The following is a 288,358-nucleotide window of genomic DNA, read 5'->3' on the forward strand; positions in this document are numbered from 1 at the left end:
TATACATCCAAACATTCATGGAAATGGAGAAGAATGGTTGCTTCCCATTCCTGGACATTCTAATACGACAGAAGCTGGATGGTAGCCTCGGAAATGGCGTCTATAGAAAACCCACTCACACGGACTTATACTTCAACAATAACAGCCACCACCATTGTGTGAAACTATGATAGAGGGAACAAGAATACCAGTGAGGGAAAGGGATCGCAGAAACAATAACAATGGACAGAAACAACAAAGTCAATCCGGGTATTGATGAGGGAAGTGTATCTCTGGGAAAGATAAAAGAGGAAGGAAGATATGCTTACTGGAGGATCAGGGGAAGCATACACAACTGAAAAGTTGGAATGTGAACATATACTCTAAGTATCCTACAGCAGGAGGAGGAACAGCAGAACCTAGATGCAGAGGGAAATGTGAAACAATAAACCGTCATATCTCATCAGTAGTTAAAGTCATCCGTTTCAATAATTTGCCGTCACAACTTGGTACAATGAAGATGAAATCTTTGCTGGAAGCATAATCCAGATTGTGGTAGATTGTGAATGATCTGTTGTCATGTAACAGCATTCTAAGCAAAGTACTTGTCTGGTTGTCAAGAAAGTGATGAGAAGTGTTAGATTAGAGCCAGTTAAAGATGAGGGATGCCTGAAAATATGCATTGAATGAAAAAGATATCAGCTAAATTGTATCAGTGGAAGATATCAATGGTAGGATCAGCATGTTGTGTTAGAATTCACGTGGATTATTATATAGTAACATGCTTTTCAACAATATATTTTAAACAGTGAATACATCAGGAAAAGACTTTCTCTAAGTTCATTGCGCTATTAGTTCAATACATTTTCTTACATCAGTTCCACTTTTGTTCTTCTTTAAACAATGCAGCCATAAAATACTTATGCCTTCAAGCTCCTTTCCTCCCTCCCACACACTCACATACGCAGACAGGTTTCCAACCCCAGGACGTGCCACCACAGGGCCTCCGGCCTCCAGTGGACTCTCTGACAGAAGAGCACAAAAAACACTGCCTCAGTCTTGGCATGATTGTCTCTGGCTGCCTATTGCCAGTCCAATCTGCGGGCCACCCGTGGCTTGAAGATGAAGACCATATCTTCCTCCATGTATACAGGGGCTTTGACCTCTGAGTGACTACAGCCTACAGTTATCATCCCTCTTGTTTGCAACATTCCTGATGTACTTGGCAAAAGAGAAACAGGAAAACACAAGGGTACATTAGTTTTTTATCTTATGTATAACCTTTCTGTAACTGTCCCAGAGACAGGTTTCAGTGAGATGTTTACCTGTTTTTGTCACAAATTCATGACTATTTTATCATCTTAAAATATTTTATGTAAGGTTTTATCTAAGGACCAGAGTTTAATGGGTCACATGACCAGAGTTTAACAGGTCACATGACCACAGTTTAATAAAGGCATAACTGTGGTATTATGGGTCAGAACCAACATGGAAGCAGAGTAGACACATGGCCTAAAATAACCTTATTCTGCAGGTGGTCCAAGAGGCGCACACAGTAATTGTTTTACTTATTTATATATTTTGTACAATGTTGTTGATGTCCCTGTATATGGACAGTGTGATATGTTTTTAGTGAATTATTTGATTTCAGCACACTTCTGTTGTGCTAACGCGTTTGGGCCTGTTTATCGGCGGACACTAGCTTGCGAGACTTTAAAAGACTGAGAGATGTATGTTTTAAACCTTTTATGACCTTTATTTTCTTGTAGTTTTCACAGTGTCTACTGAAGAAAGAGAGATAGAAATAAAATAAATCTTCAAGGACATCTGTATGTTCCATGGCCATTATTTCATAGGACCGGTGCAGTTACACTTTCTTCATAAGAATATATACAGACGTACTATATAATCACTACATGTCTTTCTTTACATTCGTGGTATCATCAAATCAACACTTATATCCTGCCATCTAATGATTAATTTCTACTCACACGAGAAGATCAGTGATAGTCCGGAACAAAGGAATAGAAGTAAAACATATCAAGCCAAGTCACTTTTTATTGTCATTTTGACCATAACTGCTGGTACAGTACACAGTAAAAATGAGACAACGTTTTTCAGGACCATGGTGTTACATGAAACAATACAAAAACTACATTGAACTACATAAAAACAACACAGAAAAAACTACACTAGACTACAGACCTACCCAGGACTGCATAAAGTGCACAAAACAGTGCAGGCATTACAATAAATAATAAACAAAACAATAGGCAGAGTAGAGGGCGGTAAGTTGGTGTCAGTCCAGGCTCTGGGTATCGAGGAGTCTGATGACTTGGGGGGAAGGAACTGTTACATAGTCTGGTCGTGACAGCCCGAATGCTTCGGTGCCTTTTCCCAGATGGCAGGAGGGAGAAGAGTTTGTATGAGGGGTGTGTGGGGTCCTTCATAATGCTGTTTGCTTTGTGGATGCAGCGTGTAGTGTAAGTGTCCGTAACGGTGGGAAGAGAGACCCCGATGATCTTCTCAGCTGACCTCACTATCTGCTGCAGGGTCTTGCGATCTGGGATGGTGCAATTTCCGAACCAGGCAGTGATGCAGCTGCTTAGGATGTTTTCAATCTATAGAATGTGGTGACAATGGGGTGGTGGGGGTGGGGGGGGGTGGTGGGAGATGGACTTTCCTCAGCTTTTGCAGAAAGTAGAGACGCTGCTGGGCTTTCTTTGCTATGGAGCTGGTGTTGAGGGACCAGGTGAGATTCTCCGCCAGGTGAACACCAAGAAATTTGGTGCTCTTAACGATCTCTACTGAAGAGCTGTCGAAGTTCAGCGGAGAGTGGTCGCTCCGTGCCCTCCTGAAGTCAACAACCATCTCTTTTGTTTTGTTCACATTCAGAGACAGGTTGTTGGCTCTGCACCAGTCCGATAGCCGCTGCACCTCCTCTCTGTAAGCTGAATCGTCGTCCTTGCTGATGAGCCCCACCACAGTCGTGTCATCAGCGAACTTGATGATGTGGTTCAAGCCGTGGGTTGCAGCACAGTCGTGGGTCAGCAGAATGAAAAGCGTGGACTGAGCACGCAGCCCTGGGGGGCCCCCAGGGCTGTGTGCAGATTGGGAAGTTGTTCAGAATTCCCTCTGGCTGTTACACACTAGTGACATTAAGAATGTGTTTACATTTCCAGAGGCAGCTATTTATAGCAAAAACTATTTTAAATGAACATGCATTGGAAAGAGACTGGCAAACCTCTCTCCCAAAATTAAATTTTCAGTCCTGGTATGAATCCCAGCCTCACTGGTCCTGAGCTGCTTTGATTGACGTAGGGGTAGAAAAGAAAATTAAATCTTAGGTATGCTGTTCCAACCTGTAATCCTTGTGAGATGTCTCCATGCTGATTCAATAAGGAATTCCTCTGCTGCAAAATGCAATATGTGGCCACCAGAGTGCATACTCACAAAGAATGAGCTGCTTTTCCTGTCATATTAAGGAGCCTGCTTTTCTTCAGGGAGCTGAGATCTCTGATTATGCACGATTGCTGGTCTGGCACGAAATTTCCATTCACATGTGAAATAGTCAGTTGTGCAGAAGGTTCACTTAAATGCATGAATTCTTCATTGCCTGAGCCAAAAATCCACTAAAGATCTGTGCCACACGCACAAAATGCTGGTGGAACGCAGTAGGCCAGGCAGCATCTATAGGAAGAAGTACAGTCGACGTTTCGGGACGAGATCCTTCGTCAGGACACAGATCTGTGCTGTTTGATTTAATGAGGAGTAGCTGTATAAGAAGGTAAACATTAATTGTCTCAAAGATTGTATAGCTTGGTCCCACGAAAAGATGAATGGGCATTGATAATTAAATCTTTTACTGTGCACGTAAGTGCAATTGCAAAGAAAGCATGGCAGCACTTCTACTTCCTTAGGAGTCAGCAGAGATTCGGTGTGACACCTAACACTTTGACAAACTTCTATAGATGTGTGTATTGTATCATGGCCTGGTAGGGAAATACCAATGCTTTGAATGGAAACTCCTATGAGTGATAGTGGATTTGACCCAGTACCTCACAGGTAAAGCCCTCCCAAACATTGACCACATCTACATGAAATGTTGTCATATGAAACCAGCATCCTTCACCACCCAGGCCAAGCTGTCATCAGGTTGAAGGTACAAGGGTATCAGGACTCGCACCACCAGGTTCAAGAACAGTTACTACCCCACAACCATCAGACTTTTGAACAAAGGGGATATCTGCACTCACTTGCCCATCCATTGAGATGTTCCCACAACCAATCATCTCATTTAAAGGATTCTTTCTCTTGTTATTTTTGTGTTCTCGTTATTTATTGCTATTTATTTATATTTGCTTTTGGACAGTTTCTTGTCTTCTGCACTCTGGTTGATCTGTTATTGATCCTGTTATAGTTACTATTCTAGAGACTTGCTGAGTATGTCTGCAGGAAAATTAATCTCAGGGCTGTATACGGTGACACATATATACTTTGATAATATAATTTACTTTTTTGCTTTGAACTTTGAACATTTAAGAAGAACTAAGGCATAGAAGGCTACAGGCCAAGTACTGGTAAATGGAATTACAAAAGATGGATACTTGATGGCCAGCATAGACATGGGGGCTGAAGGGCCTTATTCTACTCTGTAAGATTCTATAGCTTTATTAGTTAAAATCATCATCTACTGTATGTGCTAAGGACTCAATGGTTGTGAATGAGCATTGAATTTCCTTTCATTGACTTTAATGAAATTACATTTCAGGAAATGGAGTTCAAAATGTTAACACACTGTACATTCATTACATCCAAAAGAGGACAGATTCCTGTTCCATCAAAGTTATCTTTAATGGCCGATCTTCTTCAGTATTTCTCTGAATTAAAGAAATGTATTAAGTTTATTAATTGTGAACAAGTTTGAAGTAGTAATAGGTTATTAACTATTTATATGAGGTGTAATTAGTTGTCTTCATATCAGTTGTTTGAATGTTGCACTGGATGGTTACATAATTTATCTCTCTTGCTTACCTCATCCAAGAAGGGGTTACCTTTACAAGCTCTGGATTATACAGTATATATCTTCTTAACCTCCTGCTCTGGTTTGTTCTTTTTCACCTTATCTGAGTGTTTCCCATTTGCCATCTTCATAGTGGTGTGAACATGAAGTAAAAGAGTTGAATCGTTGAGGAGATTGTGCCTGCCTTTGACCAAGTGTAGCATTAAGGGATCCCTGTGAAATGGAGATCAATGGTTCTCAAGAGGAAAACATTCCAATGGTGAGAGACAGACCCTAATCAAAAGAAAATTGTCATTCTGCTGGAAGTCAATCATTGTAACTGAAGGTAATCTCTGCAGCAATTGCCCAAGAGAGCTAACCATCTTCGTTCCTGGGTGTCATGATTTCTGAGGATCTAACCTGGTCCCAACATATCGATCCAGCTATAAAGAAGGCAAATCAGTAGTTATATTTCATTAGGAGTTTGAAGAGATTTGGTTTGTCAACTAAAACACTCAAAAATTTCTCTATATGTATCTTAGAGTGTATTACTGCCTGGTATGGGCGGGGGTGCTACTGTATGGAACTGAAAGAAGCTACAGGAAGTTATAAAATTAATCAGCTCCATCATGGGTACTAGCCTCCATAGTATTCAAGACATCTTCAAGGAGTGGTGCCTCAGAAAGACAGCGTCTATTATTAAAGACCCCCATCACCCAGGATATGCCCTTTTCTCATTGTTACCATCGGGAAAGAGATATAGAAGCCTGAAGGCACACGCTCAATAATTCAGGAACAGCTTCTTCCCCTCTGCCATACAATTCTTAAATGGACATTGAACCCACAAACACTACCTCACTTTTTTAAATATATTATTTCTGTTTTGCACTGTTTTAAATCTAACTTTTTAACATATGTATATATATATACTTACCATAATTGATTTATTTAATTATTCTTTTTCTTTCTATATTTTCATTGCATTGTACTGCTGCTGCTGAGTTAACAAATTTCATGACACATGCTGGTGATAATAAATCAGATTCTGATTCTGATTAATTTCATCAATGACCTTCCTTTATTATTGGGATAACACCATGTATGGCCGTTATTGCTGCTGCCTTACAGTTCTTGAGACGTATGGTCTAAGTGAAGGTTATGTAACACCCTGGTTAAGATTTCACTGCTAATGTTGTACGGTATTCCATTTAATGGGTTTCTGTAGAAGCAGAGTGTTCTGCAGGTAGTGTTTGGGTTACTGTTAAAGATAAGGGGTTGTGATGTTTAGTTTATGAATGTTGTGTCATCTCAGGATGGTGGAATTGGGAAAAGGTTCAAGAGAACGCTAGACACAGCGGTTTTGTGATGGATGTGGGGTGGTTCGAGGTTTCTTCGGCAGGAGATGGAGAGAGAAGAAGCTCGAGAGAACTGGCTGTTGGAACCGATCCAACTGGAATGCATGACTCGATGGGAAATTCGATCGGTGATCGGTGAATAGGATTTGACACCATGAGTGGAACGGACACATCCAGCTTTTGGAAGATTTGAGCTCCAACCTTGTGCACATTTGATTGTTTTAATTATAATGGGCCCTTTTGTTTTTTTTTCTCTTTCTTCTGTAATAACAGCTTAGTTAAGCTGACATTCATAAATATACTTTCTTTATAACTATATGCAGTGTATGATTTGTTATTTCTTGCTGACAGCTAATTGCATGGGGGCAGTATTTACACAGTATTCACCCAGATCGGGGTTCAGGTGGTCGAGACGTCCTAACTTCCTGGTTTTGGTGGGACCCAAGTCATAACAACCGTAGACGTATGGAGTCTGGGATAGGTGGTTAGCTCACTGCAGAATTAGCGAGGGGCAAACAAGCTGTGTCTCTATAGATGCCCAGTAAAAAGGGGTTTCAATCAATGTTTCAGTTACATATTACATAGAAACATAGAAAACCTACAGCACAATACAGACTCTTCGGCCTACAATGCTATGCCAAACATGTACTTACTTTAGAAATTACCTAGGGTTACCCATAGCCCTCTATTTTTCTAAGCTCCATGTACCTATCGAGGAGTCTCTTAAAAGACCCTATCGTATCCACTTCCACCACCGTTGCCGGCAGCCCATTCCACTCGCTCACCACTCTCTGTGTAAAAAACATACCCCTGGCATCTCCTCTGAACCTTTTCTCTCTGGGACTCAGTGGATTTCCCTCAGGTACTCCAGTAAAGGGCGGCACAACAGTGCAGCAGATAGTAAGGCTGCCTCACAGTCCCAGTCTGAATTCAGTCATGTCGGATGGTTCAGTATGTTGAGGAGTTTGCATGCTCTCTCTATGACTGCACAGATGTGCTAGTTGATAGGTCAGTTCATTAAAAATGGGAAGGACAGGCAGAACTCTGGGTGGCATAGTAGCATAGCAATGAGGTCAACGTTATTACAGCGCCAGCGACCCAGGTTCAATTCCACCACTGTCTGTAAGGAGCTTGCACGTTGTCCGCATGAGTGTGAGTTTCCTACCGTGTTCCAAAAACATACAGGACAATAGACAATTGATCACATTCGTGTACTGAGATGGTGTGGGCTTGTTGGATCCGAAGGGCCTGTGACCGTGTTGTCACTCTCACTAAAAATAATTAAGTCATCAGTCGGGGGATGCTCAATCAATAAATGCACGTTGAACAGTTTGTATGCAACAAGACCCAGATAGCATTCAGGTAAAGGAAGATGAGTGGCATGTGACATTCATATCAGACTAGGAAATGACCATCTCCGACAAGAAAGAATCCTAACAACCTGTCAGTGTGTTCATGAATGCCAAGTTTCAACTGGACTTTGGTTACAAGAGCAGGCACGGGGCTGGGTTTCTTGCAACTGGGACTCATCCAGTAACTTCTGGTAAGATGGTAGCACGTGCAAATGCAGCAGTCTCTCGAAGGCCAACCAAAGGTGCTGCTTCCTTTGTAAAATCTGTTTGCTACGACCCAAGGACAATTCTACATCAGATACTGCAGGGCCACTCCGTTAGTGAGCTGCTGGTTAATCGGAGTAGCAGGATTAGTGGAGGTGGCAGAGCCAGCTGAGGTGTCGAAGGGGGTTGGCTAGGGCTGGGATGGTGGAGGAGCCAGTCGAGGTTTCAAAGGAGCTGATCGGGATATTGGAGAGCCCATCGGGGTATCAGAGGAGTTCACTGGTGTGTCAGAGGAGCTGGTTTAAGTACAGAGAAGCTGACCTGGCTGCAGACTGTTTGCTGCCTCCTTATCATAAGAATTGAAGTTGGTGCAGTATAACCACGGGAGACTGTCTTGGTCATTTTACTTGCGATCACAAGACTGCTGGACAGTGATTATGTAAGTTGCCTCAGGCCTGTTATCCTTCTCTGGAGGAGGGACAGACAACATGGTAGCTGTGTAGCCTTGGTTGTAGTGAGAACTATGCCTCAAGCCTCGGGCTTGACTGCTGCTGCAGACCAAGGGAAAGATGCGAAAGCTTTTGTAGTGTGGCACCCGAGCTCATCTGGGGCCTGGCCTCTCCCATCGGTGCTGCCCTCCCATGTTTAAGCTGTGGAATGAAAGGCAGTATTGCATGTGTCTGTTTACTGCCAGGAGTCTGTACCATCGATTGCTGAACATTGTCCCTCATACTCTTGGACTATATATAGTTTTTTTAAGTGAATATGCTTCTTTGCTCACTATTTTGACTCATGTTACTTGCTGTTTTTAATGTTTTGCACCTTGCCTCAGAGAAAAGTAGTCTCTTCCAGCTGTTTCTATGTATGGTTGAATGACAATTAAACTTGATTTGATTTGATTTTAGATTTTATCTCTTGCCGTCGAAAGCCTTTTCACCATCTACTGCATAAAGCATGTCAGGAATGTGATGGAATGCTCTCTAGTTATCTGGATGAGCGGAGCTCAAGAAGCTGCTTATCACACAGGAGAAAGTAGCTCACTTGATTGGCACCTCATCCACTACCTAAACATTTATTTCCTCAGCAACTAGTACGCCGTGGCTGCAGTGTGTACCATCTTCAAAATGCACTTCTGTTTCTCACCTAAAGTCCTAGAAGGGCTACACGGAGGCACAACAGTTAGCGTAACACTTTACAGTGCCAGTGATTGGGGTTGTATGTTCTCTGTTGTATGTCCTCCCAGAAACCATGTGGGTTTCCTCCAGGTGCTCCAATTTCCATCTGCATTCCAAAGATGCAATGATTAGCAAGGGTTAGTAAGTTGTGGCCATGCTACATTGGCACCAGAAGCATGGCAACACCTGTGGGCTGCTCCCAGCACATATTTGTATTATGTTCATTCTTGATACAAATAATGCATTTCACTATATGTTTTGATGTTTCAATGTTCATGTGACTAACAAAACTAATCTTTATCTCTAGCAGAAGCTCACATACCTGTGATCTTTGAAAGCAAGAAAGCTAAGGGCAAAAGACACAAGGGGGTACCTCCATGTGTAGGATGCACAGCATTCTTATTTGGAAATACATTGCTCATCACTGAGTCTAAATACTGAATCTTGGTAACCAATATCACTGTGGAAGTATCTTCTCCAGCATGGTTGCAATGATTCAAGGTGTCTTACCACCACCTTCTCAAGAACGATGTTTGCAGACTAATTGTTGAAGTTTTACCTACTTCTCCACCAGAAATTTATCAGTGTAGTTGTTGTGTGTTTTTTTTTCTCTGTGTTGTTCTTTACATAGTTCAGTCTAGTTTTTGTACTGTGTCATGTAACACCATGGTCCTGAAAAACGTTGTCTCATTTTTACTATGTATTGTATCAGCAGTTATGGTCGAAATGATAATAAAAGTGACTTGACTTGACTTGAAAGTGCTGTAAGTTCAATTTTTTTTTGAATTTTCAAGAATGAGGCATTTATGTCTGTCAGACCTGTCCTCTAACTTTAATAAAGACAGTAACCTGAAATAATTGGAAGGTCTTTAAACAGTCCTGTACTTTTTTCCATAGATGCAGCTTGGCCTGCTTTCTTTTTCAAAGAAAGGGACTTCCCTTCCTGCACCATGGGCTCTGTACTCAACCACATCTCTTCCATTTCACACACATCTAACCTTACCCCATCCTCCCGCCACCCTACCAGAGATAGGGTTCCTCTTGTCCTCACCTACCACCCCACCATTCTCTGCGTCCAGCGCATAATTTCCCCGAAACTTCCGCCACCAAGCACGTTTTTCCCTCCCCTCCACTTTCTGCTTTCCGCTACCTACTTTCACTCCCTATGCGACCCCCTTGTCCATTTGTCCTTCCCCACTGATCTCCCTCCTGGGACTTATCCTTGTAAGTAGAACATCTGCCCCTACATCTCCTCCTTCCATCCAGTGCCCTAAACAGTACTTACAGGTGAGGTGACGCTTCACCTTTGAGTCTGTTGGGGTCATTAGCTGTGTTTGGTGCTTCCAGTGTGGCCTCCTGTACATTGATGAGACCCAACATAGATTGAGAGACCGCTTCACAAAGCACCTATGCTCTGTCTGCCAGAACAAGCGGGATCTCCCAGTGGCCACCCATTTTAATTCCACTTCCCATTCCCATTTCAATATGTCCATCCATGGGCGCCTCCACTGTCGTGATAGGGCCATTCTTGGGTTGGAGGAACAACACCTTATATTCCACTTAGGACGCCTCTAACCTGATGGCATGAACATTGATTTCTCAAACTTCTGGTAATGCCTCACAACCACCCCGCCTTCACATTTCACACCCTTTTCCCTCTTTCACCTTCATCTCCTTGACTACCCAATGCCTCTCTCTGGTGCTCTTTCCCCCTTTTTCTTTCTTCCATGGCCTTCCGTCTCTTTCACCTATCAACTTTCCAGCTCTTTACTTCATCCCTCCTCCACCTGCTTTCACCTGTCACCTTGTGTTTCTCTCTCCCCTCCCCCCACCTTTTAAATCTACTCCTCAGCTTTTTTTCTCCAGTTTTGCCGAAAGGCTTTGGCTCGAAGCGTCAACTGTACTCTTTTCCATAGATGCTGCCTGGCCTATTGAGTTCCTCCAGCATTTCGTGTGTGTTGCTTGGATTTCCAGCATCTCCAGATTTTCTCTTGTTTGTGGCTTTAAACAGTAATCACTTTGTTTAATAGGATTCACTAAATCATCTCATTTTATTGATGGTCCATATAATCAACATCAACCAATGAGACATTTTGCATAAATGTGTTATATTCTGGGTCATTTAATGTTAATTTATAATGCAAGATCTATCTTCATTGTCTTGTAATTGAGTAAGCTTTCAAATTATTCATTATATTTCCCCTTTAACTAATATTAATTCTAAACTTCAGCAAATTTACTTTGATGCAATGTTGGAAGTGCTCAGTATGCTCTAGCAAACAGTGTACTTCTGGAAAATAATTCTCCTTTGAAATTCAGTAAGTAGCTTAAAGTTCACAATAAGGTAAACAGACTTGGCAGCTTTTTCATATTCAGAGTTTTCTTTGGCTCCTAGCCATTTCCTTCTTTTAAGAATCATTGAAGCATAAGAAATAAAGCTGCTTGTTTACGTGTTTACGTTTGCAAAGGTCATAAGTTGTACTCGAATAACATCTAGTGCCAGTGTGCCTCAAGGTAAAACAATCTTGCACTCAATTGCATTTTTGGTTGTTTCAAATACAAAGAGAGCAAAGCTATCCCAAAACAGGTGAACTATGCATGAATTTGTCGACTTTTTCCAATGGCTGATTCCAGCATTCTCACAAGTGTTGATTTCCTGCTTATCACATACAAATTTAAGAGGCTGTGTTAACACCTTAAAACTGATAGCGTTCTGTTGAATTTTTAGATTTTTGTCTGCAGCAAAGCACAAAGCTGTAATGTTTACTGGCTGTTTATGTATAGAACAGATTTATTTCATGCATGTGTGCATGGGTACATCATTGTGCTTCAGTTCCATTTTATTAGTGAAAACATCCAGCATTATCTTTATTCCTTTCCATGGATATTGCCTGACATATTGAATTCCTCCAGCACTGTGTGTGTTACTCTTGATTTCCAGCATCTGCAGAATCTCCAGTGTTAAAGATTAAACTTATGACAATATAGTATTTTTTTCTGCTTTGTGTTTTGTGCTAAATGGACAATGAACTCATGAATACTACCTCACTACATTTTCTCTCTCATTGCACTACTAATTTAATGTTTATGTATATTTCTTCTTTTAATTTAGTTCATTTTATTATTATATATTGCAATGTACTGCCTCAACCAAACAACAAATTTCATGACATATGCCAGTGATATTAAATGTCCCTCACACTTTGTTTCTGTGAGAGTTCCCAGTTTTCTAATATTGTAAGTATTATAGAAATATCATTGTGGTTTGTCAAATTGTTGCCAATTTGACCACCACTTTAAATCTGGCACTTAAAACTGTTCAGCTTACACTGTCCTTGCAACTTCCAACAGTAACTCACAATAACAGAGCAGCTTCAGCAAAGCAAACAAATCAAGAATAAAAAAAGTAACTGCCAGATGAACTCAGCAGGCCAGGCAGCATCTGTAGTGGGAAATGGATAGTCAACATTTCAGTTCAAGACCCTTTATCTGAACTGAAAAAGTAGAGGGGAGGTAGCCAGATTAAAAAGGCAAGAGGTACGGGGCAAGAGCTGACAGTTGATAGGTGGGTCTAGGTGAGGATGGGTGATTGGCAAATGGAGTCAGGTGGAGGGAGAGTAGAAATAGTAACAGAGACTGAGGAGGTGATAGGTGGAGGTAATAAGCATACTGGCCTTTATCAGCCAGGATACAGAGTATAGGAGATGGGACATTATGTTGCAGTTGTATAAATTGTTGCTGTGGCTGCACTTGGAGTACTGTATACCGCTTGGGTCACCCTGTTATAGGAAAGGTGTGGTTAAACTGGAAAGAGTTCGAGCATGTTGGTAGGACTAGGGGGCCTGAGTTATAGGGAGAGGTTGGTCAACCTAAATCTTTATTCCTCGTAACATCGGAGAATAAGGAGATACCTTATAGAAATGTGTAAAATGATGTGAGGCATAGGATCAGAATCAGAATCGCCTGCATATGTCATGAAATTTATTGTCTTTACGGCAGCAGTACAATGCCATACATAATAATAAAATCTGTGAATTATAGTCAGTATATTTATATTAAATAGTTAAATTAAATAAATAGTGTAACAATACAAGAAAAAATACTGAGGTAGAGTGGATGGCAACAATTTTTCTCCAGGGTAGGGGAGACCAAACCTGGGGTGGGGGGGTATAGACTTTAGGTGACAGAGGAAAGATTTAAAAGGGACCTGCAAGGTAAATGTTTTACACATAAGATAGTAAATATATACAACCAGCTGCCAGAGGAAGTGTTTGAGACAGGTACAATCGTATCATTTAAGAAGTACATGGAGAGCAAGGCTTAGAGGGATAGGGGCTGAACACAGGAAACTGGGACTAGCTAGGTGGGTAATCTGGCTGGTATGGACTTGTTGGGCTGAAGTGCCTGAATCTGTCCTGTATTATCCATAACTATGATCCCTAGTTCTAGCCACTGCAACAGAATATCCTTTTTAGTTTTACCATTATGCCAAGAAATCTCTGTGTTTCAAAGAGATCACTACTTATTCTTTCAAAAACTACAGTGTCCTAACTTATTCAATCGCTCCTCTAATGAATGACTTATCTCGCCAGGAAGCACGCTGGGAAAACTTTGCTGTACTGCTTCTACTTAAATCAAATTTATATTGATTTAGGTAAGTAGGCAAAATTTACATAAAATATTCTAGTTATAACCTCACCAAGGTTCTAGATAAATGTAGTATAATGTATTTATGGGCAGTGAGGTGAAGATACTGTATGTTTTTACCAAAGGAGATGTAAGGTGCTCCTTCCCGCCACTAGCCTGCAGGTCACCCTTGGGCAAGATGTAGAACTGCTTAGCATACCCCCCCACCCCACCCCACAGATCAGGGTCATGTGAAGCCATGGGAGCAGGTGGTAGATGGTCTTCTGAGCAGCTGATATCACAAGTCCTGGTTCTCTGATCACTGACGCCAGGCAGACAATCTCTGAAGAGTATTGATAATGGCTGGGGAAGAGGGTCACTTGTCTTGTAAAGACACCGCCCAGAAGAAAGAAATGGCAAACCACTTCCGTCGAAAGATTTGTCAAGAACATTCATGGTCATTGGAAGACCATGATCACCTGTGTCATACGACATGTTACATAACAAATGATATCATTGATTTGGTACTCAAATTCTCCAGCAATAATGGTCAACATTCTACTTGTCTTTTTTTTCATTTTCCACTACAACTGTATATTCCTACCTGTGGCCATCAAACTTCACAACTCTTCCCTTGGAGTGTCAGACACCTTGAGCCAATAGGCTGGTCCTGGACTTTATTTCCATTTGGCATGATTAACTTATTATTATTTAATTATTTATGGTTTTATATTGCTATATTTCTTCACTATTCTTGGTTGGTGCAGCTGTAACGAAACCCAGTTTCCCTCGGGATCAATAAAGTATGTCTGTCTGTCTGTATCAGCTTTCAGTGGCTATGTACAAGGATACTAAGGTCCTTTGGAACCTCATTATTTTAACAAATGCTGTTTTAATACCATACTTAATTATTACAACACAGAAGGAGATTCAGATCATTTCAAAACACAAGTACCTCACGATAGTACAAGGTAAAAGTGATAAAATAATACTGAATATAATGCTGCAGTTTCAGAGGAAGTGAAGTGCAAGAAGATAATAAGAAGCAAGGTGATGACGAAGTAGATTGTAAGAGTCTATTTTATCATACATCAGTTCAATGGTCTTTTTAAAAATGTATTTGGAATAGACCCTTATTGCCTTTTGATCACACCACCCAGTAATCCCCGATTTAATCCTAGCCTTATCACGGAACAATTTATAATGCCCAATTAACCTACAAAAGATTATTCTTTGGAAACTGGAGCACCTGAAGGAAATCTATGCGGTCACCAGGAGAACATACAAACTTCTCACAGGCCCCAACGGGAGCTGAGCCTGGGTCACTGGCACTGTAAAGTGTTGTGCTAACTACTACACTGCTGTCTTATAAAAGCAGTCTAGAAGCTGTCTTTAAGTTTGTGGTACATGCTTATTGAAAATTGAAGGCATGAGTTGTAGAGGCCTTGAAAGTGAATCCATAGGGTGTGGAATTAAACTATTGTTACGTACCCTGTAACGGGTAAAAAGAACCAGCAGAAATGGAACACACCTGGAGTCTGGTTTTGTTATTAGCAAAACACTATTTATTAGTAATATAAAACCAGTTAAATCAGATAGGTTAGCAGAGTTTATGAATATATAAGTGTGTAAATATAAAACCCCAAACTTCTTCAAGCTTAGGTGGTAAATGATACAGTCTTACGATGGTATAAGAATGAAGTCAATTCAGTTTGTGATATTGAGGTGAGTAGAATTGAGGAGAAAGGGAGAGAGATAGATGATTTGTTTTCCAAGTAAGCTGATGCCGTTGAACTTTCCGTTGTCCTCCAAAGTCCTGTTAAAGTAACCGACTGTGACCACACAAAAGGGTATTGTCTTCACACGGTAAAGCTATCAACCCAGGCAAGGGTTAAATACACTGATAGCCTTCCATCGGTCACCCCTTTTCCACACTGTGAGCAAAACCCACCCTTTCGTGGACACTCAAAGCTCATCCAGTGTCCATTTCTTCTGTGTGTCTTCCATGTGTCGTCTGTGTGTCTGTCTGAAAAGCCAGCTGACCTTGTATATGTCCCAAACATGCTGAATGCCAGCTGTCCATTATATAACTATGCCCTTCCATCACCGTAGTGACTCACGAGCTGCTTGGTGCCCTCTCTCTCTGAATTAGTGGCACATACTCTCTTTTTAAAGGCACAGTCCATAGGATCTCGTCACACTATGTTGAGCTGAGTGAAGATATTTGTGCTCCTGGAGGAGTCTGATGGTTGAAGGATAATAACAGTTCCTGAACCTAGTGGTATGGGTCTTAAGGCTCCTTTCCTGCCTCCCTGATGGCAGCAGTAAGAAGAGACCATGGCCTGGAAGGTGGTGGCTGATGGATGCTGCTTTCTTCTGGCAGCACTCCTTGTAGATGAACTCAATGGTGGGGAGGGATTTGTCTGTGATGGACTGGACTGTGCTCAGCACTTTTTGAATTTTGGTAGCTTTTCACTCAATAAGCTCAAGATCTTGGGCCTCAATGCTTCCTTGTGCAATTGGATCCTGGATTTCATCTCTTGTAGATCTGTCAGTTCAGATTGGCAACGACATCTCCTCCACAATCTCCATTAGCCCAGGTGCACCACAAGGCTGTGTGCTTAGCTCACTGCTCTACTTGCTTTACACCTATGGCTGTGTGGCTAAGCATAGCTCCAATGCCATATTCAAGTTTGCTGACAACACCATTGTCATTGGCTGAATCAAAGGTGGTGATGAAACAGCATATAGGAGGGAGATTGAAAATCTGTCCAAGTGTTGATTAACAACAACCTCTCACTCAAGGTCAGCAAGACCGAGGAACTGATTATAGACTTCAGAAGAGGGAAAACAGAGGTCCATGAGCCAGTCCTCATTGGAGGATCAGAGGTGGAGAGGGCTAGCGACTTTAAATTCCCAGGTGTTACTAGTTCTGGACCCGACACACAAATCCCATTGCAAAGGAAGCACAACAGTGCCTCTACTTCTTTAGGAGTTTGTGGAGATTCAACATGATATCTAAAACTTTGACAAACTTCTATAGATGTATGTTGGAGAGTGTATTGACAGGCTGCATCAAAGCCTGGTATGGAAACACAAAATCCTACAAAAGATAGTGGATTCGGCCCAATACATCACGGGTAAAGCCCTCCTAACCATTGAGCACATCAACATGAAACTCTTTCGTAGGAAAGCAGCATCCATCATCAGAGTCCCCACCACCCAGCTCTCTTCTCACTGCCGCCATTCGGTAGAAGGTACAAGAGCCTCAGGACTCACACTACCAGCTTCAAGAAGTTATTACCCCTCAACCAGCAGGCTGTTGAATAAGAGGATACACATAACTACACTCAACTTCACTTGCTGCATCATTAAAATGTTTCCAAACCAATGATCTCACTTTCAAGGATTCTTTTTCTCATTATTTATTGCTATTTATTTATATTTTCATTTGCACACTCTGGTTGATCTCTGCAACCGCAGCACTATATTCTATTATCACTTTTACCTTGTACTAGCTTGAGGTACTTGTGCTTTGAAATGATCTGAATGTCCTTTTGAGTTGCAATAATTAAGTATGGTATAAAACCAGCATTTGTTAAAACTCTGGTTGATCATTCTATAGATTTGCTGAGTATGCCTAAAAGAAAACGAATCTCAGAGATGTACTTTGAACTTTGATAATGTTGGTACAGGGGAGACTGTTAACAAAGATGTGAACCCTACGTTAATGAAAGAAAAAGTGCTCTCGCTGTAAGAGAAATCAGCTTCTCCTGCAGTATTTTCTATCAGAGCACAAGGGAAGGCATACATACGCGATCATTCTGCCGGTGAGAACGCCGCACGGCCTCTGTCTAGACGCCCCTTTCCATCTATCTGTTGCAACATCTGGAATCCGGGCAGATTGGTGTTCAGCCAATCGACGCTCTCGTTTTTGGTCGGCGGGGGCAACCAATGAGAATGTGGAATGCTGCTGAGTGTGCGAGTGGAGGGGGATGATGGCGAGAGTTGTGTCGGCGAGGTTCCTGTTGAAGCGGCTGCGGAGCGGCGGGTGAGCGAGCGAGTTGGGCAGGTTGTGGCTTTGTAGCTCCGCTCTGCTCCGACACTGCGTTGTCTGCCGCGGCGCTGGGGCTCTGGCTTCACTCCCGTGTCTGGTTCTCACTGGGTTGTGGTGCGGGGCACCGTGGGACAGGTTCAGGAGCTCTCAAGGCAACCTGCCCCCAGCAGTGGAGCTCAAGGACTTCCCTGGCATATGGGCACGTAGACTGACAGCTTTCATGTGTGCCTTGCATTCATGCCTCGGTTAAAGTTTCAACTCAGCAAATGTACCCTGGTTCCAGAGGTAGACTTTGGTCAGACACTTGGTCTTCTCCAACTTGGTGCCATGAATACAACTCTAGGCTGGCATTAATGTGTCCTGAACTCAAGAGGCGTGGAGATGGACCATGGATACTACACTCGCTACAATCTGGAGCAGCAATCCGCTGGAGGAACTCAGCGGATCGAGCAGCATATATGGGAAGAAAGGAATCATCAGGGTAAAGTTTCGACCCGAAACGTCGACAGTTCTTTTCCTCTCATAGATGTTGTTCGACCCGTTGAGTTCCCCCAGCAGATTGTGGAGTGGACGATCGGTAATAGATGATTCTGGGAATACAAGTTCGCCATCTGAGTTGCATTGTGACCTCAGGGTGGATTCGCTCAACCTGGAGGCGGTGGTTTTGTTGTAAAATATGCTGAGTAATATGCTTTTGCATGCTACACTCCCAGGCAGCCTTCACAGTAAAGTGTGAATGTCAGTCAAATAAATTGCAACAGTCCTTCCCACAGTTGTCTACCTCACATTTTGTAAATGTTCACTGTCCTTCCAACAGATCTGTGAGGTATCATTCATGGCGACTGAACAGCAGCTCTGCAAGAGAAAAAGCCACCCTATATACTGTTGGGGACAAAATTCATGGGTTCACTATAAATCAGGTATTTTGTTAACTTATTTGCTCTTGAAAAAATGTTGGTATAAATTTAATAGTTAATTGGTCTAGAAGCTAGAATATTGATAAAATACATACAGGTGTCCCCCGCTTTACGCCACTTCGCTTTTACAAAAAATCTACATTAGTAACCTGTCTTCGCATTACAAAGAGGATTTCCACTTTTACGAAAATTTTTCCCATATAAATTAATGGTTCTTCGCTTTACGCCATTTCGGCTTAAGAAAGTTTCATAGGAACGCTCTACGTTTGTAAAGGGGTGGGGGGGGGGGGGAACACCTGTACTTAATTGAAACAGACTGGCATTTATATTTCAAACAAGAGAAAATCTGCAGATGCAGAAAATCCAAGCAATGCACACAAAATGCTGGAGGAACTCAGCAGGCCAGGCAGCATCTATAGAAAAAAGTACAGTTGATGTTCGTCGACTACTTTTTTCTACAGATGCTGCCTGGCCTGCCAACTTCCAGCATTTTGTGTGTGTTGCTGGAATTTATTTTTTTCTGAATCTAGGATTAAAAGTATTTTGGTCGATGAAATTCTTTTAGATTTTCCTTCTATAAAAACAAATCTGGCAGCAAATTTGTAGAGAACAAAGTCCATCAACCAGAATAGGGGCACATTGGTAGTTGCATAGATATTTGTTATATATTCTGTATTTTGTCCATTAATTTGTATGTTAGCGCTTTTGGAATGGGATCAGTCGGGCCTATTTACAAGGGCAAGATTTGTAATTTTGCAAGCACTAGATACTGCAGATGCTGTAATCTGGAGCAAAAACAACAAACTGCTAGAAGAAATGACCTTATAATTTTTCAACTGCTAGCATCCTTGTCAATGCAGCATACTTTTAGTGATGAAAAGTCAGCCTGAAAAATCAAGTCTTATCCTTAAGTGAGAATTATACACCCTATCCTCATTATATGCGGGGGATACATTCCCTGCAGTCGTCACATAATGTGAAATCGCATAATATTAATCCTTTGGTAACCTGCCAGGATTATCAAAATCATCTGTTGCTTACAGCATCTGATAGTTCACCAAAAAAAAATGCCTTGAATGTGGATCGCACCTTGGTTGAGTGGTTGAATCAGCGATGTTGTGTTAGGTGGCAGGGAATGCACTGTTATCACAAGGAAATCTGCAGATGCTGGAAATTCAAACAACAACACACACAAAATGCTGGTGGAACACAGCAGGCCAGGCAGCATCTATAGGAGAAGCACTGTTGACGTTTCGGGCCAAGACCCTTCGACCTGTCAGGACGAAGGGTCTTGGCCGGAAACATCGACGGTGCTTCTCCTATAGATGCTGCCTGGCCTGCTGTGTTCCACCAGCATTTTGTGTGTGTTGTTGTTTGAACGCACTGTTATGTTAGGATGAGTGCTGTCCAAATGTTTAGGATGGGCTGGCGCATTGTCAAGCAACAAAAGAACTTTAAAGGCAAGATTCTGTTCCCAGCAGTAGCGTCCCAGAGCTGTGTTACCTTCACCTGATGCCACGCTGTTTATACTTTCCAACTGTTTTTCAAGTGTTAAAGCGGTTCTCTACCATTTGGCTGATGGCCCAGGACATGACATCGGATGCTTAGGAGGCATAGTTAAATATTTCAAGCACAAAATCACTGCACCGTAGGTAAAACCAACAAAAGTTTAAGAGCGCAAGATCGCCCAACCACACCTTGCTAAAACCAATGCGAGACTGGTGGGAGTGAGGTTGTGAGGTGTGCACACGTGACTTGTATTGGCGGGAAAGCAGTGCTCCTCGCATAACTGTGAGTTTTGGTTGCATATAAGGAGACATTGGTAGAAATAGGTTCCTCACATAACTCCGAATCTGTATAGTCTAAAGACGCATATAACAAGGATAGGGTGTACTTTCTTTTTTTTGCCTGAGAGGGTTGTCTGATTGCCTTCTCTTCAGAATATGAATGTTTAAAAATCAAAATGACACATGACTATGATTAATATTTAACTAAGGAAACACAAATCGTAAATTTTCTGTGATAGGTTGATTCAGAAGATAAAGTTGCATCAGATGCAGGGTATATTATAAGTTTGGATTTGAAACTGGCTTGCCCAGAGAAAAATGAGAGTTGCAATGGAAAGCTATTAATCTGGTTGGAGGTCTGTGACCAGTGGTGTTCCACAAGGGTTGCTGCTAGGACCTCTTGGTACATATCAATGATTTGGAAAAAAATGTAGATAGTTGGATTAGCATAGTTGGTGTAGTCCTGCTGGCCCCATTATAGGAAAGATTGGAGATTTTGGAACAAATGGAGTTGACCAGGATACAACCTGGATTAGAAGGTATGAACTATGAAAACATGTTGGACAAACTTGGGCTGCCTTCCTTGGAGCATCAGAAGCTGAAGGAAAACCTGATAGAAGTTTTTAAATTTATGGGAGGCATAAATAATTTTCACAGTCATAATCTGTTCCCCAGGGTAGAAATGTCAAGAGTGGGAGGACCTGCTTTGAATGTTAGGGCTGATGTTTAAAGACAACGCATGAGGGCCTTTTTTATGCAAAGTGTGGTACGTGCCTGAAATAGGTTACCAGAGGTGATTGTGGAAGCAGGTAGTTAAAGAATGAAGGGAATTGAGGGATAGGGATGATAAACACAAGTAGGACATTAAGTATAAATTAGCATCAGGGATCAGTACAACATCGTTTGCTGAATGTCATAACCACTGCTGTACTTTAAATGATTTCTAAGAGTATTAATAATGTGATCTGAATTTTTCCCCCCATGACACAAATTAGCACCCAGTAGGAAAGACATAGGTTTAAATTGCTTTCCAGAATTATAGCTCATAATTTCAGCATAAAGGAAATGTATAATTTTCCTGAAATTATTCTTCATCTAACATCTTGGACCTGAATGAGTTCAAGTATCTAAAACTTGAACACACTCATTTTCAAAGAAGATCCACCCTGTTAAGAATTTCTAGATATATGGAATTCAGAGTGAAGAAACAGGTTGTAAGCCTATCCTAATCCCATGAATAACTATCCATTTAATTTGATTCCACTGCCTTTTCCATACAGTTCTGACACTGGAAGGTTTTAAAACAAATTGTATGGAATTAATGACAATATAATTTTAATCAATTTGCCCTAGAAACGAACTGGAATTTCAAAAGATTCAGCAGTGCATTGAGACTTGTTTTATTTATTGAATTGTTCTACCTGAAGATATTGCATACTAGGTTGGTGAAGGCAAATTTGATCACTGCTACATGTATTTGAAAGGACAAAATTTCAGGGATATTGGGGGGGAAAGCCAATAAACTGAATCTCATTTGATCAAACTTCCGAAGCACCAGCATTGTCACATGACATGCTGTTTAAATTCCACATTTCCAGAAATTCTTAGTAGGGAGGAATTGCTCTAGGAGTTTGTTGTAGTTTATCTGACATTTGCTCATTATTAAATTTGAAACATTCTATCCTAATGTGAGATCAGTGAAAGGAAATCATGCAACTAAGCATTTTAAAAAAGTTTGCAAATTGGTACTTTAAATAGAGATGAACTAAATTTGGAAAGCTGTGTTTAACTAAGGTGCAATTGTCCATCACCAAAACAGAAACAGAATAACCAGTGTGTGGGAGAAATTGTTTCAGAGGTATCCATTCAGTAGTAGAATATTGGGTTTATCAAGACTCAGGAGACTGATAATGTGGGAAACTGGAGCAACAAATAACAGACTGGAGGAATTCAGAAGGTCTGTAGTGAACAGGGAGGCAGGAAGGAATTGTCGATGTGTCAGGTCAAAACCCTGCATCTTTACTTCATCAAGACTATTGACCATGTAAAGATTTTCTTTAATTTGCTGTATGAGGGACAGATTTAATGCAGTTTGGCAGAAATTAAATTTGCTTTGCAGATTGTTTATTTTCTCACCCTGAATGAAAATAGAGTTTTAAAAAAAAACAGTGCTGTTTTTATATTGTACCGATCTTTCTTTTCCACAGGTGACAGCTGTTCCTGATCTTTTCCTGACAGCAGTTAAACTTAGCCATGATAACACAGGAGCTCAGTATTTGCATGTAGCAAGGGATGATCCAAACAATTTGTTCAGGTAATTTCTTGTAGCGGCATAGTTACTGTGAATAATCTGGTGCATTATCTTATTTATAACTTCTGTGGTTTATATATTTAGCATTTATTGCCCTTTGGACACAGTGGAGGGCTGACTTCTCTAATAACTGCCTTTCTTCCACCCTGTTGTGAAGGGAGTTTTAGAATTTAAACCCAGCAACAATGAAGGAATTTACTGTTCAGGAAATACATTGTCAGAGGTTTAATATAGTGGACTCTTGTTAATTGGGACACATTGAAACCAGTATATTTAGGCCCAGTTAAGTGTCTGTCTCAACTAGCAGAATTTTAATGGAGGTAGTTAAAAAGGTGTAAAAAAGGTAAACTACCATATAACTGAGTAATTATGTATTTAGAGCAAGTAGAGAACAAATTACAAGACTATCAATACTACTGGTTGGTTGACATCTGTCTTGAAGGACAACGGGTGATGACACGGTGGTCAGCAGCACAGGGGCGCCGCAGGGAACCGTACTCTCTCCGGTCCTGTTCACCCTGTACACATCAGACTTCCAATATAACTCAGAGTCCTGCCATGTGCAGAAGTTCGCTGATGACACGGCCATAGTGGGGTGTGTCAGGAATGGACAGGAGGAGGAGTATAGGAAACTGATACAGGACTTTGTGATATGGTGCAACTCAAACTACCTGCGTCTCAATATCACCAAGACCAAGGAGATGGTGGTGGACTTTAGGAGATCTAGGCCTCATATGGAGCCAGTGATCATTAATGGAGAATGTGTGGAGCAGGTTAAGACCTACAAGTATCTGGGAGTACAGTTAGACGAGAAGCTAGACTGGACTGCCAACACAGATGCCTTGTGCAGGAAGGCACAGAGTCGAATGTACTTCCTAAGAAGGTTGGCGTCATTCAATGTCTGTAGTGAGATGCTGAAGATGTTCTATAGGTCAGTTGTGGAGAGCGCCCTCTTCTTTGTGGTGGCGTGTTGGGGAGGAGGCATTAAGAAGAGGGACGCCTCACGTCTTAATAAGCTGGTAAGGAAGGCGGGCTCTGTCGTGGGCAAAGTACTGGAGAGTTTAACATCGGTAGCTGAGCGAAGGGCGCTGAGTAGGCTACGGTCAATTATGGATAAATCTGAACATCCTCTACATAGCACCATCCAGAGACAGAGAAGCAGTTTCAGCGACAGGTTACTATCGATGCAATGCTCCTCAGACAGGATGAAGAGGTCAATACTCCCCAATGCCATTAGGCTTTACAATTCTACCGCCAGGACTTAAGAACTTTTTAAAGCTATTATTAATGCTTTTTGAGATGGTGATTTAGATGCATATCATATTTTTTTTTTTACTGAGTTAAGTATTGTATGTAATTAGTTTTGCTACAACAAGTGTATGGGACATTGGAAAAAAGTTGAATTTCCCCATGGGGATGAATAAAGTATCTATCTATCTATCTATCTATCTATCTATCTATCTATCTATCTATCTATCTATCTATCTATCTATCTATCTATCTATCTATCTATTGTCACAAGCCTGGGCAGAAGGTATGGAGATCTTGAGATGCCCAGTTGTCAAGATCTCCTCCCAGCCTCATCAGTGTAGTTCAAATGAAAGCTCATGAAGCAGTAGGATTGGCACCAGCTTGGCTGCAGGAGCTGCCGGAAGGATGTTCAATGATGTCCAACTGCCTTAGGGGCTCCACTCCGGATTTGCTTTCTGGGTTTACTCCCGTAGTGAGTTAACAGTTCCGAATTGTCTTACTGCTTATTTCTTGCCAGCTATCAGTGACGAAAGCCACTGTTTTTTGAACACAAACACATGTAACTGATGCTATTCAAAAACTGATTGCATTGAGCACGGTATAGTGTTTAATGGCCACAGAAATGTGCGCTTCTTATGCTCATTAGAAACTTTGGCAACAGTTTCCTGCCACAATTAAGCAGCGTTGTGTCCCAAATAAACAAAGAGAATCCCAGCTATTTTTTCAGTTAGTTTTTGTTCTGTAAGAGTAGTCCAAAATAAGCTGCTGTCCCAATTAACAGATGGCCTGATGAACCGGAATCCACTGTATTTGAAATCATCAGTGTGGAAAGAGCTTGGTATTCTTGAGAGCCCCAGATAATTTATCTGTGAAACATTGATATCAGTTGTAGAAAAATAATTGACTGGGTAATTTGTTAGATCTGTGACGATTTAGGTTGATGCAGTTCTCATTGAAACCTGAAAACAAAAGGGCAAAATATTATTGAAGACTTACTGGGAGCTTACAATTGTAATTTTTTTTTAAGGTTACTTTCACAATTTACTGATGCTGAGGTACTGTGTATATTGTATTTCAGTGTGCAGTTTCGTACCACACCACTCAACAGCACAGGTGTTCCTCACATTCTAGAACATGTCGTACTTTGTGGTTCTGAAAAATACCAAGTTAGAGATCCCTTCTTCAAAATGTTGACCCGGTCCCTTTCCACTTTCATGAATGCCTTCACAGGTCAGTATTGATTAATAGTGTGCAAAGTGTGGCTATATCTTAAAAGACAGTTTGATTTGGGATACTTATGAGAATGGGGCTGATAGAATTAATGACTTGACAGCTTCAATGAAAAGTATATTTGATGTTATTTTTCCTTTTGGTCATTGTAGCAAGTGACTACACAATGTATCCATTTTCCACCCAAAATTCAACGGATTTTCAGAATCTACTTTCTGTGTACCTTGATGCTGTCTTCTTTCCTTGCCTAAGAGAATTGGACTTCTGGTAAGATATAGAATAAAGGAAGCAATTGATATTCATTGAGCATACTTTGTATATTCTTGTACATATTTTAAATGTGTGGTATTTGGTTTTATTTGTCTTCAGGCAAGAAGGGTGGAGGTTGGAGCACGAAACCCCCAGTGATCCATCATCGCCCCTTGTTTTTAAAGGAGTTGTGTTCAATGAAATGAAAGGCGTATTTGTAAGTCTTCATAATTTGTATTTTAACATGAACACCAGGCCCATTTCTAGTATTGTAATGCAAAATAACATTTTATAGAAAAATCCTCTACATTTGTTAACCCAATGCTGCAAAATATGTGCATAGTGTTTTAATGGGCTTCAATTTAACTGATTTGATTGTGTGAATTTACAGATGTTTGGTCTATTGTTAAATTATGAAATTATGAAAGCTAAATTTACTGGGTTGGTGTAAATAAATGGTAGTTTTGTGGGCTAGCTAAGCATGGTTAAAATATACAGTGCTTATAAAAAATAGTCCCCCCCCCCCCCCCCATGTTTGTTGTTTTACAACATTGAATCACAGTGGGGTTACTTGGGATTTTTTGAAACTGATCAACAGAAAAGACTCTTTTGTGTCAAGATGAAAACAAATTTCTACAAATCAGTTTAAATTTACTATAATTACTAAACACAAAATTTGATTGCATAATTACTCACCCCCATCAAGTCTGTATTTAGTAGATGCACTTTTGGCAGCAATCAGCCTTGATTCTGTATGGATAGATCTCTATCAGCTTTGCACATCTGAACACTGCAAATTTTCTCCATTCTTCTTAACAAAACTCCTCAAATTCCATTAGATCGTGGGGGATCGTGAGGAAACAGCCCTTTTCAAGCCCAGCCACACATTCTCAATTGAACTGAGGTCTGGACTCTGATCTGGCCACTCCAAGACATTAACTTTGTTGTTTTTAAGGCATTCCTGTGTAGCTTTGGCTTTATACTTGGGATCATTGTCTTGCTGGAAAACAAGTCTTCTCCCAGGTCGCAGTTCACTTGCGTACTGCTTCAGCTTTTCTGCCAGGATTTCCCCTGTATTTTGCTGCATTCATTTTACCCTCTACCTTCAAAAGCCTTCCAGGGCCCACTGCATTGAAGCATTCCCATGGCATTATGCAGCCAACACCATGCTTCATGGTAGAAATGGTGTGTTTTTGATGTGCAGTGTTTGGCTTATGCCAAACGTAGCATTTAGTCTGATGGCCAAAAAGCTCAATTTAGGTTTTATCAGAGCAAAAGAACCTTCTCCCAGCTGACTTCAGTGTCTCCCACATGTCTTCTGGCAAACTAGTGGAGATTTCATGTGTTTTTTTTTTCAACAGTTGCTTTCCATTTGCCACTTCAATAAAGCTGCGACTAGTATAGCACCCGGGCAACAGTAGTTGTATACGTAATTTCTGCCATCTTAGCCACTAAAGCTTGTAACTCCTCCAGAGTTGTCGAAGGTCCCTTGGTGGCCTCTCTCATTACTCCCCTTCTTGCATGGTTACTCAGTCTTTGAGAATGGCTTGCTCTAGCTAGATTTACAGCTGTGCCATATTTTTTCCATTTCTTGACTCTTGAATTAGCTGTACTCTAAGGGATATTCAGTGACTTAGAAATTTTCTTGTATCCATCTCCTGACATGTGCTTTTCAATAAACTTTCCGTGGAGTTATTTGGAGTGTTCTTTTGGCTTTGTGGTGTGGCTTTTGCCAGGATACTGGCTCACCAACAGGTGGACCTTCCAAATACAGGTGTATTTTTACTACAATCAATTGAAACACTTTGACTGCACATCGTGATCTCCATTAACTAATTATGTGACTTCTAAAATCAGTTGGCTTCACCAGTGATTGATTAGTGTATCATATTAAAGGGAGTAAATACTTATGCAATCAATTATTTTGTTTTATATTTGTAATTAATTTAGATCACTTTGTAGAGATCTGTTTTTACTTTGACATGAGTCTTTTTCTGTTGATCAGTGTCAAAAGAAGACAAAGTAAATCCACTGTGATTTGATGTTGTTAAACAATAAAACATGAAAACTTTCGGGGGGGAGAAATACTTTTATAGGCACTGTATATTTGGCTTAAACTTTTGTTTGTATGAGTACGAGTAGTCTTTAAGATTGATTTTATTTGAAGTATATATTGCAGTGTACTTCAAGTAACTTTCGGATTCTAAACATCGAACATCATTGGGCACATGTTGAAGGTTTGAGCAGCTTTCTAATTTAAATGTAGGTATATCTAAAATCACGGAACCGTAAACAACTGACCTCTCAGGTTTCGAACATTTGAATTTTTCCATATATAAGTAACTGACTTTTCTTTTGGCAACACACACAAAATGCTGGTGGAACGCAGCAGGTCAGGCAGCTTGAATTTCCAGCATTTGCAGATTTCCTCATGTTTGACTTTTCTTTTAGTTTGCTTGTTAGCAAACTGTGGGTTAACATTTTATTCTGCTATTTGCATCATCTGTATTTTTGTTTCAGGCAAACAACGAGAATCTGTATGGTCAGCATCTACAGAACAAGCTTCTGCCTGATCATACCTACTCGGTGATATCTGGAGGTGATCCTTTGCAAATACCCAAGCTTACATGGGAAGAATTAAAGCACTTTCATGCCATACATTACCATCCTAGTAATGCAAGGTATACCTGAGAGCCATATTAAAATACTGTGAGCACTTGTGAGCCACCTCAATGTATAACACTACATCCATTTATCAGTTGGAGGATGAATCCAGTTGAAATAGTTTTAAATCATTACCATCCCTTCAGGACCCCAACTTATCCCAGTCACTACTGTCCTCTGGAGGATTTTAGGATGTCGTGAACTTTTTCTTTTTTTGACAACTTAATATTTTCATTTAAGTAAGCAATTTATTTTACACCATTCCATATATTTGTTTGTTCTTGGGTGTCTCTAGCCTATCATTTGTTTTCTTTCGGGATGCTCTACTGAACACAAAAGTCAAGTTGCCAAGCTCACATTTTGTCATTGAGAACAATGGTTAGCAATGCTATGTATCTATGAGCACAGCTTATTGATTGAGCATAGTTATTAGTACGAATTTTATAATTAGTACACCCTATCCTCGTTATATGTGGGGGATACATTCCTCGCAGTCGATGCATAATGTGAATAATTATTTAAATGGAGATAAGCAACCACCTTCACTACCACTCCACTAATCTTTGTGTCATCAGCAAATATAATTAGCAGACACCAGGCATTATTATTCAAATATAAGGCAGACAGCAATGGTCCCACCACTGATTCCTGGGTCAGAACAACAAATCACACAATTCCCCTTTGCCTCCTAACATCAAACCTTCTTTGGATCCAGTTTGCCAAAACATCTTAGACCCCATGTCCAAATTTCATTGTCAAATTTATGAGGCAGGACCTTGTCAAATGCTGTCTTACCTTCACAATTTTCTTAGTAACTCCCACAGGAGTTACTTTGCACTAAGCCATCCTAACTCCCCGAATCAGCCCCATCCTTTCCAAGTAATTATAAATCCCATCCCTAAGGTTTTTTTCCTGATAGTTTCTGAAGAAAGGCTCAGTAGTGTGAAGTTTCTCACTGATCCCTTCCAAGCTTCCTGAATGGGGGAACAATATTAGTCACCTACCAGTTTTCTGCTATTTCATCTCTAATAGCTTTTTCAACGTCCTCCCTGGTGTCTCTTCACACCTTAGGGTGGATCTCATCAGTCCATGGGGATTTGTTCAATGTGCATCAAATCTCTGACATTTCCTCTATTCTGATACATGCATGTTCCTTTCAGCGTACATCTTTCCTGACTCTCCATCCTCCTCATCCTTGGTGGATACTGATTCAAAGTGTTAATTTAGGACTCCACAAGTGTCACCTGGCTCCCTTTTAGTCCCTGTGGGAGCTGCTCCTTCCCTCTCTACTCTGTTGTTTGCTAATATATTTACAAAAGGCTTTGGGTGTTTGAGAGAGAACTGGTTAATGAGAAATAATTGGGGGAAATAACACTGAGGGATTTGTTTGGTTCTAAACTATAGACTGGGTGGTCTCATACATTGAGTGAAATATGAAAAAATGAATCTGCTGACCATAGTATATATAAAAAATTATGCTTACTGATGTAATTGGAGCATCTTGCAAATAAACTATAAAACCGTAAATTACTTAAGACTACCGGTAATTATTGAACGCCATACTTTGCTACCCAGTTACTGATTACAACTGTCATTGTAAATGTTGATATTGTCTAATGCAAATTATATTTCAATGTTGCATGTATCAAGTCTTCAGGAAGGTTAAATTTATAGTGGATTTGTTGGAAATTTATGATCCAGAAGTGAGTGTTCTTTAATATGCAAGGAATATATATGCTGACAAGGTTGTAACAATGTAGCATCCATAATTAGCACCACCTTAAGTTTTTGCTTTGTTTTCTGAACAGGCTTTCCTTCTTCTCATTCCTTTTCTGGCTGTGGTATGCTTCTAATTTTGCATCTTGCCCTTCTGGACTTTAGTTTGAACTATGAGACCAAGTTTTCAGGCATGATAATAAAACAGAATTCTGTCCTCAGTGCAATGCATTTCATTCCATCATATTTTCCCGTACTTTATACTACTCCCCAGCTCCAAATGGCCACTTCAGATTATCTCAGATAATCTCTTCAGATTAGACATGTCTCTGAGTTTGACTCCGCAGGCAGACTTCCTCCACACCCTCTCCTGTTATGGGGGGTTGCATTCCCAGTAAACCATCCATATTGTGATTTTCTATAATGTGAAATAACATCTGTGCATTCTTCAAAAATACGTGCTAGAAGTAAGAATTGATACACAAATTCAGTGAAAGTGAATTTTGTTTGGTATCACTGATCTTTGGCTAGTGATTTATGACTTCCACAAGGGTGAATTTCCATTGCCTGAGCTGCTAGAATGCAGTGTTCACCTGTACTCATGGAGGTATCTTGGGTACCCTTGTCGAAAAAGTTCAGTCAATTAAAATCTTAGCAGTACTTTGTTGAAATTCTAACAGCTCTGTTTTTGCAACTTGCCCATTTTAGGTTTTTTACCTATGGTGATCTCCCCCTGGAACAACATCTTAAGCAAATCCAAGAAGAGGCACTTTGCAAATTCCAAAGAATTGAACCTGGCACCTCAGTTCCCAAACAGGTGCGCTGGAGTGAACCAGTAAGAAAAGGAACCATCATTCTGACTGCACTAATCAAGTTAAACACCAGTACACATTTAATAGCTATAATAGTAATCCACATTCGGAGCAAGAAGGCTGCGAGTGAACTGCTGATTTTTTGGAGCGAAGGGCGGGTTAAAGAGAGTTGAGGTTGCTCAGGCACGTAATGTCAGCCAGTAGAGCGCGAAAGGTTTAAAAAGAAGATTGCCATATCCAGTGGGCAGCAGTGTGAGAGGCAGCAGAGTTGTAGAGCTTTGGCTCAACGGGACAAGGCGAGGTAGGAAGTATGTGTGTGAGGCCAGTTTTCTGTGCTTGGTGTCAGATGTGGGGGGTCCTGGAGTCTCCCAGCCTCCCAAACGGCCATATCTGCACCAGGTGTGTTGAACTGCAGCTCCTGAGGGACCAAGTTAAGGGAACTGGAGATGCAGCTCAATGACCTTTGCCTAGTCAGGAAGAGCAAGGAGGTGATAGAGAGGAGTTATAGACAAGTGGTCACACCAGGGCCACGGAACACGGACGAGTGGGTCACAGTCAGGAGGGGGAAGGGGAAGAGTCAGGTACTAGAGAGTACCCCTGTGGCTGTACCCCTTGACAATAAGTACTCCTGTTTGAGTGCTGTTGCGGGGGGGTGGGGGGGGGGACAACCTACCTGGGGGAAGCGGCAGTGACTGAGCTTCTGGCACAGAGTCTGACTCTGTGGCTCAGAAGGGTCGGGAAGGGAAGAGGAAGGGAGTAGTGATAGGAGACTCTCTAGTTAGGGGGTCAGACAGGCGATTCTGTGGATGCAGGAAAGAAACTTGGATGGTAGTCTGCCTCCCAGGTACCAGGGTCCGGGATGTTTCAGATCGCGTCCATGATATCCTGAAGTGGGAGGGAGAACAGCCAGAGGTCGTGGTACATATTGGTACCAATGACATAGGTAGGAAAAGGGAACAGGTCTTGATAAAAGAGTTTGGAAGGAAGTTGAGAAGCAGGACCGCAAAGGCAGTAATCTCGGGATTACTAACTGTGCCACGCGACAGAATAGGAATAAGATGAGGTGTAGGATAAATGTGTGGCTGAGGGATTGGAGCAGGGGGCAGGGATTCAGATTTCTGGATCATTGGGACCTCTTTTGGGGAGGTGTAACCTGTACAAAAAGGATGGGTTGCACTTGAATCCCAGGGGACCAAGATCCTGGCAGGGAGGTTTGCTAAGGCCACTGGGGAGAGTTTAAACTAGAAACGGTGGAGGGTGAGAACCAAACTGAAGAGACTGAGGAAGAGGAGGTTAGCTCACAAATAGAGAAAGCTTGTAGACAGAGTGAGAGGGAGGATAGGAAGGTGATAGAGAAGGGACGCGCTCAAGCCGAAGGCTTGAGATGTGTCTATTTTAACACAAGGAGTATTGTGAACAAAGCAGATGAGCTTAGATCGTGGATCAGTACTTGGAGATATGATGTGGTGGCTATTACAGAGACTTGGATGGCTCAGGGACAGAAATGGTTACTTCAGGTGTCGGGTTTTAGATGTTTCAGAACGGACAGGGAGGGAGGCAAAAGAGGTGGGGTGTGGCACTGTTGATCAGAGATAGTGTCATGGCTGCAGAAAAGGTGGATGCCATGGAGGGATTGTCTACGGAGTCTCTGTGGGTGGAGATTAGGAACAGGAAAGGGTCAATAACTTCACTGGGTGTTTTTTAAAGGCTGCCCAATAGTAACAGGGATATCGAGGAGCAGATAGGGAAACAGATCCTGGAAAGGTGTAATAATAACAGAGTTGTTGTGGGAGATGTTAATTTCCCAAATATCGATTGGCATCTCCCTAGAGCAAGGGGTTTAGATGGGGTGGAGTTTGTTAGGTGTGTTCAGGAAGGTTTCTTGACACAATATGTAGATAAGCCTACAAGAGGAGAGGCTGTACTTGATCTGGTATTGGGAAATGAACCTGGTCAGGTGTCAGATCTCTCAGTGGGAGAGCATTTTGGAGACAGTGATCATAATTCTATCTCCTTTACAGTAGCATTGGAGAGAAATAAGAACAGACAAATTAGAAAAGTGTTCAATTGGATTAAGGGGAATTATGAGGCTATCAGGCAGGAAATTGGAGGCTTGAATTGGAAACAGATGTTCTCAGGGAAAAGTATGGAAGAAATGTGGCAAATATTCAGGGGATATTTGTGTAGAGTTCTGTATAGGTATGTTCCAGTGAGGCAGGGAATTTATGGTAGGGTACAGGAACCATGGTGTACAAAGGCTGTAATAAATCTAGTCAAGAAGAAAAAAGAAGCTTACAAAAGGTTCAGAGAACTAGGTAATGTTAGAGATCTAGATTATAAGGCTACCAGGAAGGAAATTAGGAGAGCCAGCTGTGGCCTTCAGAAGGCCTTGGCAGGCAGAGTTAAGGAAAATCCCAAGGCCTTATGCAAGTATGTGAAGAGCAAGAGGATAAGACGTGAAAGAATAAGACCTATCAAGTGTGACAGTGGGAAAGTGTGTATGGAATCGGAGGAAATAGCAGAGGTACTTAATGAATACCTTACTTAGTATTCACTGTGAAAAAGGATCTTAGTGATTGTAGTGATGACTTGCAGCAGACTGATAAATTTGAGCATGTAGATATTAAGGAAGAGGATGTGCTGGAGCTTTTGGAAAGCATCAAGTTGGATAAGATACCGGGACTGGAAGAAATGATACCAGGCTACTATGGGAGGCGAGAGAAGAGGTTGCTGAGGCTCTGGCGATGATCTTTGCATCATCAGTGAGGATGGGAGAGGTTCCAGAGGATTGGAGGGTTGCAGATGTTGTTTCTTTATTCAAGAAAGGGAGTAGAAATAGCCCAGGAAATTATAGGCCAGTGAGTCTTACCTCAGTGGTTGGTAAGTTGATGGAGAAGATCCTGAGAGGCAGGATTTATGAACATTTGGAGAGGCATAATATGGAGTAGTCAGCATGGCTTTGTCAAGGGCAGGTTGTGCCTTACGAGGCTGATTGAATTTTTTGAGGATGTGACTAAACACATTGATGAAGGAAGAGCAGTAGATGTAGTGTATATGGATTTCAGCAAGGCATTTGATAAGGTACCCCATGCAAGGCTTATTGGGAAAGTAAGGAGGCATGGTATCCAAGGGGGCATTGCTTTGTGGATCCAGAACTGGCTTGCCCACAGAAGGCAAAACGTGGTTGTAGACGGGTCATATTCTGCATAGAGGTCGGTCACCAGTGGAGTGCCTGAGGGATCTGTTCTGGGACCGTTACTCTTCGTGATTTTTATAAATGACCTGCATGAGGAAGTGGAGGGATGGGATAGTAAGTATGCTGATGATACAAAGGTAGAAGGTGTTGTGGGTAGTGTGGAGGGCTGTCAGAGGTTACAGCTGGACATTGATAGGATGCAAAACTGGGCTGAAAAGTGGCAAAAGGACTTCAACCCAGATAAGTGTGAGGTACTTCATTTTGGTAGGTCAAATATGATGGCAGAATAGAGTATTAATGGTAAGACTCTTGGCAGTGTGGAGGATCAGAGAGATCTTGGGGTCCAAGTCCATAGGATGCTCAAAGCAGCTGAGCAGGTTGACTCTGTGGTTAAGAAGGCGTATGATGTATTGGCCTTCACCAATCATGGAATTGAATTTAGGAGCCGAGAGGTAATGTTGAGCTACATAGGATCCTGGTCAGACCCCACTTGGAGTACTGTGCTCAGTTCTGGTCGCCTCACTACAGGAAGGATGTGGAAGCCATAGAAAGGGTGCAGAGGAGATGTACAAGGATGTTGCCTGGATTGGGGAGCATGCCTTATGAGAATAGGTTGAGTGAACTCGGCCTTTTCTCCTTGGAGCGAAGGAGGATGAGAGGTGACCTGATAGAGTTGTACAAGATGATGAGAGGCATTGATCGTGTGGATAGTCAGAGGCTTTTTCCCAGGGCTGAAATGGTTGCCACAAGAGGACAAAGGTTTAAGGTGCTGGGGAGTAGGTACAGAGGAGATGGCAGGGGTAAGTTTTTTACTCAGAGAGGGATGAGTGCATGGAATGGGCTGCCATCAACGGTGGAGGAGGCAGATCCGATAGGATCTTTTCAGAGGCTTTTAGATAGGTACATGGAGCTTAGTAAAATAGAGCGCTATGGGTAAGCCTAGTAATTTCTAAGGTGGGGACGTGTTCAGCACAACTTTGTGGGCCGAAGGGCCTGTATTGCGCTGTAGGTTTCCTATGTTTCTGTGTTTCTATTGCCGTTAGCTTTGGCTTGTACATGGCAAGTTTGATTGTCCTGAGATAACTTGACCTTTGCTGATACCAGATTATTCTCAATGGATGGACCCTCATTTTGAGACTGATCGTATTCTGTATACTCAATTGAACAAAAATATTATTGTAATATGTAGCCTGTTAAATTGCTCAAGGATTCTTCAGTTAAATACCTCTCATTCTTCAAAACTCTAGGGTGCATACACTCAGTTGACTTTTTTTTCCCTGTTCACAATCCCAGTTATTGTGTACGGCATTGATCTTTATAACACACCACTATGAAGACTTTAAAGATTAAAGAATAGCTTTATTTGGCACATGTACTGTACATCAGAATATGAACACATACCATGAAATGTGTTAGTCGCATCAGCGACAAACACAGTCTGAATAAGTACTGGGGGAATCCTGTTAGTGTGGGCATCCTGTTAGTGTGGGCGTCCTGTTAGTGTTGCCATGCTTCTGGTGCCAACATGGCATGCCCACAACTTACTGATTCTAACCTGTACCTGTGCATTCTTTGGATGTGGGAAGCAACACGAGCACCCAAACTCTCACATTCGCGGGGAGAACATACAAGCTCCTTACAGAAAGTGATGGGAATTGAACCCTGATCACTAGAGTTGTAATAACATTACATTAACCGCTATGGTACCATGCCACCTACCAGGGAGATCTTCCACTAAGAAAAGGACCTGTTTATTCCCAAAGATTTCTGTTGATTGACATCCTGAATCCACACTTCTATCCAATTGCAAATGCTGTAATTTTGTTAATGATGGGTTGTATTGTAATTTATTAACGATCGTCTGAAAAATTCAAATATGCGTTAATTTATTCCCCTTACCAGTGTGAGTTATTTTTGTAAATCATGGTTTCCCTTTTCGTAAATTCATAGCGACTGTCTCTATAACTTTCAAAGATTTCAAAGGTACATTTAACGTCAGAGAAATGTATACAATATACATCCTGAAATGCTTGCAACACACACAAAATGCTGGTGGAATGCAGCAGGACAGGCAGCATCTATAGGGAGAAGCACTGTCGACGTTTTGGGCCTGAAATGCTGCTTCTTTGCAACCATCCACGAAAACAGAGGAGTGCCCCAAAGTATAGAGGACAGTTAAATGTTGGAACCCCAAAGTACCCCCCCCCCCCCAGCACCCTCCCTCCCACGCATAAGCAGCAGCAAACAACAATTCCCCTCCCCCCAGAGGCAAAAAAAGCATCAGCACCTGCCACTGAGCACTCAAGCGTGAGCAAGGCAACAGCAAAGACACAGACTTGCAGTTACCCCAACAACTACATTGTTCACTCGGCATTCAACATACCACAGGCTCGCTCTCTCCCTAATAAGGGAGAAAGAGGTGTCTCCGTTTCACTTTCTAAATATTATGTTATTACTTCCTTAAAGAAATATATTCCAGAATATTCCCTGGCATTGGCATTTACAGACTATAGTTCTGTAGTTATCTGTTCTTTCTCTTTCTCCCTCCCTCCCTCCCTCCCTCTCTCTCCCTCCCTCCCTCTCTCTCCCTCCCTCTCCCCCCTCCCTCTCCCCCCCTCTCCCCCCTCCCTCTCCCCCTCACTCTCCCCCCCTCTCCCCCCTCCCTCTCCCCCTCCCTCTCCCCCTCCCTCTCTCCCCCTCCCTCTCTCCCCCTCTCTCTCTCCCCCCTCTCTCTCTCCCCCTCTCTCTCCCCCTCCCCCTCTCTCTCCCCCTCCCCCTCTCTCTCCCCCTCCCCCTCTCCCTCCCCCTCCCTCCCCCTCCCTCCCCCTCTCTCTCTCCTCTCTCCCTCCCTTCTCTCTCCCTCCCTCTCTCCCCCCCCCCTTTCTTAAATGGTGGGGTTAGATTTCAGTGCAGAACCACTGGAGGTGGAATATTTCGTGGATTGTGGATAATGGATTGTGCAGCCAAGTAAAATATCCTGTCACTTAACAACAAAAGAGTAGACAGCCTTATCAAGATACAGTATATTATTTACATGAGAAAGTCTGCAGATGCAGAAAATCCAAAGGAACACACACATAAAATGCTAGAGGAACTTAGCAGGTTAGACAGCATCTATGGAAATGAGTAAAAGTCAAAATTTCAGGCTTGGACGTTTTTTTTCAGGATTGTAGTATTCAAGAATATTGCTTATATGCTCCCGTTCTTGATAAGGAAGTCAACTTTTTTGTTGTCCATTACTGTTCAAGTTTGCTGATCCCTGTTTTCTCATTGTGCTGGGCTGGGTTGGCAATACTTGATAAGTATTGAACTGCTCTGTTGTCCTGAAATGCACCTGTATAAATGAAAACTCTTAAACCACAAATACAGAGAATATTGGAAGAACCTTATAGAAATGCTGTTTAAAAGTTGGTTTTTATTATGGTATGACGACAGAATTATGGTTGCATCTACTTATGCCTGATTAAACTGGGTTTGCTGTACTTTAGTAAAGAAATTAATCCTAAAGAGGCAATATAAGAACGAAAGATCAGTGGTAGAGCTTGCCTGGCATTTTCATCTTGTTGTTAAATGTAAAGTACTCTATAATTGTAGTGAAATTATTTATTCAAATAATTGTACATTTTTTATTGTTTCTGTTGTGACACTTGTTTTCCTGCAGAGGGAGTATCATGTTCCTTGTGGGTCAGACTCAATGGCTCCTGATCCTGCTAAGCAAACCATGTACAGTGTGAGCTACTTGTTGGGCGAGTGAGTATGTTGCACTCTTATATCTGTCTTACTACACACGTTAAACTGTCTTGGTAACATCCTCATGAAACCTTTCCTGCATCATTTCCAGCTTGATTCCTGTAAGCTGGAAAGCCAGAAGCACATACAATAATCAAGCCAGATTTTGTCAACAACTTGTAAAACTGTAACATTACATCCCAACTCCTATATATCAACTGCAACAGTTTCAGATGATCAAACATCCAGACAGACAGATGGACATACTTTATTGATCCCGAGGGAAATTGGGTTTCGTTACGGTTGCACCAACCAAGAATAGAGTAGAAATATAGCAAAATAAAACCAGAAATAATTAAATAATAATAAGTAAATTATGCCAAATGGAAATAAGTCCAGGACCAGCCTATTGGCTCAGAGTGTCTGACACTCCAAGAGAGGAGTTGTAAAGTTTGATGGCCCCAGGCAGGAATGACTTCCTATGACGCTCAGTGTTGCATCTCGGTGGAATGAGTCTCTGGCTGAACGTACTCCTGTGCCTAACCAGTACATTATGGAGTGGATGGAAGACATTGTCCAAGATGGCATGCAACTTGGATAGTATCCTCTTTTCAGACACCACCGTCAGAGAGTCCAGTTCCACCCCCACAACATCACTAGCCTTGCGAATGAGTTTGTTGATTCTGTTGGCGTCTGCTACCCTCAGCCTGCTGCCCCAGCACACAACAGCAAGCATGATAGCACTGGCCACCACAGCCTCGTAGAACATCCTTAGCATCGTCCGGCAGATGTTAAAGGACCTCAGTCTCCTCAGGAAATAGAGACAGCTCTGACCCTTCTTGTAGACAGCCTCAGTGTTCTTTGACCAGTCCAGTTTATTGTCAGTTCGTATCCCCAGGTACTTGTAATCCTCCACCATGTCCACACTGACACTTTGGATAGAAGCAGGGGTCACCAGTACCTTAGCCCTCCTCAGGTCCACCACCAGCTCCTTAGTCTTTTTCACATTAAGCTGCAGATGATTCTGTTCACACCATGTGACAAAGATTCCCACCGTAGCCCTGTACTCAGCCTCATCTCCCTTACTGATGCATCCAACTATGGCAGAGTCATCAGAAAACTTCTGAAGATGGCAAGACTCTGTGTTGTAGTTGAAGTCCGAGGTGTAGATGGTGAAGAGAAAGGGAGACAGGACAGTCCCCTGTGGAGCCCCAGTGCTGCTGACCACTCTGTCTGACACACAGTGTTGCAAGCGCACGTACTGTGGTCTGCCAGTCAGGTAATCAATAATCCATTACACCAGGGAAGAATCCACCTGCATCACTGTCAACTTCTCACCCATCAGAGCAGGGCGGATGGTGTTGAACACACTGGAGAAGTAAAAAAAAATTACCCTCACGGTGCTGGCCGGCTTGTCCGGGTGGGTGTAGACACGGTTCAGCAGGTAGAGGATGGCATCCTCAACTCCTAGTCAGGGCTGGTAGGTGAACTGGAGGGGGGGGGTCTAAGTGTGGCCTAACCATAGGCCACACTTAATCCCCAATCTTTTCCATTCTTTTTTCTGCCTTCCTCCTCAATTTTTCATTTTAGATTTCATTCACCATCTCCTGTCCCCCTCAATCACCAACGTGACAGGTTTCATTTAGTGTCTCCTGATTGCCCCGATGGGTCATAGACCTTTTAATTTCTGCTACTCGGAACTTTCTTTACAAAACGAATTATTTTTACCTGCATCTTTTCCCAATTGCCATAAAAGAACCTGGAACTATTTAACTTTTTTTTTTCAGTGGAAACTGGCAGATGGTGAATATTTCTAGTATTTTATATAGAAGATTACAACACAATATGGGCTCGTTGGCCCTCGATGTTGTACTAACCTTTTAAACTACTTTTAAGATCAATCTAGTCCATACCTCCTACAAAGCCATTTTTCTATCATTCATGTCCCTAATGTATTTGGTGTTACCACCAACTTAGCAGGAAAAAAAAAATACGACCTCCAACATCTGAATTTTGTTTCTATTTCATGTTTCCACCACATGCAGTATTTTGCTTTGTATAAAGATTAGTGAATTGACAATATGTTGAAATATTAATCTCATCCTTTAGTCTGAAAAATCTACTAAATTTTTCACACTAAAGTGTGCTGGATTAATGGAGTTTTACCACAACTAGTTTTACAGCAACATAAAGCATTTCATATTAAAAGCTTTAATGTATTATATTAATTGCATATTGCCTAAAATGTTTTTAAATGTATTTCCATAGCATCACCGATACTTTTGAAACGTTCGTCCTAAGTCTTATATCATCTTTACTGGTTTCTGGACCCAATTCCCCCTTTTATAAAGCATTGATTGATGCCAGGATTGGCACAGACTTTGCTCCTGTTGTTGGGTAAGATTAGTTTTCCTATTTATTTAGTACTTTTAAACTGTTAGCCACTAGCTTGTTTATAATGTACTTCACAGTTGCTTAAGAAAATTATGTTTGGTTTTCCAGATATGATGGGAGCACAAGAGAGGCTTGCTTTAGTATTGGGCTGCAAGGCATCGCAGAAGAAGACATTAAAACTGTGAAGCAGATTATTGAGAAAGTAATTGACGAAGTAATTGAGTGCGTAACCTACTCCATAAACATAATGTATAGTTTAATTACAGTAATGCAATGTGTTAAGAGTTTAAAAAATATGCTTTGCACAGATGATGCTGCCCCAGTATGTTCCTGTATCGTCTTCAGTACTAAAAACACAATACTGCAGTGATGACAGTCCCTTCCTTACTAGATGGAAGGCTTGTGCTCTTCTGAATACTTCGGTATTCAAAGTTCAAAGTACATTTATTAATTAAGTATGTATACCATATACAACCTTGAGATTCATCTTACAGACAGCCACAAAATAAAGAAACACAATAGATCCATGAACAAACCCATATCACAAAAAACATCCAATTTGCAAAAAAAGAACAAATTTTGCGAACAATAAAAAAAAGTTAAAAAAAAACGCAGACCGCAGAGTCACCAGAAGTGAGACTACAGCCATGAAACCAGTTCAGCATTGAGGCAAGTGCCTATAGCTGCAGTCCACAGCTGCAGACTCACTTCAGCAGTAAGGCGATTAAAACCTCACGGTATAGTGAACTGAACATCGTTCATCCTTCTTTCTTGGCCTCGACCCTCAAATCAGTTAAATATCGGTTTATTTCTTGCTCTTGGGCCCAGGTTCTGCCGCTCCAATCTGGCCCCAAGTTTCAATCCAGTCTGAAGTCCACTCCAGCAATAGCCACCATGGCAGTACCTACGTTCTCAACAGCTCAATTCACTAAATCCTTCAGGATACTGCAAAAACGCCAGGTTGTACGGACAGTTCAAAAGCACAATTCCAGAAGAGAAATTACAGGTTGCAGATTACAGTGATCATAGTCCAGTAAAAAGTATATTTAGTAGGATAGTTAGTAGTATTGTTAGCCACCCACAAAATGTTGCTGTGTCTCACCAGCACCATCTTGCTCCTTTTATATATGTTGAAGACGTTGGTCACTTGTTCTGTTGACAAGATGTCATGAAAATCATATATGCTTACAATAGACTCTGTGTGATTTCATAAATTCTCTATTTATTACATTGTTTGTATAATCATGTCCATCACTCAACTTTTATGTAGGGATTGCTGCTTACACCAAGTTAACAGCAGGTTGGTGCAACTAAATTTCTAGACCTAACAATAATAAGTAAATGAGGAAAAACTGACTTCCCTGTAATCTCCCAATAATCTATTACTTTGATTGGCATCATCACTGCACTACTGTAGTGGTTAGCACAACGCTTTATAGTACAGGCAGCCCAGGGCTCAATTTACATTACATACTGCCTTTAAGGAGTTTAAGTGTGGGTTCCCTCCGGGTGCTCTGGTTTCCTCCCACAGTCCAAAGACATACTGGTTGGTAGGTTAATTGGTCATTGTAAATTGTCCTGTGATTAGGTTAAGATTAAATCGGGGATTGCTGTGCGAACATGTCTCAGAGAGCTGGAAGGGCCTGTGCCATGCTGTATCTCTCAATAAATAAAGAGACTTGATGGAGTATAGAAGGATGGGAGTTGGGAATCTGATTTAAACATACTGGATATTGAAATGCCTGTATAGTGTAGACATAGAGGGGATGTTTCCATTAAGAGCAGAGTCTAGGATCTAAGGGCACATTTTCCAAATAAACAAGATGACTTTTTAAAACTGAGCTGAGGTAGAATTTCTTCATGAGAGGGTGGTGAACTTGTGGAATTTATTGCCATAGAGGGCCATGGAGCCCAAGTCATTTTGTGTACTTAAGGTAGAAAAAGATAGGTAGGTGGTTGGTAAAGGGATTACAAGAAAAAGGTAGTAGAATGGAGTTGGAAAAAAAATGTCTATCATGATTGAACGGCAGAGCACTCATTGGATCAAATGGCCTAATTTTGCTCAATATCTTGTGGTCGTCTTTCTTTGGCAATCAAATGCTTGTTTAGATACTTGAATCTAAACCCTCTTCCCCAGATTCTCTTCCCTACCATCATACACTATGCCCTCTAGACTTGGACAAGTCTATCTACTGTCTACCCTGTGCATGCCCATGTCATAAATATTTCCTTGAGTGTTAACTTTCATGTGTAACATTTCATAGAACCATAGAACATTACAGCACAGAAACAGGCCTTTTGGCCCTTTTTGGATGTGCCTTTTTTTTCTAAATTAATTTTTTCATCTTTTTTTTCTAAATTAAAAGGAAAGGATTTGAGGAAGAGAGAATAGAAGCACTCCTACACAAGATTGAAATTCAGTTGAAACACCAGACCACCAATTTTGGCCTTGCATTAGCATCAGTAAGTTGATGTTTACTTTATCCACATGATGGCGTCTGAGCCACATTACTGTGTACTGTCTGTAATATTGTGAATGTGCCACTAGGGGGTGGTATAATTAAAGTTAATGCAGTCTCTAATAGCAATTGCTATGATGCAAACATGTCTTGTGAACTGATTGAAATCATCATTTTTAAAGTGAGTTATTTCTTGTATTGTTAAAGTAATAAAATTGACTAACAGTGCTGAACATTTTCATGCTGAACAAATAATATGGTGTCATCGCTTTTAGGTGCATACAATTAGTCTGGCTTCAGAGTTGCTGAGTAATTGCAGAAATTTATGTATGACTGCTGTTAAATATAGTAAACACATTTTTATTGGGATAATTGAATTCAGGAATCACACGTGAATGCAACTTGCCCATGGAAGGCTGGCCGGTGTGAGCAAAATTGGATGGACAGGCAGTTTGCATGCTCTTGGGATGTGGTAACTCATTAAAATGATTTTAAGGTTGCTTCTTTCCATCAATGTACCCCTTCATTTTGATGCCTCCAAGCTCTTTTTGGACCTTGGTTAACATGCTGCTGAAAAGCAGTATCTATTGGACTGAACAGGAGGAGCACTCAAGTGTGTTCACTAATGGCCCAGATAGTATCAGTTCAAAATGTACATCTGGCAAAAATTTAAATTGATGGATTGGGCAACACCATCCCATTATTCTGCTCCATACTCCTTTCTTCCTTACTCGATTGGCAGTTTAACTGAGAAATGAACTCAAAATATCTGGATTGCATTTCCATTTAAATCTGCTGGAAACTGCAGCCACAAATCTCTTTTTGCCACCCCCTTTTCCCTATCTGTCAAACAGTTGTAATTGGATACAAGTTCAAGAAAATGACCTGTCAATTGTTTGGAACTCAGAAATGGATACAGTACTGAGCATCACATTAAGGCCATGGATAGGATAGTTGCCAGGATGAGGGAATTCAATCTTATTGCACAATATTTACTAAGGAACAAAATCATTGTGGTTAAATTATGAAGCATGTAGTAAAAACTTTCTGTCTGGGACATTGCTGAAGAAAAATATGGAAATAATTTTTTTCCCAGTTTAATGGACAATATAATTTATGAACACAGCTACACACAAGTGAAATTCCTTAATATTACTGAAATCAGAAGTGCAGAAATAGTCTATTACAGTCCGCAGAACTAGTTTTCCTTTATTTCCACTTATTATGTCTTTCTTACAAGTGTTATGTGCTTTTGATGTCATTCATTACAGTACTATGTAGATACAGGTGCAATATTGAGTATTTTTTGTCCTTTTCTTGACTTAATGGACAAACTTGATTTGTGGGCATTTGTAAGGCTAACCCATTCTTTTACTTTGGGATGATATGTACAAACAGTCTTAAATTTAGAGACCTGTTGACTCACCGAAGCAATCTCCAGGCAGTCCCCGAGTTATGAATGTCTGACTTACGGACAACTCATACTTGCGGAGGAAGGGCAACGTCGTCTCCCATTTTAAGTCTGATGACGACGCCGTCCACCTTTTTAAGTTGTTGCTGTTAACACTGTGTTGAGTGTGTAACTTTGTATTTTGCTTAAATTTTTCTTAGCAAGGTTCACCCTGACCCCCCCCCCCCCCCCTTTTCCAGTCAGCACCATCCTCACATGTCCCATTTAACCTGGCTCAATGTGGGTGGACTTTAGGACCAGGAGCAGCTCAGGTCAGGACCCTCTGCGACGGAAAACGATCATGATTGAAAATAAAGTGGAAATAATAAAGCGATCAGAAAGAGATGAAACACCATCAGTCATTGGAGAAGCGGTAGACTACAGTCAGTCAACGATTGGAACAATTTTAAAGGATGAAGGATAAAGTGAGAATAACTGAGCATGTGAAAGGCCCTGCCCCGCTGAAAGCTACAATTATTACTAAGCAATGCAGTGGTTTAATTATTGAAGTACATACGTTTCTTAAGTGTTTTATATGCATATAAAAGTAAAATGTATACTATATATTAAGACAAACGTTTGACTAACTGACGCTAAATAATACCGGATGTACCTGTTCCAGCTTATGTACAAATCCGATTTGAATACGGACTCAGGAACAGAACTCGTTCGTAACCCGTATAATTTAAAAGATTTTTTTGCTTCAAATGTTTCTCTATATTCTGCTGGATTAGTGTGATTTTTAATTCAATTTGTCTGAAATTAAAATAACAATCACTTATTTTTCTTTGTCTAGTACGTTGCAACAAACTGGAATCATGATGGGGATCCTATAGAGATGCTGCAGATTAGCGAAAAGGTGACAAGGTTTAGAGAATGCCTGAAAGAAAATCCTTGTTTCTTGCAAGATAAAATCAAGCACTATTTCAAGGTAAGGACAATGAACTTGTTTTATTCGTTGTAAATGCTTCTCTTCAAAAATTATCTCAGATTAATTGTCAGTCAATATTAATAGTTTTCATTTCATGAGCTTACATTATTTAAAATAATTTCATCTTTATTTTAAAATTTATATAAATAGTGTGTATAAAAAGTATTCACCCCCCAGAAGTTTTCATGTTTTATTGTTTTACAACATTGAATCACAGTGGATTTAATTTTTTTTTACTCTGATTAACAGAAAAAGACTCGTGTCAAAGTGAAAAGAGAACTCTAAAATAATCTCAAATATGAAACACAAAATAATTGATTGCATAAGTATTCACCAACTTCAATTCAGTATTTAGTAGATGCATCTTTGGCAGCAATTACAGCTTTGATTCTGTGTGTATAGGTCTCTATCAGCTTTGCACATCTGAACACCAAATTTTCCCCATTCTTCTTTACAAAATTGTTCAAGCTCTGTTAGATTGCATGGGGATTGTGAGTGAACAGCCCTTTTCAAGTCTAGCCACAAATTCTCAATTGGATTAAGGTCTGGATTCTGACCTAACCACTCCAAGCCAATAACTTCGTTGTTTTTAAGTGATTTCTTTGTAGCTTTGGCTTTGTGCTTGAGGTCGTTGTCTTGCTGGAAAACAAATCTTCTCCCAAGCCACAGTTCTCTTGCAGACTGCATCAGGGTTTCCTCCAGGATTTCCCTGTATTTTGCTGCATTAATTTTACCCTTTAACTTCACAAGCCTTCCAGGGCCTGCTGCAGTGAAGCATCCCCACAACATGATGCAGCCACCACCATGCTTCACAGTAGGGATGGTGTGTTTTTAATGATGTGCGGTGTTTGGCTTATGACAAACATAGTGTTTAGTCTGATGGCCAAAAAGCTCAATTTTGGTTTCATCAGACCATAGAACCTCCTTCAAGCTGACTTCAGAGTCTCCCACATGCCTTTCGGCAAACTCAAGCTGAGATTTCCTGTGAGCTTTTTTCCAACAGTGGCCTTCTCAAAGGATTCAAAGGTACAATTTAATGTCAGAAAATGTATACAGCATACATCCTGAAATGCTTTTTCTTCACAACCATCCACACAAACAGAGGAGTGCCCCAAGAATGAACAACAGTTAAATGTTAGAACCCCAAAGTCCCCCCCCAGCTCCCCTCCCTCCCACACGTAAGCGGCAGCGAGCAACAATCCCCCTCCCCACCCATTACTAGCACTCAAGCGTGAACAAAGCAATAACAAAGACACAGACTTGCAGTTACCCCAAAGACTACATTATTTACCCGATAATTCGACATGCTACGGGCACTCTCTCTCTCCTAATAAGGGAGAAAGAGGTGACTCCATTTTCCAATGAGCAGAGAGACATAACAAACAATTCGCTGGTTTATGATGTTAACCTTTTGCCTTTCTCCCATAAAGCTGCAACTGGTGAAGCACCCTGGCAGTAGTTGTTGTATGTGTAACTTCTTCCGTCTCAGCCACTGAAGCTTGTAACTCCTCCAGAGCGGTCATAGGTCTCTTGGTGCCTCCCTCACTCGTCCCCTTCTTGCACGTCACTCAGTTTTTGAGGACGGCCTACTCTAGGCAGATTTACAGCTGAGCCATATTTTTTTCCATTTCTTGATGATTGACTTTCCTGTACACCAAAGGATATTCAGTGACCTGGAAATTTCCATGTGTCCATCTGCTGACTTGTGCTTTTCAATAACCTTTTCATGTAATTGCTTGGAGTGTTCTTTTATCTTCATGGTGTCATTTTTGCTAGGATATTGACTCACCAGCAGTTGGACCTTCCAGATACAGGTGTATTTTTACCACAATCAATTGAAGCACCTTGACTGCACACAGGTGATCTCCATTTAACTAATTATGTGACTTCAAAAACCTATTGGCTGCAACAGTGATGATTTGGTGTGCCATATTAAAAGGGCTGAATACTTAATACAATCAATTACTTTGTGTTTTTATATTTGCAATTAATTTAGATCACTTTGTAGAGATCTGTCTTACTTTGATGTGAAAGAGTCTTTTTCTGTTGATCAGTGTCAAAAAAAGCAAAATTAAATCCAGTGATTCAATGTTGTAAAGCAATAAAACATGAAAACTTCTAAGAGGGCTGAATACTCTTCGTAGGCACTGTATATCTTTTTTGCTTTTGGAAGTATTTGGTTGTCATCTTCAGCCATGATCATACTGAATGGCGTTGCAGGCTCGAAGGGCCGAATGGCCTACTCCTGCACCTATTTTCTATATTTCTAACCATGTACCATGGCATTGGAGGACAGAGAGTTTCAATTTCTATTCCCTATTGTTGGTATTTTAAGACAACTAGCAACTTAAGCATTCCCTTTTTTCATCTCCCATGTCTGTTTATTTCCATGAAAAACGGATTGACAAAGGATATAATAGTATTTGTTACCTTGAGACTTTAAAATTCAGTGCCATAGGTTCTGTAGTGTATGTATTTTTTTTAGTTAATCCTTGCAAATGTTTTAAGTACTATTATGTTCAACTGTAGCTTCTTTAGAGACTCTTGTCAAGTTGCTCAAGTACATGAACCAGTTCATTAGTGTAATTACTACATATTGAGTACCCCTTTCTGAAAACCCAAAATCTGAAAACCTCTGAAATCCATGGTGTCACAAATGTAAAATTCGACAAGGCATTGGGCAGGTTCGCAAGTGATATGCATGTCTCTGCGTGCCACAGCCAGTTTTGAGAAGAGACTTCACATATGTAATTAACAGAAGTTGTTGAGAAATAGAAAACACTGCATAAAATGAGAAATGAATATCTCAATGATGTATTGAAAGAGTGGATTTTTCAGCATTGGAATGAACTGATGCCATTTAACAGTATGCTGATCATGAAACAAGCAAATATCTATCATGATGAACAGAAAATTGAATGTAATTGAAAATTTAGCAGTCTGGTTGCAGAAATTTCAGAAAAGTCATGGCACTAAATGGTTTAAAGAGTGCTGATCATAGATGAATTTGCCATGATTGTTGCTGATGAACATGTAACACCAGAGCTAGTCTACAATCCTGATGGTTTTTATGCTTTACATATAACCTAAAATAAGTAAAATACAAGTATAGTATACTGTAGCCTTTTAATCAAAACATAACATCATATGTGGAACCTTAAAGCTTGCTGCTATGTGTTGATGTTCAACAGTTAGATTCACATATGCTTCCAATGCTGCTTTTGGTACCCTGCACACATTATATTTTCACGATATTAATGGTATATAATATTTTTTGCTGTTTGGTGCCTACGTGTGATGAACAAGTGGAAAACAAAGACTGCTTACTGGTAGCACATAAATATAGAGTCGAAAATGATGGCAATCCCAAGCTATTTCATTATGTATTCCAAATCTAAAACACTAGCCCCAAGTATTTTGGATAAAGAATAGTCACCCTGTAATTTATTCTCTCATAATGCCATCCTTCTTCCGAATTTTTAGTTTAACTCTGTCTCATCTAGAGTTGAAGATTGAATCATTTTTTCCATGTCTTCCAATAGATTCCTTCAATATAAATCACGAACAGCTGTTATTTTGAAAATAAGTCATATTTTCTTCTACACTGACCATAAGATATACGAGAATTAGGCCATTCGGCCCATAGAGTCTACTCTGCCATTCCATCTGGACTCATTTATTATTCCTCTCAACCCAATTCTCCTACCTTCTCCCAGTGATCCATGAAGCCCCTACTATTCAAGAACTATCAACCTCTGACTTAAATGACTTGATCTCAACTGTTGTCTGTGGCAATGAATTCCACACAGTCACCACCACTGTCTGGCTAAAGAAATACTTCCTCATCTCTGTCCTAAAGGGATGTCTTTGATTTTGAGGCTGTGCCCTCTTGTCTTTGACTCCCCTATTATATGATACATCATCTCCACATCCACTCTTCCTAGACCTTTCAATATTTGATAGATTTCTTTGAGATCCCCCTCATTCTTTTAAGCTCCAGCAAATACAGGCCCAGAGCCATCGTATGCTCCTCGGATGTTAACCATTTCATTCCCAGGATTATATTCGTGATCCTCCTCTGAACACTCCATTGCCAGCACATCCATTTTTTGATAAGGACCCAAGACTGCTTACCAACGTTGAAGGCTGCTTAGCTGACTACCTCCTTCATAAATCATTGGTGATATTTCTTTCTGAAGGAGTGTTTTGGTGTCATCATAATTGTGGATGTTTACTGTAATACAGGAAAATCCTCACCAACTAGCCTTGTCAATGAGTCCAGATGAAGGTTATTTGGAAAATCAAGCCCAAGCTGAAAAAAGAACACTAGAAGAGAAGGTCATCTCTCTATCAATGGAAGAAAAGAAAGAGATATATGAAAAAGGTGACTTTCTCTAGTGGTTGGGGCTGATATTAATATTTTTAATTTTAATTACTAATTTCCCATTAATTTGAAGGATGCTGAAACTGCAATGTTGATGTTACATTCACAAGCACCTGTAACCCCCACCCCACCCCAAGTGGCCATTTTGAATACAAAGCAGCAAGTTATAGTCTGCTGTTTACTCCTGGAGGACACTGTACCTATACTATCGATGGATAAGCAGTAGGGGAAATGTTGGTGACTTACAATTCTGGAATGTTTGTTGACTCCACTCTCAGACTCCTAGTTCCAGGGGCTTGCAGGACTTTGTGTTAAAATCTTAAACCTGAAACTTCATCTTGTACATTGCTTAGACTGAATAAAACATCTACAGCATATCATAGATTAAAATGCATTCAGTGTTCACTTCAGAAGTTGTGTTGTCCATGAAGTGTAGGCAAACGCTATTGCAGAAACATTTGGATGTTCAAGTTAAGAATTAATTTTATGGACTTTGAATTAAAATGTGTTTAAATCTAACTTTGCATTCCTGTCTACTTATGGTAACCTATTATCCATTTGTTTATCAAGCATATATTTTCTTCTCCCTTAATATCCTTTGATATAAAGAGTTTCAAAACTCAGGAAAAAAAAACTTTAATGGTGGGGTCCTGGGCACATCTTTCCCTCTCTATCCCTCTCTGCTTTTCGCAGGGATCGTTCCCTCCACGACTGCCTGGTCCACATGTCCCTCCCCACAGATCTCCCACTTGGTACTTAACCCTGCAAGCGTAAGTGCTACACCTGTCCCTACACCTCCTCTCTTACCACCATTCAGAGCCCCAAACAGTCCTTCCAGGTGAGGCAACACTTCACTTGTGAGTCTGTTGGGGTCATCTGTTGCATCTGGTGCTCCCGGTGCGGCCTCCTCTACATTAGCGAGACCCGACACAGATTGGGGGACCGCTTGGTCGAGCATCTCCGCTCTGTCCGCCACAACAGACGGTCTCCCGGTTGCCACCCACTTCAATTCTGCTTCACATTCCCATTCAGATATGTCCATACATGGCCTCCTCTACTGCCATGATGAGGCCAAACTCAGGCTGGAGGAGCAACACCTCATAAACCGTCTGGGTAGTCTCCAGCCCCTTGGTGTGAACATTGAATTCTCCAACTTCCGGTAATTTCCTCCCGCTCCCTTCCCCCATCCCAGTTTCACTCTGCCTCCTCTTCCAGCTGCCTATCACCTCTCTCATGATTCAGCCTTTTTCTTCTACCCATAGTGCTTTCCCCTTCCATTCCTTCTTCACCTTTCCTGCTTATCCCCTCCCTGCTTCCCTTCCCCCACCCCTTGATCTTTCCTCTTACTGGTTTTTCACCTGGCACCTACCAGCCTTCTCCTTCCCACCCTCCCCCCACCTTCTTTATAGGGCCCCTGCCCCCTCCCTCTTCAGTCCTGACGAAGGGCCTTGGCCTGAAACATTGACTGTTTGTTTCCACAGATGCTGTCCGACCTGCTGAGTTCCTCCAGCATGTTGTGCGTGTTGCTTTGACCACAGCATCTGCAGTGCACTTTGTGTTTACCTTGTGTGTTACAGTCGCCTGCTCTAGCTCCTTTAAACTACAGCAGGTGCATGTTTGATCTGCACAAACTTTCCTAGTAAGATATCCCACCTGTTCCTGAAACTTGTTTAGTAAACCATCTCTTATCCACTTCCAACACATAAATATCTTCTTTAAATAAGGAGACCGATACTGTACACAGTACCTCACATATTGCCTCACTATCGCCTTATCTAACTTAAGCATAACCACCTTTCTTTTGTATTTATCTCCCTTCACAATAGATGATAATATCGTTATCTTTCCTAATTACCTGCTCACCCTGTATACTAGTCTTTTGTAAAGGTTTGAGAAGAGATATAGTAGTGATACTTAAAGATGATATTAGTACAAAGATTTATTCAGTATTTTGGCTTTAGATATTGTAGCAATTTTGTTTATTACAATAGTAATACTTATTGTGTTTTGTCATTTATAAGATGCTTTAAAGTATCAATGGGCAATGTGATTAATTACTTAACATCTTCATACTTTCTCAGGGCTCAAACTGATAGCTACACAGAGTACGTCTCAAGATGCATCTTGTCTTCCAGCACTTAAAATTTCTGATATTCAGCAAACATTTCCTTTAACAGCTGTCCAAATGGATTGTGTAGGTGAGATTGTTAACCTGCATGGGGTTATCATAGTTAAGTGCAGTTTAAATGTATTGATACTTAGAATGGCTGTGAGAAGTTTCTTGTGTACCTTCAGTTCCCCTTACAAAGAATTAGTTTAAGAATAATTAGGAAGAGACATGAAATGATGACTTTAACAGTGCTGTCCATGTCCTGTGAATGAACAAAACAATGAGCGATCGCTTTGTTTACTACTTGTCAGATCTGCCGGGATAGGTGAATTTTTTGTTCACATCTTGTTCAGTTAACAATGGTGCTAAAAGTGTCTTCCTGGCATAAAATTTTCATCTTTGGATTATTATTAACAGTTTAACTACTTACTGGAAGACATAAATATACCAGCTACACAAGAGCACCATCAGTGAGCATGTAGATCTTTCTTTATAATTTGTCTGGAGAAGTACTTTGTAAATTAAATCAGACTTATATTTTGCAAATAAATGGTTATAATCGAATCTCAAATGCCTTACGATGAGGAAATAAATTACTGTTATGAACCATCAAATGTCAGAGTTTATAAAGTACCAGTTGCACTTCACAGACTGATCTGATAATTTGTATCAGTTCTGCTTAGAAAGAAACCATCATCTTTATTTCAGCAAAGATAACCAAGAGTCATTCTACCATAAGACTGTCAGACATAGGAGCAGAATTGGGCCATTCAGCCCATTGAATCTACTCCACAATTCCATCACAGCTGATCCCAGATCCCCCTCAACGTACACCTGCCTTCTCACCATATCCTTTGATGCCCCGACCGATCAAGAAACAATCAACTTCCACCTTAACTATGCCCACGGACGTGGCCTCTACCACAGACTAGCAGAGTATTCCACAGATTTACTATACCTTTGTTCTAAAGGATCGCCCCTCAATTCTGAAGCTGTGTCCTCTAGTTCTGGATACCCCCACATAGGAAACATCCTCTCCACATCCACCCTATCTATTCCTTTCAACTTCCTGTAGGTTTCAATGAGATCCACCCCCACATTCTTCTAAATTCCAGTGAGTACAGGCCAAAGCTGCTAAACGTTCCTCATGTTAACCCCTTCAATCTCAGAGTCATCCTCCTGAACCCTCTCCAATGAGAACACATCCTTTCTAGATATGGGGCCCAAAGCTGTAGATAGTACTCCAAGTGCAGCCTGACTAGTGTCTTATAAAAACTCAACATTATCTCCTTGCTTTTACAGTGGCATGCAAAAGTTTGGACACCCCTGGTCAAAATTTCTGTTACTGTGAATAGCTAAGCGAGTAAAAGATGACCTGATTTCCAAAAGACATAAGGTTAAAGATGACACATTTCTTTAATATTTTAAGCAAGATTACTTTTCCATTTCCATCTTTTACAACTTCAAAATAACAAAAAAGGAAAAGGGCCCGAAGCAAAAGTTTGGGTACCCTGCATGATCAGTACTTAGTAACACCCCCTTTGGCAAGTATCACAGCTTGTAAACGCTTTCTGTAGCTAGCAAAGAGTCTTTCAATTCTTGTTTGGGGGATTTTCGCCCATTCTTCCTTGCAAAAGGCTTCTAGTTCTGTGAGATTTTTGGGCAGTCTTGCATGCACTGCTCTTTTGAGGTCTATCCACAAATTTTTGATGATGTTTAGGTCAGGGGACTGTGAGGGCCATGGCAAAACTTACAGCTTGCGCCTCTTGAGGTAGTCCATTGTGGATTTTGAGGTGTGTTTAGGATCATTATCCTGTTGTACAACCGTTTGTAGAAGCCATCCTTTTTTCATTTTCAGCTGTTTTACAGACAGTGTGATGTTTGCTTCCAGAATTTGCTGGTATTTAATTGAATTCATTCTTCCCTCTACCAGTGAAATGTTCCCTGTGTCATTGGCTGCAACACAAGCCCAAAGCATGATCGATCCACCACCGTGCTTAACAGTTGGAGAGGTGTTCTTTTCATGCAATTCTGCACCCTTTTTTCTCCAAACATACCTTTGCTCATTGCGGCCAAAAAGTTCTATTTTAGCTTCATCAGTCCACAGGACTTGTTTCCAAAATGCATCAGGCTTGTTTAGATGTTCCTTTGCAAACTTCTGACACTGTATTTTGTGGTGAGGCTGCAGGAAAGGTTTTCTTCTAATGACTCTTCCATGAAGGTCATATTTGTGCAGGTGTCACTGTACAGTAGAACTGCACCACCACTCTAGAGTCTGCTAAATCTTCCTGAAGGTCTTTTGCAGTCAAATGGGGGTTTTGTTTTGCCTTTCTAGCAATCCTACGAGCAGTTCACTTGGAAAGTTTTCTTGATCTTCCAGACCTCAACTTGACCTCCACCATTCCTTTTAACTGCCATTTCCTAATTACGTTACAAACTGAGGAAATGGCTACCTAAAACACTTTGCTATCTTCTAGCCTTCTCTTACTTTGTGGGCATCATTTATTTTAATTTTCCAGTGCTAAGCAGCTGCTTAGAGGAGCCCATGGCTGCTGATTGTTGGGACAAGGTTTGAGGAGTCAGGTATTTATAAAGAATACATACACGACGCTGAAAGAACTCAGCAGGCCAGGCAGCATCCGTGAGAAAAGAGTAGCCAACATTTCGGGCCGAGACCCTTCATCAGGAATGGGGGGGGGGGGGGGGGGAAGAGAGGGCTGAAGCCCAGTAATAGAGATAGGGGAGGGGGTAAGGCCTAGAGGTGCCAGGTGGAAAACCAATCAGAGGAAAGATAAAGGGGGGAGGGGGAGGGGATAAGCATGAACGACCTGTAGAGATAAAGAAGCAGAAAGTTGAAAGGGGAGAGAGGCAGAGAGGGACCTGGGATAGGGGAAGGGGGAGGGGGAGGGAATTACCAGAAATTGGAGAATTCAATGTTCATACCACCAGGCTGGCAGCTACTCAGACGGTAGATGAGGTGTTGCTCCTCCAACCTGAGTTTGGCCTCATCATGGCAGTAAAGGAGGCCATGTATGGACATATCTAGATGGGAATGAGAGGCAGAGTTGAAGTGGGTGGCAACCGGGAGGTCCTGTCTATTGTGACAGACGGAGCGTAGGGGCTCGACGAAGCGGTTCCCCAATCTGCGTCGGGTCTCGCCGATGTAGAGGAGGCCACACCGGGAGCACTGGATGCAATAGACTACTCCAGCAGACTCGCAGGTGAAGTGTTGCCTCACCTGGAAGGACTGTCTGGGGCCCGGAATGATGGTAAGGGGGGAGGTGTAGGGACAGGTGTAGCATTTGCGCTTGCAGGGATAAGTGCCAGGTGGGAGTTCTGTGGGGAGGGACGTGTGGACCAGGCAGTCATGGAGGGAACGATCCCTGTGAAAAGCTGAGAGGGGTAGGGAGGGAAAGATGTGCTTGGTGGTGGGTTGCAGAGGATAATGTGTTGGATCCGGAGGCTGGTGGGATGGTAGGTGAGGACAAGGGGAACCCGGTCCCTGTTGTGACGGGAGGATGGGTTAATGGCTGAAGTGCGGGAAGTGGAGGAGATGCGGGTGAGGGCATCTTTGATGATGCCAGAAGGGAAACCACGATCCTGAAAGAAAGAGGACATTTGAGAAGTCCTGGAACGGAAAGCCTCATCCTGGGAGCAGATGCAGCACAGACAGAGGAACTGGGAATAGGGAATGGCATTTTTGCATTGGGCAGGGTGGGAAGAGGTATAGTCAAGATAGTTATGGGAGTCAGTGGGTTTGTAGAAGATGTCAGTGGATAGTCTGTCTCCAGAGATGGAGACCGAGAGATCGAGAAAGGGGGGAGAAGTGTCCGAGATGGACCAAGTGAATTTAAGGGCTGGGTGAAAGTTAGAAGCAAAATAGATGAAATTGATGAGCTCAGCATGGGTGCAGGAAACAGCACCAATGTAGTCGTCAATGTAGCGGAGGAAAAGTTGGGGAGTGGTGCCAGTATAGATTTGGAGCATAGACTGTTCCACATAACCCACAAAGAGGCAGGCATAGCTGGGGCCCATGCGAGTGCCCATGGCTACGCCCTTGATCTGGAGAAAGTGGGAAGAACCAAAGGAGAAGTTATTGAGAGTTAGAACAAGCTCCGCCAACCGGAGGAGTGTGGTGGTGCTGGGGAACTGGTGGGGTCTGTTATCCAAAAAGTAGTGGAGGGCTTTGAGGCCTTCTTGATGGGGGATGGAGGTGTATAAGGATTGAACATCCATGGTATGAATGAAGATATTTATAAAGCTTTGAAATTTGCATCACCTTGCCTTTCCTAACAATGGCTGTGAACAAGCCATAGCCTTAACTAGCTAATTAAGATTTGAGACCTCGGTGAAAGTTATCTGAGAGCTCAAATCTCTCGGGATGCCCAAACTTTTGCATGGTGCTCCCTTCCTTTATTTCACTCTAAAATTGTACAGAACAAAAATAATACACTAATCTTGCTTAAAATGTTGAAAAGTATGTCTCGGCTTTAACTTTATGATTTTTGGAGATTACTCACTTAACTATTCACAGTAACAGAAATATTGACCGGGGGTACCCAAGCTTTTTCATGCCACTGTATATCCTATTCCCCTTGAAATAAATGCCAGCATTGCATTTCCCTTCTTTACCACAGACTCAACCTGTAAATGAACCTCTTGGGATTCTTGCACAAGGACTCCTAAATTCCTCTGTACCTCTGATGTTTGAACCTTCTCCTGATGAAGGGTCTTGGCCCGAAACGTTGACAGTGCTTCTTCCTATTGATGTTGCCTGGCCTGCTGCATTCCACCAGCATTTTGTGTGTGTTGCTCCCCATTTAGATAATAGTCTGCACTATTGTTCCTTTTACCAAAATGCAGTATCATTCATTTCCCAACACTATTCCATCTGCCACATTTTTGCCTATTCTTCCAATTTGTCTTAAGTCCTGCTGCAATCGCACTGATTCCTCAGCACCACCAACCCCTCTACCTTTCTTCACATCATCAGCCAGCTTTGCCACAAAATTTGTAAACATACTCCAACAGATTGAGTAAATAGCTGAATTTGGAAATAGAGGAACAAGAGAAGGGTTTAACTATTATGAGATTAGTCTGAGTCTGTTTAGATTTGTAGTAAAATGAGATATGGGCATTCATAGTAAACTACTGACCACATTAAATTTACCTTTTGAAACTTTGTGATGTTGATTTTATTCTGCTCTCTTTCCATTTAGGTGGAGAGGTACCCATTCAGTATTGTCATCAGCCAACCAATGGCATTGTTTACTTTAGGGCTTTCACTAGCCTTAATACTTTGCCTGAAGAGCTGAAGCCATTTGTACCACTGTTCTGCAATGTGATTACAAGGTAAGTTAGTGAAGTTGTAGATGCTCAGGTTAGCTCTTAAAATTGTAATGAAAAGAAAATCTTGCATTTACTCAGTGTCTGTCAAACAAAATCGGAAGTATTTTGCCTGATTACATCAATGAATTAATGAGAAATTAAATTATTAAAAAATACTTGAATACTTACGACTTGAAACCTTGAAAAATGAAAGATAACAAAGTATACTAAGTCATTACTGAAGAACAACCTGTGTCTCAGAAAACTATATTTGTGTACTGTCAAATGGTTAAATATTTCAAAAATTTTACAAAAGCTACTTCTGTCTACTTTAAGCCTGTTTATTTGTGCCAGTTTTGATTTCTCAGCTCTTCGATGTGATTGTCTTAAGTGTTTATTCGATCTGCTTAATTGTTTGACCCGAGTGATTTCCTCTTGATGTCAGGGAAGGTGAAATCCATATAGTGGAGATTGGGGCATCTTCTTGGGCAATGTTCCTTGAGGCCTGTGGTGTGATTTAACTGTTGATAAAATCTGGGTTGTGATTGCAAGAACTTAACATTGATTTAGAAAAAAATTACACAAATCTTTTTAATTTAGAGACTGACATTTTACTTAATTTTTATTTATTTAGGATGGGCTGTGGGAACTTAAATTATAGAGAGCAGGCACAGCAGATTGAGTTGAAGACTGGAGGGATGTCTGCCTCGCCTAAGATTCTCCAAGATAATGAAAACTTGGATATGTATGAACAGGTACAACGCATTGTATCTAAACTAGAAATATAAAGTGGAATTAGCTATATTTGGTATGACATTTATTCACACTAGGAAGGCAAACATTCTGAAATTTAAAGTAAACAAACAAAACTTTACATCAGTGTCAAACCTGCAAAATTAGTGGTTGAGGGCTTTCCATTTGAAAAAGGTAAGGCTATTTTTTTAATATTAACTATCTAAGTGCCGATGGAAGGTGCTAATCTGAAAAAGAACATTGTGTTAAGGTGGCAATTGTAATGTTCATGCTCGTAAATATTTTGCAAGGGCATAGTTGTAACATTAAGATTCAGAGAGACATATTGCAAGGGCAGGCCTATTAGCTCTCCTTTCCAGGGTATCAGAGATGTTGTTCTTCTTCCAAGAACGGTGTTTCTCTTCTTCCACCATCGAAGCTGCCCTCACCCACATCTCCTCCATTTCTCGAACATTGGCGCTCATCCAATCTTCTTGCTGCCTAACAGTGAATAGAGTTCCTCCTGTCCTTACATACCATCCCATGAGCAACTTCCACCATCTCCAAAGGGATCCTACCACCAAATGTATCTTTATCTCCCCCCCCACCCCGCTTTCTGCAGGGATTGCTCCCTCAATGATGCATTTTCAATTCTCCCTTCCCACTAATCTCCCTCCCTGCACTTATTTCTGAAAGCAGCCAACATTCTACACCTTCCTATTCACTACCTCCCTCACGTCCATTGAGGGCCCCAGACAGTCCTTCCAGGTGAGGCAAGTCTGCTGTGGTCATCTATTTTGTCTGTTGCTCCTGATGTGGCTTCCTACTTTGGTGAGACCTGTTATAAATTGGGGGACTGCTTCTTTGAGCCCCTCCACTCCATCTATCAAAAGTGGAACTTCCTGCTGGCAAAATGTTTTAATTCCAATTCCCATTCCCACTTCAACGTATCAATCGGGTTGGAGGAGCAACATCTTATAATCCGTTTGGATTGCCTCCAACCTGATGGCATGAATATCGATTTCTCCTTCCAGTTAAAAAAAATTCCCTCCCCCTGCCCTTCTCTTCTAGTCCCCACTTAGGTCTCTTATCTCTTCTCACTTGCCTATCATCTCCCCCTGGGTTGCCTCCCCTTTCCTTTTTTCCTTTGGTCCACTATTGGCTCTTCTCAGATTACTTCCTCTCTAGCCCTTTTCCCATTCCCGCCTGCCTGGCTTCACCTATCACCTAGCTATCGTCCTTCCCCTTGCCCCTCTTTTTTATTCTGGCAACTTTGCCCTTCTTTTCCAGTCCTGAAGAAGTGTCTGAGCCCAAAGCGCCGACTGTTTATACATTTCCATAGACATCTGACTTGCTGAGTTCCTCCACCATGTTGTGTGCATTGCTTTGGATTTCCAGCATCAGCAGGCTTTCCCGTGTTTATGTCATGCTAATCAAGGTGCCTTCCTGAGCTCATCCAATTTTCCTGTCTTTGCACATATTCCTCTAAGCCTTTCTTCTTCATGTACCTGTCTAAATGTTTTTAAACATAATTGTAAATGCCTGTCCAGTTGCTTCTGATAGCTCATACCATAGTATGATCTTTATTATGAGGACTTGTTTGAGCATCAATAAATATCTATTGGGAAGAGTTTTAATATTACCTGCTAAATAAAATCAAATAGAAAGTAAATAGCTTGTGGCCAGTTGAAGAGCAATAGCAAAGAAATGATTAGAGGGGAGATTTTGGACAAAGAAGCATTCTGTATTAGGGTTATGGGGAAAAGACAGGTAGGTAGAGATGAATCCATGGCCAGATCAGTAATGATCTTATTGAATGGCAGAGCAGGCTCGATAGGCCAGATGGCCTACCTCTGCTCCTATTTCTTAACGTAATGCCCTGGATCATATTTTTACTGTTATCCTGTATGTATTTAATTTTGGCAGTTCTGTAAGAGTAGCTTGTTTACAGCTTGTTCCATTTTCAGCTTGTTTGGGTTATTGTTCAAGATAAGAAATGAGGAAAAATGTGTGCCATCCAATTATGATGGTCAAGTTTAGGGGAAGTTTCTCTGGTGAGGGACACTTAAGGTTGGACTTGGGGTTTTGTTCGTGAGGAGATGAAGAGGGAAGACATGGGAAGGAAAAGGTCGTAGGATTTGGCCTGGAGTGAGACCGTGATTCGACGCAAACCGGGGTGAGATCGATTCAGGATTAGTGACTTGGAGAAACTGTGAGCTCCAGCTTGTGCACATTGAAGAGATTTGGCACGCCAACAAATACACAAACTCATAATAGAGTATAGCCGCTGTCTTGCCTTTATAACTACGTCGATATGTTGAGACCAGGTTAGATCCTCAGAGACCTTGACACCCAGGAACTTGAAACTGCTCACTCTCTCCATTTTTGATCCTTCTATGAGGATTGGTATGTGTTCCTTTGTCTCACCCTTCCTGAAGTCCACAATCAGCTCTTTGATCTTACTGACGTTCAGTGCCAAGTTGTTGCTGTGGCACCACTCTACTAGTTCGTATGTCACACTCCTGTATGCCCTCTCATCACCACCTGAGATTCTACCAACAATGGTTGTATCGTCAGCAAATTTATAGCTGGTATTTGAGCTGTGCCTTGCCACGTAGTCATGTGTAGATAGAGAGTAGAACAGTAGCCTTAGCACACACCTTGAGGTGCGCCTTCTGATGTATCCTCATACTTTATGCATCCGACCATTTAAAAAAAGCTTTCCCATTGCTTTTTATTGTCAAATGTTTTTGGTACTATTCTCATTTCCATATTCTTTTCTTTTGCTTTAACGGTTATTACTCTTGTGTATCTTGTGTAAATAATGTTCAGCATATGTTTAAACATTCCTGTTCTCTGTACATTAGGGTGTGTTGTTTACATCTCTGTGTCTGGACAGAAACCTGCCTGACATGATGCAGCTTTGGACAGACATTTTTAATAGGTGAGGACTAGTTCATAATTGTTCTAAAACGTGTGGGAACTTTGTTTTTCTGCTATGATTAATTCATCTTGTCATCTTCAAATATGTCAATGGAAGCTCGTTGATCAGTATGGAGTAAGTTTAGTAGAAACATGGCCTTTTGCCAAATTATGTTCAGCATGATCTTTAAAATTAGGGGATAAAACTGGAAAAATAGTATTGAGATTTCAAGGCTAATACTGTTGGAGCGTTTTTGTGTTCTTACATGATTAAATCAGTACACTCAGAAGGTTTGCATGATGAGCAAAATGCATGTAAGGAATACTATTCTGCAGTAGACAATGCCTCTGTTCAATTAAACATTTTGATTCGTTTTGATTGTGCCTTTGCAATTGAATAAATCAGAAAGATTTTGAAACAGTTGTTCTGTAAATAATTAAGCATCAAGTAGTTCTGATGAAAACAAATGGCCTGAAACATTCATTTTGCTTTGTTGCCATATTGCTACCTGACCGTTTGATTATTTCCAGTCATTTTTGTGTTTATCTCGTATTTCTGCTATTCTGCTGTTTTTGTTTTTTGATCTTTGAACAGTACAATCAATAGCCTATCTCTTTTCCACTCCTGCAGTCCACATTTTGATGATGAGGAACATTTCAGAGTTTTAGTTATGATGACTGCACAGGAGCTGTCCAATGGGATTCCAGACACAGGACATCATTATGCAGCAGTTCGAGCTGGCAAGACACTAACCCCAGCAGGAAATCTGCAAGAAATATTTAATGGATTAAGTCAGGTAGAATTTGATCATTGTTCTCCTTTTTTCCCTCCTTCATTCCCTACTTCATAGTATTTTTATATGGAAAGAAAAAGAGTTTGTCATTATCCCTAAAGAATGGGGAAATAACTTAAATCTGGCATTTGTTATTTGATTAAAAAAAAACACATAGATGCTTTCAGAATAAGGTTTTTTGATTTTGTGGCAGCAGTACAATGCAATACATAAAAATGGTGAGAAAAAAACTGAATTACAGAAAGTATATGTTCAATAGTTAAATAAGTGGTGCAAAAATAGAAATAAAAGAGTAGCGAGTTAGTGTTCATGGGTTCATTGTCCATTCAGAAATCGGATGGCAGAGGGGAAGCAACTGTTCCTGAATCTTTGAGTGTGTGCTTCCAAGCTTCTGTACCCCCTTCCTGATGGCAACAATGAGAAGAGGGCATGTCCTGGGTGATGGTGGGGGGATCTTTAATGATGGATGCCACCTTCTTGAGGCATCGCTCCTTGAAGATGTCCTGGACACTACAGAGGCTTGTGCTCATGAAGGAGATGAAGTTTCACGTCTCTGCAGTTTATTTCAGTCTTGTGCATTGCCCTCCCCCCCAATACCAAACAGTGATGTAGCCAGTTAGAATGCTCTCCACAGTACATCTGTAGAAAGTTTCAAGTGTTTTTGGAGTCGTACCAAATCTTCTCAAACTCCTTATGAAATATAGCTGCATTTGTGCCGCCTTTGTAGCTGCATCGATATATTGGCTCCAGATTAAATATTTAGGGACATTGACACCCAGAAATTTCATTTGCTCACTCTTTCCATTTCTGATCCCTCTATGATCTCTCGTCTTACCCTTTCAGAAGTTCACAGTCAGTTCTTTGGTCTTACTGACATTGAGTACAAGGTTGTTGCTGTGACACCACTCAATTATCTGATATATCTCAGTCCAGTACGCCCTCTCGTCACTGTCTGAAATTCTGCCAGTGATGGTTAGTGTCATCATATTGTGATATGATAGTGTCAGCAAATTTAAAGTTGGCATTTGAGCTGTGCCTAGTCTCACAGTTATGGGTGTAGAGAGAAAGGAGCATTGGCCAAGCACACAACCCTGAGGGGCACCAGTGTTGATTGTCAGCGAGGTGGAAATGTTGTTTCTGATTCACCTGAATTGTGGTCTACCAGTTCGGAAGTCAAGGATCCAGTTGCCGAGAGAGGTACAGAGGCACTGGTTTTGGAGCTTTTCCAAAAGAACTGTAGGAATGATTGTGTTAAATACCAAGCTATAGACAATAAACAGCATCCTGGCATAGATATTTGTATTGTATCCTTAGTTAGCCAAGCATAGAGTATAGGAATAAGGAGGTTATGCTAAAACATGCCTGTAGCTTGGCTACTGCATACAGTTCTGATCATTACATTCCAAAAAGATGTGATAGTAATCAAGAAGGTGCAAAACATAAAATGTTAAGAAGTAAAAACTTAAAGGTCTTTTTTAATGCACAGAGCACTTGCAGTAAGTTAGATAAGTTGAGAGCACAGGTATCTTGATATGATTATATTCTAAGTTCTGTTATGGAGATGTGGTTATAGGACTGGTCCATTATTCCAAAGATTAGGCCAAAAGGAAAAGTGGGTAGTATAGTGCTGGAAATAAAGGAATATATTGGAGGGCTTTGAGTTATGATGTGATACTGCATAGTAATGGTGGGTTGAAATCATGAATGGCAGAATAAAGAAGACACAGATGGGAACAGACTGCAGAGCGTAAATGAAAAAATATCTGGAGCATGTTTGAATGGAAGTGCAATTGTCTTGGGAGATTTGAATCTACATATTTCTTTAACCAAACTACAAGGGTATCGTAGAAGAACAACTTGTTGAGTTCATTAGGGATTGCTTCTTAGAGCAGTGTGTCAGAGAACCTATCATGAGAATAAATTTATTTATATGTGGTTATGAGTAATGAGGAAGGGTAAAAGGTTTTGTTGTTAAAGATCTCCTAGGATGATTGGTGATCACCACAGGATCAAAATTAGTGTCTTTACCTTAAATATGTGCAATTATAACGGTATGAATGTGAAGCTGTTTAATGTGAACTGGGAAAATAAGGAGGCAGGTCAGTAGGATGTAAACAGGTACTCAGATAGTTGGCTCATAATGCTGAGCAGAAATGTATCCCAACTGGGAAGATGGATTCCCTGAGAGAACAGTTAACCAAAGTCAAGAATAATATTAAATTGAAAAGAAGAGCGTACAGATTGTAAGGGTTAATGGTAGGTAGGCCAGAGGACTGGGAAGTTTTTGGGATCCAGTAGTGAAAGTAAAAAGCTCTCTTTTTTTTAAAAAAGCAAAACATTGATTTTGAGAGGAAACTTGCAAGCAATCTCATAAGAGTTTGATATGTAAATGAAAAGAATGTATCTAGAGGACTAGGGATTCAGCATGCTAAATAAATAACAGGAAATGAAGAAATGCCTGATATATTAAATCAGTTTTTTCCATTGGTCTTGACCTTGGAGGTCACTGCATAATGCAGGAGCGAATTTCAGATAAAAGGGAGAAACATAAACATCATGTTTGCAAGAAATAATGTGTTAAAGAAACTTCCTGTGTTGTTAAAGGCAGACAGATTACCAAGGCTCCATCCAAGGGCCTTAAGGAAGTGGCTGCAGAGCAACTAGACACATTGACATTTTGAAAACTTGCTTCATTCTAAGAGGGTTCTAGAGGATTAGAAAACAGCCAATATGATTCCCTTGCTCAAAAAGAGGAAGACGGGGAACTATAGTCCAGTTAGTTTGGCATGTATTATTGGTGAGATGCTGGAGTCATCAAAGGAATTAATAATTTTGGAAAGCTGAACACAATCAAACCTAGTCACCATGATTTTATGAAAGGTAAATCATGTTTGGTAAATTTGCTCAAAGTTTTGTGTATGTGACAGGAAGAATTGAGAAAGAGGAACCTGTAAAGTTAGTGTAATTTGATTCCAAAATACATTTGAGAAGGTGCTGTTTTAGAGGCTGGTGTGTAATTCAAGAGCCCAATATATTAGAAAAAAGCAGCTAGCGTAGATAGAAAACAAAATTAGAATGAATGTCTTTTTCAGGCTGAAACGATCTTGGTCCTCAGTTGTTTACTATTTACATTAGTAACCTGGAGGAGGGAATAAATTATAAAGCTTTCAAGCTTTTATATGAAATTGTGTTTAAATATTTTCCTCCAAAGGTGCACCAAATGAAGAGAATTGCAGAGATGCCTGAACTTACAACAATTATTCGCAAACTGCAACGTATTAAGATGCACTTAATGAGCAGTGAGAACATGAGGTGAGTTGCTAATATTCAGAAGCACACAATAATAATCAACTGAGTTAAAGTACACATAACTTCAAAGCCTGCATCCTCTGACTTTTTTGTAAAGAAGTTTCAAGTGGAATTTGATGGATATATATTAAAAATTAACTTTGCAGAACTGTAATTTTTAATATCAAGCAGGTAATATATTTACTACATCATCTATAATATGCATTAAAGCATTTAAACTTGGTTCTATTATTTTACTCTACAAAATCACATCCATAATGAGTATAGATTTTTTTCATTTCCCGATACCTGCCACTTTATCTCATGGTTCTGGCATTGTGGTTCATTTATAATTTATTAGCAATAATAATTGTAACAATAATAGTACAAAGTTGCTTTCCAGTGACTCTTAGAGTTAAGAACCTGACTTTTACAAGACTCATGGCATTTAAAGTAAAAAATAATTGGTAGGTTGTGCTTCAATTTAAGATAAAATTATCTAGATGGTCCATTATTCTCATGTAAACATTGTTTCCATCTTGTTAAAGAATCAGTTATTTCTGTACTGACATAATGATAATAAATGTATATTAGAAATACTATTTTCTCATGATATTTAGTGTATAACATCATTATGTTAAATACAATGACCACAGTTTTGTATTATCAATTTGATTATTGCTTTGATTTACATTGTCTTGACATAGATGTGCAGTGAATGCAACTCCACCACAAATGCCAGAAGCATCAAAAGAAGTTGAAAAGTTCTTGCAAAATATTCCTGGATTTGGAAAGAAAAAGAAAGAAAAGAAACTCATCCGTTCAAATATTGTTGAGGTATTAATTTAAAAGTTTTAAAAGTTCTGTTATTGGGAAATCCCATCTGTCCAGCCATGTACAATATGTTTTACTTTGTTCTTGACTTTCGAGTTTTTCAGCTTTCATCCTCTGGCTCGATGTTTGATATTGACATTTATGTTCTTATTCTATTTGGAGTGAGTTCCTGTATATTTATCTCATCCTAATTTGGTTTATAGTTGAAGCATCTGTATTTGTATATTTGGGTCTATAATTAGAAAAGAATTAATTAAGTGAGCAAAATTTAGCAAATGGAATTTAATGTGGGGGAAGTGTGAGGTAATGCACTTTAGTAAGTGAAATCTAAAAGCAGATTCTTATCTAAATGGAGAATGATTGCAGCTGAACAAAGTGTAGAATATTGTCGTCCATAAATCGTAAGAAAAGTTAGCTGGCAAGTATAAAAGGTCGTGCAAAAAGCTAGCTGGAATTTAGAAATAGAGAATTAATTTTACAGTTGTAACATAAGAGATCAGCTGAGGGCACAGCTGGAATGCTGAACAATTTTGGTCCCCTTATTTAAGAAAGGATTGGCAGCTGTCATGGAGCATTATAGCACAGAAATCGGTCCTTTGGTCCATCTAGTCCATGCCAAAATGTTGTTCTGCCTAGTCACATTGGCCTGCACCTGAACCATAGTGCTCCATACCCCTCCCATCTTATCCAAACTTCTCTTAAATGTTGCAATAGAATCCACATCATCGCTTCCGCTGGCAGCTCATTCAAAGCTCACACCACCTTCTGAGTGAAGAAGCTCCCCCTCAGGTTCTACTTAAGTATATCTCCTTTCACTAAAAACCTCTCGTTTGCGTCTCACCCAACCTCAGTGGAAAAAGATACGCTTGCATTTACCTTATCTATACCCTTTGTAATTTTGTATACTTCTATTAAACATCCTCTGATTCTCCTATGCTCCAGGAAATAAAGTCCAAAGGGATTCACTAGGATGATGGGGTTGCCTTATCACAAGGCTAAAGATAAAAGAGTCACATTCTTTGAATTTAGAAGGAGAGGTAACATTATTGAAACATAAGATTCTTGGATGTTGTGAGAATCTTGAACAAATGCATATTGATACAATTAGAGAGAATACTCATTTAAAATCTGTGGATCCTTCATCACTGAAAATTGTAAGATTATTAGTGGTACTTAAAAGAAAGTAGATAAATTTCCGAAAAGGTGGGGAATTAGGATGAGTTGAAATTAGCCATAAGTGGAGCTGAAGTCTTAGGCAAATTAGCCATTATCTGTTTGAATTGCAGGATAGGATTCAGCTGAGTGAGTTGTTGTTGCCACAATTATCTGCCATCTTGTTTACCCTTCACTTTTCCCCATTTAAAAAAAGTGAAGGGTAAACAAGATGTCAATGTGCCCATGAAGAAGAACAGTTAAATTGATCCCTCAAACATGATATTCTGCAGATGCTGGAAATCCAGGACAACACACACAATGTTGAAGAACTCAGCAGATGGAAATGAATAAACAGTCGACATTTCAGGCTGAGCACTTCATTGGGATCAATTGATCTCTCTGTGCTGTGTATGATGCTTTAAGAACGATACTGGGATTTTTCCCAATTATCAAATAGTCATTTTTCATTTTAACAGACAGTTGTGATTTAGTTCTATTAGTAATCTAATTTTTGAGACCACTTCAGTTATCTAATTGGAAAAAGTCATTAAAAGAAGTAGACTAATCAGGATATATAATTAAACCTTCTCCCTAGCCTCATAGTCACCATTCAAATACTGTGTCCTGACACAGATTCCAAGAACAGATTCCTTAGCTTAGATGCTGGGGAATACATAACCTTGGCCCTTTTGACAGGCCCAAGGGAGTCCAGTGGTGGTCAGTTGCCAGGACATAGTTTGTGTAGCTCAGCCTTTAAGTCTGGAACTTATTGCTTATATATATGCTAAGTACTGAAACGTGCTTTTGTTTGGAACTGTTGACATTTTGTAGAAAAATCCCAAATATTGCCATTAGTCTATATTTACTTTCTTTATTATTCTCAAATGTTAGTGTTTTCCACGGGAATATTTGCCTATTGTACTAGTTCAAGGTTTTTTGAAAGATGTGAGAATACTTCATCTTTGGAAGTCAATTAGTAATTGGTGCCTTTTCTCAAGGTGATATCAGGATAATTAGACAATTAAAGCAACCCCAGATCAATTCTAGCTGCCGTTGCCTGACACCTATCTCTATTATTATTTTTGTTTCTTAGTATGGTCAACATTTAAGTTCCTTGGTGTCGAATTTCCTATGTCCACGATATTTTGTTTCTGTGATAAATATTGTAGACTTCTTCACCCCCATCGATATGGCCGAATACTACCCTCAAGAGGCATCTGAGGCCTGATGCAGCTGATATTGTTCTTGTGAAAATGAGTTGTCTTAAGCATCCTTTTGAAAATGTGAACAAAAACCTAGCTATAATTTTTGAGTTGAGTAATAGTACAACTTCTTTGCCAAATTGTTTTGTTTTGGAAAAGATCGGAGTGACCATAAATTATTGACCAGCAATGTGCACTGGTTATATTTAATTCCAGTCAATGGCCTAACTCAAAAAAAAAATTCTTTCTGGCATAACTTCAGTAATGGAAGTGAACTTTGAATGTTTTAATGAATGTATTCTGCTGAGTTCAAGTCGCATTTAAATCAACTTATGAAACAGTTGAAATTTAGGAATTTTTTTCATTGTAGCATTCCATTCTTCCCTTAGTGGCAACATCACTGTCTACTATATTCCCACATTTCAACAAATGTTTGTTGATCTTTAAATATAAAGTTTAAAAGATTAAAAATATAGCTAACATTGATTCTTTTTCTTCTAGAAACCACTTAATCCTGAAGTTGAGAGTGGAGTGTCTGGAGGTTCGAGAGCTACCAGAAAGCTGGTGTTTGTAAGACTAATACATTTGAACTGATCATAACTGTCCTTACTAGCTACCTTATTTGTTCCATTAATGTTTTCCAAATGGTGGTCTGTGTATGTGAACTGCTAACTTTTTATCTGCCTGAACACATGCTACGAAATATTTTAAAATAGCATGTGTTAGCATGTGTTTAAAGATAATTTAATTCTACATATTTTCATGCTAATATGAAAATGTTAAAGCTCTGTGTGACTCCCCCTTGTAGGAACCTATCTTCAAGGCTTGTCAAATGAGAACACACTTCCAGCTTCCTTTTCCTGTGAATTATGTTAGTGAATGTATTCGAACCGTTTCCTACATGAATCCAGACTTTGCCAGGTAATTGCATTGGCATACATTTGTGAAGATTTATTTTGAATGCAAGTCAAAGTAAGGAAGAAAAACAGTTTATACGTTGTGTTTTTGATCTGAAATTCGAGAAACTGCTTAAACCTTTGTGCTAGATATGACATCAGTCTTGACTTTATTCAGAGAAGTGAATGAAACTAACATCCCCTAGTGGTCTTCAAGTAAATTAATATATTTAGGAGAAGAATGAAATTGACTAAATTTTTCTCCAGATTTTTTTTAATATAAAGAAATGCTGCCTTCAGGGAAGGGAATTAAATTGAAATTGGCATTCAGTAATCTTGTACAAGACAGTACATTGGAGAAGAAAATGGTTTTATAGGTAATTTCACACTATGTTGAAATTTATTCCACCCCCAGTTTCTAGTCCTTGCTGAATTGGCTGATATCAGCCATGTCAGAGGGGTGGTAAAATTAGCTTGTACTAGGAGGGAGAACAAAATCTGCCAGGTAGCTCTCCAATGAGCCACATTTGGAGAGGAGTCATTGTATGTGAGATACTGCACATGTATAGTCATATAAATAAAAGGTTAATAGAAATTATAGGGATATTTTTGAGCAGTACTGTACTGGCACGTCAAATGAAGATGCTAAGATGGCATATGGTGTGATTTCATGGGTTTCCTGCAGGCGTTCCAGTTTTTTCCTACATTCCAAAGATTTGTGAGGCTTGTAGGTTAATTGCTCACTTGGGTGTAATTGGGCAATGTGGACTGGAAAGGCCTGACATCGTGCTTGATATCTAAATAAAATATAAATAAATCACCTTTCTTTTCCCAACTTATCACAGATTTAATTCCTTTTCTTAATTCATAAATGTGCCGAACATAAATGTTTCTATCCATACCGTACAGGATATCTAACCTTCTGTATTTCAATGGGATGAAAGGAAATAAATGAAAATAAGTGACTTGTCATTTCTTTGTAGAGAATGTTACAACAGAATGCATACCAGTGGGCTTCAGTAACTTCATTATTCAGTAACCAGTAGCTTAATTATTTTTTATGTTCTCTGGAGAATATTTGTCATTACCCATACAGTTACCTTGTCTCTAAATTAACTTTTATTTATAGACTTGCTGTTCTTGCACGGCTATTGTCTGCTAAATTCCTCCACCGTGAAATCAGAGAGAAAGGTGGCGCATATGGAGGTGGTGCCAACTTGAGCAACAGCGGTCTGTTTTCATTCTATTCCTACAGGTACCAGTGACTTTAAAATAGTGTTAATTGTGAAGAGAGAAAGATAACAGATTGAAATGTCAGTTTCCCCATGATCTTTAACAGGCATTAGAAACAACAAATGCATATAACTTTTCAACTAAGACTATGGACTTGATGCTGAAGTTTCAGATTAGACTGGGTAATTTTTTTTTAAACTAGTACAAACCTGATACCCCTCTAGTTTGGTCTTTAGTCATCTGCCCCAGTGTCTTGTGGCTAGATTTTGTTTTACCTTGTTTGAAGCCATACCTGTGCTTATTATACAGTAAGTGCTATAAATACAAGTTCTTGTTATTCAGTGTATGTGTTTACATGTGTAACATTATCATTGTTTATGTTGATGGCCACAATGTGAATGAAAATCGCCTCTAGCAAAAAGGCAGGTCAAGGGAGAAGAAAATTTGCATTGTACAACAATTGAGATTGAAAGAGTTTTGAATCTGCAAAGGAAATTTACTTTAGTATGTTTATATAAAACTAAATGATCTAATAGGATACAAATTTGCACAGAGTTAGTTTGTTCCCTCATTTTAGGCTTCAAAGGTAATTTTTCAGTCTTCAAATGCTGATGGATGTGTAGCCATAAGACTGCTCTAGAATTTAAAATAGTCTGATCGTAGATTTGTGATGTTCATCAATGACTAGGTACTTTGAAGATGATAAAACATGAGCAAATGGTGGACTGTTAAGAATACAAAATATGAGAAAATAATAGTCTTGTTTTAAATCAAAATCTTCCAGAGATCCAAATTCTCTCGATACAATATCTACATTTAGACGAAGCATTGCTTGGGCCAAAGCAGGAAAATTTACACATGAAGATATTGATGAAGCTAAATTGTCTGTCTTTTCATATGTGGATGCTCCCATTGCACCATCAGACAAGGGTAAGAATATTTGATTTGTATGACAATCTCAGGATGTGAGAGTGTGGGGAATATAAAATAATGGTTGATTCACTGGTGATTGTGGAAGTCACAGGTAGTGGCTGATAGACTTATCAATTTGTAAAAGCATTTAAACTGCTGAAAAACCCCGCAGTGTGTAGTTTAAAAACAGAATGGCTACTAAGGTGAAGGCAGGCAACCCAATCCTTAGTGTAAAACTTCTCAGATTGAAAAAACGTGACTTTTGGGGACTTGTACATACATATAAATGAGCTGCAATAATTGGTGCCTGGGTCAGGCGGAGCAGAGTTGGGAGCATCAAACAGTCTCCCTTGCTGAGTCAGTGAGGCTGGTTGGTACCCATTCTTATAGCACCTGCTCATGCTTCATGTTGCAGCTCTTTCTGTGATACTCTCCCATTTGTTCATTTCTGAATTAAGAAAAAGAAAGGTTATGAGCAGTTCTCAGGAATTGACCCATTTTCTAAGCTTTGGGACTGCCTGTAATTAAATGACAAGCTATCCAACTTGCACCTCAGAAGCAGCTAAATTATGTTCCCATTTTTGATTTTGTTCTGTCCATTTTAACCTTTGACCAAATTCTAACCTGTTCTGTTTTTGAGGTTGAGACTGAGCATGTGCTGTCAGTTAGCAAATCTGTTAACTTCTACAAAAGCTCTTATTGGTATATCATTCTTAATGGAGTTTCTTGTGGTCAGAGATGACTTCCAAGTTCAAAGTAAATTATTATCTAAGTACAAATACGTCACCATATACAACCCTGAGTTTCATTTTCTTGTGGGCATTCAAAGCTGTATACAACTACACTGTCCATAGGGTCGCCATGAGTCAATGACGACTTAATGGCAGTCAACAACAACAATCATCTCCAACATCTTCTCAACCACTAACGTCAAACTAACTGCCCTCTAATTTACGTTCTTCTGCCTCTCTCCCTTCTTGGAGTGACATTTGCTTTTTCCTGTCCTCCTGGCCAGAATCTATTGATTCTTGAAAGAACACTACTAATAAAAAGTTCAAAGTACTGTATACAACTTTAAAATTCTTCTTATCCAGATAGCCACAAAACCAAGAAAAGAATGGCAACACGATCAACAACTTCTTTGATATGTATCTATCCTGTACCTTTCGAATTGCTCCCAGAGATTTCATCCATTGCTGCTCTGCTGACTTCTCTGCTAGTTTTTCCTTCCAGTCAACTTTAGCCAGCTCATTTCTCATGCCTCTGTAATTCCCTTTAGTCTACCGTAATACTGATAAATCTTTCTAGCTTCTCCCTCTCAAATTGCAGGGTGAATGTTATCATACTATGATAACATTGTTATTTTACCTTAAGCTCTCTGATCACTTCTGGTTCATTGTTCAACACCCAATGCAGAATAGTTGATCTCCTAGTGGGCTCAGCCACGAGCTGTAGGACTAACTGTTTCTGTAAAATTTTCTGCAGTTCTGGTCCCCATATTTTAGGTGGATGTGATGAAACTAAAATAAGATTATTGCCACCACTGGAGACCTTGAGATAAGGAGATTGGATAGCTGGAACTACTTCCCGTGAGTTGTATAAAAATCAAGGAAGACATTGATAAGAAAGATGATCAGTCTTTTTTGTTGATTAGGAGACTCTAAAATCAGGGACCATAGGTTTAATCTGAGCAGAAAGAGCTAAAATAGATGGGGCAAGATTTTCACATAGATGATGTAAAGAACTATCAGAAGAAGTGGTAGCAGCAGGTACTGTTAGTGTTAAAAAGACATCCGTATGGTTTCATGTTTGGGAAAGGTTCGGAGTGAGATGGGACTGACTCAGGAGGCACTTTGATTGGTTTCAGTGACATGTAACTCAACATGGTACTGGTACTCGTCCCTGCTGCACAAAGCCTCCTACGCACAAATGAAATTAGTCACTCCCTGTACCTCTGGAAACACTTGACAGTGAACACAGACACACAAGATGAAATTCTCTGTGGCTTTCACTGTGCCTTTAGTCATTTTAGCAAGTTTTGTTTTATAGTTGGGACAAATGATTACGACAGCAAACATAAGTGCATTTTTAGAGTTGCTCGAATGTATGAAGGGAATTTTAGCAAATGTATCATTTTTTTCTCTGCTTTGGTCACCAGGATTAGACCGTTTTCTCTATGGTATCTCAGATGATATGAAGCTGAAACACAGGCAGCAGCTTTTTGCAGTTGACCGCGATGGTTTGATAGAAGTAGCCGACAAGTGAGTTACTATTTTTTTAAAATTCCTGGATGCTAAATGGCAAAATTGCTTCATTTGCTTTTGCTTTCCTAGAAATTTACAAATTTCATAAAGGTTGACTTTGAATTTCTTTCTGCCCCATTACTGTTGAATGCTGTCCATTTCTAATTTTAGGGTGGTTTTGCCTAGGTTTTTCTGTTGCTTTTCATCAAATATTTGAATCTACAGTCTTAAGTGCAGAGAGGAGTGTCACAACAGTTTGAACTGACCAAAGTGATTTTTCTTAAGATATAGCTGAAGGTTAATCAATCTTTGAGGTCCTACAACTTCAACATAAGACATATGCGCATAACATTATGCTCTAATATTTGAACTCCAAAATGTAACGTTCTCTCATTAATGTAGGTAATCACATTAGTAAGCTTTTTCCCTCTTTTTTTTGTTTGTCAGGTATTTGACAGCTGGACATGGCACAAGTGGGGCTGCAATTTTAGGACCTGAAAATGAATCTATTAAACGAGATCCATCTTGGGTACAGCGATAATACTGAGTAAAAGGAGCATTAATACTGAAGGATCTCATCATTTCCCCAAGGTGTTACAGAATTATGATTCAACTGAAATGTTGATATTTCCTTCTGGTAAAGCTCTGAAGGAGGCAGATATGGAACCAATGTTGTTCTCTGATTTAAAGATGGCTCTAGGGTTTTTTGAATAGTACAATTAAGTGGAATTCCTTGTTACCTCAGTTTTTATGTTTGCAGCTGCTAAAACGGATTAAGTGTGGATTCCTACTGCTTGATGGAATTCAAGGCAAGTAGTGTATCCAGCACGCTGAATGTTTTCTCTCAAATTATGTAAAATGTTAATTCTATTCAAGAAATGCACAAGAATGTTTCCAAACATATTTAAGTCATGAATTCATTGGGACATTATATATAAAGTATCTGTATTGGAAAAGATTAAGACAAGTGGTTTATGTTATCCATTTAGATGGACCATAGCTCCTTGTATTTTAGAAGCTTTAACATTTGTATATTTTACTGATCTGAAATAAAACTTATGGATGTACTGATAAAACCTACTGAACACCATTTCAATTCCGTATTTTGTCTTGGTGTCCTTTTGTTTATTATATAAACTCAACTCTGTAGCATTCCTATTGAATCAGAAATAAGACTTTCCCTGCAGACATTTAAAGTATAGCAGCACTTTGCAGAACAGATAACATAAGAAATAGTAGATAATACTTCTTCCAGGACTTTGTTGGAGGAGAAAAGTTTCCTTCCCAGTCGGTTGTTCTAGAAATTTTATTTTGTATTTAGGGAGGCCATTCTGTCCATTGGGTTAATTCTGGCAATCTTATTTGTCCAATTTCACTTTCCTCATTCTCCCCGTACCTTTGCAACGTATCACTCATGTCATTTGCAACTTTTTGCCTCCTCTACAGAAAGTGATTTACTTAGTTAAGGTTGACCTGCTGGTATATCTTTGAACCTCAAAAAAACACCCAGCAAAAATCTACGGAGTGTGAATTTTCAGGTTCTCCACTAGATCATGTTCTCACGCAGGTTCTTTGACCTGAAATACTTAACTTTCTCTGTACACAGATGCCACAAACTACCGAGTTTAATTTCCATGATTTTCTGATGTTATTTCTGAAAAGGGGAAAAACTTAAGTTACACAAATGTATAGATATCGTAATTGTTACCATTACATTGCTATGCTCAACTGCATTCAGATTTTTTTGTTACATTTATTCTTGTAAGGAAAATGGAAGGTATACAAAGCATTGTGTAAGTGTTATAACTAAGCAAATGATTTTAAATTAAGTTAAAAGGGAAAATGGCTGTATAACTTGGCTCTATGGTGGGGAACGAACAATCTATAGTTTAGTTAAGATCCTTCATTTGGACCAGATACACCATCAGAGGGAGTGTGTGGTTTTGGTCAGAAATTATTTCTACCTCCATATATCGTAAAGGCCATAAGATCCTTAATAAATTCCTCTTGCTTCTAGAAGTTGGTTGCATTATATACAAAAACTTAAAGCAGACTTGGATAAGACAGTAGATTACAAATAATTAGATATATAAACAGGACAGATGATGACTGAGGGTGTCTGAACAGTATTCCCTGGGACCCCAAAAAATAAATCAATGATTTGCCAAACATTTCTGGGATTGATCACCTGGTGGCAGAAGAGAGTACTTGATGCACTGAGTAAAGTCAACCTGGGTCAGCAGTTGCATCAACAAATGGCAACTAGACATGGGTGAAGCTGTGTTGGTTGGTGGTGCTACTAATCCTTCAGAGGAAGATGGACATTTTACTCCCAAAAAATGGTAGATGGTTTCAAGGTGGCTCAAATAAAAAACACTAATGGCTCCCAATCAGGAAGATAAGAGCTACAGCAGGGAAAAAAATCTTGATTCAAATCCCCACCAATATAGGATGACTAATCAGTCAGGAGATTGATTGTAGGTTTCACTCAGATTTGCCATAAAATGGAACTTGGGTCAATAAATCCTGGAGTTGATATTGAAATTGGTTGGTCTTGCATTTGTTCTATCCAAGTAGTTGTCAGGAAAGAAAAGGATTAACTTGGAATCTACCATGTCTTGCAGAATGTGGCAAAAAAAAAGGGATAGGCTCAGTTCTGATCATCAAGATGTTGGAGCTCCTTGCCAAAGGTAACACGTGGCATGGAAGAAATATCTACAATGGCATTAGTAACTATTGACCAGACCAACAATTGTAGTAATATTGTGAAAGGATCCCATAGAATAGAAGGCATGGTGTTTGTTAGTGACTTGGGTGTGTTGCAAAAATACAGTAGTTGCTGGAAGTATGAATTGAGAACAAAAAGGGCTCAATAGCCAGCTGAGCCAACAAGGAAGTGGTCAGCTTTTTCAGTCAAGGACCATTGATCAGAATTGGAGAAAAGAGGAATGGAGATGACAGGGAATGTGCATGAAGTGAAGGCCAACAACGAGTAATTAAAAACTGGACTGGTCAGGAGATTTAAAGGGTAGTTGTGATATTATTTTGAATGACGGAGAAGGTTCAAAAAGCTGAATATGCTTTGTTTTTTCCCCCCCAAAATGAATAGGAACAATCAATCTGAATAAAAATCTGTACAGGACCAGCCATAGGATTTTATTTGAAGCTGGGGGAGGGAAAAAAAAAAACATTCACTTCACTACAGCACAATTACATTGTCACATAAATATATCTTTTAGATAGTTCACATTAAAACTATTCTCTTTAAGGTGATCCACACAATAAATACTTAGAAACAGTGCATCAAGAAGCAATATATTGTACTACAGTATTTTGTTTTTGGTGTATTAGCAATGTTGCTGAGCGAATGTGTCAAAAAGGGTACAGGATGCCTACTTTTATTTCTATAAAAAGTAACAGTACAACATACCAAACCGTTACAGCGCAAATTAGAAGCTGCTTTTTATCCTTTGCTAGGCAATATACTGTAAATGCTGTTCATCACACAACCTGAGGCATTGCGTGGCTGCTTTTAAATTGCAAGGGCATTGCGATTTTCATGTGTACGTCGGTCAACGTGCTCCATTTCGACAGCATTGGACAGATCGTAGCTAATCTTGTATTTGGCTAAAATCTTCATCAGTGGGCGGAGGGCCAGCCACCATTGCTCCTTTGGAATCCGATGCCTGAAATAATGTGGATAAATGAATTATAAATTCTTATCATGCCCTTAATGAAGGATAGCTGTTAAGACTAACTAGCCATCACTAAATCAATACTGTGCTATACAATGCATTTACAGCAAAAGGTTGCCTGCCCAAGCCTCACAGTTCTCTTGCCATCTATTATTTTGTAGATTTACCTTCTGCATCACCAGCAGTCTGTGGCAACTTGTGTAAACTTTCAAACACTGCAGCAATTGGCACATCCCACGAATCCCACAAGTACCCTAAAAGCCAGATAAGACCACTAAACCCGACTTGAAAATGTGTCACCGGTTTGATAGTCGCTGGGTCCAAATGCTCCTTGTGCAACAACACTGTAGTTGTAACTTCACCAGAGGGCCTGTAGCAATCCCTCATACCTTCTCTGGGGTAAATACAATAAGGTAATAAAAATATGGATTTCCAGTGACATCCTAATTCAATGAAGAGATTAGGAAACATAGAAATGGGTCAAATGAGCTGAACAGGTCCATGCATCCATCAGATGATCATCTTATCATTCAAACACCAACACCATACAATTCATTTTATTCTATTTGATGCATCCTGATTTATTTAAAACCTGTAGGGAATGTGGCCTTTGTAATTGTGTATCAGTATTACTTGAATAGGGATCTAATCTGCAATTAAGTCATCAAATACCTAACAGCTTTTCAGTTTCAAAACGCAACCTCTTGGCGTATTCTATTTATATGAGTTACTGTCACCTTCCTGTCAGTTTGAACCACTCTGGCATTTTCCTGCCCTCTCTCACGAACAGCCCACATAACTGCATCTCACTTGATTTTTTTTTGTTGCATCATTTTCTGTAAACTCTGGACTGATGTGTGTGAAAAATCACAGGAGATAATCAGTTTCTGAGATACTTAAAACCACCTCATCGAGCACCAACAATCATTCTAAAGTGGAAGTCACTTAAATGACATTTCTTCCCCCATTCTGTTTGATCTGAATAACTGAACTTCTCGATCATGTCTGCATGCTTTTATGACTGGTTGATTAGATATTTGCATGAACAAGATGTAACAGAAACAAGCGAAAGGAATACCTAATAAAATGGCTACCGACAGTACACTGAATTAGTGGAACCATTAACAGTCCCTTCCTGCGGTTCGTGTAGTGATCGATATTAGATTCACTTTGATTTTAGACTGTAATTTGTAACTCAATAAATCACCAGTTAGTGAAATCTACAAATAAAAACAATTTGCATCTGCATAGTGCCTTCAATCTTCAATAAAATAAACTACCCCAACATATTTCATGGTACTTAAACAGAGTTGAGAAGCATAAGGATCTCAGAGAGTTGCAGGATTTGAAGAGGTGGCAGTGACATGGCCACATAACACTACCGAAGTACTTGAAAATAAGAATGAGAATTTTGAAGCTGAGCATTGCCAAATGTGAAATGATGGGAAAACTGCATTTATTTATTCATTGAGATACACCGCAGAATTGGCCCTTCGAGCCGTGCTGTCCAGCAATGCCCCATTTGGACCCCAGCCAAATCATGGGACAATTTACAATGACCAATTAAACTATCAACTGGTATGTCTTTGGACTGTGGGAGGAAACCGGAGCACCTGGAGGAAATCCACATAGTCATGGGGAGAACATACAAATTCCTTACAGGCAACAGCGGGAATTGAACCCAACTCGCTGGTACAGTAAAGCGTTGTGCTAACCACTACACTACCATGACACCCATTGATTTGAATGTGAACACAGATCAGGGAATTTGGATATGCTGAGGTCTATGTATGGTGGAAGATAGGAGGCCAGATGGAGTATGGTGGAGTAGTCAAGAATGATATCTGGACATCAGTAGATCTGAGACAAGAATGGAATGAATGGATGTGTGGAGCTGCAAAATGGCTTCATATATAAGCAACAATGTCAAAGTTGATAGAACTGATTGATGTCTGGCTATCAGAATGGAATGAATAGATGTTGTGGAGATGGAAAATAGCTTCATATATAAGCAAAAATGTCAAAGATTTATAGAACTGATAATCATACTCACTGGAAATCAGACATTTCTTTCAGTTGTGATACAGGCTGGAACACCAGGGTGCGTCTACGCATGCCCAGTAAACAAGCAGATTCGTGACAATTTGCAAATATTCTTCCTGCGGATTTTTAAAGGAATATAAAGTTTAAAAAAAATTAATAATCAGTTTTGCCTTCAAGTTTACATTTCTAAACAGGAAAATTTGGTGAGATTTCTGCTATACAAGAGAATACAAAACTATTGAAAAGCAGCCATGAACAAAACCTGTTCATTTCAAAAGCTCCTCTTTATAAATCAGAATTTCTAGAACCACATTTTAAGAACATTCATTCAAAGTCAAACTGAGGAACTTCAGATTTTGATGCCCCTTAGGTAGTCAGAATATTTGAAAATCATCTAATAAAGGGAAGACCTAAATTTATATTGCACTCTTAATGACTTAAAAATCTTACAAAAACAGGTTACACTTACATACTCTTATCTCTGTTGTCATAAAAGAAACATCTCTTAAGAGTTACACACAGCAAGCTTCCACACACATGGTGTGATAAAAGATCAAATTATCTGTAAGTAATGTTAATTGAAGGGTAAATATTAGATACAATACCACAGATCAATCCCTTGTTCTTCAAAATAAAAGTTTGGTTATTTTATTTTTACTTTAATAACCAGCCAAGGGTTTGATTTAATATCTTAATTAAGATGTTAAAACCATGGAGTTTAATACTGAAATTTCTGTGAGAATTTTTGACTAAGGTAAAAATGCAGCCAACAGAGCCATAATTGTCATATGTAAAAATAGTGGTGCAGGAGTGGGCTATACAGTTCACTATTAAATGAGGTTATGATTCATTTATTGCTTCAACACCACTTTCCCACACTTTATCCTTTGTGTCCAGAAATTATTAATTTTGTTCTTGAATACATTAATCAACTGATCAACCATAATCCTTTGGGGTGGAAAATTCCTAAAATTCTAAACGCCAATCCTTATTTTTAGATCTTTACCCTTCAGTTTTAGGTAGTTGAAGCCCATCAGATTCTACCCATTCTCACCTTTTCTAGTTTATGGGCCAAACACTGGCAAATGGGATAAATTTAGATGGGAATCTTGATCAGTGTTAATCAATTGGGCTGAAGGGACAGTTTCAGTGCTCTATGGTTCTAGATACACAGTTGGGTAACAAAATACAGAAATACAGGGGATATTATATGGATACTGAAAGCAACATTATAAAGGAGTAATAGGCGAAATGAATATTCTGTTTGCATGTAATGTACAATATCACTGTTGTTACAGATCTTGTTGCTTCAAGTGAACCGCTATGGAAGACAAAATAATTGGGAGGACTTGCTCTTATTTAGATCAACACACACAAAATGCTGGAGGAAATCAACAGGTCAGGCAACATCTGTGGAGGTGAATGAACAATCAATATTTTTGACAGATACTCTTCATCATGAATGGAAAGGAAGGGGAAAGAAACCATAATTTTAATTTCAACAAAATATTCTAGCTGCTTCACCCTTCCTTTCTAGTGCTCATGAAAGGGGTCTCGTCCTGTTTATTCCATTCTACGGATGCTGCCTGATACGCTGATTTGCTCCAGCATTTTTCATGCATCTTCCTCTTATATACTAGCTTTGGGTGCTGTTCTGCCTAGAATTATAACAGGATCATTTTAAAGGTAAAGCAGAGTGAAACAAAGTTACAATAAGTAGCTGGACAATGACCCAGGGTAACAGTCTGTGAGCTGCTTGTCTAGTTTTGACAAGGCAGTTCCACTTCATTACTTGTCAACAGCATGCACGCTGATAGACTGCAACAGTTCAGTATATGGAAAAGGACAGACTGCAAGACACAACTGTGGTCTAAAGTCATAACTAGGTCAAATTAATTTTTTGTAGCCACTAACTACCATTACTTGATGACAAATAGTAATCCCCCTGAAGAACACAAGGGTATTTAGTACCTAAAACCCATTCTACTATTCAATACCCTGTATCAACAACTTCTATTAACAAAAAAAGAGACTGATTTTGAGCAAGTTAACCTTTTCTTTGAGGAAGTTAATTACAAATATATGCCACGAGTATTTCCTAATTTCACTTCTGCAAATCTTGCTCCAAATTTTAGACTCGTAATTGCCTCTGCTTCCACACCATCACCCATCTAAACAGGTGAAATCATTCGGTGTAAACCATTGGTTCTACAAAATGCCTTGAAAACTTCAGTTAAATCATTCTTCCTTCTATTTTTTTTCTCTAAATGCAGCCACAAGTTTATAATCTTAACTTAGAATTTAACTGCTAAATTTACATTGCTTTAAACCAACAAAGAATAGTGAGTAAAGTTTGTTGTAGCAGTTTTTTTCGTGCTGTCACTGAAAACTTAAACCAGTTTCTGGTTCTCAGTAAAGGAAACAGCTGGTCCAGGCTGGAAGTGGTGTAAAAATAGAATACTCACAGTGAAGTCCTTTAATGGGAAAATAAAGTTTAAAATGGAATTCTAATCAGGTATTTTCTACTCCAGAATGTTCTTCTAAGTACTGCTCTTCAAAGCCATCCTTAAAATATGTTGGATTTGGGAGCAAATGGTTGGACTGACTTATTAAGATAGTTTTGTCTAAGCATACAATCAATACAAGGAATCTATCATTTTTTTCAAGACAATAAACAAAATACATTACCTTCTTCTATGCATTCCACAATGCCAGCGAGAGAAGCCAGGACAAAAACAAGGGACAGGTTAAAATGACAGTTTTGTGTTAACATAAGCTTTGCAGACAGTAAGATAGGTTTTACAAAGAAATTATTTGATAACAGGCAAAAGGAAGCTAAACTAAAACTCAATAATATGATGAAGCATTGGACAATTTAACTGCTGGGGAACTTCTGACCATATGCTGAACTGAATGAGTTGTACAAATGTTTCCTTTGCAAGGATAAGGGAGGAACATCCACTGCTATGTCTGCTTTAAATCATCCCCTCTGCTGAACTAAGTAGCATCAATTGAGAATTCAAAGTGTTATGAGTTGATATTTAACTACCACTCACGAAACTCTACAAGATACCTTAATAATCAAATATTCAGAAAGATAGGCAATCACTCTAATCCTTTCTCCCCATTATTTCTCAGCAAAAACATTTGAAATATTCTTCAAATGAACTTGGAATCATAATTTACTTGCAAGCTTATAAATCCCAAAGATAAATTATTTGTATCCAAGAGTTCTGAACAAGGTGACTTGTTCAGTCAGGTGAGTTAGTGGATGTTCTAGCTATCACATTCCAATGAAATTGGAACTATAGGTGTTGTATGTGACTATATTTACTGTGTTTTGCACCTTGGCCCCAGAAGAATGATGTTACAATTAGCTAGTTTTTATTGATGCACCATAGAACACATTCTGTCTGGATGCATATTGGTTTGATCTGGCATCTGCTCTACACATGACCCAAGAAACTGAAGAGAGTAATGGATATTGATCACAGAAACCAGTCTTCCTCCATGGACACTGCCTAACTTTCTCTTTGCTACAGTAAAACAACCAGAATAATCAAGGACCCCAACCACCCAGGATACCCTCTCTTCTCCCTTCCCCCATCAGGCAGAAGCTACAAACAGCCTGAAACCATGTACCACCAGATTCAAGGACACGCTTCATCAGACTTGAATGGACCTCTTGATGAATTCTTGGCCTCTCATTTTACTTCATTATCTTGCTTTTTATCGTTTACTTGCACTGTACCCTTCCAGCAGAATGTTTTTTTTACACTTTATTCTGCTTTGTTTTACTATTTTCTACCTCAGCGCACCGTGTGATAGTTGGGTCTGTATAAACAGTACACAAGACAAACTTTACTGCATCTTGGTACACATGACAATAATAAACCAATACTAAACATTGTTGACTTTAGTTCATGCACTATGTGCATCCCATTCTAGAAAAGGGAAAACCTTTCTGGTCCAGCTTACAAGTGGTTTTGTTTGTAAACGAAAGGTGTTGGAAAATGCCACTAGGTTGAAATAAAGATATGTAGAAATACAAGACGCAGATCCACAAGTAAATCATATTTCTGCCAGAGCCTCTGCTATCTAGTAAGAACTGAAATCTTAACTAGTTCTGTATCAAAAACTCAAACTTTGATACTCAGTATCTAAAATCCTACTGAATACCATCTGATTACACACAATAATTGAGCAGCCTTTACACCAGAGAATTCCAAAGCCTTGTAGGTCCCCAGCCAACTCAAACAGAGTCTCTTACTTCTGGTATCTCCAAGTTTTCTCAGTCCCACGAATCAATGTTGTGATTTGCATTCAAGGCAAGAATATAAATGTTCTGATGTACTGCAGTTATTGATCTGAAATGTTAACTCCATTTCTCTCTACACAGATACTACCTGCCTACTGAGTGCTTCCAGCATTTTCCACTTTATTTCATGAATATCTTACCTCAGTAACCAAAAAGGTACACAGTATCTCAGCTGTTCTCTTAAGAAATCATTGTAAGCTACAGTAAGACTTTCTTACTTTTGTATTCTATGCCCCTCCCAAGAACAGTCAATGTACTGTACCACCCCATCCATCCTCTCCAATATGGTTCTTTCCTGTCTGGTTCCATCTCCCAGTCACCTCTCCCCCTATGGTTTCCATTCTCACCTCCTTTACATATCAGAGTCCAGCACTTTGTTTGCCTGCTTATCTCTCACTGACGGCTGTTTCTAAAAAGGATCTAGTGCTTTCCTAGTGTATTTAAAAAACACACTCTTCTTGGGCTTCCAGCCTGGTACAGGTATTAATTACAACTGACGTTTTGGTGACAAACTCTGCCATCTTCTAGAAGAATTCCAGAGACAATTCCTTTCATCTCTCAAATGCTGTTGACCTAAGTTCTTCCAGCAGATTGATTGTTGCTCCAGATTCCAGCATCTGCAGTCTCTTATGCCTTCAACACACTAACTTTCTGAACCTGCCTGTTGGGTTCCTTGGCTCCTAACATGACACAACATAGTCAATCTCCGCACCAACATTTAAAGCTTTTTTTCCCCCATAATTTTTACTATGCCTTCATTTTTCCTGCTTTTTTTAAAAAAAATGATTTTGCAATTACCTCTATTGAATTTCACCTGCCAGTTTCTTTCCCCATCACTTCAAAGTTCAAAGTACATTTATTCTCAAAGTATGTGTACGTTATACAACCTTGAGATTCGTCTCCTGACAGGCAGCCACAAAACAAGAAACCCAAAAGAACCCATAAAAAAAGACCAACAAACACCCAGTATGCAGAGAGGGGGAAAAAAACACAAATCATGCAAACAATAAAAGAAAGCAACAGCATTCAGAACAAAAGTGAGTCTTTAGACGTGAAGCCCAGAGCAGGCCCACAGCCTCAGCTCATCGCACAGCAGAGCAACCTGTCTATACAGAGCATTTTCTCTTGTACAGTGAGCATTGTTTAGCTGACATCATGCTTTATCAGATGGTGAAAACTGGTGACAGCAAAGGTCTGGGAGTTACACATGTATTAACTGGACTAGAGGAAACTGAGCCTGCAATAGTGGCTCAGTGAGAGAGAAAAAAACTCAAGAAATGGCAAAGTTGAGAGGACTGCAGTAAAGAAATGGGAAGGAACTACCAGAAATTGGAGCTAACAGAACGAGAGCAAAGAAAGATAACTTTCTTCACTTGTCCACAATAGTGATTTTGGAATCTTAACAATTATTACACAATTTGAAATATGAAAAATGATACTTATATATCAAAATCAAAGAGCATGTAGTTTTCCACATTTCAGATGCATTTAAAATTAAAAATGTTAAGCTACAAATTAGTATTCTGTATTTACAATGTCTTGCAGTAGATGAGAAGTTGTGCATTCGTTAAAATAGTCACCAATTGCCAACCAATAATTTTAAAGCTGTGTTGCTAATTTTACCTTGTCTGTAATATTCTTTTAGCTTGCATGAGATCCACTGAATGGCTTTGGCAGCAATCTTTGTTCCAAAGTTTCTATCAAACGGAGATGGCGACCCACCCTGTCAATTTTAACAATACAATGTGGTTAAAAGATAATGTAAAAGAATGAGGGTGACCTATAGAAATGTCTAAAGTTATGAGGGAGACAGATAATGCAGACTGTAACTGTCTTTTCCCCAAGATAAGGGAGTCAAATATTAGGGGACATACTGTAGATTCTTGGTTAGAGGGGAAATGATTTAACAGAGACCAGATGAGCAACGTTTTCCATCGTGAGTGCATGGAACAAGCTCCCAGAGGAAGTGGTTGAAGCAGGTACAATAGTGTCCTTTAAGAGGCAGCCAGCTCCCAGCCTTCCAGACAGCCACATCTGCATCAGGTGCGTTGAGCTGCAGCTCCTTAGGGACCGCTTTAGGAAACTGGAGATGCAGCTCGATGACCGGGTGTCAGGGAGAGCAAGGAGGTGATAGAGAGGAGCTATAGGCAGGTATTCACTCTAGGGAGACAGATAAGTAGGTAACAGTCAGGAGAGGGAAGGGCAAGAAGCAGATGCTAGAGAGTACCCCTGTAGCTGCCCCCCTGAACAATAAGTACTCCCGTTTGAGTACTATTGGGGGAGACGGCCTACCTGGGGGAAGCAACAGTGGAGGATGTATTAGGAGAGCACAACTCACTTCAGAGGTACTGGGTGAACACTGCGTCAATGCTCTGCTCATCAGACATCACCATGAGAAAGCATGTCATCAAGGTTATAGAAAGAAGACAGGTAAATGGGTTTGTAAGGGATAATAAACCATGATGGAATGACGGAGCAGACTCATTACGCAGAATTATCTAATTCTGCTCTTATGGTCAAAGTGGCAGATGCAGTTTAATCTTTGCAAATGTGAGGTGTGGCACTTTGGGAGGTGAAACAAACAGAGAAAATATTTACTAGGTAAAGATCCCTTATTAGCAGAGGGATCTTGGGGTCCCGGTCTACAGTACAGAGGAAGTGGTTATGCAAGTGAATAAGGTGGTAAAGGCGGTGTATGGCTGCTTCCCTTCTTTGGTAGGGGTGTTCAGTATCAGAGTAAAGAGGTCATGCTGCAGCTCTATAAAACCTTAGTCCCACTAAAGTACCGAGTGCATTCTGCTCACCCCATTATAGTGAAGACTGCGAAGGATGCAGATAAGGTTTACCAGGAGGCTGTCTGGAGGAGAGGATAGGAGCTAATAGGAAAGGCTGGACAAACTTGGGTTGTTGTTCACCCTACAGCATCAGATACTGAGAGGACATCTGATAGTGTTTTGTTTTATAATTATGAGAGGCATAGGTAGGGCAGATAGTCGGAATTATTTTCCACAGGCAAGAAATGTCAATCACCAGATGATAAGCTATCAAGAGTAGCAACACATACAACAAGCTGGAGGAACTCAGCAGGTCGGACAGCATCCGTGGAAATGCTGACTGCTCGTTTCCACGGACGCTGCCCGACCTGCTGAGTTCCTCCAGCTTGTTGTACGTGTTGCTTTGACCACAGCATCTGCAGTGTACTTTGTGTTAACAAGAGTAGCAAACTGCCTGGAATGGATTACCAGGGGCTGCAATGGAAACTGGCAGTTTGGTGGAGTTTAAGAGGCTTATGAAGGAAATGGAGGGATGTAGTGTTGTGCAGAAAGAGGACATTATCATAAACTAGCATCAAAATCGGCACAACATATCAGGTGCTATGCTGTTCTAAATTCTATCACATGTGAAAAGAAATATCTCAACATGTCAGACGACTGAGATGGTGTTTCCCCTCAATGTCATTGGACTGGCATCTTTCTACGTTAATCATATTTTCTTGAATGGAATTTCTTGACAAGGTCAAGCAATCACTGGAGCTTTAAATTGATTTTCATTTCTTCACAACCTCAAGATTTTAGAATGTTTTATTTTGGCTAGGTACCTGATAATCCTAAAGTCCATCATGTCAACTTGAGATTTGCATAAATTTGATTTAAATCAAAGAAAAATCTTTTGTACTAAATGTTATCCTTCTTGTTAAAACCCCACACAAATTACATTCTTGTGTAATGATACCCAAGACAAAAAAGCTTCTTAATTTGTTCATGTACATTTACATCTTCAGGGAAAACGGGAACAAAAGATACCCCCACTTACCCTACAGCTTGTTTTACCAATGTTTGCACTGTTTCCAAATTTCCCTGAATCGATACATCACTGAAATAATGCTTTAGCTCTCAGACTCAAAGGAAAAATCATTTGGTACTTAACTAGACCTTAAATGAAAACAGAAAATATTGGCAAGACTCAAGGTCATAGAACAGCAGTGGAGGTGGTACATTTCAGGTTGAAGATTCTTTTTCATTCGAGTTCTGCTGAAGGATTTTTTTTTACCTGAAACATTATCAGTTTCTCTTTCCAACTGACTGATGTGCCAAGTACTTCTCTCAGTTTCCATCTTTATTTCAGATTTCTATCATCAGCATTATTTAATTTCAATATCTCTTTTTAATCTAACCTAAAAACTCTGTTGCTATGGTACAAGTCCTCTGATTGAGGACATTCAGTGCTAATGTGATAAAGGTCCAGATTAGTACAACAGCATAGTCTCTTGTTCTGTGCCAACTTTGCATTTCATCCAAGCCTTTATTTTCTCTTTAATTTTGGGAGTTTAATTTTTCTTTAACACAATTTTCATTCAATTCTGATGAAGGGTCTCAGCCCGAAACATCCTCTCCATAGATGCTGCCTGATCTGCTGAGTTCCTCCAGCATTTTTGTGTGTTGCTCTCGCTTTCCAGCCTCTGCAGAATCTCATGCCAGTGAGATTCATAGTATTCAGCTCATTTACTTAGTGATTTGTTCACAGAATGTAGTGACCCTTAATCCTCTGTTCCGAGCTTCTGTGCAGATATCCCACTTTCTTAAAAGTGGGGGAAAATGCCATGGAAATTATGCCATGAAGATCAAAAATAGTGGAGACACCTAACTGAAGAGAAACTACAATGTTACCGTCATTCTTTAGAACCACCTTTCACTGTTAAGTGAAGGAAAGCAATCTCTGAACGTAACTGCCTCTATTCTGAACACAGCTTCCCACTTTATATTTTTACCTGCTGCATGTGGCCCAGGACATTTTTCCGGCAGTCAAACACACCCTTGCCTTCTTCGCTGTACAGCTGATAGATGAAGTCTGTTGTGTAATTCTGACTGCAGCACTCGTTTCTGAAACACGAGAACAGTTTGAGTTTAATTCCTAGTCAATCCAATTTACAAAGCCAAGGTCCAAATAGTGCTGATTATGGAAATAAAAGCAGAAATACTCCTTAGAAGCTGGCTGATCAGCTCAATGAAATTAAATAAAAACTTTCAGTCCATAAATTTTTCTACGATTCTATAAAAGATCATTTGTGTAGAGCATCATAAGGGACATAGACAGGATCAATGCTGCACGGTAGCATAGCAATTAGCGTAACGCTATTACCGCACCAACAACCCAGGTTCCTTTCCCGCCACTGCCCGTAAGGAGTTTGTACATTCTCCTCGTGACCACGTGGGTCTCGTCTGGTGTTCCAGTTTCCTCCCACACTCTCAAGACATTTGGGTTAATTGAACATATGGGTGTAGTTGGGCTGTGCGGGTTTGTTGGGCTGCAAGACCGTGTCACCTTGCTGTGTCACTAAAAAAATAAATAAACAAACAGTGGGCACAGTCCTTTTCCCCAGGGCTGGCGAATCAAGACTTACAAGGTTTAAGGTGGAGAGCAGAGATTTAATAGAAACCTGAGCAGCAACATTTTCACTCAGTGGGTGGAATGAAACAGCATCCTTCTGGGACCAAGGTGCAAACATAGTACATACAGTCAAGGCACAGCCCGTACTGTTATGATCTAGCGTATAGACACAAGATAACATTAGCACAAGATTCTGAGTGATGTGGCCTGATGTCTGATGGTGCATGGGATGTTGTCCTGGAGCCACGTTTCTGCAGGAACAAGTATGCAGCGCTCACACTGGTTCAGCCATACATGAAGACAAACCAGCTTGCCTCACGCTCAGTCAGCCACAAGCAATCGAGCTCGTCTTCCAGGGAGTAAACAGTGGAGAGCAGCACCAATGGGAGGGGTCGGCCCCCAATCCAGCACGGATTGCAGCAGGCCTGCTGCCCCTCTGTTCTCACCCGCACCGCCCCGTGTCTCCTCTCCCTGGGTGGCTGAAACAGGCAATGCCACGGAATGAGGTCCTGCTCCATGCAACAGCCAAAGCCACACATTTCCCCCGTCATTGGTCTCACCAATGAACCTCTACTGCCCTCGCAGTGTGTTTGCACAAAGCAAGGCAGGGAGTTAAATCACCAGAGCTGGAACCTCCCTTCAGGGTTTTTAATGAGATCTTACTTGTGAAAACACATTGCTGTTTCAAGGGATGGAGACAGATTTCTTTCCAATGTGTGCTTTAAGTTGAAATCCTAATTAACCTGTACAGGAAATGATGCAAAAAAAAACAGCTTATGAACATGTTGTGATGTTCATATAAAATGAACTGTACCTCTGAGGTCAGAACTCTTCCTGCCTCGCATCCATTGGATGTCAACTGAACTACAGAGACTAAAAGCCAAATCATCATTTCATATCACCTTTGGCAAAAGAAGGACAGTTTCAGAGACTGGTCATGAAAACAGACTTACTGTACAGTTTTTTTTTAAAAAAACAGTTCTCATATTGAAAATGTTGACCTTGATGACATGCTTTCTCATGGTAATGTCTGATGAGCAGAGCACTGACGCAGTGTTCACCCAGAATAACGATCGGCTGAAGTACCTCTGAAGTGAGCTGTCCTCTCTTAATACATCCTCCAGCTCGCTGTAGCCCTCAGAGTCAAGAAAAGAACAGAGGTTCCTAAAGTAACTTTTTTTTGGGAGAGGTTCCTGCTTTATGATGTACTGCACATCCTCAGCATTCACCTGTCTTTAAACGAGGAGGATACTAACTTTGCCCGGTTCAGTTGATGTGCGCTAACAAATTCTTTACAGATGTGCCAACCACTGCAAAGTTTGTCCTTGGCTGCTCCTACAAACTTCTCTTTCACAGGATCTCACGGGGCCTGAAATGACTTGGGCACCGATTCTCCAGGACACGGCTGATGAGCACCATCGAGACAGGCTTCACCAGGTCCAGTTGTGTGCTGCCCATTGCACTGTTCACCTACCTCACGTGCACAGATGGTGACTCTGCCGAGCAACAGCAGAAGAGTCAAGTGGGGGGAATCTCGTCAACTATGTCCTTAAGGTGTGAAGGACCGCACGTACCTTCAGCAGTTGGGATTTCATCCCTGTTGCTGGGAATAGTCGCACTAGACGAGGATTGGCAAGGGTAAGTGGAGCCCTCCTCCTACTGGCTCCACAACAAATCCACCGGCAATGACTGATGTTCCAGAACATCATCGGTAGAGTGTGTGAGGAAGTATCTACACCTGACAGATGCTCAGCTGGCTCCCTGACGTGCTCTGCTGCAAGTGTGCTGGAACCAGCAGCCCAAGGAGCTGCCCCTGAATTTATAGCGGTATCTAACAGGTTCTTGGCTCAGTTCCCCAGTGTCCACTGGAGCTTGCTGCACTGTGTGCAGCATATCGTTGCTGCTTCTCCAGATCTACTTGCTACTCTCCTCAGTTTCTCCACCACTCTCTTTTTTTTAAAAGAATCTTTTTATTGATACATAATCATCAACAGCTATAAAATGATACAAAGCTTTAACAGATTAATATGCATTAATAAAGCTGAAGAAAAAAACAGATCTTGAAATATAAATGTAACGGGGGGTTTTTTCTTTATCTTTGTTACTGTGTATGTAATCAAAATGGCGTCTTTGTTTTGTTAAAAGTAGGAATGCTGGCGCCTGTGTTAATAGTAGGAATGCTAGCGTCTTTGTTATGATAAGTGCTGGAAGCTTGTTTGGGACTGTAAACTGATTGTTGGTGGGGCTTTTGGGGAGTCGGCGCGATGGAGTGAGAGAGAGAGGACGGGATGCTGGAAGCTGGGCGACGGTCCCCGGCCCAAGGTTTTCGGTGATGAGAGGAGACGGAGACAGAGGAGTGTGGAGCGTCTGGTCGACCACCGTGGGGGTCCCAGGAGGCGGGTCGAGGAAGTCGGAGGGGATCGAATGGCCAGAAGACTTCAGTAATTGAGCTCCAACGATTGTGCACGAAGTGGTTTGGACTTTGATAAGTTTGGCGCCTTTTCTTTTTTTCTCTTATTCATATATACTGTATCATTAGTAATCGCTTAGTTATAGTGATCTTTATAAATTGTACTCATTTAATCGCATAAGGTGTACTGTCTGTTTGTTGGGCGAGGCGGGGACATCACACAGCATCCACACCAGCTGATTACCCAGTTTGGCGGGGCCGAAGGCTGCTCCCCCTAGACTAGAACGAGTTTGAGCGATGCCTGAGGCGACCCAGGGGTTACATAAAAATGGAAAAAAAAAATTTTTTTTTTTTTTAAACACTCTGGTTGACTGTCTTGTCCACATTTGGACTGACACTGCCTCAGACTCAGCATCTCAAATTATTGTCCAGCGATACTTTATCAATTACCACAGCCTGGTACAGTGAGTGAGGGGTGTGCATTTATTTCTGCTGTAACTTCTTTTGAAAGGTGAGCCACTGATGCATGATGCACTGCTCAGCCCTTGTGTGCTCTATTTAGTGGTGAACACCCTCGCGTTTCCAAGTAGGGGGACCTTGGGCACTTCTCACTTTCTACTTTAAATGAGGGTTCATCTTTCTTTGGGGTTGAATCTGAAGCAGAGGATGAAAGCTCAAGAGGAGGAATGGGGAAAGATCTGGGGTGAAGCATGACCGGAATCTGGTCCCTATCTTTGTCTGCTTTGATTTCATCCTCTGTTGAGTAACCATGTTGAATTAGAGGGCTTGCACCAATGGTCGGTTCTCCAGTCACCTTCCCAAAGAGATGACCACCACTGTCCAGGTCAGTGGCTGCTTCATACAAGGAAGTCTCCACTTCTCGCTCCTCCACACTTACTGAAGCCTCTACACGAGCTTTCTCCAGTCACATTTCAATTTCGTGCCTAGCGTACATACACTGCTGCTATTCTCTGGTGTGGGCCCGTGCTGCGGCTATGCCAATCATGGATGTGTTGAAGCATCACTAAGCTGCAATCGATGTGCCACATTCTGACCTGACTTCCAGGGCTGGGTGTTCGACTTTGTTGAGGTTGGAATCCGACATTTCAGCATATGGTGTTCAGACGCATTACCAGTCCACAGACGGTGCCTTTGAAGACAAGTTATCTTTTCACTCTGCTGCCCTCACAGTGCACGTGGATAAAGCTAGGTAGAGAGTTAAACACCTTCTCAAAAATCACCCGAGCCAGAAGCTTCCTTCAGGGTGTTTAGTCAGATCTTACTCATGAAAAGATATTGCTGTTACTAGGGTAAATAAAGAGTGGATGGAAATAGGTATCTTTCCACCGTGTGCTTGAAGATGAAATCTGAATTAACCTGTGCAGGAAATGATGTAAGAAAAAAAAGCCTACATACATACAAAACAAACTGCTTGCAAAACAGCACCTCGAGGCCAGAACAGAACAAATGAACCGCACTTGCAGTATTTTATATTACTAATGTCCAGCAGGGTCTTGCAATCACAAGAAAAATGTTTAGTTCACACATTTGTGCTATTCGTTGGACCCAGAGAGGCTTCTGTGACCAATTGCACCGCCATCTTACCAAGATGGTTGAGGGTGGTACATCAACATTTAAGTGACAAAAGATGGATAGGAACGGTTTAACAGGGAGATGGGCCAAATACAGGCAAATGGGACCAGCATAGATCACACAGGCCAGCTGGGTCTCTGTGCTGTATGACTCTATTTGGCTCATTCTGCCCAAAGTGCAGAAGGAAGGAGAAAATGATGCACAAATAGGGTGGACAGTCAGAGTATTTTTCCAAGGGTGGAATTGTGAAGTACTAGATTTATGATGAGATGGCAAAAGACTAAAGGATATTTTTGGTAAGTTTTATTTTCCTTTTTAAATAAACACAATAGTACTGACAAACTGGAGACAAATTGTCTAAACATTTTTTTATAAACCTACCAATTCCCATAGTTATCTTGACTATATTTCCCATCCTATCTCCTGTAAAGATGCTATTCCCTTTTCTCAGTTCTTTCATCTCTGCCACATCTGTTCTCAGGGTGAGGCTTTCCTTTCCAAGACATCAGATAGTCCCCTCCTTCAAAGAATGTGGCTTCCCTTCCTCCACCATTGAAGCTGCCTTCAACTGCATCTTCTCTATTTCCCGAACATCTGCGCTCACCCAAATTTCCATCACCTTAACAGGGGCAGAGTTCCTCTTGTCCACATCTACCATTCAATGAGCCTCCACATCCAACACATCATTCTCTACAACTTCTGCCATCTTCAATGGGATCCTACCACCAAACACATCTTAACTTCCACCCTGCCGCTCCAAACTTCCCACAGGGATCGCTCCCTCTGAAATTCTCTTGTCCATTTGTCCCTTCCCAATAATCTCCCTCCTAGCACATATTTCTGCAGACGAATGAAATGCTACACTTGCCCATTCACCTCCAATCAGGGCCCCAAGCAGCCCTTCCAGATGAGGCAACACCTCATCTGTAAATCTGTTGAGGTCGTCAGTGATCCTGATGAAGCCTCCTCTACATTGGTGAGACCCAACATAAATGGGTGGACTGTTTTGTTGCGCACCTCTGCTCCACCTGCCAAAGAATTAAATTTCCCGGTGCCCAAACATCATAATTCCTATCCCCATTCTGACATGTCAGTCTATAGCCTGCTCTTCAGCCACGATGTCACTACCAGGGTGGAGGAGCAGCATCTCATATTCTGTCTAGGTAGCCTCCAGCCTGATAGAATGAACATCATTCAGGTGGAAGGTCAACTGAGGAAGATCTGTACCAGCAAGGCGGCTGGACTGGATGGAGTTTCCCCACGATTACTGAGGGCCTGTGCGACTGAGCTGGGAGAACCACTACAGCGCATCTTCAACATGAGCCTGGAGCAGAGAAGAGTACCCAGACAGTGGAAAACATCCTGTATTGTCCCGGTACTGAAGAAACCACAACCAAAGGAGTTGAATGACTTCAGACCTGTTGCCTTGACGTCGCACGTGATGAAGACCATGGAGCGGCTGATAATACAGAATCTGAGGCCACAAACCAGGCACGCCCAGGATCCTCTTCAGTTTGCGTATAAGGAGAAGGTGGGAGTGGAGGATGCTATCACGTATTTGCTGCACAAATCACTCTCTCACCTAGAGGGGGTCAGTTGTGCTGTGAGGATTACATTCCTTGACTTCTCTAGTGCCTTTAACACCATCCAGCCCAAGATCTTAAGGCACAAACTAACGGAGATGGGAGTAGACTCTCACATGGTGGATTGGATAGTGGACTACTTGACAGATAGACCTCAGTATGTGCGGTTGGGAGACTGTAGGTCTGACACGGTGGTCAGCAGCACAGGGGCGCCGCAGGGAACCGTACTCTCTCCGGTCCTGTTCACCCTGTACACATCAGACTTCCAATATAACTCGGAGTCCTGCCATGTGCAGAAGTTCGCTGATGACACGGCCATAGTGGGGTGTGTCAGGAATGGACAGGAGGAGGAGTATAGGAAACTGATACAGGACTTTGTGATATGGTGCAACTCAAACTACCTGCGTCTCAATATCACCAAGACCAAGGAGATGGTGGTGGACTTTAGGAGATCTAGGCCTCATATGGAGCCAGTGATCATTAATGGAGAATGTGTGGAGCAGGTTAAGACCTACAAGTATCTGGGAGTACAGTTAGACGAGAAGCTAGACTGGACTGCCAACACAGATGCCTTGTGCAGGAAGGCACAGAGTCGACTGTACTTCCTAAGAAGGTTGGCGTCATTCAATGTCTGTAGTGAGATGCTGAAGATGTTCTATAGGTCAGTTGTGGAGAGCGCCCTCTTCTTTGTGGTGGCGTGTTGGGGAGGGACGCCTCATGTCTTAATAAGCTGGTAAGGAAGGCGGGCTCTGTCGTGGGCAAAGTACTGGAGAGTTTAACATCGGTAGCTGAGCGAAGGGCGCTGAGTAGGCTACGGTCAATTATGGATAACTCTGAACATCCTCTACATAGCACCATCCAGAGACAGAGAAGCAGTTTCAGTGACAGGTTACTATCGATGCAATGCTCCTCAGACAGGATGAAGAGGTCAATACTCCCCAATGCCATTAGGCTTTACAATTCTACCGCCAGGACTTAAGAACTTTTTAAAAGCTATTATTAATGCTTTTTGAGATTGTGATTTAGATGCATATCATATTTTTTACTGAGTTAAGTATTGTATGTAATTAGTTTTGCTACAACAAGTGTATGGGACATTGGAAAAAAGTTGAATTTCCCCATGGGGATGAATAAAGTATCTATCTATCTATCTATCTATCAATTCCTTCTTTTGGTAATTATTTTGCATTTTTTTCTTTTTTTCCCCTCTCCCCTTCCCTCTCCTTCAATTCCCCACTCCAGCCTCTTACATCATCTCCTCAGCTCCTCCTATTCTTTCTCCCATGATACACTGTCCTCTCTCATCACATTCCTTCTTCTCCAGCCCTTTACCTTCCCAACTTCACCTATCACCTAGCAATCCTCCTTCCCCCACCCCCCAACTTTTTATTCTGGCATCCATCCAAGCAAGGCTGCAGGCCCGGATGGTGTCGGCCCCAGGGTGCTCAAAGCCTGTGCCCCCCAGCTACGTGGAGTACTTCACCATGTCTTCAACCTGAGCCTGAGTCTCCAGAGGGTTCCTGTGCTGTGGAAGACGTCCTGCCTCGTTCCTGTACCGAAGACTCCACGCCCCAGCGGCTCCAATGACTACAGACCGGTGGCATTGACCTCCCACATCATGAAGACCCTGGAGAGACTTGTTTTAGAGCAGTTCCGGCCTATGGTTAGGCCACACTTAGACCCCCTCCAGTTCGCCTATCAGCCCTGACTAGGAGTTGTGGAAGCCATCGTCTACCTGCTGAACCGTGTCTACACCCACCCGGACAAGCCGACGAGCACTGTGAGGGTCATGTTTTTTGACTTCTCCAGTGCGTTCAACACCATCCGCCCTGCTCTGCTGGGTGAGAAGCTGACAGTGATGCAGGTGGATGCTTCCCTGGTGTCATGGATTATTGATTACCTGACTGGCAGACCACAGTACGTGCGCTTGCAACACTGTGTGTCAGACAGAGTGGTCAGCAGCACTGGGGCTCCACAGGGGACTGTCCTGTCTCCCTTTCTCTTCACCATCTACACCTCGGACTTCAACTACTGCACAGAGTCTTGCCATCTTCAGAAGTTTTCTGATGACTCTGCCATAGTTGGATGCATCAGTAAGGGAGATGAGGCTGAGTACAGGGCTACGGTGGGAAACTTTGTCACATGGTGTGAACAGAATCATCTGCAGCTTAATGTGAAAAAGACTAATGAGCTGGTGGTGGACCTGAGGAGGGCTAAGGTACTGGTGACCCCTGCTTCTATCCAAAGTGTCAGTGTGGACATGGTGGAGGATTACAAATACCTGGAGATACGAATGGACAATAAACTGGACTGGTCAAAGAACACTGAGGCTGTCTACGAGAAGGGTCAGAGCCGTCTCTATTTCCTGAGGAGACTGAGGTCCTTTAATATCTGCCGGACAATGCTGAGAATGTTCTATGAGGCTGTGGTGGCCAGTGCTATCATGTTTGCTGTTGTGTGCTGGGGCAGCAGGCTGAGGGTAGCAGACACCAACGGAATCAACAAACTCATTCGTAAGGCCAGTGATGTTGTGGGGGTGGAACTGGACTCACTGACGGTGGTGTCTGAAAAGAGGATGCTGTCCAAGTTGCATGCCGTCTTGGACAATGACTCCCATCCACTCCATAATTACTGGTTAGGCACAGGAGTACATTCAGCCAGAGACTCATTCCACCGAGATGTAACACTGAGCATCATAGGAAGTCATTCCTACCTGTGGCCATCAAACTTTACAACTCCTCCCTCGGAGTGTCAGACACCCTGAGCCAATAAGCTGGTCCTGGACTTATTTCCACTTGGCATGATTAACTTATAATTACTTAATTATTTATGGTTTTATATTGCTATATTTCTACACTATTCTTGGTTGGTGTGGCTGTAACGAAACCCAATTTCCCTCGGGATCAATAAAGTATGTCTGTCTGTCTGTTCCCCCTACATTCCCAGACTGAAGGAGAATGCTGGCCTGAAGCAGTGACTGCTTATTCGTTTTTACTGATGCTGCCTGACCTGCATGTGCGTGCGCTCTGGATTTCCAGCATCTGCAGATTTGAGACACCTTCACTTGCATTTTCCCTTCAAGCTGAACAACATACCAACAAGGAAAATTGTGGCGTTTAAACCCTGAGGCTTCCTTTCAACAGCACTGTGAGAATACTTCACCAGAAGACTGCTGTGGTTCAAGGGAGCAGCCCACTGTTGTCTTCTCGAAGGTAGTTAGAGATAGGCAAGAGAGCTGAAATCCCTAAAAATCAAATTTAAAAATTTCTCACCTGAGAACCAGACCACGCTGAACACTTGTTTTCATCTTTTCTGTCAAATGTTCTACATTGCACTGAAAAACAAAATTAGAAATGCATAAAGCAACCGTCATATTTCAAGATTATACTAACTGAAAGGCTGAAAATAAAATATTATCCCATGAGTGGAGCATCACCATTTGCCAGTAAGCTTTGCCAAATCCTGCTGAGAACGACAGCAATATCAGAATCATAGCACAGCTCACAGGGCCCAAGGGTCGAAGTTCAATATATAACATTCATTCACACAGGGTAGAAGAGAAATAAAAGAATGAGAACAAATCAGATGAAACATTAACTGGACACATTTTCTCCACTGGTTATAAACACCAATTAGCTATCTTAATACTCGGCGGTGGGGGGGGGAGAATCTGAATTTGGGCCAAAAATTCAGTTGTGTAGTGATAGCTGTTATGCACTACCTGATAGATCTGAAGTGTTAGCTTGTTGAAATGTAGCCATGATATGTGTGCAGGCGCTGCTGAGCGTACAGCTGTAATGCCAATCAGTGTGTAGACTCACTTACGATCACTCTTGCAACACTGAAATGCAATGTGGGGACACTGCAGGAACTGAGTGGACTTGACCAGGAGAGCAAGTCAAAACAGGAAATTGGAAGCCCACCTCAAAGTGGTCTAAAACTGATCGGCTTGGTGGAGACCCTCCCCCACTGAAACCACTTGAAGAACCTTTCTTGAAGGATTAGCCATCTCTGAGGTCTCCTTTCCTTGGGTGTCCATCTCCACACAGAGGGGAACCCAGAATGAACCCTGCTTCAGACATCTAATTCAAGAGCATTATCTGGAGCTCTGGCTCCCATTTGTTATCCTAATAAAATGCTCCCATTTATATCCCATGAATTCTTTTAATTAAATCAACGTAGTAACTTGGCATTTTTTGTCCCACCAAATGATTAATAAACCTCAGAGACTGAACGTGCAGAAGTGCAAGAGACACAGATGGGCCATTCAGCCCCTCAAGTCTGTGACATCATTCTGTCAGATGCATGGTTCCCGATCTATTTGCCACAGGCAGGGGAGAGTGCAAATAGTAACAGAAGCTGGGAGGTGATGTGTGATGGTGACAAAGGGCTGAAGATACACAGAAACATAGAAAACCTACAACACAATACAGGCTCCTCGGCCCACAAAGCTGTGCCAAACATGTCCCTACCTCAGAAATCACTAGGGTTACCCATAGCCCTCTATTTCATTAAGCTCCATGTACCTATCCAAAAATTTCTTAAAAGGCCCTATCGTATCTGTCTCCCCCACCGTCAATGGCAACCCATTCCATGCACTCACCTCTCTCTGGGTAAAAAACTTACCCCTGACATCTCCTTTGTACCTACTCCCCAGCACATTAAACCTGTGTCCTCTTGTGGCAACCATTTCAGCCCTGGGAAAAAGCCTCTGACTATCCACACGATCAATGCCTCTCATCATCTTATACACCTCTATCAGGTCACCTCTCACCCTCTGTCTCACCAAGGAGAAAAGGCCGAGTTCACTCAACCTATCCTCATAAGGCAGGCTCCCCAATCCAGGCAACATCCTTGTAAATCTTCTCTGCACCTTTTCTATGGTTTCCACATCCTCCTTGTAGTGAGGCGACGAGAACTGAGCACAGCTGATGGAATGTGATAGGTGGAGCTTGGTTTCAAGGAAGGAAGGTGGGGAGGGAGATGGGAATAGTCAGAGAAGGGAACGAGTGTGGGTACATGGAATTGGTGTATGAGGGGAAAGAAACTGGGTTGGTGAATTTAGGAAAAAGTGAGTAGATGAGGAGGAGAGAGAAAGGGGATTGAGGGGGACCAGTTTACCATAAGCTGGAGAATACAATGTTCACGCAGTCAGGTTGTATATTGTATACATTTCTCTGACATTAAATGTATCTTTGAAACTTGGTCAAATTGGAAGAATAGGCAAAAAAGTGGCAGAGAGAATACAGTGTTGGGAAATGTATGATAATGCATTTTGATAAAAGGAACAATAGTACAGACTGTTATCTGAAGGGGAAGAAGGTTCAAACGTCAGAGGTGCAGAGGGAATTAGCAATCACCATGTAAGACTCCCAGAAGGTTAATTTGCAGAATGAGTCAGTGGTAAAGAAGACAAATGCAATACTGGAATTTATTTCGAGGGGAATAGAATATAAAAGCAAAGAGATAATGCTGAGCCTTTATAAGACACTAGACAGCCAAACTTGGAGTACTGTCAACAGTTTTGGGCCCATATCTCAGAAAGGATGTTTTGTCTTTGGAGTCCTGAGGAGGTTCACAAGGATGATTCCAGGAATGAAGGGGTTAACATATCAGGAGCGTTTGTCAGCTTTGTACCCGTACTCACTGGAAGTGTGGAGTGACATTTGCAATCTTGCAGTCCTCTGGACCATGCCAGACTCAAGAGATTCTTGGAAGATCATGACCAATGCATCTCCGGTTGGAATTGAGGCTGTATGCTTTGACTCTTGATGAGGTCACCCAAGTCAAACATGTCAAAGGGTAGAGGTCGGACCAACAGTGGTCCACTGGTTCTGCAGGTTCGGAGGTTCAGCAGTGACTGGTCGAATAAAACAGTGACAGAAACAGCGGGGAAGAATCCTTCTACATCTGTGTGCAACAGTTCTTCCGAGTTTCCACCACAAATAAAAGTAGTGAAAACCCAGAGGAAGCTACTGCAACGATGGAGTTGGCTCCAAACACCGACAGACACAGATAGAGGACCTTCACTGCTGCCCTAAACACCAGTCGGTGTAACAGGCAGTCATATATAACATATTAAAAATTGTGCTATCTCTTTTCTTAGCATCAAGTTGAAGTATCAAGCTCTAGGTAAATTACCAGACCTCCTAACATGTCATAACTTTCAAACTGTAACTGAGAACTAGCAACATGACATAATTTCATCTTTCAGCATTATTCAAAGATTCACGGGTCAAAGTAACAAAATACAAGCTGTTTATTTTACACAATATTCCTTTTGTTACATCTGCCCAGTATGATCTAGTCTTTACTTTGTGAAAATTTGTGTGTTAAACACATACTAGAAACACAAAATTATTATTGGGTTTGTAGCAGAAACTGCAGATGTTGAAATGGGATGCTACAGAATCCTGCGAGCACTTAGTAGGTCAGGCAGCATCTGTGAGGAGAGAAACACAGTCGGTGCTTCAGGTCCGGAACCACTCAGTGCGAGTGGAAGAGTAACCTTGACTAACCTTGCATATTGTTCTGAGGAAAAGTCTGGATTGAAGCATCTGTGGTTTCTCTCCTCCAGGGATCCTGCCTGACCTGCTGAGCATCTCAGCCTTCTCTGCTTTTATTCTTTAGTTTCATGTACTTCTCTTTAATTTTGCTCTAATCTCAACAGCAAGTCTGTTCTTTCAATCTTCCTAGGAAACACACCAGAACAGTAGAGAATATAGATGTTCTACAGTTCTAATTCCTAGTCCTGTCCCCATTTAAATCATCATTGCATCTGTGGTGAAAGATGCAGTTTGCCTTTCAGTGCACACTCAGTGATAAATGCGGCCAGCTGGCCAAATGTCTCACGTGCCACTTTAAATTATTCAAGAGATCTGACCCCACTAAATAGCCTCTTAATTCAGTGAACGAGTACAGCAATAGTGCAGGTGTTACACCTGGGAGAGATTGTTCCAACACATAAAACTAGACTGGCAAAGTGACAAGAGATAAACAGAGTGCACTTCTACTTCAATCAACGCAATTTTTATTTAAACCGCTTACTCACAACCACCAGCTTCTTATGGAGAGGTGGTGAGCTGGTTCTGCAGGGAGTAGCTATTATTCTGTTAATTTTAAATGCTACAGAATAACTGGCATTATTTTGCTAAATGTAAGAACAAAGGAATATGTAAAAAATAGAAAATGTTACTGAGCTGTGTAGGTCCAGCTGCATCTATTGAGAAGAGTCAATGTTTCCAATTTTCAGAGAGGTGAACTGATGGAAATTGTTGTGTATTTAATATTTAAGCAAATATATACATGTGTGTATGTGTTTGAGTAAGCTTTGTTTGTTTAAATACTTCATTACGAGTTATATGTATAAATATGTGAATTCCACACGTCATCATGTTACCACATGATATATACATGCCTCGCTTAAACAACAAAGTTAGACAGACAGACAGACATACTGTATTGATCCCGAGGGAAACTGGGTTTCATTACAGCCGCACCAACCAAGAATAGTGAAGAAATATAGCAATATAAAACCATAAATAATTAAATAATAATGTTAATCATGCCAAGTGGAAATAAGTCCAGGACCAGCCTATTGGCTCAGTATCTGACAGTCCGAGGGAGGAGTTGTAAAGTTTGATGGCCACAGGTAGGAATGACTTCCTATGACGCTCAGTGTTACATCTTGGTGGAATGAGTCTCTGGCTGAATGTACTCCTGTGCCTAACCAGTACATTATGGAGTGGATGGGAGACATTGTCCAAGATGGCATGCAACTTGGACAGCATCCTCTTTTCAGACACCACCGTCAGAGAGTCCAGTTCCACCCCCACAAAATCACTGGCCTTACGAATGAGTTTGTTGATTCTGTTGGTAGACTCACATTCTGGACACCCATGTCTTTCTTTGAATTAGTTTAATGTTTTTAAGTTACAAAACATAACAGAAATATATTAAATTCTGAGGAGTAATGGTCAGTAAGATAGTCAAGGTTTTCAAAGGAGTATCAAAAACAAGAGACCATTCAATTAAGGAGAGAGGAAAGAGGTTTAAAGAGGATTCTAGCGCAATTTTTTTTTAATTGCACAGAAAGTGGCTGATATTTGGAACATGGTGCCAGAGGGGGGCATTGGAATCTAATGCAGTCACCAAGGTTAGGAGGCATTTGGACAGATACTTAAATAGGCAAGGCATAGAACAAAAGATCTAATGTGGGCAGATGTGATTAGTATCATAACAGAAGTGGCGGGATAGTATCAAAAAGACTCATGTGGAAGTAGAGGGCTGAAAGGCCTGTTTCTGTGCTATATAACTCCATGCCTCTACAAGGGGTGGGGATGAAAGGAAGTCACAGTGACATAATCCCTTCAAAGTGCTGAAAGGGGAAGGTAGGAGAAAATGTATCTGGTTGTGGAATCCCATTGATGATGGAACTTAATGGAGAATGATCTACTGAACGCAGAGGTTAGTGGAATAGAAGAGGAGGAAGAAATTGTTCCGGTTGGGAAAGAGAGAAAGTGAATGCAGAGGACATTGCTTCTGGCAAAATTTGGCAAAGTTAAAGCCATATCCCAGTGGGAAAAAATATAGAACCAATGCATAGAAAGAAAAATCAATTTTTTTTCCGAGGCATAGTCCTGGAATAAAATGGAGCTATAGAAATTTCGTTGGAATTTTCTGCCACAGGGAACTGCAGAAGTGATTCACTGAATGTACTCAGTGCTGAGATATAGACTTCCAGGCCATCAGCAGAATCAGAATCAAAATCAGGTTTATCACTGGCATGTGTCGTGGAATTTGTTAACTCAGCAGCAGCAGCTCAGTGCAGCACATTATAATATAGAGAAAAAGTATGTATATATGTATATTAAATAGATTAAAAATAATGCAAAACCAGAAATAATATATACTAAAAGAAGTGAGGTAGAGTTCATGGTTCAATGTCCATTTAGGAATCATATGGCAGAGAGAAAGAAACTATTCCTGAATCGCTGACTGTGTGCCTTCAGGCTTCTACATCTCCTTCCTGATGCTAACAGTGAGTAAAGGGCATGTTCTAGGTAATGGGAGTCCTTATTAATGGACGTCACCTTTCTGAGGCATCACTCCTTGAAGATTTTACAAGTTTTTGTAGATTGGTCCTGTACAGTAGGGCAGCCCCCCCTACCACCCCCCCCCCCCCATACCAGACAGTGACACAGTCTGTCAGAATGCTCTCCCACGTACATCTACAGAAGTCTGAGTGTTTCAGTCAACAGGCCAAATCTCTTCAAACTCCTTATTAAGTATAGCCACTGTCTTGCCTTCTTTACAGCTGCATCGATATGTTAGGACCAGGATAGATCCTCAGAGATCTTGACACCCAGTAACTTGAAATTGCTCACTCCCTTCAATTCTGATCCCTCTATGAGGATTGGTCTGTGTTCCCTTGTCCTACCCCCTTCTTGAAGTCCACAAGCAGCTCTTTCGTCTTACTGCTACTGAGCACAAGGCTGTTGCTGCAACACCACTTAACTAGTTGGTACTCCATCTCATCTCCATCTGAGATCTACCAACAATGTTTGGATCATCAGAAAACTTCTAGATGGTATTTGATCTATATCTGGCTACACAATCAAAAGTATAAAGAGAGTAGAGCAGTGGGCTAAGCACACACCCCTGAGGTGCGCCAGTGTTGATCGTCAGTGAGGAGGAGATATTATTACAGGTCTACAAAGTTGAGGATCCAATTGCAAAGGAAGGTACAGAGGTCGAAGTTCTGTAATATTGATTAGGATTGTGGGAATGATGGTGTTAAACTCTAAGCTATAATCAATGAACAGCATCCTAACATAGGTGTTTGTGTTGTTCAGGTGATTTAAGGCCTTGTGAAAAGCCAGTGAGATTACGTCTGCTGTAGACCTATTGTGGCAAAAGGCAAATTACAGTGGGTCCAGGTCCTTGCCAAGGCAGGAGTTGATTCTGGCCATGACCAACCTCTCAAAGCGTTTGATCACTGTAGATATGAGTGCTACTGGGCGATAGTCATTAATGCAGCTCACACTACTCTTCTTGGGTACTGTTTTAATTGTTGCCTTTTTGATGCAGGTGGGAACTTCTGACCATAACAGTGAGAGGTTGAAATTGTCCTTGATACTCCTGTAAGATGGTTGGCACAAGTTTTCCGAGTCTTCCTTCATCTGGGCCTTCCGCCTTGCAAGGGTTCACCCTCTTTAAAGACAGCCTAACATCAGCCCCCAAGAAATAGATCACAGGATCACCGGGTGCAGCAAGGATCTTCACAGCTGTAGTTATATTCTCTCTTTCAAAGCAGCATAGAAGGCATTGAGCTCATCTGGCAATGAAGCTCACTGCCACTTGTGCTGTTGGGTCTCACTTTGTAGGAAGTAATGTCTTGCAAATGCTGCCAAAGTTGCATGCATTCGATGTCACCTCTAGCTTCACCTGTCTCTTCACCTTGAAATAGCCCTCCGCAAGTCATACCTAGTTTTCTTATACACACTTGGATCACCAGACTTAAATGCAACAGATCAAGCCCTCAGCAGACACCGTACATCCTGGCTCATCCACGGTTTTGTGTTTCGGAAAGTACAGTAAGATTTCCTAGGCAAAAGCTGATCCACTCAGGCTTTGATGAAGTCAGTAACAACTGCAGCATCCAGGTTCGAAGATGAATCGTTGAATACAGTCCAGTCCACCAATTCAAAGCAGTCCTGTAAGCGCTCCTGTGCTCCCCTTGTCCAAACCTTCTTGGTCCTCACTACTGGTGCTACAGTCTTCAGTCTCTGCCTATACTCAGGGAGTAGAGGTACAGCCAGGTGATCAGACTTCCTGAAGTGAGGGCAGTCAAGCCTTCTAGAAAAGTGTCAGGGCAGTGGAGCTGAGGCCAAGATGAGAACAGCTATAATCTTCTTAAATGGCAGTACAGACCAAACAGACAGATAGCTGACTGAGTCTATTCCTCGTGTTCTCACGTGGAGCAAAAATGAGGAAGCAGATAAGGAGAACATTGCAGAATTTCATGACCAAGTGTCTTTCTGAAGTCATATTTTGTATTCAGTGGTACATGCAGGAATAAAGCCTCTCATAGTACAGCACCTTTTAGTAATGGGTGCTCGCTCTCGAGCCTATGAGAAAGTGCAGCATCTGCAATGAGCTGAAAGTCTACAGTCAACTGTTAAAATTCAACTTGAAAAACATTTTTCAAATTCTTCAAACTGGAAATTGGTGTGCATGTTTAAAACATTTCATTTGAATAGTTAAAAGCCAACACTTGCAAAACGTTACCACTTTACTGCTCATTTCCAGTGCCATCACTGGGTGGCAGTAATTACCACAGAGTGACGAGAGGAGGAAATGCAATCTTCCACCCTGAACAATGACGATCCAACAAAATTTAGACAAAGTTCCTCCCCCCCCTTGCACTTAGCATGAAAGGATTCCCAAAATATCAAATTGTAAATGTTATCTTAAATGAAATGTATCTGGGCTTGGGCTGATAGATCTGTGGGGAACAACACAAAGATGATGAGACACAAAAAATGAAAAGGAGAAGGCAAATTGTTTTGTTTTGAAGGCTACAAAGTGTAGTTTTAATTAAGATTCAAAGAATACGAAGTCTCGGAATGAGCAATCTTCTAAGAAAAATACACAGGTTAAAACTGGCCTGCGCAAGAGAAAGACTCTGCCAGGGACCATCTTAAACCCAGTTGCAAAAGGAGGAGGGTTGGGCATGGGGAACAGCAACCCCCATAGCTACAGAAACACCAACAGAAGCTCCAAATACCTCATTACTAGGAGAGGGATGATCTTCTCTGAGAGGACGTACAAAGTTGTGCGGTGAAAGCAGAAGCCACAGGGCTGATTAACCATCAGCCTGGAGAGCTGGCGTCTGCAGCCCGTGCCCCAGTGAGGGTGACGGGCTTTGAGAAGCAGCAGCAGCAGCAGCAGCCCAACAGAAAGGAGACCAACAGAATTGGTGAATGGAATACTGATCACTGCTCAAAAGGAACTAGAACAGGATGTTAAACACTGGCACAGCAGAAAGATTCCTGATTTGTTTTCCCAAGGGAAATCAAAAGTTTGCTTGCTGGAGAAGGACAAGTGAAATACACACAATGAAAGTAAAGTTTAACAGATTGCTGTGGCTGGTTCTGAAGAAATCTTTAAAGGAAGAAAGAAGTTACCGGCATCTTAGTTCTGACTGTAGTTGAGGACCGATACAAGGTTAAAGCAATACCTACACTCCTTATTTGGAAACAATCCGGTCTCCATTTGAGTCTTCAATGGAATGATTCTTTCCATGTTGCTGTCCATCCATTTAAAAAAAACACTCAGATAACTGCAGCTGCTGAGGCAACCATTAAAAATAGATCAAATACGCCCAAGCACAATGTGGTAGGGGGCATAGTTCACAGAACGTCTGACAGGGCTCCACATCTTGTGCATACGAAAATGACTGGAAAACTTGATGTGGGAGTAATGGGTCAACACACTGCCTGTCAATTAGGCTGTGAGCAGGAACTCCACTTAAGAGAGTCCTACAGTTGAATTCAGCAGAAGGTCCTTTCATCACGGTTTACCAACTTCATAATAACTCCAACTTCTTTGGACCTGTCAGCCTCAAATACATGAAATGCGCAAACCCTCACAGTCATGTGCGCGCACACACACACCTACATTCTTCAAAATGTTGACCTTCAGAAACTGCTACACGAACACTTGAAAGTTAAATGTTTACTATTTAAAAAGAAATGAAAATTCCAAAACCCACCTGCAACTCATGGATGTCGAACTTCTCCTCGAAGATGTATGACACATCAGCCCCCGCGGACAGGCCACTCATGCTCGCCAAGTAGCCGCAGTATCCGCCCATCGTCTCGATAATGAAAACACGGCGCTTTGTTCCACTCGCTGATTGCTTGATACGATCACAGGTCTATCAGAAATATATCCTGTTAGCATATAAACTGTATGCAATCGTTCGCAATGCTGGTCTACTAGCGTGACTACAAAACCATCTTAAACCTTAAACTAAATATTCAATATTCCCTAAAAAGACCAGAGTGGTTTACTCATTACTTTAAAAATATTATGATTGGCAAGATTATCAAGCAATTTTTATGTTATTTTCATAGAATAAATATTTCACTTGATGTGCACTCCAAGATTTAATTATTTCCTCCACATTATCTTGTTTTCAATCTTTTTAGACTATCTACACTCACACTACAATAAAAACAGCCAATCATTCTAAACAAACAAGTTAATTTATCACAAATTTTAAAACTTGCTTATATTTTAGAAAATAACCATTATAATGTAGGTACACTAAAATCCTTTTGATCTCCAATTTAGAGTTCTTTAAGTTTAATAGAACTCTTGGTTACAGGAATATTTTTTTTAACTTACTAGAATAATTTCCAGAAGCATGGACCATTACTCTTGAGATCTAATCTCGAACCACCAGGACAACTAATTAAATGCAACTAATTAAAAACAAACTATATTACTGTAAACCACTAGGATAACAATCATGAGATCTTCTGGTTGATGCCAAATTCGTAATCTATCAGGTTCACTAATGTCCTTGCCTGAGCAGGACGGTGTGATTACAAGAGCAATCAATCAGTGAGGTAACTCTCAACCGTCTCCTCAGTTCAGGGGTAATCAAGGATGGGTGATAAATGTTGGCAGATCTGATAGCATCTAAATCTGCCAAGGATTTGAATGTTGTCAAACAAGAGACATAGATAGAGAGGACAGACAGGAATCTTTTTCCCAGCGTGGAAATAGCTAATTCAAAGGGGCATAATTTTAAGATGATTGGAGGAAAGTATTGGGGGATATCAAAAGTAAGTTCTTTACACAGAGAGTGGTGAGTGCATGGAAAGTCCTGTGAGGGATGCTGGTAGAAGTAGATATATTAGGGGCATTTGAGAAACTCTTAGATAGGCACATAGATAATAGAAAAATGGAGGGCTATGTATTAGATTGATCTTAGTAGATTAAAAGGTCAGCACAACATTGTGACCCAAAGGGCCTGTACTGTGCTGTAGCATTTTATGTTGTATAACTAACAACAAAAAAACTTAAATATATTTGATGGATTTCCAGATCGATAATTTCTGTCTCTGGATTATTACTCCACGAATACAAAAGCATTGCTACATGACAGCGACTAGAATTTTATCCAGTAGAAAAATTCCTCAAAATATAATGAAAGGAAAGGTGCCTACATATACATACATGCTTCCTAAATAGGCAAAAGCTTTCAACATGAAAGCTGTTTTTAATCCGCATCATATACTGTAAGGAAATACTCTATTCCTAGTTATCATCATTATATTTTTGAGTAGATTTGATTTTTTTTTACTTTTCTATTGTTTCTACATTTCAACTGTATTCAGTTATAATGTAAAATATTTTAGGATGCCGTATTGTAATAATATAGGAAACAGTGCCATTTGATACTGCTGTTGATATCAGTTTTTGAATAAACCAAAATGCCAATTTTTGTGGAAAGGAAAAAAAAAAAATAATATATATATTTGATGGAGTGGCCTGATCACCTGGACCAGACCTTCAGGCTGTCTGGTGGGTGAAGCTGATAGAGTCTGGGGGTTGGTGAGGTGTGGGCGACTTGTCTGTTCCCATTGGACGGTGGAAGAAGTCAGCCAGAGAAAACACTCAGTGCTGCCTAAGTTAGCAGCAGGCTTTAGAGAGCGAGAGGGCTTCAGTGAGGAAGGTAATTGGTGAGAGGTATCTGCCTGGATGGAGGTCAAAGATCAGCAGGCTGCAACGACTGGCCAACACCTGTAGAAATCTTTTCTGAAGATGAGTCAGAGCAGTGCGTCCTTGGGTAGAGGAAAGGAGACTGTTGAGCAAAAAATATGGTTCCATAGGATATGGTCATTGTACAGGCCGAAGAGATCAGTCAGCTATTTGATCACTAATTCAACCAGTTCAACACAACATTGTGGACCAAAATACCCATTTCTGTGCAGTACTACTCCACGTTCTATATCCAGTGAATTAAATAATACTAAGGCCCTGTCTAGCTCACTTCAAAATGCTTCGAGATAAATCAGATTCTTGTAAAAATTGCATTCTGCCATATTTACAGTATTTTCTCAGCAAAGTAGAATAATTTGAAAACAGCAAGCAACACAGCACCACCACAATGGATTATAAAAGCAGTTTGCTCTGCCAAGTGCACATCGCAATGATTTTTAAGCAAGCAGCATCAATTTAAAAGCTTAGCCACAACTGAAGCTGAAAAAGCGGGAACTTACCTCCACAATCAAATTGATAGCAGTGTCAGCTCCAACAGTAATATCAGTACCTGGCACATTATTACTTATGGTAGCAGGCACAATACACATAGGGATGCAAAACTCCTCAACAGAATCACGAGAACAACACAATTCCAGCAATGCTTCATACGCCTGGATGGCCAGAATAAAAACAATTGAACTTTGTTTATGTTTGGCTGTTATACTGCTGTAGTCCAACCACACCTATCTTATATTGCTTTACACGTGAGGAGAAGTTTTGCTTCCCATTGGCGAGTACGCCAAGCAAAAGCATATGCAAAGCAGCTGCTTACACCAAAACACACATTCAGAAGCTGGTTTGAATAAATAATGTCACCACAAGAGCGATTCTGAGGACACAGGAATGCAAGGGATAGATGTGTAAATTATTAGCCACATGCACAAGCAACATTTCATCATCATCTTGAAAGTTACATTCAGGACAAAATACACTATATTACACCTCCAAGAGGACCAACAGCTTGTCATTGTGTTTGGAGGCTTGCTTGCCTCATTGACCCAGACAGCTATGTTGGCTACAGTCTGGGCTTTATGCTTTGGCTCTTGGTAGGGTCACCCATGCCAAACAGGTCAAAGGGTAGAATGATCCACCGGTCCTCCAAGTTCAGCTCGGGGCTAACAACCCAGACTGGTAAAACAAAATTGTTACTGAAACAGCAATGGTGAATCTTTCTATATCTGAGTGTGACAGTATTCCTCAACCTCCATCTGGGACTTGTGTAACTGACAGTAGCGAAAACAGAGAGGAGGCTACTGACATGATGAAGGATGCCCCGGAGTTGGAGGACCTTAACTGTTTTCCTAAATGCCAGCAGCGTAGATTGGCAAAAAACCCCCACTATATTAGAGCTGAGTAAGTAATTGATAGGATTTCCCAGAATTTGAAATGCTTTCTACCAATGTAAATTGCATTAACCTTAGAAGAGAGGTATAAAAGAGATCAGCTTTATCACATGTACATCAAAACGTATAGTGACATGCACTGTTGGTGTCAAATGAATTTGCAAGGGTTGTGCTGGGCAGCCTGTAAGTGTTCCCACGCTTCTGGCACCAACATAGCAAGCCCACAACTCACTAACCCTAACCATTCATCTTTGGAACGTGGAGGGAAACCCCTGCAGTCATGGGGAGAAGGTACAAATTCTTTACAGTCGTAGGAATCAGTAGTAGCAGCAGTAGGAATTGAATCACAATCTTAAAGCTGGAATAGTAAAGCAGTGGCACTAAAGAGAAGAAAGATATGTAGAATGGAAATTCGATAGCTTCAGATAACTGAAGGGTGTGAGAAATGTGCTCAAGTCAACTGAATGCACTGAGATTTGGAGAAAGACGTGATTACAGAGCAAATGATGCTTTGAATATAAGGAAAATAAATTTAAATCTGAAATTGTGGTAGATTAGAACCCTGGGGGTGAGGAATAAATAGGCCACCAATGAGTGGATGCTGAATCACAATTCTGCTTTCCTTGGCTTTATGTGCTAGTACATTGAGTTGAGTTGGTAAATCATATTTGTGGCCAGTTGTGGATCAAATCGCACCAGATGCAAAACTGGACCGGGTTATTTCCAGCTGTGAGTCATCCTTGCATCCTCCTCACGTGATTTCTGCACTGGGGTTGCAGCTGATGACTTCATTGCGCATTCAGTGTTCGTTTTTCAACATTGCTCCCCTGTCAGTTCCAAGCCAGGCCACTGACTTGTGCATCAGTGTGTAAGCACGAGACAGGTAAGTAGGAATACACAGCCTCATTTCCCTGCTGGTACTGTGAACATGATTAAAGGACACAGAAAACTGGCTAAGTTTTAATTCTGCATTTTTTTTTTACACTTTTCAATGAAGTAAGAAACAAAAAAGTTTTTAAAAAATTGAACCAAATCACAGTAGTACAGCAGTTAGTGTGATGCTATTACAGCTTGGGGCGTTCCAGAGTTCAGAGTTCAATTCTAGCGTCGTATGTAAGGGAGAGTTGAAGAGGGCGTGTAAGGAGTTTGTATGTTCCCCCTGCGAAACCCATGGCCTTCCTCCCACAGTCCAAAGATGTAGCAGTAAGTAGGTTAACTGGTCATTATAAATTGTCCTGTGATTAAGTTAGTGTTAACTAGGAAAGTTGTTGGGTGGTGTGCATTGTTGGGCCAGAAGGGCCAATTCCACACAGCATCTCTAAATAAATAAAAACCAGCAGTGACTGATAACAGTAGATGAAATGGGATTATTAACATTTTAGAGTCAGTTACTTGATACACAATGGCAGAATTTTATTCTGAAAGCTTGATGTTTGCATATACTCCCACAAAATTAAAAGAAAGCTTTCCTTTCATATCATTGGTGTTAAAAGCTATTGAGTATCACCGCTAAAGCCTGAATTTCTCGAAAATGATGGAATGTTGCCTTTTTAATACATAAACATAAATGATTAATATGCAGCAAAATGAAATTATTTCTTAGGAATCACATAGGAGCAAAGTGTTAATTGAAAAACAGACACTGAAAGATTTTACGCTGTTCTGCATAATTCCTTTACCTGCAATATTATCCACCAGCACCAATATTGATCATACTGCTGTGCACCCTCCCCCCTCCCAGAAAAAGAACAATGATCACAAATTCATTTAGAAGAGACACAGAAGGACCCAGAATTGCTTAATAATACGTAAGTTACCTAATTTATGGTCGAACCTGATGGATGCAGGGAGATGTTACTGGAAAGCTGAGATGGTTATTTTGCTATCTAAATACTTAATTTTTAATAATTTTGAGGAATAAACCTCAAACAATGAAACAAGATCTATTAATAGAGCATTGATATAATTAAAGATGATTTAACAGTAGCTAAATCAACTAACCCTTTGGATAAAATCACTTCAAAACAGCACGAAAATTTTGGTTCAAATGCATCTCCAGCTACCACAGCCTAACAAGCATTTTCAATAGAAACGACTTTTAACTGAATAAAGGTTCATTAATATCATCTTTACATTGCCAAAAGAGAAAGGCAGATCAAAGGTTTGATCGGTTAACAGTATCAATATTTCCTTGCTTATTAAAAAATAAATGAATTTAGTTAAAAAGACAAAGAGATTCTGCAGATACTGGAAATCTAGAGTTAACACACAGAAAACAGTGGAGGAAGTCAACGGGTCTATGGAGAGAAATAACGAATCGACATTTCAGAAACATCGACTCTTTATTCCTCTCCATGTGTGCTGCTCATGGGTGCTCCAGCATTTTGTGTGTGTTCCTGTGAGCTGAATTAATTTAAGTCAGAAAGCTGATACCTGCTGTGATGCACAGGTCACCAAGCATGGAAAGAAACGTGGCCAGGTTTGGGAGGGGGGCCAGTTGTTTGGGACTGCAGTATCAATCCTACTGGTGCTGGCATATAACAGATGCGGTGGGACTGGTCCCACAGACCATTGTGTTCAAAATGCAGTCACGCGTCCCCAGACAGACTTACATCAGTTATAGCGTTCAGGGCAGTGTCTGCACCAATGCTGAAGTCTGAACCGGGCACATTGTTGGAGACGGTGGCAGGTACCATTACCATCGGAATACAGAACTCGTCATACTTGGCTCGCCCTGCTAACATTTCCAAAAGGCCCAGGTATGCCTGGAGGGCATATTTGGGTTAGCTTGTTGGTACAATTGGAAAATTAGAAACATGCCAAGGACCAAAGGGAGAGCCACTTGGAGCATCCCAGTGTCATTCAGTGCTCCAGCCAACTTCCCAGCTGGAAACACTTCACAGTTATTACTGCCAGGGCACATTCAAGCCAGCAATTAAAACTGTTATATCATATTCTCAATTACACTGTAAAATAGAATTGTATGGCAAAGATCCAATAGGTCAAGATAGTGTTTATGCATACACAACCCTATCACTGCTTTCAATCAACAGTTACATTTACCAAACTATAATTTTCATTGCATACTCTTGTTTAACATCCAATAAAATTAATTTACTGCCATTCAATAACTAGCTGTAGCATATAAGAGGCAGACTGATTCTAAACCAGCAGCACATTTCCACTCTACCCTAATCATAAATGGTAAAGAAAATTCAAAGCAAGAATCTAAGACTATTATGCAAACTTGGAGTGTGTGTAGAAAAAGCAGGAAGAGTTCATTTACAGTGGGTGGATACCATCGCATGAATCCCTTCAGTAAACTCCCGACTCATTTACTTTTCTATAATACATATGCCAAAAGTGATGTCAACATTAAACTTATTTAGAACAGTGATGGGTTGGTGTATGGAAGTACAGCTGGATTCAACTGCAACATTTAGCAAGGCTGGGGATAAGTAACTGGGGTGAAGGTGGGCTTGTGGGACAAGATAAGGGGCTCTTTACACTGCAAGACACAAAACACTGAGGGAGCTCAACAGGTCAGGCAGCATCTATGGAGGTCAATGCTTTGAGTCAAGGCCCTTCATCTAGACTGGGATCCTCACACTGTGCTGGTTGCAGTATGATGGGCTGAATAGGCTCCTTTTCTATGATTCAATGATACATTCTGTCGCCATGCCAAATTTCCGGCACATATGCTAAAGCCCAGTCTTTGCAAAGTGTGTGCAGCTTAGTAACTAAATACTTGTGACAATTGTGCCAAATGGTAGGCTGTAAAGTTTGAACCCTCCCTCTGTGGATTGCTCAGAGAGACTTAGCAGCTCTTACAGGGTAACATAAAACCTCTGTACACCGCCAAATTCAGTGCTTACTGCTTTCGACTCAGTTCAGCGCCAAGCAAGAATTTGCATTTACATGTGGGTCGTATTGGTTGAGGAGCTTCCCTGAGGACCTACTCAGCAACATTTATGATTAACGTCATTAAAAGAAACTTGTTGCAGTAATATAAGCACTGGGGAATGCAAAAGTGGTGGAAAATTAGAGTGTGAAGATGGACAGGGTTGAAGAACAGGTAAAAGGATATTTTCCATTATTTGCATACATAGGTAAAGTTGGGCTAAGAGCATTTGAACTATACACATGTTTTTCATAATAGGAAGAAACAAAGATTTCTACTTGCTCCTCAATTTAAGGCTGCAATATTAAACAAGTGCAACTGACTGCAGAAAGCCTTTTTAAAAAAAAAATAACAATATTGTCCTTTGTGTCACTGATATCTGATTTCCTTTTTTATAAAGTGAAGTAGGGCTCTGCATGGAATCTCTATTTCACTAAAAATTACACAATTTATTTGAGGAATTTGAGAAGAGGAAGGTCACACGTACCTCAAAGCCACCGATCAACAGCAGAGCATTGATGTTATGCAAACGGATCTGATCAGCAACAGCTTTCAAGTTGTTAACAGGAAGAGTGCTGTTAAAAGCCGGCAAAAAGATGTGTCAGAAACAGTGGTTTTTGACCTACAGCTGAAATAACTGACATTGGATTTATCCGTGTAAATCCAATAAAAAAGAACACACATCTCTTGCTCATGCACAGTTTCCATAAAACAAAAAGCAATTTGAATGCACTACAGAGTGTACTGTTTTGGTCATTGAAAACATGCCCAAAACAGCTTGAGTGTTGGGGGTTCGGGTTCATTTCTAATGCTGCAGCACCCACGCTATCCCAATCATCTACCGCCATCGCAAGGCCGGAACCATTCTCAGGTTTGGCTGTCATTTTGAATCCACCTGCTGAGGAACAAAATGGTTCTCTCTTACAACACATCGCAGTGGGAGGTTTGGGAGGCCATTTGGTGTCTATGTACACAAGGCCTCAATCCAGAGATGGGTCAAGCACAATTTGATGTAACCAAAGCCCCAAAATAATAAGGACAGAAATGAAGTCGAGCTGATGGCATGACATCAATTCAAAAGGGTTGAGTCAAAACTCAATTTCATAACATTGACTTCTTTGGTGTCCAGTAACTGAAAGGTGATTTTAACTTGGAGCAAATCGTGGTCACATGACACAGGTGATGATGTCATTCCTTATGTGGAAAACGGAGCAAGTTGCCTTGGGGAGTTTGTCATAGGGACTCTTAATCCCGCTACATCAAACTAGAAGGCTCACAGGTGAGTTAAGTATTCCAGTCGCTGCATTCTTCTATCCTCTCACCTTACTGACCCCATCTCCCAATGTATCACCAGTCTTTACTTCCCTCCCCAATATAAGCCTCGCCATCAGCAAATCTCCAGTCCTGCTCGCACACCACATGAAGGACTATCCTGTTTTCTTCCTACCCCGACTTCCCACATCCTAAAGCCCAGACTCACAGTTGCCACCACAAAGGGAACTCCAAGGCATACCCCACTGTCCACCCTTCACTGACTGTTGGCATAGTTTGATGTACAGTTGGTTGCACCCAAGGCTTTTGGGCTTAGGCTCATGAGCTATGATGGTCTGCCACAGAAACCGAAACAGATGCTAGATAAGAGAGTGGAGATGCTGGAATGTAGAACCACAAACAATCTACAAGAGGAACTCAGGGGTGGGACAACATTATATTGGTATTAGTTTATTATTGTCATATGTACCAAGGTACACGTCCAAGTGGACCACGACCTTTTTGTAGTGTTTGGAGGCCTACGGACATCAATGACCTGGAGAGCTACGCTGGCTGGAGTCAGGGCTTTATGCTTTGGCTCTTAGTAGGGTCACTCATGTCAAACAGGTCAAAAAGTAGAGACCAGATTAAGAGTGATCCGATGGTCTTCAGGGGTTCAGCTCAGGGCTAACAACCCTGACTGGTAAAAACAGAACAAATCCTTCTACATCTGAGTGCGATGGTATTCCCGAGTCCCCACACAGAACTTGCATGATCGAGTGTAGTAAAACTAAGCTACTGACCCTACAAAGGAAGCCCTATACACTGCCAGAAATGGAGGACTCCATTGCTGCCCAAAATGCCAACAGTGTAGTAGGCAGTAGACAGTGAAAAGCATGCCTTGCACATTGTTGATACAGATCAAATTATTAGACAGTGTGGAGCTAGAATAAGAAAAAAATAACAGCAATGGAAAATAAAGTATAAAACCTATCAAAAAAGAGCAGTGCTAGTGCACAAACAAGGTGCACAATCATAACAATGGAGATTGAAATCAAAATTCCACCTTATTATAAAGAGGTGGGATTGAACTTGTCTTTAAGCCTAGTAGTACATGCTTTCAGGCTTTTTTTAATCTTCAGGCTGATGGGCGAGGGGACAAGACAGAATATCCAGGGTGGGTGCAGCCTCCGAGGGGAGAAAGGAATTGTTGGCATTGTAAATCAAAATCCTGCATCAGGTCATCGGCTGCATAATTTCTTCAGTGTTTGCTGCTGCATTGATCAATCCTTTCCATTAATATCACAATCCATTCAAAAGTGATACTATGATCATTCCAACCATCATTCTCAAAGGAGGACAATTTACATATCTATCCACTCAGAATTGACTACACATAGGCTGGTGTCAGCCCTGTATTTACCGTTTGGTACCCAAAAGGGAACCACCTTGGCCAGTCCATCCACCAACGTCACCCCATTTAATTTCTTTGATCTGTGGGAGGAAAAGAAAAAGGAGAATTATAGGAATGGAATACATTCTATATACATACACATTTCAAAACCTTTCAACATTGATGACTACTTTTCCTGTTCTTATTTCCCCATCTTCAAGGCTATTAAGTATATCATCCAGCCGAGAGTCACGGCATTGAGCGGATTTCAATCTCTCCTGTTGAGAGATCAGTTACCATCTCCATGGAAGTGGCTATGTGATGAAGAAGTTACCCAGTTTCCACTTAGAAACATAGAAAAACCTACACCACAAATACAGGCCCTTCAGCCCACAAAGTTGTGCCGAACACGTCCTTATCTTAGAAATAACTAGGCTCACCCATAGCCCTCTATTTTTCTAAGCACTATGTACCTATCCAGGAGTCTTTTAAAAGACCCTATCGTATCTGCCTCCACCACCACCGCCAGCAGCCCATTCCACGCACTCACCACTCTCTGTGTAAAAAACTTACCCCCGACATCTCCTCTGTACCTACTCCCCAGCACCTTGAAACTGTGCCGTCTCGTGATAGCCATTTCAGCCCTGACACTAGGGACTCGCTTGCCTAGAAATTTCAACTGGGTATCATTGAAAATCAAATTTTACTGAGGATGGAGACCATGGTGTGCATTTCTGGGCTGAAAAGCATGAACTGACATTTCTTGCTACGAACCCACTCTTGTGACGTGATGCAATTTCCATAAACCTCACCCTGTCTAAATGCCCTGATCCCACCTTGGCCACTGATATGACATTCCATCACCGAACTAATGTTGAAAGGACTACAAAAGGTAGATGCGGATCGGATGTTTCCTATGGTGGGGGCGTCCAGGACTAAAGGGCACAACCTCAAAACTGAGAGGCAACCTTTTAGGACAGAAGTAAGGAGGACGTTTTTCTGCCAGAGAGTACTGAATCTGTGGAATGTTCTGCCACAAACTGCGGTGGAGGCAAAGTCCGTGGGTATATTTAAGGTGGAAGTTAACTGTTAACTGATCGATCAGGGCATCAAACGATATGGTGAGAAGGCAGGTGTATGGGGTTGAGTGGGATCCGGGATCAGCCATGATGAAATTGCAGAGCAGATGATAGGCTGAATGGCCTAATTCTGCTTCTATGTCTTATGGCCTATGCTTTATCACCTTTCCAACTCTGACCTCATTTGCCTTTCTGATCTACCTCTACTCAACTCAAGAAAAACAGCAATTGAATTCTCCAAGTAGTGCCCGTGGGAAGACATCACTACCCAGACAAAGATTTTGAGGGTATTATCATTTTGCCACTAAATTTCATCATAATCCTCTGTGCCAACCATGGAAGTATGCCTCCTGTGCACTTCACTTACCAACATCCTTGCTGTGAAACTAATTTCAGGCTGCTCGCACAGATGCCAAAAGAAATTCAATACCCTTTCCATCGACAGGCAACCCGATTCCAAGAACTCCCTTATCTCTTTGTGCTATTGATGACAATACCCAAGCCATGCTCCCAGCTCTGACCTCCAATGAAAACACTAGACAGCAATACTCTGTTCCTCATCCCATAGAGAACAGAATTCAAGAATCCTGCTTCCCATTCACACAAAAGACTAGTTTTGATCTCCTGTTCCCCACTCTACAGAAAGTGTGGCCCCTGCTCTCCCTCACAGACAACACAAGTCTTCCACTCCCTACCTACTAAACACATATATAAAGGCATGAGAAAGTACAAAATGAGAGAAATATTGATACATTTTCTTTCAAGGCTGATCCACCATTTAAGAAGGTTATGGTGTATCTGATTTTTGCCCCATTTTTCTGCACGACTCCCATAACCTTTCGAGTCCCCGTGCTCAGTTGAAACATCTAAGTCAACGTTGAGTGCACATAACGATTCAACATCCAAACTCGGGAAAGATTTAAAAGGGACGTGAGAGGAACTTTTTCTACACAGAGGTTGGTGCGGATGTGGAAATGTTGCCAGAGGAGATAGTGGAGGCAAAAGCAATTAAAATATTTAAAAGCTTCTTGGATAGGTTCTGAGATAAGAGAGACAGAGGAAATACAGAGGAATATGGGCCTTATGCAGGCAAATAGAATTAGCATTGATTGATAAGCATCACGGTTAACATGGACGTCCATGGTGAACCAAAAGGATCTGTTTGTGTGCTGTACAAATCTATGAACCACTGAATGATACGTCATCATCATCATCATGTGCCATGTCGAATGGGTTGACCAATCATGGTCTTCTATCCCTCTTCATTCTGAGAAGTTTTAATTAAGCTGGCCAAAACTTCTGCCTGTCTATCCCTTGATGCAACTCATGAATGTCTTGTGCTGTCAACTGTGACTTTTTCTTCCAACAATTTTGCCCGTCACCACAAGATGTTTGGGCTTCTCTTTCCTCAGAAGATATCCCAGAAATTCCAGCTGTCATCTCCAGATTGATCATATCAGCTCTTTTTTCATTCTGGATTTTCACAACACTTACTCTGGCCTTCCACAATATTTTCATCATTCTTCTCAAGAAAAACTTTTCTGCAACTTTCAGTCTTCCCCCATTTTGCTTTGATATCTTCCAACATTCAATTGCACAGGTTAGTGTAGAACGAACGAAGCACTACAGCGTTCTGAATTTTGCACCAATAGAAATTATGTTTTTCTTTATTTTCTTGCTCAAACACTCGAACATGATAAGTAGCCTCATATAACCAACTGCCCATTATAGAATCATAGTCATAAATCACAGAAAAAGCCCTTTAGACTATCATGTTTATGCTGACCATGAAGAATCTATCTATAACTGTATTTACCAGTACTTTTTCATAGCCTACTGCGCCTTGATGATTCACATTCTCACCTAGATGTTTCTTATTCAGGATGTTACTTTAAAGAGACAAATATTGACCCATTAAGCCACTGAGATCACTGAAGAGGCTGAATTAGTTCACAAAGAACATATGGATCAAAATCAATTCATGAAAACTGGGGGGGGGGGGGGAAGCAAATCACCCATGCAAGGCCTCACATTAACTGCATGAAATGCGCATAAACAATAGGGAAACTCACATTCCCCTTTATAAAGCCGTCAAACCCATCAGTGACCGCTAGCATTCTGTGCCCTTCGGAGATGCCGGTTCTCACTGCAGAGCGGACGGCCGCATTCATGCCCGCAGCTGGAGCTCCCACATTAAGGATGGCAACATTGAATTGGTTCTATAGGTAACAGAAAAGAAGAAAAGGGATTGTGAAAATGTCATACATGCAAAAGAGGTAGAAGTTGACTTTGTTCAATGGCTGCAAGACAGCAGCTTATCCAACATTAGGTCTCGTTCTTACACGTACCAATAGTCACTAGCAATTAAAAACTGAATTAGATTTTTAAAAAGCTTAAAAATAAATCCAAGGTGGCAGGTACTCCGATCTGGAACAAGAAACAGTCTGCTGGATGAACTCAGCAGGTCAAGCAGCAGATATACAGGGTGAAGGGGAAAGAATTCCCCGTTATAGGTGCCCCAATGCAGAGTTTTGACCCGAAACATCGACAATTACTCCCTCCGCTCTCCATGCTGAGTTCCTGCAGAAGATTGCTTAGCGCTCAAAAGTAAATTACTTCAGTATCGTTATGAATTACAATGCAATGTGCACTTACTGCAGGTTGCTGGGTTGGGATTTTCCTATGTGCCAAAGTCTTGTAAGTATTTAAATTATTCTCAAAACTCCTGCAGGCAAAAACAACAAAGGGGTAAGCAAAAGCCACATTGCTATTTTAATCAACGATCTGAAAGACCAGACAACTAAATTAGCAGAGAATAACTGAGGACACATAATTAGCATAATTAATTACAAGGTAATTAAGGTAAGTCAACTAGAGAGCTGTTGAGAAAACAATACCCGCACGGTATTGGGGGTTTGCAACTCATCAGGTGAAAGGTTGGTGAAGGTAGAGACTCTCATCCCACACAATTGCACTTGGATAAACACCTTGAACGCTGCACCACCAGCACAAAGGTGGCAGGTGTCTATCTAACACTGCTGATAGAGATGTGATGTGTGAAAGAGCTTTCCTTTGGGCTTTAAATATTTATCCAGTGCAAGTTTCAATACCAATTAGATTTAAGAACATGTACATTATGTAAATTGAGCATTCAACAACAAATTTGATTTCAAATGTCAAAGCATCCAACAGGAATATTAGCAAATAAAATCTTTCACCTGGGCTAAAACCTATGTGCATATATACAAGAGGTGGCTAATACATGGATGTCATTAGCCAAGGTGACATCCATTCAGACTGTTGATATTTTGGGTCAATAACTCAAGATTTGATGAGTGATCTCCAACCTAAAGTTTCAACTCCATGCCAAGAACAAACTACTGCAAATGCTAAGAATCTGAAGTAAAGAAAATGCTGTTAAAAAAGCACTAAGCAGGTCAAATAGCATCCGTGGAAAAGAGAAATAAAGTTAATATTTCAGCTTAAGATTTAGCTCCTAATGAAAGGTCTCAGCCTGAAATGTCAGCAGGTCAGGAAGCATCCATGGAGACAAATAAAACAATCACTGTTTCTGAATTGCTAACTCATTATTCCTCTCATGGACGCTGCCCGACCTGCTGTGCTCTTCCATCATTTGGTGTGTGTGTGTTGCTCAGGATTTCCGACATCTGCAGAATCTTGCGCTAATGTTTCAAGTTGATGCCCTTACACTGGGGCTGGATGAAGTTGGAAATAAATACAATTAAATTTGCAGATAAAGGAAGTAGGGGAGGGGAGAAAATGGGGAAGGGCAGAGAGGAAATAAAGCGAAGGTCTGTTACAGGGTGAGGCCGAGTAACACAAGTCTTGTGGTGCCCGGTGACAAAATGTGGTGAAGGCTGCAGAGCAAGAAAAGCAGCATCTGAGAAAGAGAGAAACAAATTAAACTGGACCATAAGACATAGAAGCAGAATTAGGGCATTTGGCCCATGAACTCTGCTGCACCATTCCATCATGGCTGATTATCCCTCCACTCCATTCTCCTGCTTTCTCCTCGTAACCTTTGACATCCTTACTAATAGAGAACTTATCAACCTCTGTTTTAAATATAACTTGACCTCCACAGCCACCTGTGACAATAAATTCCACAGATTCACCACCTTCTGGCTATAGAAATTCCTCCTGAAGGAATCTGAAGATATCAGAAAAGATAAGAAAAATATATGCTGCTTGTGAAATTCAAGACTGGGGTGGTAAGCTAACTGAAAATGTTGAAATCAAAGCATTCCAGAAGGTCCCACACAGTAGGTGATCCAGAAGATTAAGGAATACACAGTGACATGGTAGACTGCATTCAAAGTTAGTTGGCCACAGAAGACAGAAGATAGTGGTGAAGGGGTATTTTTCTGATTGGAGGTCAGTGACCAGTGGATGAATGCCCAGATACCTAGTGTTTGTGATATTGATGAAAACGTTAAGTGGGCTGCTCAGTAAATTTGGAAATAATAGAAAATGTCAGAGTTCTACATGTTAAGGAAGTTTGTTAGAGGATACAGCAGAATATAGATCAGTTGGAAATCTGGGTAGAGAACTGGTGGATGAAGTTTAATTAAGTGTTGCAGTTTGGGAGGTCAAATGCAAGAGGAAAGTACACAGTAAATGGCAGGGCTACTGAAACACTGATGTGTAGAGATTTATTTGGATGCAAGTCCATAGCTTCCTAAATATTGCAACACAAGTAGATGGGGCAGTAAAGAAGGTATACAGCATATCTGGCATTATTAGCAATGGCACTGATTATAATACTTGGAAGACATGTTACAGCTATACAGAACTTTGGTTTGGCCACACTTAGAGGTCTACGTGAACTTCTGATTGCCACATTAAGAGAAAGATAGAGGCTTTGGAGATATAGCTGAATATGTTCATCAACATGTTGCCTGGATGAGAGGGTATTAGCTATCAGAGATGTTGGAAGCGCGAGGGTGACTTGATAGATAGTAAGAAAATTATGAGAGCACAGATGTGGAAGATAAGATAGTCTTTTCCCCAAGGGTAGTAATGTCAAATAACAGCCAGCATGTGCAAGGTGAGAGGGGAAATTTGAAGATTTGTGAAGCAAAATTACTATGCAGAGAGTGGTGGGTGCCTGGAATGGACAGCCAGGGGTAATGTAACATAGCAACTTTTAAGAGGCATTTTGGAAGGCACATGAAGAGGCAGGGGACAGTGGGAGGGCTAGAAACTGTGTGCAGGCAGATGAGATTAGTTCAAATTGGCATCAAAGTTGACACAAGCATTGTGGGTCAAAGGTCTCATTCCTTTGTTGCATTACTTGTGCTCTACGTTCAACATTGAGCCCAAACGGCTGCAATGTCCCACATCAGAAGATCAGGTGTTGCTCAAGGTCAAAACCTGAAAGGTTTGGGTAAGGGGATGGGGAAGTCAAGTCACAGTCAGCAGGAAGCCCAGGGTCACACCTTGCAGCCCAACTAGAAGTGTCCTCTAAAGCCAGTGTTTGTGCAGAAGAACAGTGTACAGTGTCTGCTTGACCTGCTCGGTATTTCCAATGGTTTTTTTATTTCTATCACTGATTTTCAGCATCTATCCTTTCGAGCACTTTGGGAAGGGCTCAAAAGGAAATCCAAGTCTTCCACAAATTCCTAGCCAAGCATGCAAACGTGAACCGCGCTAGAGGTCAAATGCTCACATATACGAATGTCTGCACGATTTTTGCAGTCAAATATCATGTCCTGTGCAGAACTGATGTGCTGAGGAAGGTGGCATGATGTACTTCTTACTAAGCTCACCAGCTCTACATTACAGCATATTGATACGTGACTGACAGCCCAAGGCATCCGGATATATTTGTGAGAAAAGGTAAACACAAGTAGGCACCCTCTCTATGACTCTTAATACTTAAACACAAGAGACTCTGCGGTCCAGAGTAACACATGAAAAATGGTGGAGGAACTCAGCAGGTCAGTCAGTCAGAATCTTTGGGTCGAGGCCCTTTGTCAGGACTGGGAAGGAACTGAGGGAGCTGGCAGGTGATACATTAAGCCAAGTGAGGGTGAAGGTGGGTGGGTGGGGGAAGGTGGGGTGAATTGAGAAGCTGAAAGGTGCTAAGTGGAAAAGGTGAAGGGCTGAAGGAGGGGGGATATGATAGGAGAGGAGAGTGGACCATGGCTGAAAACAATGGAGGAGGGGCACTAGAGACAGTTGATAGGCAGGTGAGAAGGGGCAAGAGGGGAACCAGAATGGGCAGATGATGCTTTAGTACATTGTATTTGCAATTAATTTCATTTGTTTTAAATGTTTTAAAATGTGTCTTTATCCTGTGACATTCATTTCAATAGTTTTTAAAATGCTTTTAACTACCAGAGATAATTTTAAGATATCTTTTAAAAATCTTAAGCAGCTTGTGAGCATTCAAGAGTGGGATCTTACAATGTAAGAGACCCTGAGTCGTCAGCTTAACCATGGGCCAAATCCCGAACAATCTCAAACAGCAGATGCTGGAAATCCAAGCTACACACACACAAAATGCTGGAGGAACTCAGCAGGCCAGGCAGCATCCATGGAAAAGAGTACAGCCCTCCCTTCCCTCTCTCCCCCCCGCCCCTTTAACTCTACTCTTAATCTCTTTTTTCCCCTCCGGTCCTGCTGAAGGACCTTGGCCCAAAACATCAACTGTACTCTTTTTTTCATAGATGCTGCCTGGCCTGCTGAGTTCATCCAGCATTTTACGCATTTCCTGAACAATCTGCCGCAGTCTACGTGAGAAATTGCCTTGTGGTGTTGAAGCAGCATAAACCAATGTCTGGAAGTTTGGCCAATGATGTGACAAGCAGTCCACAACCTTCATCATCCAGACAGCCAACAGAAGCAGAGGTAAGGACAAAACTGAGAGGACAACTATCATACAACCCGGAAATAACGAAAAAAAAAACTACTTTGTGTTCCTGTCTATATATTTCAGCCTTTTAGCCAGTAATTATAGTCATACAGTACAGAGGAGGCCCTCATCAAATCTGCACTGACCAACAAGCACTCATGACACAAATCCTACAATAATCCCTTTTTTTTTATTCTACCCATATCTCCATTAACTTCCCTAAAATTCTACCTCTCACCTACAGATTATGGGTCATTTACAATGGCTAAATAACCCAACAACCCACACGTTTTTGGAATGCGGGAGGAAACCAGAAACCCAGAGGGAACCGGTGTGGCCACAGGGAGAACGTGTAAACACAGAGAGCTTCCAAGGTCAGGACAGAACCTGGGTTTCTGGCACCCTGATTCAGCACTTCAGTAGCTGCTCCACTATGCTCTGTTACAGAAAAATACAAACTCATTCCATTGACTGCATTTAACCTTTCTTAGCACACGCACCAAACAGCATGTCTTAGTTGAACTAGACAATGGAAATCTACCTGGGTAACATATTGTACTGCACTTCATAGAATCATTCAATTAAACAGCACAGAAAAAGGGCTTAAGGGTCAACTTGTCCATACCAACTAATTTCTTACCAATCCCATTTGCCTGCATTTGGCCCATTTTCTTCTGATGCTTTTTTTAAAAATCCGTGTCTTTAAATATTGTACCTGTACTCATCTCCACCAGTTCCTCTGACAGTTTCTTTCACATGACAAGTGCCCTCCATTTTTAAACAAAATTGTCTTTAAGTTTTTCACTTTTCACCTTAAACCTTTGTCTTCCATTATTAGACTTCCCTATCCGAGGAAAAAGACCATGGACTATTCACCTTATGTAGGTCTGCCATGATTTTATATACCTATGTAAGGTCACCTCACAACCTCCAGGATCCAGCCCTCTCGTGTCTACTCGTATCTCAAACTCCCAACACCAGTAAAATCCTGGAATCATTTCTTTATTTACCGATTCAGCATGGTAACAAGCCAAATGAGCCCACACTATTCAATTACACCCAATGTGACCGACTAGCCTCATAACCCATGAGTCCTTGGAATGTGGAAGGAAACTGGGGCCCCGGAGGAAATTCACATGGTTACAGGGAGAATGTACAGACTCTTTACAGGCAGCAAAAGAATTGAACACAGGTCACTGAAATAGTGTTAAACTAACTGCTACGCTACTGTGCCTTTTCTGCATCTTTTCCAGCTGAATGCCATCTTTCCTTTTTCTGGACGGCCAGAACTGTAAACAGTATAACTATGAGATCAGAGCTGCAGATAAGTAACGCACTTTGGTCTGTGAAAATCATGGGCTGAATGTCTGACAGGATGCACTTGCTGACTATAAAGCTGAAGACAACTAAATAATTTTTCACTCTACGAACAAGTCAAACATCATCTTACCTGCCACGCAACTTCACCGCTTCATCAAACCGCCCTTCATCCATGGCCTTCTGAACGTCCATTGTCTAATAGCAAATTTAAAAAAAAAGTTAATATCATTAAGTTTGAAGCATCTATCTAGGAAGATTATAACTCTCCTTTTCAAGTGGAAATTTTCAAGAACCTTTCCATTTTATTCTTTGTTCAGGGCTTTTTTCTGCTAAATAGAATCAGAAGGTTTTCTTTTTAAAAATCCACAAAGTTATAAATTCTCTTTGACAGCTAGTATTTCTTTAAAGAAAGATAAGGGGATTTGCTTTTTTGAGACTCAAAGCCATGGTTCAAACATGGTACTGAATTCCAGAGATAAGGGAGAATGGGACGTCTGACAATCCATCAGCTTTTACCATTATTTTATCACATGTTGGTAAGAAACCTACCAAAGAAACTCCACCAGCCAATTAGTAATGGTGGTATTTGAATTCAGACTCTGTGGGTCATTACCCATTACCATGGCCATTAGGCTACTGCACACCCAACAGAGCAGCTCAGCATTCTTCACTGTATTTTTGAGTCTTTTATTCCAGTTGCGAGAACAGACCTACAGGCTGAATACAGTGGTTGACAGATGATGACCCCAGGACACATTTCTAACAGTTGATGAGCTGTGAAACATTTGTTTACTCTGGACAATACATGTATTTGGAATTTTTAGTGATGGAAAAAGGAAGACATACATGTGAAGAAGTTATTGACGTGATGGTTGGTTGCTGTGTTTCCCATTTTGGCACTGGCTGATTTTAAGGTTCAGATTAATTTATTTATCTAGTAAAAGAGTATCAGACTTCAGAAGTTTGTTCATTCGTTATGTACCATGTCGCGTGACGGGAGTGGTCTTTTGACGATTGTTCTTGGCAAATTTTTCTACAGCAGTGGTTTGCCATTGCCTTTTTTCTAGGCAGTGACTTTCTAAGACAGGTGATCACACGCAATATCAATACTCTTCAGAGATCGTCTGCCTGGCGTCAGTGGTCACACAACCAGAACTTGCACCAGTTGCTCATACGACCATCCACCACCTGCTCCCCTGGCTTTCCGTGACCTTGATAGGTGGGAGCTAAGCAGGTGCTACACCTTGCTCAAGGGTGATCTGCAGGCTATATTTCCTTTGGTAGAAACATATCTCCATACCGCCATCCAAACTGCAGTATTCTTTCCATTAACTTCTTGATGGTGCTTATAAATTGATCTTCCTTAATCTCCATTCCACTGTTTAACTGATGGAACTCACTTAAGCCAATCATTCATCAATGGAAACCCCTGCCTATTCATCTCCACACACTACTTAAGAGGCCTGCCTTTCATTTATCTGTGAAGGATTCACTTTAAATGCCACAGGGACAGTGACCGGCTAGGAGGAGATGGTCACCATTAAAAACAGCAGTTACTTCTTTGATTGTGCTTTTACCAGGTAGACTCTTGTTTCTTCAGTTGAGCTGCTCTGAAAACACATTTTCCAAGTCCCACACTCATTTTGTTATCTTTCCTCTGAAAGATTCAGATTCAATTTGGAGCTTGACAGTGTGGATGTGGACACAATTTTGCCCTGTGGTGTAACTGAGATCTTGTGGTCTCTGTATAATGATAAAGGGCATCTCATCCAAGACACAAATGAGTGTGATGAGTCTTTTAAACTCAGTTCCTCAAAGATGTGTGGAAGCAAAATACATGTATATTTTTAAGGTAAAGAAAACATCTTTAGTTAACAAAATAGGTGGTTGGGTTGGGTTAACAGGGATGCAAGGCTGATCCTGTGAAATGGCCTGGCATGACAGTTTGTGCAATAATTTCTTATCTAGTTCACAACTTCAATTTTGTCTTTGTTTTCCATCTCATTGGCTCTTCACTCAGCCCTGGAACATCTGGTGAGCAAAGATACATACACAAGGATGCTCTTTATCGACTACAGCTTGGCATTCAGTACCATTAGATCCTCAAAATTAATCAATAAACTTCAACACTTTGGTCTCAATATGTCCTTGTGCAACTGGATCCTTGATTTCCTCACTTACAGACACCTGTCATTTCAGGCTGGCAACATTTTCTCCACAATTTCCATCAGCACCACAAGGCTATGTGCTTAAACCCTCGGCTTTGTTCGCTTTATACTTAGGCTAAGCACAGCTCCCAATTCTATTCTTAAGTTTGTTGACGACACCACTGTTGAAGGCAGAATCAATGTAGTGACGAATACACATATTCGTCATATAGGAGGAAGATTGAAAATCTGGCAGAGTGGTGCCACGACAACAACCTCTTACTCAATGTCAGCTAGACCAAGGAGCTAATTATCGACTTCAGGAGGAATCCAGAGGTCTCACATATGCTTATGAGCCAGCATTCATAGCAGGATCAGAATTGGAGAGGGTTAGCAACTTTAAATTTCTAGGTGTTATTATTTCAGAGGTCCTGTCCTGGACCCAACACGCAAGTAGAATTATGAAGAAAGTGTAACAGCACCTCTACTTCATTAGGAATTTGCAAAGATTTGGCATGAAGTCTAAAATTTTGACAAGCTTCTATAGATATGTTGTGGAGAGTATATCGACTGGCTGCATCACACCCTGGTATGGAAATACCAATGCCCTTGAATGGAAAATCCTACAAAACAGTCCAGTTGATCACAGGTAAAATGCTCCCCACCACTGACCATATCTGTACGAAGTGTTGTCACAGGAAAGCAGCATCCACCACCCAGGCTACGCTCTCTTTTCACCGCCGCCATCAGGGAGCAGAAACAGGAGCCTCACTCCACTAGGTTCAGGAACAGTTATTACCCCTCAACCATTAGGCTCCTGAATCAAAGGGGATAACTTCACTTGCCCCATCAGTGAAATGTTCCCACAAGTCACGGACACTTCAACTCACGTTCTCAATATTTATTGCTTACTTATGTATTACTATTTCTTTCTTTTTGCATTTGCACAGTTTGCTGTCCATTACACACTGGATGAACACCCAAGTTGGTGCAGTCTTTCAATGATTCTATTATTCTATTATGCTATCATGGATTTATTGAGTATGCCCACCACAAGATAAAAATGAACCTCAGGGTTCATATAGTGACATATACTGCATGTACTTTGATAATAATAAATTTACTTCGACCTTTGAATATTATTGTGAAATTTCTCCTTGTTAATATTACAATGGAAATTATGATGGGATTTAGCAAGGAGGTATTTTAACTCAGATTTGTAACAATGAGGAACTCATTCTGAGTAGTTAACAGTATTCAAATAGCCAGTCAACTGGGAAAATCAATAGCTTGCCAAATATTCTTGAATAGATTTTAGAACTCATTCTGAATCTGAATATTGGGAAAGGACATTTATTGTGATCAAAGTGCCGAACAGCCATCAATGAAATAATCTTCAAGCACAAAAAGGGAACCTTCGCTTTGAAGCCCAAGTATTAAAGATCAATCATAAAATACGACCAGAGCTGCCGCTGCAACTCTGCCAAGCAAGATTGTCCTGCAACTGGCTGGGGCCGGCTGAACACTACGCAATTGATTCATTTTCACTACTCACCATCTGTACACACTCCATTAAAGGAACTCTGATGGCCTGGTTCCCATACAGTGACACAACACAGGCTGGAGTTTCTGGTGAAGCTTCTAGCAAGGCAAGCACAGCCTCTATCCCCATTCTGCTGGCCTAGAGCACAAAGCACGCACAAGAACCACGTTGAAATTATTATTACTGTTTAAATAAAAACGCTATTGTAACAAAAATTCTTTTATTAGGAGTCTGCTTTCTATGAGGTGATGCATTCCACTTACCAAGATTCGATCAAACGCAGAAGGAGTACCTCCTCGCTGTACGTGACCCAAAATGGTCACACGTGTGTCATAACCCAATCGTTTGACTACAAGCTGCCAGAAATTGTTGTGAAAGAAAAGTGTCAGTAATCATCCTAAGATAAGAAACCTGACAATGCAGAGGCAAATGTGCTTTATTTATGGTTGATTCCCCCTTATCTTAATCCTTTTTAATTCATTCTAGTAAGTGGACTTAAAAGACATATGTTAAGGGCACAAATCAGAACTATCATAATCTGGAATTTAAAGTTAGGTTTATTGTAGGTATTACAGTACAAGATCCTGCTAGATAAATTGGCTTTAATCTCTGTTCTTAAAAGAGCCCCACTTTTTCTAATGCTTCTTTTGAAAACTATGCAGTGATCAGCCAGAAGTTGTCTTGCCTTCATATAACCATATAACAATTACAGCACGGAGCATCTCGGCCCTCCCAGTCCATGCCGAATGCTTACTCTCACCTAGTCCCACTGACCTGCACTCAGCCCATAACCATCCATTCCTTTCCTGTCCATATACCTATCCAATTTTACTTTAAATGACAATATCGAACCTGCCTCTACCACTTCTACTGGAAGCTCGTTCCACACAGCTACCACTCTCTGAGTAAAGAAATTCCCCCTCATGTTACCCTTAAACTTTTGCCCGCTAACTCTCAACTCATGTCCTCTTGTTTGAATCTCCCCTACTCTCAATGGAAAAAGTCTATCCATGTCCACTCTATCTATCCCCCTCATATTTTTAAATAACTCTATCAAGTCCCCCCTCAACCTTCTACGCTCCAAAGAATAAAGACCTAACTTGTTCAACCTTTCCCTGTAATTTAGGGGCTGAAATCCAGGTAACATTCTAGTAAATCTTCTCTGTACTCTCTCTATTTTGTTGACATCTTTCCTATAATTTGGTGACCAGAACTGTACACAATACTCCAAATTCGGCCTTACCAATGCCTTGTACAATTTTAAAATTACATCCCAACTCCTATACTCAATGCTCTGATTTATAAAGGCCAACACACCAAAAGCATTCTTCACCACCCTATCCACATGAGATTCCACCTTCAGGGAACTATGTACCATTATTCCTAGATCACTCTGTTCTACTGCATTCTTCAATGCCTTACCATTTACCACATATGTCCTATTTGGATTATTCTTACCAAAATATAGCACCTCACACTTATCAGCATTAAACTCCATCTGCCGTCGTTCAGCCCACTTTTCTAAGTGGCCTAAAATCTCTCTGCAAGCTTTGAAAACCTACTTCATTATCCACAACGCCACCTACCTTAGTATCATCTGCATACTTACTAATCCTATTTACCACCCCATCATCCAGATCATTAATGTATATGACAAACAACATTGGACCCAGTACAGATCCCTGAGGCACACCACTAGTCACCGGCCTCCAACCTGACAAACAGTTATCCACCACTACTCTCTGGCATCTCCCATCCAGCCACTTTTGAATCCATTTTACTACTTCAATATTAATTCCTAACGATTGAACCTTCCTAACTAACCTTCCATGCAGAACCTTGTCAAAGGTCCAGTAACGTTCTAGTTCTAATTTTTAATTGAGTAGATCAAACAGCATATCTAACAGAGAGCAAGAAAGGTGTGCACCGGGTCCACAAATTTAAGTGGTAGACAAGATGCAAAGCAAGTTAATTCAGTGGGTTAGTAGAGATGCAGGCAACAGTATTACTGGCAGCAAAACAGCACCTACTTGGAAGATGAAATAACCAACCATTTCAATAAGATGAAATAACCAATGGAATAAAACAAATTCAGAATTCAAACTAACTAACAGAATCTTATTGATCAATTCCCAAACATTTCACAAATAAGATAAATTAAAATGATCATCCTGTTATTCATCTAAACTCTCCTTCTATGCAGGAAAGCTAATCCCTGCTATGAAATGCTCCATTATCTATAACTGTGCAAGTTTACCGTCAGATTGACACTGATGAATCAGGCACCTGTCATGAGAACTGACATGTTGAGAAAAGTACCCGAGTGCTTACATACTTAAAATTTGCAAAAAAGACCGTATAAAATTTACTTCCAAAGTAGGTATTTAACAGCAAAACCAGAAACCAAAACATCAGAGGTTCACACCTCTGTGGAGTTCAACTCCTGCAGGGCCACATCACGTTTCCATTACAAAATATCCAGGAAATAAACATCTCCCTGCTTGGAAATTCCAGGAGGATTACTGGGAATCAAATGGCTCGCCAGATGCATTAGAAATCATTGCTGTAACTTTGTCCACACAGCAGGATTCTTTTTATTTAAAATTTAGATAAGAAAAATTAGTGTTGTGTTTAGACGTATTAACAGTAATCCCAGAGGAACAGAAACAAAGGTGCTGAGAGATCCAGGAAGAGTCCCTTCCTCGACCTCTGCTGATGCCTTACTAATCATCTCTGACTCACTTCACAATATATAAGGTGTAAGCCCAGTGTGGGAGAGAGATGAATAGAAGCCACCATTATTTCCTGGTTCACTGTACTGCCAAAAAGCATTTTATAATGTGTTTGCTTGTCATTACTATACATCACATGCAATAAATTTATGGGAAACAAAGAGAATTTGATAAAATTTATCCGATCATTAAGATGGTTTACAATTACTATACTCTGCATGCAATGAATATGTGAAAAAAAAATCAGAATTTGATTAAGTCCTTTTCCAAATTAGAGAGATTATTTATCATTATACACAGCATGCACTAAATATGTGAAAAAGTACCTCCGCCATATGATAAAGGATCCATGCACATGCACTATAGAAGCCGAATCTATCATATCCATAACCAACTTAACACTGGAAGATCATAAATTTGCCCCAGAAAATAACAACGGTAAAATACAAAACTTAAAGGGGAAATAAAGTTAAAAGATTTTGATTAGAGTGTCAAAGGGAACACTGCTTTAACTATCAGTTGTTGCGATTTATGGAAAAACATATTTCAAAAGCAAGCAAGAAAAGTTACTGTGGCATTGCAGGAATTGTCAAGGCAGCTTGGTGCCACCACGTCTGTACTCACGTCCTTAATCATGTCAGAAGTTATAGGTTTGTTCTTACAATCTATTGCCCCTTCTGATACAATTATGATATTCAGCCTTTTCTTTCCCGCACGGTTCTGAGAGAGAAAAAAATTAAGATTGCATGAAACAACATTGTATTTCAGGTAGGAGCACATTCTGCTTTCATAGTTTCCTTCCAGAAAATTTTCATCTAATGGAAATGTCCATACTCCTATTTATTGACAAGAAAAGTTTAATGTCAATGGCCTGGTGTTAGGCAGATATTTTGGGAGTGAAACTATGAGCAGGTAATGTGCTCCATGCTTGCATTTTGTCTAGGTACTCACATCCTTAACGGTACTGGAAGAAATTGCCTGTCCTTGTCTGTCAATTGCTCCTTCAGAAACTATGATAATATTCAATCTGGTGCCCCTTGAACGGTTCTAAAGAACACAGAAAGAAATGCTGGAAAAATGACACCATTATTTTGTAAGCTGAAAGCTGTTAATGGCTCATTTTTTTTCTCGACCCGAAATGTCGACTGTACTCTTTTCCATAGATGTTGCCTGGCCTGTTGAGTTCCTCCAGCATTTTGTGTTTGTGAGCTGTTAATGGAGATTTTACAAGCCTCTCCCATCAAATACCTTTAGTTTGACTGAGTTTGGTAACACAAACAAAAACATTGGGTTTACAAGAAATGTTGCCAGAACTCGAGACACTGAGCGAGAGGGAGTGGTTTGGTAGGAATGGACTTTGTCCACTGGAGCGTGGGAGACTGTGGATGACCTTTCAGAGGTGTATGAAATCATAAGGGGCCACATGACCCTCATGTGAATATTTCAATGTCAAAATAAAGTATTGCTTAATAAATTGAAAAATAATCATAAGGGGCACAGTTAGGGTCAAAGCACATATTCTTCCTCCTGCGGAGAGGGAATTAAAACTAGAGGGCAGAGGTTTAAAGTGAGAAGGGAGGCAATATTAAAAGGGACCTGAAAGGCAATTTTTCACACTCAAGGTGGTGTGAATATGGAACAAACTGAGAAATGTACAAGAAGATTTAAAAGACACATAGTTAAGTACATTGGGAGGACAGGTTTAAAGGGACTGTTGTACAAACAGTTCAACAGAGCATGTATGGAATAAACATTGAAAGTTGGAGTAGCTTGAGCAAGTTATTGGAAAAAAAACATTCAGGACCATGTGCTCAATAAACTGAGGCAAAAAGGTACAAAACATATTAAGAATTATCCTTTTTCCAAGCTAGATCCAATCACAACAGGAAAGTTATCCACAGTTAGTACTGTCACTGAAGCATTATCCATAGTTCCAAGTCTTGGACAGAGCTAAGAGATGCAAAGTTGAAGGATTTTTATTATGTGATCCAAATGGAGACACTACAGTAATTCTTCACAGAATAGAAAAAGTTGAGAATTAATCATGTGGAGATATTATATCTTAAATGGTACAGAGACAGATTTACTATTCTCATTAGAAACACAGAAAGCCTACAGCACAATACAGGCTCTTTGGCCCACAAAGTTGTGCCACACATGTCCTTACCTTAGAATTTACCTAGGGTTACCCATAGCCCTCTATTGGTGGAATGAGCCAGAGAAAATAAAATAAAAGTGACTGACAAAAAAAAAAATCAGCTGTGATTTGTGGAAAAAATATTTCACTGTCAGGGTTGGAATGAATGGTTGGGGCTAATGGTAAATTGTGTCGTTCAAAAGGGAGTTGAGTGAACACTTGAGGGAATGGGAAGAAGCCAGTTAAATTGCTCTCATATAGAATCAGCAGAATATGATAGGCCAAGTGGTCTCCTTCCCTTTGCCATAACATTTCTATTATTTCAGTGATGTGATTTGATGATTTGTTTGTAACATTAGCTGTATTGCTAACTTGACAAGGGCATCGACTTATTTATCTCTAATGAGCCAATGCGCTGTCAACACAAATTGTCACTGCAAGCAACCATCTATTGATGGGCAGTTAAGTTTTCTTTTCTTACCCAAATGTTGAAAGCAGATGACACCAGTTTTGACAGCGATCCACTGTATTTAAACAGAGGCATATATACTTGCATTCCACAAAATTAAGGATCTAAAGGACTGAAGATCAGAAAGAATGCCAAGATTTCTTTTTGTAAATGAAGATCTGGCTGAGGAAATTAGATGGAAGAAAAGCCTTCCTGAGTTTGGCTTTCAAATAATCATACTCAGTAAGAATCAAGACCCTGTATTTCCTGTACAACTAAACCTAACACTCCAAGGGAAGAGAATGTGTGGTTGTGCTGTTCTCACTGTGGTTTTGTTATACTTTGTGAATACGGAGACTACTAGGGAGATACACTTGATAAATAAGTAGAATTGAGAAAATCATAAGCAACAGTATAATTCTAAAGTAAAAATGGAGTATAATGGAAGTCTGTTAAAACAAACTGGCGAAGATCTTAAAACAAAGGATAAAGATAGAGGCGTGGTTGAGAGTGTGCTGACCTTTTGCATCACAACCTGGTACTCCAGCTGCAGTGCTGCCAACAAAAAAGCCTTGCAGAGGGTGGTTAGGGGAGCAGAGAAGGTTATTGGGGTCTCTCTACCTTCTGCCCAAGACCTCTTCCAGAGTCGATGCCTCCAGAAGACATGGTACATCATTAAACACCCCTCACACCCTCTCCATGAACTGTTTGTTCTTCTGCTATCAGGTAAACGTTACAGGAGCATCAAAACTAAAACCACAAGGCTACTAAACAGCTTCCTCCCACAGGCAGTCAGACTGCTAAATAGCTGCTCTACCTGACTCTGCTTTGGACACTTTTAACTTGCACTGGACACTTATAACTTGTTTTTAACTGACATGTGGCTGTTGTGTTTCACTATTTACAGTTATGTTTATTATTTAGTGTTGCGTTTGTTATGTTATGCTTGCTCTGCTCCTGGGAAACGCTGTCTCATTGTGCCCTGCAGAGCTGATGTATGGTTAGAATGACAAAGTTTTTGAATCTTGAACCTTGAAGAGGAATTATGGATGCAGTAGAGAGCGTCCCAACAAGCTGCAGCACTGTTTGGTACAGAAACTGCACTGCAGCCGACAGAAAGACTCTGCAGCGGGTGGTCAAAACTGCCCAACACATCACTGACACCAGCCTATGCACCCTCAAGGACATATATACAGAAGGGTGCCAGAAAAGGGCTAGTAACATCATGACGGATCCTAAACACCCTGCTCATAGACTGCTTGTCCCACCCTCATCAGATAGAAAGCTAGGTGGCATCCACATCAAGATCACAAGACTCAAAAGCAATTGCTTTCCCCAAGCAGTAAAACTGATCACCATCTCCATCCACTAACTACTTCTACTATTTCCTGTCACTCATCTTATGTACAGCCTAATGTCACTTTCTGGACATGTGACCAATGTACTATATATTATTATTATATGTATTTATATTCATTCTGTTTTTATTATTATTGTATTCTTTATCTTTTGTGGCTTTTTTTGCACTGCATTGGATACAGATTAACAATTATTATCTGGAGTCCCCGATGAAGGGTCTCGGCCTAAAACGTTGATTATACTCTTTTCCACAGATGCTGCCTGGTCTGCTGAGTTCCTCCAACATTTTGTGTGTGTTGCTTGGACTTCCAGCATCTCTCCTTTGTTAACGATTATTTCATTCTCCTTACACTTGTGTATAGGAAACAACATTAAACAATTTTGAAAATTGAGGGATTCAGATGGCCATGTTGAGGTAATTCATTGATTTTTACTAAAGCATCCTTTAAACTAAAAGGATGAATTTTGTATGTCATTTCTCATTTTTTTTGCCAAGAAGTTATTTTCCAGTAAAGGAGAAATGAAGCTTGCATAAACAGAAAGAAGGGAAATCTTTACCCACAGGTTGAGGAATCTGTGAAATTCATTGCCACAGATGGCTGTGGAGGCCAAGTCATTGGACGTTGAAAGATTCTTGATTAGTAAGAGCAAAAGTTACCTGCAAAAGTCAGGAGAAGGGATTCAAAGTGATAATGAATCAGCTATGATGGAATGACAGAGCAGACTCACTGGGCTGAATGGTCTAATTCTGCTCCTATGTCTTATGGTCTAAATGTTGATAGTAGGGCACCACTTCACCAGTAATGCACTTGGCCTGTCAGGCATGTCCTGTGCCATCAGTGGAAGAATCTGCAGATCCTACACTGACCTCATCAGTGCTCTCAGGACCTAATGGACCCAAGCCTAAGCAAATCATCCTCAATGCCGAAGGGCTGAGAAGAACAACACTTTACCTCTGAGAGTTTCTGGCACATCTGATCCTCCCATCCTTCACCTGGAGGACTTTCTGGTATGAACACCCAGTCTGCACCACAGGCCAAGGCACTCACTAGAGCAAGGTACCTACAGCAATGACAAACTCCACTTCAATTTCAAATTATTACATTTGTAAGGTATTTGTCAATCACTTCAAACCAAATCGATTTTCAAACAATTGGTCAAATGTCACGTTTGCTCACCCACAATGGCGACCCATCACTTCCAATACAAAGGTCCTCTGGTGGCTGTGAAAAGAAGAAAAGCATTACAAACTACTCTGTCTTCCCTCTCTAGCTTATCCAGATGCAATAGTGTTCAGTAAAAGATTATTGTTGTTAAGCACAATTAAATCTCTTTCGCTTGAACATTCCTGGAAAAGTCTGCACCATTAAAAATAATGAAAATTGCCGGGCCAGGATCAAAATGAGAATAAAACAACAGAAGTTGAAAATACATCTCAAAGTGGCATCTGCAGAGATAGAAACAGCTAATAGTTTAGGTTGTTGACCTTCCATTAGAACCGAAAACGTAGAGATAGAATGCAGAACTGTACAGCTGAGGAACACACCCTTCAATTTATGACAGCTGTGCTGAACAGGATTTCCAATTGAACTAAATCTATTTGCCCGCACTCGACCCATATCTCTGTCCCTACATGCTCAAGTTCCTGTATAAACATCTCTTAGATGCCGCTATCCTGCCTGTTTCCACCTCTACCCCTGGCAACACGTTCCAACCACCAAACACTCTCTGTACATTTCAAAAAAAAGTTCACACTTAAACATTCCCCCCTGACCTTAAAGCTATATCGTCTAGTATCTGACACTTCTATCTTGAAGAACACAGACTATTTACTCTACCTGTGGCTCTCATCATTTTATAAACATCTGTCAAGCCTCCCCTCGGCATTCAGAAAGAAATCTAATGCTCCAGATAGAACAAACAATAAATTAAAAAACTGTTGTTACTATATGGTGCAGGCAGCAGCAGTACAGTCTCCCTTCAACACCACCCACTTACTCATTCTAAAAGATTTACAAACTTTATTATGTCTGATTTCATTCACTTCTCACCATTTATATGTCCAATCATCCAACGTAACCTCTGTTCACCAGCCATTCCTGTCCTTTGTCATTCAGTAATACCAGCATTTGCATCATCCAGTTTATTGCTGTCCTCTGCCCTGTCACACATCTTCCCCTTTGAGCTCTGTTTCCCACAGCTTTCTGTGCAAACTCTTTTTTAATCTCACCTATTTCCCAGTCTTAATGATAATATTAATTCTATTTTTCACTACACAGGATGCATGTAAAGCTACAAGTTGAGAGGGAGAAGTTGACACGAGCTTTGCAGGAAAATTTTATTATCTGACCGTAGTGAGTGATAGGTGCCTGGAACACACGGTTAAGGATCATGGTGGGGTTAAAGAGGTATTTCAAGATGTACATGAACCAGCAAAAAACAGGGATATGGATCGCATATAGGAAAATGGGTTTAGTTTGGTCTGACCTGCAGAAGTTTTCTGACATTCACTGGTTTTTGTTTGTGTATATCCAGCACTGCTTTTAATTTCAGATATCTGACACCTGCAGTATTTTGCTTTTGGGTGAAAATGACAAAAGCAGACTTTCCATGTAAACACACTAGATGGGTGTTAACGACAGTTCCATCAATAAAAATTACACACATCGAATGCAAAAGGACTGTGATTCTTCTGAAGAAACAGATTACATAGACCTAAGCTCTCACAAGCTGATTAAAATACAAGACCATAAGCTATAGGAACAGAATTAAGCTAATCATGTCTGCTCCACAATTTCATCATGGCTGATCCAATTTTCCTCTCAGCCACCATCTCCTGCCTTCTCCCCTTATTGCTTCATGTCTGAACAATTAAAAATCTATCAACCTCTGCATTAAATATCCATAAAGACTTGGCCTCCACAGCTGCCTGTGGCAATGGATTTCACAGATTCACCACTCTCTGGCTAAAGAAATCCCTCCTCATTTCCATTCTCAGAGGATGCCCCTCTATTTTGAGCCTGTGTCCCCTGGTCTTGAACTCTCCTACTAAAGGAAACATCCTCTCCACATTCACCCTATCAAGGCCTTTCACCATTTGATAGGTTTCAATGAGGTCACACTTCATTATTCTGAACTCTGGTGAATACAGGCCCACAGCCATCAAACGCTCTTCATATGACAAGCCATTCAATTCTGGAATCATTTTTGTGAAGCTCCTCTGAACCCTCTCCAGTTTCAGCACATCCTTTCTAAGGGGCCCAAGCCTGCTCACAATACTCCAAGTGAGGTCTCACTAGTGCTTTATAAAGCTTAAACATTACATCCTTGCCTTTATATTCTAGTCCTCTTGAAATGAATGCTAACATTGCATTTGCCTACATCATCACAGACGCAACCTGAAAATTAACCTTTAGGGATTCCTGCACAAAGACTCCCAAGTCCCTTTGCACCTCAGTTTTTTTGTATTTTCTCTCCATTTAGAAAGCAATCAACCCTTTCATTTCTTCTACCAAAGTGCATGACCATACACTTCCCGACACTGTATTCCGTCAGCCATTTATTTCCTATTCTCCTAATCTACAAGACATTCTGTAGCCTCTACTTCCTCAAAACTACCTGTCCCTCCACCCATCTTCATATCATCTCCAAACTTTTCCACAGAGCAATTAATTCCACCATCCAAATCATTGATATATAATGATATAACATTGATACAAGGCCTTTGTATAGTTACCTGAAGGTCGCTAGTTCGAGCCTTGGCTGAGGCTGCGTGTCACTTAACCACACATTGCTCTGCGATGACACCGGTGCCAAGCTGTATGGGTCCTAATGCCCTTCCCTTGGACAACATTGGTGGTGTGGAGAGGGGAGACTTGCAGCTTGGGCAACTGTTGGTCTTCCATATAAAAAAAACCTTGCCCAGGCTTGCACCCCGGAAACTTTCCAAGGTGCAAATTCATGGTCTATTGAAAGTTACAAAGGCCTACATATAAATAACGTAAAAAGAACTGGTCCCAACACAGACTCCTGTGGAACACCACTAGTCACCGGAAGCCAGGCAGAAAAGGCTCCTTTATTCCCAGTCTTTGCGTCCATCTACTCAGCCAAGGCTCTACCACATTAGTATCTTTCCTGTAATACCATGGGCCCCAAAGTTGTTAAGCAGTCTTATGTATGACTTCTTACCAAAAGCCTTTTGAAAATCCAACCACACAACATCAATTGATTCTTCTTTGTCTATCCTGCTTGTTATTTCTTCAAAGAATTCCAACAGATTTGTCAGGCAAGATTTTCCCTGGAGGAAACCATGCTGACTGCAGCCTACTTTACCATGTACCTCCAAGTAGCCTGAGATTTTATTGTCAATAATCGACTCCAACATCTCCCCAACCACTGAGGTCAGACTAACTGGCTTACAGTTTCCTTTCTTCTGCCTCTCTCCCTTTCTGAAGAGGAGAGTGACATTTACAATTTTCAAGTATTCCAGATCTAGTGATTTTGAAAGATCATTACTAGTGCCCCCACAATCTCTTCAGTCACCTCTTTCAGAACTCTGGCATGTACACCGTCTGGTTCAGGTGACTTATCTACCTTCAGACCTTCCAGTTTCCCCAAGAAACTTCTCTCTAGTTATGGTTACTTCACTCACTTCATGTCCCCTGACACCTGGAACATCCACCATACTGCTAGTGTCTTCCACAGTGAAGACTGATGCAAAATACTTATTCAATTTGTCCACTATTTCATTGTCCCCAGCATCTCCAGCATCATTTTCCAGCAGTCTGATATCCAGTCTTGCCTCTCTTTTATACTGTGTATCTGAAGAAACGTTAGGCGTCCTCTTCAATATTATTGGCTAGCTTACTTTCTTATTCCATCTTTACCTTAAAAATGACTTTTTTAGTTGCCTTCTGTTGGTTTTTAAAACCTTCCCAATCCTCTAACTTCCCACTACTTTTTGCTCTATTATATGTCCTCTCTTTGGCCTTTATGTTGTGACAGACAATAATTGATAACTTACATTAACAGACATGAATAGCAGGGTGAAGCTTAAAATGTTGGCTTTAACAAGCACAACAGAGAACACTGAAAATGGTCAGATCAGGCAGCATTTGTGGAAAGAGATGAAGAATTAATGTTTCAGGACCAAGACCGTCTTGGATTCAAAGTATTAATGTGGTTTCTCTTATGAAGAATGCCTCCAGGCCTACATAGAGGTTCTAGCTTTTTCTGTTTTTATTTGAAGTTTTAGCATCTAACATTTTCTAATTGCTATTTAACAATAATGTTAACCGCAATACACCCATCAGCACAGACAGCATGGGACACAAGCTATCATCAGTTATACTAAAAGATGTCTTAGGTGCACAACGGAGAGAAAGCAAGGAGAAGATGAGCCAAAATCTGGAATAATAGTTATCCAAAATCCAATATTCAATTATCTAATAGTTGTCCATTCAAAGAGCTGCAGTAGTTTTGTTCAATATTAATGTATATAAGAATAGTCTCTCATAAAGTACTTTAGTGGTTTTGGTCTGTTTCTGATCATTATACAGCAGAGAAACAGCTTTAAGTCGGAGGGTGCTGTAGGTACATACAGCATGTATAGCTAGGGTGCTTAAGACTTTTGCACAGTACTACATTTGTCAACATGGAGCAGCGAGCCAGTTTGTAACTTTGGCAGAAATAAAGGATGTTGGGAAAGGCGAGGGTGGAGTGCCACTGGAGGGGTGTGGGACAGGTGGCAGAGAAGGATGGTCAAGGGCAGTGGGGTGGCAGGGTGCAGACACACCTAGCCCCAAAACACCACAATTTCATACAATTGGTTTATTGATCACTACAGATCATCTGCCTGGGGTTCCCTGCTCACTCCCCTCCCTTTACCCAGCCATGATTTCCCTCTCACTGCCTTCTTCTCACTCTCAGTCCACAATGGAGACCCACGTCATCATTCACACACATCATGAAATTTGTTCTTTTTTTTGCGGCAGCACTATACTGCAATGCATAAAATTATTACAGTACTGTACGAAAGTCTTAAGCACCCTTGCTATATACATGTTCTTAAAACCTTTGCACAGTACAACAAATAACCTGTCAAACCTGTTCCTTGGCTGCGGGCTGCTAACAAAAAGAAGTTGTATCACACTAAGTCTTAGAATAGATAAACTACTAAACCAAGCAAAGTAGGATAAGAGATCCCCATTGCATACCTCTAAGGAGGTTTCATTGAACAAGAACACAAAATGCTAGAAATACTTGGTGGAACCCACAGCACTCAGTCAATCCACCACTAGCAGTCAAGTACATTATAGCTACTCACTCAACAAGACAATCCTAAAGGCATCTCCTAAGTCTGTGACCTCTGCTACCAAAACAGACAACAGCTTTTGGTGCGTGAGAATACCACTTTCAGTAGGTTCCCACCAAATCGCATACCATCCTGACTTGGAAGTATATCCTGAAGGAGGATCTTGGCCTGAAATGATGACTGTCTATTCATTTCCATAGATGCTGCCTGATCTGCTGAGTTCCTCTAGTATTTTGTGTGTTGCTTTGGAAATATATCGCTATGCCTCCATTATTACTGAGGCTAAACTCTGGAACTATCTATGTTACATTTTGGAAATATCATAATCAAAAGGATTTCATCAATTCAAAAGCAATTAGGCTGCGCAAAAAAGTGTTAGCTTTGCTAGTGATGCTCAAGTACCAATAAAGGAATTTTTAAAAAATCACTGTCAACTCCAGCATTTGATCTATGAATAGAACTTTTATCAATTGTAAACAATTAGTTACCAAAATCCTGTCAAAAGTGATACATACATTTTATATTAAAATCTCATTTTTTTAAACCAATAATATGCAGCAGGGGAAGAGTATTACTGGCAAGAATTAGTCTCGTTTGCTTTTGTGTTGTTATAGAGTCATAGGAATAGAGCATATAAAACAGGCCCTTCAGCCCAAATAGCCATTTTTCCTGCTAAACCCAGATAACAACATATTGCCCATAACCCTCCAGGCCCATTCCCTCCATGGAAGACCATAAGCCCACAAGATATAGGAACAGAATTAGGCTATTCAGCCCATCAAGTTTGCTCTGCAATTTGATCACGGCAGATCCATTTCCCTCTCAACCCCATTCTCCTGCCCTCTTCCCATAACCTTTTTACACTCTAACTAATCAAAAACCTTTCAAATCTCCACCTTGAATGCATCCAATGACCTGGCTTCCACAGCTGCCTGTGGCAACAAATTCCACCAAACCACTGGCTGAAGAAATTCCTCGTCATCTCTGTTCTAAATGGATAGCCCTCTGTTCTGAGGCTGTGCCCTCTAGTCTTAGACTAACCCACCAATCCAAATACCAACTGAGCCCACCTCTACCACTTCCTCTGGCAGTTCATTTCAGGTGCTCACTATCCTCTATATAAAAGCGTTACCATTCAGGCCTCTTAAATATCTTTTCTGTGCCCTCTAGTTTGGGGCTCTCCAGCCCTGGGGACTAGACTATGACCATCTCACCTTATCCACGCTCCTCATGATTTTATTAAGTTCTATCAGGTGACCCTTCATTTTCCTGCGTTCCAAAGGAATAATGATCCACTGTGGCCAGCCTCGCCCTATAACTCAGGCACTCTATAACTCATTCCTCTTAAATCTCTTCTGCACTCTCCCCAACTTGACAATGTCCTTTCAATAACAAGGTGGCCAAAAACATCTGCAATACTCCAAGTGTGGTCTCACCTAAGACTTGTAAAGCTGCAACAATAATTGTCCCACTCCTAAACGCAATGCCGTGACCGAAGACCAACATGCTAAAAGCTTTCTTCACCACCCACTCTATTTGCATGGCTGATTTCAGTCAACTGTACACTGGAGCTCCCATGTCGCTCTGTTCAAGAGTCATGCTATCTGAGATTCAGAAATTCTGGACACAATTTGGAAAATTGCGTGGAGAAAGAATGGAGTCTCTTTCACTGATTCTAACCTTCAAAGTCACACATACTTCTGCTGTTTTCTATAAATCTTGCTTGAGGGATTCTTCGATATCCATGCAACAACAATAAAGAGGAAGTGGCCTCATTCAAAGTGTCGGGTCTTGTTGAATACACAAGTGGGTGAGAGCTTGTAGCACAGTCAGGATATTGTTCTCTCTTTTTTTTGTGTTCAATTAAAAGCCAAAATTCTTGGAGATGACCAGAGATAAAGGAATTATAAATATGAGAAAACTTCTAAATCCTTGTTATAAAGAAGAAAAGTTGAAGGTTAAAATAACAAAGGGGTTCAGAAATGGTTCTGGCTAGATCACAGTCAATAGTTTAGTAATGAGTGTAACAACCTCAAACTTTTTAAAAGCAGTAAAAAGCAAATGATAAAACTTGTAATGCGATTATAGAATCTGTTGACCATTTCCCCAAAGCATCTTTGTTTCACAGAAGCATGCATTCTCTACTTAATAATTAATTATTAGTCTATTTTTATTTGACCCCCCCCCCCCACTAACCAAATTTAGTGCAAAACTTGCAGTAACTTTAAGGGAAGCACTGAAACTCATTGGCATTATTTATAAAACAAAGCATCACACATTTCTTTTGTCTAGGTAGGATAATTCTCAAGTTGTTCTTCATGTTAAAAAGGATTATGTTCTTCTAGAAAAGCATTGGGGAAATAAATGCTCAAATCTTTAATGTCCCTGCATGACACCATAAAACAACAATCTGCATTTTGGAGAATTCAGTTCATGCAAGAACAAAATTTACTTAGTGGCCACTTTATTAGGTACATCTACACACCTGTCATTTCTGTAATTATCTAATCAGTCAATCATGTGGCAGTAAGTCAATGCATGAAAACATGCAAACATGGTCAAGAGGTTCAATTGTTGTTCACAGTGAACATCAGAATGGGGGAGAAATGCAATCTAAGTGGTTCTGTGAAATTACTGTTGATGCCAGACAGGGTGGTTTTAGTATCTCAGACTCTTCACTGCTTTTTTTTGAAGGGTACACACGATAGGCTAATCCAGCTGCCAGTTTTGAAGCTAACACCATATCACAGCTGTTCTATGTGATCTCTCCAACGCTCGCGTTTCTAAAGGGCCATCCTTGTTCTGACGATATTTCTCCACCCACTGATGCTGTTTGACCTGCTGAGTGCCTTCAGCTTTCCCTGTTCTGTCCTGGTAACTTGGGCTTCATATCAAAGAAAGAATGTACTGATATTGGAGAGTGTTCAGAGGAGGTTTATAAGAATGATCCTGGGAATTAAACAGTTAATATATGAGGAGCTTTTGTTGGTTCTGGGTCCGTAATCACTGGAGTTTAGAAGAATAGGGAGGATATCATTGAAATTTATTGAATATTGAAAAGCCTAGATAGAGTGGAGGTAGAAAAGATGTTTCCTGTAGTGGAAGAGTCTAGGACCAGAGGGCACAGATTCAGAATACAAGGATGTCCCTTTAGAAGTCAAGTCGATTGTCACCTAACTTTATACGTATATAGTGTCAAATGAAACAACTTTTCTCCAAACCAGGGTGTAAAACACAGTAGTACATACAACACACATATAACACACAATAATTTAGGAAAGTAAGGATTAAATCTACAGATGAATTACACATAAACAACATTTAAATATTGTAAGATACAGCACAGATTAACTGGTGACACTTTGATTGCAGCAGGGAGCTCAGAAGCTCTAACGGCCTGAGGAAATTAACTGTTTCCCGCTTTGACCATTCTTCTTTCAAAACATCAGAGTCTTCCACCTGATGGTGGAAAGTCAAAGATGCTAAATGCATGGATGAGATTCTTGCTAATTCTAAGGGCCCTGTGTATGCAGTGCTCCTGATAAGCGTCCCAATGGATGTTAAGGGGGACCCCTATGATCTTCTCAGATGTTCTCACAGTCCTTTATAGGGACATCCGGTCTGATGCTCGGCTGATCCCATTCCAGATGGAGATGCAACTTGTCAGGATGCTCTCAATGGTGCTCCTGTAAAATTCAATTGAGACTGGGGGCAGGGGGAGCCTCACTTGTCTTAATGTCCTTAGTAACCGGAGGCGCTGCTGCACCTTCTTGTTCAGGGAGGCAATATTAGGACAGGAATGGGGAGGAATTTCTTTAGTTGGAGGGTGGCAAATCTATGGAGTTCACTGCTACAGACTGCAGTGTAGTCCAAGTAATCGGGTATACCTGAAGCAGAGATTGTTAAGTTGTTAATTAGCGAGATCATCATAGGTTCCTGGTAGAATGCAGGACATTGGGGTTAAGAGGGATAATAAATCAGCCATGATTGAACAGCAGAGCGAATTCAATGGACCAAATAGCCAAATTCTGCTTCTATGTCGTATAACATCATTGCTGAGTACAAAACGATTGATAAGGTTCCTATCAGACCATAAGACATAGGAGCAGAATTAGGCTAATCAGCCAATTGAATCTGCTTCGTCACTGGCTCATTTATTAAACCCCATTCTCCTGCAACTGTGATGCCCTGATTAAACAAGAACCCATCAACCTCCTCCTTAAATATACCCAAAGAGACGACCTGCACAGCATCGGTGTCAATGAATTACACAGTTTCTCCACAATCTCGCTAAAGATATTTTTTCTCATCTTTGTTCTAAACTGATGTCCCTCTATTTTGATGTTGTGCCTGCAGTCCTAGACTCCCCTGCTATAGTAAACACCCTCTCCACATCTAGTCTATCTAGACTTTTCAATATTCAATAGGTTCCAATGAGATCCCCCCCCCCCCCCCCATTCTTCTAAACTCAACCAAGTTCAGCCCAGAGTGCACAAACGTTCCTCATGTTAATCCTTTTATTCCTGGGATCATTCTTCTGAACCTCCTCTAGACCTTGTCCAACGCCAGAACAGCTTTTCTTAAGGGGCCCAAAACTGCTCACAATACTCCCAAGTGCGATCTAATCAATGCCTTAAGTCTTAGCATTACATCCTTGCTTTTGTATTTTTACCCTCTCGTCATGAATGCTAACTTTGCATTTCCCTTTTTTACCACTGACTCAATCTGCAAGTTAACCTTTAAGGAATCCTGCACGAGGACTCCCAAGTCCCCTTGCACCTCTCATTTTTGAATTTTCTCCCCATTTAAAAAGCAGTCTACACCTTTATTCCTTCAACCAAAGTGTGTAACCATGAATTTTCCTGCACTATATTCCATCTGCCATTTCTTTGCCCATTCTCCCACTCTGTCCAAGTCCTTCTGCTTCTTCAGCACTACCTACCCCTCCACCTGTCTTCATATCGTGTACAAACTTGGCCACAAAGCCGTCAATTTCCTCATCCAAATCACTGACATATAACATAAAAAGCAGTCCCAACACTGACCCCTGTGGAACACTACCAGTCACCAGCAGACAACTAGAAAAGGTCCCCTTTATTCCCACCCTTTGCCACCTGCAGTCAGCTAATCTTCTCTCAATGCTAGTACAGTCGGCCCTCCTTCTCCACGGATTCCACATGCGTGGATTCAACCAACCGCAGATCAGGAAAACCCGGAAGTTCTCTCTCCAGCACTCGTTGTTTGAGCATGTACAGACTATTTTTTCTTGTAATTATTCCCTAAACAATGCAGTATACCAACTATTTATATAGCATTTACATTGTATTAGGTATTATAAGTAATCTAGAAGTGATTTAAAAGTTCAGGCAGTTCCCGGGTTATAGGTGTTCCGTTCCTGAGTCCGTCTTTAAAACGGATTTGAAGTCAGAGCAGGTACATCCGGTATTATTTAGCGTCAGTTAGTCAAACATTTGTCTTAGTATATATTTTACATTTCTATGCATATAACACTTAAGAAATGTACGTATTTCAATAATTAAACCACTGCATTGCTTAGTAATAATTGTAGCTTTCATCAGGACAGGGCCTTTCACATTATCCATTAAAATTGTTCCGATCGTTGACCGACTGTAGCCTAATGCTTTTCCAATGACCGATGGCATTTCACCTTTTTCCGATAATTTTATTACTTCCACGTTATTTTCAATCTTGATTGTGATTATTTTCGTGAACAGAAACGCTGCGGATTCAGAGCTGCGCCAAGTCCTAAAGACCACAGCACTGAGACAGGTTAAATAACGTCTGGGGTTCCTCTGGGTCCTAAGGTCCACCACGTTGAGACAGGTTAAATAAGAGACTTGAGCATCCACGATTTTTGGTATCCGCAGGGGGTCCCTGAACCAATCCCCCATGGATAAGGAGGGCCGACTGCATCTTTCCCTGTGCTTCATGGGCTCTTATCTTGTTAAGCAGTCTCATGTGCAGCACCTTGACAAAGGCCTTCTGGAAATCCAGGTAAACAACATCCTTTTCTATCCTACCTGTTATCTCATCTAAGAATTTCAAAGATTTGTCTGGAAAGATTTCTCCTTGAAGAAACCATGCTGACTTCAGCCTATTTTATTATGTGCCTTCATATACTCTGAAAGCTCATCCTGAATAACAGACTCCAACATCTCTCCAATCACTGAAGTTAACTGATCTATAAATTTCCTTTCTACTGTCTTCCTTCCTTCTTAAAGATTGGAGTGACATTTGCAATTTTACAGTGCTCTGTAACCATTTTGGGATCCAGTGATTCTTAAGAGATCATTACTAATGCCGCCACAATTTCCTCAGCTACCTTTTTTCAGAACTCAAAGGTATAGAACATCTGGTCCAGGTGACCTATCTACCTTCAGACCTTTCTGCTTCCCAAACATTTTTTCCTAAATAATATCAACAACTCACTACTTCCCCCTGACTCTTGAATTTCTGGCTAGTTTCTTCTACAGTAAAAACTGATGAAAAATACTTATTAGGCCCATCCACAATTTTTTGTCCCCCATTACTACATCTCCAGCAGCGTTTTCCAGTGACCCAATATCTACTCATCTCTATTTTATTCTTTATACCGCATATCTGAAAAACCTCTGTAATCTCTTACATATTATAGGCTGACTTACCTTCATAGTTCATCTTTTCTCTCTTTATGGCTTTTTAGTTGCCTTCTGCTGGGTTTTTAAAAAGCCTCCCAATCCTCTAACTCCCCACTAGTTTTTATTATATTGTATGTCCTCTCTTGTGCTTTTATGCAGTCCTTGACTTCCCTTGTCAGCCACAGTTGCCTCATCCTCCTTTTAGAGCACTTCTTCAACTTGGGGATTCATCTTTCCCATGCCTTCCAAATTGCCCAAGAAACCCCAACCACTGCTATTCTATCATCCCTGCTAGCATCCCCCTCCAATCAACTTTGGCCAGCTCCTCTCTCATGCCTCTGTAATTCCCTATAATAGCGATACATCCAATTTTAGTTTCTCCTACTCAAACTGCAGGGTGAATGCTACACTGTCTCCGAAGGGTTTCTTTACCTGAAGTTCCTTAATCAAATCTTGGTCATTGCCCTAACACCTAATCCAGAATTACTATTCCCCTTAGTGGATTCATCCATAATCTGCTCTAAAACACCATTTTACTGGCATTCTACAAATTTGCTTTCTTGGGATCCACAACCAATCTGATTTTCCCCATTCGAATTGCATATTGAAACCCCCATGACTATGGCAACATTGCCCTTTTTACATGCCTGTTCTATCCCATTATAATTTGTAGCCCACATCCAGGCTACTTTTGGAGGCCAGTATATAACTTACATCAGGGCCTTTTGACCCTTGCAGTTTCTTAACTCTACCCACAGGGTTTCTACATCCATTTATATAATGCAGCTCTTATAGTCACCCACTGGATTTACCTCTGAGCCGTGGTCATGATGGCATCCACCACTTCAATGATGCGATGCAATGCTGAATCTGTACCAATGGTCATATCTGTCCCACAGAAATCATTGTCGATGGAGCCCACAATTCCCACAATATTTAAGTGGCTGTACTTATGAGCTGCTTTCTTGTCAATTTTACCTAGAAGGGTGAGAAAGAAAAAACGCAAGAGCACAATAATTAGGAACAGTTTCATCTGGTAAATCAGTTCAATATGCATTAGATAAAGAAATTAAATGTAGGGAAAGTAAAACTGCAATACTTTTTTAAAAACCTGCTGCAGTAAAAATGATCACACTTCATTAATGATATCACAATGTCAAGCAAGGGCACTTTGTGGCAATATATTGCTCTAGAGCTGACTGATTCTCAAGCTGCTACATCCAACAGAGGTGTACTTCAAGAAGGTGTGTTTATTCTACAGATCTACTCTCTGTACAGTCACAACTGTGTGGTAGACACAGCTCAAATACCATCTACAAATTCACCAATTGTTGTTACCTCCCAGGTTGTGTCAAGGATGACAGAGAAATGGAGGGCTATGTGGCAGGGAAGAGGTACGCTGATCGTAGAATAGGTTAAGAAGTTGGCACAGCATGGTGGGCCAAAGGAACTGTCCTGTGCTGCAGTGTTCTATGTCTTATGAAATCCAGCAGGACCTCACCATTCCCAGTGCTTGTTAGCACTTAGGGTCTCACTCCTCCTACACTACTGCCAGGGAATAATGTCCCTTTTAAATCATTTCAAAGGCTTGTCCTAAAAGTAGTTCGACAAATAAGAACCTTAACTAGAATTTGACAATGCAATCAAAAGCAACACAAAGCGCTGGTGGAATTCAATGGGTCAGCCAGCATCTGCGGCAGTAAATCTTCATCTGGACTGAAATGTAGAGGGGAAGTAGCCAGTATAAAGAGCTGAGGGGGCGGAAAGAGATTGAGGAAGAGCAAATAGGCTCCAGGTCTTGATGCGGGTCCATGTCTGGGGGTACTAAGCAGATGGGGGAGGGGATAGTGGAAATAATGCCAGAAATTGAGAGCTGAAAATGGTGGAATCTGAGCAGCAAGGAAGGTGGAGCATAGGAAACAGGCAGGGAGGTGGGAAGTAGTGGTGGAGTAATGTGTGGGAGATAGCAGAGGAGAGGATGGAGGAGAGAAAAGAAACATGGTGATAGATACCGACAAAATGGGGTATCATGAGCGCAAAGGGAGACAGAGAGAGAAAATAGTTGCAGGAAGTCAGAGAATTCGATGCTCAAGCACCAGGTTGCAGGCTGTCCAGGGAGAATGCGAGGAGCTGTACCTCAAGGTTGCAGTGGAGGAGGCTGAGCTGTAGGAATGGCAAGGAGAATTAAAATGGTTGACAACTGGGAAGCAGTTGTCCAGCCAAACAAAATTTTGACTCCACATTGGGAAAACGGTGCGCTCCATTAACGGAAACACGTTGCCAAGTTGCATTTATTACCTTAGTACCTCTGAAATACATTAGTTAGCATTAAAAAATGTTAAAAATGTCAGTTTAATAGGATTGCTGCACACAGAATAAATAACAGGTATGATTATGCAAAAAGATAGTGGAGAAAAATAAAGACAAGTCTCACCACTTTCAGTGAGCTCCTTCAGTAGTCCTTTCCACTCTTCACGGAAGAGATTGGCACCAGTCAGACTACCGTCTCCCCCAATCACGCAGAGGTTTGTTATTCCATTCTTTATCAGATTGTGGGCAGCCAGGAGACGACCCTCATGGGTACGGAATTGCTTGCAGCGGGCGCTTCCAATTACAGTCCCACCCTGAAAACAAGACCAATCAAGTCCAATGCAGAACCACACTTTGTCCATTTAAGTTACAATTTTTAAACTTTTCTATCTATGCAACTTGCCACTTCAAAGGGATTTTCCCCTTTCTCACTGAACAGTAACACATGATATTCTCAGCCTCTTGTTGCGATTCTGCCGTAGAGTCATTAGAAATTACATACACTTAGAGGCCATTTATTTGGCACGTCCTGTGCCTAAAAGTGACCACTGAGTGAACGTCCATGGTCTTCTGCTGCTATAGCCCATCTATTTCAAGACTCAACATGTTTGTGCATTCAGGGATGCTCTTCTGCATGCCACTGTTATTACACATGGTTATTTAAGTTACTGTTGCTTTAACCAGTCTGACTATTCTTCTCATTAACAAGGGGTTTTCACCCTCAGAATTGCCACTCAACGGATGATTTTGTGCTTTTCACCCCATTCTTTGTGGACTCTAGAGAATGCTGTGTGTAAAAATCCCAGACGAGCAGTTTCTGAGGTACTCAAATCACCCCATCAGCAACCAACAATCATTCCACAAAGTCACTTACGTCACATTTTCTCCCCATGCTGATGTTTAATCCTAACAAATTAACCTTTTGACCATGTCTGCATGCTTTTACGCAATGATGTGCAGTTGGTTGATTCTCTGGTTATATATTTGCATTAGTGACATGTACAGATGTACCTAATAAAGTTGCCACTGGGTGAATCCTTCATAAAGCTGAAGAGCTTAAAAATCAAGGAGAACGCTTCCAATGTGTGACCTTTAAGGCATCAAGAGCCAGGGATACAATGAAACAGAAGGACACCATAACGCTTTGTTCATCAGGATACTCACAGCTCTGTTGCCATTATTCCAAACACCGCCAACCCAGGCTCCATAGATAAAACTAGGCCACATAAACAGCAACTAACAAAAGGAATCCCAACTGTCCCAGCCAGCTGAACACAAGTGATGAGAAGCACTTCATAGGGAGAGTAACCTGGGATAAATTAATTGGCATTTGGAAGTGTAACAACTAATATACAAATCAACGAGTCACAGCAAGCCAAGAAGTTTGTCTCAATGCTGTATGTTTCTGAGACTAAGTCTGCAGCTACCAGCAAGTACACGTTCAATAACCTTACTGCAACCCCACTTTATTCTCCCTGCAGTTCAGTCAAATTCAGAAGAACTTGCAGAATTGATTTGCCTGAATGATACAAGGATTAGGAATTATAGTTGGGAGGCTTTGACTGTTCTTAAAGCAGTGAGGACTGAGAGAAGATTTAATAAAAATCTTCACAATCACGAACAGTTTTGTTAGAGTAAATATGAATGTTTCCAAGCAACTATTTCTTCTTGGACACTTCACCCACTCTGACAAGCCAACAGCACCTATCACAAAACACCTTGACAGACATCCGACCTCTCCTGGAAGTTCTGGGAGTCTCCCGTATATTGATAGTGGCTCCCTGATGGGAAGCGGAAACAAGGGGGGGAACACCCAACTCACAGACCTCCGTTGATACCCCTGCCCCCCACCCCTTACCATCCCTATCTATTATTTTAGTCTGGTTCTCTTTCTCTCTCATTTCCCCCCCCCTCACTATAATCTCCCCCCAACCCTACCTTTCTTTCTCTTTTATTTCCCATAATTCTCCACCTTCCCCCTTGCCCATTTCCCTCCAGCCTATCACTTCCCAGCTCTCTACTTTATCCCTCCCCACACTTCTTATCCCCCCCTCGACCATCCCATGTTACTTCACTCCTGATGAAGGGTTTCAGCCCGAAACGCTGTCACTACCTCCTCCCATAGATGCTGTCTGGCCTGCTGAGTTCTGCCAGCATTTTGTGTTTTTATTAGACGGCTGAAGAGACTGTTTCTCTGCTGTAGTGTTCTATGACTCTGATCTCTTCTTACTTCCCACCTGAAAACACTGCAATATTTTTACTTACCACTTGCAAGATACTGGAGACATTTTCCCACTTTGCTTCTACAATATTATCCCCGCCATCAACCATTCCTTGGTAACCCTGCAAGTGAATGAAAACCAGATGTTAGTGTAACTTAATTAAGCTAAGCAGCCTCTGATTTTGTGTTAAACATGTTTTGTATTACTTCATAATGATGAGAAATAGTCTTTCATTACACCTATGATACTTGCAGGTAGTAAACACAAGATCAACTGTAGCTACACTTGCCAATATGATGCCTTTCTTTCATAAATCTTTTCTTTGGCTCTATCACTGTCCTATGATGCTGAGATACATCGTAGGACACACTGGGACACATCGTCAGTGAGGTCAGCGGGTGCTTTAGGCCTTTCAACATCAGACACCCTCATCCACACAACCCAGCCGGGGCTGACCAGACCCTGGCTTGTGTTCCAGCAGCTTTGGTCCAAGGTCACACCTCTTGATCCACAGCCACCTTGAGCTTCTGTGATGGTCCACATGGCTCCTCTCTTTGTAGCCCCTGTATTGCCATGGCAGTTCTGCAGAGTGAGCAGCCAGCAAATCCTCTAAACCCCACCTCTATAGAGGCTCACAAAATGCCCCTATAATCTGTGCAATGGTAATAACCTGGATTGACAAAGATTATCGGAGTATACTGAAGCAGGATTAGGTTAAGCTAGATAAATTCATGGCTTAGTTTGCCTTTTCACCATTTTTCTGTGTTGACTTTTTGTCCTTTGATTTAACATCAAAAGACCTGCCAATGTCTACACTGACTATCCTCACTGAGCTTCAACAGCCCTTTTGGGTGGAGAATTCCAGAACTCCATTACCCCTGAATGGCCAGTGTCACTTTTAGACATCACATTCAGGAGTAATGCCATCCCTGCACTTGAAACATAGAATATTAATTTTATATGCTTCAATGCAATCATCTCACATACTCCCAAACTCATGAAGTGTAGGCCGAAGTCTACTTAACTTCACCTCACAGGACAATCTTCTTATGGAACATAGAGCACAAACAGTACAACACAGGAACAACCCCATGATGTTATACTGAACTAATTAAATAAAGACACCTAATCCCTTTCATTTGCAATATCCCTCCATTCTCTGCATATTCATGTGTCTACCTTAGGCCCTATTAAATGTCATTGTTGTATCTTCCCCCACTACTACCCTTGGAAGCATATTCTAGGCACCCACCACTCTAAATAAAAATCACCCTGCACATCTCCTTTGAACTTCCCCTTTTCATCTTAAATATATACTATTGGGTAATCAACCTTAGGATAAAGATGATTGTGTATTGTATCTATGCCTCAGTTTTATAAATCTAGTATTTAATTTGGTCCACTTTCATTTCATCCCAACCACACCCCCCCCCCCTTGCAAACTGCCTCTTTTCACAAGATCTAAAAGCAAAAATCAGATTTAAGGAGAAACATCAGTTCTGAATTTTCTTCCTTCTTTCCCAATATAATCCAGCTGGTACCCATGTGCTTTTGTTGCCAAAAAGCCTGCAGATGACAAGTTCACCACTTTCTATTAACAGAAGACAGAAATATTCTGCTTTGAACCTTCATGTTAAACTGGCAATAATTCCGAGTTCAGCACTGAGAAGCAATCTGGTTTCTCAGCTGTTACCCACTTGAAGCTAACACTGGGGCTATGTATCGCACACTGATATTAAGATTCTCCTCTGTCAAGTTCACTTACAAAACTGGACTAGAAGAAAAACAAATTGGTTTATGCTTTCACACATACATTCAAAGAGAATAAATGTTTTTTAAAAAATGACTAACCGAGTTTCCTAGATTAAAGTTCATGAACCAACAGGAGGTTAAGTTCGGCTGTATTTTATTTTACCTTCAAGTATGGTCTCCATTTCAATAACACTGCTTAGAAAAGTCTCTAGTGTTTTGTATAACCTCTTGTCCCTTGGATAGTGTTAGGGTAATGATTTTAGAGTTCAGTTGATTTACAGAACACATGGGAGACTTCAATTTGTATCATCTCCAAGAATAAGGTCATGCCAACTTCAGTCATCAGAATCAGATCTATCATAAGACCGTAAGACTTATGACCAGAGTTAGGCCATTCAGCCCATCAAGCCTGCTCTGCCATTCCCAACATGGCTGATTTATCTTACCTCTCAATCCCACTCTCCTGCCTTCTCCCTGTAACCTTTGACACCCTAGCTAATCAAGGACCTATCAACATCCACTTTAAATACATTCAATGACTTGAGCTCCACAGACACCTGTGGCAATGAACTTCACAGATTCACTACCCTCTGGCTACAGAAATTGACACTCTAACCAAAGACAAAATCTATCAACCTCTACTTTAAATTCAGTATACTCAATGACTTGGCATCAACAACAATCTGTGGCAACAAATTCCACAGATTAACCACTCTATAAAGAAGAGATCTTCATCTCCGTTCTCAATAGATGTCCCTCTATTTTGAGGTTGTGCCCTCTAGTCCCAGACTCACCCACTACTAGAAAATTCCTCTCCACATGCACTATCTAATCGTTTCAAAATTAGGTAGGTTTCAATGAGATTCCACGCCCCCCCCCAACTTTCTTCTAAACTCTAGCAGATGAAGGCTTACAGCCATTAAATGCTCTCCATATATAAACCCATTCTTTCCCAAAATTGTTCTTGTGAATATCTTCTGGATCCTCTCCAAGGCCAGCACATCTTAGATAAGTGGTCCAAAACTGCTCACAATACTTCAAGTACGATCTGATCAATACATTATAATGCCTCAGCATTACACTCAAGGTAAATTTATTATCAAAGTATCTAAATGTCACAATATACAACACTGAGATTAATTTTCTTGCAGGCATACTCAATAAATTCATAATAGAATAATAACCACAATAGAATCAATGAAAGATCGCACCAACTTGGGCATTCAACCAGTGTGCGATAAGTCAACAAACTGCAAATACAAACTTGATTTTATCTTCTAGTCCTCTTGAAATGACTGCTAACGTTGCATTTGCATTCCTTACAAGTGACACAACCTTCAGGTTAATCTTCAGAGAATCCTGGACAAGAACTTCGAACTCCCTTTGCACCTTTGATTTCTGAATTTATTTCCTGTTTGGAAAATAGCTTACATCTTCATTCCTTCTACCAAAGTGCATGACCATACACTTCCCTACACTGCTACTTCTTCGCACCTTCTCGAATCTGTCCAAGTCAAAATGGACTAGATAGGCTGAAGGGTCCATGTCTGTACTATACTTTTCTACTACTATGACATGAATTTTCTCCTCATTTAGAAAATAGACTATGCCTTTAGTCCTTCTACCAAAGTGTATGACCATACATTTCCCTACACTATATTCCATCTGCCACTTCTTTGCCCATTCTCCCAATCTGGTCCTTCTGTATACTGCCTGCTTCGTTAACGCTACCTGCCCCTCAACCTACCTTCATATCGCCCGCAAATGTGGCCACAAAGCCATCAATTCCATCATCCAAATCATTCACATACAAGGTGAAAAGAAGTGGTCACAACACTAGCCCCTGTGGAATACCACTGGTCACCCACAGCCAAACGGAAAATACCCCCCATTCCCCCAATCTTTAGCTCTTGACAGTCAGCCCATCTTCCATCAATGCTAGTATCTTTCTTGCAATATCACAGGCTCTTATCCTGTTAAGCAGCCTCATGGGCAGCACCTTGTCAAAGGCCTTATGAAACTCCAATTGAACAACGTCCACTGACTCTCCTGTGTCTATCCTACTTGCTATTTCCTCAAAGAATTACAACAGATCTCACAGGCCGAAGATTTCCCTCTAAGGGAACTATGCCTCCACATACCCCTAAATCTCATCCTTAATAATGGACTCCAACTTCTCCCCAAGCACTAAAATTAGGATAACTTCCTGAGAATTTCCTTCCTTTTGTTTCCCTCCCTCTTAAAGAGTGGACTGACATTTGTAATTTTCTGGTCCTCTGGAAGCAATTCAGAATGTAATGATTCTTATTAATATTAATTAATAATGCCTCAGCAATTTATTCAGCTAGCTTTTTCAGAATCCTAGGTGTAATCCATCTGGTCCATCTGATATATTCTGACCTTGTAGCTTCCCAAGCACCTTCTCCTTAGTAATGGCATCTACGTTCACTTCTACCCTGACACTCTCAAATATCTGACATACTGCTACTGTCTTCTATAGTGAAGACTGACGCTAAATACTCATTACGTTCATCTGCCAATTCTTTGCCGCAATTTTATCTCTCCAGACTTATTTCCCAATGGTCTGATATCCACTCTCGCTTCTTTTTTACTCTATGTATCTGGAAAAACATTTGGTATTATCCTCTTTAATATTATTATTACCATCACATTTCATATTTTCTCTCTTTACGGCTTTTTTTTGTTGCCTTCTGTTGGTTTTTAAAAGCTTCCCAATGCTCTAACATCCCACTATTTTTTGCTGCATTATATGCCCTCTCTTTTACTTTATGCTGTCATTGATTTCCCTTGCCATCACTGACGCATGTCATGAAACTTGTTATTTTACAGCAGTAGTACAGGGCAAGACTCGAGAATTACTGTCAGAAAAATAACTGTGCAAAGGCAAATAATGAGGTAGAGCACATCTGTTTATGAGCAGCTCATAAACAGCACAAGAAACATTGAGTATGGATCTTCAGGCTCCTGTACCTCCTACACAATGGTAGCAACGTGAACAGGGCACGCTTCAGACGGTGAGGCACTTTAATCATAGGTGTCACCTTCCGGAAGCACCGACTCTTGAACATGTCTTCAGTGGAGGGGAGGGCTTTGTCTGTGATGGAACTGGTTGAGTCTATAAATCCTTGCAACCTCTGGTGATGCAGTGCATTGGAAGCTCCAACCCTAGGATGAAATCAGTCACTCTTTGTTGACATAACAAATCTCTTCAAATTTCTAATGAAGTAGAGCCGCTGGTGTGCCCACATCAATGTGTTTGGGCCCAGGATATATTCCTTGAGATGTTAACACTCGGGGACTTGAAACTGTTCACCTCTTCCACCAATGGCCCTCAATCAGGACTGTTGTGTGTTCTCCCAACTTGGCCTTGCTGATGTTGAGTTTGAAGCTATTGTTGCAACACCACTCAACCAGCTAATTTCACTCCTGAAAGCCTCCTCATAACCGTCTGAAATTCTGTCAACAATGGAAGGAGTCATTGGTGAATTTATATATGGCGTTTGAGCTGTGCCTAGCCACACAGACAAATGTAGAGAGGATATCAGTGTGCTAAGCACATGCCCTTGAGGTGCCCCTGCGTTGACTGTCATTTGAGTAGAAGATACTATTACTGCTCTGCGCAGACAGTGGATAAGGAAGTCAACAATCCAGTTGCATAGAGAGGTACAGAAGCTCAGGTATTGAAGTCTGTTGATTAGTAGGGAGGGGATTATAGTGCTGAATGCCAGGCTGTAATCTATAAACAGCAGTCTGAGACATGTTTTACTGCTGGTGCTCCAGAACGGAGTAGAGAGCGAGTGCTTGCATCCACTGTGAACCTGTCAGCGTGTCTGCTCGCATAAGTACACGATGATCACTATCCTCACACTCAGTGAAGCAAACAACAACAGGCTTTCACTTACCATCCACAGCAGTCCTCTACAGATCTATCTACTCTACTAATACCAACCACCAATGATAAATCTCCACATTGAGACACTGACAAAAAAATAAATCATTTCCTCATTAGTGTTGTGGCACAATCAGCCTGCATCCAATTCCCACCACTGTCTGTGAGGAGTCTGTACATTCTTCCCATAACCTCATAGGTTTCCTTCGGGTGCTCTAGTTTCCTCCCACATTCCAAAGACATACGGTTAATGGTTCACATTGGTGTAATTGGGCAGTGCAAGCTTGTTGGGCCAGAAGGACCTGCTACCTTGATGTGCCTCTGAAGAAATAAACAAACTCCCTCTGATTATAGGTAAATACATTTTTCCACTGGGTTCAAGAAGTCATTCAGGGATCTTCTCAAAGTCTCCATGAACAATTGTGACATCCCCACCATTCCGTGGGAGTCTCTGGCTCATGGCCACTTGAAGCCAAAAAGAGAATTTTATTGGTATTGACAACTTTACGTCCCTTCCTACATGCATAAATATTTGATGGATGGCACCATCTCTTAAACTACCTATTCATCTATGACATCAAGCAGTTCCTACCTCACCAGTGGAGAGACCCAAGTTCAATTCCTGCTGCTCTCTGTAAAGAGTTTATACGTTCTCCCCATGACCATGTGGGTTTCCTCCAGGTGCTCTGGCTTCCTCCCACAGTCCAAAGACATACCAGTTAGAAGGTTAATTGGTCATTGCAGATTATCTTGTGATTAGGCTTAGGTTAAATCGGGAATTGCTGGGCGCTGCGGCTCAAAGGGCCAGAAAAGCCTACTCCACTTGTCTCGATAAAATTAAGTATGTGTAGGTTCCATGTTGTTCTCATCGACCACCCAAGAACCCATGGAGTTGGCAGATGCAAGGCATCCTTAACCTTAAACGACTGGCTGGAGAAGGAGAAAATTGGATGATACGTGTTCACCCTCCAATATAATGCAGTATTAGCATCAGGCATAATATTGATGAAAAAATATACTCTTTAAACTATAGTTCAGCTGAGATTTGTTACGGTATTAACTCTTGACTACATTCTTTTATTCCACTTCCTTTGATATTACGATGTATTTTTATCCCAACAAAAACTACAGCTCGATTCATGAATACAAGTGTCTGCAGGATCAAATCTGGCATCCAGACAACTCCAGAAATACTTCTTCTTTAACTGCTTGAGTCACTTTATTAGGAGTGATGCAAATCCAAACAATCGACTTGAATTGCAAATAGACTGTTTGATGTCTATTTTGAGAGTATTTCAAAGACGAACTGAATTTTAAATTCCTTCTAAATTAGACACAGAGCATCTTCAGGGTTTGAAATGGGCCTGAATTGAAGCTGGTAAAATTCAGTTTAAGTTTAGATTCAATGTATTGAGTAAAGTCATATTCAAATGCATTCAAGAGCACAAAGACTAAATTCTGTCAACAATGAAATGTAGAGACACAAAACATTCTATTACTTCTTTCAAAATACTCCCTGCCTGAAAGGACACAAGAAAAATGATCAAGTTGCTCTTAGGATTGAATCATTTTTGAGTTTGAGAGTCATAAGGTAATGCTGCAGCTCTGCAACCCTAGTTAGACCACATTTGGAGTATTGTGATCAGTTCTGATCACCTCAATATAAATGCATGTGAAAGCTTTAGAGAGGGTACAGAAGAGTTTTACCAGGAAGCTGCCTGGATTATGAGGATAGGTTGAGCTAGCTACAGCTTTTCTCTTTGGAGCGGAGGATGAGGGGTGACTTGATAGAGGTATATAAGATAGTAAGAGGTATTGATCAAGTGGACAGCCAAGGCTGCCATACAGGTGGTGACATAAGTTTAAGGTTAATTGGAGTATAGAGGGGATGTCAGAGGCAAATGTACTTTTTTGTTTAAACACACAGAGGAAGTGGTGTGTGTGTGCAGGACGCACTGCCAGGAGTGGTGGTAGAGGCGGACACATTAGGGACATGTACATGATTCTTAGGTTGGCACGTGGATGATAGAAAATTGGAGGTCTACGTGGGAGGGAAGGATTACATTGATCTTAGAGTAGGTTAAAAGGTCAGCAAAACATCATGAGCTGAAGGGCCTGTACTACACTGCAACTTTCTACGTTTTTATTTGCTTTCATAAATAAAGCTAGACAGCAGTGGTAGACCAGGTGGTATGGTGTAACTGCAGCATGTGGGAGTCTGGACAGCTCAGCTCTCCCATGCTACTTCATTAACGGTGAACACTTTTCAAAGATCATCAGCTCGAAGTGCAGACGACGTTATTAATTGAAGGTTAGGGGAAGGAGGCATTCACTGAAACACTGGTTAAGGAAACATTCACATCCTCCGGGTTGGGCAGCGTGACAGATCTGCTTAACTAAGAAATACGGGGGTTGGGGGTGTCTACATAGCAGTTCAGGAAATTATTCGTGTCGGGGGGGGGAGCGAAAAGGAGCAGGGGCTGGAGGATGATGTCGTGAGATGGAAACTGTTGTCGGGGAACAGAGTGGCACAACGAATAGACCCGCTGTCTCAGTGCTAGAGACCTGCACACAATGCTGACCTCGTGCGGTCTGTGTGGAGTTTGCATGTTCACCCTATAATTACATGGGTTTCTTCCACGTGCTACCCTTTTTTCCTGCATCCTAAAGACGTTGGTGGGTTTAGTCAACTACTGCAAATTGACCCTGGTGAGAATGGGAAAATCTAGGGAGATCTGAAATGAATGTGAGGAGAACAAATAATAGTTCTAACGTAAGATTAGTATAAATGGTCGGATGATCGTTACGGTGGACGCAATAGCCCAGAGGGCTTCTTCCCTTGGCTTTCTGCCTCTATCAGCTGTGATGAAAACAGAAAACTGAGCCACCCAGCTGATGCTACAGGAAAAACAATCTCTTCAGAGCCGGAGAAGAGTCAGAATCAAAACTGGAGGATTCCGTATCGGCATCCCTAAAGAAAGCAAAACATTAAGAGACCCAGAATGAGGCACGACTGAAACAGTTTGAACAGCCAGCATTGTTAACAGAAAACCAGAACCACATAAATAACCAGCTCTGGATTGAAACAAGTGCCAAACACCAAAGCTTGAAGCTTGACAGCGTCCACTCAATTGATTTGCAACTATCATCCTAAACACCAACTTCTTTCCTCCCAACTCATCATCTGCACTTGGGGAAATCACTTGAAAGAGATACCTGCAAGCCCTGGCAAAATCAGCACTAACGGGTGAAACCACATCCCATAAAATAGAAGCCGAGACCAAATTTCACAGCAACAAGCATAAGAAACATATTTAATACAGTTCATTCGTTTTTGATGTTTGAGTTCAAATCTCAGAGTTAAAAGTAAATTTATTATCAAGGTACATGTATGTCACAATATGCAACCCTGAGATTCATCTTCTTGCGGGCATACTCAGTAAATCCAACAACCATAACAGAATCAATGAAAGACTGCACCTAACCAAGTGGATAACCAGTGTGCAAAAGATAACAAACTACAAATACAAAGATAAAGAATAATAATAAATAAATAAGCCATAAATATCAAGAACATGAAGGCGAGTCCATAGGTTGTGGGGGCAGTTCAGTGATGGAGTCAATGAAGTTATCCCCTCTGGTTCAAGAGCCTGATGGTTGAGGGGTAATAACTATTCCTGAACCTGGTGGTGAGAGTCCTGAGGCTCCTGCATCTTCTTCATGATGGCAGCAGCGAGAAGAGAGGATGAACTGGGTGGTGGGCAGCCCTGATGATAAATGCTGCTTTCCTATAGAAGTGCTTAATTCTGGGGAAGGCTTTAGCTGTGATGGACAGGACCATATCCACTACTTTTTGTAGGATTTTCTGTTCAAGGGCTTCAGTGTTTCCATACCAGGCTGAGATGCAACCAGTCAATATTCTTTCCACTACACAAATTTGTCAAAGTTTTAAATATCATGCCGAATCTTCACAATCTTCTAAAGAAGCGGAAGTGCCTCCACACTTTCTTCATAATTGCACTTACAGGTCCTTTGAACTGGCAACATCAAGGAATTTAAAGCTGCTGACCCTCTCGATTTCTGATGCTCAGATGAGACCTGACTCATGAACCTCTGGTTTCCTCCTCCTGAAGTCAAAAATCAGCTCCTTGGTCTTGCTGACATTGAGTGAGAGGTTGTTGCTGTGGCACCACTCAGCCAGATTTCAAATCTCCCACCTATATGCTGGTTCAGTTGCAAACAATATAGAGAAAATCCAAAAGGCTGTGATCTGCATTCTCAGAAATTTTGAATGAAAAATTAGACCAGAAATAGGACCATCAAACTACACTAGGAAGCACTACAGAACAGATTTAGGAGGCATATAAATTAAGAACTACATTACAAAAGTCAGTCAAAAGTGAAATGAATTTATAGGCTAAATATGAACATAAGAAATATAGACTGAAACTGATTAATGACCAATGTACAAGGCATATAAGACCATAAGATATAGGAGCAGAAGTAGGCCATTCAGCCCATCGAGTCTGCTCTGTCATTCAATCATGGGATAATCCAATTCTTCCAGTCATCCCCACTCCCCTGCCTTCGCCATACCCTTTGATGCGCTGGCTAATCAAGAATCTATCTATCTCTGCCTTAAATGCACCCATCGATTTGGCCTCCACGGCCATTCATGGCAACAAATTCCACAGATTTACCACCCTCTGACTTAAGTAATTTCTCCACATCTGTTCTAAATGAACGTCCTGCCAACCTTAAGTTGTGCCCCCTTGTCCTAGACTCCCCTACCACGGGAAATAACTTTGCTATATCTTATCTGTTCAGGCCTTTTAACATTTGGAATGTTTCAACGAGATCCCCCCCTCATTCTCCTGAGCTCCGGGGAATATAGACCAAGAGCTGCCAGACGTTCCTTATACAGTAATTTTTTATTCCTTGATCATTCTCATGAAGATTCTCTGAACCTTCTCCAATATCGGTATATCCTTTCTAAAATAAGGAGCCCAAAACTGCACACAATACTCCAAGTGTGATCTCACAAGTGCGTTACAGAGCCTCAACATCACAACCTTGCTCTTATATTCTATACCTCTAGAAATGAATGCCAACATTGCCTTTGCTTTGATCACCGACTCAACATGGAGGTTAACCTTTAGGGTGTCCTGCACAAGGACTCCCAAATCCCTTTGCATCTCTGCATTTTGAATTCTCTCCTCATCTAAATAGTCTGCCTGTTTATTTCTTTCACTTAAGTGCATGACCATACACTTTCCAACATTGTATTTCATAATATCAAAGTCTTCTTTACCCAATGAGTGATGAGGACATGGAATTGGCTGCTTTAGGTGTGGATGAAGTGAAGAGTGGAGATAAATTTTTCAGAAGGCTGACCACACGAGGGAGAAGGGAATAGAGAGTTACAGCGATAAGGTTTAGACAACACAAGGAAAAGCTCAAGTGCAGCATAAATGCCACATGGACTCATCAGGCTAAATGGTCTCTTCCAGTGCACTTTGTAATTGTTTTATACTTGAGAAGAAATTCAAACTGTAATCATAAAAGTATGGGAATTAAAATTGATGTTTATAAAGATCCCAATCATAAAAAGCTACCTTCAGTAAAAATGCCAGAAAAACTATTTATAGTGCATAATTACAAAGCTGGTTCTTCACATCGGTTTACTGGATAGATTTATTACAGTGACTTTGAGCCTGCACGACCTTCAGTTCATGCAGTACCTCTATATTCAATAATGTACCAATAAGAATAACAGACCATAAAGAAGATTGGAAATGAGACGTAGTTTCACAATTTTTATCTTTCCTATAATTCTGTGTGCACGGAAGTGCGTTTATTGCTCCTGTCAACGTCTTATCAAAGTCTTGTGTAAATAAGACCATAGGCCCAAATTCCCTATACATTTAAAAATGTATGACCTCCACAACCCTGTTTGGATGAAGAGATTTCTTCCAACTTCTGTCCCATCTGGCTGACCTTTAATTTTGAATGCATGACCTCCAGGTTTTAGACATTCCAGCCTGGGAAAACATCTCTGCATTTCTCCTTTCAAGTCCCACAGGAGTTCTGAATGCTTCAATATGACTATCTCTCATTCTTTTCAACGGTCTGATTAACCTCTCCAATATGGGAATCACCCAATTCCAAGAATTAATCTGGTCAATTTTGATGTACTTTCTCTGTCATAAGTATATTCTTCAAGGGAGAGCAGACCAGATTATAATGTTGCTTTATAACAATAGAATTATTAAACATTTGTGATATAGTATTAACCAAGGAATCAGGTGGCATTATACAAGATGAGCTCAAAACGGATGTAGCCATGGTTTTGAAATAAGAACAGTAAACAACTGATTATACTCAGTGCAAACAAATTATTTCATCATTTTCCTTTAATCATGACTCAAAGTAAAAATCTTAAAAGAATTAACAAACCTCATGAATGAAGTAGACTTTGGATCCGACGTAAATTCCCATACGCACCACAGCACGGACAGCAGCATTCATACCTATGGCAAAAATTAAATCAGATATCAGCACCATTATAGGCAATTTATATGCTAACACATAATGAAGTGCCTAATGGCTTGTTATTTTCTTGCAACAGCAGAGATTCAGCTCATCAGATCTATGCTGGGTCTCGGAGTTAGCCAGTTAATCCCATTCACCTATTTCTCTGATCAATATTCTCTCTCACATCACTTCATTTACATTCATCTTTGTCAAGTCTAAATGGGTATTGCTGCAGGAATCACCACCATTGTGGAATGCTTCTTCTACTGTTCACAATTACCCAGAGCATTATGGTCTCCTTATTTAAGGAAGGATACACTGGCTTTGAATATAGTGTAGAGGAGGTTCACTACGTTGATTCCGGAGATGAGTGGGTTAGCTGATGAGGAAAGAATGAGTCACCTGGAGCTATATTCAACAGAATTCTGAAGAATGAAGGCAACCTTATGGAAACTTAAAATTATGGAAGGGAAAGATAAGATAGAGGCAGGAAAATTGCTTCCACTGGTAAGTGAGACTAGGACTAGGAGTCACTATTAGCCAAGAGGTCCGTGGACCACATGTTGGCAATCCGTTTTAGACCATCTGTGTGAGTTACTTTGTCCCAGCAAAGGCATCTGAAAAACATCGCATGCAGATAATTTCAGCTAGTTGCAGAACAGTATAAATGTTGGAAAGAGTTGGTGATTGTTAGGAATAACAAGGAGAATGACAGAGAGAAAGTCTTTTATAATTCGGAAATCTTTTACAAATCAGAGGCCTTCTGTGAGCATTAAATTTCTTCAGAATTATGGTCTTCCTTGGGGGCTTAGCTACTGCTTGCTTGGTGGGTGGAGGGTGATGATGCATTTTTGCTAAAGTGGGGAAGAGGTGTGTGTGTGTGTGTGTGTGTGTGTGTGTGTGTGTGTGTGTGTGTGTGTGTGTGTGTGTGTGTGTGTGTGTGTGTGTGTGTGTGTGTGTGTGTGTGTGTGTGTGTGTGTGTGTGTGTGTGTGTGTGTGTGTGTGTGTGTGTGTGTGTGTGTGTGTGTGTGTGTGTGTTCATTCGTTCTCTAACGTTTTCACTGTCACTCATTCTTTGGGGTACCCTTCTGTTTTTGTGGATGTCTGTGAAGAACAACAATTTCAGGTTGTATATTGTATACATTCTCTGATATTAAATGGAACTACTGAATTATTGTATTCGTCTAAAATGAACATTATCATGAAAAATAAAAAAAAAATACTTGGTTAACTGGAAATATCTCTTCTTTGGTAGTGTAGGAGACCCATCACCCAAGCAGTGGCTATTGGCAACTAAACATTGCCTCAAAGACTAGACAGGGAAGTAAGCTCGTGCTTGAAGAGAAGGCGGATGCAGCATAACCTCCCTATAGTGAGGATACCCATAGACTGGATAGTGCTTAACATACTCTTTTGTGTTTGGGGCAATGAACCCAGTAACATAACATGGCATGGCTGAGTAATCCTGCCTCTTTGCTGGTAAAATAAAAGAAATACTGAACAAGTTCTGCACACTACTTATACATAAGATACTCACAGGTATTTGTTTAGCCAATTTAATGATCAGAGCAAGCTCACATGCCTATATCTTTATGTTATGGAAACATTTTGAAAAGTCAAACTTTAAAAGCTATGTCCAGCGAAATTAATCACAAACATGAAAATGTTAATTATATATTTTTTAATGATATCATCTGAACACATTTTTATAAAAATATTCAAATTATGTACAATTTCATATGCAATCCAAATATATTAAGAATCAACTGATTAATGTCTAATATGGCTGGCATGCACAGTGAATTACTATTTGTATTCAGAACTGGCTTGCCCATAGAAAACAGAAGGCTGTGGTTGATGGACCTTACTCGGGTGGAGATTTGTGACTAGTGGAGTTCCACGGGGGTCTCTGCTATTAGCAGTATATGGAAAAAAAAAGAATGAGTGAGTTAGTAAGTTTGCAGATGACATCAACACCGGTGGCATTTTGGATAGAGAAGAAGATTGCAAAGGGATGCAAGCAGGATGCAAGTCAGTTGCAGATATGGGTGGAGAAATGTTGAAGGTGTTCGAATCAGGGCAAGTGTGAGACGTTACACTCTGGGGGGGTCAAATCCAGTATCTGTGGTAGCTGAGCAGATCCTATTTACTAATTTCAAATGAACCTGAAGTAAACAACAGTGCAGCACTCGACAGGCTATTCAGACTATGATCTTGTGCAATCTTGATGTCAAACTAAACTAAATATCCTCCTCCTGTGTAAAAGGAAGGTAACACAATTGAATCTTGAGACGATGTTCCTATCCAGTGGAAACAACTATCTTACCTCTATCTTATCTATCCCTTTCGTAATATTACATGCTTTACCGATCAGATCCCCTCTCATTCTTCTGAATTCCAGTGAGTGTAGTCCCAGTGACTCAATCTCTCTTAGGCCAACCCCCTCATCTCTGGAATTAACCTGGTGAACCTCCTCTAAAGCAGTGGGGTTAACAGGGAAAATTAATGGGGGAAATGGGATTGCTCCGTGTGCCAGTACGAATCTGATGGGTCAAGTGGCCTCTTCCTTTTGTCAAATGGAAATATGCGCACACTCTGAAATCAAATGTATCCACACATTCCAGTGAAGTCAATGCTTTACCTCCAAAGGCTGATTTATACTTGTGTGTACGGGCTATGCCACAGCCTATGCCGTAACCCTGATTTTCACTTCTGCGTCGCTCTACGCCATAGCGAGCATGCGTTGGTGTGCGCCAAAATGCTAGCTGGCAGTGGGGTTTCTATGCCACTGTGTTGAGTTTCTTCATGAGAGACATGGACGAGGAAATGCATTTCAAACATTTTCGAATGTAGGCAGGCAGATTTGACAATTTGGTTCATCTATCTCACATCGGCGTACGCACAGCCTACAGACATGGCGGAGAAGAGGCAACCAGAAGTGAGTAGGAGGAAATGCGATGCTACCAAGCGGGCCAATCACAGTTGTTGCAGTCTGCGTCGCCACAACGCGTAAGCAACTTTTCTGGAGAGGTGCACGTCACCTTACGGCGTAGGATACGCGTTACTTATGGCGTAGATGCAACGCACAAGTATAAATAAGCTCAGAAACTGATTGGAAAGCTGAGCCTACTGGGCCTGAACACCTCCCTCTGCAACTGGATTTTAGACTTCCTGACTGGGAGACCTCAGTCAGTCCAGATTGGAAACAGCATCTCCAACACCATCACACTGAGCACGGGAGCCCCCCCAGGGCTGTGTGCTCAGTCCACTGCTGTTCACTCTGCTGACCCATGACTGTGCTGCAACACACAACTCGAACCACATCATCAAGTTCACCGATGACACGACCGTGGTGGGTCTCATCAGCAAGAATGACGAGTCAGCTTACACAGAGGAGGTGCAGCGGCTAACGGACTGGTGCAGAGCCAACAACCTGTCTCTGAATGTGAACAAAACAAAAGAGATGGTTGTTGACTTCAGGAGGGCACGGAGCCACCACTCCCCACTGAACATCGACGGTTCCTCAGCAGAGATCGTTAAGAGCAGCAAATTTCTTGGTGTTCACCTGGCAGAGAATCTCACCTGGTCCCTCCACACCAGCTCCATAGCAAAGAAAGCCCAGCAGCATCTCTACTTTTTGCGAAGGCTGAGGAACGTCCATCTCCCACCCCCCATCCTCATCACATTCTACAGGGGTTGTACTGAGAGCATCCTGAGCAGCTGCATCACTGCCTGGTTCGGAAATTGCACCATCTTGGATTGCAAGACCCTGCAGCGGATAGTGAGGACAGCTGAGAAGACCATCGGGGTCTCTCTTCCCGCCATTACGGACATTTACACTAAACAGCATTATGAAGGACCCCACGCACCGCTCATACAATCTCTTCTCCCTCCTGCCATCTGGGAAAAGGCACCGAAGCATTCAGGCTCTCACGACCAGGCTATGTAACAGTTTCTTCCCCCAAGTTATCCGACTCCTCAATACCCAGAGCCTGGACTGACACCAACTTACTGCCCTCTACTGTGCCTATTGTCTTGTTTATTATTTATTGTAATGCCTGCACTGTTTTGTGCACCTTATGCAGTCCTGGGTAGGTCTGTAGTCTAGTGTAGTTTTTTTCTGTGTTGTTTTTTACGTAGTTCAGTCTAGTTTTTGTACTGTTTCATGTAACACCATAGTCCTGAAGAAAGTTGTCTCGTTTTTACTGTGTACTGTACCAGCAGTTATGGTCAAAATGACAATAAAAAGTGACTTGACTTGACTTAACATGAATTAAAAGCTTGAAGCAGCACAACATGCGAAGCCATGTCTGGAACAGCAGGTTACTGGCTCAGAAACAGCAATCAAGCAGTCTGTTACAGTTACCTTGAACATCTCTGGCCACGTTCCCACCACATCTAGTGTTGTAGAATGTCATAGAATCAAACTACAGAACCAGTCCTCCAAGGTGACTCCAACACTTAGCATGTCTGAGTCATACACACTACACTGAGGAACAGGCTCTTTAGCAAAAACAAAGAGATTTTAGCTGCTGACATTACTGGCAAAGACCATTTATTATCGGTGGTTGCCTGGAGAAAATAATAACGGACCTTCTTAAACCGCCTATGGCAGGATTTTAAACACAGGTCACATCAGTATAAAAGTGTTCAGGGAACTGGAATTACATGCACAGCAGATAAAGATAACAGATTTCATCACCAAAAGGTGTAACAATAATTCATTAGTCATATTATTCAAAGTACCTTTTTTATATTTAATTTTTCAGAAGCAAATGCAAATCCTCCAACTTTATACTCAGCAAATAAGCTATCTAATAATACAACCACTAAACCATTCATACACAGCAAACACTATCCTTCTAGATCTGAGTTATTCAATGGAGATCTTGTTTGCAAACCACACTTACAAATTCATCCCACCTCCAAGAGAAACCAGTATTATTTATATCTGGTTTGGCTGAATAGATCTTACTTACTAGTTTCAAACTAACCTAGAGTAAAGAACAGTACCGCACTGGACAGGCCATGATCTTATGCCAATCTGGATGTCAAATTATACTAAGTATCCTCCTCCTGTGTATAATCCATGCCCCTCCATATTGACCTGTCTATTGAAAAACCTCTTAACCTCCACTAATCTGCCTGCTTCCACCACTAGGGTAACCTGTTCTAGGCACCTACCACTATGTGTAAAAAAAAATTACCCCTCATGTCACTTTTAAACTTCCCCCAATAACCTTATAAGCATGTCCTCTGGTGTTTGACATCCGATCACCCCTCTGTCTCCGACACTCTAAGAACAACCCAAGTTTGCCCAACCTTTCCTTATATCCAATACCCTCTAGTCCAAGGAGCTTCAGCACCCATTCCATAGTCTCCATATCCTTCCGGAATGGGATGCCTTACAGTTATAAAACTAATACAGTCCAGAGACAGACCTGTCACCCAAGTAACACCAATCCTATATTAATCTAATTTCATTCACCCCATATTCCTTTCAGATTCCAACAATCACCTATATATTAAGGGCCATTTACCTTGTGCGATTAACTTACCGACCTGTTAAATATCTATAAATGGGAGGAAAACATTGTTTCCAATAGAAACCCGTGCAATCCCAAGGAAGTGAAACTCTACAAGGGTGGTATAGGAGGTCAGGACTGAACCTAATCACTGCCCCAAATGTGCCAGAACATATGACTACTGAAGTAGCAATACAATCCATTTAAGTACTGACATCCAAAAATGATAACCAGTTTGAAGGGAAAAATCTCAGCTTTAATAGGCCATTCTGTCATTTCAATTCACTGCTGATTATGTGCTCAAAATTAAGTACGAGATTATAGAATTACACATTCCCAAGGCAACTGAAAAAGAGTGTGTTGGAATTTCTCTTAAAGTCCATCTCATCCTTCTACTTTTCTCCTTTGACCTTTAATTTAAGCATCTTTCTTTTACCTCAGGATTGCAGAGAGGACTACATAATCCTTTTCCGTGAAGGCACCATATAAGATCTGCCTGGAAAAATTCTACAGTCCCTCTGTGAAAGCACAAAGTCAACAGTGCATTCCATCTAAAACAAACTATGCAGGGTTGTAACTTGATTCAGTCCTTGGCAAGACAAAATCCAAAAGATGAATAGTGATCGCAGTAATTTCTAATTAGATCACCTCACACCTCACTGGCACAGAACAAACAAGGGTGTACCCTGCACATTTCAGAACCTGAATATTTTATTTAACCCTTTATTCCAACCAGGAGGGATCAAAATAATAAGACCATTTATTTTTCATATGGCTTAAATAGAAGCAAACCAAATCAGAATCAGGTTTAATATCGCTGGCATACTGTATGTCATGAAATTTGTTATTTTTGTGGCAGCAGTACAATGCAATACATAATAATAGAGAAAAAATACTATGAATCACAGTGAATATATAAATTTATTTGTACAAAAATGTCTGAGCCTTCAGGCTTCTGTACCTCCTTCCTGATGCTAACAATGAGAAGAGGGCATGTCCGGGATGGTGGGGGTCCTTAATGATGGATGCCGATGTTTTGGGGCACCACTCCTTGAAGATGTCCTGGATACCATAGAGGCTAGTGCCTATGATGGACCTGAATAATTTTACAACTCTCTGCAGCTTACTTCAATCCTGTCAGTAGACACCCCCCCCCCCCCACCACACCAGACAATTCTGCAGCCAGTTACAGTGCTCTCCACAGTACATGTGTAGAAATTTGCTAGTATTTCAGGTGACATACCAAATCTCCTCAAACTCTGAATGAAAGATAGCCACTGCATTGCCTTCTTTATAGCTGCATCTATATGTCAAGTCAGGGTTAGGTACTCAGAGATACTGACACCCAGGAACTTAAAATTGCTCATTCTCTCCACTTCTGATTGAGGACTGGTCTGTTTTCTCTCATCTTACCCCTTTTGAAGTCCTCAATTCATTACTCTTATCACAATGAATCAGGAGAGCTGCAACGTTCATTTGATGGCTGTATTCTCTGATCATTCCCTCTCACCTTCCCTTCTGAGGCAGAACGCTCTGTAAGGGGCTCACCTTTGTCCCTCTGTGCTACACTTCAGTAGGATTCATGCCCACCATAACGCAGAGCTCATCCCTGTGCCTACTTCTTTGACAAGGACTACTGAGCCCACAGTGACGACTCCTTCTCGCATCATCAACTTTCCTCCTCATCCTGAGACAGCCCACTTTGGTCTTCTGCCTGCTCTGGATCTCTGCATCGCTAACTGCCGGCGAGAGGGATTAACTGTCTCGACTTCACCACTCCTCTCTCTAAATCCAATCTCACTCCTTCCGAATGCTCTGCTCTCCATTCTCTCTGCACTAATGCCAACATCACCATCAAACCTGCAGATAGCAGTCTGGCAGACTGACCTCTACCTTGCTGAGGTCAGACAGCAGCTCTCAGACATCTACTCTTAATTACCCTTTGAACAGGACCCCACAAAGGAGCACCAGGCCATTGTTTCCCTCACCATCACTAACATTATTAACTCTGGGGACCTCACATCCACTACCATCAACCTCATTGTTCCCTTACCACACAACTCCCATTTCTACCTCCTACCTACCCAAGATCCATAAACCTACCTGTCCACAGGTAGACCCATTGTTTCTGCTTGTTCCTGCCCCACCGAGCTTATATCTATGTACCTGGACTCGGTCTTATCCACCCCCCCCCCCCCAAGTCCAGTCTCTTCCTACCTACATCTGTGCCACCTCACATGCTCTTGATCTTTTCAACGACTTCAAATTGTCTATGGATGGCCAATCCCTATACATCTCCAACCCCCATCAGGAAGATCTCAAAGCTCTCCACTTCTTTCTGGACACCAGACCCAAACAGTACCCCTCCAGCACCACTCCCCTACATCTGGCAGAACTGGTCCTCACGCTCAATAATTTCTCCTCTGTCTCCTCCCACTTTTCAGACGAAAGGTGTAGCTACGTGCGCTCACAAGGGTCCCAGCTGTGCCTGCCTTTTTGTCAGCTACGTTGAACAGTCTATGTTCCAAGCCTTACACTGGTATCTTTCCCCAACTTTTCCTACACTACATTGACAGCTGCATTGGTGTTGCTTCCTATACCCTTGCTGAGCTCATCAACTTTACCTCTAACTTCCACCCTACTCACAAATTTACCTCTCCATTTCTGACACCTCCTTCCCCTTCTTTGATCTCTCTGCCTCTATCTCTGGAGACAGTTTATCTACTGATATCTTTTATAAATCACTGATTCTCATAGCTACCTCTTCACACCCTGTCACTTCTAAAAACACCATCCCCTTCTTTCAATTTCTCCATCTCTGCCACATCTGCTCTCAGGATGAAGCTTTTTATTCCAGAACTAATTAGGAGTCCTCCTTCAATGAAAGGGACTTTCCTTCCTCTACTATCAACATTGCCCTCACGTGCATCACTTCCATTTTGCACACGTCTGTCCTCACTCCATCCATCCGCCACCCCACCAGCGATGTGGTTCCTCTTCTCCTCACCTACCACCCCACCAGCCACCACGTCCAGCATCAGTGTAAATTATGCCATGCCATCTCCGTGGGAACCCATCACCAAGCACATCTTTCCCTCCCTCCCATTTCCGCAGGGATTGCTCCCTACGCAACTCCCTTGTATATTCATCCTTCCCCACTGATCTTCCTCTTTGTACTTATCCTTGTAAGTGGAACAAGTGCCACACTTGCCCCGACAACTACTCCCTCACTACCATTCAGTGCCCCAAACAGTCCATACAGGTGAGGTGACACTTCTCCTGTGAGTCTATTGGGATCACCTACAGTATCCAGTACTCCTGATGCGGCCTCCTGTGTAATTGGAGAGACCTGAAGCAGGTTGGGACACCACTTCACCGAGCACCTATGCTCCATCTGGCAGAAAAAGTGGGATCTCCAGGTGACCACCTATTTACATTCTACTTCCCATTCCCATTCCGACATGCCAGTCCGTGGCCCCCTCAATTGCCACAATGAAGCCACACTCAGGTTGGTACCTTATATTCGTCTGGGTAGCTTCCAACCTGCTGGCAAGAGTATCAGTTTCTTGAACTTCTGATAAATGTCCCACCTCTTCACCATTCCCCAATCCCATTTCCCTCACCTCACCTACCCTAAAACTCCCTCTGGTGTTATTTCCCTTTCCCATCGCTTTCTATCCTCTAACGGATCTCTCCTTCTCCAGCCCTTTATCGCTTTTACCAATCGACTTCCCAGCTTTTTACTTCACCCCTCCTGCTCTCCTGGTTTCACCCATCACAGACTACATTCCTCCCCTCACCCCCACCACCTGCTTACTCTGACTTCTCATCTGTTCTTCCCAGTTCTGATGAAGGGTCTTAGACCACAAGACATAGGAGCAGAATTAGCCATTTGGCCCATTGAGTCTGCTCCGCCATTCAATCATGTCTGATCCTTTATCCCCCTCCTCAGCCCCAATCTCCGGCCTTCTCCCCATAACCTTTGATGCTGTGTCCAATCAAGAACCTATCAAGCTCTGCCTTAAATGCACCCAATAACTTGGTCTCCACAGGTACCTTTGGTAATAAATTCCATAATTCACCTCCCACAGGCTAAAGTAATTTCTTCGCTTCATTTCCACATCTACTGTGTCTAGGCCTTTCAACATTTGTAAGGTTTCAATGAGATCCCCCTCATCCTTCTAAATTTCAGTGAGTACAGACCCAGACCTATCAAATGTTCCTCATACGATAACACTCTCATTCCCAGAATCATCCTTGTAAACCTCCTCTGGACCCTCTCCAATGCCAGCACATCTTTTCTTAGAGGAGCAACCCAGAACTTCACAGTACTCAAGGTGAGGCCTCACCACTGCCTTATAAAGCATCAGCATCACAACCCTACTCTTGTATTCTCGAGCTCTTGAAATGAATGCTAACATTGCACTTGCCTTCCTCACCACTAACTCAGCCTGCAAGTTAACTTTTAGGGTGTTCTGCGCAAGGACTCCCAAGTCCCTTTGCATCTCAGATTTTTGGAGTTTCTCCCCTTTTAGGAAACAGTCTGCACATTTATTTCTACCACCAAAGTTCATGAACATGCATTTTCCAATACTGTATTTCATTTGCCACTTTCTTGTCCATTCTCCTAATTTAAATCCTTCTGCAGCATACCTGTTTCCTCAACACTACCTGCCCCTCCACCAATCTTCACATTATCTGCAAACTTGGCAACACAGTCACTGAATCCCCTTTATCTATCCTACTTATATACTCCTCAAAAAATTCCAACAGGGCCATCAAGCATGGAGCAAAGTCAGTGAACAATAATGAGATTACAACCAGGCCTGGAAGCTCTTCAGCAACACACTAAAAGCTAGGGGAACTTAGCAGGTCATGCAGCATCTATGGAGAGAAGTCGAGAGTTGACGTTTCAAGTTGAGACCATCACCTATAAATCGTTTGGATTTCAAACCTGTAGTCTCTTCTGCCTCTGGAAATTCTACAGCTCTTAAAGTTTGATAGAGCAGAGGTGTAGATAAGCATTGTCCTACATCCTCACACCCCATCATTACTCATACAAAAATGAGATCAAAGGCAAAAAAAGAAAAAAATATTTGCCTTGTATGTGAAGTCATGTACAATTGCTGGGGGAGGATTAGGTATTATGGTGACCAAGTGGCACAGCTAGTAGAGCCACTCCCTTGCAGTACCAAAGGACCAGGGTTAATCCTGGACTCAGATGCTGAGTGTGTTCAAAAGCGATACATAGGAGTCCAAAATGTATGTCTAACTTCAGATTTACTTTAAGCAAGCATGCGGTCATATGATCACGTATTTATACATACAACCTGTAATAATTATTTAAATGAAGAATGCTTAATCAAAAAGAGATACATATCCACAAGATTACAAATATTGAAATATTAAATACACAACACTCCTCACTGCTTAGCTATAAACTTTAACTCAATACAGAATGCATTTTACTATATACACAGTATACTATATAACACTACTACAATATACAGACATATAGAGCATAGTAAATTTTAAATTGTCCCACTCAGGCTCTGGAACAGGTGATCCACCCAGACCAAACCTGTGCTGTACCAGGCAGGAAGATCTGACAGCCTCGCGCTGCTGAGGGACACCATCACCTACATGCTGGACGGGGGGGGGGGGGGGGAAGGGGTGGACGCCTGCCTGGTCAGCTTGGACCAGGAGAAAGCCTTCGACAGGATATCGCACACGTACATGGTGGATGTACTCTCCAAAATGAGATTTGGGGAGGGAATCCGGAATTGGATCAGACTGCTCTAAACGGACATCTGTAGCGCAGTCCAAGTCAACGGGTGGGAAACAGACAGCTTCCCCATCAGGTCTGGAGTCAGGCAGGGCTGCCCTCTCTCCCGTCTTGTTCGTGTGCTGCATAGAACCCTTTGCCGAAGCCATCAGGAGGGATGGGGGTATAAGAGGGGTGACGCTGCCAGGCAGTGGAGGGACACAAGTCAAAACCTCCCTGTACATGGACGACATCACCGTCTTCTGCTTCGATCTGAGGTCAGTTCGCAGGCTGATCAGCATCTGCGAACAGTTCGAGCAGGCGTCGGGCGCCAGGGTCAACCGCACGAAGAGCGAAGCCATGCTCTTCGGCAACTGGCCCGACTGATCCAGCGTCCCTTTCACCATCAGGGATGATCACCTGAAGGTGTTGGGGATCTGGTTCGGAGGGGCCGAGGCGTACAACAGGAACTGGCAGGAGCGGACTGCCAAGGTGAAACAGAAACAGGGACTGTGGGGAGGAGGCTCCCTTTCGATAACGGGCAAGAACCTGGTCATCAGGTGTGAGGTGCTCTCAGGACTGCTGTACTTGGCGCAGATGTGGCCAGTCCCCCGCTCCTTCAGCTCAGAAATCACCCGAGCCGTCTTCAGATTCGTCTGGGGATCCAAAATGGAGCAGGTCAGATCGGCCACCATGAACAAGTCCCTGGACAATGGGGTCAAAAACATTCCCAAAGTCGCCCTCACCCTGATGGCCAGCTTTGTGTGTGGATTCCAGGTATGTGGGCACCAAGTACCACTATGTGCCCAGATTCTACCTGTCGCCCTGGCTACAAAGAATGAGTCTGGCCCCACTACCGTGCAACGCCCCAGTCAGCTGGTCATTGCCACCACACCTGTCCGCCGTAGAAAAGTTCTTCCAGGTCAACACCTTTGACCACAGGGCCATCAGGCAGTGGTCAGCACGTAATGTCCTGCAGGCACTGCAGGAGAAGGATGTGATGGACACAGTGGGATGGTTTCCTGAGCAGACAGTCCAGTTCATCTGGCAAAATGCCTCATCGTCAGACCTGACCAACAGGCACCAAAACCTCACCTGGCTGGCAGTGAGAGGGGCCCTCCCAGTCCGATCCCTCCTGTACGCCCGGAACGTCGTCTCCACACCCCTCTACCCACGGGAGGACTGCAGTGAGGAGGAGTCAGTGACCCACCTCTTTGCACACCGTGGGTTCGCGGAGAAGGTGTGGAGGAGGATGGTAGGGCCAGTGTCGAGATTCATCCCCAGCAGCTGTGTAACAGAGGACTCTCTGATCTACGGGCTGTTCCCGGGGATGCACACGGAGACCAACATCCGGTGCTGCTGGCAGATCATCAACTCGGTGAAAGACACTCTTTGGTCGGCCCGAAACTTGGTGGTCTACCAGCACATGGAGATGTGCACCAAGTTTGAGTGCGTCCCTCAGCACATACTCCGGCAGCCGAGAATGTGCCAGTCGGCAGCATTCCCCCAACGGCCAGGTTCATTTCCCAATACCAAATCAAGTACAGACTCTCCTCTTGTAGGCTTATCTACATATTGTAGCAAGAAACCTTCCTGAACACACATAACAAACTCCACCCCATCTAAACCCCTTGCTCTAGGGAGATGCCAATCAACATTTGGGAAATTAACATCTCCCACCACGACAACCTTGTTATTTTTATACCTTTCCAGGATTTGTCTCCCTATCTGCTCCTTGATGTCTATCGGGTGGTCTATAAAAAAGACCCAGTAGAGTTATGGACCCCTTCCTGTTTCTAACTTCCACCCACAGAGACTCAGTAGACAATCCCTCCATTACTTCCTCCTTTTCTGCAGCCGTGACACTATCTCTGATCAGCAGTGTCACACCCCCACTTCTTTTGCCTCCCTTGCTGTCCTTTCTGAAACATCTAAAGCTTGGCACTCTAAGTAACCATTCCTGCCCCTGCATCATTCACGTCTCTATAATGGCCACATTGTATCTCTAAGTAATCATCCATGCTCTAAACTCAGCCGCTTTGTTCACAATGCTTCTTGCATTAAAATAGATATATCTCAAACCATCAGTCTAAGCGCATCCCTCCTCTATTACCTGCCTATCCTCCCACTCAGTGTCTCCAAGCTTTCTCTATTTTTGAGCAAACAGCCCCTTCCTCCGTCTCTTCAGTTCAGTTCCCACCCCCAGCAATTCTAGTTCCTTCTCTCTTTCACACCTTTCTCTTTCTCATTCTTTCTCTCCATCTCTTTCCTCATTTTCTTCTAGTTTGTGCATCTTGATATCTGGAAAGTTCTCTGAGTAATCCTTCTTTTGCTCGCTTTACTATCTGATCTCTCCTCTTGGTTTCCTCATCCGCAATATCATCTGACAAATCCTGTTTTCCTATCTCTAATGACCCCTTCCTTTTTGGCCTTCCTTTGATGCAGATGGGCTTTGGTCTTTGCATCTACTTTTACAAGCAAATTTTTGTCTCCCACTTGAAGTTCTTGCGATATCCTTAATACACGCAGGATTAGATTTTTATTCTTTATATATACAAAAGACAAATGCTTGTGTCATTCCTGAAGCTCCTTGAACTCTCTTCCAGGTTAAAACCAAGCCACATTTTGCAAGTAAATGCCTGACTAACATATCAGAAGCTTTCTCAGATGCGTTGCCAACAATAACTGTTGTAGTTGGACCAGTGTTTTCATCATTTTCATGCTTCCTCTAAACACCAGAGGCACAGTGGCTGGCACCAACACTTGTTTGCCCTCTGATGGGCAACTGTTCATGGTGCTTGGCATGGACACAGCTGTGGCATCATCCAGTACCTTTGTTAATTCGCTTTCAGTCGAGTTCATTGAAGAGGATGTGGTAGACAGACCGCCAATCTGGTTGTAGTTGTCTCAGCCAATCACTTCACACAATGCTGATCTTCCTTCATTTACAACATACAAGTTCAATATGGATGCTGGTTTTCGCTTTTCACTGTCATGAATGTCATTCCCAAAGGAGTTATAATTTCTTCAGTATAACATCTGAGTTGAACATCTGTAGGCATCAGTTTAGTATCTTTAAAATGCTGTTGAAACTCTTTTTGTGGAATGACTGAAACAGCTGCGCCAGTATCCAATTCCATTTCAATTCATCTGCCGTTCACCTCTGGTGTAAGCCATATTGTTTGTCTATTGTTAGCTTTCACATTGTAAACCTCAAGGGTATCCAGTCCTGCGTCACTCTCATCATTATCAGATTTTTCATCAACATCATGCAGATTAGTGCTCATTTTAAAACTACAACTTGACTTTTTATCTTTTCCTCTTCCCCCTGCAGTCCATTTATTTTTGCCTACCCAACATGCTCTTTGTATGTGCCCTACTTTCTTGCATTTTCTGCAAGAATCACTTTTAAATTAGCCCAATGGTAACAACTGAGCATTCAACACCATAGTTCTATCCAGGCTTGACAAGAAGCTCAGAGACCTCGGCCTTGACCCTGCCTTGTGCAGCTGGATCCTGGACTTCCTGTCAGATCGCCAGCAGGTGGTAAGAGTGGGCTCCCTCACCTCCACCCCTCTGACTCTCAATACAGCAGACCCTCAGGGCTGTGTACTGAGTCCTCTCCTTTACTCCCTGTATACCCATGACTGTGTTGCCACCCACAGCTCTAATCTGCTAATTAAATTTGCCGATGACACTACATTGATTGGCCTTATCTCAAACAGTAACGAGGTGTCCTACAGGGAAGAAATCATCTCTCTGTCAAGAAAACAACCTCTCCCTCAATGCCTCAAAACCAAAGGAGCTGGTTGTGGACTACAGGAGGAATGGAGACGAGCTAACCCCTATTGACATCAATGGATCTGGGATTGAAAGGGTAAACAGCTTTAAGTTCCCCAGCATCCACATCACTGAGGACCTCACGTGGTCTGTACACACCAGCTGTATAATGAAAAAGGCACAACAGCGCCTCTTTCACCTCAGATAGTTAAGGAAGTTTGGTATGGCCCCCCAAATCCTAAAAACTTTCCACAGGGGCACAAATGAGAGCATCCTGACCAGCTGCATCACTGCCTGTCACATCCCAAAAACATATGGGTTGGTAGGTTAGCATGCCATTATAAAATGCCCATACTGTGAGAGGCAGAATCTGGGAGGAGTTGATGAGAAAATTAGGAGAAAAAAGAGTGCAGGATGAATGTAAACAGGTAACTGATGGTAGGCACACAGTCAGTGTGATGAATGGCCATTTTTGTGTTAAATCTCTAAGTCGTCTTGAATCTTGGGAGAAAACATGTGGTATTCACACTGCAAAGATGAAGGAAGGTTGAGTGGAAGAACAAGAACAGTGTCGAGAGAGAGAGGGAGTGCCATGCATTTCATGGTTAGGAAAAAACATTCAAAACAAAGTAACACACAAAATAAGACCACAAGACTATAAGCCATAGGAGACGAATTAGGCCATGTGGCCCATCGAGTCTGCACTGCCATTCTGTCATGGCCAATCCTTTTCTTCCCTCCTCTGTCCCACTCCTTGACCTTCTCTCTGTAACCTTTGATGCCATGGCCAATCAAAAACCTATCAAGCTCTGCCTTAAAGACACTCAGCGGGCTTTGTCTACATGCACTCAAAGCAGCAGTCCAGCTTCAACTTAAAATTGTTGTTCACGTACAGTCCTCTGAGCTACTGCATCAGCAAACAGTTCACATCTCATGCTTAAAACTCCAGAGCAGGACCTGAAACCAAAAGCTCCTGCATAGGAGGCAGCCACATTTAACGAGCACTGGCCAATTTAGCCAACATCAGCCAAGTCCCAAAGGCGATCAGAGGACTGTAGGGAATTTTTCCTAGTGATCACAGAAACATCACTTTACAAAGTACAAAAAAATTGCCAGTGACAAGAAGTGTTTTTCCACAAGAAATTAATTCTGCCAATGATTCCTTTTAAATTTTACTGCTAATTTTTCCTGGCCTTTGCTCTTTCTAGCTTCCAAAATACAACACTTTTCATTGCATTTTGAACTCAGACAAATTCTAAGAATTCAAAGGAATATTCCTTCCCTGTATTGCCACAACATTAAAAAAATTGTCCATGAAAGATAACAATGATTGGGAAGAGAAGTATAGGGATACATTCTTTACAGCTAAACATGTCATCTGAACTTCAGTATATAACGTTTCAGGCCACACTTGGAGTATTGTCAATAGTTGTGAGCCCCGTATCTCAGAAAGGACATGTTGTCATTGGAGAAAGTCCAGAGGAGGTTCACGAGGATGATTCCACGAATGAAGGGGTTAACACATGAGGAGCGTTTGGCAGCTTTGGGCCTGTACTCACAAGAACTTAGAAAAATGTATGGGGTTCTCATTGAAACCTATTGAATATTGAAAGGACTAGATAGGGTGGATGTGGAGAGAATGTTTCCTATGGTGGGGGTATCCAGAACTAGAGGGCACAGCCTGAAAATTGAGGGGCGACCCTTCGAACAGAGGTAAGGAGGATTTTTTTTTTAGCCAGAGGATAGTAAATCTGTGGAATGCTCTGCGGCTGAGGCCAAATGCATGCATATATTTAAGGCAGAAGTTGATCGTTTCCTGATTGGTCAGGGCATCAAAGGATTATGGTAAGAAGGCAGGTGTATGGAGTTGAGGGAATCAGTCATGATGGAATGTTGGAGCAGACGTAATGAGCTGAATGGCCTAATTCTGCTTCTATGTTTATGTGGCACTCGGCAGCGAGCAATAATACCTGAAGTTGAGTGGGAGTACTCAATACTGCATTATGGGAAAATTGCCTCAATATCACAATAAATTAACTTCATTAACACATGTGCCACAGACTAGCACATTTTAAATACCCTAGTCACTAATTTCTGTGGTTAGCCAGCTCTTACTGCAATACTTAAGGTTTTAATTAGTTCACAAATATCTGCAAATGCATATGATACTAAGGTAGGTGGCGTTGTGGATAATGAAGTAGGTTTTCAAAGCTTGCAGAGAGATTTAGGCCAGTTAGAAGAGTGGGCTGAACGATGGCAGATGGAGTTTAATGCTGGTAAGTGTGAGGTGCTACATTTTGGTAGGAATAATCCAAATAGGACATACATGGTAAATGGTAGGGCATTGAAGAATGCAGTAGAACAGGGTGATTTAGGAATAATGGTGCATAGTTCACTGAAGGTGGAATCTCATGTGAATAGGGTGGTGAAGAAAGCTTTTGGTATGCTGGCCTTTATAAATCAGAGCATTGAGTATAGGAGCTGGGACGTAATGTTAAAATTGTACAAGGCATTGGTAAGGCCGAATTTGGAGTATTGTGTACATTTCTGGTCACCAAATTATAGGAAAGATGTCAACAAAATAGAAAGAGTACAGAGAAGATTTACTAGAATGTTACCTGGGTTTCAGCACCTAAGTTACAGGGAAAGGTTGAACAAGTTAGGTCTTTATTCTCTGGAACATAGAAGGTTGAGGGGGGACTTGATAAGAGTTATTTAAAATTATGAGGGGGATAGATCGAGTTGACATGGATAGGTTTTTTCCATTGAGAGTAGTGGAGATTCAAACAAGAGGACATGAGTTGAGAGTTAGCGGGCAAAAGTTTAGGGGTAACACAAGGGGGAACTTCTTTACTCAGAGAGTGGTAGCTGTGTGGAACGAGCTTCCAGTAGAAGTGGTAAAGGCAGGTTCGATATTGTCATTTAAAGTAACATTGGATAGGTATATGGACAGGAAAGGAATGGAGGGTTATGGGCTGAGTGCAGGCCAGTGGGACTAGGTGAGAGTAAGTGTTCGGCACGGACTAGAAGGGCCGAGATGGCCTGTTTCCACGCTGTAATTGTTATATGATTATATGGTGTCTGAGGGGTGAAAATTCTGGGAGGTAGGATATAACACAATGAGTGATAGGAGTACTGAGGAACAGAGGGACCTTAACATGCAACTGCAAAGATCTCTGAACATGGCAGCACGGATAGATGAGGTGATAAAGAGGGTCTTCATTAGCCAGGCCACAAGTAAATAGAAGCTGTAAAACATTGGAGAAGCTGCATCTGGAACATTGCACACAGTTTTGGTCGCCGCAGAAAGTAAAGGTCGCGATTGCTCTGGAGAGAGCACAAAGGAAATTAACCAAGATTATTTGCTGTGATGGAATGTCTTAGAAAAGATTGGGTAATGTTTCTTTTCCTAGGCCAAGGAAGGACCTGATAAATGTATACATAATTGTAGATGGGTAGGTTGGACGTAAGGTAATAAACTTTTCCTCCAGCACAGAAGTCAGACAGCAAAAAGTATGAGGTTTAATGGGGGGTTACAAGGAATTTTATTCAAATCCAGATGTGGCTAGAATTTGGACAGCGGTTCCTGAGAGGATGATGGGGAAGAGACACCCAGAACACTTAAGCTTCAAGACATTGAGGTTGAGTAGGACTATAACCAGAGGTCATGAGTTAAGGGTGAAAGGTGAAAAGTTTAAGGGGAACATGAGGGAAATCTTTCCCACTCAGAAGGTTGTGAGGTGTGGACCGAGCTGCCAGTGCAGGTGGTGCATGCGAGTTCCATTCCAATGTTTAAGGTAAGTTTGGATAGGTACATGGATGGTAGGGGTATGGAGGGCTATGGTCCCACTCAGGTCAGTGGGAATAGGCAACTTAAATGCTTTATGGACTAGAGGGGCCAAAAGGCCTTTTTCAGTGCTGTACTTCTCTTTGACTAGGACACACATTTCAATTACCAAGGCATAATAGGTATGGCCCAAGTGCTATCAAATGAATTAATTTTTGATGGCTAGTATATTCTGGGTGGTCACAAGGACTTGTGGCTACACTGTTTAACTCTGTAACTCTATAAAATAACTGCCATATCCTTTGGTTTCGATCTCTAATGTATTTTTTATTTTTATTGCTGAACATCTAAAGTGACATTTTAAATATGACAATATGCAAATTATATTTCTAACTGCATCATTAACATTATCATAAACTAATCTGTAGCCACTAATATCTGTGACATTTGTAAGCAGAAGTCAATAACCACAATTACTGAAAGGGTCATTTTTGAGAATGAATGTGTTGACAAGAATGTAAACAGCAGAGGTGTCAGTTCAGTGATCAGACCTGCCCAATGTTATGCCACACCACAGATCTGATGATGAGAGTGTTACCCATGTCACCAGAAGAATTTCCCCAGTGGAAAAGCAAGAGCAATAAACTCATATGGGTGCTGTGGTCAATAAGGTCAAAAGCCTCAAGATCCTTGGAATGAGCATCACCAATAGCCTGATCTGGTCCAATTACATAGATATCATGGCTGAAGAAACTGGCATCTCCCCAATGACCTTGCAAATTTTTACTGATGCACCAAAGACAGCATCCAATCTTGCTGCATAATAACTACTCTCCCCAAGACTGCAGAGACTTGTGGACACAATTCAACACATCATAGAAACTAGGCTCCCCTCCATGGACACCAGCTACACTTCTTGCTGCTTCGGTAAAACACCCAAAATAATTAAAGACTCCTCCCACCCAGGACATCCTCCCTTCGCCTCCTCTTATTGGGCAGAAGCTATAGAACTCTGAAAGCACACACCACCAGGCTTTATCCTGCTGTTAAAAATACCACTGAACAATTCCCTAATATAATAAGATGGGCTCTCAACCCTCTAACTCAACATGGCCTTGCACCTTATTATCTACCTGAACTGAGCTTTCCCTGTAAATCTAATATTTAATTCTGCATTCTGTTCTTGTTTTATCCTATGCTACCTCAATGCATTGTTAAAACAAATACATCTGTATGAACACATGCAAAACATGTCCCTCAGTACACGTGACAATGATAAACCAATTTACCAATTTCAGTGATTTTGATGAAAAGTTTAATTTCTTTTATATGGTAGTGACAAAATGAATCAACTATCAGTGTCCAGCATCAAACAGTTATGGTGCAGGAGAATCAACATCATGTGCCGTGTGCTACAACATGGGCAATTATAGTCTTTATCACCATGATTGTTTTAGGCAAATTTTTCTACAGAAGCGGTCTGCTATTGCCTTCTTCTAGGCAGTGTCTTTACAAGATGGGTGATCCCGGCCATTATCAATACTCTTCAGCTTGGTGTCCTGAGTCACATGGTCAGAACTTGTGATATGCACCAGTTGCTCATACGACCATCCACCACCTGCTCCCATGGCTTCTCGTGACCCTGATCTGGGTGGGGGGGAAGAAATGAGCAGGTTCTATGCCTTGCCCAAGGTGACCTGCAGGCTAGCAGAGGGAAGGAGCTCCTTACACCTCCTTTGGTGGAGACATATCTCCAGCCCACCACCCAGTAGCAGTTAATTTAGGTTGTGTTGCTGGACAATTTTATGCAAAGGGTAAAAATCAGCTGTAATTGTAAACCAAGGTGGAAGTGTAAGTAGGTAATATTTTGTTCCAGGTCATATATCTATTTGTGTGGGCAGATACAGTGGCATCAACAGCGTGACAGAGGCTTCTATTGGCATGCTACACATGTGATTGATTGACAGCTGTAATTTTCATTTGGAAATCAGGGAATTAATTCTCTGATTAATTCTTTAATCAGAGAATTAAAAACATTTGAGTTTTTAATTATCTTTTGTTTACAAACAATTTCTATTAGATTCTTTATTTGAATACCTTTATTAATGTGGCCCTATCATAAATATTTATAAGCAGTTTGAGAACTTTAGCTACTGGCGGACTGTCAGGGCAGTCCATACTGGCCCACACACAGGTGGATGTGAGGTCAGTCATATGGTGCTGTAAACCTTGCTTAGACACATGATATTAACACTGTCATTCGACCTCAGCAACTGTGATTCCTCCTTAAACCCATTTGTACCTTTGGGACAGTCCTGCTGAAGGGTCTCGGCCCGAAGCATCGTCTGTACACCTGGATGTTTGACAAATATGGCAATATCATCTGGCATCAAAATTCATTATCAGTTAGGGCCTTTGATGTTAATGACGTTAAAAAAAACTTTTGGCTCTTGATCTGCCTCATGATGTAACACAGTGCAACATCCATTACAACTTTCTCAACAATTGGGCACCAATTAAAATACCCCTGGTCCAGTTGTTAATAAATGTATGGCTCCAGCTCCAGGGGCCACAGTTTTCCATTAACTAGAATTCCTGCCTTACTATATTTAGTTTAGATAGTAAAAATATTCTCCAAAGTAGAGAAGGAAAAAAAGACTGCAAGGACTTTGGCCTCAGGGATTGTTGAGATTAATAAGAGAATAACCAGTTTATCAATTGTATGCATATTTATGGCAAAAAAATTAACAAAGAGAATGGAAAAAGAATCAGAAAGAAAAAGCACAAGTTCGTCAAGAGTAAAAATTGTGTGGCAGCGCTTCAGAAAGTGCCAATGGTAAATTATAAGACCGTAAGACATGGGAGCAGAATTAGGCCATTTGGCCCAGCAAGTCTGCCCTGCCATTCAATCCTGGCTGATTCTTTTCTCCCCTCCTCAGCCCCACTCACCAGCCTTCCTTCCATAACCTTTGATGCCATGTCCAATCAAGAACCAATCAATCTCTGCCTTATGTACACCCAACAACCTGGTCTCCACTGCTAAAGAAATTTCCCTGCATTTCTGTTTTAAATGGATGCCCCTCTATCCTGAGGTTGTGCCCTCTTGTCGTAGACTCCCCCACTATGGGAAACATCCTTTCCACATCTACTATGTCCAGGCCTTTCAACATTCAGGTTTCTGAGAGATCCACCCTCATCCTTCTAAATTCCAACAAGTACAGACCCAGAGCCATCAAATGCTCCTCATACGATCGCACTTTCATTTCCAGAATCATCCTTGTGAATCTCCTCTGAACCCTCTCCAATGCCAGCATATCTCTTCTTAGATGAGAAGCCCAAAACTGTTCACAATACTCAAGGTGAGGTCTCACTACAACTCCTGTTATCCCCATTTAGATCTACAAACCAACTACCTAAATTAAGAATTAAATGCTTATATAAAATATTGTTGCTAATGTAAAGAACAGACACTTGACTGACACAACAGTTTGTTAACATAAGAGTGCAATTCATTAGAACGCTTCTGAGTACTGAATGGAATGAGATCCAATCAGGATAGATCGGTGCACGTTGTAAATTGATTGAAAACTGTTTATATGTTAGTGGGAAGACTGATACCTTGAGTGTAGGTTATGTATCAGAAAAACTTTACTCAAAATCAAAAATGTCTACTGTAATCATAAATCAAGGATTGCATGTTGGTAGCTGAAAGTTGAAAGTATGGGCTTGATTAGATGTCAAACACAAATGTATGCAGCAGATTGTGTGTTACACCAGATATCAGAATTTGTAGTCTCCTTCATACCACACACTCAATTTCATATCACTCAAATCATGACAATTTCATATCATGACTCTCATCTTGACACACATCCACCCCTCAGACACCAACTCAACAATAGCTAGCTCCCGCAGTAAAAAGATATTAACAGTGGTTTTTCAAATGAATTTAAAAAAAAGCTAAGGACTGCTTGCCCCTTTGTTGTCACAGCATGTGAAAAATTAATTTACAATATTTCCTGGACATTGCTGTACTTAACCAGGTTACTGTTATTAAAGTATAATTTCATACAATTAGCATTTAACTACACTTCTAGTTCTGACTTAACTGTCAATCTTACCAATGTACAATGATGACCTGCTATCTTCAAAAATATGAATTCTGGCAATGTTCTGAGGCACTTGAGCAGCTAATTCAGTTCAGCTGTTTTTTGCTCCAACAGTGGGATAGTGAAGTACTATATTTAAGGGTATGGCAACATTGTGGCTAAGACCCAGACCAAATAACTCAGATGCGTAGACAAATGAACCAAGAACATGATTTCAAATTCTCAAATAACTGGAGAAATTTACAGTAGATTCAAGTAATTTATGATTCTTCAAATGTAGCATCAGCAAATGGTCATCAATAAACCACACAAAGCATCAGATTACAGCAGAGAAATAGGTCCATTAGCCCACAATGACAGCATTGACCGTGATGTCAATATATGACATCTCATCTGACTGAAAATGATCCTTATCTACCTGTTCATTGACTGTCTAAACACCTCTTAAATGATCCTTATCTACCTGTTCATTGACTGTCTAAACACCTCTTAAATTATCCTTATCTACCTGTTCATTGACTGTCGAAACACCAATGTTGCCATCATAACCACCACTTCCTTGGCAGCACATTCCAGACACCAACACACTGTGTAAAAGAGTCTCTCAAATCTCCTTTAACCTCCACACCCTCCACCACCACACGAACATGTACACTATAAACTATCCTATGTCCTCTAGTAGTTGACATTTCCATGTTGGGGTAAAAAAGATTCTGACTACCCTACCATAATTTTATGAACTTCAACCAGGTTGCCCATTAGCTTCCAACACTCCAGTTAGAAAAATCAAAATTTGTCCAAATCTTCTTATAACTACTGTACTCCAATTCAGGCTATATCCTGGTGAACCAACACCCTCTCTGAAGCCTCCACATCCTTCATAGCATGCAATGATCAAAACTACTACACACATTACTTCAAATACGGCCTAGCCAAATCACACAAGGGATTCTGTGGATGCTGGGAATCCAGAATAGCACACAAAATGCTGGAGGAACTCAGCAAGTCAAACAGCATCAATGGAGTAGAATAAACGGTAGAGGTTTCAGGTTGAGATCCTTCAGCAGGACTGGAAAGGGAGGAGGACAAGGCCTGAATAAGAAGGTTGGGGGAGGGGAAGGAGTACAGGCTGGAAGGTGATAGGCGAATCCAGGTTCAGGGGAAGGCAGGTTGTTGGGGGAGGAGAAGCAACAGGTGGAAAAGGTAAAGGGCTGAGAAAGAGGGAATCTGACTGGAGTGGAAAGTGGACCATGGGACAAAGCAATAGAGGAAAGGCATCAGAGGGAGCTGATAGGCAAGTGGGGAGAAGTGGTAATGGGGAATGGAAAAAGTGGGATGGGGGGGGAGAGAACATTTTGTGTGTGTTACTTTGACCTAGCAAATGTTTCATATAAATGTAACATAACTTCTCAACATTAAATTACCTGATGAAAGGAGGCAAAGTTACCACGTGCATGCTTTTTCCAACCTATCTGCTTGTGCTGCCCCTTTCCGGAAGCTCTGGACTTCACCCCAAGATCCCCATGTACATCAGTGCTAAGGGTCCTGCCATTTACTGTATACATCCTGCAATTCATCTTCCAAAATGCCTCACCTCACACCTGTCTGGATTAAACTCATCTGTCATTTCCCATACAAATGTCCTACTAATCTACCATATATCCTGCTGTATCCTTTGACAAACTTCATTATCCACAACTCCACCAGTCTGCAAATTTACCAATCAGAGCACCTACATTTTAACTCATATCATTTATATGCACTGCAAACAAAAGTGGTCCTTGAAAAACTCCTCGATGACCTACAGTCAGAAGAAAATGCCGTTCCCTCTTTACCCTCTATCTTCCAAGCCAATCTTGGATCTAATTTACCATCTGACCAGGGATTCCACATGACTATCTTCTAAACCAGCTTACCAATAGGGACATTGCCATATACTTGACATGAATATGTAGCCAGCATCCATTGCCCATCCCTCAATGATCTTCAGCACTTCCCTGAAACCGCAATCAAATATGAGAGAGCCTCCTTGCACAAAGGCATGCTGACTATCTTGAATATTTCCATGTTTACCAAATGCAAGTAAATCCTGTCCTTAAGACTCTTCTCCAATAAACTCCCTCCCACTGTCTGCGGCTGGCCAGTTCAATTTCCTGGTTTGTTCCTGTTGCTTTTCTGAAACACAGGAACTTTACCCGCATAGACCTCCATGTGACTCCAGGCAAACTCTTGTGGTTGACTCTTCACTGCCCTCCAAAATGACCCTACAAACCACATAGCCTACAGGACTCTGGGATGGGCAATAAATGGGTTGATGCCTCACGGTCCCTGTGACCCTGGTTAAAACCCGACAGCTGATGGCTTTCACGTTCCTAGTCATCGGTTTACTCCCGTACGCTAAAAATATTATTGAAAGACTGGTTGATGAATGGATCCCTGAAAATTACTTAGACACCAGTAAGTAATGAGAAGACCCGAGGGTGTCGAGGGTAACGTGAAGAGGACAGGTTATAGAGAAAAAGAATACCAGGTGGGGTACAGATTTTGCAGTTAATCAGCAGACTTGATGGAACTGAAATGATTTCATTGTATGCCGCACAGAAACACCATCCGCAGTAAGCTTTATATCACTGACTGTTTCTTACTTAAATAATGCTCGCATGACTCCGGGAATGTATTCTTTGATTAAACAGAACACATTCCTCGTGGAGGGGGAAAAAGAGGTCCTTTCAAATCGAAAAGGAAAAAGTTCCAGCGTTTTCAGAAGAATTTCAAGGTCACTTCTTTGCATTACCCACGGGCCAAATTAGAAGGGTCCAGTAGAACAAGGAATAAGTGAGTCACGGGGAAGTGGGGAGAATCAGCAGTAGCACTGCAGAACGGCGGAAGGAAATAATTTTTAAAAATTTAAAATCTGCCGGGATAGAGACAGGACCGAACACGATTATCCTCATCACATCCTCCCCCCCCCCCAACACACCTTCAAACCACCTGGGGGGGGGGGGGGAGTTACCTATGCAATTTATAGACGTGCGTGGCAGACCGACGTTCCCCTATACCGCTTCCCCGCCCTAGAATCTGACGCAGAAGCTGCCATCCGCAAGGGCACAGGGTTCAGTCACGTACATCTGTTCTTCCGTGTTACCATCCTAATCGCAAACCAGGTCTGCGCAACGTCGTCACCCGTTAAACACATCCATCGAGTCGAGCCCACAACTCTCTCTCTCTCTCTCTCTCTATATATATATATATATATATATATATATATATATATATAAACGATACCCCCATGCATCGACTATCATATAATCCGTCCCCATAGAAATACGCGGCGTGGATGTATCACACAGGCACACGGGTACCTGGGTGCCTATTCTTCTCTTAAGAGACATATTAAAAGTTTATTTTTGTTTTAACTATACCAAAAAATGGAGCGGCTTTCATGCGATTAATAGCAATGCGTTGGACGATGAGGTTAACTGAAAACAACGCAATGCAGTAAGCAGCGTGCGAGATGAGGAAACGCACTGGTTACCATACTGCCCCAGCCGGGGCGGTTATATTTTAATACAAGTATCTCCGACCGCAATTCCAATTCTGCCTCATTCTTCTTCAGTTTAGAAATTCACAGCTCCTCTTGGGCATTATCTGTCCTACCTTGCGCATCTCCGCCGCTGGTCAGGACGCCGATGGCTTTGCCGTTCCCCGAGAAATGAATGGGCAAGTGTTTTTGGCCATTCTGCGACATTTCTTGTCGGCTGGAAGAATCCATTGGTGCTTCGTTGCTTTTTTACAGTTAACAAAACTAAAAGCGAAAGAAACTTTAACCGTAAGCCCTTTTCGGATGATGAGAGGGGAGGAATGGAGGTGCGATGCACACGGTCTGTCCTGCACTCAGTACTGAGCCGGTCCTGCTTGAGTCAATGCCGGGATCCCACGCTTCCCCTCACTACCGCCGCTACCCACCCCCCTACCTCTCAACCCGACCTCACATCCACCCCATTATGCCGTCAAGTGCGCTTGAAAGAGTGACAGCTGCGCTGGCCTATTGCTGCCGTCGGTTTCACAGACTCCACCAACCAGACAGAGAGGGGAGCAACGGGGCGGGCTGAGAGAGAGGAATGCCCAAGTTAGGTTGCGCCCATGGGCTGAGACTTCTCTCCGCCCCGTTTTCATCCCCGGTCGCTGGAGGTTCCGCTCCTGTCGCGGTCCAAGGAGGGATGAGACACGCTGCTGAGCGACGAGGGCGAGTCGAGCGCATGATAGTCACTTTCTTTTGTCCTTTCTTTACCTTCAGAGCTTGATGAAGGGAATTATTATCATAATTAAAACATTGTATTCAACTTTCAATTGTCACTTTCTCCTGTGCCGGCTTTCGGCATATCGAGCTCCCAACAGGAAGTTGTTGAAATTAAATTGCCTAGAAGTATATACATATTCAAGAACCGGTAGTAGTAGTACTACATTTTAAGTGAAACCCCCGGGTTATGTTCGAAGTCTTTGGTTTTGTTTGGGAACGGTCTGGACATAAACATAACCTGGCATTTAGTTCCACTTCCTCTGCCAGATTGGTAAAAAGATGTTAAAAGGTTTTTTGTTAAGGAAGTAAAGGAAGCTTGCACTGAGGCAGCTTTCACAGGGCTTCTCAGATACTCGATGCACAATTAACCGCCTTGGTCTCCTATCCTTTCCTCCTATTACTCATTTCTGCCCAGCTTCCCCCCCCCCCCCCCCCAACCTGCCCCAACCTGATTTCACTCTTGGCATTCTTATCAGATTCCATATTCTGCTGCCTCTTTTGTCTTCACATCACCTCCCAGCCTGTCCGTATCTCCATTTTTCCCTCCCTCTCCTGACTCCGTGGTCCATCACGCCCACCTCACTGATCTGCAGTCCCTCGTGTCTTCAAAGAACATCTTGCAGAGGAAACATCTGTACAAGTTGAAAAAAAAAATAATGAAGAAGACCAGCAAGGTCAAGAAGGCCATAACAGGGAATGTCCAAGTAGAGTATTAGCAGTTTTTTCCCTCTGGGCAAGGAGAGAGGCATTGATTACATGGGTAGTAAAGGACTCCCTGGTAAAGAGATGTTTATCTAAGGAAGTCTTCTAAGTCATGGTCCACAATACAAACAGAGTGAATAGCCACATGCCAAAGTTCAAAGTAAATTTATTATCCAAGTACATATATGGCACCAATTACAATGAGATTCATTTTCTTGCAGGTATGCTCAATAAATCCATAATAAAATAATAACTAATAGAATCGATGAAAGACTGCACTATCTTGGGTGTTAAACCAGTGTGCAAAAGACAACAAGCTGCTCAAATAGAAAAATATGGAAATAATAATACAGTAATTACTAAATAAGCAATAAATATTGAGGACATGAGATGAAGAATCCTTGAAAGTGAGCCCATAGGTTGTGGGAACATTTCAGTGATGGAACAAGTGAAGTTGAATGAAGTTATCCCCTTTGATTCAAGAGCCTGATGGTTGAGGGGTAATAACTGTTCTTGAACCTGGTGGTGTGGGTCCTGAGGCTTCTGTAAGTTCTTCCTGATGGCAGCAGAGAATAGAGTATGGCCTAGGTAGTGTGGGTCCTTAATGCCGGATGCTGCTTTCCTGCGACAATGCTCTGTGTAGATGTGCTCAGTGGTGAGGAGGGCTTTACCCGTGATGGCTGGGTTGTATACGCTACTTTTTGTAGGATTTTCTGTTCAGGGACATTGGTGTTTCCATACCAATGTCATACAGCCAAAAAACATAGAAGAGTACCAGCACAGGAACAGGCCATTTGGCCCACAACGTCGTGTCGTGTCAGTATTCTCTCCACCACACATCTATAGAAGTACTGTACGTCGAAGTTTTAGAAGTCATGCCGAATTTGCAAAATCATAGGGAAGTAGAGGTGCTGCTGCTGTGCTTTCTTTGTAATTGCACTAATGTGCTGGACCCAGAATAGGTCCTCCAAAATAATAACATCAAGGTATTTAAAGTTGTTGACCCTCTCCATCTCTCCTCTGATGAGGACTGGCTCGTGAATGTCTGGTTTCCTCTACCTGAAGTTAATCATCAGCCACTTGGTTTTGCTGACATTGAGTAAGATGTTGTTATTTTGTGTGTGCTGCCTGGCCTGCTGAGTTCCTCCAGCATTTTATATGTGTTACCTAACACACTAGACAACCAAGGAATGCCTACTGTTCCATGCCCAGCCCACACTTTGAGAAATCTGATCACTTGGCTGTCCTTCTCCTACCTGCCTACAGGCAGAGGCTAAAAAGCAAAGCTCCAGAGATTAGCACAACCAAGAGGTGGTCATGGGAGGCAGAGGAGCAGCTCTGGGATTGCTTTGATCACTGGGCCATGTTCAAAGACTCATTTGAGGATCTGAATGAACATACATGGTTGTCATGGACTTCATAAAAACAGTTTCAGAGAAATGTGTCCCCATAAAATCATTCGGAGTCTTCCACAGCCGGAAGCCCTGCATGAACCATGAGACCCTCAATCTGCTGAGGGCCAGACCTGATGCATTCAAGTCTGCTAACTAAGGAAGTTACAAGCGGTCCAGTGACAATCTCTAGTAAGCCATCTCACCAGTGAACTGGCAAAACAGTGAGGAGGTGATAGAGAGGAGTTACAGACAGGTGGTCACTCCGGGGCCACGGGGGACACAGAAATGGGTCACAGTCAGGAGAGGGAAGGGGAAGAGTCAGGTACTAGAGAGTACCCCTGTGGCTGTACCCCTTGACAATAAGTACTCCTGTTTGAGTACTGCTGGGGGGGGGGGGGGGACAACCTACCTGGGGGAAGTGACAGTGGCCGTACCTCTGGCACAGAGTCTGGCCCTGTGGCTCAGAAAGGTAGGGAAAGGAAGAGGAAGGCAGTAGTGATAGGAAATTCTATAGTCAGGGGTTCAGACAGGCGATTCTGTGGACACAGGAAAGAAACTCGGATGGTAGTTTGCCTCCCAGGTGCCAGGGTCTGGGATGTTTCAGATTGCATCCAAGATATCCTGCGGTGGGAGGGAGAACAGCCAGAGGTCGTGGTACATCTTGGTACCTATGACATAGGTAGGAAAAGGGAAGAGGTCCTGAAAGAAGACTACAGGGAATTAGGAAGGAAGTTGAAAAGCAGGACCTCAAAGGTAGTAATCTCGGGAGTACTGCCTGTGCCACGTGACAGTGAGTATAGGAATAGAATGAGGTGGAGGATAAATGCATGGCTGAGGGATTGGAGCAGGGGGCAGGGATTCAACTTTCTAGATCATTGGGACCTCTTTTGGGGTGGGTGTGACCTGTACAAAAAGGACGGGTTGCACTTGAATCCCAGGGGGACCAATATCCTGGTGGGCAGGTTTGATAGAGCTGTTGGGGAGAGTTTAAACTAGTTTGGCAGGGGGTGGGAATCAGAATGTGAGTGTAGGGACTAAGGTAGAAGGACAAGGGCATGATGCTAAGAGTTCTGAGTTGATAAGGACGGACAGGCAGGGGATGAAACATAATTGTAGCCAGTTAAAGGGGTTGAACTGTGTCTGTTTCAATGCTAGGAGTATTAGGAACAAGGAGGATGAACTTAGAGCATGGATTAGTACATGGAACTACGATGTTGTGGCCGTTACTGAAACTTGGTTGGAGGAAGGGCAGGATTGGATGATGCAGGTCCCGGGGATCAGGTGTTTTAAAAGGAATAGGATGGGAGGTAGAAAAGGGGGGAGAGTGGCATTGCTGGTCAGGAATAGTATCACGGCTATAGAAAGGTAGGACGCTGCAGAAGGAGTATCCACGGAGTCAGTCTGGGTGGAAGTCAGAAATAGGAAGGGATCAAACACTGTGCTGGGAGTAGTCTATAGGCCCCCAAACAGCCCTCGGGACACCGAGGAGCAGATAAGCAGGCATATTTTAGAACGGAGCAGGAAGTAGTTATGGGTGATTTCAACTTCCCTCATATTGACTGGCACCTCCTGAGTGCAAGGGGGATAGATGGGGCTGAATTTGTCAAGTGTGTTCAAGAATGATTCCTGACACAGTATGTGGACTGGCCGACAAGAGGAGAGGCTATACTGGATCTAGTTCTGGGTAATGAACCTGGTCAGGTGACAGACTTCTTGGTGGGGGAGCATTTTGGTGAGAGTGACCCCAACTCCCTTAGCTTCAGCATAGCTATGAAAAGAGATAAAATCAGACAAAATGGTAAGGTGCTTAACTGGGGAAGGGCTAACTTTGAAGGGATGAGGCAGGAACTAGCAAGAGTAAATTGGAAACAGCTGTTCAAAGGGGAAAGCACAGAAGTAATGTGGGAGAAGTTTAGGGACCACTTGAGCTGGGTTCAGGATAGGTTTGTCCCACTGAGGCAAGGAAAAAATGGTAGGAAAAGGGAACCATGGCTGACGAAACACGTGAGGCAACTCGTCAAGAGGAAAAAGGAAGCATATGTTAGATATAAGAACATAAGAACATAAGAGATAGGAGCAAGAGTAGGCCAATCGGCCCCTCAAGCCTGCTCCGCCATTCAACAAGATCATGGCTAATCCAATCTTATCTCTAGTTTTCACCGAATCCCACAAGGCAACAGTGCCAACCAACAGGGCACCATGCCGCCCATTTTATTTTATTATTCATCCCCGCCCAAACCCATGTGATCACCCGGGGAAAAATAACCGAGTTGCCAATTGAGGTGAAAAAATCTGGAAAATTCCTCTCCGACCCATCCAGGCTATCGAAAACTGGTCCAGGAGATCACATGGCTGATCTAAACCTAGCCTCATGTCCACTTGCCTGCTCGCTCACCGTATCCCCTAATGCCATTTTTATCCAGGAAAATGTCTATCTCCGTTTTGAATTTATTGAGTGTAGTAGCTTCCACAGCTCTCTGGGGCAGTAAATTCCACAGCCCCACTACCCTCTGAGTGAAGAAATTTCTCCGCATCTCAGTCCTGGAACGGCATCCCCTTATTTTAAGATTATGCCCCCTAGTCCTAGTTTCACCCATCATTGGGAACATTCTCCCCGCATCCACCCGATCAAGCCCCTTCACAATCTTATGTTTCAATAAAATTGCCTCTCATTCTTCGGAACTCCAATGAGTAGAGTCCCAATCTACTCAACCTCTCATCATACATCAACCCACCCATCCCCGGAATTAACCTAGTGAACCTTCTCTGCACTGCCTCTAGAGCCAGTATGTCCTTTCTTAAATATGGACACCAGAACTGCACGCAGTACTCCAGGTGTGGTCTCACCAATACCTGGTACAACTGCAGTAAGACCTCCCTGTTCTTATACTCCATCCCCCTAGCAATAAAAGCCAGCATTCCATTCGCCTTCTTGACCACCTGCTGCACTTGCATACTAACTTTTTGTGTTTCCTGCACCAGGACCCCCAGATCCCTTTGCACAGAAGCACTTTCCAGTTTCTCTCCATTTAGATAATAACTTGCTCTATTATTTTTCCTGCCAAAGTGCAAGACCTCACACTTGTCAGTATTATATTTCATCTGCCAAATGTCTGCCCAATCACTCAGCCTATCTATGTCCCCCTGCAGGGTTTCAATGTCCTCCACACTCATTACACTCCCTCCCATCTTTGTGTCATCAGCAAACTTCGATACGTTGCACTTAGTCCCTTTCTCCAAATCATTAATATAGATTGTAAAGAGTTGGGAGTAGCAGGGGCTTATGAGAAATATAGGGTAGCCAGGAAGGAGCTAAAGAAAGGACTTAGGAGAGCTCAAAGGGGGCATGAGAAGGCCTTGGCATGTAGGATTAAGGAGAACCCCAAGGTGTTCTATGCGTATGTGAAGAATAGGAGGATGACGAGAACGAAGGTGGGACCGCTAAAGGATAAAGAGGGCAACATGTGTCTGGAAGTGGAGGAGGTTGGGGAGGTCCTAAATGAATACTTCGCTTCAGTATTCACAAGTGTAAAGGATCTTGATCAGGATGAGGTTGAAGTAGAGTGGGCCTGTGTGCTGGACAATGTGGAGATTAAGGAAGAAAAAGTGCTGGATCTTCTTAAAAACATTAAGATTGATAAATCCCCAGGGCCGGATATGATATACCCCAGGTTGTTGTGGGAATTGAGAGAAGAGATCGCAGGAGCATTAGCTATGATCTTTGAATCCTCTTTGGCTGCAGGAGAAGTGCCAGAGGACTGGAGAATGGCAAATGTAGTTCCCTTGTTTAAAAAAGGTAATAGGGAGAAACCTGGGAACTATAGACTGGTGACTCTTACGTCGGTGGTATGCAAACTACTGGAAAGGATTGTTAAGGATAGGATCTACGAGCATTTGGAGAAGTACAGTCTACTCATGGATAGTCAACATGGCTTTGTGAAGGGAAGATCATACCTCACGAGCCTGATCAGAGTTTTTTGAAGTAACAAAAGAAATTGATGAGGGTAGGGCAGTGGATGTGGTCTACATGGACTTTAGCACAGCATTTGACAAGGTCCCTCATGAGAGACTCATCCAGAAATTCATGCGGCATGGGATAAGCGGAAACTTGGCTGTTTGGATAAAAAATTGGCTTAAAGGAAGAAAGCAGAGGGTAGTTGTGGAAGGAAAGTATTGTGCCTGGAGGTCGGTGACTAGTGGAGTGCGGCAGGGATCTGTCCTGGGACCCCTGCTATTTGCGATTTTTATAAATGGCCTGGACGTAGAGGCGGAAGGATGGCTGAGTAAGTTTGTGGATGACACGAAGATTGAAGGAGTTGTGGATGGAGCTGTAGGTTGTCGAAGATTACAAGAGGAAATAGACAGGCTGCAGAGTTGGGCAGAAAAATGGCAGATGGAGTTCAATCCAGACAAGAGTGAGATGATGCATTTTGGAAGGACAAACCAGAAGACTGAGTACAGGATTAATGGTCAGTTACTTAAGAGTGTGGATGAACAAAGGGACCTTGGGGTTCAAATCCATATATCCTTCAAGGTCGCTGCACAGGTTGATAGGGTAGTTAAGAAGGCCTATGGGATGCTAGGCTTCATTGAGTTCAAGAGCAGAGAGGTCATGTTGCAACTCTACAAATCTCTGGTGAGATCGCACTTAGAGGATTGTGTTCAATTCTGGTCACCTCATTATAGGAAGGATGTGGAAGCTATGGAGAGGGTGCAGAGGAGATTTACCAGCATGTTGCCTGGTTTGGAGAACAAGTCATATGAAGCAAGGTTAGCAAAGCAGGGACTTTTCTCTTTGGAGCATAGAAGAATGAGAGGGGACTTGATAGAGGTCTACAAGATTATGAGAGGCATAGATAGGGTGGATAGTCAGCACCTGTTTCCCAGGGCACCAACAGCAAACACCAGAGAGCATATGTACAAAATTAAGGGAGGGAAGTTTAGGGGAGACATCAGGGGTAAGTTTTTTACACAGATGGTTGTAAGTGCCTGGAATGACTTGCCAGGGATGGTGGTGGAGGCTAAAACAATAGGGGTATTTAAGAGCCTCTTGGACAGGCTCATGGATGAAAGAAAAATGGAGGGTTATTGGGTAGTGTGAGTTTAGTACTTTTTTTTAAAGGATTATATGGGTCGGCACAACATGGAGAGCTGAAGTGTTCTATGGTTCTAAATCCAGACTAAACTTGAATAACCGAAGGATACTGGACAGTTCTGGCAGGGCTTGAATGCTATCATCTCTTATAAAGTGAAATCAAGCAACATAGGTGAAAACAGGGTTTCACTTCCAGATGAGCTCAATGCCTCGCTTTGACCATCAAGATGTGGATGAACCATAACATACTCCCACAGACCCCAGTGATGATCGTGTGATTTCAGTCTCTGAGGTGGACGTGCAAGCAACCTTCAGGAGAGTGAACCCAGGAAAAGCATCGGCCCAGATGAGGTATCTGGCCAAGTACTAAAGACCTGTGCTGGAGTGTTCACTGAGGTCTTTAACCTTTTACTTTGGTAGTCTGAGGTACCCACCTGCTTCACGTAGGGTTCAATTATAGCAGTGGCTAAGAAGAACATTGTAACCTACCTCAATGACTATTGTCTGCTAGAATTTACATCCATCATGATGAAATGTTTTGAGAGGTTAGTAATGAAGCATATTAACTCCTATCAAAGAAGCAACTTGGATCCACTCCAATTTGCCTATTGGCATAACAGGTCCACAGCAGAAGCCTTCTCATTGGCTCTTCACTCAATCCTGGAACATCTGGACAGCAAAGATGCACACATCAGGATGCTCTTTATCCACTACAGCATGACATTCAGTAACATTATCCCTCAAAACTAAGCAATAAGCTCCATATCCTTGGCCTCTATACCTCCTTGTGCAATTGAATCCTTAATTTCCTCACTTGCAGACACCAGTCAGTTCAGATTGGCAACATAATCTCCATCAGCACAGGTGCCCCACAAGACTTTGTGCTTAATCCCCTGCTCCACTCGTTTTACGCTTACGACCATGTGACTAAGCACAGTTCCAATGCCAGTTTCACGTTTGTTGATGACACCTCTGTGGTAGGCTGAATCAAAAATGGTGGCGTATCAGCATATAGGGAGAAGAATTGAAATGGGTGGCCACCAGGAGATCCTGCTTTTGCTGGCAGGCAGATCAAATGGCTGAAGTACGGAGAATAACGTACTGGCCGTGGACCATACTCCATAACTTCCACCATCTCCAACAGGATCCTCCCACCAAGTACATCTTTCCCTCCCTCTACTTTACACTTTCTGCAAAGATCACTCCCTACGTGACTACCTTGTCCACTTATCCCTCCCCTGATCTCCTTCCTGGTTCCACGCCGAACTTCTGCCATCTCTATTGGGATCACCAAACACATCATTTCCACCCTCCTCCCACTTTCCGATTTCCACAGGGATTGCTCCTTACGTGATTCCCTTGTTCACTCATCCCTCCCCACTCATCTCCCTCCTGATACTTATTCTTGCAAGTGGAACAAGTGCCACACCTGCCCCTACACCTCCTCCCTCACTACCATTCATCTACTGTATCCAGTGCTCCTGGTATGGCCTCCTGTATATTAGTGAGACCTGACGTAGATTAGGGGATGACTTTGCAAAGCACCTAGGCTCTGTCTGCCAGAAAAAGTGGGATCTCCTAGTGGTCACCCATCTCAATTCTACTTCCCATTCCCATTCCAACATGTCAGTCCATGGCTTTCTGTACTGCTGTGATGAGGCCAGGCGCAGTTGGAAGCAGCAACACCTTATATTCCATACAGGTACCCTCCAACCTCAAGGTATGAACACCAATTTCTTGAACTTCTGGTAATTGTCCCATGCTTCACCATTCCCCATTCCTGTTTCCCTCTCTCACCTTATCTCCTTCCCTGCTCATCACCTCCCTCTGGTGCTATTCCCCCTTCCCTTTCTGCCATGGGCTTTTGTCTTCTCCTATCAGATTTCCCATTCTCCAGTCCTTTATTACTAATCAACTTCCCAGTTCAGCACCTTCCTCTATCCCAGCTTCACCCCTCACTGACCACCTTGTACTTCTTCCTTGCCTACCCCACCTCCTTACTCTGACTTCCCTTTCTTTCCAGTACCGACGAAGGGTCTCGGCCCAAAACATCAATTGTTTTCTCTTTTCCATAGATGCTGCCTGGCCTGCTTAGTCCCTCCAGCATTTTGCGTGTGTTGCTTTAGATTTCCGGTATCTGCAGATTTTCTCATGCTAGTGCTTTAAGACCTCTGCTGCTACAGGTTATATGCTGATAGCAATTAGGCAGGGATTTCTTCAACCAAGCCTGGTTGGAGACCCCAACTATGATTTGAAATGCATCAGGATGGATTGTTTTGTGCTTGGAGATGGCATCAAGCAGTATCTCAGTGCTTGATTCCAGTCAGGCACTGGTGGTATGTGAACTCCGGTGAGGATTATGGAGGAGAACACCCTAGGTAAATAGAACAGTTGGCATTTGATCATTACTTCAAGCCTTTACATCAGCATACCTCATCAGTAATTGGTCGAGAGAGCCCGGATCACACACTCCTTTTCAGGGTTCCTACTCTGATCCCATCACCTCAATGAATGAGTGTTTTCCATGGTGATTAACTCACAATGAAATACCTCTTGAAGATATGGAATTTGGAATACTTCTTGCCAAACTTTCCTCTGGCAGCCCTGATTTCATCACATTGTTGCACAAAGTCAAAGACGAGTTTAGCCTCCTGTGCAGAATCACAATGAAAAACTCATGAGCAGCTGCTTTACTGGCATATAGCAGCTCCTACACTCCGCCAGCAGATTTCTGAATGTTCCATGAATCCATGAACACTTCTTCACTATTTCACTTTTACACTATTTATTTATTTTTCTTTTATGGTGACTTGAAGTACTTTTTATGTCTTGCACTGTACTGCTGTCAGAAAGCAACAAATTTCATGATAAATGTCAGTGATGAGACACCTGATTCTGTTTCCGATCCATTCTGCTACCTTTGTGCTGTGATGCATCCCTCTGATGAAGTCTTCCATATTCCAACTAGGGAACATCTCCCTCCCTGCTGCAATCTCCCTTTCCTAGCTTTGGACTCCCCAATCCTGGGAAAAAAGATTATTATTATCCACTCTATCTCTGCCTCTCAGAAGCTTGAACACCTCCATCAGAGCAATCCTTGTTCTTTTACATTCCAAAAGGTGAAGACCTAGCCGAGCCTTCCTGACCCTACAGCTCAGGTCTTCTAAATCTGACAACAACTTTGACAAAAGGGCAAAGGCTGAGGGTGAGAGAGGGCCAAGGGGCAACTTTTTACTGCACAAGGAGTGAGTGTATAGAATGAACTGCCAGAGGAAGTGGCTGAAGCAGGTACAGTAGTATAAGTTAAGAAGCCCTTGGTAATGTACATACAAGGGCATGGCTTAGAGGGATATGGACCAAACATTTAAACCTGGAATGAGCAATTTGGTCATCTTCGGTAGGTTGGACCTTAGGTCTTGTATCCGTGCTAATTGCTCTATGACTGTTAAGTTTTATCTATTGCCTTTCATATTTTATAATATTACATCATCTTGTGCATTTCCTGTTTTCTCACTCTGGTTGATGTTATTATAGATACCATTTGCACAAAGAGCTCAAGAAAATATTAGTCAAGTGCAATTGAGTGCACAAGAAGTTCAATGTCACTTCTTGACCATGTCAGCATGCTTTTGTATGTTGAATTGCTGCCACATGATTGGCTGATTAGATAATTATATTAATGAACAGGCATCACTGGTTACATCAACTTCTGTGTGGACTGCAATGTTCCGGCAAGAACTGTCCTTTGTTATTCAAATAACAAGCCATGGGCAACAAAGGACATTAAGGACATCCTGAACACCAAAAAGAGGGCATTTAGAGATGGAAATAGGGAGGAGCTGAGGACAATAGAGGGACCTTAAAGCCAAGATCAGGGAGGCTAAAGACAGGTATAGGAGGAAGCGAGTGGAAACTCCAGCTTCTTGACCATGAGAGAGGTCTGGAGTGGGATGAGGACCATCACTGGGTTCCGGCAAACCAGCAACAGAGGACCTGAAGGCAGTGTGGACAGGGCCAACGAACTTAACCTGTTCTTCAACAGATTTGACACTGTGGCCCCTGCCCATCCCCCACATGATTCATCTGTTGTCGGCCCCCAATCAACACATACTCCACTCTCCCCTCCTACCCCTCCTCACAGTTCCCCACCCTGCTCTCATGACTACACCCCTCCCACACCTGAAACCACCACGGTGGGCTTCACAGCCGAACAGGTGAGAAGACAGCTGAAACATCTTCTATCATGTTATCATGTTTGCTGTTGTGTGCTGGGGCAGCAGGCTGAGGGCAGCAGACACCAACGGAATCAACAAACTTATTCGTAAGGCCAGTGATGTTGTTGGGGTGGAACTGGACTCTCTGACGGTGGTGTCTGAAAAGAGGATGCTGTCCAAGTTGCATGCCATCTTGGACAATGACTCTCATCCACTCCATAATGTACTGGTTGGGCACAGGAGTACATTCAGCCAGAGACTCATTCCACCGAGATGTAACACTGTGCGTCATAGGAAGTCATTCCTACCTGTGGCCATCAAACTTTACAACTCCTCCCTCGGAGTGTCAGACTCCCTGAGTCAATAGGCTGGTCCTGGACTTATTTCCACTTGGCATGATTAACTTATCATTTAATTATTTATAGTTTTATATTGCTATATTTCTACACTATTCTCGGTTGGTGCGGCTGTAACAAAACCCAATTTCCCTCGGGATCAATAAAGTAAGTCTGTCTGTCTGTCTGTGCAGGTGTACCTAATAATGTGGCCACTGGGTATATTTTTGTCAGCTGAAGGACTTACATACAACACAATCTATCATAGCCCACAATACTCACCTAACATTACTAATCAAGTGGAAAGATTCCAGAGGCACAAAGGCTGGTAGGTTTCTTGGCCTATGTAATTTAGGCCCAGTGTGCAGCGGAGTGGTGGAATTTGAGGGAAGCTCATGGGTTGTAGAGAATAAAATGTTATTCTTGTGTAGAAGGCTAACTAGATGCTTGGTAGTCAGCACAGACTTAGGGGGCTGAATGGCCTTTTCCACGCTTTATGAATCTGTCTTTTTAACCACTTTCACTGGTCCATTGTATATAAGAATATTACTTTAAAATTATATTTTAGTAGCATAGATTTGATGTTAGGAGCTTGAAGCTAGACACAAATGTCATCAAGAGAATGAGGATAAAGTACTGAGATGCAGGATCAATGTTGAATTTCATGAATTGGGTGGTAGGACCCAAAAGGCTACTCATGCTGCTATTTTATGTGCTGCTTCTGTGCTGTAGCGCTCAACCACTATGACTTTGCTTGTATGTTCGCATAAAAGAACCCAAGACAGAGAGAATAGGAGCAGGTGGAAATCACTTGGTTCCTCAGTCCCTGGTTGGAAAAGGGGGTAGTGAGAGAGGCAGGAGCAGGAAGCACCAGGGTGTCATTCTGTAAAGGCAAGTGCAACATTAGCATTCATATAAAAGCAAGGATGTAATGTTGAGACTTTATAAAGCAGTGGTGAGGCCTCACTTGGAGTATTGTGAGCAGTTTTGTGTCACACTGTGGAGGGGCAAGGGTGCTGAAGGAGGACCCAAATGCAGGACACAAACACGTCTTGTGAGGTTAACCAAATAGAGTTTATTATTATTGACAAGGAGAGTGTGATGCAGGGATAGAACAGAGAGAAATCAAGGAGAGCAATGAGGCGACGGGAATAGGCGTATTGGACGGGAACTCAGGCCTAGGACTAGGCTGGGTCTCAGGGTCTGGGGGCTAGGACTTGATACTTGGAACACCAAACACAGAACCGGGACCCCTCCTTGGGAACAGGACATAGGGCCGGGTCTTTACACAGAGTCAGGACCCCTCCTTGGGGACAGGACATAGGGCCGGGACTCATACACGAACACAAACGACAGTCCATTCGAGTAGCGGCAAACGGCCTGCCTACTGAGCTGGATACGAGATGACAAAACAACGGACGGTACTATAACTGGGCCCAAGTTTGCTTCAAGCAGCGGGAGCTCCTGACTCACCCTGGCGGGTTAACCTTGCCTGAACCCGCTCTGGCAAGGGAAGGCGGCTTGCTGGCACCTGCTTCGGGAGGAGACTTGGTTTGCTCCGGCAAGAAACTTAGTTGGCTCCGGCTAGATGACTTGGTGACTTTGTTAACGCTCCATAATGCTCTCCCCCGAACGGCTGAAGCTGGAGACTTATAAACTGCCTGTTCGGTCGAGAGTAAATTGCCTATAATCACTAAGCCCGAGGGACACGGGAAAACAGGGAATTAAAGGGAAACAAGGAGTTAACAGTCCGGATCGTAACACAAACTAGGTAAATTTAAAGGGAACCCAATCCTGACCATGACATTTTGGGCCCCTTATCGTAGAAAAGATTTGATGAAACAGGGGAGTGTTTGAAGGCGGTTCATGAAAATGATTCCAGGATTGAAAGGCTTGTGATATGCAGAATGTTTGATGGCTCTGGGCCTGTATTCACTGGAGTTCTGAAGAATGAGGGATGACCTCATTGAAACCTATTGAATGGTGAGAGGCCTTGTTAGAGTGGATGTGGAGAGGATGTTTCCTCTGGAGGGAGAGCCTAAGACCAGAGTACACCGCTCCAGAATAGAGGGTGGTCCTTTTAGAATGGAGATGAGGAGAAATTTCTTTCATCAGAGAGTGGTGAATCTGTGAGATTCTTTGCCACAGGCAGCTGTGGGGGCCAAGTCTTTACGCATATTCAAGGCAGAGATTGATGGATTCTTGATTGATCCAGCATGAAGGGATATGGTGAGATGGAGGAGATTGGGGCCAAGAGGAAATTTGGATCAGCAGTGTTAAAGTGAGGGAGCAGATTCGATGAGCCAAGTAGCCTAATTCTGCTCCTATAATTTATAGTCTTATGGCCTTATGATCAATAAACCAATTGTTTGGAATTAAATTACTTTGCCAGCTGCCTCAGGGCTGGCTGTGTCTGTACTCATGACAGCTCCTGCCTCTGGCACGCCTGTTCTGCCACCTGTCCCACAGTGCTCCACCCTCACCATTCCCAACATCTTTTGCTCCCACCAGGGTTTACAAACTCGCTCTCTGCTCCATGTTGACAAACACAGTACTCTTCAAAAGTCTTAGGCGCCCTGGCTATATAAAAGTGCCTAAGACTTCTGCACAGTACTGTATGTGAATAAAGCAGACATTAGTTAATTGAGAGCCAGTCTTCAGTTCTTAATTTAACTTGCAAGTAGAAAATGAAATGACAGGTGGTAGGCAGTGCTCTCTGCGAAGCACGGGGCCACTAGTCCATAGCAGGAGGCTGCCTGCTCAAGAGATACAGTTTCAATAGTTGCATTTACTATCCAACCTGAAATTCTTGTTCTTCGCCAACATCTACGTAAACAAAAGTGTGCCCCAAAGAATGAGTGACAGTAAAAAGTTAGAACCCCAAAGTCCCCCTTCCTCCTTTCCACGCAGAGCAATGACCCTCCCCCCCACTTATTTCAGCAAACAAGCATCAGCACCCTCCACCCACCAAGCAAACAATAGCAAAGCCCCCACGAAAAGCCATGATCTGCAGTACAACAAAAACTACCGGTAATCATTCACCGACAATTCAACATACCATAGGCTCTCTCAGTCTCCCTAATGAAGGGACAGAGAAGAGAGAGAGAGAGAGGAGAGAGAGAGAGAGAGAGAGAGAGAGAGAGAGAGAGAGTGAAATCTGAGTACAGAGCCTCTGTTTTCATCCACGACACTTCATTCAGTGGCACCAGCATAGAGATCAGCTTGTCCCCAGGGCCGTGAAGGCTCGGAACCATGAAGGCACCCTCACCTACTAAACTGTGTCCTTGTGATATCGAAAATGGCCAGTCAGTAAGGGTCCTGTCACCACAAAGAACTGAAGTTTGAGTGTAGCTCCAGGTCAGGATCTTTGACTGAACCCCATCCATCTTGAAAAGGAAAAAGAGTGTGTGCAGCAATGTGAGCATGAGATATTCTCAAATGCGTCAGCCTATTTAACTGACCCATAGCAAACCAGGCAACACTAGCTAAGGTATTTTGAACCATGGTGTCAAGTTCAAGGAAACATACAGACCAGACTGATTTTTACATTTAGCACATCAAACATGGTTATGGATATTATTGTTCAATCAATAATGGTGTTCTCGGAGAATCAGCCCTCACAGCATTAACTCTGGGTGTCTGGGTTCTCTGCCCTCAGAGGCTTTGAGAGCATTCTTGTGTATTATTTTCTCCTGTCAAAGGTGTTTGAACATTCAGAAGTGCCTCTTATTGCAGTTATGTAACTTAGTGAAAGCATTCTCAGATTCAGAATACTGAACTGAACAATATCATTGTCAGCTTGATGCACAATCAATAACTCTCTGAGACGTGAGGCGAGATATAGGCTTTTATTGGCTGGAAGAAAGAACAAGCAGCAAGTGACCACCACACAACATCCTGGAGACTGAGGAAGGGGCTGTGCCTCCAATCGCCTTTATACAGGGGTCTGTGGGAGGAGCCACAGGAGCAGTCAGCAGGGGGACGTGTCCAGACAGGTATATGTAGTTCACCACACACCTATTGAAAATATATTGTATCAGTGGCTGTCACCTTTTTTCTTGAGTTTAAAACAAACTGTTTTGAATTTGGAAGATTCTACTGAGAGTGTTTCTAGGAAAATGACTGTCATGATGAATAAAGATTATTGATATTAACTACCTTCAACATCTCTCATACGACTCTATAGTCGCAACATTTACCAAGTATTAGTGTTGCTTTTATCTGTGGACTCAAGAGTGTAGGTGATGTCTACATTAATAAAGAAATGTCAACAAGCAACTGCTTTGTGTCCTGACAAAGGGTCTCGGCCCGAAACGTCGACAGTGCTTCTCCTTATAGATGCTGCCCGGCCTGCTGTGTTCCACCAGCATTTTGTGTGTGTTATTTGAATTTCCAGCATCTGCAGATTTCCTCATGTTTACTGCTTTGTGAGCTCTTTTGGAAAAGATATGGCACGGGATGGAGTCCAAGTTTGCTCTTCTCTTGGCTGCCAGGTGAGTGATGTCGGAAATTTACAAAAACGTAAATATCAAAGGCAGGTTGATATGGACCAAAACCAGTGCAGGCAACGTTGAAAGCAACAGCTCAAGATAAGTTTAGGTGACTTCACTGTATACAAAATACACTGAAAGTCAAAAAGTTGAAGATTCTAGAAATTTGAAATAAAGGCAAATATGGTCGAGGCATTCAGCAGGTCAGGCAGTGTCTGTAGAGAGAGAAAGAGGCTTAACTCTTCAGGTCAAAGACCTTTTAAAGAACACAAACTTCCATTTTGGGAACTCTTATCTCATATATTATATGTTATATAAATATAATATACATGTAGATCTGCTGTCTTCCCTATTCTCATCTAGTACAAGAAGTATTTTCATTTGAATAACAATATTTCATTTGATATTTAGTGACTCTGCAAGTTTTGAGATTGTTTTGAAGAAGGTCAAAAATAGTCCAGAAATTAAGGTATTAAATTGCGGTTAATTCTCTTTTCAAAGTGATAAATCAGGACCTGATAAAAGTGGACCTGGAGCATATAATCTTAAACACAAGTGATTCTGCTGATGCTCAAAATCTAGAGAAACACATACAAAATTCTGGCGAAACTCAGCGGGTCAGGCAGCATCTTTGGAAACGAATAAATAGTCAACACTTTACGCAGAGACCCTTCTTCAGGACTGGAGCAATTATTGGCAGGTAAGTTTGCAGGTGACAATAGGAATAATTCAGAAATGAGGTAGTGCAAGTTCGGCAGCAATGTGTAAAATGTAAGGGGATGAGTCCAATGAACCTTGCACAGCAGAGGTATCGAGGGCTAATTGAAAAAGAGGTAGCTTATGGAGGCATAGAAAACTGAAAACAGGAGAGGTCCTACAAGAGTACACAAAGTGCATGTGGTGTGTGTGTGTGTGTGTTCATGGTTGTTTGTGATGGGGGGTAGCATATAGAGTGGGCCAGATAAGAAGTTTCTACTTTTTGACAGTCCATTTCCCTCCACAGATGCTGCCTGACCTGCTGAGTTCCTCCAGCAGTTTGTTTTCACTGATGAATACAGTGTATTTAAGTTTCTGGAACATCTTCAATATGGTGTTATACAGGAATTTGGTTAACAAATTATTTATTAGACAGAATGCAACAAGTTGGAATAAACAGACTAGTGGACAATTCCATGACTGGCTGTTTGAACTCCTGGAGTTGCTGCTTGGGCTCCACCTATTCATGATGTGTATCAACAATATAACTGTGGGGACGAAATGTCTTAATTGCAAATTTACTACTGATGCTAAACCGCAGGGGTTTGTGAGTTTGGGGGAGCATGTAACACAGATTTAAGGGTACAGGGACAAGCTGTGGAAAAATGAGGCCATCCACATTGTAGCATATAAAGAAAATCAGAATATTTATTAAATGCTGAGAGATCAGCCTGTATTTGAAACCACTACCATACCTGGCAGCATTTTCCAGACACCTACCATTCACTGCATAAAATACTTGTCTCACTCATCCCTTATTAAACTTTGCTACAGTCCAGTTAAAGCAGCGATTCCCAAACTGGGGCCTACAGACCACTCAGTTAACGGTAGGAGCCCATGGCATAAAAACGGTTGGAAACCCCTGCCTCAATGTTATACCCTTTAGTAATCGACATTTCAGCCCAGGGAAATAGATTCTGGCTGTCTACCCTGTCTATGCCTCTCATAATTTTATAAACATCTAAAAGGACTTCCTTCAGTCTCCAATGTTCCAGAAAAAAACAATTCAGTTTGTCCAACATCTTCTTATACAGTAGTTATATTCTTAATACAATCATCATCCTAGTAAACCCCTTCTGAAACCTCTCTGAAGCCTTTACATAGTTCAGGTAACTGGCAAATCAGAACTGCACACAATAAAGCAAGTGAGGCCCAGCCAAAGTTTTAAACCACTGTGTCATGACTTCCTGAGTATTATACTCCATGCCCCATGTTAATTATTCCATACACCTTCTTTACCAATCTATTTGTGTTGCCACTTTCAGGAAACTATGGACTGGACATCAATATTCCTGTGTACATCATTGCCGTATATTTTCCCCTTACATTTGACCTCCCAAAGTGCAATAATTTACACTTGCTTGTATTAAACTCCATCTGCCATTTCTCTGCCCATAACAGCAGCAGATCTGTATTCTGTTAACTCATTAATAACCTTCCTCTCTGTCCATAACACCATCATTTTTGAATTGTCTTTAGATTTACTAATCAACATATTCTTAACTAAGTCATTTAGATAATCTCAAAACAACAGAAGTCTCAGCACTGATCCCTTCAGAACAACAATGGGTCATAGACCTTCAGCCAGAACAACACCCTTCCATCATTACCCACTGTATATTATGGGCAAGGCAATTCTGAATCCAAATGATCAAGTTACCATGGATCCTGTGCATTTTAATCTTCTTGATTAACTTACCATGAGTGACCTTGTCAAATGCTTTATGAAAGTCCACATGGACGACATCAACTGGCCTATTCTCATCAACCATAGTTTTGGTTTCCTTTTCTAAGAAAGGGTATGCTTGCCATGTATTAAGTGCAGCAAAGATTCACTCGACTAGTCTCAGTGATGGAGGGTTTGCTCTGAGCATAAAGAATGAATAGATTTCTTTTTAGAGCTTAGAAGAATAAGGAGAAATTTTATCAAGACTTACAAAATTGGTGAAGGCCTTGTAAGCTGGATAGAGTGATGATACTTCCTCTGACTGAGGAAAAATTTCTCCATTTAGGGGTAATGAAGCTTTGAACTTTTCAACCCTGTGTAGCTTTGAAAGGTCACCTATGAAGTTTGTTTATTGGATAATTTTCTGTGATGAAGGAAAAGGGGATATGGGGATGGTGCTGGAAAGTAATGCTACAGTAAAACATCAGCCATAATTTTTATAAATGGCAAAAAAGATTTGAAAGGGCCAAATGGCCATACTGGAACCAGGCAGCTACATCACTGCCTGGATCAGGAATTGCACCATCTCGGATGGCAAGACCCTGGAGCGGATAGTGAGGTCAGTTGAGAAGATCATCGGAGTCTCTCTTCCCGCTATTACATACATTTACATCACACGCTACACCCGCAAAGGTAACAGTACTGTGAAGGACCCCACGCACCCCTCACACAAACTCTTCTCCCTCCTGCCATCTGGAAAAAGGTACCGAAACATTTGGGCTGTTATGACCAGATTGTGCAACAGTTTCTTCCCCCAAGCCATCAGACTCCGCAATACCCAGAGTCTAGACTGACATCTACATTATTTATTATTATATTGAAATTTGTCCTCTACTGTGCCTATTGTCTTGTTTATTAATCATTGTACTGCCCTGCACTGTTTTGTGCACTTTATGTAGTCCTGTGCAGGTCTGTAGTGTAGTGCAGTTTTAATGTTGTTTTACATAGTCTAGTGTAGCCTCGCGCTGTCTCACATAGTCTGGTGTAGTTTTGTGTTGTTACATGTAACACCAGGGTCCCGGAGGAACATTGTTTTGTTTTTACTGTGCACCGTACCAGCAGTTTATGGTCGAAATGACAATAAACTTGACTTGACTTGAATTTGAATGGTCTGGTCACATATACTGAGAATCAGTAAAAGCTTTTGTTTTTCATGCCATCCAGGCAGGTCAGGCCACACAGAATTATATCAAGGTAGCAGGAATAAACTCAAATGCAGAATATTATTAGTGTGGTGCAAGCAGACAGATTGCAAGGGCCATGATGAGACATTTTGGGAGGTCAAGAGTTCACCTGTTAGTGGGTGAGAGGTCCATTCAAGAGACTGACACCACAGAATAGAAGCTGTCCTTGAGACTGGTGGTACTTATCTCAAGTTTTGTATCTTCTGCTTGATGGGAGTAGGGAGAACAGAGAAAGACCAGACTGGATTTACTATGTCCTCATTGAATGCAATTACATTGTGTTATGATACCATAAGGCATTAGGAACATACAGAAACAAATAAGGCATGGAATAATTTAAATGGATATAAAATATTCTATCAATGATACCCATATATAAAATTCTTTGCTTGTTGTATCTTTCTTCTATCTGCTATTTCTCTGCTGCACTTCAAATGCCAGACATGAATTCCTGTCTTCAGTGGCAGGGAAATGCTTAAAGTAACAAAGGTGGATTCCAGACAGACGTTGACATACGGTATTGTTTTAGGAAAGAAAGTTACAAATAGGACTTGCTACCTGCAACAGGATTTAGCTCCCAGTTCGTAATGATGTTTATTGCTGAAAGGATATGCAAGAAAGTCAAGTAATGACATTCTAATATTTATATAAACATTTACACAAATAATGATGTCATGAAAATTATAAAATGTACTAAACTCACTTTCAAATCTCTTACTATCTTTCTTTTCAGTTAGTCCTGATGAAGGGTCTCAGCCCGAAACATTGACTGTGCTTCTCCTTATAGATACTGCCTGGCCTGCTGCGTTCCACCAGCATTTTGTGTGTGTTGTTTCACTTTTCCCCTTGCTAACATCAGGCCAATTGGGATTTCATTTGGCGATGGTAGTAGTTGTCCATCACATCTGATGACCAGGGAGCCGTGTGGATAAGTTTTTGAAGTAGGAAAGCTGTTGCACTGGGGCAGTTCCACTCTCTTGTCCACAGAAGTCCGGGACCAACGGTGCGAACAAGCATCACCAACTGGGACCTTCCTCGGTTGCAGTGGATGACCATTATGTCTTCCCTGCCTCATCGTGCCCTTCGCTCTCCATGGAGCGAGCGTTGCGGAACCGCCTTCCTAGCCATTGGATCTGACTGTAGATCTCATCCACCCAGTCAGTTGGAGCTTACTTCGCAGATTAGGACGGCATGTCCCTACCTCTCTGGGCTATGAGGTCACCGGTTACCCTCACCTGGTTTAGTCCACCCGTTGGAGCGCTGCACCGGGATGTGGTTGCTATGGCTTGGAAACAGATACCTGTAGCCACGGCTAGGAGCTGAGTGCCCGGTGGGGACCAAAGGTGAGGGAACTGTTCCAGAATGAGCACAACAAGCCCCTTCACCAGACATGCTTCTCCCTCCCTGGACACCCCATGCTGATGGTAATATCTTTGTGAGTGTTATAGTTCTTCTTCATGATGCTGGGTGTTTAACCATGCATCCGGATGGTTTCTCAGCTAACATTTATCCCTCAACTCTACAGAGGCTGCCTTACTTGCTGAGTATTCGCAGCATCTTGTTTTTTATTACTCAAGATATTAACAAACTACATTACTGAACAATAAACTTGCCTGTAGCAATATCATAGGCACAAAGGGACAGGCAACAAATAGAATATATATCATAAGACCATAAGACAGGAGCAGAATTAGGCCATTTGGCCCATCATGTCTCCTCCACCATTCTACCATGGCTGATTCATTCTCCTGCTTTCTCCTCATAACCTTTGATATCCTGACTAATCAAGAACCTATCACCCTCCACTTTAAATATACCCAATGACTTGGCATCCACGACCATCGGTGGCAATGAATTCTACAGATTCACTACCATCTGGCTAAAGAAATACCCCCTCATCTCCGTTCTAAAGGAACATCCTTGTGTTCTGAGGTTGTATCTTCTAGTCCTAGACTCCGCCACTTATAGGAAACATCCTCACCATGTCCACTCTGTTTAGGCCTTTGAATTTTTGATGAGTTTCAATGAGATCCCTGCCTCATTCTTGTAAAGTCAAGTGAGTATCGTGCACCTAAAGTTAAAATTATAACTATGAAAAAAGACTGCGTAAAAGAAAAAAAAAGTGCATAAAACACAGTAGAAGACCATTTGATAGTAGTGTAAGAACTGGTCCGTAGTGTTTGATTGGTGAGGTAGTTAGGCCTGTTTAAGTAGTTTCAAGAACCTGATAGTTGTAAGAAAATAGTGTGTTCCTGAACCTGTGGTGTATGATCTAAAGCACCTATATCTGCTGTCAAATGGTAGTAGCAAGAATTGGGCATGGCCTGGATGGTGGGGGTATTTAATGATGGATGCTGCTTTCTTGTGGCAATGCTCCATGTAAATGAACTTAATGCTGCAGAGGGATTTGCCTGTCATGGACTGAGTTGTTTCCACCTCTCTTCTGCTCTTTGGCATTAGCGTTTCCATACCAGGCTGTGATGCAATCAGCTAGGGTACTCTCCACTGCATATCTGTAGAAGTGTAGCCTCCAGGCCCCCAATTTACCCCCGTTCGCCTAGGGTGAACTGCCGTCGCCCCGTCAATAGTGCGATACTTCGATGTAAATACGGTGTAATCCCCCCCAGTACACGCTCGCAACACAAATACCAGACAATACACCAAAAGCAAGTCAGTAATTGCAACTTTATAGTTATTTCTTAGTGATGGGTTAGTAGAAACAGATAACCTAAATGGCGCCAAATCAATAAGTTTTTAGTTTGTGCACATAATATTTTAATATGTTGGAGCTCATGCCTCCAGTTCCATCCACAACGACTTTCCGTGCCTTCAATCACCGTCTGAACCGCCAACTTCTAGTATCCGCTGTTCTGGAACCGCTGTCCGCTCCTCACACGTCTGTCCTCCTTGCCCTCCTCCCGAAAAAGACTGCAAACTCCCGCTCAGATTACACATACAAGATAGCATAACAATTCTCCATTGGTTAGTTCCCCCCTTATCTGCAGTCATAACACAAACATTCCAGATACAGGAACCCATTACAGCATGAAGTAACATTACAGAGAAGCCATTTCATTATAACAATACAGAGAAGCCATTTTGTTAGCCTGAATGGTTAACACCACAGTTACTGGTACTGAGAGTCCTACAGAAGTTTTTCAAAGTTACTGGTGGTATTCCAAATCTATACAAACTTCTAAAAACGTACAGGTGTTGTTGTGCCTTCCTTGTGATGATGTTTATGTTTGGTTCTCTGACGTTAACATATCTGCTCTTTGATAATAGATTTACTTTGAAATTTGAACTTTCCTGACTGATGGTAGCCCCAAGAGAGGGTAGGCCTGAAGGGCAGAGATCCTTGATGCTCAATGCCACTTTCTTGAGGCAGCACCTCCTACAGATACCATCAATGGTGGGAAGAGCTGTTCAAAGTAATATCTTAGGAACATCCTGAGGCGTGGAACTTGCTAAATGCAGATTCTATCATTTTCACACTGGGTCATGATATCACATAAAGCTCATTTTAACATATTCTTATTAATATTCAGATTAAACTGTTAGGAAATATTTCTTGAAAGGATCCTAAATAGTCCTCGTTTTGTTCATGCCACTCAAAGGATTTGAATGGGAATGCCAAGAAAATGATATATACTGCAAAACAAAATTACAAGTGTGGATTGCCATAAAGGCACTTTGCAGATAAGCAATAAAGCACATGAATAAATATGTGCTAATTTATTTTTAGGTGATTAATTCTTCTCCCCCTTTCTCCCCTCAGGCGGTTAATCTGATCAATCATTCTAGTTAGCCGTCTCTGTTACCTCAGTCACTGCAGTGTTCTGTGAACACGTTAAACCATTTTTTATAGTGCTGTTTACACTGTAAATACATTCTGGTATTTATGTATTTATACATATTTTATTCCATAACTGAAGTTTAACCTCTAACTTATAATTGTAGTTCTTTATTCTTTATAATTGTTGAATGTTGATTTTTAGTTGTATGTCACGCCAGCACACCGTAGTGAAATCCTAAAATATGTAAATACATAGGGATAAATAAAGTATGTCCTTGCTCCTTCTGGTTTACTGTTAATTAACGAAGCTGTGAGAACCATTGGCAAGGCCTCAAACTTAGCCCTTTCCTACTAAGTCGAAATGACTTGTTGATCTATTTCAGACACCAGTTATGAAACCGTGGTGATATCACGTGCCATGTGTAAGAACGTGGTTGGACAGAGTTTGGAGCATGCACAGAAATGACAGAATGATAGAGAAGTTTGTATGGTTAAAAATGTGGTTGCTGTTTGCTGTTAAATAAAAGTTCTAGTTATGTTCTTCCGGAATACATTTCTTTATGAGTAACCCACAGTACGCATAAAGAACACAACATGGCGTCAGAAGTCGGTCTGGAAGAATAATACGTTCGCTAAATACGGGAGAAACAAAGATAATCCGAAAAAAAAACCGCATACTTTTTTAGTGTTTGCTAACAGCTTTACAAATGGAAGGGTTGCAACCTCCAAAAACACTTCAGCTGACTGGAAACGTAGCTGAAATTTGGAAAAAATTTAAACAGCGTTTTGAAACTTACTTATCGGCAATCGGAGCAGAAAATAAATCGGAAAAAACGAGAGCTGCAATTCTACTCCACGTGATTGGTGATGATGCAGTTGAGGTATATAACCATTTTACTTTTGAGAATGGAGATAATTTGAATCTAAAAGTGATAATCGACAAGTTTGAAGCGTTTTGTATACCGAGGCACAATGTGATATATGAACAGTACAAATTCTTTACATGCAAGCAGAAAGCTGGTCAAACGATTGATCAATTTGTTACTGAGTTGAGAAACTGCAGTAAATCATGCGAGTGTGCAGGACTGACGGACTCTCGAATTAAAGACAGAATTGTTTGCGGCATTCTGGTTAGTGGTCTGAGAGAGAGGTTGTTAAGAGAACCAGATGTAGATTTGGAAAAAGCTATGATTCTCTGCAAAGCTTCAGAAACTGTAAAGTCACAGGCTGAAGGGCTTTTTATTGAGAACTGCGTAGATGCTACGGAAAAGCGCAAACATGTTAGAAAAAAATAATGAAGTGACAATGAAACCAACAGAGAGCAAGACGTCATCTGAAAAAAAAAAATTTGTGATCGCTGTGGACAGCAGTACCGACCAAAAAAGTGTCCAGCATACGGGAAAATGTGCAATCACTGTGGTAAGAGTAATAATTTTTCACGCTGTTGCAGAAGTAGAAAGAAAATAAAACAAATAAATGCAGTGCTTGAAAATGAACGTGAGGAGTTTTATATTGATGTGCTTTGTGAAAACAAACAAAGTAAGAGGGACTGGACTATGCCATTGCAAGTGAACCAAAGCAATATTCTGTTTAAACTTGATACTGGAGCACAAGTAAATGTTCTTGCAGAATCTGAGTTTAATGCATTAAAGCCAAGTTCAAAGTTACATCAAACCAAACTTGCCGGTACAGTACAATACTGATCTGAAGCCAAAGAGTAACAAGAATCAGGATCCAATTGAAGAAGTGAAAGCACAAGTGAAGGAATTGAGAAGTTTTATTGACATGATGAAGTCTCAACATAAAAAAGAGATTACACAGTTAATGAATGAATTGCGATTTCTTCGCAAAGACCTCAAGAAAGAGCCAACTTCAGAGTTTCAGTTAACTGATGCAGACCAGATGAAACATAAAAATAACAATGAAACACAAGAACTGTGTGAACTTCTTAGAAGGTCTACTCATGTTCCTAACCCCCCAGAGAGACTGATAGAGACATGTTAAATTATGCATTTGTTTGATTAATGTTGCTAATTGTTTTTCTTTTTAAGGAAAGGAAGATGTGGTGATATCACGTGTCACGTGTAAGAACGTGATTGGACAGAGTTCGGAGTATGTGCAGAAATGTCCGAATGATTGAGAAGTTTGTATGGTTAAAAAAGCAGTTGCTGTTTGCTGTTAAATAAAAGTTCTAGTTATGTTCTTCCAGAATTTGTTTCTTTATGAGTAACCAATGGTACGTATAAAGAACAACCACCACATTGTTTTGAATCTGGAGTCCCAGACAGGTACCAGATTAGTTAGAAGAACTTATTTTCTTCACTATAGCTCCTTGCTAAATCTGATTGTTTTTATGATTTGTCAATTTCATTGTCAACCTTACTGATTTTACCAATTTATTCTAAATGTATTTTAGTGAACTGCAATTTTCAGCTATTGTGTTGGGATTAGAACTTATTTCTGGATAATTGCTTTGGATCTCTCCATTAAGACTCAGCCAGAATAAGCAATAGCCACTGTACCTCTCCAATACTGCATGTATATTTAATAAGTTGTTGCAGAGTTCTTTGGAGCAGCTCCAGAGGAGGGAAGTGCACTTTAACAGATGGACCAGCTGAAAAGACTTAGAGCTCATGAATAATTATTAATGAATCAACCAACCAATCATAAACCAATGCATTGGGATATATCAGTCATGCAGTTCCCTAGCTGCTATATAAAATGACTCTGCATGTTATATTTTCCTTTCAATTTCTCTTTGAGAAAATTCTGAACCAAAATGATCATTTTGGTCTGTAAAGGCAGTGAGTGCATATTAAAAGAATGTTGGCTCTATAATTTTAACTGTTAACAGACTGGCAGAGCCCATTTGGCAATATATATGCCTATGTGTCAATAAGCTCTTGGTTCAAGTTCTACTCCAGACTTCAGCCATAAAAATCCAGGCAAGCATTCGAGTGCAGGACTGAGATGGTGCTACATTAATATGAGTAACACATACAAAATGCTGGAGGAACTCAGCATCTAAGAGAAGAGAACAGATGATGTTTCAGGCCAAAACCCTTTGGGAGGACTGGAGAAAAAAATCTGAGGAGTAGATTTAAAAGGTGGGGGGGGGGGGGGGAGGGGAGAGAGAAACACTAGGTGATGGGTGAAACCTGGAGGGGGAAGGGTGAAGTAAAGAGCTGGGAAGCTGACTAGTGAAAAAGACAGAAGGCCATGGAAGAGGGAAAATGGGGGAGGAGCACCAGGGAGAGGAGATGGGCAGGCATGGAGATAAGGTGAGAGGGGAAAAGGGGGATGGGAAATGGTGAAGGGGGAGGTGGGGTATTACAGTATCAGAATTTTGAGGAATCGATATTCATGCCATCAGGTTGGAGGCTACCCAAGTAGAATACAACGTATTGTTCCTCCAACCTAAGTGTGGCCTCATCACAACAGTGGATGGACATATTGGAATGGGCATAGGAGGTGGATTTGAAATGGGTGGCCACTGGGAGATCCCGCTTTGTCTGGCAAACGGAGCGTAGGTGCTCAGCGAAGCGGTCTTTCAATCTACGCCGGGTCTCGCTGATATACAGGATGCTGCACCAGGATCAGCAAGCACGGTATATGATCCCAACAGACTCAATGGTGAAGTGTTGCCTCACTTGGAAGGACTGCTTAGGGCTCTGAATGGTAGGGAGGGAGGAGGAGTAGGGGCAGGTGTAGCACTTGTTTCGCTTGCAAGGATAAGTGCCAGGAGGGAGAACAGTGGGAATGGTCAATTGATATGAGTGCTGTCTTTTGGCTGAATCATCGAAAGGAAATGCTTTCTTTCCTTTCAGTATGATCTCCTTCCACCATTTTGATGTGAACCATTGGAGGTATTGCTTATGTTCTAGCCCTTTCAGTGAAGATGCAAAGCAGAACAGATATCCATTTGCTTTTTACATTGCTTGTTGTCTATAATTGCTAACTCCACATGTTAACTTAAATGTCTGAGGGTGGTGAGTCCATGGAACAACTTATCAGAGGAAGGCATAGAGACAGGTACAATTATAACATGTATAAGACACATAGACAGTTAAATGGATAGGAAAAAATTAGAGGGATATGGGCCATGTTAGAGGTTATTCAAAAGTTATGAAATTATATTGGTAAAAATGAGAACTAGTTTTCAGGAAATATGTGTTAACATTTTAACTTCCATTGATACGTCAAGCCTATCAAAGTCAATGTTGGGTACAAATACAAAGATAAGTGAAGGAGCATAGAAACATAGAAAACCTACAGCACAATACAGGCCCTTCAGCCTACAAAGTTGTGCCGAACAGGTCCTTACCTTAGAAATTACTAGGCTTACCCATAGCCCTCTATTTTTCTAAACTCCATGTGCCTATTCAAAAGTCTCTTAAAAGACCCTATCGTATCCGCCTCCACCACCGTTGCCGGCAGCCCATTCCACGCACTCACCACACTCTGTGTAAAAAAACTTACCCCTGACATCTCCTCTGTACCTACTCCCCAGCACCTTAAACTTGGGCCCTCTTGTGGCAGCCATTTCAGCCCTGGGAAAAAGCCTCTGACTATCCACGCAATCAATGCCTGTCATCTTCTTATACACCTCTATCAGGTCACCTCTCATCCTTTGTCGCTCCAACGAGAAAAGGCTGAGTTCACTGAACCTATTTTCATAAGGCATGCTCCCCAAACCAGGCAACATCCTTCTAAATTTCCTCTGCACCCTTTCTATGGTTTCCACATCCTTCCTGTAGTGAGGCGACCAAAACTGAGCACAGTAATCCAAGTGGGGTCTGACCAGGGTCCTATATAGGTGCAACATTACCTCTTGGCTCCTAAATTCAACTCCACGACTGATGAAGGCCAATACACCGTATGCCTTCTTAACCACAGAGTTAACCTTCACAGCTGCTTTGAGTGTCCTATGGACTCGAACCCCAAGATCCCTCAGATCCTCCACACTGCCAGGAGTCTTACCATTAATACTATACTCTGCCATCATATTTGATGTACCAAAATGAACCACTTCACACTTATCTAGGTTGAACTCCATCTGCCACTTCTCAGCCCAGTTTTGCATCCTATCAATGTCCCGCTGTAACCTCTGACAGCCCTCTACACTATCCACAACACCCCTAACCTTTGTGTCATCAGCAAATTTACTAACCCATCCCTCCATTTCCTCATCCAGGTCATTTATAAAAATCACGAAGAGTAATAGTCTTTATTACTCTTCGTGACGATCAGGTAGTGTTGAAGAAGCATTGAGTCTGCAGAAGGACTTGGACAGATTAAAATGGACAATCAATGCAGTATAGGGAGCCTATTTCTAAATGGGGAACAATTTCAGACTTTGGGAGTCCTAGTGCAGGATTTCCTAAAGGTTAACTTGCAAGTTGAGTTGGTAGCATGGAAGACAAATGCAATGTTAGCATTCATTTCAAGAGGACTAGAATATAAAAGGAAGAACGGAGTGCAGATGCTTTATAAGTCATTGGATAGTCACTTGAACACTTTTGGGCCCTATCTCTAAGATAAAATATGCTGCCATTAGAGAGGGTCTAGAGGAGGTTCATGAGAATGATTCTGGGAATGAAATGGTTAACATATGAGGAACATCTGATGGCTCTGGGCCTGTATTCACTGCAGAAAAAGAGAGGGTGAATTTCGTTGAAACCCTTTGAATATTGAAAGGCCCGGATTGAGTGGATGTGGAGAGGATGTTTCCTATAGCAGAGGAGGCTATGTCCAGAGTACACAGTCTCAAAATAGAAGGAAGTCCCTTTAGAACAGAGATGAGGAAGAATTTCTTTAGACAGAGGATGATCAGACTGTGGAATTCATTGTTACAGATAACTGTGGAGGCCAAGTTATTGGATATATTTAAACTGGAGTTTGATAGGTTCTTGCTGAGAAAAGATATCAAAGGTCACAGGGAGAAGACAGGGGAGTGGTTTGAGAGGCATAATCAATCAGCCATAATCAAATGGTGGAACAGACTCAGTAGGCCAAAAGGTCTATGGTCTCTTGTATAAAGTGAGGTGATGGAAGAGTTCAGAAATGTCCAGACTGGGGAAAATGTTCGCTGGGGAAAAGCAAAATCTCACTACAAAGAAAGCTGAGTAACACTTTAGCTTCTGAGATTTTGTCTCCAATCCCAATAACAGCACGAATTCTAGATGGCACTAATGGAGAGACAGCAAAGCTTTCCTGGCTGCTGTTAGTAAATTATACACTCAAACTGGTTGAAAAAAATTGTTACTTTTTTTAACTTCTAGTTGCTCATGGTCATGAACTATTTTAGATTTTTTTTCCCACATATGGAGATGATCTTTTGTAGGACTCTTAAATGTGAAAGGATTGCCATTGGCTTTTTCCCAGCACGTACTTGAAACACTAAAGAAAACATATGAGCACATTATTGATTCCCAGGATGACATTCATCTGTCAGTAATTAAAACTAACTGAACCAAACCTCTTGGTGTAATGTCCAAATGGAGGGCTCTTGCAGGAGAGCAAACCAGAAATCAAATTAGAAGGCTGATTTGCAGCAGTCTCTTTGAAGTAATCTTATTAAAACCTAACAGAAGACAAATACAAAAAACAAGGTAATTACATTGAAAAGTTACCCTGTCAAAATCATCCATCTCCTTTTGTATGTAAAATTGGACCTCCTTGCAATGACCATGTTAAACTTCTGGTAGAACCTAAGGTACCTGTTAACTTCTAGAGCATATATGTCAAACTCAAGGCCCGCGGTGGAATTATCTTTGGCCCGCGAGATAATATCTAATTACTATTAAAGCTGGCCCCAGTAATTGAAGCACCTATGGCGTATGATACGGCTAATGCTGAGTTTATTCAGGTACCAGGTTTTCAGGGTTTTTAGTGTTTATTCAGCAGTCTTGCTCGGCAGTCTTCTTCATAAGAAACGGAATTTGTAAAGTGAAACACTTTGTGGTTATAGCAGAGACTGAGACACATGAGAGCAGGCTGAAAAAACGGAGGCAACGAAAGCTGCGTTCGCACGCGTCCGACTGATCCGGCCCGCATGAAGCTGCATTTTGCTCAATCCGGCCTGTGACCTAAAATGAGTTTGACACCCCTGTTCTAGAGCAATATCTTGCAATAAAATTAGCATGTAGTTCGTGGGCCCAGAGGTGTATAAGCCATATTGTGTAACAGTTAATGTAACACTATTACAACACCAGTGGCCCTGTCTATGAGGAGATTGAATATTCTCCCTGTGACCATGTGGATTTCTGTCTCTCATCAACAAACAAGGATTATATTACATATGAAGAGACTGTCTGAAGTCAGTTTTTATAATGTAGAATAGTGCCACACAGTATTGTGCCTTTGGCCAACAATCTTTCCTGGGACCAGCTTAAAAATGCCATCACAAAGAAGGCAGGACAGCACCTCTACTTTCTTAGAAATTTCACAAAAAAACATTGACAAACTTCTATAGGTACACAATGGGGAACATTCTAACATACAGTGGATTGCAAAGACAGATGCCCAAGACGGGAAAAGTCTACAGAGAGTAATGGATACTGTCCAGTCCATTGCAGGCAAAACCCTCCCACCATTGAGCACATCTACATGGAGCACTGTCACAGGAAAGCAGCATCCATCATCAAGGACTCTCACCTTTCAGGCCATGCTCTCTTCCTACTACCACAACTGAGCAGTAAGTACTGGAGCCTTAGGTCCCACGCCACCAGGTTCAGGAACAGTTAAAATCTACAACCACCAGGTTCCTACACTTTTGTTGATAACTTCACTCACCACAGCCCTGAGCTGATTCCACAGCCCACAGACTCACTTTCAAGGACTCTACAATGCATGTCCTCAGTATTATTCCCTTTTTTATTGACACAATTTGTCTTCTGTTGCATATTGGTTGTTTGTCAGTCCTTGTTTACCTATGGTCTTCATGCATTCTATTGTACTTATTTTCCTGTAAATACCTGCAAGAAAATGAATCTCAAAGTAGGACATGATGAAGTATATGTACTTTGATAAGAAATTTACTTTGACTTTAACTTTGTTGTGCCAACTTATATAAATCTACTCCATGATCAATTTAAACCTTCCCATAACTCTCCATTTTTAAATTAAATCCATGTCCCTAACTAAGAGTATTTTAAATCTTTGTTCTGTCAGCCTCTACCAATACCCACAGCAGAGCATTCCAGGCACCTACAACTCTCTGTGTAAAAGAAAATCCTCCCATTCACTGTCCTCTGCTCACCTTAAACAGATGTCCTCTGATATTGGCTATTGCCTTCCTGGGTAAAAGGTACTGGCTGTCCAATCTATTGATGCCTTTCATAATCATATACTCCTCTAATAAAATGTCTGTCATCCTCCTTAACTCCAAACTCATAGCTTGCTTAACCTTTCCCCAGAGGACATGTTCTCTAATTCAGGCAGCATCCCAGTAAATTTCCTCTCCACACTCTCTAAAGCTTCCATGTCTTGGCTATAATGAAGTGACCAGAACTGAACGCAATACTCCAAGTACGGTCTAACTAGAGTTCTGACAACATTACTCAATTATATTATGCGGAGTATAGTGGAAGGTTGTCCTTCTTTGAAGCTGGATGGAGCTTGAAAATGGGTTCCTCCTTTGAGGAATAATTGGATTTGCAGCCTTGAATGTTAAAGCATGGAAATTGTGATGGGGTTGGAGAAGATGTTGGAGCTTCAACAGGACTTTGCTTGTTATGAAGTTGCTCAGTTGTGTAGAGAGATTTGAGAAGTAGAGGAGGGTATAAGGAGATATGATTGAGTACATAAAATTATAAAGGGTCCAGATAGGTGAGTCCATAGAAAATTTAGAAGGGGTCTGAAGGGACATTTTTTATTTACCAAAGGAGTAGTGAATACCTGGAATGCACTGCTCAAGAGAGTAGTGAAAGCAGAGTTCAGTCCTGACCTTAGGGCATCATATAGCACAGGAAAAGGCCATTCAACCCATTAAGTCCATGCCAGCCATCAAGTAATTAACTATATTAAACTAATTTTCTAGTACTTGCTCCATAGATTACTCTGCCTTGTAAGTCAAGTGCTAATCTGGATGATTCTTAAATTTTGTGGGAACCTCTGCCTCATTCCCTTGGGCAGCAAGTTCCAGATTGTGACCATCCCCTTTGTAGAACAATTCTTACTCTGATTCTCCTTATTTTTTCTTACTCCTCACCTTAAACCCATGGCAATGCCCTTAAGCACCACTGCAAGCACATTCCATGCCTTCTTCAAAACTTCGTCCAACTCTGCAGCAATCTTTAGGGATCTCTGGATTTGTACTGTACATGGCAGAACTCCTGCTATGGTCTCATATCCAATACCTTTATGGGTGGAAATTTTTCATGACCTCAGTATAAAAATTTCCTCCTTTGGACTCCAAAGATCAAAATAACTTACAGAGTATTGCAGGAGGAGCAGAACAAGGTGCACAAAAACACAATCAGTTTATTTAACTGGCCTGTAAGAAACAAACAATAAGACAGCTTTAGTTGCTCAAATTTCAAGGAGTTTATGGTGGAAAGTTGTAATTATAACATCAACGGTCTATCCAATAACAAATGTATCATACATTCAAGATTCATCTTTGATTCTGAATGAATACCCCACGGTTGTCTCTGACTTCATTTAAATCTGTGTGGATGAGTGTATAGGCTGATTTATATTTGTGCATATGGGCTATGCCGCAGTCTATGCCATAGCACTGATTTTCACTTCTGCTTCGCTCTACGCCGTAGCGAGCAGGTGTTGGTGTGCGTCAAAACACTAGTTGGCGGTGGGGTTTCTATGCCACTGTATTGAGTTTCTTCGTGAGAGACATGGACGAGGAAATGCATTTCAAACATCTTCACATGTCAGCAGGTAAATTTGACGATTTGGTTCATGTGTTTCGCATCGGTGTACAGACATGGCGGAGAAGAACCAACCGGAAATGCGTAGGAGGAGATGCGATGCTATCAAGCGGACCAATCACAATTGTTGTGGTCTGCGTCGCCGCGACGCATGATTGAGTTTCTTGGGGAGGTGCACGTCACCCTATGATGTAGGGTACGGCGTGGGATATGCGGTATCTATGGCGTAGATGTGACGCACAAGTATAAATCAGCCTTATGCCTTTGACAACATACTGTATACAGTGTATACCTGAATTAAAAGCCTTAGATGAACCAGGAGGTTCATAGTCTGCTGAGGGCTACATCAGCGGCAATCAAGTCTGGTGACCCAGGACTATACAAAAGGATCACAGGGGGTTATCTCAGCAGCAAAGGAATAACTCAGAACGAGGTTCAAGGCAGAATCTGATGCATGGGTTTGCAGGCCATTAATTCCTACAAAGCAATATCTAATATCATGAATGGCGTTGATGTTTCACTTTCAGGCAAACTCATTGACTTTTATGCATATGCTTTGAATGGGAGAATAAAACTACGGCTATGAGGATCCCTGCATCTCTGCGGCAAAAATAATAAATTTCATGACATATGCCAGTGATATTAAACTTGATTCTGATAATGTCAGAAATGAATTTTGTTGTTGTGTGTCAAAATCTCCTCTCTCCCTCCTCCCTCTCTCACTCTCTCTCTCCCCCTCTATCCCCTCTGCCCTTCTCCCTCTCCCACTCATTTTCTCTCTCTCTCTCTCTCTCTTTCTCACTCTCTCTGCTTTTAATAATCATTCTTTCTAACTTGAATGTGCTTTCACAATATGGAAGATATCGTTACCTTATCAAATGATATTTTCCTGTTTTACAGATAAAATCTACTTATAAATGTCTGTTGCTATTTTTGGGCGAATTTGAACTGCTGATAATGAACGCTGAGCTGAACTGAATACAGACTCTTTGAATTTGTGTTTTATATTCTGTGTTTTTGTTTGTTCTTTCTTATCGTCATTTGCACAATTTGTATTTTATGCAAGGGATTGATGTTCTTATTACCGTTTGCATGATTAGGTTTTTTTGCACAGTAGGGGCATAATGTTCTTTTGCTGTTTTGTTTTTTTGTGTGTGTACGGGGGGGGGGGGGGGTTTGATTTTTTTTTTCTCTTTGAACAGGTTCCATAATTTTCTTTCTTGGCTTTCTTTCTTTCGTGGCTGCCTGTGCAGAAGACAAATCTCGGGGTTATACAGGCATACATACTTTGGTAATAAATGTACTTTGAATCCTTAAAATCAAACCTGCTCTCGAAGACCATAAGACACAGGAGCAGTATTGTGCCACTCAGTTCATCAAGCTAGCTCCGCAATTCCTGGCTGATTACCTATCAACCTACACTTTAAATATACCAAATGACTTGGCCTTTATGACCATGAGCTCCACAGATTATCTACCCTTTGGCTAAAGGACTTCCTTCTTATCTCCGTTCTAAATGGACATCCCTCCTTTCTGAGATTTTTCCCTTTGGTCCTAGACACACCCACAATGGGAAATATCCTCCCCACATCCAATCTATCTAGACTTTTCAATGAGATCCCCCCTCATTCTTCTAGATTTCAGCAAGTACAGGCCCAGAGCCATCAAATGCTCTTCATACTTTAACCCTCCTTAACCTTGGAATCATTCTCATGAACTTCCGCTGAATCCTCTCCAATGCCAGCATACGTTTACTTTAATGAAGGGCCCACAACTGCTCACAATACTCCAAGTGCATTCTGACTAATGCCTTAGCCTCAGCATTAAGTTCTTGCTTTTATATTATAGTGCTCTCAAAATCAGTGCTAACAATGATTTGTCTTTTGAACTGCATTTGTCTTTCTTATCACTGAAATAGCCTGCAAGTTAACCTTCAGTATCTGGCGTACTGCTCGTGTCTTCCCGGTGAAGACTGATGCAAAATACTTATTAAGTTGGACTGCCATTTCTTTTTCTCCCATTAATGCCCCTCCGCCGTCATTTTTCAGCAGTCTAATATCCACTTCCCTAGAGTTGGCGGGCAGTTTGTTTACTTGAGTTGATGTCACAATCCTGCCCTCTGCTGGTTATTGCAAGAAACATCTTGCTGGCCAGATGCCTGGAAAAAAGTGGTTGTAATGACGTTTCCATGACGTTTAGATAATATGTACAGGGTAGGTAAAAGCAGAACCTTTTTGCTATAATAAATCTTTATTATTCTCAAGTTTAAAAAAATTGTTAATTTACCTCTCCCTAAACACTGAATTTTTGTAAAATTGACAATTTAAAATAATTAAATCAATAGATTGATGCTGAAGAGATGAAAACCAGATTGCTGACCCCAAGCAAACTAATGGAAGGTGATTCTGCAACTTGTCTGCAGTTCTGGTCACTCCGAGATAGAATAACATGACTGCACTGGAGAGGACGCAGAGGAGTTTCACCAAATTGTTGCCTGTGATGGAAGAAACTGGACAGAGTGTGTTTGTTCCCCTTGGAGCAGAGCAGGATGTGGGGTGATCTTGTTTGACAGAAGTGTGCAAAATTACCTGGGATGATATGTATATAAGGTGGAGCGTGAGAAATTTTCCTCATAATGGGGATTATTAAAATGACAGGGTATACTTTAAAGCTGAGGAGTAAGAGGTTTAGGGTGCGTCGGAGAAAGAAAAGACATGCAGAGGGTGTTGAAGTTTGGAGCTTATTACCTGTGCTGGAGACAGGTCCCCTCACAAGATTTAAGGATTATCTGTAAGAGCACCTGAATCACCAAAGCATAGAAGACTGTGGGCTCACATGCTGGAAAAAGGAATTAGAAAGATAGGTACTTGATGAATGGAATGGACATCAGGGAAGAGGTTGGGACAAAAAAGCCTGTTCTGTTTTACCCAACTCAATGACTGTAGGTAAATTACAGTAGAATGATTGGGCCAGGTAGAGGAAATGGCAAGAGATCAAATCTTTGATCCACTCTATCATACATATATCGTTCCTTAGGCAGGTAGAATGAACCTCCACACAGTATTCCAGGTGCAGTCTCACTAGGGCCCGACATGTGTTCAGTCTTAAAAGAGGTTTATTCAGAGTTTATGTATCCTTGCTGACTCTTCTTAAACGCAACTGTTTATGCTCCAGATATCAATTATGATGAATAAACTCTTCTCGTGCTTCCCCCCAGGTACAGGTACTGATTATAACCACTGTTTCGATGACAAACTCTGCTATCTTCATCAGGGATGATGCCTGGCTGTATCTAGGCCAGTGGTATTTATACCCCCATAGTCCATCCCTTCTGATTGGTTAGTCCTCATCCAATCAGGTTTTCGCTCTTCCACTTTGTTTACAATCAAATTCCAGTTGTTACTCAGAGAGAAACTTCTGCCTTAGTTAAAATTCTTTTCTTCTAGTTTTATTTCAAAGGCTTCCATTAACAGGTGTTCCCAAAAGCCATTGGAATGGCACAGTAGTTTTGTGCCATCAAAATCAATCCTATGTACTGCCAATCAGTGCAGTGTTCTGCTAGTGCCGATTTATCCGGGTAACCCAAACGGGTACACCTCCTGTGCTCCATAATGCAGATTTCCACCGTACATCCCATCTGGCTGATATATGCTGCTCCACATTCACAGGGAATCCTGTATACACCAGCCAACCAGAGTGCCAGGTCATCGTTCACCCATATAACCTGTGATTTAACCTTCCTTATAGGTTTGTTGATGGTATTGATCTGGTATTTCTACCCATTTGGCAATGCAGCTCCTCCTCCGTATGTCCCCACAGTTCACCAATAAAGCAATGAACTGGCATTGCAGTTTTCCATACTACCGATGTCCAACAGGGTTCGTGATCACAAAAACGTGACTAAGATGATCACTCACCGTTAGACCCCGCACCTCCTTCGTGCACTGATGCCTCTCTGTTGCAGACAGTATCACGGTCCACACCAGGTCCAGCTCCTTCGTTTTCTCTTTCAAGGAGCAAATCACTGAAGGGGTAGAGCTGCTGTACTTTTATTTAATGTCCAGCTGGGTATGAGATTGTAAAAAATACATCTAAAGGAGACAACACCACCTGTGGTTGGCTCTGTAAAAGCTGCTGTGTCTGAATGTGCTGCCATCTTACCAGAAGAAATAACCTAAAGACACATAAGCAGAATTAGGCTATTCGCACATCAAATCTGTTTTGCCATTGCATCATAAGACCATAAGATATACGAGCAGAATTAGGCCATGATTGATCCAATTTTCCTCTCATCCCCAATCTCCTGCCTTCACCCCATAACCTTTGCAATCCTTACTAATCAAGAAACTATCAAACTTCCCTTTAAGTATACTCAATGGCATGGCCTCCAGGCCATCTGTGATAATCAATTCCGCCGATTCCTCACCTTATGTCTAAAGAAATTCCGCCTCATCTCTGTTTTAAAGAGACATTCTTGAATCCTGAAGCTGTACCCTCTAGTCCAAGACTTACCCACTATAGGAAGCATCCTCTTCATATCTACTGTATTTAGGCCTATCAACATTCAAGAAATTCAATGAGATCTATACCTCTGTTCTTCTAAGCTCCAGCGCGTACAAGTCCAGAGGCTCAAACTCTCCACATACGTTAACCCTTTCATTCCTAGAATCATTCTGATAAACCTCCTCTGGACCCTCTTCAATACCAGCACATCTTTTCTTAGATAAGGGGCCCAAAATGCTCACAATTCATAGGTGGTCTGACCAATGCCTTACAAAGCCTCAGCATCACATCCTTGTTCTTATATTCTAGTCCACTTAAAATGATTGCTAACGCTGCATTTTCCTTCCTTACCACCATCTCAACCTGCAAGTTAACCTTTAGAGAACACTGCATGAGGACTCACAAGTTCCTCTGCATCTCTGAATTCTGAATTTTCTCCCTGTTTAGAAAGTGGTCTACACCTTTATTCCTTCTGCCAAAGGATGTGACCATACACTTCCCTACACTGCTTCTTCTTTGTCCATTCTCTGATCTGTCAAAGTTCTTCTGGAGACTCCCTGCTTTCTCAACACTACCTGACCCTTCACCTGACTTTGTATCATTTGCAAACTTGGCCACACAAGCCACCAATTCCATCATCCAGATCACTGACATATAACATGAAAAGATGCAATCCCAACACTGACCTTTGCTGATCATCACTAGTCAACTGCAGCCAACCAGAAGAGGCCCCCTTTATCCTCCCCTTCTTACCCCATCCCTGACATATTTAGTTGTTTGCCTGATCTCCATCTCCCTCTGGTGCTCCCCCCACCTTTTTTTCTCCTGAGGCCTCCCGTCCCATGATCCTTTCCCTTCTCCATCTCTGTATCACTTTCACCAATCACCTTTCCAGCTCTTAGCTTCATCCCACCCCCTCCGGTCTTCTCCTATCATTTTGCATTTCCCCCTCCCCCCACTACTTTCAAATCTCTTACTATCTTTCCTTTCAGTTAGTCCTGACAAAGGGTCTCGGCCCGAAACGTCGACAGTGCTTCTCCTTATAGATGCTGCATGGCCTGCTGTGTTCCACCAGCGTTTTGTGTGTGTTGAGGCACCCTTTATTCTCTTTGCCTCCTGCTAGTCAGCCAATCTTCCATCCATGCTAGCATCTATTCTTTAATACCATGCGCTCTTTAAGATCTTCATGTGTAGCACCTTGTCAAAGTCCTTCTGAAAATCCAGTTACATGACATCCACAATTCTGTTTGTCTATCCTGGCTGTTATTTTCTTAAAGAATTCCAACAGTTTTGTCAGTCAAGATTTCCCCTTCAAGAAACTATGCTCACTTTAGCCTATTTTATCATGTGCCTCCAAGTTTCCTGAAACAGCATCTGTAAAAATGGACTCCAACATCTTTCTAACCACTGAAGTCAGTCTGACTGGTCTATAATTTCCTCCTTTTGCTTTCCTCTGTTTGTAAACATAGTTCCTTGACTCTTGAACTCAGTTACTCGATTAAAAAAAGGCAAGGATCCCATATGCCATCTTCACCACCATATCAACCGGTGCAGCCACTTACAGGGAGCTATAGACATGGACCCCAAGACCCCTCTGCACATTAGTACTTGTGAGGGTCTTGTCATTAACCCTTTGCATTTGATCTCCCTCACAATGGCTGGATTAAGCTCCTTCTGCTATTTCACTGCTCATGCCTAGAACCTGGTCTATATTCCCATGTATCCTTGCACAAGCTTTTATGCTTTCACAACACCACTAATCCATATATCATCTGCAAATTTATTAACCCACCCATCTATATTTTTTTCAAGGTAATTTATATATGCCATAAAGAACAGAGATCTCAGTACTGATCCCTGAGGAACATAACTAATCATTAACCACTAACCAGCCAGAATAACTCCCATTGAGTATTACTTTCTATCTTGGCTAGCCAATTCTAAATTAAAATGCCATGGATCCCATGCATCTTAATCGTTTGATTGAACCTCCAACGAAGGACCTTGTCAAATGCCTTACTGTAGTCAACATCCACAGCTTTTCCTTCATTACTCACCTTCATCATCACTTCAAAAGTCTTGCTTAACTTATCAATTACCATCATTCATCTTAAGAAAACATCTGACAATATCTCTACTTATGAAGGTGCAGCATGAGTTACAGAATGACATTAGGGATGATGTGAAGATCAACCATGCTGTAAGTAAATGCAGAGTAGACTTAGGGGCTGATTGGCCTTCTCCTATTGCCCATTTCCGCTGAATTCCTGAGCATTAGCTACCAATTTCATATGCCTCTGTTTCTGGATAAAATAAATATTGCACAAAACTTAGCAGCAGTTTATTTTAGTATGAATTATTGAGCATTCTCTCTATTCTTGGTTTCAGAAGGCAATAATAGGCTCTAAGAAAAAAAATTACAGAACACTAAATATTCCTTGAGAGACTAATAACCCAAAATCATGTTCAGCGTGTTCAATAAAAATTGCAAGCCTTCAAAGGACTTTTAATAGATCCATGGGTTATTTCTCCTGTATCTAGATTTATATCATAAAATCTAAACTGGGGAGAAAATACACATTTTTTCTCTCCAAGTCAGTCAATAGGAAGAAGGGAAAATATTTATTTCAAAGCTGATTGTTTTTTCTTGCTTAGACTGTGTAATTGGAGATGAGTAGTCGATCTTCTTTAAAGGATCTCTCCATCACTCATGCTATTCTTTATGTGCTTTTCTGATTCGTTTTTAGTGTATACCAATAAGTCTCTGGCCATGAGGGATGGTCTTGGCTCAGGGTGAATTAGAGAGCACTGAATAATAGCAGGATTTTATTAAACAGTCATGAAATGTGCAAATTTAAACCATTCTTCTCTCCAGTCATTCTCTACTGTTATTGTGGTCACTAATGTAACCTTCCATTCCAGCTCACTTGCTATTCTCTTTAGCAATTCTTTTTCAAACAATGATCTAATTTCTTTTTCTAAGTGTTTATTATGGAACCTAATTCAATAACAGTTTATTGCCTAAAATTCTAAGCACCTTGAGGGTAATTTTGATTCTGGATGATTATGTAAAATGAGTTCTCAACTGCCATTGATTTGATTTCATTTGAAGTTTCAACCGGAGGGATGCATAACTAGCAATAGAAATAATATCATTTTTGATACCACTGAAAATATGAAGCCTCCCTCTTCTATAGAAGAACAAATTAATTTCATCCTCTCCTTTGATTAATTTTATGGTTTGTAAAATTATGGCTGTCTTCCTAATGTGAAAATTTGCTTCCTTCCACTCTTAGCTAACTGTTAACAGTTTTGCAGACATCTTTAACAGGTGCAACAGCCTGAGTCTGATAATATACCAATTCTGTTTGCAAGTAGCCAAACCTATTTCATGAAATTTTAATCCTATTTTACAAAACAGCATTATTTAAACACACGAATCATTTCAAAAATAACACCAGACTTGCTCCATGGTGTAAATTCATTACATTTATTAAAACTCTGTGGTTACTATTAGGTTTCTATTCATTACAAAGTAACAACCTGTTAATTAGCAGCTGTGGATTCATTATTTATTGATACTTGTAATGTGGACGAATCCAGTATGGTTGTATTCATTTTTAATGTTTCATTGCTCAATAGTTGGTCGGGAGTATTGTAGCTGTACCTCCAACACAGATAATGGTGGAACATGGGGAATTTGAAGATTTCAGAATCAGAATCAAGTTTACTATCACTGGCAAATGTTATGAAATTTGCTGTTCTATGGTGGTAGAACATTGTGATACCTGATAATAAAAGCTATAAATTACAATTAGAAGTACAATATACAAAGAAAGTATAAATTGAATAAATAGTGCAAAAAGAGAAGGGAAACATACTGAGATGATGTTCATGGGTTCATTGTCCATTCAGAAATCGGATGGCAAAATGAAAGAAACTGCTCCTGAAACGTTGTGTGTGTGTCTCCAGGTACTACTGTACCTTGTCCTTGATGGTAGCAATGAGAAGAATTAGAATCAGATTTAATATCACTGGCACATGTCGTGCAATTTGTTAACTTTACAGCAGCAGTACAATGAAATTCATGGTAAGTATAGAGAAAAAATGATTTACATAAATATATATATGTCCATTAAATAGTTAAGTTAAAGTAAGCAGTGCAAAATTATTCTTCTGAATGCCAATGAGTACCATCCCAGGCAACTCAATCTTTCCTTATCTTTGTAAACCTCCTCTGCATCGGCTCCAAAGCTAGTATATTCTTCTTCGAGTAAGGAGACCAGAACTGCACGCAGTGCTCCAGGTGTGATCTCCGTATAGTTGCAGCATACCCTCCCTGCCCTTAACTTCAATCCCTTTAGCAATGTATGCCAACATTTCACTTGCCTTCTTGATTGCCTGCTGCACCTGCAAACCAACCTTTTGTGATTCATGTACAAGCACTCCCATGTCCCTCTGTACAGCAGCATGCTGCAATTTTTTTTTACCATTTAAATAATTATCTGCTCTTTCATTTTCCTTCCAAAGTGGATGACCTCACATTTACCAACATTGCATTACATCTGCCAGACCCTTACTCACTCACTTAACCTACTTATATCTCTCTGCAGACTCTCCGTATCTTCTGCACAATTTGTTTTTCCACTCAATTTAGTAACGTCAGCAAACTTAGATACACTGCAGTCAGTCCCCTCTTCCAGATCATTTTATGTGCGACAACTTATTGAATGCAATCTGGAAATCCAAGTAAATGAAGTCCATCTGTTCCCCTCTGTCCACTGCATTCATTATATCCTCAAAGATCTCTAGTAAGTTTGTCGAACAGGACCTGCCTTTGCTGAATCCATGCTGTGTCTGCCTGATGGATCCATTTCTTTCCAGACACAGTATTTCTTCTGCAAAGGTTCAAAGGTACAATTTAATGTCAGAAAAATGCATACAATATACATCCTGAAATGCTTTTCCTTCGCAAAACATCCACGAAAACAGAGAAGTGCGCTAAAGAATGACCAATAGTTAAACGTGAGAACCTCAAAGTCCCGCCCCAGGTCCCCCTCCTGTGCATCAGCGGCAGCGAGCAACAATTCCCCCTCCCTCCTCCCAGCAAAAAAAAGTGCACCCATTACCGAGCACAAGTGTGAGATAAGCGACAGCAAAGACACAGACCTTGCAGTTACCCTAAAGACTACCGCATTTCATCTGGCATTAGGCAACCCACTGGATTTCTCTCTCTTCCTAATAAGGGAGAGGGAGGTGTCCCCCATTTTCACAGTGAGCGGGAGAGATAACAATAATCCGTTGGCTTACAATGTTAAAAAATCAGTTTTGTCGTTTTTTTACGAGCTTTGTGCGCAAAGATCTTGGACCTTCAGGCCCACAGTGAAAGATTTTCCAGCCTCCCTGACGACACACGAGTCTCCAGCCATGTCACCGACCCTTGATCCACCCGTCTCCAGAGCCCTGAGATCTTAGGCTTCTGAACACAAGGCCGCCTCTCGGGCCGAACCCTTGGCATGCTGAACATCGGTCGGTCCTGAAACCCTGAGAATGAGCCCCATTCCAGCCAAGAATGGAAGTCAACGTGTAACTCCAGGTCAGGGTCTTCAAAAGAACCTTGAAAGGGAAAAATAAAGATATTAAATATGGCTTAAGCATTTTCCCAACTACAGATGTTAAACTAACGGACCTATAGTTACTTGCATTTTGCCGGCATATTGTTTTGAACAGTGGCACGACATTCACTGTCTTCCAATCCATCGGGACCTACCTGAGTCTAGAGAATTTTGGTAAATCATCACCATAGCCTCTACTATACCTTCTGCATTTCTTTCAGTCCCCTGGGATGATTTCCATTAGGATCAGGGAACTTATCTATCTTCAGACCCACAACTTTGCTCAGCACGACCTCTTTAGAGATAGCTATTGTATCAGGGTCCTCACCTCTCATCGCATCCATCACATCTCACTTTGGTATGTTAGATGCGTCCTCCAACATGAAGACCGACACAAAATAGTCATTCAAAGCCTCGACCATTTCCTCATTACCCAATCTCAATTCCCCCTTCTTGTCCTCCAAGGGACCAACATTCACATTAAAAATAGAAACATAGAAAACCTACAGCACAATACAGGCCCTTCGGCCCACAATGCTGTGCCGAACATGTATTTATTTAGAAATTACCTAAGGTTACCCTTAGCCCCCTATTCTCTAAGCTCCATGTACTTATCCAGGAGTCTCTTCAAAGACCCTATCAAGTCCACTTCCGCCATCGTCCATGCACTCACCATTCTCTGTGTAAAAAACTTACCCCTGACATCTCCTCTGTACCTACTTCCAAGCACCTTAAAACAGTGCCCTCTCGTGTTACCCATTTCAGCCTTGGGAAAAAGCCTCTGATTATCCACAAGGTCAATGCCTCTCATCATCTTATACACCTCTGTCAGGTCACCTCTCATCCACCGCCGCTCCAAGGAGAAAAGGCCAAGTTCACTCATCCTATTCTCATAAGGCATGCTCCCCAATCTAGAAAATGTCCTTGTAAATCTCCTCTGCACCCTTTCTATAGTTTCCACATCCCTCCTGTAGGGAGGTGACCAGAACTGAGCACAGTACTTCAACTGGGGCCTGACTAGGGTCCTATATAGCTGCAACATTACCTCTCAGCTATTAAACTCAATCCCATGGTTGATGAAGACCAATGCACTGTATGCCTTCTTAACGACAGAGTCAACCTGTGCAGCTGCTTTGAGTGTCCTATGGACTTGGATCCCAAGGTCCCTCTGATCCTCCACACAACCAAGAAACCTACCATTAGAACTATATTCTGCCATCATATTTGACCTACCAAAATGACCCACCTCACACTTATCTGGGTTGAACACCATCTGCCACTTCTCAGCCCAGTTTTGCATCCTATCAATGTCCCGCTGTAACCTCTGACAGTCATCCACACTATCCACAACACCCCCAACCTTTTTTGTCATCAACAAATTTACTAACCCATCCCTCCACTTCCTCATCCAGGTCATTTATAAAAATCATGAAAAGAAAGGGTCCCAGAAGAGATCCCTAAGGCAGACAACTGGCCACCACCTCCATGCAGAATACAACCTGACTATAACCACACTTTGCCGTCTGTGTGCAAGTCAATTCTGGATCCACAAAGCAAGGTCCACCTGGATACCATGCCTCCTTACTTTCTCAAGAAGCCTTGCATGGGATACCTTATCAAATGCCTTGCTGAAATCCATATACACTACATCTACTGTTCTACCTTCATCAATGTGTTTAGTCACATCCTCAAAAAAATTCAATCAGGCTCATAAGGCACGACCTGCCTTTGACAAAGCCATGCTGACTATTCCTAATCATATTATGCCTCTCAAAATGCTCATAAATCCTGCCTCTCAGAATCTTTTCCTTTAACTTACCAACCACTGAAGTAAGACTCACTGGTCTATAATTTCCTGGGCTATCCCTACTCCCTTTCCTGAATAAGGAAACAACATCTGCAACCCTCCAATCCTCCAGAACCTCTCCCGTCCCCATTGATGATGCAAAGATCATCACCAGAGGCTCAGCAATCTCCTTCCTCGCCTCCCACAGTAGCCTGGGGTACATCTCATCCAGTCCCAGTGACTTATCCAACTTGATGCTTTGCAAAAGCTCCAGCACATCCTCTTTCTTAATGTCTATATGCTCAAGCTTTTCACTGTAACTCATCGTACAATGACCAAGATCCTTTTCCACAGTGAATACTGAAGCAAAGTATTCATTAAGTATCTCTGCTACCTCCTCCGGTTCCATACACACGTTTCCACTTGATTTGATTGGCCTTATACTCTCACGTCTTATCCTCTTGCTCTTCCATACTTGTAGAATGTCTTGGGGTTTTCCTTAATCCTGTCTGCCAAGACCTTCTCATGGCCCCTTCTGGCTCTCCTAATTTCATTCTTACGCTCCTTCCTGTTAGCCTTATAATCTTCAAGATCTCTATCATTGTCTAGTTTTTTGAACATTTCATCAGCTTTTCTTTTCTTCTTGACTAGATTTGCAACAGCCTTTGTACACCATGGTTCTTGTACCCTGCCATCCTTTCCCTGTCTCATTGGAACGTACCTATGCAGAACACCACACAAATATCCCCTGAACATTCGCCATACTTCTGCCATACTTTTCCCTGAAAACATCTGCTCCCAATTTATGCTTCCAAGTTCCTGCCTGATAACTTCATATTTTCCTTTACTCCAATTAAACACTTTTTTAACTTATCTGTTCCTATCCCTCTCCAATGCCATATATGGTAAAGGAGCTAGAATTGTGATCACTATGTCCAAAATGCTCTCCCACTGAGAGATCTGACACCTGACCAGGTTCATTTCCCAATACCAGATCAAGTACAACCTCTCCACTTGTAGGTTGATCTACATATTGTGTCAGGAAACCTTCCTAAACACACCTAACAAACTCCACCACATCTAAACCCCCTGCTCTAGGGAAATGCCAATCAATATTTGGGAAATTAACATCTTCCACCACAACAACCTTGTTATTATTGGACCTTTCCAGAATCTGTCTCCCTATCCGCTCCTCTATGTCCCTGTTACTATTGGGTGGTATATAAAAAACACTCCATAGAGTTATTGACCCCTTCCTGTTTCTAACTTCCACCAACAGAGACTCCGTAGACAATCCCTCCATGACTTCCTCCTTTTCTGCAGCTGTGACACTATCTCTGATTAGCAGTGCCACACCCCCATCTCTTTTGCCTCCCTCCCTGTCTTTTCTGAAATATCTAGAGCCTGGCACTCTAAGTAACCATTCCTGCCCTTGAACCATCCAAGTCTCTGTAACAGCCACAATATCATAGCTCCAAGTACTGATCCATGCTCTAAGCTTTGTTCATGATGCTTCTTGCATTAAAGTAGACACATCTCAAAACATCAGTCTGAGCACCTGCCTATCCTTGTTCTTGCTCTGTCTCCAAGCTTTCTCTATTTGTGAGCCAATAGCCCTTTCCTCTGTCTCTTCAGTTCGCTTCCCACTCTCCAGCAATTTTAGTTTAAACTCTCCCCAATAGCCTTAGCAAACCTCCCTGCCAGGATATTGGTCACCCTTGGATTCAAGTGCAACCCGTCCTTTTTGTACAGGTCTTGGCTGTCCCAAAAAAAGGTTCCAGTGATCCAGAAATCTGAATATCTGGTCCCTGCTCCAATCACTCAGCTATGCATTTATCCTCCACCTCACTCTATTCCTATACTCACTGTTGTATAGTACAGGCAGTAATCCGGAGATTACTACCTTTGTGGTCCTGCTTCTCAACTTCCTTCCTAATTCCCTATAGTCTGTTTTCAGGAGCTCCTCCCTTTTCCTACCTATGTTGTTGTTACCAATCTGTACCGTGACTTCTGGCTGTTCTCCTTCCCACTTAAGGACATTGTGGACGCGATCAGAAACATCCCAGACCTTGGCACCTGGAAGGCAAACTCCCATCCGTGTTTCTTTCCTGCATCCACAGAATTGCCTGTCTGACCAGGTAACTATAGAGTCCCCTATTACTGCTAAGTTCTTCCTTTCCCTGCCCCTTCCCCAGCAGTACTCAAACAGGAGTACTTATTGTTAAGGGGGACATCCATTGGGGTACTCTCTAGTATCCGCCTCTTGCCCTTCCCTTTCCTGACTGTTAACTGTCTCACGAGGCCACAGTATGACGACCTGCCTATAGCTCCTCTCTATAACCTCAGAAGGCATTGAACTCATCTGGGAGCCAAGTCTTGTCACCTGTGTTGCTTGACTAAGCTATGAGCACCATGTCAGACCACTTTATTGCAGTAGATGTGAATGCCACTGGGTGACAATCATTGAGACAACTCACCTTGCTCTTCTTGGGCACTGGTACAATTGTTCCCTTTTGAAGCAGGAGAGAACCTCCGACTGCATCAGTGAGAGATTGAGCTGTCCTTGAACACCACCAGTTTGTTGACAAAGGTTTTCAGAGCCCTACCAGGTACACTATTATGGCCGGATGCCTTGCGAGGATTCACCCCCTTGAAAGATATTCTGACGTAGGCCTCCAAGACTGATATCAGATGCTGCAGGGATTTGCACAGCTTTAGTTTTATTCTCCCTTTCAAACTGTGCATAAAAGGCGTTGAGCTCATCTGGGAGTGAAGCATCACAGCCATTCGTGATGTTAGGTATTGCTTTGGAGGATGTACTGGCCTGCAAAGCCTGCCAGAACTATTCTGTACCTGTTTCCATTTCGAACCTCGATTGGAATTGAATTTTGCCCTTAAGTTAGCCTTCCATAGGTCATACCTGGTCTTCTTTCCTAGTTCTGGATCACCAGTCTTGAATGCAACAGATCTAGCCCCCAGCAGACTACGAATCTTTTGATTCATTCATGGTTTTTGATTCGGGTATGTCTGGTATGTTGTCAAAGGCACACATTCATCCACACAGCTTTTGATGAAGTCAGTGACAATTGTGATGCATTCATTCAGACTCAAAGATGAATCTCTGAATAGTGTCCAGTCCACTGAGTCAGAGCACTCCTTTGCATGCCTCGATCATATCATCTTCATTCTCACCACTGGTGTTGCATTATTTTGTCTCTGCCTATGCAATATTGGGAGTAGAAGTACACCCAGGTAATCAGACATTCCAAAGTGTGGGTGTGAGATGGCATTCTTAATGGTGGTATAGCAGTGGTCAAGTGTGCTGGCTCCTCTGGTTCCATAAGTGATAAATTGGTGGCAGTTGTTCAGAGACTTCTTCAAGCTGGCCTGGTAGAGATCTCCTGCAATGAAAGGGAAGGCAGCAGGGTGTGTAGTTTTGCGCTGGCTGACTACACAAGACTCAATCCCCCAATAAAACTAAGATATGTGAACCAAGGGCAAATTAGGAGGTGAAGATGTCTTTTTTTAATGCCCTTCTTTAGTAGTAGATTTAATTACTGCAAAGAGATGTTTCATTTGCTGCAGTAAATTGTACTGGATGCATCCACAATCAGAATCAGATTTAATATCACCAGCATATGTCATAAAATCTGTGAACTTTGCAGCAGCAGTACAATGCAATGCATGATGATATAGTTTATATTAAAACTGAAAATTACAGTAAGAATATGTATCTATATCAAATAGTAAAATTAAATAAGCAGCGCGAAAACAAAAATAAATAGTAGTAGGTTCATGGGTTCAATGTCCATTCATAAATCAGATGGCAGAGGGGAAGAGCTGTTCTTGAATCGCTGATTGAGCGCCTTCAGCTGCCTGTCCCTTCTTCCTGATGGCAACAGTGAGAAGAGGGCATATCCTTGGTGGTGTGGTCCTTCATTATGAAAGTCATGGAAGCCACTTTTTTCAGGCATTGTTCCTCAGAAATGTCTTGAATACTATGGAGGCTAGTGCCCATGATGGAGCTGAATAATTTTACAACTGTCTGCCACTTACTTTGATCCTATTCATCAGCCCACGCCCTCCCATTTCAGATGGTGATGCAGCCAGTTAGAATGCTCTCCATGGTACATATGTAGAAATTCTCGAGTTTTTTAGCTGACATACCAAATTTCCTAAAGCTAATGAAGTACAGCCACTGACTTGCTTTCTTCATAACTGCGATGATATATTGGGTCCAGGTTAGGTCCTCAGAGATATTAACACCCAGGAACATGAAATTGCTCACTCTCTCCATTTCTGATCCCTCTATGAGAACAGGTGTGTGTTCCCTGATCATACCCTTTCTGAAGTCCGCAATCAGCTTTTTCGTCTCACTGACATTGAGTGTAAGGTTGTTGCTGTGACACCACTCAACCAGTTGGTATATTTCACTTGTGTTGCCAGACGAAGTGGTGAGTTCAATTTCAAAAGTGCTGATCAGATTAACCTCATTCTTGCTTGAGGTTTTTAGAGCTGGATGATTGTGCCAGTTCCTCAATGTAAATTTAAAAACTACAGCTTCAGTTATTAGTAGTCCTCAATCAGCCACCTGTAGTTATCAGCAAGAAATGAAAATCAAAAATTGAAATAATAAAAGGCAGATACTATAAATCTGAAATAAAAATAGAGAATACTGGAAATGCTCTGTAGGTCAGGCACATCTGAAATGTTCACTGTTCCTCTTTCCACCGAAGCTACCTGGCCTGTTGCATTTAATAACATTTTCTGCTTTTATTGTAGTAATCTCCATCTGCGCGGATACCTTTATTTGAACATGGACAATAGATCGACATATTTTTACTTTCCTAGTCCATTACTTCCCTTACTGTGATTGTTAGTTTCTCCAAAGCACCTCTCTTAGTGACAAACATTCTGGGACATCAACTTGAGTCTGTGTGTTTGTGACCAACCCTCAGAATCAGAATTGAAGTAATTTTTCTATCCACTGTAGTTTATGAGGAGAGACTGAACAATCTGGGTTGTTTTCCCTGGTGCAGAAGTGGTCTAAGGGGGTACACGACTGAAGTTTATAAAATTGTGAAGGTAGACTGCAGGGAACTTTTCCTTTATCAGCCAGATAAAACCAGGATAAGTAGTAAGGGATCTAAGGAGGTCTTTTTCCACTCATAGTGGAGAGTATGTGGAATGCACTGCCTGAGAGAGTGCTTACAGTATCTAAGAAGTGTCCAGATGAGTACTTGAATTGCTTTGGTAAAGAGCGCCATGAGCCAAGTTTCAACAATTAATATCAATGGATACACACTGGGTGGTTGAAATAATTTTCTCCCATTCTCTATGATTTTATGGTTCTATTATAAATATCAGCATTCACAGTGACATCTACAGTACATATGAAATATAAAATTTTGAATATTCAGAATCAGAATTAGGTTTATGATCACCAGCATGTGTCATGAAATTTGTTAACTTAGCAGCAGCAGTTCAATGCAATGCATAATATAGAAGAAATGAATAAATCAGTCAATTACAGTATATGTATATTGAATAGATTAAAATTCATGCAAAAACTGAAATTATATATATATATTAAAAAAAGTAAGGTAGTGTTCATGGGTTCAATGTCCATTTGGGAATCAGATGACAGAGGGGAAGAAGCTTTTCCTGAATCACTGAGTGTGTGCCTTCAGGCTTCTGTACCTCCTACCTGATGGTAACAGTGAGAAAAGGCATGCCCTGGGTGATGGGGGTCCTTCATAATAATAGATGCTGTGTTTCTGAGACAATGCTCCTTGAAGGTGTCCTGGTTACTTTGTAGGCTGGTACCCAAGGAGGAGCTGACTAAATTTATGACACCCTGCAGCTTGCAGTTTCTTTCAATACTGTGCAGTAAACATCCCCCCACTCCCCCTCCACCCCCAAACCAGTCAGTGAGGTAGCCTGTCAGAATGCTCTCCATGGTACATCTAGAGAAGTTTTTGAGTGCTTTTGTTGACATTCTAAATCTCTTCCAACTCCCAATGAAGTATGGACACTGTCTTGCCTTCTTTATGGCTGCATCAATATATTGCGACCAGTTTAGGTCCTCAGTGATATTGACACTCAGGAACTTGAAAATGCTCATTCTCTCTACTTCTGATCCCTCTATGAAGATGCCATGTGTTCCTTCGTCTCACTCTTCCTGAAGTCCACAATCAGCTCTTTCATCTTACTGATGTTGAGTGTAAGGTTGTTGCTGTGACACCACTCCACTAGTTGGCATATCTCACTCCTGTACATCCTCTTGTATCCATCTGAAATTCTACCAACAATGGTTGTATCATCAGCAAATTTATAGATGGTATTTGAGCTACGCCCAGACACACAGTCATGGGTATAGAGAGAGTAGAGCAGTGGGCTAAGCACACACCCTTGAGGTGCACCAGTGTTGATCGTCAACGAGGAGGAGATATTATCACCAATCTGTACAGATTGTGGTCTTCCGGTTGGGAAGTCAAGGATCCAATTGCAAAGGAAGGTACAGAGGCCCAGGTTCTGTAACTTAACAATCAGGATTGTGGGAATGATCGTATTAAATGCTGAGCTATAGTCAATGAACAGCATCCTGAGAAATTACAGCAGATTTTCAGTCCACTAATAATAGTATGAACAGATCTGCTTTACGTTGAAGATTATTCACTGAATAAAGAATACTGCTATATCTCAAGAAGAGCCTCTTTACACCCAAAAGAAGGTAAAGCAACAGAAACTGGGACCATGATCGAAAATTGGAAAGTCTTTATTTTTATAATTAAAAACAGATATAATGTAATGCTGAAATAAATATAATAACCTCACTTTCATTTTAACAGACAAAACACACTTTATATACTGTTCAATTTCAAAATAATCTTCAAAGTCTGAAACTGGTAGGTAAGGAAAGCTTAGACCACATTTGATTATTAAAATAAAATTTAAAACTAAAATTAAATAGAAATCAGGCACAGTAGACGATACTAATAATATACTGAGTTACTATTATATAATGATTCGTTATTTTCTTCCATGGATGATTGCAGTTTCTTGGAGAATCTGTCTGGTTACAAGGTGAGCAATCTCCAACACACAGTCCCTGTTTTCCTGTAACAGTGTGCGAAAATGTGTTTTAGTGTAACGTTTTCAAGATGTTTATATTAATTGTTCACTAATTATTTAAAGATCACAGAATTTATAAATCATTGTCAGTCAACTGACATTCAGCATTTTCCGAATTTATTTCATATTTCCTGATTGTGCAATATTTTTTCGTTTACTTGGAATCTGTGCCCAGGAATTCAGTCTTAACCCTCCCAGCACAAAGAGCAAAATCTTACCATTCGATTTAAAAATCTTTCTAGTTTCTGGAATCGTTCCCTTGGAGCAGTTTGATGACTATTAAGTAGCTGAGGCGATTTTACCTGCAGACAGAATGAAAGTGGGGAAATTATGATATTATTGAAAACTTAAAAATAAGAGATTAAATCGTATGAGATTGTGAGGCTAGCTGTTCTTACGCAGGAGCGCAGATGGGAGAGAATTTCTGACACTCTGTTCAGGAAACCGAGTAGGCTTGCGTTATCAGTGGGCACGTCTATATCACCGTATAGCCTTTGAATCCGGGTCAGGATTTCAATCACCAACGCCGTCTTCTCACTTTCCGCCTAGATCAAGTGAAAAATCGCAATTATTAAACGGGGTGATATGATTCCCTGCAGTATGGCATCAGTGAAAATCTTTCTGCTCCACTTACCGGGGTTGGGATGGCTGGCGATGCCAAATTAGCGTTGTAGACGCTCCTGCATTTGGGTGAAAACACGGGATTCTGTCGGAGGAAGAGCAAAAATGAACTTTGAAAAAGATAAAACTTCAATATATTTGGAACAGAAGAGATTCTGCAGATGCTGAAAATCCAGAGCAACACACACAAAATGCTGGAGAAACTTGTTAGGTGCATCAATAGAATTGAATAGAACAGTCGGCATTTCGAGCCTACACCCTTCTTCAAGACATGGAGCAGGTTATTTGGGAACAAACTTTACACTTAAGTGAGTGATCATAATGCCAGAGGCAGTCCCAGATCTACGTTTCAGGTCAAATCCAATATGTGAAGCCCACGATCCAGCCCAATACAAATCCAAATCCACGACCAAATCTCAGACCACATCCCAGTCCCAAATCTCAAATCCTGTTGAATTGCAATCTAATGCCCACCCGCAAAACCCACAGCCTAGTCCCAAAGGAGGCAAAAGTCTGAATTTCCAAGATCTCAGTTCCACTGAAAGTCCTAAAACCTCCCAAAACTTCTAACCCAATTCTTATTCCCAGGCCCATTCCCAATCCCTCCATAGTCGCTTGATGTCTCAGGGATTGATTTAAAAAGTGAATAGAGAATTTGATACAATGACGGGCTCAACAGACTCCATTCCCTCTTTCCCAGAAATACTTACTACATGTTCTAATCCCCGAATCAGTTCTTTCCAGAAGCTTCTTCTCATGCAGAGATGGGGAGAGTGGTGTACACCGGCACTGGGTGAGCACAGGAAAAGCAGAGCAAGAGGGAGGCCGAGAGTAACCCAGAACATCTTCCAACAATCCCTGCAAAATAGAATCAGTCGAGTTAAAACGATCCGGGGTCCTCGAATAGAACCGGGAGACAACAGCTGCCTGATCATCTCTTACTTGTTACCGGTGCTGCTGAGTGAGAATTGGTTCTTCTCCCGCTCTGAAGTCCATCCTGACCGCAGCCTTTTTAAAGTTCCCGCCTCCCCCGCACACTCCTCGGTATTAAGAACGAAACTAGCGGCTCCTTTTAAATACTGATAATTTTCAAGTATTGATAGGCTTAGGGTGGGTTAACATTTCCCATCACTTTACATTTGCCCCATTTGGAAATCATGTCCTTGTCATTGGCTTTCTTCCGGGGAGGAATTGGATTCAGGCAATTGGGAAGTGCGCCAAAGTACAGTTCCCAATTAACATTGAGAAAATCCCTTAATTTACTGTACGGGTTTTCGTAATATGGGCGAAGCGCCGCTAAATTGCACTCGCCAACAGCGCTGATTATTGGCAAAAAAAGTCACACCCCATTGAAACTGTAACGTTTCTGTGGCTCCCAGCATCGTACATATCCCATTGCACATTTCAACAAGACGGGATGTTCACTGTGAAACAAAGGAGCTACCCCGACTAATTTGAGGTGCTCTCAGTGCTGTCAACCGTAAGCACCTTATCAGGGTTGCTCTAATGCTACCCGGCAACGTAGAATTCATAAATACTCATAGAGATCATAAGAGACTCCAGCACAGAAACAAGTCCTTAGACTCAGGGATATTTAGTACACAAGCAGGAACACATTTACATCAACTCCGTTTTATTCTCTCCAGATCCCATCAACTACCAGGGGTACACCAGGGGCAATTTACAGCGGAGAATTAAACTACCGACCCACACTTCATTGGGATGTGGAAGGAAACTGGAGCACTTGGGAGAAATCCACACAGTCACAGGGAGAAGGTGCTAGCTCCACACAGACAGCACCAGAGGTCAGGATTTAACCTGGGTGCCTTGCACCAGCTAGCAACTCTACCAGCTGTGGCGTTGCGCCAAAAATGGACACCATGCTCGGCTAAAGAATTTCTCCACATCTCTGTTTTAAATGGACGTCTCTCTATGCTGAGGCTGTGCCCTCATGTCCTAGACTACCCCACCATGGGAAACATCCTTTCTGCATCTACTTAGTCGAGGTCTTTCAACATTCAAAAGATTTCGGTGATACCTCCCCTCATCCTTCTAAATTCCAGTGAGAACAGACCCAGGGCCATTAAATGTTCCTCATATGATAACCCTTTCATTCCCAGAATCAACCTTGTGAACTTCCTCTGGACCCTTTCCAATGCCAGCACATCTTTTCTTGGCAACAAAGCCATCTATTCCATCATCTAATCATTGATATACAGCATAGAAAGAAGCGGTTCCAATGCCGACCCCTACAGAACACCACTAGTCACTGGCAACCAACCAGAAAAGGATCCTTTTATTCCCACTCGCTGTGTCTCCTACCAATCAGCCAAAGCTTTATCCATGCTCGTAACTTTCCTGTAATGCCGTGGGTTCAAAGAAGTCCAACAGGTTTGTCAGACAAGATGTTTCCTTAAGGAAACCATGCTGACTTTGTCCTATTTTGTCCTGTGTCACCAAGTATTCCATAACCTCATCCTTAACAATTGATTCAAACATATTCCCAACCTCTGCAGTCAGACTAACTGGTCTAAAATTTCCTTTCTGCTGTCTTCCTCCTTTCTTAAAGAGTAGAATGACATTTGTCATCTTCCAATCCTCTGAAACCATGCCAGAGTCCAATGATTCTTGAAAGATCATTACTAATGCCTCCACAACCTCTACTGCTGCCTCTTTCAGAACCCTAGGATGCAGTTCATCTGGTCTGGGTGACTTATGTACCTTTAGGTCTTTCAGCTTTTTGAGCATCTTCTCCCTTGTAATAGTAACTGCACTCACTTCTCTTCCCTCACATCTTTCAACACCTGGTACAGTGCTCGCGTCTTCCACAGTGAAGACTGATGCAAAATACTTATTTAGTTCATCTGCCATCTCCTTGTCCCCCACTATTATTTCTCCCACCTCATTTTCTTGCAGTCCTGTATCCACTCGCATCTCTCTTTTTTTTGTGTACTTGAAAAAGCTTTTACTATCCACCTTGACATTGGTTGCTAGCTTGCTTTCATATTTCATCTTTTGTCTCCTAATGATTCTTTTGGTTGCTTTCTGTAAGTTTTAAAAAACTTCCAAATCCTTTGTCTTCTCATTAATTCTTGCTTTGTTGTATGCCTTCTCTTTTGCTTTTACATTAGCTTCAACTTCTCTTGTCAGCCACAGTTGTATTATTTTGCCAATTTGAGTATTTTTTTGTATTTGGAAATCATCTATCCTGCACCTTCCTCATTTTCCCCAGAAACTCAAACCATTGCCGCTCTGCTGCCATCCCTGTCAGCATCTCCTTCCAATTTACTTCAACCAACTCCTCTCTCATACCGCTGTAATTTCCTTTACTCCACTGAAATACTGCCACATCAGACTTTACTTTCTCCCTATCAAATTTCAAGTTGAACTCAATCATATCATGATCACTGCTTTCTAAGTGTTCTTCTACTTCAAGCACCCTAATTGCCTCTGGTTCATTATATAACACCTAATCCAGTATAGCGGATCCCCTTGTAGATTCAACTTCAAGTTGCTCTAAAAAGCCATCTCATAGGCATTCAACAGATTCACCCTCTTGAGATCTGTTACCAACCTGATTTTCCCAATCTATCTGCATGTAAAAATCTCCCATGACTATCATAACATTGCCCTTTTGACACACATCTTGTAATCTGTGGATAACATCCCAGCTGCTGTTTGGAGGCCTGTATATAACTGCCATCACAGTCCTTTTACCCTTGCAGTTTCTGAACTCAACCCATAAGGATTCAACATCTTCTGATCCTATGTCACATCTTACTAATGATTTGATGCCATTCTTCAACAGCAGAGCCATGCCACCCACTCTGCCTACCTTCCTGTCCCTCCAATACATCATGTAACCTTGGGCACTCAGCTCCCAACTGCAACCACCCTTCAGCAACAATTCAGTGACAGCCATAACATCATATCCGTCAATCTGTAAAAGAATAACAAGATTATCCACTTTATTTCTTATACTCTGTGCACTGAGATATAATACTTTGAGTACTGTGTTTGCTCCGCTTTTTGATTCTGCATCTCTAATGCACTGATACCCACCCATGCTGGCTGCAACTTTGTCTTATCACCTGCCTGCCCTCCTGACAGTCTGACTGCACACTATCTTTGCTTTTTTACCATCAGTCCAATCCTGAGTCCCTTCACTCCAGTTCCAAACCCTCTGCCAAATTAGTTCAAACCCTCCCAACAGCTGTAACAAACCTGCCTCAAGAATATTAGTACCCCTTGGGTTCAGGTGCAACCTGTCCCTTTTGTATAGGTCATACCTCCCCCAGAAGAGATCCCAGTGATCCAAGAACCTGAAGCCCTGCCTTCTGCAGCAGATTCTTAGGCGCATATTAATCTACCCTTGCAGGTGTATGGCACAGACAGCAATCCAGAAATTACAACCCTGGAGGTCCTGCTTCTCAGCTTTCCGCCTAGCTCGCTAAATTCTCTCTTCAGGGCCTCTGCTTTTTCTTCCTATGTCATTGGTACCAATATGTACTGTTACGTACCCCATAACTGGGTGTCTAACCAGCAGAGAAAGAAGAATTCATTGGAGTCTGGTGGTACTATATTCAACAGTGTTTATTAGTAAAATAAGCAAATCAATATCAATAATGCAAATATATAGATAATACACGTTAGCAATAATAAACCTAAAAGTGTGGGAATAATAATAAGCAATAATAAACAAGCTCTATCGATGTCTAGGGGATAATGAATTGTCATATAAAAGTATAAAGTTCAGTTCAGTTCATACGTGCTGAGGTAGATGTTGGTTGTTGTATTGTAATCATTGGAGAGAGAGAGAGAGCGAGTGAGCAGTAACAGCTACAGGCAGGCAAACCTTCCTTTATGTTCTTGTTCCATCGTTTTGTTGTGGCCATTTAGTTATGACCCCTCTGTCCTTCAGCTGGACCGTTCTTCTGTGGTGGACTCATCACTCTGGCATGAGTGGACACACACACAAGCCCCCACCGGCCCTGCTATAACACTGAGTTAAACTGACCGATCTCTTTGTTTGGTCTCCGATGCCCCACACCTTCCCGTGGGTTCCAACACTCAATCAGTGCTCACTAGTGTGTCTCCTGGTGTGTCTGAGGGGTGTCTCCCCAGACCTCACTTTTATCCCTACTCAGTTGTCAATCAATTTTGAATGGCTGTGTCCATCAAACCAGCCCATTCCAGCTGTCCACTGAGGAATTTTAATGAACAGAATGGTATAAGATAAATAACCCTCTCAGAAGTCATAATACGGTGAATCAACAAGTCTCTCTCCCCTCTCTTATCAGTAGCAGATGTTCCGGCATGTTTTTGTTCCATCTCTCTCTCATCAGCAGCATAGCAACAATAATGGTTTGTGATTCTCCCAGGGGGGGAACATGGGCAACTCTGCACCCTTTGGCCCATCAGAGCTGTTCATCCTTCATAACAGTACCAAGATATCTGGCTGCTCTCCCTCCTCTTCCAAAATGCTGTGGACGTGATCCGAGATGTCCAGGACCCCGGCCCGTGGGAGGCGACATACCATCTGGGTGTCCTGTTCAAGTCCATAGAATCTCCTGTCTGCTCCTCTGAATATTGAGTCCCCTAACTCTTCTCTTTCTTTCCCTTCTGTACCACAAATGCATGCTTAGTGACAGTAACCTGGTCTCCATGTCATTCCCCTGAAAGGTCATCCCCCACAACAGTATCCAAAATGGTATACTTATTATTGAGGGGAATGGTCACAGGGGTGCTCTGCGCTAACTCCCTATTCACCTTCCAGTTCCTTCTCCTAACAGTCGCTCAGCTACCTGCCTTCTGCAGCTTAGGGTTGACTATTTTCCTGTAACTCTGATCGATGATCTACTCACTCTCCCGTACAAGCTGAAGGTCATCCAGCTGCTGCTCCAGATCCTCTCAAGACTAATCAATAAGCTTCAAGACCTTGGCCTCAATATGTCCTTGTGGGTAATTAGATCCTTGATTTCTTCACTTGCAGACCCCACTCAGTTCATATTGGCAACAACATCTCCTCCGTCATCTCCATCAGCACAGGTGCACCACAAGGCTGTGTGCTTGGCCCCCTGCTCTACTGACTTTACACTTATGACTGTGAGGCTAAGCAGAGCTTCAATGCCACCTTCAAGTTTGCTGACAACATCACTGTCATAGGCCGAATCAAAAGTGGTGACGAAGAGATTGAAATATAGGAGCCAGACTGCAGATCTGGTTGAGTGGTGCCAGTGCTCAATGTTAGCAAGGCCAAGGAGCTGATTATTGACTTCAGGAGGAGGAAACCAGAGACCCATGAGCCAGTCCTCATCGGAGGATCAGAGGCAGAAAGGGTCAATAACTTAAAATTTCTCTGTGTTATATTTTCAGAGGATCTATCCTGGGCCAAGCACGCAAATATAATTACAAAGTAAGCACAGCAGCTCCTTAGGAAGTTGCAAAGATTTCGGCATGAAATCTAAAACTTTCTCAAACTTCTATAGATGTGTGGTGGAGAGTATGTTGACTGGCTGTATCCCAGCCTGGTACAGAAGCAACAATGTCCTTGAATGGAAAATCCTATAGAAAGTATCCGATGCAGCCCAGTCCATCACAAGTAAAGCCCTCCCCACCATTGAGCAGATCTGCACAAAGCGTTGTCACAGGAAAGTAGCATCTATCATCAGAGATTCCCACCACCCAGATCATGCTCTCTTCGTGCTGCTGCCATCAGGAAGAAGGTACAGGAGCCTCAGGACTCACACCACCAGGTTCAGGAGCAGTTATCACCCCTCAACCATCAGTCTCTTGAACCTGAGGGGATAACTTCACTCAACCTCACCTACCCAATCATTGAGCTGTTCCTACAACCCATGGGCTCAATTTTCAGGTTCTTGATATTCATTGCTTATTTTTTATTATTACTTCTTTGTTTTGTATTTGCACAATTTGTTTTCTTTTGCACATAGGTTGAACACTCAGTTGGTGCGGTCTTACATTGAATCTATTATGGTCATTATAATATTAGAATTATGGTTATTAGAATTATCCATAATTCTCTTATGGATTTATTGAGTATGCTTGCAAGAAAATGAATCTCAGCATTGTATAGGAAGACATTTTTGTACTTTGATAATAAATTTACTTTGAACTGTGAAATATTTGTGGGATATGAAACAAAGCAGGTAACAGTGCAGACTTATCCATGACAACCTTGCCCAGGATGGAAAGGCTTGGACAAGTTTACTTGGGTCTACGAAGGCTGAGGGGTGACCTTGTAGAGGTTTATAAAATCATGAGAGGCATAGATAAATTAAATAGCTAAAGCCTTTAGCCCAATGTGGGCAAGACCAAAATTAGAGGGCTTAGGCATAAAATGAAAAGGAAAAGTGAGCATCACGCATGCGTTTACAGGAATACCACTTTTTAACTCCCCACTTTCCATAAGTCAGCCCACATTCTCCATTTGTGATTTACAGTGGCAAATAGATCCATCCACCTTTCCCAGGGAAAGGGAATCAAGTACAGAGCACAACGGTGTGAGTACCTTGGCTACATGGTTAGGAATGGAGATTGCCTGCCTGAAGCTCGAGAATTTGTGACGGGGTGATCAAAATAATTGAAATAATTGGATTGCTTTCTGCTGGAGAAAAGAATCTTTAACATTACATTGCCAGGTGATAGCAGCAGGAAAGGCATGAGAGAACTGCTTCTGGCTTTTGGTACAACATGGTTGTTGAGAAAGTTTAAGAATATTGTTTTTTTAAAGTTAGTAACCAGCTTTATTTTTGTCACATGTACCAACTTATCTTGCATACCATTCATACAGATCAATTCATTACACCAGTATATTGAGGTTATGCAAGGTAATACAATAGCAGAGTGCAGAATGAAATGTTATAGAGGAAGTGTACTGCTGGTAGACAATAAAGCAAATGACCATAGTGAGTTTGATTGTAAAGTCAAGAGTCCATCTTATCCTACTAGGGAACTGTTCGATAGACATATAACAGCAGGCTAGAAACTGTTCTTGAGCCTTGAGGCATGTGTTGTGGCTTCCAATAATTCATAGTTCTTGGTTATCCATCAGGATGAACTAAAAAAGCAAGAAAAGTTAAGCATGTTAATTGTAGAAAATAAAAAGAGATGCATTCACAGCATGGCAGAATAATAAGGCATAGTTATTTAAGTTAAATTAGTCCCTCATCATACCATCTGTGAACAAATTCTGACACTGTTTGAATAAAACTGCAATTAAAGCACAAAAAATGTTGGAAACACTCAGTAAGTCAGGCCATCTGTGGGAAGGGAAACAGCGCTAATGTTTCAGATTGAATACCCCTGTTAGAACTGTTGTATTTTGCATTTTTGTTTCGAAGAAAACCCTCATTCTGGTTTATGATTTGTTCCTTAGCACACTGTTAAGGCTGATTTATACATGTGCATCACATCGACGCCATAGCCACCACGTACCCTATGCCATAGGGTGACGTGCACCTCCCCAAAAAAGTAACTCGTGCATCGCGGCGACGCAGACCGCAACAACTGTGATTGGTCCGCTTAGTAGAATCGCATTTCCTCCTACACATTTCTGGTTGCTTCTTCTCCGTCAAGTCTGTACACCGATACGAAATAAATGAACCAAATAATCAAATCTACCTTCTGCCATGCGAAAATGCTTGAAATGCATTTCCTCGTCCACGTCTCTCATGAAGAAACTCAACACAGTGGCATAGAAACCCCACCGCCAACTAGCGTTTTGGTGCACACCAACGCATGCTCGCTATGGCATAGAGCGATGCAGAAATGAAAATCAGGGTTATGGCATAGGTTGCGGTGTAGCCCGTACACACAGGTATAAATCAGCCTTTATTCCTCTCCATGCCTCATGGTACATCAGGCAGAAACCCTGCAGTTTCTATAGCATTTTGTCTTTTTTTTACGAGGCCATGTTGCTAGCTTGATGTTCAATCCAGCACAGTAACAAGCTGGCTTTATTTGAACCCAGCACCACTCACCTCAAAATCCGGTGCTGATGCCACTACACTACACTATTGGCATCCATAGCACATTGCCACGAGTAACTATTATGGTAAAAGTAAGAATATATCCTAAGGCAATTTCATTACGCTAGATTATTAAATATAAGACTACACCCAGATAAGGCAATGTCACTATCCAGAAAAGACAGAGGAAGAATCACTTATAGTTTCTATTATCCACAAGGTTTGAACAGCGTTATGGGAAACAAAATCATTATGAACATGCTTTCTCGCCACTAACTTGAAAAATAGTGTATGAATAATTTAAGATTCAAGATTGCTTGTCATCAGACTTCAGTTAACGAGTGTAAAGGAGAACAAAGTTATAGTTACTCTGTATCTGACACAGCATAAAAAACACAATAAATATATAGTTGAAAGTTCAATGTAAAATTAGTATCAAAGTACATATATGTCACCATATCCTGTGATTCATTTTCTTGTGGGCATACTCAATAAATCCATAATAGAGTAACAACCATAATAGAATCAATGAAAGACCAAACCAACTTTGGTGATCAACTGGTATGCAAAAGACAACAAACTGTGCAAATACAAAAAGAGAGGAATAATAATAACAATAATTAAAAATAAAGAAAGAAAGAATACATACCAAGAACATGAGATGAAGAGTTCTTGAAAGTGAATCCATAAGTTGTGGGAACATTTCAGTGATGGGACAAGTGAAGTTGAGTGAAGTTATCCTCTTCGGTTCAAGAGCTTGATGGTTGAAAGGTAATAACTGTGCCCAAAACTGGTGGTGTGAGTCCTGAGGCTCCTGCTCCTTCTTCCTGATAACAGCAGTGAGAAGAAAGCACAATTTTTGTAGTGGGGGTCCCAGATGATGGATGCTGCTTTCTTGTTACAATGTGTATATGTGCTCAGTGGTGGGGAGGGCTTTACCTCTGATGGACCGGGTCATATCAACTACTTAGTTTAGGAATAACTATTCAAGGGCATTGCTTTTTCCAAACCAGGCTGTGATGCAACCAGTCAATATACTTTCCACCATACATCTTCTTCTCTAGTCCACTCTCCTTTCCTATCTGAATCCTTCCTCTCCAGCCCTTTATCTTTGCTACCCATCTAGCTTCACCTATCACCTTCTAGCCATTCTCCTTCCCCACCCCTAACCTTTTTATTCTGGTGTCTTACATCTTCCTGCCAGTCCTAAAGAAGGTTCTTGGCCCAAAACATTGACTGTTTATTCATTTCCATAGATGCTGCCTTACTTGCTGAGTTCCTTCAGCATTTTGTGTCTGTTGCTTTGGATTTCCAGCATCTGTAGACTTTCTTGCTTTTGTGATTTCCACATCAATAAAGTTTGTCAAAGTTTTAGATGTCATGCTGAATCTTCACAAACGCTGAAGGAAATAGAGGCATAAAGAATATGATTAAAAAACCAAAAATAATTCACAATAAATATAAAACAATATAATATAGGAATTGCTTCAGTCTTTGGAAATCTCATCCGAAAAGAGTCATGGCTGGAGTATTTAAAGACAGAAACAGATAAATTTTTGATGATTGAGGCATTGAGTTGTTAAAACTAGCTGATTGGAATATAGATCTGAAGTTACCATTGGATTAGCTGTGATCTTATTAAGTAGCAGTGTTGGATCAATGGGCTGGGGGGGGGGGGGGGCTTGCTCTCGCTTCTAATACATTCCTCTAATTCAAATTCATTACTACAGGTCATTTTGATGATAGCTGGCTTCCATGAAGAAAATAGGAAGTTCAATAGAAGTCACAAGATACAGTGACAACAGCTCTCCATACTATCCATACAGATCATTTTATCACATCAGTGTATTGAGGTAGTACAATGGAAAAAATAACAGAATGCAGAATAAAGTTTTAGAGTTACAATGCCATAATGAAACAGATTGTGAGGTCAATAGTTCATCGTTTCCTACTAGGAGATCTTTATAGGCATCCGTTAGTCTCGAGAGACCATGGATTTGCACCTTGGAAGGGTTCCAGGGCGCAGGCCTGGGCAGGGATGTATGGAAGACCAGCAGTTGCCCTCTCCATACCACTGATGTTGTCCAAGGGAAGGGCTCTAGGGCTGATACAGCTTGGCACCAGTGTTATCGCAGAGCAATGTGTGGTTAAGTGCCTTGCTCAAGGATACACACGCTGCCTCAGCTGATGCTCGAACTAGCGACCTTCAGATCACGAGACCAACGCCTTAACCACTTGGCCACACATCAACACACTAGGAGATCATTCAATAGCTTAACAACAGTAGAATAAATAATCAATAAGTGATTAAGCATAGCTTCAATGATTATAATTATTTCCTTACCTTCAGCTTTTTAAATGTAAACAGGTAACTTTTCTTATTGATATCTTTCTGTTTGAAATGTATGTGCTAAACTGAGACTGCGGCCTGCAACTAACGGGCTCCTGAATCCACTGTGACTGGCTTTGTGGCTGTGGACTCACTTTAATGAATTCAGTTAGGAATGTTATTTGCTTATTTTTATTGTTTGTACGATTTGCTTTTTTTCTGCACATTGGGTGTTTGACGGTCTCCTTTTTTAATTGGGTCTCTTGGTTTTGTGGGTGTCTGTAAGGAGACAATCTCAAGGTTGTATATAATATATTATAAATGTACTTTGATCTTTGACTTTGAGCCTTCAAACATTGTGGTACTGTCGAGTGTCAGGTAAGGAAGGTTTGCCTGGTGATGAACGAAGGCCTTCCACATCTACCAGCGTGAATTTTCAGTGGCTTAGTCACAATCAGAACAGGGTTCACCACTGCTTGTCAAATAACTTCAGAATTTTGGTGTTTTCCTGAGAGATCCAAACTTGCTGCCTTTCATGAGGAGAAATATTGATAGGTATCTGGTGAACTATCAGCATTTGCCAGCTGTTCATTAAAAATAAATTCAACAATTACTGTTAAAACTTGGTCAAAAATACTCACTTAAAACATGCTTAAATTAATGCAAATATTCATTTAAAAGTAATCTAAATTACCTCATGTTTACTTTTCTCCCTCACAGTCTTTCCTGTTCATCCAATAGATGGTCTCTCTCTAAATGAACCACCACCAGTTAAATCTTCCCTTCTGCTTTTCAAAGAGACTACTCTCTTTATGACACCATTGACCGTGAATCCCTCCCCACCCAACTATTCCTGGCAATTGGCACATTACCCTGGACAGTAGGCATTTTAACACCTTACAACCTGATTTACTGCATTTGATGCTCACTGGGGAAACTTGAGGATCGTTTTGTGGAGCAACAGTGCTCTATACAATGTGTTTGCTAACTTCTTTGTAACTACTTGAAAGTGATTTAAAGGGATTTTTTTGCAAAATGTTGCTAACTTTAGAAATGTTTTAATTATTTAAATAATTTGTAATAAATTTGGAATGTCTCGGATTGTCAGAGACATTCTGAATTATTCAAAAATATTGACAGCTTTGACAGCCCACCAAATAATGGGATACTTTGTGGTTCAGTGTTTAACTTTTTTTCCTCTGGAGTCAGCCAGGACAGTAGTATTCTGTAGTAGTCCAGAATTAACATAAAGGTGATGTTTAGGTATGCTAATTAAACAATCATCACTTTGTCAAAATAGGATTTTGAAAATTGAAGAGTTTGTACCAATGTTTGATCCAGATATTGAAGGAAAAAATAGATCTGTTCTCGATTAGAGATAGTGGAACCTTTTGTTCTACCAAGATTCGAGTATCAGAATGCTAGTTTAATGGCCAATGCAGAAATTGTGAAAACCTTTGTCAATTTCTGCAGATCCTCACTCACTGAGTAGTTTTCTGGTCCTTAAACCACAGGGAAAAAGTTTTTAAACACAAGAGAATCTGTCCGAGCTGGAAACGCAGAGTAACACACACAAGATGTTGGAGGAACTCAGCAGCTCAAGTGACATCTACGAAAAGGAATAAAGAGTTGATGTTTCATCAGGATAGGTGAAGAGTTTAGACTACTAAGTAAGGTTATGCTCTGATCAACTGAACAAGTGGCTGCCATTTGGAAAGGAAAATCCCTCACAATCTTCCTTGCTCCTCCATCCCTATGCACTTTTGTATTAGTAAGTGACTATTATCTTGGATCATACTATCCTTCACCATGATTCTCTCCCTTCCCCAGCCAATACTGCTGATTAGTTACACTTAGTCTCTGCTGCTGTTGGCAATTTCAGTACATGAAGGTGCCAGCAAAAGGACAGTAGCATCATGAAGTTATCTCACCCACCCTGCTCATGGACTGTTTGCCCAACTCCCATCAAGGAGGAAGCAATGTAGAATCCACACCAGGACTATCAGATTGAAAACAGCTATTTATCACAACCAGTGAGGCTGATCAACACCTTCACCCATCATCCCACCACCACTAGTTTATCATTTCCTGTCAGTCACCGAGTGACAGGCACTCCGGTACTTTATGGACATACAATCTATGTTAATAAGCTATCTTATGTATTTATATTTATTAGAACATAGAAATCTATAGCACATTACAGGTCGCGGCCCACAATATTGATTCAATCACGTAACCTACTCTAGAAACTGCCTAGATTTACCCTACAGCATAACCCTCAATTTTTCTAAATAGCATGTCCCTATTTAAGAGTCTGCTAAAAGACCCTTTTGTATTAACCTCCACAACCATCACCGCCAGGACATTCCACACACTCACCACTCTCTGTGTGTAAAACCTACCCCTGACCTCCCTTCTGTACCTACTTCCAAGCACCTTAAAACTGTGCCCCTTTGTGTTAGCCTTTTCACCTCTGGGAAAAAGCCTTTGGCTATCCATATTATCAATGCCTCTCATTATCTTATACACCTCTATCAGGTCAACTCTCAACCTCCGTCACTCCAAGAAGAAAAGGCCAAGTTCACTCAACCTATTCTCATAAGGCAAGCTCTCCAATTTAGGTAACATCCTTGTAAATCTCCTTTGCACTCTCTCTATATTATTCACATCCTTTGTGTAATAAAGTGACCAGAACTGAACACAGTACTCCAAGTGGGGTCTAATCAAGGTCTTATATAGCTGTAACATTGCCTAATTGCTCTTGAACTCAGTCTCATGGTTGATATATCTCAACACACCATACGCCTTCTTAACAACACTGTCAACCTGCTCAGCAGCTTTGAGTGTCCTATTGACATGGACAACAAGTTCTCTCTTATCCTCCACACTGCCAAGAGTCTTACAATTAATACTATATTTCGTCTTCAAATTTGAACTACCAAAGTGAACCACCTCACACTTACCTGGGTTGAAGTCTATCTGCCACTTCTCAGCCCCATTCTGCATCCTGTCAATGTCCCACTGTAACCCCTGACAACCCTCCAGACTAACCACAACACCTGCGACCTGTATTATTCCTGTGTTCTCTATCTTATTGTGTTTTTTTTTGTGCTGCATCTGATTCAGGGTAACAATTATTTAGTTCTCCTTTACAGCTGTTCACGGGAAATTACATTAAACAATCTTGAATCTTGAGAGCTGTTCATTTGGACTGGGTTCATTTGAACTTTATTGGGACTGGAGTCTGACTGCTTGGAGTTACAGACAAAGCTTTAAGCTAATTAGAGAGGTGAGGGTTCAAAAGATGGAAATTTTAAATGAATCAAAAGGTAATTGAAAGAGTGAGTGGATGAATGCAAATTAAAGGGTCGAGTTATCTATTTCTGTTCCTATTTTCTTATTCAAAGATTTCAGTCCTTCTATGGTATTTCCTTTTGCTCTCATGTTCTTCTTCCCTTCTTGATCATTTTTATTCCTAATTCCTTTCTCTCTTTTGTCCACTCTCACACTTTGGTTTCCCCTCTGCACCCTTATCTCCTTGTTTCCTTGTTTCCCAAACCTCCATTTTACTCCTTCTGTCTGTTCTCACTGTCATTAACTTGTCTTCCTGTGATGCATCTGTGTTCCCTTCCTTTGCACTCCGTGCTCCCCTTCCTATTCCTTATGTTCACATTTCAGTTCTGTGGTAGTGAAAAATATCAGAAGTGGTCCTTGCTATATATGCAGTAACATAGGAAATAGAAATTGGAGTTGATCAGGGTTTCCCAACATTGGCTCCACAGACATCTTGCTTAACGGTATTGGCCCAAGGCATAAAAAAAGGTTAGGAACTGCTGAAGTAGATCAACCAGTCCTTCAAGCTTGCTCTGTCATTCAAGATCATGATTGATTTACATCAGTGGTGTTGAGGTTGAGAAGAATCAGGGCTTCAAGTTCCTAGGAGTGAACATCATCAATAGCCTGTCCTGGTCCAACCACATAGATGCCATGGCCAAGAATGATCACTAACACTTCCTTAGAGGCTTGCCACATCAATCTATACCAATTTTTATAGATACACAATCGCAATCAAGATACATCACAGCTTGATGTGGCAACCACTCCGCATGTGACCACAAGAAACTACAGGGAGTTTGTGGACACAGCTCAGCACATCTTGGAGGCCAGCATTCCTTCCATGAACTCTGCTATACCTCTCAAAGACTCCACCCGTCCCACACATTCTCTTTTCTCCCCTCTCTTATCAGAGAGAAGATACAAAACCTCAAACCATGCCACCAGGCTCATGAAATCTTCTACCTCCCTAGTATGATAAGAGAGATTCTTGATCTCATAATCTCTCTTGTTATGATCTTGCACCTTTAGGTTACTTACATTTCAGTTTCTCTGCGGCTGTTGCACTTTATTCTGCATTGGTATTGTTTTTACTGTGCACTGTGTAATGATTTGATCTGTATGAACACTATGCAGTCTACATTCCTGATTCTAATCTCTGTTTTAAACCAGCATAATCACTAACACTTCCTTAGACTTCTACAAGTACTGCGCAAATGTCTGTAAGACTTTTGCACAGAACTTGTAAACTTCTTAGGCAGTCCCTCTGGATTGAGGGCGAGGCCCTTCCACTCTAGCTCCGTGGGTCCTGAGGGGACTGATAAGGCCGATGTAATTAACCTCAGAATCTTCCACCAACCAAGCAGACACATGGGTAGTTAGTGAGGTGGCTGGTCCATGCCTCTTTTTCTTATTTGGTCCATGGCCTAGCCAGATCTGGTCACATTTTTGCACCTTGTGATTGAATTCGGCAAAATCTGCAACAGTACAGGGTTCCTCTAGCGATGGGTATTGCAGGAGATGTTGCATAGTTTGTGGCTCAGTTCCACATTCACAAGTTGTCGGGCTGGTTGTGTATCCCCATTTGCTTAGTGACACCTTTGAATGACCTACACCAGTCCTCAGTCTGTTAAGGCACTTCCAGGTTGCCCAGCTGCAATTAGCTCCCGGGGGAAGGCTTTGATCTGGTGGAATTTCCATCGTTGGGGGTTGTTTGAGACTGCCGAGCCGGTCTTTCCACAAGGCGATGTGGGCTTCAGATGGGGTTGATTGTAATGGAACAACACTGTTCATGAAGCTCCTCCTTGACTTTAGGCGGCTGGGTGTGGGTGTGTGACCATGTAGAGGGTGCCTCTCATCTGATGTTTGACGGAGTCGTTCTTTCTTGCTGGCTACCGTTCTTCTTATATCAGGTCCACACTGAAATTTTGTGTGCTTCTGATCCATAGCCTTGAGGTTCACTGAACAACCATGATTGTTCCTTTGCAATCATGGGCCAGAGATTCACAGTGGTTGGTAAGGATGTTACATTTTTCAAGGATGAGTTGAGTACATTCTCGCATCTTTTCCTCTGTCCATGAAGTAATTCCGTCCTATGACATCCTATACAATGTCTGATTTGGGCAACAGGTGAAAAAATATGTGAATGTGACCTGCCCACTGTAGCTGACTACAGTGTAAATAGGATTGTAGTATTGTAGGAAACATGATGGGGAATCTTAATACAATATGACCCCAAACATCCAAAATAGGCTATAAAGATGGGAAAATCCACAACAAAACATTGATTGCTGATATACTCAGCAAGTCAGGCAGTATCCATGGAGAGATAAGATCAGAATTTACATTTCAGATTGATAAATTCTTATCACTGTCACTTCACTATAAATGGATCAGGCATATTTATATCCTAGGTCTTGTACACCATAACCATGATGCACCATAATTTACTTTAATTTTCAGTCCAAATAAGCTATAATTTAAAATTTACTATTCTTTTAAAAAATATACAACTATATATGGACACTACAATCCTAAACATCTCTGCTTCCCTTAGTTTCTAGCCTAATTTTTATTGTTCTATGAATTGTATTCACCAACTAATCCAATTTCTGAAATATCCACCCTAAGCTTCTCCCTCTCTCCTCATCTCTCGTCTGTTAAACTGTCCTCACAAACTAACTCACTCAGTAATTTATGGCTCAGTATTGAGTTTATTGAGTTAGATGGCCAGTGGTGTAGTGACGTCTGCACCGGACTTCGAAGCGAGAGGTCCCAGGTTCGAATCCAGCCGGCTCCATGCACACTTTCCATCTGTACAGGGTTGAGCATCAGCTCGGCCTGTTTTTATAAAAAAGGAGATAAATGATAACAAAATGTCAAGGTTGCTGCCCCTATGCATCACAAGGTGAGGAAAGTTACAAACATCAGTGAGAGTAAGTCAGAATCAGAATCCGGTTTATTATCACTGTCTTATATGGCATGAAAGTAGTTGTTTAGCAGCAGCAATACAGGGCAAAGACATAAAATTACTATAAATTAGAAAATAAACAAACAGTGTAAAATAAGAGAATAATGAGATACTGTGGTACTCATGGGTTCATGGACTGTTCTGATGGTAGAGAGGAAGAAGTTGTTTCCGAACTGTTGAGCAACACATACAAAATGCTAGAGGAACTCAGCAGGTCAGGAAATATCTATGAAGGGAAATAAGCAGTCAACATTTTGGGCTGAGAACCTGTGTTGGAACTTAAGAAAAGTTAGGATTGGTACAGAAGAGTGGAGGGCAGTGCATTCAGAGGGGGCGAGATTGGAATAGGGGGAGTAGTAATATCATGACTATTGATGTCCCATTGGCAGTTAGAGATGAAAAATCCAGAGTGGGCAGAAGGACAGAGCAGGTGTCCAAGAGGGTTGAAGACAGGAGCATGGGTCATCAGTGGGGGGAGGGGGGGTATTCTTTGCTAAAGAAGTAGAGGTCCTTTCTCAGTTGTGTCTCTGAATCATTGTGCAGATCTTCATACTTCTGTAAGTAGCAATGCATTTGGATAGACAGAGTGTAATGGGCTGGGTTGATCAGATCCAAACAATTTGAGTGTCCAGGAGATGTGGTATTAAGTGTACAAGCACAATACAGTAACTTGGGAAAAATAGATCACACAAAGTCATGAAGATTTCCAGAAAGATTTCAGGGCTCACAATTCAGAGTCGCCATTTGATTGTTGCTGTTTTCAGGGGAACTCCAAATTGCAACTCACTCATGAAATCACCATGGGTCCTAGGCACCGATCGTGATTCTCGGTCTAGCTCAGTGAAGTCCAAAGAACCAAGCTCTGCATATGACTGCAAGAAACTGCAGAGTATTGTGGACATGGCTCAGCATGTCACAGGAACCAGCTTCTTATCTATAAACTCTAACTATACTTCTCATTGCCCCAGTAAAGCAGCTGGCATAATCAAGCACCCCACCTACCCTGGACATTTTTTCTTCCGTTCTCTCCTATCAGAAAGAAGATACAAAAACCTGTAAGCATGTGCACCAGGTTCAAGTCAGCTTCTATCCTACTGTTATCAGATACTTAAACGGACCTCTTCATTGATAAGGTGGACTCCTGTCTTTACAATCTAGCTTTTCATGATTTTGCTTTTTATCGTCTACCTGCACTGCACTTTTTTAGTAGATTTTACATTTTATTCTGCATTGTTATTGTCCTTCCTTATCCTAGCTCAATGCATTGTGTAATAACTTGTTCTGTTTGAACAATATGCAACACAAGCTTTTTACTGTAACTTGGTACATGTGACAATAATAAGCCAAGACCAATATCAATACAATTGCCAACTTGTTCCAGCAAATTTTAATTGACATGAAATTTTAACTCTATTTCTCACTTAACTGCTGAGTACTTTCTGTTTCTAGTACTGTTAAATACGTAGTCAATTGATTGTCCTGCAGAATTGTTTCCAGAAATATGGAATTTTAAGCCACAAGAGTCACAGTAAAGACAAGTCAGTACAATATATGGAACTACACTTGTGAAAGTGCATGTTACCTATGCAAAGTATGCAGAGTGATAACTGATTGAATGATTTCACAATTTGCAGCAAGCTGGATTGGAAAGAGAGTCAATGCTTACTGACAATTCCTGAAAATATGTAGCTTAAGTCCCGTTACTACATCTGATGTGTTAGGATAAAGTTTCACTTTGAATTTCCTGTGGTTCATGTGCATTGCATCCTGAATTACAATAAACCACAACAACAGGTAGATCAGTTTCATTCCAAATTTCCACTATGAAACTCAATTACTGCATTTTCCAGCTTCAAACTTGCCTATTTTACATTTTCTTTCTGCAGATTTCTAACATTTCTTGATAGGACATAATCTTTGTCAGTTTTGATGAAAGGCCATTACCTTAAATATTAATAAAAAAAACTGCAGATACTGGCAATGAAAAAGAGAAAATTACAAAAATACTTGGCAGGTCAGGCCACATCAGTGGAAACGGAAACTTTTATACTAAAATTTATTTTTTCATTTCAATTATTCTTTTCTTGTAAAAACTATTCATAATTTACATTTACTTTATATTTTGCAAGTGACTGCTGCTTATATGATGCTATGTGCCTGCAATGCTGCAGAATCTTTGTTGCATCTTTGTGCATATGACAATAACCTCAACCTTGACTTTAATTCTGAAGTCAATGACGCTGGTTAACCTGCTGAGTCTTTCCAATACTTGCTTCATTTTCTATTTCTTACAGAACAAGTGTGCTGTTTAATAACATAAGGTTGATAAAGGGTGAAAATATTGGTTGTGTCCAGAACACTTACATTAAACTCCCAACTACTTTAGTTTTACTACTATACACACACACAGAATAACTCAGTTGTGAATTCACAAAATGATTGGTTTAATTTTTTAATCTGTAATAAATCACCAGCTAAAAGATAAAATGAGAAACAGATGCATAACGAGAGAGCAATGAAAAGTTCACATAAATATTAATACAAATGTTTGGCATCTTAGGTAGCTATAATTTTATTAACTCAGCAATATATCTGAAGGATGGTCAGAAAAAAGATTCACATTATTTGATGTTCTCATTGAAAGGCTGTGGAAAAGATGCTGTAACAGAAGCTTTCCAGGGTTATGTTATCTACTTGAAAATAGAAACAGAAAGTGAGGAATTATCATTTCAGGTAGAGAGAATTTTTGCCACTTTTCTTTAAATGGGTGTCACCTTACACTTACCTTCATTATGTTGCCAAGTTGCCTTAGGCCAGAATTCAACTTCCGCCAGAGCTCTGACTGAAAGCTTCCTTTGGGAAAATGATTGTACAACAGGCAGGCATGCTGTGACCTGCATGGAAGGGCATAGAGCAGTGTGAATAACTCACACAAGTTATGTCATGGTAGAAATGTGAAGCTTTGAGAGGATGTATTAAGGCTGACCAAAGCTTCTCTGCAAACAGTACCACTGTCATTTAAAACAAATGCTTATCTACATGATTGTTTTATTTGCAATTAATGTCTAGGAGTTTGTATATGCAGAGTACAGGCTAATGTTCCAAGTATTAAGATTCATGATTTTTGACAATGGATCCATTATTTTAATTACCGGTGCCAAAAAATATTTTGTTCACACACCAAATATTGACAAATTAGCGAAGTAGTCTTATTTGTGTGCTTAAAACACAAATGAAATTTTAAAAAGTTAAATCCTAAAAATCTGGTATATAAACATAAAAAATACTGGATATACTCAACAAGCCAGGCAGTATCTATGGAAAGAGAAACTGTTAACATTTCAGCCACTTTGTCAGAGCTTAATGACTATCAGCCTTAATAACTATCGCTCAGTAGCACTCACATCGACAGTGATGAAATGCTTTGAGAGGTTGGTCATGACTAGACTGAACTCCTGCCTCAGCAAGGACCTGGACCTATTGCAATTTGCCAATCTCCACAATAGGTCATCGGCAGATGCAATCTCAATGGCTCTTCACATGGCCTTAGCCCACCTGGACAACACAAACACCTATGTCAGGATGTTGTTCATTGACTGTAGCTCAGGATTTAATATCATCATTCCCACAACCCTGATTGAGAAGCTGCAGAACCTGGGCCCCTGTACTTCCCTCTGCAACTGGATCCTTGACTTCCTAACTTGAAGACCACAATCTGTGCGGATTGGTGATAACATCTCCTCCTTGCTGACAATCAACACTGGTGCACTTCAGGGGTGTGTGCTTAGCGCACTGTTCTACTCTCTCCATACCAATGACTGCGTGACTAGGCATAGCTCAAATACCATCTATAAATTTGCTGATGATACAACCATTGTTGGTAGAATCTCAAATGGTGATGAGAGGGCATACAGGATTGAGATATGCCAACTAGGTGTCGCAGTAGCAATCTAGCACTCAACGTCAGTGAGACGAAAGAGCTGATTGTGGACTTCAGGAAGGGTAAGTCGAAGGAACACATACCAATCCTCATAGAGGGATCAGAAGTGGAGAGAGTGAGCAGCTTCAAGTTCCTGGGTGTCAAGATCTCTGAGGATCTAACCTGGTCCTAACATATCGATGCAGTCATAAAGAAGGCAAGAGAGCGATTATACTTCATTAGGAGTTTGAAGAGATTTGGTATGTCAACAAATACACTCAAAAACTTCTATAGATGTACCGTGGAGAGCATTCTGACAGGCTGCATCACTGTCTGGTATGGGGGGGGGGAGCTGGTGGTGGTAGGGGCTACTGCACAGGACTGAAAGAAGCTGCAGAGGGTTGTAAATTTAGTTGACTCCATTTTGGGTACTAGCCTACAAAGTACCCAGGACATCTTCAAAGAGTGGTGCCTCAAGAAGGCAGCTTCCATTATTAAGGACATCCAGCACCCAGGGCATGCCCTTTTCTCACTGTTACCATCAGGTAGGAGGTACAGAAGCCTGAAGGCACACACTCAGCGATTCAGGAACAGCTTCTTCCCCTCTGCCATCCGATTCTTAAATGGTCATTAAACCCTTGAACACTGCCTCACTTATTAAATATGTATTACTTCTGTTTTTTTGCACGATTTTTAATCTATTCAATATACATACATTGGAATTTACTTATTTATTCTTATTTTATTTTTTCTTCTATATTATGTATTACATTGAACTGCTGCTGCTAAGTTAACAAATTTCACGACAAATGCCGGTGATAATAAACCTGATTCTGATCCTTAAAAAGGCAAAGCTTCTGTTTGAGAATCTGATGGAGATTTCTCTGGTGGTTACTGGACACTGTATTCAATTATGCAGACTATTTATTACCTACCTTTAGGGCTAGGAAATATCAATCAATATTCCATACATTCAAGGTTACTTTATCTGATGTTCAAATTCAAGTGTTAGTTTGACGCTCAGCAAAACTATTGTTGCTTCATCCATCCCAACAACATTTGTCCATGTGTTTTTAGTAACTGAGTTGCCAGTATGCACTGAATGGAGTAGCACTGCAATCTCATTGTCCTCAGCCATGACAATAATGCTCTAACTAACATTCTGGAGTCACCAGTAAGTCAAAACTGAGCTACGCCAGCACACAATGTAATGGCTATGACAGCAGGTCAGAAAGTGGGGCATTCTGCAATAAACTACGATGAATGATTCATGCTCCAATTTCTTTTCACTGTTTTTATGATACAGTCAAGAGTTCCATGAAAGATTCTCTACTATCCTGAAGGGGTAGAGCTGCAACAACACTCCATCAGCTAAGTACCTGGGCCACAGAATGCTCTGCAGAAACATGCTGCGCATGCTTCAGAGATGTTCAAAATAGATCACTTCCATCGCCTCCTCCTCCTCGGGATCAACTGCAACTCCAGTGCAGTTCTCTGGGCCAGTGTGAGATTCACAGTCACTCTGTGGCAAGTTTCTTTTATCGTTGTACACTCACTTTGTTGTTCGTGGTTACTATCATCAGAGAGACCACCTCAGCCCACTAATTATCTCAGATTCCTGTCTCCCCAGTTACATTGGCAATCTCCCCTTTCCACATTCAGTCCTGATGTAGGGATTCAACCTGAAGTATTGACAGTTCCTTTCCTCCCATGGATGCTGCTTGAGTTGTTGAGTTTCTCCAACAGATTATTTGTGGCTCTAGGTTGCAGCATCTGGAGTCTCTTGTGTCTCCTTAGTTCATACTTGCTCCAGGCTGAGCAATCCCATCAGTCTCATCTGCGCTATTTCCTGAAGCTTACTTTCTCTCACATGTCTATCAACTTCCTTTTGATTCATTTTCCTCTTATCTGCACCAATATCTGTCTATATCCTTCCATTCCCTGCATTTTCACGTGCCTGTCTAAATGCCTTATTTACATCTCTAATGTGTCTACTTCCTACACCTCTGCTCCTGGCACCCCCTTCCAGACACTTCCCATTCTCTGTATAAAAACCTTGCCTTGCACATCTCATTTTATACTTCCCCCTTCTCACTTCAAGGCTATGTCTTCTAGTATTTGATACTTTACCCCGGGGCATAAGATTCCGTCTACCATAACTATGCCTTCTATAATTTTATAAACATTGATCGGGTCCCTCATCTCCAGTGCTTCATAGAAGGCAATCCAGGTTTGTCCACTATCTTCACGCAGTTAATACTTCTTCTACGCCCTCTCCAATGCCTCCTAATCTTTCCTGTAATGTGGTGATCAGAACTACAGACAATACTGAAAATGTGGCCTAGCTACATTTTATACCACTTTCTTAGACCAGTGATTCCAATGAATTTGTGAAGGTGTTGAATGTTTACATTTGTCCTGGAAATGTACAGTATCCCCTGTCATCCTAATAAAAGATCACAGAACATAGAACAGTACATAACAGGAAAAGGTACTTTGGCCCATGATGTCTCCACTGACCATGATGCCAAACTAAATTAATTCTATTTGCCTACCCATAATCAATATCCTTCTACTTCTTGCCTGTCTGTCAGCTGCCTAAATGCCTTTTAAATACCACTATTGTATCTGCTTCCACCACTATCCATGGCATCCCATTGCTGGCACCTAACACACTCTGTGTGAAAATAAATAAATAACCTCACATATACTGTATTTTTTTTTAAATTTTCCCCTCACCTTAAATTCATGTCCTTTTAGTATTTAACATTTCGCTCCTGGGAATAAATGTATCTGCCCTACCTATGTTCCTCAGAATCTTACAATTCTCTCATTTCAGTTCTTGTTTTGGGAATCTGGAGACAAGAATGTGAAAACTGTGGGGTACCGCCATTAGAGTTGGTTGGATGTGACCAGATCTTCAGTGCTGGCTGACTGGTTGCATCATGGCCTGGTACGGGAATTCAAGTGCACAGGAACATAAGAAGCTGCAGAGAACAGTGCACTCAACTCAGTACCATCACGGGAACATCCCTCCTCACAACCAGTAGCATCTGAGGGAGAAGCTGACTCAAGAAGGTTTCATCCATCATCAAAGATCCTCACAATCCTCTCCATGCCATTTTCTCATAGCTACTCTCGAGCAAGAGTTACAGAAGCCTGAAGTCTCAAACTACTTGGTTCAAGAACGTCTACTTCCTTTCATTCTTTCATTTCATGAACCAACCAGCGCAATCCTAATCACTACCTCAACATAACCACGCTATGACCACTTTGATCACTTTGTGCTAACGCGGATTTTGATTTTATCATTTGAATTGTGTTTTCTAATAAAGCTGTGTATAATTTATGTTTTCGCTTATATAATGCTATGTGCCTGGGATGACACTGCAAGTTTTTCATTGCACCTGTGTATCCATGTTATTGAGCATAGGGTCATCTTTGACTGGGGATTTTGGCCAGGGAGAACTTGCGGACACTTGTTTGCTGATTCTGCAAATGGGACTGGAAGATTTAGCAGGAGAGGCATTCATCGGAGTTTTGAAGCGCTTGCTGAGGGTGGTAGAACATGAAGTTTGATGTCTTGATCTTCAATCACCTTTTCTTCCTCGGCTGCCTGGAGATCCAGTGAGAGAATGAGGTGAGGGCGGTGAATTTTACCCTTGGTGCCTGCCTCCATGAAGAAGTGGCTCCTGAGATATGAGAAGATCTCCAAATGAACCAGGACTTTATCGAGAACTTTAATCTGGGTCAATTTTGTGCAGTGAGTACCACATGCAGGGAGAATAATCATGACAGACAAACCACACGATCCAGAAGCAGGCCAGTCATTGGTCATACCCTAGAGAGTGCAAGATGATGGATGCTATTTGGGAAACTGTAGAGCAGAGGTTGGAGATAAGTGCAGTTGTCTGGTGGTTACCTGGAGTGCGAAAATGTATACTTTCTATCATAGCTGTGTGGATCACAGTGATTCAAGAGGAAGGTTCCCTGCAAGGAAATTAGGGATCTAGAATAAATCCTGCCATTGCTGGATATTAGGATAGAGGAAATTTCTCTTTATTCTGACTATAAGAAGCATGTTGTGGTGGTAGGGTGCCACAGTCCACAGGGCTGCTCACTTCCATTTCCCACTTGAGTTCAATCCTGACCTAGAGGTGTTGCCAGTGTGAACTTTGCATGATGGGGGGGGGGGGGCGGCGGGGTTCTCTGGATGCTCTATTTCTTCCCCCATTCCAAAATCATGCTGGTCTGGAGTAAATCGCCCTTGATTTATAGGTGAGCCGTAGACGCTGGCTGGAGTTGGTGTGAATGTGGGATTAAGTAAAATTAATTGAGAATAGTTCCGGTAAAATTAATTGGAAATAGGATTGCTCTATGAAGTAGCATTGCTTCAGTGGATCGAACGGCCTTGTCTCACAAGGAAATAGTAAATATTTCATAATTAATTTCAAACGCCATTACAAAATATCGACTTTTTCCAGTGCCAACTTTACCCGAAATCCACTAAAATCTTTGTTACTCTGAAATTCTGACGTAAGAAAAGCTCCGTCGGCTGGAAAAGGAGATACTCCTATTCTAAACGTAACATCTTATTTAGGGATCTTTCTTTTCGATATGAATGGGATTTGTGGTTTGGCACGGAATTCGCACCTGAAATAAACTTCCACCTGACGCCCGTGCATTCCGAGGTGGCAGCGCGCTTCAACAGCTGGAGTTATACTTCCCGTGATGGGAAGTGCTGAGCGGCAGATTAACCACCCCACACCCACTGAACCCCGCACACGCCCTGCACGGGGCAGTATTCGGGGAAGCGCCGTTAGTTTCGATCTTAATACTGAGGAGGAGTGCGCGGGGGAGGCGGGAACTTTAAAAAGGCTGCTGTCGGATGGACTTCACAGCGGGAGAAGAACCTATTCCCATTCAGTAGCAATCGGGTCAGGTAAGAGGGGCTGAACATCAGCTGTTGTCTTTCCTGTTCTATTCTGGGACTCGGGTTCCCTTTAATTCGATTTACTCCATTTTGCAGGGATTGTTGGAAGATGTTCTGGGGTAGATTCGGCCTCTCCCTTACTTTGCTCTCCCTGTGCTCATTCGGTGCCGGTGCACATCACTCTGACCATCTATGCATGAGGAGAAGTTTTTGGAAAGAGCTGATTCACGGACTAGAAAAGACCGTAAGTGCTTCAGAAAGAGGGATGGAGCTTTCGCTGCTGCGTCCCTCTTTGCACCTAATTCTCCATCCACGTTGTAAATAATTTCATGGTGTGAGCTGGTAAACACAAATGAACAGGGAAGTGACAGTACTGCCTCTGGATGTGGGATTGGGTTCAGTCTGGGACTTTGACACATTGATTTTATGCTGTGAGGCTGGGATTTGGCAATAAAATAGGCGACTAATCTGGACAGGAGGCACAATGGCACTGCTAGCTAGCCTTGCTGCCTCACAGCTTCAGCTGCTAGGGTTTCATTCTGCTCTGCTGTCCATGTAGTGTTTGCAGGATTTCCCTGCCTCTGTGTGGGTTTCCTCCACGTGCACCTGATTTCCTCCCACAGATACAGATTGTTGGGTTAATTGATGACTGCAAGTTGTCCCTGGTGCAATCTAGAGGGCTGGGAGGGAGAGAACTTGATGGAAAAGTGGGGAGAGTAGGTTACAAGCAAAATTATTTGGGAAAAATGAACTTGCATAAACCTGATATGCTGAATAGTCTTCTATGTTGAAAGGAAATATTCACCAGTGCTTAGCTGGCATTATTAGATGGTGATGCATCAGAAATAGCTTATTCACAGCATTTATTTCAGGAATAAAGTCAACAATATCTGACTTAAGATGCCTTTTTTCCATTATTTTTCCCACAGAATCCCATTCTTTCTCCCAAATGCAGAACCGAATATGAGAAACGATTACAGCTCCCGACAATTGTAAAACCGGTGAGTGGGACATTGTGATCTAAGGATGTAATTAATAGCAGCATGTGTAGACCATTCAGCTGCTGTATCACTGGGAAATGATCCTGGCTGATCTTTTTGCCTCAGCATGCACTTTCCTGCACTGCTGCAAGAGTATCCTTTCTTGGTAAACAACATTTCCAATGCATTCTCACCAGGAATTTATATAGTGCCTTCTCACTGGTTCGTGGGAGGATGGGGGCTAATATTATAGATGTCTGCAAAATGACAAGAGGCATAGATAACATGGATTATCAGAATCATTTTGCTCAGGGCAGGACAGTCTAGAAGTTGAGACCACGAGTTTAATGTGTGAAGGGAGATCTGAAAGTATTTCACAACAAAGATGTTATATTTCTGGAACAGCTCTCAGAAGAGCCGGTGGAAGCAGATACAATACCTACAATATTTCAAAGATGTTGGACAGATGCTTAGGAAGGTTCTCAATGGATTCAGACCTAATGCAGACAAATAGGATTATTGTTGGTTATCACAGTTGGCATGGATGAAGTGAATAGGAGGGCCCATATCTGTGCTGTGTTTTTAGATGAATCTGTAATTACAGTAAGACATTTTTACTTTTGCACTCAAACTCTCTAGTAATTGTACCTGTATGTTAACTTAAGTGACTTATTTACAAAGACACCAAAGTTCCTTTGATTTTCAACACATTCAAGCTCTCACCATTTAAATTGCACACTGTTTCTCTGCATATTATTTCAAAGTGAATAACCTGTCATTTTTCCACTTCTATTCATCTTTTATGTCCTCACCAGGTTACTGGTAGAACATAGAACACCGATCATAGAATAGTACAGCACAGATACAGACCTTTCAAACCACAATGCGGTGCTGAACCAGTTAAATTGGTAATCAAATGGCCAACTAAACTAATCCCTTCTGCCTATACAAAGTCCACATCCTTCCTTTTGTCTCACATTCATGTGCCTATCTAAACGTCTCTTAAAATCCCTCATGTATGTGGCTGTACCGCAACCCCAGGCAACACATTCCAGGCACCCATCACTTTCTGTGTGGGGAAAAAAAACTTGCTCCTCATATTCACATCCCCTTTGAAATGATCCCCTACTCCTGCACAGACGTCCCCCGAAACCTTTCTGCATTCTGACAAACCATACCGCTGACCAGCTTTATATCAGTAAATCAATATACCAGAAAAAGTAGCAAGAAGCAATTACTTATTTAATCAAATTGCTTATTTTACCCCTTTGATTTAGGCAAAACAAGACAGAACGCCTGCTGCTATTGAAATCCTAAAGGGGATTCAGAAGCTCTTCAGTGAACCCAATATACCTCTACCCAAAAAGGAACGACAGGTCTTCTTGAACAGTGTATCAGAAATACTCTCTCAGCTGCAGTCCTGTGTAAGAACAACTTACTCTGTAAGATCTGTTTTAGCCGGCAAGATAAGATCTATTTTCTATGTGAATAGATGAGGAATCGGCTTCTGTGAAATGGAGAAATGTATAAAACTTCTTTGTACTTATTATTCAATTGCTGAACATGTAATTTTAAATTTCAGCATGCCATATATTTTTTTAAAAAACTAAGTTTCTTTCTAACTCTTCCAGGTAAAATCTACACATTCCGATTACATTTATCAAGCAGATATCCAGGAAAGGTTTAAGAAACTACGAGACTTTATAAAACAGAAGGTAAAATGTTTCTGAAAAAGTACTGTATATTTACGATATTGATAATAATTTTGGATAATAATTACATAGATGAGGAGGAATTTCTTTAGTCAGGGGCAGTGAATCTGTGGAATTCATTGCCATGGATGACTGTGGAGGCCAAGTCATTGGGTATATTTGAAGTGGAGATGATAGGTTCTTGATTAGGGTTATAGAATCATAGAACACTACAGAACAGAAACGGCCTTTTGATATACAACCGTTAATCTGCCTTTTTCCATCGAGTTGCACCTGGACCATAGCTCTCTATTGCCCTCCATACCCCTTTCATCCATGTTCCTTTACCGATATCTCTTAAATGTTGAAATCAAGCCAACATCCATCACTTGCCCTGGCAGCTCATTTCACACTCTCATCATCCTCTGAGAGAAGTTCCTACTTGTGTTATCCTTACACATTTCACTTTTCATCCTTAACCCAAGACCTCTTGTTGTCGTCTCACCTAATCTCTGGGAAAAAGTCTGCTTGCATTTACTCTATCTATACACCTCATAATTTTGTATTCTTCTATCAAATCTACCCTCAATCTTCTACGTTCTGGGAAATAATGTTCTAACCTTTTCAGCCTTCGCCAATAATTTAGGTCCTTGAGTCCTGACAACATCCTTGTAAATTTTCTTTGCTCTCTTTCAATCTTTATAAATCTTTCCTGTAGGTAGGTGACCAAAACTGCTCACTATACTCCAAATAAGACCTCACTGATGTTTTATACAATTTTAATATAAGATCCCAACTCCTGTTCTCAATAATTGATTTATGAAGGCCTATGTGCAAAAGATTTCTTTATGATCTAATCTACATGTGTCACCACTTTCAAGGAATTATGGATCTATATTCTCTTATCCCTCTGTTTTGCTGCACTCCTCAGTGCCTTATCACTCACCGCGTAAAACCTACCCTGCTTGCTCCTCCCAAAGTGCAACACCTCACTCTTGTCTGCATTAAATTCCTTCTCCCATATTTCAGCCCTGTGTTCAAACTGGTCCAGATACCACTGCAAGCTTTGATCGCCTTCCTCGCTGTTCACTAAAAACCCCCAGTCTTGGTGTCATCCACAAATTTGCTGATCCAGTTTACCACATTATCATCCAGATCTTTGATATACCTGACCAATAGCAACAGACCCAGCACTAATCCCTGCAGCACATCAGTAGTCCTAGGCCTCCAGTCAGAGAGGGAAACATCTGCTACCACTCTCTGGCTTCTCCTGCAAATCCTATGTCTAATCCAATTTACTACCTCATCTTGAATGCCAAGCTTCTGAAACTTCTTGACCGACCTCCCATGTGGGACGATGTCAACTGCCTTGCTGATGTCAAAGTAGACAATATCCACTGCCTTGCCTTCATCAGCATTCCTGGTAGCTTCCACAAAAAGCTCTATAAGATTGGTTAGACATGACCTACCATGTAAAAAGCCATGTTGACTATGAACTCATCTATCCAAATACTTACATATCTGGTCCCTTAGAATACCTTTCAATAACTTTGCCACTATAATTTTATGGATTATCCTTAGAGCCATTCTTAAACACATTCTTAGGAATAACGTTAGCTATCCTGCAATCCTGGGGCACCTTAATTGTGGCTAAGGATATTTAACATATCTTTGCTAGGGCCCCTGCAATTTCTGCATGAGCTTCCCACAGGGTTTGAGAGAACACCTTGTCAGGGCCTGGGGATTTATCCAACTGAAGTTGCCTCAAGACTGCAAACACCTTCTCCTTTGTAATCTGTACAGGGCCCATGACCTCACTGCTGCTTTGCCTCACTTCTATAGACTCTGTGTCCGTCTCTTGAGTAAATACAGACTCAAACAATCTGTTTAAGATATCCTCCATCCCTTTTGGCTCCATGCATTGAGTACCACTGTGATCTTCCAGAGTACCAATTTTGTCCCTTGCTATCCTTTTGCTGTTACTATATATCAATAGAAGACCTTATGCTTTTTCTTCACCTTGTGTAAGGGTGTCAAAGGTTATGGAGAGAAGGCAGGAGAATGGGGCTGAGAGAGATAATAAATCAACCATGATAGAAGAGCAGACTCGATGGGACAAATGACCTAAATGTGCTGCTATGTCTTGGGGTCTAATAATACATTCTAATAATAATTCTATTCCAAAGTTTATTCTCAACATTGCTTTGTGCCTTGTGAAATGATGAAGATTGATATTAACATGTGAAATAACTTAGTGATATGTGAAATTAGTTACTGTTAACATAAGAATCTCTCCTTTTTGAGCTGTTACACTTTAGGCTCTATTAATACTTGGTACGACAGGCATGACATTGCAAACTAATCCACTTTTTGCTTCCGTACAGGAAAACAGTAGATGTGCCTGGGAGATTGTACATGCTGTAACCAGAGAGATTCTTCAAACATCTGCAATACACCATACCACTAAATAAAATAACAGCACAATACTGAATTAATATATTATTAAAGATACCAGTCTGGTTCCAGTTTTGTTTCCTCACCTTCCCTAACTTAAGTTAGTATTTTTAATTTGTAAAATCACATTGCAGTTTTTGGATATGTTGTCTGTATCTTGTGTTAATATTTATTCTGGCTTGTACAGTATGTTGTTGCCTGAATTTGAAAATAAAGAGTTTATAAATTACAAAACAAATTCTTTACATTGTTCATTTCGTTTTCACTGCATTGAATTGAATTACATAAAATGAAGTGAAACCATTGGACGTACAGAAATACATAGAACCTGGACCACAGAATCAGTTCAATTGTTCCTATTGTTCTGTGGTGATATTTCCTAGTGATACAGGCCTTCTGCCATTTTAATATCTCATTTGAGCCTGGAGTTATGTTGTCTTCTATTTTCTTCACCCTCCTGTATATATGTATATCAATGCTTACGTTAAGCATCAAACTAATCATAAGTTCCTTTTTTCACCAGAGAATTAAACAAATAGATAATAATAAAATATATCAGTTCAATTTCAAATTTACTTGTCATTCAACCATACATGAATACCCATGAATACAGCCAAATGAAACAATGTTACTCAGGGGACAAAGAGCAAAACACTGTACCAATTGTCATAAACACAGAAGGGATGTATAGCACCTATAAGACAGCAAGCAAATACAAGGTAGCAAATGCACATATCAGTAAAATATAGTTAAACAGAAAGTATGTAGTCTGAGACTCTGAGTCCATGGAAGTTCCAGCAGTCAGCAGTGGAACACAACACAGCTTGTCTTCTGCCACATAAACACCAGGGGGCAGCACTGACTCCAGCTTGGATGTCACACCACCCCGGCACTCTGGTGGAGCGCACCGATTCCAACACCTCCTCTTCTGGGCAGCTGTAAATAGGCGACACTGTGGCTTGAGGCCTAGTGCTTACTAGGACCAAGGCCACACAGCTCCCTCACCGTCTGCCCCCCACAAGCCATGAATAAATCAATGAAGCGGACTTGCAGCATTCCACATTAACATTGTCCACCAGGGTCTTGCGATTGTAAGAACAGTGACTAAGACGATCACTTGCTGTAAGAATGCACATGTCCTTCGCACACCGATTCCTCCAATGCCTCTCTGGCGCAGGCAGTAGCACAATCTGCACCAAGTCCAGCTCCTTCAGTTTCTCTGCAAATTAGCAACTCGCTGGGGTAGACATGCAGTAATTTAAGTTCTTAATGTCCAGCAGGGTCTAGTGATTGTAAAAAAATAAATTTACAAAGGACCTATGATCGACATCGTAGAAGCCATTGCGACCATGCGTGCCACTATCTTACTGGAAGACTGTCCCCTTGCCGTAATATCTCCACTGATAAAAATAATTATTTTACACCCACTGGCTCCAAAGGTATTCATAGCTGAAGGGTGATAGTGGGGATGAGCTCCCACTGCTGAACAAATGCTCTTCATGGCGTGCGTCTCAAACAGCCTCTGACAACCAAGTCCAACTCCTGGCCTTCACGTGTGGTATGGTTCTTATGCCTGGCGGAGCTGTTCTCACTGACAGGAGAAGGGACAAAGGCAGGCCACTGGCACCTTAAAAGCAGTTGCTCCGAGCATATGAGGCTCGTTAACCATGGATGGTAGCTCATCTAGGAGAGGGAAAACTCTGATTTCAAACCTCCACTGCCTTGTGGCTATACCCGCTCACGGGAATGGCTTCGGGAGTAAACCCCGAGGAAAAATCCGAAGGCGGCTGACTGCTGTACCCAGCACTGGCACGGCAACTCCTGCAATGCTGCTGGCACCAAACTGTATCGACTTTCGTCATCCCTTTGGACCTGTCATCAGCGTGGTGAGGGGGGGCCCACTGCATGAGCAACAGATGGATCTCCATATCACTCTGCCCTGGCCTGTGCCCTGGAGAGGCCACTCTCCAGTGACTACCAGAGGTGCAGTACCCATGGTCGACCATGGCCAACTGAGGCCACACACACACACACACACACACACACACACACACACACTATCAAATCCTGTACTTAAAGGACAGCCTAATGAAATTTTCTTGAATGAAAAAAAAAGAACCAGGCTCTTCAATATATGAATTTTATATCTAAATTACATCACACATATTGCTTTTAAAACAAGGGCTAAATTAAAAATAAAGTAAAAATCAATTATAACAGAACAGGGAAGAAATTCAGAAAAGAGGCGAAAATGGATTTGGGAGTTCTCATGCCGAATTCCTTAAAAGTTAATTTGCAGATTGAGTCAGTAGTAAGGAAGGCTAATGCAATATTAGCACTTGTTTTGAGAGGACTAGAATAAAAAAAATCATGGATGTAATGCTGAGGGATTTGAAGTATTGTGAGTAATTTTGGGCTCCATATCAAAGGAAGAACGTGCTGGCGTTGGAAAGGATCTGGAGATGGTTTACAAAAATGATGCAGAGAATGAAAGGTTTAGCATATGAGGAACATCTGATGATCTGCCATCACATTTTATATATATATATACACACACACACATACACATGCATAATTATACATACATAGTATATACTATATAATACAACTACTATTAGACATCCACATATCCACATTACGGTAAATTTTAAATTGTCCCATTCAGCCTTAAAGATGTAATCATTATGGAGGGTTTCTAACTCTTGTGGGATAGCGTCTTTCCTGACAAGTGGGCGTGGAGGTCACTCTGCTTGGGAGGAGAGACTCGTGACTGTGAAACTATCTCAGGTTCTGGGGCCCCCTCTCTACTGGTTGTAGGAGCCGGACAGCTTTCTTCTCCTTTGCACAGTTTTTCTTTCTATCACTTCTCTCCTTTTCAACTTCTTGTCTTTCTTTTACTTGCCTTCCTATATCTTCTAGTTTCCTGTGAGCCTCGCTGAGTTTGCTAATTTCTCGAGAAATTGGGTCTTGTTAATCTTCTTCCATTTCCATTGCACTGATGTCATCCTCTTTGTTTTCCTTTTCCTTCTGTCTAGGATGTACATCTTGATCTTGGAAAGGTGCACTTCGTTCACTGGAGTATTTTCTTATTAATCCTTCTTTTGCTCCCTTTATGATCTGATCTCTCCTCTTTGTTTCCTCATCCACAACCTTATCTGCGGCATCCTCTGTTTTTGTAATTTGATTGACACTTTACTTTTTGGCCTTCTATTCATTCAGCAGGGCTTTGGTCATTGTAAGTACTTTTACAAGCAGCTTTTCATCTCCCACTTGAATTTCTTGCAATAACATTAATGCACACAGAGTAGATTCTGGTTCATTATACTTACATATTTCATGCTTGCAACTTTCCTGATGGTCCTTGAAACCAAGCCACATTTTCAAATAACTGCCTGATTAACATTTCATAATCTTTCTCAGATATATTACCTACATAAACTGTTGTAGTTGGACCACTGATGTTGTAACTTTCATGATTCCTTTGAGCAGCATAGTCCTTCCTTGGTCCAATATGCTTTTCAACAAGAGATACAGAGGTTAGCGCCAACACATCTGATTTCCCTCAGCTGTTTCCATTGATACAGCTATTTCAACTCTTCTTTTAAATGCACGTTGTTCTTCAGATAGGAGCCATTTTTGAACGCTTTCTTGTAAGATTCCACAAGCGAAACAATAGCTTTGTCCATCATTAAGCTCATCAATGAATTGACAATTCTCATCTAACTTTTTTAATTCAGTCACATATGCAGAAATGGACTCTCTTTCCTTTTGATTTCACTTATGAAAACTAAAGCATTCTGCAAGCAACAATGGTTTTGGTTCTAAATGTTCTTGTACTTCTTTCAGTAAAGCAGCAAAACTCATTTCAGCTTGTTTGGTTGGAGCAATTCAATTTCTAAGCAAACTGTATGCCTTTAAACACAATGTACTCAGCTAAACTGGTAGTCGCTTCTCATTAGTTATTTCATTTGCTTCAAAATACTGCTTAAGTAGCTCAGTATACATGAGCCAGTTGTCTATCGAGCAATTGAATGCTTCTATCTTTCTGATGTAGCCAGCTATTTCTGCTCCTTTCTTTATGATTATTCTCACCTAGTACTCACTGTTTATTAACCGGTGATTTCTTCCATTTTCTGCCTTTATTTTTAAAACTCAACAATCACTGTCCATTCCTTAAGAAGCACATGCAGTGCTCTTTTTTCAACTTTGACTGCTTTCCTGTGCTTTTTTAAAATTCAAATATTTCATTGCACTTCAAGGGATAGGTAGTCAACTTGGGTTCATTTAAAACTTACTCATCACCACTCTTATGTTTTACAACTCCAAAACATAAAACTAATTAGAAATCAAAATACAGAGCTGGGAATGCAAGTCTTTGCTTTTTACCTTAAGCAAGGCATACATGTATGGTGTGGTAACATGTTGATATATGCCATTTATGTGCTTTCACATATAACCCAAATTAGTTAAATGAACAAGAATGCCTAATCAAATGACATATTTACAATATTACTCAAATATTAAATGCACAAGAGTAATGCTGTGGTTTACAAATAAAATTAACATGACAAAAATAATGACCACAAATGTAAACGTTTTGCCCATTTCCATATAACCATATAACAATTACAGCATGGAAACAGGCCATCTCGGCCCTTCTAGTCCATGCCGACACTTACACTCACCTAGTCCCACTGGCCCGCACTCAGCCCATAACCCTCCATTCTTTTCCTATCCATATACCTTTCCAATTTTACTTTAAATGACAATACCGAACCTGCCTCTACCACTTCTACTGGAAGCTCATTCCACACAGCTACCACTCTGTGTAGAAAGAAATTTCCCCTCGTGTTACCCTTAAACATTTGCCCCCTAACTCTCAAATCATGTCCTTGTTTGAATCTCCCCTATTCTCAATGGAAAAACCTATCCATGTCAACTTGATCTATCCCCCTCATTATTTTAAATACCTCTATCAAGTCCCCCCTCAACCTTCTACGCTCCAAAGAATAAAGACTTAACTTGTTCAAACTTTCCCTGTAACTTAGGTGCTCAAACCCAGGTAACATTCTAGTAAATCTTCTCTGTACTCTCTCTATTTTGTTGACATCTTTCCTATAATTTGATGACCAGAGCTGTACACAATACTCCAAATTCGGCCTCACCAATGCCTTGTACAATTTTAACATTACATCCCAACTCCTATACTCAATGCTCTGATTTATAAAGGCCAGCATACCAAAAGCTTTCTTCACCAGCCTATCCACATGAGATTCCACCTTCAGGGACCTATGCACCATAAACATGAGATTCCACCTTCAGGGAACTATGCACCATTTCTGGTTTTGTATATGTGTTTATTGTGAATTAACCTTAATGTTGAAATATTTAAAAAATCACCAAAGTATTCAGATCAAATAAGACTTGAATCAGTGGTAAATGTATGTCTTTCTCTAAAGGTTTGATCTCTTTTCTGTAAAGGTTTACTGTCAATCACACCGCACATTGTTGTGAATAGTGAGTGGATGGACATCATATGTACAGTAATGTGCTTGGTAGTGCACAGTGGCAGTTGGTCATTGGTAATTTGTTATGTTTTTCTTACTTTGGTGTTAAATATTTTTGCATTCATTATAATATAAGTTTTACTTTAATTACTGTATGTTGAATGAACTGAGACACCAGCTTGCCATAGTTTACTGTTTAGGATATGATAGTTTCTCTTCAGCAACACAGAGAGCAAAAGAAACTGATTATTGTGCCCTGCACACCCACTTCAGTTGTCACCCAACCGCAAACTACTAAAGTCGAATTCCGGGATAGCACTTAGAGTTGATGATGAAATCTTAGCATTTCACCACTGCTCTGCACAGCTCTGGAAAAGGAAACTAAAAGCAGAAAACACCAGGTGTGGAAAAGCAGGGCTGCCTTATCTGAGCTGAACTTTAAGCTTATTCTCAAATTCCGAGTGTGCTTTGGGACAAAATCTAATGTGTTGCTTTGCTGTTAACTTTTGTTATGAATATAATCTGTCTTGTTTTAAAATGATTGTGGTTACTGGATTGTATTTCAAAAGAATGGGAACCAACTAAGACCATATTTCCTTTTGAGCATGCTACCCATTTCCATGATCTGCTTTCAAACAGCTTATGCATACACTGGAAACAACTGTTTTACTTTAAAATTTTATACACTCTTTAATATTATGATAATGAGTAATAGCCTGTGTAGTAATATCTTCACTAACCATTATTTCATTTATAATAAATTGTTAGCCAAAATAATTTAACCAGTATTTTGGAGGGTGAAGAGGTAAGATTTCAAATTCCAAACTCTTATTCTTGGTTTACTGGTATTTAAGTATCCTGGGTGTTTTTTGTAAACTGCCTTTAGAAGGATTGTAGGTGTTTCTATCACATGAAATAGGAATTGGAATTGGCTTATTAAAGCACCAAGATACAGCAAAAATCTTAGTTTCGCCATATATACCGATCATTTCAAAACATCAGTATGTTGAGGTAGTACAAGGGAAAAACATTAACAGATTGCAGGATTTGGTGTTACAGTTACAAGTATAGAGAAAGTCCAGGTAGACAATAAGGTGAAATATTATGATGAGGTTGGTTTCTTAAGGTTGTCATAACTGGGTAAGGCAGTGGGGATAAGTTTCCACTACCTATTAAATGCTCCCAATGGCATGTGTCTTAAATAGCATCTGACAACTATGTCCAACTCCTGGCCTTCACATCTGGCTTAGCTACTAAGTCAGGTGATACCATTTCTACTGACAGGAGGAAGGGAAAACACAGGTTATTGGTGCCTAAAAACCAGGCACTTTGGGCAGATTGGGCCTGCCAGCCGGGGTTGACAGCTCATCTGGGAGAAGGAAAACTCTGATCTCAAACCTCCTTTGCCCTGTGGTTATACCCACTCATGGGGAAGGCTTTCGAAGTAAGCCCTCAGGAAAAATCCAGAGCTGGAGTCCCTAAGACAGTCTTATGCTGAGTTCAAAGCTAGGACAGGCAACTCCTGTGACACCTCTCATGCCAAACATTATTGGACTTCGCAGTTCCTTTGGATTCATTAGCTGTGTGGAGAGTGGTGCCTGTTATGTCAGTCACAGTTTGCTCGGCCTTGGCTTGTGTACCAGTTTGAGTATCAATCCCAAGCAACAGAAGGCCTCATGATAAGGTAGACTGTGAAGTCAGGAGCTCATCTTTAACAAACAAGAGGCCCACTCAAGAGTCTTATAACAGCTATCCTTGGTGGTGTGTGTTTTCAAAATTTGTATCTTCTGACCAAAGGAAGGTGGAGAAAAGCGTATGTTGGGTTGGGCCGGGGGGCTCTTTGATTAGGCATCCTCTTTTGCTGAAGCAGCAAGGGATATAGACATAGTCCATGGAGGGAAGGCTGTTTCTCTTCATGGACTGAGCCATGCCCACATCTCTCCATAATTTCTTGCAGTCACAGGCAGAGAAGTTGCCTTAACAAACTGTAATGCATCTGGATAGGATGCCTCCAATGATGAATCTGGAAGGAGAGTGTATTACAAATCTTCACCCTTTTTCTTGGAATGGCCTGGTCTTCCATCATTAGGGACAAGTGCAGGATCCAATGGCAGAATTTCATGGCTTTATCTCTTTGGAACCAGGTGGCACAGAACACATGGCCAAAGCAATACAATAGAATTTCTTACAGGGATGGCAACACTTAAGGAGACTGTTTGTTTTACTCTTCTGTCCATGGATAATATCTGACTTGCTGAGCTCTTCCAACGTTTTCTGAAAGGAGTTTTAAATTTCCAGCACCTGTAGAGTTTGCCTTTCTTTGAATGAATGACAAATGTTGCCAAAGATTCATCAAAGTGTTTGATCTTTAACCATCTTCATGTTGGGTCCATATTAGTGGAAGTCAAAAACTACCTTGATTAATAGAAGAAGAATGAATTTGAACATTGACAATAAAGTGCCTGAACTGACAGTGTTAATGATGCTGTTTGATAAATGCTGTAGAGTATGGCACTAAATAATCTTAGTGCCGAGATGTTTAAGGTTCCCTGGCACTATGAATATTCAGAATTTCTGCAAATGATAGAACCACTAGGCATTTCATTGTTCATAAGGAGATCATTCAGCCATTTAACCTTTGCTGAATAAATGGAGATTTTTGCTTGATGCTGATTCCCAGCTCTTGGTCCATGGCCTTGAAAGCTACTAATTCTTATAGAGGAAGCAGAAGTGGAAAGAGTGAGCATTTTCAAGTTCCTGGGTGTTAATATCTCTGGACACCTAATCTGATCCCAGCATATTGATGCAGCTATATTTCATTAGCAGTTTGAGGAGATTTAGAGTGTCACCTAAAACACTCAAAAATTTCTACAGATGTACTGTGGAGAGCATTCTGACTGGCTACATCAGTGTCTGGTATGGCGTGGGGGGCGTGGGCATAGGATCAAAGTGCAGAGAGTTGTAAAATTAGTCATTTCCATAATAGGTACTAGCCTCCATCGTATTCAAGGCATCTTCAAGAAGCAGTGGCTCAAAAAAGGCAGCACCCATCATTAAGGACCCAGCCACCCAGGAAATGCCCTCTTCTCATTGTTACCAACAGGAAGGAAATACAAAAGCCTAAAGGCTCACATTCAGCAACTCAGGAGCAGCTTCTTTCCGTCTGCCATCCGATTTCTGAATGGACATTGAAACCACGAACACTACCTCACTATGTTTTTATTTCTGTTTTTGCACTTCTTATTTAACTGTTCAATATGCATATATATATATATATATACTGTCAGTAATTCACAGTTTTTCCCTATATTATCATGTATTAAATTCTACTCCTGCCACAAAGCTAACAGATTTCACAATATATGCCGGTGATATTAAACCTGATTCTGATTCTTCAACAGCTCCTGCACAAACTCCTACAAAGAATACTTGCTATACTAATGCAATGATCTTCAGCCTCCACCTCCTTTTCAGGCACTATGTCCCTGACACCACTTGGATTGTTTTCCAGCAAATCTCAGAGACTCAGGGGAGATCTGCTTGAAATTTAGGAAATTATTAGAGGCATAGATGAGGTAGAAAGTCAGAAACTCCTTCTCCGTGTGGAAATGTCACAGTGCTGCAGAGGTTCCCAATCTGGGGACTATGGACCCCTCGGTTAATGGTAAGCCTTGATGGCATTAAACAAAAGGTCAGGAACTCCTGCCTTAAGGTCCAAGAGAAAGTTTAAAGGGGATGCGCGGAGCAATTTTTTTTCCCACATAGAATGCAGTAGCTGCTTAGAACACACTGAAAGTTGCGAATTTCATTTTCTTTTTTAAAATGACGTTTATTCAATGATCACTTTATATAATACTACAATATTCCACTATTCCCAAAATTTGACAGCAGCTTCAAATTATGACACATGAGCATGCAGGGAATGGAGGCATATGGATTATGCATAAACAGAAGAGATTAGTTTAATTTAGCAACATGTTCAGCAAAGTCATTAAGGGCTGAAGAGCCTATTCCTGTGCTGTACTACTCTATGTTCTGTGTTCTATTACATGAAAAACTGATATTCTTCATCTCTCCTCTAATCCTTCCAGAGTTATCTTGCATCAAGCAAAAGGAATGCCCTCAGATTCATTTACGTACTGAACATTGCAGTTTCATTTCACCAGTATATCTCCTGCCCTGTGGATGGTCTTTAGTTTATCAGGTATATTACCCAGAATCCATGCTGTGCAGTACAATCCCTGTAATCAAATGGTCCAATTTTCCTGAGTGAAGCTCTTTTACTGCTCTATTTGCTAAGGTTCCCCAATGCCCCAGACTTCATATTGGACATCTAAAAGACAAAATGCCCCAGGAAATGAGACAAGGTCCTGAGTGGTGACTGGGATGTGAATGTTAGATAATATGGATAGGCCATATTATATATGAAAGAGGTTGGCAGACAGTGAAACCCTTGACTCAGTGTTGCCCACTATCAAACCTGTCAAGATTTTTTAATGTTTCAGCATGTCTTGTCTATTACAAAGCTATTAGAAAATAAAAACTAACTTTCAAAAATCATTTGCTTTGCTTATCCACATCTGGAGCATTGTATCCATTTCTGACTGCCCCAGTGCAGGAAGGATGTGGAGGGTTTATAGAGGGTGCTAAAGTGCCTTACCAGCATGCTGCCTAGATTAAAGGTGTGTGCTATAAAAGGGAGGTTGGATAAACGTGGATTTTCTGAGAGCAGAGGCTGAGGGGGGACACATATAATTATGAATTAAAAAGGGCTTGTGAGTAAATAGGGATA

General features: G+C 41.4%; 3 protein-coding genes across 4 annotated transcripts; 2 read left to right on the forward strand and 1 right to left on the reverse strand.

The window, feature by feature from the left end:
• The first annotated feature begins 17,637 nt into the window (after nucleotides 1-17,637).
• Nucleotides 17,638-73,982, forward strand: pitrm1 (pitrilysin metallopeptidase 1). The gene is made up of 27 exons (XM_073054835.1): nucleotides 17,638-17,744; nucleotides 18,568-18,670; nucleotides 22,662-22,768; nucleotides 25,095-25,246; nucleotides 25,399-25,513; nucleotides 25,616-25,712; nucleotides 28,016-28,176; nucleotides 30,584-30,710; nucleotides 37,545-37,633; nucleotides 39,881-40,009; nucleotides 40,115-40,228; nucleotides 42,373-42,469; nucleotides 44,712-44,846; nucleotides 49,092-49,230; nucleotides 51,312-51,428; nucleotides 56,560-56,692; nucleotides 57,303-57,423; nucleotides 60,268-60,344; nucleotides 60,954-61,119; nucleotides 64,328-64,428; nucleotides 65,112-65,241; nucleotides 68,097-68,165; nucleotides 68,404-68,516; nucleotides 69,621-69,746; nucleotides 70,509-70,654; nucleotides 72,795-72,897; nucleotides 73,327-73,982. The coding sequence occupies exons 1-27, from the start codon at nucleotides 17,689-17,691 to the stop codon at nucleotides 73,418-73,420; spliced, it is 3,117 nt and encodes a 1,038-aa protein (XP_072910936.1). The 5' UTR covers nucleotides 17,638-17,688; the 3' UTR covers nucleotides 73,421-73,982.
• Nucleotides 73,983-76,004: 2,022 nt separating this feature from the next.
• pfkpb (phosphofructokinase, platelet b) lies at nucleotides 76,005-192,923 on the reverse strand. Of its 2 annotated transcripts, none has more exons than XM_073054837.1 (22): nucleotides 192,579-192,923; nucleotides 165,879-165,952; nucleotides 153,804-153,881; nucleotides 151,663-151,852; nucleotides 150,041-150,206; nucleotides 137,456-137,500; nucleotides 137,231-137,339; nucleotides 132,958-133,053; nucleotides 129,865-129,957; nucleotides 129,614-129,739; nucleotides 126,042-126,106; nucleotides 120,370-120,439; nucleotides 119,787-119,933; nucleotides 116,666-116,736; nucleotides 114,479-114,566; nucleotides 112,703-112,855; nucleotides 106,685-106,849; nucleotides 97,182-97,243; nucleotides 87,704-87,815; nucleotides 84,559-84,658; nucleotides 78,628-78,733; nucleotides 76,005-76,565 (listed from the first exon to the last, which is right to left on the reverse strand). In XM_073054837.1, exons 1-22 carry the CDS (start codon nucleotides 192,691-192,693, stop codon nucleotides 76,412-76,414), a joined length of 2,385 nt encoding a protein of 794 aa, XP_072910938.1. In that variant the 5' UTR covers nucleotides 192,694-192,923; the 3' UTR covers nucleotides 76,005-76,411. The 2 variants fall into 2 exon arrangements, with proteins under 2 accessions (XP_072910938.1, XP_072910937.1); XM_073054836.1 differs by lacking the exon at nucleotides 132,958-133,053 and adding an exon at nucleotides 133,285-133,380 and having other exon boundaries at nucleotides 192,579-192,922.
• Nucleotides 192,924-272,863: 79,940 nt separating this feature from the next.
• On the forward strand, nucleotides 272,864-278,204 carry LOC140731477 (uncharacterized). Its single transcript, XM_073052957.1, has 6 exons — nucleotides 272,864-272,943; nucleotides 273,031-273,178; nucleotides 273,864-273,935; nucleotides 275,192-275,338; nucleotides 275,546-275,629; nucleotides 277,990-278,204. The coding sequence occupies exons 2-6, from the start codon at nucleotides 273,044-273,046 to the stop codon at nucleotides 278,074-278,076; spliced, it is 525 nt and encodes a 174-aa protein (XP_072909058.1). The 5' UTR covers nucleotides 272,864-272,943; nucleotides 273,031-273,043; the 3' UTR covers nucleotides 278,077-278,204.
• The last annotated feature ends 10,154 nt before the right edge of the window (nucleotides 278,205-288,358 follow it).

Source organism: Hemitrygon akajei, chromosome 8, assembly GCF_048418815.1.
Source record: "Hemitrygon akajei chromosome 8, sHemAka1.3, whole genome shotgun sequence".
NCBI classification, from domain to species: Eukaryota; Metazoa; Chordata; class Chondrichthyes; order Myliobatiformes; family Dasyatidae; genus Hemitrygon; species Hemitrygon akajei.

Coding starts and splice junctions, on each gene's coding strand:
- pitrm1 (XM_073054835.1), top strand. CDS start 17,689: ATGATGGCGAGAGTTGTGTCGGCGAGGTTCCTGTTGAAGCGGCTGCGG. Junction 57,424..60,267: donor ACTTGGATATGTATGAACAG/GTACAACGCATT, acceptor TCTGTACATTAG/GGTGTGTTGTTTACATCTCT. Junction 68,166..68,403: donor CTACCAGAAAGCTGGTGTTT/GTAAGACTAATA, acceptor TCCCCCTTGTAG/GAACCTATCTTCAAGGCTTG.
- pfkpb (XM_073054837.1), bottom strand. CDS start 192,693: ATGGATTCTTCCAGCCGACAAGAAATGTCGCAGAATGGCCAAAAACAC. Junction 165,953..192,578: donor CAGCGGCGGAGATGCGCAAG/GTAGGACAGATA, acceptor TTTTTGCCATAG/GTATGAATGCTGCTGTCCGT. Junction 78,734..84,558: donor AAAAGAATATTACAGACAAG/GTAAAATTAGCA, acceptor AAAAATCCGCAG/GAAGAATATTTGCAAATTGT.
- LOC140731477 (XM_073052957.1), top strand. CDS start 273,044: ATGTTCTGGGGTAGATTCGGCCTCTCCCTTACTTTGCTCTCCCTGTGC. Junction 273,179..273,863: donor TTCACGGACTAGAAAAGACC/GTAAGTGCTTCA, acceptor TTTTTCCCACAG/AATCCCATTCTTTCTCCCAA. Junction 275,339..275,545: donor TCTCTCAGCTGCAGTCCTGT/GTAAGAACAACT, acceptor TAACTCTTCCAG/GTAAAATCTACACATTCCGA.